This window comes from Pan troglodytes, chromosome 7 (genome assembly GCF_028858775.2).
Source record: "Pan troglodytes isolate AG18354 chromosome 7, NHGRI_mPanTro3-v2.0_pri, whole genome shotgun sequence".
In the NCBI taxonomy this organism is placed as follows: Eukaryota; Metazoa; Chordata; class Mammalia; order Primates; family Hominidae; genus Pan; species Pan troglodytes.
Window position 1 is genome coordinate 155,408,516 of NC_072405.2, and position 282,874 is coordinate 155,691,389.

Below are 282,874 nucleotides of genomic sequence, written 5' to 3' on the forward strand. Positions count from 1 at the left end.
TTTATCCAGAAATGTATTAAGTACCAAAGATTTAATATCTCATGAATACAGAAAGTATGAGAAAACCTTTGCACAGAGCTCACATCTAATTCAGCATCAAAAAATTCAGTGGAAAGAAGTCATAAGTATGTAATTACTGTGGAAGAGCTTTCCATTCAAAATCACACCTTATTCAGTATCAGATAATTCACAGTAGAGAAAAGGCCCATGAATGCAATCAATGTGGAAAAGCCTTCAATTGGAGCTCAGCACTTGCTGAAAATCAGATAATTAACACTGGAGTGAAATCTAATGGATGTAATGAATGTGGGAAAACTTTCATCCAGAGTTTAATTCTTATTCTGTCAGAGTTCATGCTGAGAGAAACCATATGAATGTAAATGAATGTGGAAGAGCCTTTAGTTACAGGTCACACCTTATTTCACATCATAGGATCCACACAGGAAATAAGCCATATGAATGCAAGGAATTTGGCAAAAATTCCCATCCAAATTTGTACCTTATTTGGAGTGCAATGAATGTGGGAAGGTGTTTGGTCAGAATCCAACCCTTGTTATACATCAGCAGATTCACATTGGAATGAAATCTGATAACTACAGTAAATGTAGGAAAGTTTTTTTGTAGATTCATAGCCCCTGCAGAACCTAAGGCAGTTCCAGGTAAAGAGAAACCCTATGGGTACAGTGAATATGGGAAGACCATACAGAATTCATACCACTTTCTGGATCAAAAAGAATCAAAGAAGAGACAAAGCCTATGAATCTCATGCATGTGCAAAAACCTTATATTATGTGTCAAAACTTATTAAGTATCAGGGTATGTAGTCTTTAATAGATTAGAGCCTGTTCAGTAGCAGAAAATCCACTCTATCGATAAACTTTATGAACATAAATACTGTGACAAAGTCTTTAGGCTAATTTTAAGTTTAAAAAATCAGGCTTTATCATAGAAAAAAATGAGAAAAAAATAAAAGTAAAATGTGATCCAAACTTGTAATTATGTTAATGGAGACACAGTATATATAAACATATTTAGATATATGTTTTCTTTCTTTTTCTTTTTTTTTTTTTTGAGACTAGGTCTTTCTCTGTCACCCAGGCTGGAGGGTGGTCGTAGAATCTTGGCTCACTGCAACATCCGCCCCTGCACCATCCCCCTTCCCACCGCTGCCCAAAGCAATCCTCCTGCCTCAGCCTCCCAAGTAGCTGGGACCACAACCGGCTAATTTTTTAAATTTTTTGTAGAGACCATGTTGCCCAGGCTGGTCTCAAACTCCTGGGCTCAGGCAATCTGCCTGCCTTGGCCTCTCAAAGTGCTGGGATTACATGCAGAGCCACTGTGCCCAGCCTGGATATCTGTTTTCTTAAACTGTGTCCTTCAAGGTCAGGGTACTTCTCTTGTTCTTTCACTGTACCCATCCCATTGCCTTATTGATTCAGCCCCTTAATAAATATTTTGGTGTGATTTGCTAACTATGGAAAAATCTTTTCTGAAGACTCATGTTTCCTGCCACAAGAGGAACCATAGAAAATATAGCACTGGAAAGGCAACAGTTCAAATCCAAGGTTATTCATGATTACATCAACCTACAATTACTGTGCAGCTCCTATGTGCCTGGTAGTGTGCCTGACAATGGCAAATCAGAGATGCAGAAACACTTGGCCTCTTTTCCTCATATCTCTCAGTCTAGTTGGGATACAAAGGTATGTAGAGACAGATAACCACATCAGTACAGTAATAGAGGTAAGAATACAGGGTTGAGTGGGGTCCCAGAGGTGGGAGAGGTCTACAGAGATGGCTCATTTTCAAAATTCTGAGAGACAATAACTGTTAACCTCAAATTGTGTTTCTATCCAAACTAACTTCCAGGAATTAGAATAAAAATAGGCATTTTCAGGTGAGCAAAACCCAAAACACCATAACAGATTTCATTAAAGGAGCTTTAAAAGGATGTACATTTAAAGAAATGATATCAGAACTGAGATATAAATAATGATGCCAGGCATGGGAGGCTGAGGTGGGAAGATTGCTTGAGCCCAGGAGTTCAAGACCAGCCTGGGCATTCTGGTGAGACCCCATTTCTACAAAAAATTACAAAATTAGCCGGTATGATAGTGCATGCCTGTGGTCCCAGCTACTTGGGAGGCTGAGGCAGGAGGGAGGATCAGTTGAGCCCAGGACAACCTAGGTGACAGAGTGAGACATGGACTCTAAGAAAAACAAAAGTTGTATATTTGAAAACACTGACTGTAAATAGAATTAAGTCTAATATGGCGGATTTAAAAACAAAGAAATGAAGTCAAGACAAAAATAGCATATGAGTCAGGAAGGTAATGGATAAAATCAGAGCATTGAAAGTGAGGCAGGATAGGTAGTCAAGGAAGTAACCATGTCCTCGGGATGCAGCAACTGTTGTGACCATGCAATCAGCACAATAAGCCTCTGCCTTCACATTGTGGTTAAGCTCTTTCAAGCAAAACTATCTTCAATGGGGAATTTCCCCTGCAAAGAGCATGTACATTTTGATTTTACCTGTCCTCAGACTGACCTTTCGCTCATTATAATAGTAAAAAACAGAGCCCTGGTTGGAGGTTTAAGATGCTAATAAGACATGTGACATGTACGAACAATCATATGCAAGCATGTAGAACAAGCATTGTATGACAACAAGCATTGTATGAACAAGCATGTAAGAACATACAGCTACCGCACATGTGCACTCAGACGACCATCCAGAACATGCTCACTAGTAGCACCTCTTCCCAATTCCTTATGAATAATCATGTAAGACCCCCATAAAGGGAGTCTCCCTCATGCGTCTTTGCTGCCCCAACCTTATGAGCAGCTGGCCCTGAATCCTCTCTCTCTCTCTCAGGGTGTACTGTCTATTGTGCACTTAACTTTCCAAATATTCTTTCTCCTTTGTAATAAATTACTGTATGCCGCATCTCCTTTACTGCGTGTCCCGTTTAAATTCTGCGTTTTTTTTTTTTTTTTTAGATGGAGTCTCGCTCTGTCACCCAGGCTGGAGTGCAGGGGTGCGATCTTGGCTCACTGCAAGCTCCACCTCCCGGGTTCATGCCATTCTCCTGCCTCAGCCTCCCGAGTAGCTGGGACTACAAGTGCCCGCCACTATGCCCGGCTAATTTTTTGGTATTTTTTAGTAGAGACGGGGTTTCACTATGTTAGCCAGGATGGTCTCAAACTCCTGACCTCGTGATCCGCCCGCATCGGCCTCCCAAAGTGTTGGGATTACAGGCGTGAGCCACCGCGCCCGGCCAATCCGCCGGATTTTGGGAGTAATCTATCACACTGCAGTAAATAACTATCAGTGATGACCAAACTTTAACCCTTCGAGACCTTGCAGACCAGGCAGCTAACACTTCCCAACCGACCGTCTCAGGAAACACCGCTTTCCACTCCTGTGTCCCCGAAAGGAATCATCAGACATCTCGGACTCTTACCTTCTCAAGCAACACAACCCACCGCCCGTTGCCCTCCTGAAGCCTTACTCAGCCTCACCTCAACCCCTGCGCAATTCCTCTCGGTTGTCATGCCTCCATCGGCGGGGGTCGAGTGTTGTGTGTGACCCCAGGTCTCTAGCAAGGTATAGTGGGAGGGAAGCATCCAGGGGAAGAGAGGTGGTGGGATGGGGCTCTCCCTCTCCCCCATACCGCCACCCTCCCTCACGTCCATATCCTGTCCAAGGCTCTTCCCGCGTCTGCTTCTGAAACCCCTCCACGTCCCTCCACCCCATGTGCCCCACTCGTTACACAAGAGCAGAGAGATCTGCAGAACATACGTCTACGATTATGCCACTCTTCAGATTTACATCTTGCAGCGACTTCCCACTGCGTTAGAACGGAAGTAAGCCCATGATGGGGGCCTTCCCAACTCTCAGACCTCACCCGAGCCTCCACGTCCCGAGACGCCGGCCTCTCAAACGACCGCGCCCTGACCCTCGCTCTTCCCCATTTCTCAGGGGTCTTTGCCGACCACCCTCTTGCGCCATAGCTGCTCATGTGCTGTTTACTTGCTTTTCCCTCCCCACCAAAAGGTGAGCCTTGAGAAGACACACCCTTGTGGAGAGCTTTGAACTTTTATCCGGAAAGGTGCCGGGCACGTAGTCAGTGCCCGCGATCACTCGCTCACAAGGGTTCTTCCGAGACCCCTCTTCAGCCTCTTCCCCGAACCCCCAGGCCTCGCCCCAGCCCCATCTCAGCTTCCTCCCAGGCCCGTCCCAGCTTCGCCTCGCCCCAGCTTCATCCCACCCCAGCCGCGCCCCGCCCCGCCCCGCCCGCGCCCCGCCCCGCCCCGCCCCGCGCCCCGCCCCGCGCCCCGCCCCGCCCCGCCCCGCGCCCCGCCCCGCCCCGCGCCCCGCCCCGCCCCGCGCCCCGCCCCGCCCCGCGCCCCGCCGTCGTTCCGTCCGCGCCCTCGCCCCGCCCGCGTCCCGCGGAACCTAGAGTCGCAGGCGCGTTCTTGAAGGACGGAATTCGGCGTCGGACTCTGCGCCCCGCATAGTTCCGGTGGCGACTGCGGCGCATGGCGGTGAGCGGTGTGGAGAAGACGCGCGGGTGGCTGGGCCTTGCATTGTTGGCGGCTCTCGGTGACCCTCGTGCTACCCCCCTTTCTCCAGGCCCCGGGACATCTTGCTGGGGAGGCAGCGGCGGCCCCAGGCCCGGGTACTCCCTGCGCGTCCCGCAGACCCCGGCTTCCCGGCCCAGTTTCCAGCGTCCGGAATCCTTCCACTGTCTGTCTCTGCCCAGGGCAACCTACGTGCAGTAACGCTGACTCCAGAGCGCACCCGTTAGGCGATGAAGGCGGCACAGCGTCGAAAAAACAAAAGAATAAGAAGAAAACCCGGAACAGGCCCTCTGTGGCAAATGGAGGCGAGAAGGCCTCAGAGAAACTCGCCCCAGAAGAAGTTCCCCTAAGCGCTGAGGCCCAGGCAAGGGCGGGCTTCAGTCGGGAAGGGTGGAATCCACGGGCACGTGTGATCTGGGGTCCGCGGAGTTAAGGCGGGGAGGGGGATGGGATGGGGCCGGCGGCTATGGTTTTCCAGTGCCCTCTCACAGCCACTTCCCCAAATCCATCACAGGCACAACAGTTGGCCCAGGAATTGGCTTGGTGTGTGGAGCAACTGGAGCTGGGCCTCAAGAGGCAGAAACCCACCCCGAAACAGAGTAAGGGACCCTTCTATAGAGCTGGGGGATGTGAACAGTGGCACTGCCTGGCCTGCAGGTGCTGGCAGAGTATGGAGTTGTTGCCTTTGCGGCGGGGTGGTAGGAGGTAAGTAATAGAGGTGTTCACTAGTCCTTTATTTTTATTCGCAGAAGAGCAGGCTATTGGAGCAATCCGAACCCTGCGCAGCAAAAGAACGCCCCTGCCCCGGAAGAGGCAGCTGATGCACTCTTTGTTTGGAGACTACAGGGCTCAGATGGAAGCCGAACGGCTTGAGGCCCTGCGGGCTGTCAGAGCTGGTGAGGAGCTAGCCACTGGTTGATTCAGGAAGGCCTAACTTAAGGAGGAAGTGTCTAGGGGGTGAAAGGAAGAAGGCCCAGAGCAATAAGCCTGGTGGGGGAAGGAGATGGGCTCAGGGAAGCCTGAGGGAGCAGGGAAACAGCGTGGACCTTTCTTTCCTCTTCCTAGGACTGAACCTGGGAAGCAGCGGGGAGGTCCTGGGAGGAGTGGGAAAGAGCATGGTCCTATGTTGGTCCTGCTCCTGGGTTGGGGAAAGCTGCCTCATGTCTTTGTGTCTTGGCTTTCTCTACTAGCAATGAAGCCATATCCCATAACAGTTTGAGTGCAATTCCTGGGGCCAGATCAGCTAGGTTCAAATCCTGGATCTACCACATAGTAGTACTAACACCCTTTGCAAACTACTGAACCTCTCTAAGTGGGGGATGATAGTAATATCAGCCTTACAAATTTGAGGAATTAATCAGTTAATTTATGCAAAGTGGTTAGAATTGTATGGGCAAACATAACTGTACAGGTAATGTTAGCTGTTATTATTCAGTTCTGACATACGCTGCTTCTCTCCCCCTGACAGCTGCTTATTCAGCCCAGGTGCAACCTGTAGATGGAGCCACCAGAAAGAAGAGCCAAAGGGTCTGCAGGCCTCGCCCTATATGGAGAGCCAAAGCCACTCTGGACATGCCTGATGAAGAGTTTAGGTTCAATTTCTTTTAGCGTCTCCCCCAACCTGAAACAATCCCCCTCCCTTGGGGTGGTGTAGCGGTTTGTTTTGAGTGCAGAGCATTTCCAGGACTTCTGTTGTCAGAGAACCCTGGAGTTGGTCTGTCCCTGGCTGGTCCAAGGATTTGTAGCTGTTGTGAAGGTGTGAGACCATCAGATAGGCAAAAGACCCCGTTCGTTTTCTGATGAAATGTTCTCTCTTTCAGAAGAGAGAGAGAGGTGCATTTAGAAAATATGCAATAAATTGAAGTGAGTGTTCAAAGTATTGTAGAAGGAATATTGTACTCAGTCTTTAGGATTAGATTAAGTGGCTGTTGGTAACAAAGATTAGTGGAGAAGCTGTATAATCGTACACTGGTTTTCACTTTTGAAAGGAATCCCTGTCAAATGGTTTAGTGCTTAATGCTGTTATGTCACATTGCCCTAATCTCTATTTTTGATAAAATTGGATAAGGAGTGAAAGAGTATGCTGACCACCTATGTTAGAGGAAGTACAGAAGATGCAGGGGTGTGGTATCCCTGGGTCCAGTCCCTCACCTGGTACCTTTGTGCATGTTGCCTTCATTCCTGAGCAGGTATCAGCCTCAGGGAACCAGCATGGCACCTACCAGGCCAGGCTCTGTTCTTAGGAGCAAGGAGCTTCTTGCGCTAACAGTTCTGGCCTGAGACCTGGATTGAGCCTTGGCAGACTTCTTGTCTAAATGTTGGCCATTCAGTCTCAGGCCCTCTGTTCCATGGAATTGGGAATCCCCAGGTGACCTAATCCTCATTGGTGGCTTGATGTTTGCTGGTGTCTTCCAAACTCAGTTCCCAGACTAGATTGATACCTGGAGCCCAGCTGCCTGCTCAGCATTTCCACTTGGGTGCTTCATAGGCATTTCAAACCTGATGTGTTTAAAACACTTGATTAGGCTCCGGTTTCCCTTTGGCTTCTGCTTTTCAGTGAATGGCATGACTGCCTATGTGGGTGGCAAGCCACCCAGGTGCCGAGGAAAGAGACTGAGGGCACGAGCTATTCCAGTATAATGAAATATATAAAATAAGAAGAGTTATACTAGATCTAGATCATAGACATGATTATATGTGAGTATCATTAATCATTAGTTTATAGCAATTACTCTTTATTCCAATATTATAATAATCCTCACTTTACAATCATAACCTAGGAAAAACCAGGCCATACAGAGATAGGAGCTGAGGGGACATAGTGAGAAGTGGCCAGAAGACAAGAGTGTGAGTCTTCTCTTATGCCCGGACAGGGCCACCAGAGGGCTTCTTGGTCTAGCGGTAACACCAGTGTCTGGGAAGACGCCTGTTGCAAAGTGGACCATGGTCTAGCAGTAGCATCAGTGTCAAGGAAAAACACCAGCTACTTAGCAGACTGGGAAAAGGAGCCTCCCTTTCCCCGGGGGAGTTTAGAGAAGACTACTCCTCCACCTCTTGTGGAGGGCCTGACATGAGTCAGGCCCGCCGGCAGTTATCCGGAGGCCTGTCTCCCTGTGATGCTGTGCTTCAGTGGTCACGCTCCTAGTCCGCTTTCATGTTCCATCCTGTATACCTGGCTCTGCCTTTTAGATAGCAGGAGCAAATTAGTGAAAGTACTAAAAGTCTGATATGCAGAAATAATGGCATAAGCTGTCTCTCTCTCTCCTCTCTCTCTCTGCCTCTGCTGCCAGGCAGGGAAGGGCCCCCTGTCCAGTGGACACATGACCCATGTGACCTTACCTATTATTGGAGATGGTTCACATTCCTTACCCTGCCCCTTTGTCTTATATCCAATAAATATCAGTGCAGCCTGGCATTTGGGGCCACTACTGGTCTCTGCGTCTTGGTGGTAGTGGTCCCCCAGGCCCAGGTGTCTTTTCTTTTATCTCTTTGTCTTGTGTCTTTATTTCTACAATCTCTCATCTCTGCACATGGGGAGAAAACCCACTGACCCTGTGGGGCTGGACCCTACATCTGGCGCTCTGATGTGGGGCTCTCCCTCGCTGTGTGAGGTTTCACCCTGAGTGCGGGATTCAGCGGAGGATTTTGATAAGCGATTCCTGAGGATTGCTGTTAGTAAGCTTGGTGGTAAGCGTGAGCACTCAGAGTATTCTGGGGACACCATGGTACAAGCCAGTACTAAGTACTCGGCTTATTTAAATTGTATAAAAACTCTTCTTAAAGGAGGGGTTTAAGTTTCTACTGAAAAGTTAATTGAACTATTTGTGGTTGTAAATCTTCTTTGCCCTTGGTTTCCGACTGAGGGAACTTTAGAACTTAAAGATTGGGATGAGATCGGCCAACAATTCAAAATTGCTCATAAAGGGGGACATTTTATTCCACCCACCATTTGGCCAATCTGGGCTTCGGTTCGCTCTGTCCTAGACTCCTTACAGACTCAGGAGGACAGCATGGAGACTGATCCCTCTTTCCTCTCCCTGAGGAGGGCGAGGAATTTCTCACTTCTCTTTCCACTGAGGATACTGCACAAATTGAGACCATAATTTCACAGGCGGAATTCCACTCTGACATGCCTGTGCCGCCACCACGTATGCAAGAGGCTACCGCACCCCCGTTGTCGCTTTATGATGATCTTTTAACTGACCCGAATGAACTTATTTCCCCCAACCAGCAAAACTCAGCTGAAACATACCAACAACCATTGTGGCCGCACCCCCCTGCTTCTCCTCACCCTGTCAACGCTGCCACCCTGCAGACAGAGAATGAGATCAGGCAGCCTGAAAACGAGGCTATAAATTGTTTCCATGCAGCCCGGTACAGAGGCTCTGATACCTGAACAGCCCAGAGAGGAGGCTTTCAATTCTCAGCCTGGTAATGAGGCCCGCAACGATATCTCTCCACAGCCTGGTTTTCTCATGCCTGGTCCTTTCCACCCTAATCAGACTCCGGTAGAATCACAGGCTCCCTTGAGGCCTGGTTCCTTTACTCCTAATCGACTCGCTTAGAGTCATAGGCTCCCTTGAGGCCTGGTTCCTTTCCTCCTACTCAGACTCGGTTAGAGTCACAGGCTCCCTTGAGGCCTGGTTCCTTTCCTCCTAATCAGACTCGGCTAGAGTCACAGGCTCCCTGAAATCCAGGTTCTTTTCCTCCTGCTCAGACTCGGCAAGAGTCACAGGCTGCCTTGAAGCCTCGTTCCTTTCCTCCTAATCAGACTCGGCTAGAATCACAGGCTCCCTTGAAGCGAGGTTCTTTTCCTCCTAATCAGATGTGGGTAGAGTCACAGGCTCTCTTGAGGCCTGGTTCCTTTCCCCCTACTCAGACTCAGTTAGAGTCACAGGCTCCCTTGAGGCCTGGTTCCTTTCCTCCTAATCAGACCCGGTTAGAGTCACAGGCTCCCTTGATGCCTCGTTCGTTTCCTCCTAGTCAGAGTCGGCTAGAGTCACAGGCTGCCTTGAAGCCTGGTTGCTTTCCTCCTAATCAGACACGGTTAGAGTCACAGGGTCCCTTGAGGCCTGGTGCCTTTCCTACTACTCAGACTCAGCTAGAGTCACAGGCTCCCTTGAGGCCTGGTTCCTTTACTCCTAATCGACTCGCTTAGAGTCATAGGCTCCCTTGAGGCCTGGTTCCTTTCCTCCTACTCAGACTCGGTTAGAGTCACAGGCTCCCTGAAATCCAGGTTCTTTTCCTCCTGCTCAGACTCGGCAAGAGTCACAGGCTGCCTTGAAGCCTCGTTCCTTTCCTCCTAATCAGACTCAGTTAGAGTAACAGGCTCTCTTGAGGCCTGGGTCCTTTCCTCCTAATCAGACTTGGCTAGAGTCAGAGGCTCCCTTGAAGCCAGGTTCTTTTCCTCCTAATCAGAGTCAGCTAGAGTCACAGGCTACCTTGAAGCCTGGTTGCTTTCCTCCTAATCAGACTCAGTTCGAGTCACAGGGTCCCTTGAGGCCTGGTGCCTTTCCTACTACTCAGACTCAGAGTCACATGCTCCCTTGAGGCCTGGTTCCTTTCTTCATAATCAGACTCGGGTAGAGTCATAGGCTCTCTTGAGACCTGGTTCCTTTCCTCCTAATGAGACTCTGTTAGAGTCACAGGCTCCCTTGAGGCACTGTTCCTTTCCTACTACTCAGACTCAGTTAGATTCACAGGCCCCCTTGAGTCCTGGTTCCTTTCCTCCTAATCAGTCTCGGTTAGAGTCACAGGCTCCCTTGAGACCTGGTTCCTTTCCTACTACTCAGTCTCGGGTAGCGTCACAGGCTTCCTTGAGGCCTGGCTCCTTTCCTTCTACTCAGACTCGTCTAGAGTCACAGGCTCCCTTGAAGCCAGTTTCTTTTCCTCCTAATCAGACTTGGCTAGACTCACAGGCTACCTTGAAGCCTGGTCGCTTTCCTCCTAATCAGACTCGGTTAGAGTCACAGGCTCCCTTGAGTCCTGGTTCCTTTCCTCCTAATCAGTCTCGGTCATCCTCAATTGCTGTCTCTCCAGCACTGCATACTTTTTTTTTCTTTTTTTTTTTTTGAGGAGCTTTACTCTTCTTGCCCAGGCTGGAGTGTAATGTCGTAATCTTGGCTCACTGCAACCTCTGCCTCCTGGGATCAAGTGATTCTCCTGCCTCAGCCTCCCGAGTAGCTGGGATTACAGGTGTGCACCACAATGCCCGGCTAATTTTGTATTTTTAGTAGAGATGGGGTTTCTCCATGTTGGTCAGGCTGGTCTTGAACTCCTGGCCTCAGGTTATCCACCCACTCTGGCCTCCCAAAGTGCTGGGATTACTTATATACTTTTAATACTTCAACTGGCATATCAGATCTGTCTTCAAAATAAATCTCAAGTATTTCACATTTTCTTTATCCTCACTGCTGCTCATTCTACTTAATGACTGTTCTTACCCTGCCTACTGTGTTAGCCAGACTGCCCCTTCATGTATGTTGGATCACTGTCTTCTGATTCAGTGACTTCACTGTACCTAGGATATGATATGAAGGCTGATGTACAAGGCCCTGCCTAGGCCTGCACATGTTTATGCTCCTGACGGCCTCTCTGATGTTGTCTCCCTCTGCTCCTGGGGTAACTGGACTTAATTCAAGGTCTTCAACCTTGCTCTTCCTTTTGCCTGGATTATTCTTCCTCCAGATCTTAGCATAACTGGCTTCCAGGAAAGTAAACATCAGCTTTGTGTGAGAAAGCTCTGCCCTATCATTCATCAGGCCGAGGTAACAGATTTAGGAAACAGATTTCCTGCATGGTCACTGCAGATTTAAAGTGTCATAATGACCCCATTGAGTGTCTGTTTTCCCACTGAGAATCCTTGTTTATTAAAATCATGGACAGCCACTTTGCTGTTAGAAATCATCAGAAGGAAGGAAATGTCTGATCTCAAAAAGATTCCTTGATTTACAACCCAGATGCAGAGCTTCAAGTAAGGGGTTTTGGAACTCTGCATCTCAAGGAAACAGAAGCCTGGTTCACTTCACAGTTCAGACCAGGTCTTTCCCCCACTACCCAGCCCTATCTTGTTATGTGCCCATGAAAACACTGTTGCATTTACATTTCACCTAAACACGCTTTTACTAAATCTTCTAATACTCCTGTCTCTTGTGAGATGCCTCATGGGTCTGATGTTCGGTCTTCCATATTAGAATGAGCCGATAAATTAACTGTCCACTAGGAACTTGGGATGATTGGACTAGGACTGTCCTTATCTTTTGGATCTTATCACCTTGCTGCCCCTCCGGCATCCCCCATTGGTGGTTGGCTCTTTGCTCCTCAAATCTTTTTCTATGAGTTTGGAGTGCTTGAGTAAAGGAGATGCTAGGGCAGATCTTCCCCTTTTTCCTTTGCTAGGGTATCCATGGTTCTTCCTCCAGGGGTTCCCTATTGGGCCCTGTTAAAACCACCCATTCTTGGTCTGTCCAGCCTAAGTGTCCCAGTTTGACTTGAGGATCAGGTTGGGGTTGGGTTAGGGTGAGGGTGATGGAGAGGATTAGAGAGTGATGGCGGGTTTAGGGTGAGTCTTAGGGGATAGAGTAAGGGTTAGAGGGTGAAGGTGAGGTTTTAGAGTGAGAGGATTGGGTTAGAGTTAGTTTTGGGTCAGTGATGTGGTTAGTGTTAGAGATTAGGTGTTAGGGATGATGGTCTAAGGGTTAGAAATTAGGTGAAGTTAGGGTTTGGGGTCATAGATTCAGATTCGGCTTGCAGAGCTGTTTGTCACTAACATCATTGTTTGCCTTCTGCTATAATCCCTCCATCACCTCTAATTTCAAACCCTTCCTTAACCTGGCAGAACTCAACTAAGGGCTTCTCTGTACTTAGCATGGTTATCATCAGGTTCCATTTCCCTTGGAAGCTTGTTCATACTTACCAATATTATTTTGTAATGTGTGCAGAGATATCTGGCTCTCTAAAATGTTATTTAAATCCTATGACCTCAAGTTAACAAGTGGATTTTTGGCAACCTTAGATTTTCTTCTTTAAGCATTCTTAGAGCAGAGCTGCTTCCTCACAGAGGATTTTAAAGTATTCTTCTTGGTTGCTTTACAAGATAATTTTGCAGCTTGCATATTTTTCTTCAACATCTTAAAAGGTTTCATCTACTTTTAGGCAGGGCACCATGGCTCACACCTGTAATCCCAGCACTTTGGGAGGCCTAGGCAGGTAGATCACTTCCAGAAGTTCGAGACCAGCCTGGCCAACATGGTGAAACGCCGTCTCTACTAAAAATACGATATTTAGCCAGGCGTAGTGGCGCACGCCTGTAATCCCAGCTACTCGGGAGGCTGAGGCAGGAGAATGGCTTGAACCCGGTAGGCAGAGGTTGCAGTGAGCTGAGATCACGCCATTGCACTGCAGCCTGGGTGACAAGAGTGAAACTCCGTCTCAAAAAAGAAAAGAAAAGAAAAAAGTTTCATTTACTTTCTTCATTACGTTTGATAAATTTACCAACTCTAGGTCCATCTGTTTTTCATGGGTTTGGCATCACTTACTGTCACCCTGTAGTAGGACGAGTCGCAGACAAAACTCGTCAGACACCGGATTAAAGAAGGAAGAGGGTTTTTATTCAGCCAGGAGCATCAGCAGACTCATGTCTTAAGAGCCGAGCTCCCCAAAAAAGAAATTCCTAGCCCTTTTAAGGGTTTACAACTCTAAGGGGTCCACGTGAAAGGGTCATAATAGATCAAGTAAGCGTGAGGAACGTGACTGGGGGCTACATACATCAGCTAACAGAACAAAAAGTTTTACAGTGCTTTCTCATACAATGTCTGGAATTTACAGATAACACCGGTAGTTTTGGTCAGGGGTTAACATTATTATTATTTTAACCACCATGGCCAGGTGGTGGCGCCAAGGTCGTCTAGCTATTTATCTTCTGTGTCTTTCCAACTTTTTGCTTTCTCCCTTTTCTCCTGCCTTATAAACTAGGGAAAAGGGGAGATTGGGGAGAAGCTGGGAAGGACAACAGGAGAAGTGGTGGTCTCATTCTGTATTTCCCCCCTTTGAGAATTTTCACTTCTTAGTGGGAGTTCTCACTCTCATCTTCACTTTCTGAGTCTCTTTGTGAGATAGAGCGATAGTGATTTATATAATACACATGTGCTGAAGTTTTTTGATGAACCAAAGTAGCATCCAAACTTTTTATCATTTGAAAAAGCAAGAGTAATACATAGGGGAGCAGTAAGCAAGTTCCTATTACTAGCAATACACCTACAATGAGGGTTTTAAATCCTCCTATAGCTGGAAACCATTTTCCAAATAAAGACTCAGGATCAAACTCGTGCCAAACCTGTACAGGCACATCTGCCAACTTTGTCATGTCCCTGACTATGTTTTCAACCACCTGTCCTTGATCATCTATTTGTAGGCAGCAATTGGTTAAGTTAAATTTTCTACAAACTCCTCCTTCAGCTGCCAGCAAGTAGTCCAAGGCCAGTCTATTCTGATAGATAACATTTCTCATTTGGGTTTCCTGCCAAGCTAAAACAATCAAAGCTCTGCCAGTTTAATTAGTAATTATTTCTAAGACGGCCTGCAACTATATGATACGATTGAGCATGTAGATGGGGGTTCAGTATCCCTATGAGCCATCTTGTGCCCGTGTGGCAGGCCCATAATACTGTATGATCCTTTCAGGGGGCCACTCATTATCTTTCCTATAACTATGCCTCTCTTTTCTCAGGAGGCATAGACAGGGAAACTTAGGAGCTCACCCGTTTTTATGGGGACAGCTTAATAGTGCCAGTAACACAACTGCCTGCCCACTTATTAGGTAACTGAATGTAGGCTCTGTGCCCACATTTCCAGTATAGGCCAGCGGGAGCTGCCCAGTCCTGATGAGATTCTGGATGAGCCCAGGCAGTTTTTAATTTAGAAAATTTACTAAATGGGTTCTTTTCAGTGTGGTTTAGGCCCCACCAAGTAATTGTCTTTGTTGTGCTGTTGTACAACTTCTGTCCTATACAATTAAGCTTTCCTACAGGGATGATAAAGTCTTTCCCTTCTCTAGCTATACAGTATTGTCCAATAACTGAGGTTTTTAGGACCCAGAAGTTGCTAACTTGGGCCTTCTGAACTGGAATTATATTAGGAGCTGGATCAGTAGGCACCAACTCTCAGGCTTCCCAAGGCCATCGGTCTCCGATAGTGGTTCCCCCGCATACATAAGATGTAACATTAAGTGAATGAGCTACGTTTCCTGCTAATTGGAGAAACAAATTTTTTTTCTTTTTGGAAGTTCTGGTGCTGGCAGATTCAGCTCCTCATAAAAGGTTTGAAACACTGGTTTGGGAGAGCGCTTGTGGACTTCCCCTCTAACTAAAATGGCAACTTGGGGGTTTAACCCTGTCCCATCGATCCCCAGGGTTACACGTTCTCCCTTTTTCCAAGGAGGAGCTAGGGGATTGGTAATTATTAGTTCTAGTGGGTTACAGTGACTGGCAGCACAGGAGGGGTTGGCTTCCCCCTTCTGAAGATGAACAGGGTCCTTTTTGTTCTTTTTCCAAGTAGCCCAAATAACACATGGCCAAAAGTCACAATTTTCACAAACCCCTGACTCATGACAAACATATTTATTTTCTACTCTGTAGCTCCTTTCCCAGTTAAGAGAACCACATCCTGTTCCTAGCTTGTTACTATTAATGGCTGCACAAGCATCAAATCTTAAAGTTATTTGTTTGGGGATTCCTTTTTCTACTGTTCTAGTTATTATTTTACTTGTGTCACCTAGGAAAAGGCCAGTTCTTAATCTTATTTCAAAAACTGTGGTTGCAGGGGGCTCAGATGGGTTATAACACACATCGGGTTGGTCATTTCCTGGGCTACATACCTTGTAGTGAGTGGCATTATACAAACAAGTTTCTTTTAATGTTCCCATACATTCATAATAACTATAGAACAGAAAGTTTGTTTTAATTTGCTGTCCTACCTCGGTGACCTGATGAATACTCTGGGAACAGTCCCCAGTTTGAGTAAGGTCAATTGAAGCCCTTACTGTGTAAGTCCAAAATTTAAGAAAAATGAATCCCACGATGAGCTTCCTCATGCTTCAGCTGTGGGTGGACCAGTCAGCTTCCGGGTGTGACTGGAGCAGGGCTTGTCGTCTTCTTCAGGGTCACTCTGCAATGATTGTCTGGGCTTGGTCTTGCCTCCCAGGTTTCAGACGGTTTCATGGTGTTCTCTTTGAGCCGGGATTATAGTTGACATTTCATTATAATATATTAGCTGTTCTAGACTTTATGCATTTATGTGAAGTTTTCTTTGTTGTACTTTAAGTTCTGGGATACATGGGCAGAGCATGCAGGTTTGTTACATAGGTATACACGTGCCATGGTGGTTTGCTGCACCCATCAACCCGTCATCTACATTAGGTATTTCTCCTAATGCTATTCCTCCCCCAGCCTCCCACCCCCCGACAGGCCCCAGTGTGTGATGTTCCCCTCCCTGTGTCCATGTGTTCTCATTGCTCAACTCCCACTTATGAGTGAGAACATGCAGTGTTTGGTTTTCTTTTCTTCTTTTTCTTTCTTTTTTTTTTTTTGAGACAAAATTTCACTCTTGTTGCCCAGTTTGGAGTGCAACGGCATGATCTTGGGTTACCGCAACCTCTGCCTCCCGGGTTCAAGCGACTCTCCTGCCTCAGCCTCCCAAGTAGCTAGGATTACAGGCATGTGCCAACATGCCTGGCTAATTGTGTGTATTTTTAGTAAAGACGGGGTTTCTCCATGTTGGTCAGGCTGGTCTCAAACTCCCCACCTCAGGTGATCTGCCCACCTCGGCCTCCCAAAGTTCTGAGACTACAGGTGTGAGCCACTGCTCCTGGCCTGGTTTTCTTTTCTTGCATTAGTTTGCTGAGAATGATGGTTTCCAGCTTCATCCATGTCCCTGGAAAGGACATAAATGTGTGGTATTCCATGGTGTATATGTGCCACATTTTCTTTATCCAGTTAATCATTGATGGGAATTTGGGTTGGTTCCAAGTCTTTGCTATTGTGAACAGTGCTGAAATAAACATACAGTGCATGTGTCTTTATAGTATAATAATTTATAATGCTTTGGGTATATACCCCATAATGGGATTGCTGAACCTTGAGGAATTGTCACACTGTCTTCCATAATGACTGAACTAATTTACACTCCTACCAACAGTGTAAAAGCATTCCTATTTCTCCACAGCCTCATCAGTATCTGTTGTTTCCTGACTTTTTAATAATGGCCATTCTAACTGGTGTGAGATGGTATCTCATTGTGGTTTTGATTTGCATTTATCTAATGACCAGTGATGATGAGCTTTTTTTCATATGTTTTTTGGCCACATAAATGTCTTCTTTTGAGAAGTGTCTGTTCTTTTCCTTTGCCCACTTTTTGATGGGGTTGTTGTTTTTTTTTGTTTTTTTTTTTGTTTTTTTTTGAGACGGAGTCTCGCTCTGTCGCCCAGGCTGGAGTGCAGTGGCGTGATTTCGGCTCACTGCAAGCTCCGCCTCCCGGGTTCACGCCATTCTCCTGCCTCAGCCTCCCGAGTAGCTGGGACTACAGGCACCCGCTACCACGCCCGGCTAATTTTTTGTATTTTTAGTAGAGACGGGGTTTCACCGTGTTAGCCAGGATGGTCTCGATCTCCTGACCTCGTGATCCGCCCGCCTCAGCCTCCCAAAGTGCTGGGATTACAGGCGTGAGCCACCGCGCCCGGCCTTGATGGGGTTGTTTTTTTCTTGTAAATTTGTTTAAGTTCTTTGTAGATTCTGGATATTAGCCCTTTGTCAGACAGATTGCAAAAATTTTCTCCCAGTCTGTAGGTTGTCTGTTCACTCTGATGAGTTTATTTTGCTGTCCAGAAGCTCTTTAGTTTAATTAGATCCCATTTGTCAATTTTGGCTTTTGTTCCCATTGCTTTTGGTGTTTTAGTCATAAAGTCTTTGCCATGCCTATGTCCTGAATGGTATTGCCAAGGTTTTCTTCCAGGGTTTTTATGGTTTTAGGTCTTATGTTTAAGTCTTTATTCCATCTTGAGTTTTTTTGTATAAGGAGTAAGGAAGATGTCCAGTTTCAGTTTTCTGCATATGGCTAGCCAGTTTTCCCAACATGATTTATTAAATAAGGAATCCTTTCCCCATTGCTTGTGTTTGTCAGGTTTGTCAAAGATCAGATGGTTGTATGTGTATGGTCTTATTTCAGAGTTCTCTATTCTGTTTCATTGGTCTATGTATCTGTTTTTGTACCAGTACCATGCTGTTTTGGTTACTGTAGCCTTATAGTATAGTTCGAAGTTGGGTAGTGTGATGCCTCCAGCTTTGTTCTTTTTGCTTAGAATTGTCTTGGCTATTTGGGCTCTTTTTTGGTTCGTGAGAATTGTAAAATAGTTTCTTCTAATTCTGTGAAGAATGTCATTGGTAGTTTAATGGGAATAGCATTGAATTCTTTTATAAATTACTTTGGGCACTATGGCCATTTTCATGAATTAATTCTTCTGTATCCATGAGCATGGAATGCTTCTCCATTTGTTTGTGTCCTATCTGATTTCTCTGGGCAGTGGTTTCTAGTCCTCCTTGAAGAGGTTCTTCACTTCGCTTGTTAGCTGTATTCCTATGTATTTTATTCTCTTTGTAGTAATTGTGAATGAAGTTCATTCATGATTTGGCTCTCTACTTGCCTGTTGTTGGTGTATAGGAATACTAGCGATTTTTGCACATTGATTTTGTATCCTGAGATTCTGTTGACGTGGTTCATCAGCTTAAGAAGCTTTTGGGCTGAGATGATGGGGTTTTCTAGATACAGGATCATGTCATCTGCAAACAACCATAATTTGACTTCCTCTCTTCCTATTTAAATACCTTTATTTCTTTCTCCTGCCTGATTGCCCTGGCCAGAAATTCCAGTACTATGTTGAATAGGAGTGGTGAGAGAGGCCATCCTTGTCTTGTGCCAGTTCTCAAGGGGAATGCTTCCAGGTTTTGCTCATTCAGTATGATATTGGCTGTGGGTTTGTCATATATGGCTTTTATTATTTTGAGGTGTGATCCTTCAATAGCTAGTTTATTGAGAGTTTTTGACATGAAGGGATGTTGAATTTTATTGAAGGCCTTTTCTGCATCTGTTGAGATAATCGTGTTGCTTTTGTGTTTAATTCTGTTTATGTGAGGAATTACATGTATAGATTTGCCTGTGTTGAACCAACCTTGTATCCCAGGGATGAAGCCATCTTGATCGTGGTGGGTCAAGGTACCCTTATCAGTCTTAGGTTCAGTCTTTTTACATAATCCCATATTTCTTGAAGGTTTTATTCATTCTTTTTTGGTCTTTTTTCTCTATTCTTCTCTGTTCTTTTTTCTCTATTCTTCTCTTCCTGTCTTAGACAGATGGTTTTGAAGCTCTGAGATTCTTTCCTCCACTTGGCCTATTCTGCTAGTGATACTTGTGGTTGCATTGTGAAGTTCTCGTGTTGTGTTTCTCACCTCCATCAGGTCAGTTATGTTCCTCTCTAAACTGAATATTCTGGTTATCACCTTCTGTAATTTCTTTTATGATTTTTAGCTTCCTTGCATTAAGTTAGAATGTGCTCCTTTAGCTCAGTGTGGTTTGTTATTACCCACCTCCTAAAGCCTACTTTTGTCAATTCAGCCATCTCAGCCTGGGGTCAGTTCTGTGCCATTGCTGGGGAGGTGTTGTCATTTAGAGGAGAAGAGGCATTCTGCCTTTTCGAGTTTTCAGCGTTTTTGTGTTATGTTTTCTCATCTTTGTGGGCTTATCTACCTTTGATTTTTGACATTGCTGACCTTTGAATGGGGTTTTTATGGGGTCTTTTTTGTTGATGTTGTTGCTTTCTGTTTGTTTTTAACAGTCAGACCACTCTTCCCTAGGTCTGCTGTGGTTTTCTGGGGGTCCACTCTGGACACTGGTAACCTCAGTCTCTCCTGCACCTGGAGGTATCACCAGTGAAGGCTGCGAAACAGCAAAAATCTGTCTGGCTAGTCAGTCCCAATGCAAGAACCTGGATACCTCAACTGAAGGTGCAGAATTCACTCGCAGTTTTCACTGCTCTCCGTGAGAGCCGCAGGCCACAGCTGCTTCTAATAGGCAAGCTTGGCCCCATCTAAAGTATGATTTCTTAATACATGAGATGTTTTAAATACGTAACAATATTTATCACAAATAATATTTTGTCTCAATGAGATATAAAAATTGCTAATAAATCAATTCTTTTTTGGTTACCACAAAGCTATCTGGAAATGTAACATCTGCCATTTAGAAAATTTTTGTAGAGTTAATAGAACTTTACCTGAAGGGAGGCTGGCAATATGCATCATGATTTCAAATATTGTATTAATTGTTTTGTAATTTTGTGTTTTTTAAAACTAAACTTATTAAATTGGTTGTATGTTACTTTAGGTAGCACTATTTGGTGATGAGAGAATAATAATTTGCAAAATATAAGAGTTCCTTATTATAAAAATGTCCTCTGTTTTATATTACTACCACTTCCTCTGAAAGTTTAAAATTGTAATTTTGTAATTAAAATATATATTCACAAATGTGACTTGTCAATGTGAATATTTATAATTTTAGGGTTTTTTTTTTTTGCATTTGGTAGGGACAGGGTTTTCTGGTATCTATTCTTCTTCAAAATAAAAGGTAGAGAGAATGGAATCAGGAAAGGTTAAAACACAAAGGAACACAATGATGATGATAGAGATTATTCATTTGCGGCTGGCCAGGGCCTAAAAATATCAAGAAGAAACATGATCAATAGAAAACCTGCATGTCCTTGAACATTATAGAATTTTTAATTTCTCTTAAAATTATTCATGATAAAAATCTCTGTACTTTGCACATTTAAGAGAGATAAAATCAGAGGGCAGGGGCCTCCCTGATCCTGATAAGAGCGCCCAAAGCACAAAGGATGTGTCTTTATCTCCTCCCAACTCCACGGCGGAAACAGTTGCTCTGGTTATCTTATTGCAGTGATGCACAGAGACATGATGGTCAAAGAGCTTGCACACTTTAAAAAAGAAATGTTGGCTGGGCATGGTGGCTCACATCTGTTATCCCAGCACTTTGGGAGGCCGAGCCGGTGGATCACGAGGTCGGGAGTTTAAGACCAGCCTAGTCAAAATGGTGAAACCCCGTCTCTACTAAAAATATAAAAATTAGCCAGGCACGGTGGCAGGAACCTGTAATCCCAGTTACTCGGGAGGCTGAGGCAGAGGAATCACTTGAACCAGGGTGGTGGAGGTTGCAGTGAGCCGAGATCTAGCCACTGCATTCCAGCCTGGGCGACAGAGTGAGACTGTCTCAAAAAAAAAAAAAGTTATATTATGTTGAGATTAAAAAAATAAATGACATGATTTGTCTACAGATCTTTATTACTCTACCTCATTTACATTAAATTTATGAACAACTTAATAACACACAGGGCTTTTATTATTATTATTGTGATAATTTCTTTGTCAACATCATTTTTACCATATTGTATAAACAGCATTGTAAGACCTGTGACTGGTCATTGACAATATATACAATATGTGTATATTTGTACACAGGATCTAGCTCTGTCATTCTTGCTGGAGTGCAGTGGCACAATCACAGATCACTCCAGATTCAAACACCTAAGGTCAAGCCAGTCTCCCACCTCATCCTCCCTAGTGGCTGGGACTACAGGCATATGCTGCCACAGTCGGCTGGTTTAAAAAGAAATTGTAGAGACAGGGTCTTGCTATGTTGCCCAGGCTAGTCTTGAGCTCCTGGCCTCAAGTGATCCTCCAACATTGGCCTCCCAAAGTGCTGGGATTACAGGTTTGAGCCACCATGCCCTGCCTGCTCATATATTCTTCAATAATGAGATAAGAAAAACCTATCACCAGGCAGGATTTTTAGAGGTTTCCAAAACTGGAACATATGATTTGTGATCAAGCCCTTCCACTGTTTTCTGTCTTTTATCTCTGCAATAACAGTTCTGCTACTGTTTTCCTCAACCAGCTAAGAATTAAACGTCTCGAGATCATAAATGTCTATGTTTGTAAACATCGTGATTCTGCCTGTACCCTGCATTAAGTTAAATTGTCAGAGAAATTGAGATGTATTTTAGTTATTTGGTTATTATCTTATAATTATTCTTTTGGCATTTCTGCATTTCACAAGGTTCTTTTCATGGAAATATCTAGTTAGAAAGAATAATACTTTTCTAAAATTGTGAGCTCAGTTTCTCAGGTTGCCAACTATTGCCACTGCACTAACCAACCTTCCTTCATCTGTCACATGAAACTCTCATAATCACTTTATGTTGTTGATAACCAGTCACAGGTCTTACAGTGCCGTTTATAGAATATGATCAAAGTAGTGTTGACTAAGAAATTATCAATATAATAATAAAACAGCCCAGTATTTTATTATATAAGTTGTATATATATTTAATTTAAGCCAGAGTACAAAGATCTGTAGACAAATCGTGCCATTTAAAAAAAATCTCAACAAATTTGACATTATTATGAAGATGAAGAAACAGATTTATCAAGCTCTCTTTTCTTTAAATTATTTTTTTATTATACTCTTTTATTATATTATTTATGCTCTTTTATTATACTCACGTCCTCAGGTGCAGGTGCCGGGCCCTTCTCCAACAGTGATCTCCGGCTCCCTCCCCGCTCAGGGGCCACTCTGCTCTGATACGGGCTCTGATGCCGGCCTGCAGCTCCCCTGCTCTTGGTTTCTGCCTGGTGTCACCTTCTTCCACGACACCCAGTCCCAGGATGACTGACGCCCAGGGAGATCTGTCGCCTCTCTGCAGAGACCACGTGTGTTCACCCTCGGCAGCAACACGCTGCTCCTTCCTCAAGGCGTCCTGAGGCATTGTGCATTTTCACCGTTTCTGGGATGTAAAGAAGGAGGAATATTTGTCAGATAGAGAGAATACCGGTTCAGATGGTTGGTGGCTCAGATAGAGGTGGGGTTTGTTCCAGCCAGCAGCCCGTCCTGAGAACCAGGCTGGAAGAAACACCCTTCCCTGTGGCACCACAACACCTACACCGAGGTGTCTATGCTGCCTGGAAAGCACAGCGGGTCTCCCCAGTGCTGGGGTCATCCGGAGAGCCAAGCACCTTCCAGGGGGGCCTTGAAGTGGGGGCGCCGGCCCCCCAGGGTGCCCAGGCCAGACCGCCTCCTCTCAGGTGGTTCAGCAAGAGCTTCCTTCTGCCTCAGATCCTTCCAGGGTGTGGACTTTCTTTTCCTATGATTCTTTTCTGACTTCACCTTACGTTACTCCTCTCCATACCTAGACGGTAAGCCCGGTGAGGGCAGGGACCCAGCCTCCCTCATTTGCAAAGCAACCACAGTCCCTGCCTTTGAGCTGGGCTGTGGGTGCCAAGCTGGAGAGCATTTCGCCCTCTCCCACTGCTGCTGAACAGAAACCACAAATTTAGTGGTTTAAAATAGCACAGATTTCTTCTCTTGTAGAGCTGGAGGTCAGAAGTCCGAAATGAGTTTCACTGAGCCAAAGCCAGGGAGTCAGCGGGGCTGGTCCCTCTGGAGGCTGCAGAACACCTGCTCTGCACCTCCTCCGACCTCTGCAGCTACTCGGCACCCAGGACAGCTGTGCGGCCTCTGCTGTGTCTGAGCTGCTGTTGTTCCATGGCCCTCTCTGTGAGCTTGCTGCCTCCCTCTCATAAGTCATCTGGATGACCCAGAACAACCTCCCAATCTCTAGACACTTATCCTGACTCCATCCATAGAGCGCCTGCTGCATGTAAGGTAACGTGCACACGGGTTTGTGGGATTAGGATGTGCACACCTTTGGGGGCCTGATGTAGCTGACCATGCCCACATCTGGTGGGAACCCACCTTCAGGGTTTCTTCTCCTTGGACACAGGCTACAGCCCAAGCCAAATGTCCCAGAGCCTGGAGCAGGGCCCCCCTCCCCCACTTTCCCCAAAGAGGCTGGCGTGGGAACAAAGCCCCTGTGTGGTCAGGAGCTGGGAGGGCAAGACGACAGGACAACAGGACAAGAGGACAACAGAACAACAGGGCAACAGGGCTACAGCCATCCCAGCTGGAGAAGATTCTCAGGGCTGAGGTGGAGGAGGTCGGGCCTCAGCCGGGCTCAGAGTGGACCTGCTGGCCCTCCTGTCACAGGAGGGAGGGGCGGTGGGACGGGAAGAGAGGGCCTTGAGATCAAGCCGTGCCCTGCTGAAGCCTGGCAGAGGGGCTGTGCCTCTGGGCAGCTGGTGTGAGCTGTCGTCTCGTGCAGCTGGTCTAGGATGGGGCAGAGGCTCTGCCTTGACCTCTCCCACCCCTGGTGCCGCCTCTGGGCAGCTGGTGTGAGCTGTCGTCTCGTGCAGCTGGTCTAGGATGGGGCAGAGGCTCTGCCTTGACCTCTCCCACCCCTGGTGCCGTTTGCCCCTCCACTCCAGGTGAGCACAGCTGGAGCAGCAGCTACCTCGAGGACTGGTGGCCTTTGAGGTTTTCCCGATGGACTTTTCAGGCTTCTACCAGCAGGGCCCCATGACTGCACTGCCTCCTGGGAGCTGCTACTGGGAGAGGCAGCGGTACAATCCCCCCTGCCTAGAGTCGACAAGGGGCTTCCCCCACTGAGCTGAGACAAGGCCTTCTGTCTGCATCATGAAGCTGCGATCGCAGCTTCCTACAGCTATGAAACTCCCAGCTCAACCCACCCAGACTCAGTTCTGTTCCCTGAGACCTTCGGTCACAATGGCACACCTCGCCTGGGGTGGAACCTCCTGCTGTTTACAGCGATGAGCCCAGGGTGAGCAGAGACAAAGCACCAAGACACGCTCGTCAGAGAAGGGCTGGGCAGGACAGACACAGGCGGACAGGGTGGCCAGAGAGGCTGTGAGAAACGGGCAAAACAGAGGGGGTGCATTTATCATCCCTTCCTCAGCACCTGACGCCAGGCAGGCCCTGTGCCTCCCCAGTCCAACTCTTCCAGGCATGGCAGATGCTTGATAATTCCTGCGACTGACCCAAAGGCTTCACAGGTCAGATTCCAGCCAGGCCGAGCCTGTGAAAAGACTTTCTTCAGAAAGTCCAGACCATGGTGATCATGGCCATTACGGCTGGAAATGTTGGAAGACCTGCAGGGCACTGGGCTTGTACCTTGGCCTCTTGGACATGCCCCCACCTCCCTCGTCTCTCCCCAGGGAGAGTCAGTGATGGTTCACCTGGTGCCAGGCTGTTCCCCATCCAGCAGGAGCCATTAGGGAGGAGCAGGTGGGCTGGGCCCCACAGACTGAGAGAGTCAGGTCCCCAGCCCTGGAGAAGGGCATTTTAATGAGTGTATTTGGCCAATGGCCAGTCACTGAGGCTGTGGTCCTCCCCTGTCTCCGAGAAGCCCCAACATGGAAGGCTCAGGATAGAATATCCCCACGACCCTGCTCACCACCCTTCCCATGAGGCTCTGTCATGGGAGGCTGGATGCAGTGTGTCTTTAAAATGGTCTGCGCATCTCAGTCTCAAACTTTGGAAAGGGTTAACATAGCATTCCATGACCAGGATGCTGGGACTTTGAAGTTTCCCCTGCTAAACAGGACAGAGTCTCAAAAGAGCTCTTCCTCAAGCTGATTTAACCAGTCATTGGGTGGCACAGGCCATCAGCACTGAAGGCCGGCAGCAGAGAGTTATTTGCTTCCAATATTCAATGCAGTAGAGGTGTTGGGTAAATACTCCCATTCCCAAATGGAGAAGTTGGGCAAAAGAAAGGGGCAACAGGCCTCAGGCAAATCTGAAACCCAGTAAGGCATACATTAAACCTTCAAGCTCCAAAATAATTCTTGATTTCATGTCCTGCATCCAGGGCACACTTGTGCAAGGGGTGGGTTCCCAAGACCTTATGCAGCTCTGCCTCTGTGGCTTTGCAGTGTACAGTCACCATGGCTGCTGTCTTGGGTCAGAGTTGAGTGCCTGTGGTATTTCTAGGCTCAGGATGAAAGCTTCCCATGGCTCTACCATTCAGGGATCTCGAGGTGGCGGCCCCATTCCCACAGCTCGAGTAGGCAGTGCCCCAGTGGGGACTCTGTGTGGAGGCTTCAATCCCACATTTCCTATTGGCACTGCCCTGGTGGACTTTTGGTTTCTTTCTGATTCAGTCTTGGAAGGTTGTGTGTTTCCAGGAATTTATCCATTTTCTCTAGGTTTTCTAGTTTATGCACACAAAGATATTCATAGCAGTCTCTGAGGATCTTTTTTTATGTCGGTGGTATCCTTTGCAATGTCTCATTTGTCATTTTTGATTGTGCTTATTTGAATCTTCTTTTTTTCTTGCATAAGCTAACTAGCAATCTATCATTTTTATGTGTCCTTGCAAAGAACCAACTTTTTAATTTTGCTGATTCCTTGGATGGTTTTTTTGGTCCCGATTTCATTAACTTATTCTCTAACCTTTGTTATTTCCTTCTACTAGCTTTGAGTTTGGTTTGTTCTTTTCTAGTGTGTTTGTCTATTTTAGCTTGTTAATTTGAGATCTTTCTTTCTTTTTATGTAGGCATTTAGTGTTATAAACTCTCCTTTTAACATTGTTTTTTCTGTATCCCAGACGTTTTGGTATGTTATGTTTCTATTTTCATTTGTTTCAGGAATTTCTTTAAATTTCTGCCTTAATTCTGTTATTTACACAAAAGTCATTCACGAGCAGATTGTTTAGTTTCCATGTTCCTCTGTGGTTCTGAGAGTTCTCGATATTGACTTCTAATTTTATTCCACAGTGGTCTGAGAATATACTTAATATAGTTGCGATTTTTAAAAATTTATTGAGGCTTATTTTATGACTGAGCATGTGGTCAATTTTAGAGAATGTTCCATGTGCAAATGAGAAAAATGTACATTCTATGGTTTCTGGGTGGAGTATTCTGTAGATATCTATTAGGTCTGTTTGGTCAAGAGCCCAATTTGAGTCCACAGTTTCAATGTTAGTTTTCTGCCTAATAATCTGCCTAACTAATAATCTGCTTACTGCTGTCGGTGGGGTGTTGAAGTTCTCCACAATTATTGTACAGCTGTGTATCTCTTTTCTTAGGTCTAGTAATATTTATTCTAAAAATCTGGGTGCTCCAATGTTGGCTGCATATATATTTAAGACAGTTAAGTCTTCTTGTTGAATTGAACACTTTATATAATGCCCTTCTTTGTATTTTTTTTACTGTTGTTGGTTTAATGTCTGTTTTATCTGATACAAGAATAGCAATACCTCTCCTTTTTTGTTTTTCATTTATGTGATGAATCTTTTTCCATCCATTTACTTTGAGCCTGTTGGGATCATTACACATGAGATGGGTCTCTCAAAGGCAGCAGAAGTGTCTTGTTTTTTTATCCAGTTTGCCACTCTGTGTCTTTTAAGTGGAGCATTTCAGCCATTTACATTCAAGCTTAATATTGATGTGTTAGGTTTTCTTCCTTTTATAGCATTAGCTAGTTATCTTGTAGTCTCAATTGTTTAATTGCTTTATAGGTTCTGTACATTTTGTATTCATGTATGCTTTTATCATAGCAAGTATCATTCTTTTATTTTCACGAGTCAAACTCCTTTAAACATTTATTTTAGAGTCAGTCTGGAGGTAATGACTTCCCTTAGCATTTTCTTATCTGGAAATACCTTATTTTCCTTTCTTTATGAAGCTCAGTCTGGCAGGTTATGAAATTCTTGCATGGCTGGGCGCAGTGGCTCACACCTGTAATCCTAGCACTTTGGGAGGCCGAGGCAGGCAGATCACCTGAGGTCAGGAGTTCAAGACCAGCCTGGCCAACATGAAGAAACTCCATCTCTATTAAAAATACCAAAATTTGCCAGGTGTGGTGGCGGGCACCTGTAATCCCAGCTACTGGGGAGGCTGAGGCAGGAGAATTGCTTGAACCCAGGAAGCAGAGGTTGCAGTGAGCTGAGATCACACCACGGCACTCCAGCCTGGGTGGCAAAGTGAGACTCTGTCTCCAAAAAAAAAGAAATTATTGGATGGCATTTTTTTTTTCTTTGAGAAGGCTAACGCTAGGCCCCAATCTTTTCTAGGTTGCAGGGTTTCTGCTGCTAAGTCTGTTGTTAATCTAATTTACTTTATAGGTAATTTGGCCCTTTGTTTGAGCTGCCTTTAATATATTTTCTTTTGCATTGACCACGGCTATTCTAATGACTGTGGATGTCTTAGGAATGGGCATCTTGTTTACTATCCCACAGGTGTTCTCTGAATTTCTTATATCTGAATGTCAACCTTTCTAGCAAGACTAGAGAACTTTTCCTAAATTATTCCCTTAAATATACTTTCTTAGTTGGTTACTTTTTATTCTTCTGTTGTAGGAATGCCAATAAGTTATAAGTTTGGTCACTTTACATAATCCCATATTTCTTAAGGGCTTTGTTTTTCAGTTCTTTTTTCTTTTATTTTTGTCTGACTGGGTTACTTTGAAAGACCAGTTTCAAAGTCTAAAATTATTTCTTCTGCTTGGTCTAGTTTATTGTTAAAGAGTCCAACTGTGTTTTGAAATTCCATTAGTGAATGTTTTAATTCCAGAAGCTCTATTTGTTTTTTTCTTAATCCAGCTATTTATTTTTCCATATTTCAAATTGTACTTAATGATTGTTTTGCACATAAAATTAATGTATACAAGATTAATGCTTTAAAGGAACTAAGCACCCACCAGACTCAAGAAAAAATGATGTCCTATGATACATCTGAAAAAAATTTAATCTTTCTATTAATTACAGTTATGCAAATTAAGATAATATGTATTTTTGTCTAGCAAAATAAAATATAAGTATCAGTTTTGGTGAAGCGAAAGCATAGTGGACATTAATTTGCCGATTGGTGCTGCAAGTATAAATTGATTCAACATTTTGCAGGGACGTTAGTCAATATGTGTGAAAATTATACACTAATATCTCTTTACACAGTAATTAAAGTGCTAGGACTTTTTGAAAAGAAAACATGTCTCAATGTGCCCATATTTGTTTCTGTGAAAATGTTTACAAAAAATGTTGTTCATTGAAAGCAATAAAATATTTAATAATAGAGTAGGCCTGTAAATCATGGAACTTATTCAACAGGGGATGCCTGAAGAGGGTCTAAAAATAATCTATATGTTTAAATAAATAAATTAAAAGAAATTTATTTTAAAATCCTACATTTAATTATATTAAAAATTATCAATTTAGGTGATAGGATTATTGGTAAATTTTAATTTTTTAGCATTTTTGTTCCTTTATGTGCCAATTTTTCTATTACTGTCTTTTACTCCTTTTGTAGATAAAATATACTGTTTTAACATAAAATAAATGTCATTCATAATTTCTTATACAGTAAGAACATGTTTTGGGGGGTGTTTTGGGGGGAGAGGGGAAGGATAGCATTAGGAGATATACCTAATGCTAAATGATGAGTTAATGGGTGCAGCACACCAGCATGGCACATGTATACATATGTAACTAACCGGCACATTGTGCACATGTACCCTAAAACTTAAAGTATAATAATAATAAAAAATAAATTAATTAATTAAAAAAAAAAAAGAACATGTTTTTGAGACAGGTTCTTGCTCTGTCACCCAGGCTGGAGTGCAATCATAGCTCACTGCAGCCTCAACCTCCCAGGCTCAAGCTATCCTCCCACCTCAACCTCCCAAGTGTCTGGGACCATGGCTGTGCACCACCATACCTGGCTAACTTTTAAAGAAAGATTATTGTAGAGCCAGTGTCTCACTGTGTTGCCCAGGCCGGTCTCGAACTCCTGGTTCAAACAGTCCTCCTCCCTCAGCCTCCCCAAAGTGTTGGGATTACAGGCGTAAGCCAATGCACACAGCCAGAGCTTTTTTAAAAAAAAGTATGCAATATATTTGGTCTTTAAAAAATGTTTTTGTTTGAAGAGCAAAGTACTCATGCAGGAAAATAATCCAATTTATGCTGCGGTTTAATTTAAAATGAAATCACTTGGCATTATTAAAAAATAAAATTTTGCCCAGGCGCAGTGGCTTACTCCTGTAATCCCAGCATTTTGGGAGGCCAAGGCAGGTGGATCACCTGAGGTCAGGAGTTTGCGACCAGTCTAACATGATGAAACCCCGTCTCTACTAAATACAAAAAAAAAAAAAGCCGGGTGTGGTGGCCCATGCCTGTAATCCGAGCTACTCGGGAGGCTGAGACAGGAGAATCACTTGTACCTGGGAGGCAGAGGTTGCAGTGAGCCGAGATCGCGCCATTGCACTCCAGCCTGGGCAACAAGAGTGAAACTCTGTTTAAAAAAAAATTAAAATTAAAATAAAATTTCAAGTGTCCATTTGTTACCAAGAAAATAATTTTTAAAAACATTATTCTAATGCAATCTACAATTGTGTAGAATCATGATAGAATATACCACAGCATCCTGCTGAGTTTTATTTGCTATTAAGATTAAGTGGGGCCGCACGGCCAGACAGGCCCTGCTCCTGAGGCCGGGCGGGCTGCGCGCCTGCGATCCTGCGCCTGTGGTCCCGGGGCAGCCCGGACCAGCGCAGGAGAACCCGCGAGCCCAGCGGCGCCTGCCCCGGGCTGCAGCCCCACCTGCCGGCGCGCCGCCTGGGAGCGGCTTCTGGGAGCCGGGCGGCCCCCGCGGTGCAGGCGCGCTGCTAATGGCCTTGCGAGGCTCACTGGGTCTGAGAGGTCGGAGGCTGCGAGTATCGCTGCTGAAGGCTGTGGTGGACCCGGCTGGATCGCGGATTCTGGGCTAGATCGCAGATTTGGGATCGCGGGTTGGGGTTTGGATCGGGGATTTGGGGCAGGGTGGGGGGCCGTGAAAAGGTGCCGTCATCTTACAGGGAGTTGCCCCGGCTGAGGAGCCGGTGGTTGGGTGTCTGAGAAGATTACAGGCGCCCGCCACCACGCCCGGCTAATTTTTGTACTTTTAGTAGAGACGGGGTTTCACCGTGTTGGCCAGGCTGGTCTCAAACTCCTGACCTCCTGATCCGCCCGCCTTGGCCTCCCAAAGTGCTGGGATTACAGGCATGAGCCACCGCACCGGCCTTATCACTACTATTATGGGTTTTTTGGTTTTTTTGTTGTTGTTTTTTGTTTTTTTGTTTTTGAGACGGAGTCTCGCTCTGTCGCTCAGGCTGGAGTGCAGTGGCGCGATCTCAGCTCACTGCAAGCTCCGCCTCCCGGGTTCACGCCATTCTCCTGCCTCAGCCTCCCGAGTAGCTGCGACTACAGGCGCCCGCCACCATGCCCGGCTAATTTTTTGTATTTTTAGTAGAGACGGGGTTTCACCGTGTTAGCCAGGATGGTCTGGATCTCCTGACCTCGTGATCCGCCCGCCTCGGCCTCCCAGAGTGCTGGGGTTACAGGCGTGAGCCACCGCGCCCGGCAAACTCTACTATTCTTTATTGGGTGTAACCCAGGAGGTCAACAAATTATTTTTCTTTTCTTTTTTGTTTTTTTTTTTTTTTGTTTTTTTTTTTTGAGATGGAGGCTCACTCTTGCCCCGCCTCTGCACTCCAGCCTGGGTGACAAGAGTGAGAAATTTGTTATAAACATTGTTCTGTTGCAGGCTTGGGGACCCTTTGGAGACAATGAAACTATCACCTCATGTTCTTCTCCAGTTTCAGGGCATAGATTCTCTGGAACCACTGAAAAGTGACTTCCTGGTTGTGGAACTTAAATACTGACTTAACCGTAACTAAATGGTTACTTACAGAAACGGAGCTGTCCCTCGGTGACTCCTGCCTTAGGTGCCTTTCTCATTTACCAGGACAGGTTATTTGTCGCATCCTTCTGGTCCATCACAGTCTCAACTTGTCCTGTTTTCTCAGAAAACGTATTTTTTTCCTTCTTCTTCTTCCATAACAAACCTTATCTCTCACCCACCCCACCCTCAGTTTGCACTCACTAGCCCCCTGCTGTTCACCCTCAGGTCTCAGGATGACATGCATATTTCAGGAAGCAGTCTACAACTTGATGTTCATGTTCAAGACAGTGGACTCAACTTGGAGCACCATAGCATATATTTCACACAAGTGGAACACCTAGATTTTAAAAACTCTGATCAATTCCATCATCTCATCCTCGGGCACGCTGGCAGGCAGGCAGCAGCGGGGCCCTCAGATGACAGAGACCTCTCACAGTCTCAGGAAACATGACTTTATGGTGCTCCGACAGAAACTCATGCATTGATATCTAAGTAAACTTCAATGTCCCCAGCGTTTCTCAAAGGTAAATGCTCCTTTGTGGATGAATCTGTGATGGACAAAACTGCATCATCTAGAAGATGGGGCAACACAGACATTTAAACAAACTGTCACCTTTAAAGAGGAATCATCCTGAATGCAAGACAATGATGGCAGAGGGGAGGACTGAGGGCACCTGTAAGTCCTCCAGAGTGTGGATCCCTGCTCTTCCTGCTCTTGCTTGGAGATCGCTTCTAAGAACTGGTGGAGGGTTTTGGTTCTCAACTTCTTTTGTTTGTTTGTTTGAGACAGAGTCTCGCTCTCTTGCCCAGGCTGGAGTGCAGTGGCGCGATCTCGGCTCACTGCAAGCTCTGCCTCCCAGGTTCACGCCATTCTCCTGCCTCAGCCTCCTGAGTAGCTGGGACTACAGGCGCCGCCACCACGCCCGGCTAATTTTTGTATTTTCAGTAGAGACGGGGTTTCACCATGTTAGCCAGGATGGTCTCCATCTCCTGACCTCGTGATCCACCCACCTCGGCTTCCCAAAGTGCTGGGATTACAGGCGTGAGCCACCGCGCCTGGCCTTGGTTGTCAACTTCTACATCAACTCTTGCTGTGAATTCCTCTGCTGAGTGTAGAATCTCTAAAGAAAAAAAAGTTTATTTTTTTAGTTCAGAGAACAGAAAGTTATTAATTATAAATGGCATCAGCAGTCCAACACAATGCCCTTAGGGGCAACAAAAAAATTGAGGCAAAAAGGTTTTTTAAAGAATTTAAAAAGGGGACTAGAAATGAGTAGAGGAGCAGAAAAAGCAAGAGCACATCCAACTGGTAAATGAGATAAGATCAATTTAGAGAAAATATCCCAAAATGTCTTCAGTGGTACTTGCTGGGGTCATGTACATTTACGTAGGTTTGACCCAAAACAGCAGGCTATCTGCCTCACTGTCAAAACAACACACTTGAGAAATTAGTCAAAGCGTTCACATTTACTGACAGAGGAAATAAGTCTCAAATTTGTAGTTTATTTGTCTATAGAGTAAAGCAATTCCTGCAAAATGTTAAACATAATACCTGAAGAGCCAATGCTTCTTTGCGCTCTGGAAAAGAACTGAAATTATCAGAAATTCTGGACTTTATGAGATAAAAATAAGAAATTAATGTAGGTTAGTCTTAAGATTAAAATTTGAAAGAAAAGCAGTTTGGAAAAACTTACCTTTTTTTTTTCTTTTTTTGATGGAAAGCCCATCCTCTCCTACCTGTCCCTCATAACTGGCAGGTGTCACCTGGTTGGCCGCAGAAGGGCCTGCCAGCCGAGGGACCACATCAGTGTAAGAAGCAGCTTCCACAGGAGCTCAGCCAGGATCCTTGGAAAACGTCGGACCTTGCCAGGCCATGGTGCTCTGTTCAGAAAGAGAAGATGCAGTTTCAGTAAAACAAAGAGTGTAATGTGAAATTTGTTAACAAAAATTATTGGCCAGGCGTGGTGGCTCACGCCTGTAATCCCACCGCTGGGAGGCCGAGGCGGGCGGATCACAAGATCAGGAGATCGAGACCATCCTGGCTAACACGGTGAAACCCCGTCTCTACTAAAAATACAAAAAATTAGCCAGGCCTGCTGGCACGCACCTGTAGTCTCAGCTACTTGGGAGGCTGAGGCAGGAGAATCGCTTGAACCTGGGAGGTGGCGGCTGCAGTGAGCTGAGATCGTGCCACTGCACTACAGCCTGGGCGACTGAGCAAGACTCTGTATCCAAAAAAACACACAAAAAAGTAACAGTAATGATAAAGACATCTGAGCAGCAAACATACATAGTTATACATTACAAAACAATATTTTCAGTGTCATGTTTATATAATACTGCATTCTATGTTTCTGATCCAACACGGGAGCCTGCTGAGGCCTGGGGCATTTAACAATTGCTAAATATGTAAAGGCTTTAGGTAGTATGTTAATTTGTACTCACAAGCTGGCCTCCAGCAGGACTTCCTACCCCACAGACATAGCTCTGCACCCTTTCTGACCTGGAGATTGGGTGCTCCTGAAGGCCTGGAGAGAACAAGGCCCAGAGCACCAACTGGCCATCAAGTGGACGGGTTGTTGTTGGAGGTGTTGCTAAATGCCCACTCATCAGTCAAGCTTGCTGGGATAAAGCTGTGGGTACATCACACTGAATCAAGGCCGCACCACTGGAGGCTCCCTTCTGTCTCAGAAGCCAGAAAAACAGTGGGTTTGCAAGCCCGTGGAAGATCTAAAGTCTTTTTTAGTTTGGTTGGTTGTTTTGTTTTTGCAAAAAAGGTAAGTAAATTAAAAATGTACACCATTATTTGTCCTGTTTGTCTTTTGGGGACCCTTGCTTGCTTGACAAGGTAACTCCTTTTTTTTTATTCTTTTTTTTTTTTTTTTGAGACGGAGTTTCACCATCTCGGCTCACGGCAACCTCTGCCTCCCGAGTTCAAGCGATTCTCCTGCCTCAGCCTCCCCAGTAGCTGGGATTACAGGCATGTGCCACCATGCCTAGCTAATTTTGTATTTTTAGTAGGATGGGGTTTTCTCCATGTTGGTCAGGCTGGTCTAGAACTCCCAACCTCAGGTGATCTGTCCGCCTTGGCTTCCCAAAGTGTTGGGATTACAGTTGTGAGCCACCGCTCCTGGCCAAGATAACTCTAGCAAGGATTTCCCAATGTAGTGCTCCTTCTGCTAACTTATCCCACTGCTGGATTTGTCACCCTGGACCTCATATAGTGCATGATCACTCTGACACTGTAGTTGCTACTTATACAAGCCTGCCCCTTACACATAGATCCCCAAAAGCCTCGTTCTCAAATCACCTATATAGTTTGTTTGATAACCTCATGCTCAAGGGACTCATGGCTCTTTATTACTCAGTCCCTCATTAGACACCATGTGCAAGCAAGTCATAAAGGTCCACAGGCTTTTACAAGTACCTTCTACTGGCCGAATAGCCTCCCTAAGTTCACCACCTATTGCAAGACCTCAAGCGTGATGGCTTTTTCAGAACCACCGTCTTTCTTTAGATTATCTCTTTAATAAATGCTTCAACTCCTTGTTAAAGGGCACAATAGTATGTCAGCAAAGACATCTCCTTTCCTTAAGGTTGAGAAAGAGGAACAACCTGCCAGCGCAGAGGAAGAGGATCAACTCCCTCACAAGGATCCCTGGTTCAAAAATCTAACTTCTATCTTGCCTAAAATTGCCACTGCAAACCATTAGGAGCAGGCACTGTCCTGGAGATACATATATGTGTGTGTGTGTATACATATATAATATATATGTGTGTATATATGTATGTGTATATATACGGGCAAAAAACATATATTTTTGTTTGTGGGAATAATGAAAAACCCCGGGCTGGTGATTGTTTAAAAGCTTGGACAGCGGGAGGATGTTTGTTAGGATTCCCCCTTTTATGACCTCATTTTCTCCCTTTGGCTGAGAAATTAACAGATACGGGCCTTAAAAAGAGAAGCCTGCCATACATTTTAACATGCATGTGTTAAAAATAGATTTTGTTTGTGTGAAAAATGAACACCAATAAAACTGATAGTTGTCTTCTGATGATAAAGGTAGTATGTATTCCTGAAAATTTAGAATAAAATGTATATATCATAGGAGAATTCTACCACCCATATAAAACCTTTGTTAACTTTTTGAGGTACTTCTAGTCGTTAAAAAAAACATGTTTGTGTACAGACTTTTTTAGTTACAGCCCTACTTTATAAATTTTGTCATTAAACTTTTTGAAATATTTCATTTGTATTTAAATATATTATAATTGAAGTAACAATTCTGTGGTTAAACATTTAAGCATTTTTGTACTTTGTTTATATTGTAAAGAACTTCACACTGAACAACCTTGAAATAATTCCCGGATCACATTTTTAATTTTCATAAGATGGATTCATGGCCGGGCGCGGTGGCTCACGTCTGTAATCCCAGCACTTTGGGAGGCCGAGGCGGGTGGATCACAAGGTCAGGAGATCGAGACCATCCTGGCTAACACAGTGAAACCCCGTCTCTACTAAAAATACAAACAAATTAGCCGGGTGCCTGTAGTCCCAGCTACTCAGGAGGCTGAGGCAGAAGAATGGCGTGAACCTGGGAGGCAGAGCTTGCAGTGAGCCGAGATCGCGCCACTGCACTCCAGCCTGGATGACAGTGCGAGACTCCATCTCAAAAAAAAAAAAAAAAGATGGATTCATACATGTTAGCACTGAGTCATTTTTATGGATTGTAGTTGGCACCTGGCTTTTCAGAAGGGAGTTCTTATTTGTGCGCCTGTGGGTTAGTCCATCTCAGTACTTCTGTCTGCATTCAGTGCTATCTATAAAGACTTTTTTTTTTTTTGCCACTTTGAAAAGTGGTTTCTTCTTAACGTTTGTAACGAGCATGTCTTCCATTGCTTGTAAGTGAACATATTTATTGAAGGTATATTGGATGTGGCATTTCTTTGGTGAATTGCTTGTGTCCTTTGCCTATTTTTCGATTGACTTTTGGAAGAAAACCGGGCTGTTGTCTTGGAAAATGTCCCTCATTCTGGGTCATTGTTTCCTGGAAGTGTCATTTAACATGTTCTTGCTCTGTTTCCCCAGATTCCTACAAACTGCACATTAGGATGGAGAGCTTGATTAGATTCAGGCTAAACATTTTTGGCAGGTGTGCATGTGTGTGTTTCTAGGAGTTTGCTTAGAGGTAGCCTTAGATAACATTTTCAGCTGCTTCTATGACCATTGGTTGAGGCTTTCTGTGGTACTGGTTGTGGTATTGTGCTTGTTTTCTTTTTGTTTTTGTTTTTGTTTGAGACGGGGTCTCACTCCGTCACCCAGGCTGGAGTGCAGCGGCGTGATCTCGCCTCACTGAAACCTCTGCCTCCCGGGTTCAAAGGATTCTCCTGCCTCAGACTCCTGAGTAGCTGGGATTACAGGCGCCTGCCACCGCGCCCCGCTAATTTTTTTGTATTTTTAGTAGAGACAGGGTTTCACCATCTTGGACAGGCTGGTCTTGAACTCCTGACCTCGTGATCCACCCACCTCAGCCTCCCAAAGTGCTGGAATGACAGGCGGGAGCCACTGCGCCCGGCCCGGAAGTTATAAATCTTGCAGTCCTCAGTTATGTGACTCTGGAGCAGTCGGTAACTTAGAGAAAATCTGCTAAGCGACAGCAATCAGTGCTTAATTATTCCTATTCTTCAGCAAAGTCCAAGCCCCTGCCATAATACTAACCTTGTCATGTGAATGCAGCCCAAATCTCTGGATGGGGTGGAGGGGGTTCGTTTCCCTTGCCTCCAAGTTTAACTATAAACTAAATCCCTCTCATAGTTATTTTGACCTCTGTGCTAGAATAACCAAGAGAAAAATACCAAAACAGCCTATGAGGTTAGAAGCCAGGTGGGCCAGTCTGTGGGGAAAAGAAAGAGATCAGACTGTTACTGTGTCTATGTAGAAAGAAGTAGACATAAGAGACTCCATTTTGTTCTGTACTAAGAAAAATTCTTCTGCCTTGAGATGCTGTTAATCTGTAACCCTAGCCCCAACCCCGTGCTCTCTGAAACATGTGCTGTGTCCACTCAGGGTTAAATGGATTAAGGGCGGTGCAGGATGTGCTTTGTTAAACAGATGCTTGAAGGCAGCACGCTCCTTAAGAGTCATCACCACTCCCTAATCTCAAGTACCCAGGGACACAATACACTGCGGAAGGCCACAGGGACCTCTGCTGAGGAAAGCCAGATATTGTCCAAGGTTTCTCCCCATGTGATAGTCTGCAATATGGCCTCCTGGGAAGGGAAAGACCTGACTGTCCCCCAGCCCGACACCCGTAAAGGGTCTGTGTCGAGGACGATTAGTAAAAGAGGAAGGCATGCCTCTTGCAGTTGAGACAAGAGGAAGGCATCTGTCTCCTGCCCGTCCCTGGGCAATGGAATGTCTCGGTATAAAACCCGATTGTACGTTCCATCTACTGAGATAGGGAAAAACCGCCTTAGGGCCGGAGGTGGGACATGCGGGCAGCAATACTGCTCTTTAAGGCATTGAGATGTTTGTGTATATGAACATCAAAAGCACAGCACTTTTTTCTTTACCTTGTTTATGATGCAGAGACCTTTGTTCACATGTTTTCCTGCTGACCCTCTCCCCACTATTACCCTATTGTCCTGCCACATCCCCCTCTCTGAGAAACACCCAATAATGATCAATAAATACTGAGGGAACTCAGAGACTGGTGCTGGCGCAGGTCCTCCGTATGCTGAGCACCGGTTCCCTGGGCCCACTTTTCTTTCTCTACGCTTTGTTTCTGTGTGTTTCTTTTCTCAAGTCTCTCGTTCCACCCGACGAGAAACGCCCACAAGTGTGGAGGGACAGGCCACCCCTTCACCAGTCGTGGTAGGTTTCACTCATTGTTCATAATTTGGCAAAGGTGGTTTTGTTCTTTTGGGGGCTTATGTAATTCAGCTGGGCACTGTCTCGTAGATTCCAGAAGTCCCAGCTGGACACAGTGAATGTGACCAGTGGGTCTGCATCAGGACTGGTTGTAGGTTTGTGGCAGGTTTGACTATTACAGACTCTGGGAATATTGGTAGTTCTGTATCTGCTCTGCTCGAAATGTGATATCTCCACAGAAAGACACAAATCATACATTTGCAGCTGAAATGAATTTTCAAAGCGTACAGTCAGAACAGGAGATGGATGGAGCATCCCCAGAAATCCTGAGTCCACTGTACTCATTCTCCACCCCCACGTAACCACGGTCTTGCCTTCTCTGGCCCTGGAGTAGCTTTGTCTGTTGTGAGCATCAGAGAATGGAATCGTACAGTCTGATGCTCTTACGCCAGGCTTAATTCACTTAACGTCTATGAGATGCATCCATGACATAGCATGTAGTAAGTTCATTCTCACTTTGATGTAAATATTCCATCATGTAAATAGGCCAAATGTGCTTATGTGTTCTCTGGTTGATGGGAGGGCTGTTTCCAGTTTGGAACTATTAGGAACAGCACCTTGATCACCTGTATCCATCTTTTGGTGAACATAAGCATGCATTTCTTGCCTCTGGGCATAGGGTTTAGGGTGGAGTCACTGGGTCTGAGGCATATGTATGTTTTGTTTTCAGTATGTATTACTTATTATTGTTTAAACCTTGAAATTAAACTTTCTGGCACGTTGGTCATTTCACTTGGGCAGGCTGGACTGGCCCACACCGGGGAGGGGCCTACCATGAGATGGGGCTGAGAGCAGGGGGCTGTAACCTGGGCCTTGGGAGTCAACCCCAGCTCTCTCCTGACCTTCCCCCATCCTGGTCCCCCGTCTCCTGTCCTCGGGGAAGGTACCGATGCAGGGAACTCAGGAGTAGGGTGTTTTGATCTTCACTCTGATTAGGGGAAGAACTTGAGCTCAGTCTCCTTTTCCCACCACCTGCCTGGCCTGAAATTCCCACAAACCTAGGAGCCCTTTGAAGATGATGCATGCAGGGGCCCTCTCTCCTACTGCAGCCAGAGATTGGATGGACAGAGGGGCCAGGCCGCTCCACCTCGTGTCCTCTCCCTGGTGCATGGGCCGGGAAGAGTGAAGGGGCTGTGTGCTTAAGGCCTAGCGCTGCAGAGGCTCCGAGAAAACCAGCTCCAGCCCCTGCTCCTCTCAGCCTCATCTAATTTACGGCCAGGCAGGGCAGGGGTTCTGTCTCTCGGGGCCGAGACCCTGGGAGCCTGCAGGACCCTGCCCGCAATGCACTGCAGCTTACTCCCTCTAGCCCTCTTCCGTGTTTTCCCCGGCCAGGACGAACAGTGCCTTCCCCCGAGTTAGTCTCAGTGAGCTACTGCCAAGAGCAATTCAGTGCACGGCCACACTTCTCCCTAACCTAGAGCCCACTCCTCCTCTGCCAGCAGCATTGCCCTGGGCCTCCTCCCCATTATAGACTGTGGAGAGGAGGAGCCTAGAGAGCCCTAGCTGAGGCTGTCAAACCCTTGGCGTGGGCAGCTGGCAGGTTGACCCCTGACCCCGGCTTTTTGCCTTGAGGGGAGGCTGTGTGGTTCGTTCGCTGGTGTGACAGTGCAGGGCAAGGAGAAGGTGAGAAGACGCAGGGAGGCAGCGTGGGCCGCAGTCACACTTCTGCTGCACCCACATCTGTGAGCTTCTCCACAAAGAGGAGAAAGAAGACAAGGCCAGGGTTGGGTTGGGCCTTCCCCTTGGCTTTTTTTTTTTTTTTTTTTTTTTTTTTTGAGATGGAGTCTCTCTGTCGCCCAGGCTGGAGTGCAGTGGCGCCATCTCGGCTCGCTGCCAGCTCTACCTCCTGGGTTCATGCCATTCTCCTGCCTCAGCCTCCCAAGTAGCTGGGACTACAGGCGCCTGCCACCACACCCAGCTAATTTTTTGTATTTTTAGTAGAGACGGGGTTTCACCGTGTTAGCCAGGATGGTCTCAATCTCCTGACCTCGTGATCTGCCCGCCTCGGTCTCCTAAAGTGCTGGGATTACAGTCATAAGCCACTGTGCCTGGCCAGGATTTTTTTTTTTTTAAGATTGCATGTTGTTCTGTTGCCCAGGCCGAGGGCAGTGGCACGATCACTGCTTACTGCAGCCTTGACCTCCTGGGCTCAAATGATCCTCCCAATTCAGCCTCCCAAGTAGCTGGAACTACAGGCGCACACCATCACACGCAGGTAATTTTTAAATTTTTTAATTTATTTTTATTATTTTTGAGATGGAGTCTCCCTCTGTTGCCCAGGCTGGAGTGCAGCAGCATGATCTTGGCTCACTGCAACCTCCACCTCCTAGGTTCACGCAATTCTTCCTCAGCCTCGCAAGTAGCTGGGATTACAGGCACCTGCCGCCATGCCTGGCTAATTTTTGTATTTTTAGTAGTGACGGGGTTTCACCATGTTGGCCAGGCTGGTCTCGAACTCCTGACCTCAAGTGATCCACCCGCCTCAGCCTCCAAAATTGCTGGGATTACAGGCATGAGCCACCGCACCCAGCCAATTTTTTTTTTTTTGTAGAGATGGGGTCTTAACGACGTTGCCCAGGCTGGTCTCAAACACCTGGCTCAAACAATCCTCCCATCTTGGCCTCTTAAAGCACTGGGATTACAGGAGTGAGGCACCACACCTGGCCAAGAATTTCCTTAAAGACTATGAAGTGGTGAGCCTTTCATTTCATGTGGAAGGTTCTGGTGGCTGCAGGATGGCCTGAAATGAGAGAGCAAGTGATCCTTTAGAGAAATGGTTTCCTTTCATCCAGTCTGAAGCTGATGGGGGTGAAATCTGGAGTGGCAGAAGTAAGGCTGGAAAGGAGGAGCTGGATTGGAGGAGAAACATCAGCAGGACTTGGCTGAAATGTGTTGGGTTTGTTCATTCGTTTATTTACTCAGCAGATACACAGGGAGTGCTCGCTGTGTGCTTGGCACTGTGGTGAAGGAACTGAGTATGCAACAAAGAAGAGAACACATACAGCCCTTGCTCTGTGCCACTCACAGTTTGGCGCAGGTCCGGAGAGGAAGAGGAGGGCTCCAAGGTGTGCTCAAGGTTCCACTGGGACAGTGGTGTCCTCCCCAAACCAATGACCAATTAGTGAGGGGTGCAGTCACGCCCGTGGGCCTTCAACAGCATTTTACTGAAATAAAACAGAAAATATCAGAGTGCTTTGGATGTCATAAGGGAAAGAACACTGCAGAAATTTTCTTTCTGTTATATATGTGCAGGTCTGTATTGGATCAGTATGTGCAATGTACTTCTTATTGAAGGGCAGGTAAAGAAAGAAAAAAAACCTTGTATGGGGCTGAGCGTAGTGGCTCACATCTGTAATTCCCGCACTTTGTAAGGCTGAGGCAGGACTGCTTAAACCAGGAGTTCAAGACTAGCCTGGGCAACATAGCGGGACCTCATCTCTACAAAAAAATAAAATAAAAATTAGCCAGATGTGGTAATGCACACCTGTAGTCCCAGCTACTTGGGAGGCTGAGGCAGGATGATCACTTGAGCCCAGGGGTCAAGGGTGCAATGAGCCATGATCATACCACTGCATTTGGCCTGGGCAACAGAGCAAGACCCTCTCTCAAAAAAAAAAAAAAATCTAAAAGAGAATGGGTAAATCAGGCGTGGTGGTGCATGCCTGTAGTCCCAGCTACTCCACAGGCTGAGGCGGGAGGATCACTTGAGTCCAGGAGTTTGAGGTGGTAGGGTGCAATAATCGTGACTATAAATAGCCACGGCACTTTAGCCTGGGCAACATGACGAAACCCTGTCTCTATAAAAAAAATAAAGAAATTAGCCTGGAGTGGTGGTGCATGCCTGTGTTCCCAGCTATTCCAGAAGCTGAAGTGGGAGGATTGCTTGAGCCCAGGAGGTGGAGATTGCTGTGGGCCCAGATCGTGCCACTGCAGGGGGCTACAGGAGTCTAAAAGGGAAGGGACACAATTTCCCCAAATCTCCAATGTTGAGGAGTTCTGCCTACACTCCTTGCCCCAGGATGCCCCCAGCACCAAGGCCAAGAGGGTGTCTTGGCCCTCAGCACTGGGGTGGAACATCTGTACACAGAACCAGGCCACAGGAGAAGGCATACACAGAGCCCATGAGCACCAGCCCCTCTGAGCTGCGTCCAGCCCCCATCTCCATCCTCTGTTCTCTGGGACTACAAATCCAGGCCTGACCTGGTTCTATCCCTACCTGCAGAGACAGAAGACAGAAGGAGACAACCCCTGAGAAGCCTTTCCCCAGGGCCTGATTCCCCCTCGCACTGTAAGATCTCTCAGCCCGCACTTTGGGAGGCCGAGGTGGGCGGATCACGAGGTCAGGAAATCGAGACCATCCTGGCTAACAGGGTGAAACCCCGTTTCTACTAAAAATACAAAAAAAAAAAAAAAAAAAAAAAATTAGCCGGGCGTGGTGGTAGGCGCCTGTAGTTTCAGTTACTTGGGAGGCTGAGGCAGGCGAATGGCGTGAACCTGGGAGGCGGAGCTTGCAGTGAGCCGAGATCGCGCCACTGCACTGCATCCTGGGCAACAGCCAGACTCCATCTCAAAAAAAAAAAACAAAAAAAAAACAAAAAACCTCTCAGCCCTGGATCAGGTCCCCTCTCCAGGAAAGGTGACAGCGTGGGGTCTAAATGACACTGCCCTAGGGCCCCGCTGCGGTGGAAAACAGACCCAGACAGCGCCCCCAGCCCTCCCTCCCCAGGGAGGAATGAAGGGCGTAACAGACAGCGGGGGACACCGGGACAGGAAGGAGGGGCCAGCCGCTCTCAAACTAAGTCTAAACCACGGCGGTGAGGAAGTGTGGTCCCAAATCCAGCCCCCTCACGGCCGAGCTCACAGAGCTCAGGGCTGGAACTCGGAACCCCTGGCCCGACGCAGGCGGCAGCACCGAAGGGAACTTGAGCCCCGGCCCCCTCAGGGGACCCACGGCCGGGGCGCAGCTTTGCTGGCAGACGCCGCAATACTGCGCAGCCGCGGCCCCGCAAGCAGAAACAGGGCTGGGTCTGAGGCCTGCGTGGAGCTGGGGCCCGACGGCTCCCGGAAGGCAGCGGGGGGCACTGGGCGCCCCGGATCCGAGCCTCCCGGGCGGCAGGCCCTCCCAGCTGTGCGGCGCCCGGATCCCCACCAAGGCACCCCAAGCGCGGACGGCGGGACGGGCGACAGCACCAGGGTGGTGTCCCAGGCTTCCCCACCGCCGCGGACCCACTCGGCCCCGGCCCGGGCGGGGCTTCCGGAGAGATTTATCCCCCTTCCCTCTAACCTTCCTGGGGCTCCGGCTCAGGCTGGACAACGGCTCGGAGACCCAGTCCCCCTCGAGTGTTGACCCCCCTCATCCAGAACCAGCCAACCCACCAAACCACCTCTCCGAAGCCGGGCCTCTTCCCAGCGTCCGCCGCTGACCTGATCAGAGCCGCTCTGCCGGCCTGAGGGAGCTGAGAAGGGGCTTGGGAATGGGGTCTTGAGGAGGGGCTGGCCGGAATGTGCAGCACTAGCCCAGCTGGAGCGGGCGGCGCGGGCCCGCCTGTCCCCCAGCCCACCCAACTCCCGACCCGCGCGGCCCCCGGCACACCATAGAGACGTGGTCCTCCGCCGGCCTAGAGCGTCTCTCCAGAGCGTGTGCGTGTGCGAGACGTCATTTTGCGTCGCCTCGGGCAGGGTAGCCAGCGGCTGCATCTGAGGCGGACGCCGCAGTGTAGGGCACACCCTGAGGGTAGCGAGAGACGTGACAGGACCGAGCAGCTGGGGGCTGCAGCCTGCTGTGTCCCCACCGATCCCAGAGAGAGGCTGTGAGTCTGGATCTGGGCGTTCGCACCCTGAGAGAGGGGGTCAAAGCTCCCCTGCGGCCCCGAGGAAGAAGAGCAAGGTTGAGGACCGCCTCGGGTCACCAGAGTAGTTTGGAGGCAGGCCTGCAGGCGCGTCCCCGCTCCTCAGCTCCAAGCTGACGTATCTACACCTGCCGGCGGGCATTAAGATGGCTGGTTATGCCACTACTCCCAGCCCCATGCAGACCCTTCAGGAGGAAGCGGTGTGTGCCATCTGCTTGGATTACTTCAAGGACCCCGTGTCCATCAGCTGCGGGCACAACTTCTGCCGAGGGTGTGTGACCCAGCTGTGGGGTAAGGAGGACGAGGAGGAAGATGAATGGGAGGAGGAGGAGGACGAGGAGGCGGTGGGGGCCGTGGATGGATGGGACGGCTCCATTCGAGAGGTGTCGTATCGGGGGAATGCTGACGAAGAGTTGTTCCAAGACCAAGATGACGATGAACTCTGGCTCGGTGACAGTGGTAGAACTAATTGGGACAACGTAGACTATATGTGGGACGAGGAGGAAGAAGAAGAGGAAGATCAGGACTGTTACCTAGGAGGCTTGAGACCTGACCTGAGGATTGATGTCTACCGAGAAGAAGAAGAAACACTGGAAGCATACGATGAGGACGAAGATGAAGAGCTGTATCCTGACATCCACCCGCCTCCTTCCTTGCCCCTTCCAGGGCAGTTCACCTGCCCCCAGTGCCGAAAGAGCTTTACACGTCGCAGCTTTCGTCCCAACTTGCAGCTGGCCAACATGGTCCAGATAATTCGCCAGATGTGCCCCACTCCTTATCGGGGAAACCGGAGTAATGATCAGGGCATGTGCTTTAAACACCAGGAAGCCCTGAAACTCTTCTGTGAGGTGGACAAAGAGGCCATCTGTGTGGTGTGCCGAGAATCCAGGAGCCACAAACAGCACAGCGTGCTGCCTTTGGAGGAGGTGGTTCAGGAGTACCAGGTGAGAGAAATGAGGGAATGTGGGGGGATGAAGGGAGTGGAAAGGTAACTAGGAGAGCTGAGGAATGAGTAGCATTCCTTTCCCACCTCCTCAGGTGCTTAGTTGCTAAACTTCTCTTTCTTTGATGAGGGAGACACGGTGGAGAGAGATGGTCATGTGGGTAAAAAAGGAGACACAAAACCATGAAGATTGGGGCAGATTGGCTTCCCCAGAGGAAGCTGAACAGATAATATGACGGTCACTGGAAGCGGACCACTACTGCTAATACTGGCAGTCTACCTAAGTGTAAGGAACATGAGTAACAGATACCCAGTACTTCATTTCTCTCTAATGTGAGTCCTTGACCAATTCCCTGGGACAGGTGCAGATAGGAATAGAAAGCCACAGTACTTGGAGATAATAGACATTTGGGACCTCAGCACAAGCAGTGTCAAAATAGATGTATTGGTAGACAGAAATGCCAGATGTGAGTCCTAAACTACTGGTAGCAATTGGCCACACCCCCCTCTCAAAGTCTGGGATTGCATCTCTACCTTCAGTGGGGTCCGTTTTCCTTCTAGAGAAAGGCAAAGCATTTAAGCATCTTTGATGGATCAGAATGTGCCTCATATCCTGATCACTTTTCTTTCCTGGTATTTTATCATAGTGGAAGGAGTGCGGGATTTAGGATCAGATGACCTGGCTCTGCCACTTACTGTCTAGTCTTGGGCAGGTGTCAACCTCCTTGAGCTTCACTTTTTCCCTAGGATTGCAAGGATTAAAAGAGATCATATATGTTAACCATAAAGCACTAAACAAATGTTTGCTGTTTTATTTGGCTTTCTTGTAACTTGTCTTCCCTTGTTTGGGTGCTGATATGGTTAATGCCTTGCTTTCTAGTCTTGACTTCTAAGCATTAGATAATTGTCTCAATGACAATGAGCATGAGTACCATCTTCCTTACCAAAAGTCTAGGTAGATTTGACTCCTAGCAGTGCCCAAACGAAGGAGAGGTTGTCTTCAGGCCCAGAAAGGTTGACCTGGATATGCAGCAGCCGCTGCTCACGTCTTAGTAGTGCTTTACAGTTTATAAAATATATTTCCTCGTATTCTCCTATAGCAGTGGTTTTCAAATTGTTTTTTGACCAATTAGTGTGTCTTAAAATAAATGGGTCATGCCTAGCATTATCTCAAAATGAAGAAAGAGAAAATATTAGAACACATGGAACATAGGGTAAGTATTCCTTTATGAAACTTTTAAGTTATATATATATACATGTATATACTTCGTCTAAAAATATATTGCTTTCTTTGAGTTGCAGTCAAAACACAAACACAGAGCACTGTCCTACAGGCTTCATATATTAGATATTATTATCACCCCCCTGCCCCCATTTTATAGCAAATATTAGTAAGTGCACAGTTAAGGCACAAATCTAACCATAAGTCACTGCTACCTCTGTTACATTAACCTGACTTGAAGGACAAATCCTAGTACCATGTTTTCACCCAAGGTGATAACTAAAGTATCCCATGGAAAAAACTTATGTCCTATGCTTCTGGGTTTTAGTACACTGAAGCTGAGGAAAAGAGAGAACCTTCTATTTCTCTCCTAACTTTTTTTTTTGAGACGGTGTCTTGCTCTGTTGCCCAGGCAGAAGTGCAATGGCATGATCTCGGCTCACTGCAACCTCTGTTTCCCGGGTTCAAGTGATCCTCCTGTCTCAGCACCCCTAGTAGTTGCGATTACAGGCACATGCCACCATGCCCAGCTAATTTTGCATTTTTAGTAGAGATGGGGTTTCACCATGTTGGCCAGGCTGGTCTTGAACTCCTGACCTCAGGAGATCCACCACCTGGGCCTCCCAAAGTGCTGGGATTACAGGCATGAGCCATTGTGCGCAGCCTTCCTCAGCTAACTTTTATCATCATCCCCTTCCCCCATTTTATAGTAAATATTGGTAAGTGCACAGTTAAGACACAAATCTTTTTTCATTTTTATTTATTTATTTATTTATTTGAGCTGGAGTCTCGCTCTGTCATCAGGCTAGAGTGCAGTGGTGCGATCTCAGCTCACTGCAACCTATGCCTCCCGAGTTCAAGTGATTTTCCTGCCTCAGCCTCCCAAGTAGCTGGGAATACAGGTGCGCACCACCACGCCCAGCTAATTTTTGCATTTTTAGTGTAGACGGGGTTTCACCATGTTGGCCAGGATGGTCTCAGTCTCTTGACCTCCTGATCCCCCCCGCCTCGGCCTCCCAAAGTGCCGGGATTACAGATGTGAGCCACCATGCCTGGCTGTCTCTTTCATTCTTTAGGCAGTTCATTGTCACTTCCTTCCATTGGTAAACATGTAAATTATAGTCGCATGATTTAGAATTTTACTGACCAAAGTCATAATAATAGTTAACAGTACAAGGAACTATTTTTGTATAATGGTTTATTTAATACAGTATACATTATCTTTCATATACTTTGTTACAATGTTAAAAAAAACTTCATTTTTCATAACACAGGAAATAAAGTTGGAAACAACTCTGGTGGGAATACTTCAGATAGAGCAAGAAAGCATTCACAGCAAGGCCTATAATCAGTAAGATGTGTGAAAAGTTGGGTAGCCATAGGAGGTGTTCATTAAGGATATGATTCCATTTATATAGCTATTTCTATTGCATAACCAGGACAGTTTTATTGTTTTGAGGTCAATGTTCTTTTAAAATTTGATTTTCTGTAAGAAGAGGCTTTTTGGCCCAGAAAGCCTTACTTATTTTACATCTTCCAGTTTGTCCATCCCATGAGTTAGAGTTCGTCTTGACTCTGCAAGCTAGAATCAAAGAATTATGAAAGTAAGATCATTTAGATTTGACCAAGGGCACCATTAAATGGTGTCAGGTTTTAGGAAGCAGACGGGTGTATAAAAAGAAAATGAACAAAGATTTCACTTATTGGGGATCAGGCATAACTGGATGCCTGGATTGTCCTGCCACCCAGCTGCCACCAATAAAATCATTAATCACTCTGCAAGAGGGACCAGATGCTTCCATCATCAGTACTCCTTGTTTTTCTGTTATCTCCTTTGAGGTAGCTAAAAATGGCAGCCAAAAAAAAAATGTTGAGGCTTTTCTCAAGTATATACTCATGTTATTTTGCAGAAGATAGGGTCAACTTCTTCAGTTGAGTTATCTGAAAGTGTTGGGCAGTGACACCATGCCAAACACTGTTAAATTCATGCCATTAAAAACAGTGGAGTGTTCTGCAAAGCCCGATTCTCTGCAGCTTTAAGACTGGACAGTATTGAAATATTCACAGGAATCTTCCAAGCCATGAAAGCTTAATATTAGACAGCCCTTTTAATTGCAAAGGAGAAAAAAATGGAGACACTTGTGAAACCTTGCATTCTGAGTGCTGCCACAAATAAATTAAGGAATTCCAGAATTTCTTCATCTACTTCTGCAGTCTTAACTCTGAATTAATGACTGAATATATCAAACTTCAGATCTTAAAAAACATCAGCTCGCAAGAGGCTGAGGCAGGAGAATGACATGAACCTGGGAGGCGGAGCTTGCAGTAAGCCGAGACTGAGCCACTGCACTCCAGCCTGGGCAATAGAGCAAGACTCCATCTCAAAAAAAAAAAAAAAAAAAAAAAATCGGCTCATCTTTTATTGCTGTTGGTTGAGATGAATCTACTGATGAAGAAAACTGTACTTTGCTTACATTCAGAATAAGGCTTTCAAAACTGTGGATGTGCTGTTTTCGTGAGCCTTCTACTTGACCACCAAAGAGTATTTTTGCAGCTGTATCAAATGAACCGAGTTGGAGGAAATTGTATAGGAATATATCTTAATGGCACTACAGCAAACTGTGTTAAATTTGGGTTTTTGGCAAAGATTGAAGAGAACTGGTATTCAAGATGTACTGCAGCTGTCACCACCAAGCATGAACTTTCACTGATTACCCATAACCTACTGGAAATCTTCAGCCTTGCTGTCAGCATAGACCACTGTGAGAAACAGTACATTCCATTCCAGTCTGCCCTGCTTTTTGAAGATCTAAATGCCATTCCATGTTTTCTGTTACATATTGAAGTTTCTTGGTTGTCAAAGAAAAACGGATTCTGCTGAACTTGTGGACAGAACAACCCCAAGGTTGGAAGAACAATGAAAAATAATCTATACTTGAACATTTCAAAAGTTAAAATTTTCAACAGAGTTTTAACACACTGAAGCTTAAAATACATTGACACTGAAATGTCAAGGGGCAAACACCAATTTCGCCGTTCATTATGAAATACATCAAACAAAACTTGCCAAAAATACAACCATAAAAATACAGCAAATGTATGTATGAGCAAACTAATGCTAAAAATGTCTAATTTTCTTGGCTAGTCTTTCAAGGACCAGATTCATGAATGTCATTTGAAGGGAAAAAGTGAAATACTTGGAATTATTTTGAGTGATGTGCTCCTGAGCTTGTTCTTAAAATCTACTAGTGGTAGCTTTTGGAAAGAATGTGTTTCATACCAATGTGCAGGCCTCACCGGAAGAGCTTCAAGAGGAGTTTGTGAAACTCAAGGTCTAATGGTTTTGACTAGAAACTTCCAGGCAAATACTCTAGAGAAACTTGGGTGTAAAATGACTAAACAGATGAAAAGGCTTTATCCACTATTCCATTTGCTCCTTACACCTTAAAAAGCTTTTTTATTTTTTAATGTTTTGATATATCTAGCTTTGGGGAGAAAGCAGTGCAAGAGTGTTATTAAAAGCAGCTTGTGTTTTCTTGCACCTTTACACCACCCAGGAAAGAAAAGTTCAGGCTTAACAGTGACATGGCTATCACATCATCTGAATAAATTTTTTCCTTCTAAAATTACTGCTTTCATTAATTTTAATCATGATACTTAATTTTGAAATTGTAAATGGAGGGGCAAATGTGAGATTTTCAGGTATATGAAAAGTAGAAGTGTGGGTTACAAAAACATTGAGGAAAAACATACAGCTCACCTGTTTATTGAATGTCTTCCCTATTAGGTTCAGCTGTTCACTGCTGTATCACAAGTCAGACTGTTTAAACTTGTTCGTCTACTTCTGTGGCTGTACCCTGGATCTCATCTTCAGATTGGCTACACATCTGAAATCAACTCCCATTGCACTATGACCTTAGCTCTTAGCCTTCCAATACACTTAAGCACACTCCAATTACACCTGCCCTTCAGCTTTAGGGAGCCCACTGTTTCACTGACTCCATATTTTTTCCTTCCCAATTTATCAGACATTTAACAGCCTTAGTATCCTACTGAGCCTAGACTGCATGATTCATTTTGGCATAAAGACCTGATACAGGCTGGGCGCGGTGGCTCACGCCTGTAATCCCAGCACTTTGGGAGGCCAAGGCGGGTGGATCACGAGGTCAGGAGATCGAGACCATCCTGGCTAACACAGTGAAACCCCATCTCTACTAAAAACACAAAAAATTAGCCAGGCATGGTGACGTGCACCTGTAGTCCCAGCTATTCAGGAGGCCTAGGCAGGAGAATCACTTGAACCCGGGAGGCGGAGGTTGCAGTGAGCCGAAATCACGTCACTGCACTCCAGCCTGGGCGACAGAGCGAGACTCTGTCTGCAGGGGAAAAAACAACAACAACAACAACAAACCTGATTCATGTTGTCATCTAAACCGGATTGATTGATTGATTTCTTTTTCTTTCTCTCTCTCTCTCTCTCTGTTTGACAGAGTCTCGCTCTGTTGCCCAGGCTGGAGTGTGGTGGCATGATCTCGGCTCACTGCCAGCTCCGCCTCCTGGATTCACGCCATTCTCCTGCCTCAGCCTCCCGAGTAGCTGGGACTACAGGCGCCCGCCACCACGCCTGGCTAATTTTTTGTATTTTTAGTAGAGACGGGGTTTCAACGTGTTAGTCAGGATGGTCTCGATCTCCTGACCCTGTGATCTGCCCGCCTCGGCCTCCCAAAGTGCTGGGATTACAGGCCTGAGCCACCGCGCCCGGCCTCTTTCTTTCTTTCAATGCTTTTGTTTTTGTTTTGTTTGAGCCAGGGTCTCACTCTGTTGCCCAGACTGGAGTGCAGTAGTGCGATCACAGCTCACTCACTTCCTAGGTTCAAGTGATGCTCCCACGTCAGCCTTCTGTGTAACAAGGACTATAGTGCAGCTAATTTATTTTTATTTTTTGTGGAGCTCTCCCTACATTGCCCAGGCTGGTCTTGAACGCCTGGTGGGCTCAAGTGATCCTCCTGCCTTGGCCTCCTAAAATGCTGGGATTACAGTCATGAGCCACCACACCCAGCCTAGACCAGGATTTCTCAACCTCGACCCTATTGACATTTTGAGTGAGATAATTCTTTGTTGTGGGCAGCTGTCCTATGCATTGTAGGATACTTAGTAGCATCTCTGGACTCTACCCACTACATGCAGGTAGTACCCCTCCACTAGTGGTGACAACCGCAAATGTCTCTAGACATTACCAAATGTCCCATAAGCGGACATTGCAAAATCATCCCCAGTTGAGAACCACTGATGTAGAGTCAGGGAAAGTGGTCATGTCCACATATCATCCTCTTGTAGGCACTATAGCCGGTGCCTGGCATAGGTGTTCAAAAGTGGAACACCTACTCTTGAGAGGAAGAATAGGCTTGCCTAGCTAGCACTTTATTAAAAGTACCCTGAGGGCCAGGCATGGTGGCTCACACCTGTAATCCCAGCACTTTGGGAGGCCGAGGTAGGCAGATCACCTGAGGTTGGGAGTTCCAGACCAGCCTGACCAACATGGAGAAACCCTGTCTCTGCTAAAAATACAAAATTAGCCAGGCATGGTGGCGCATACCTGTCATCCCAGCTACTCAGGAGGCTGAGGCAGGAGAATCACTTGAACCTGGGAGGAGGAGGTTGCAGTGAGCCGAGATCGCACCATTGCACTCCAGCCTGGGCAACAAGAATGAAACTCCGTCTCAAAAAAAAAAAAAAAAAAAAAAAAGTACCCTGAGTATCAGTGGATTAATGGATATGACACCCACTACTCCCTGCTCTTGGAGTGGGGTAGCAAAGTCAACAAACCTTTTCTAAACATTACCGCTGCTTATGTCACTTGGATTTGGGAGAACAAGAACCGTGACAGATGAAACAGTTTACAAAATCAAGCTCTGGAGATTTTGAGTAATAACAATCACTTCAGCTACTCCTCAGTTCCAGCAGAGCAGTAGGGATGTCATTTTTTGTTTTCAGGTATTATGCAGAACCACTGAGTCCACAGTGGAGGTGGCCCTGGTAATATAACATCAGTCCCTAAAGTACTTTCTTAAAACCTAAGGCTCCTGCCATTGACCATCAACCCCTGGCCTCTATGCCATGCCTCCTGAAACTCCTATAAGACTTGTAGATTCTATGCTGCTTCCTACCCCCAATTCCTAACTCCTCTGAAAATTATCCTGTAACAGTGAAGTTATTGCAAATATTTGCTGGCTGGTAAAATGTGGTTATAAGAAAGGAAGCTAAAGACGCTAGTCCTCCACATTCAAGCTAATAGAACTTCATGTAACAATGGAAGTATTCTGTATCTGCTGTCTAATACAGTAGATACTACTAGCTACATATGACTTGAGCTCTTGAAATGTGGCTAGTGCACCTCATGAACTCAATTTTTAAGATAGTATTTAATTTTAATTAGCCACATGTAGCTAGTGGCTATCAAATCCTATTTAACAGCACAGTTCTGTACAACCAAAGTCTAGTTCTTCCTGGGGCCCTTGGGAGTAGCAAGTCCAAGGGGGAGGATAAAAACAGAAATGGAACAATTTTCTTTTTCCAGCTGGGAGTGGTAGGCTGTAAGGTAATATTTTTAGACATAAAAGGAGAAAATATTTTATTTTTAAAATCTGACCAAAATGATCTTGAGCCACCTATCACTTCTGATACACATGGATCACACGGGTGACGAGACAGGAGAAAACTAGGGGAAACAAGTTAGAAAATAAACTGTATTACCTTCTCCTATCAAAAAAGGTCTGGGGCTAGAGCTGGAGCCTCAAAACAGAAGGGATAATAAATATAGGGTTTTACTTTGTGCCTGACTTTTTGAAAATGGGACGGGGGGCAAAACCTAGTATTGAAGCAGGTAAGTGGGTTCTTTCCGTGTTACAGCAGATGAGGGTGATGAGGAGCTCCTGGAGTCCTGGAAGAGAGAGCAGCCTGTGCTGACAGAGTTAATGAGAGGACAGATCTAGGAGTAACAGGGTCTGAGGAGAGGAGATGGCCTCCCAGACCATGAGAACTAAAGGTTGTGATCAATTTCATCGTAGTCTGTCCAAACCAGAGAGTCCTCAAGTGTGGTATGAGAATCCTGGGTGTGGGGCAGTGAGCTCATTTCTGCTCTTGAGAAGTGTAGGAGATGCAGCGAGGTTCCTGCTCTCAGGAGACCTGCACAGATGGAAGGAAACGTTCCCCTAAGTTATTACTTGTCTCACCTCCTCCCTCCCCCAAAGGAAGGGGAAAGATAGACACCTCAGGGGTTTGAATTAAAATAGCCCTTTGGAGGGTTTTTTGTTTGTTTGTTGTTGTTATTGTTGTTTTCCATTATTTTTACACAGCTCCAAACAGCCAACTGAAATAAAAATAGCCTTTAAGAACAAGGAGGCTTATCCTCTATAGCGATTCCCCCTGCTGAGGTTTGTGCTTAGGCCTTCCTAGCTTTCTCGTCTCATCTTTTTTCTTTTTTTTTTGAGTTTTGCCCTTGTCGCCCAGGCTCTGGAGTGCAGTGACACGACCTCGGCTCACTGCAACCTCCACCTCCCAGGTTCAAGCAGTTCTCCTGCCTCAGCCTCCAGGGTAGCTGGCATTACAAGCATGTGCTACCACGCCCAGCTAATTTTTTATATTTTAAAAAAATTAAAATGTAATTTTAATTGTTGGCCAGGCTGGTCTCGAACTCCTGACCTCAGGTGATCTGTCCACCTCGGCCTCCCAAAGTGCTGGGATTATAGGCAGGAGCCACCACGCCCAGCCATCTCCCCTCATCTTAAGGGACTGAGATCCCAACTTAGAGCCCTTTGGTTGACAATTCCAGCTGGCAGTAAGCAGAGTCCTACAAAGATAAGGAGGGATCCAGGTGGCCTGGAGAGGATCCATGGAGCTCACATCCCCTTTTTCTCTGACATTTCTTAGGCACATGGAATCCCTTCTACTCCTACAGCAAAGGATGTGATTTCTCAGCAGGCCCTGGCCATTTCGCCTTAGTGTGAGCAGAGAGGACTGCCCTTCATCCCTCATACAAATTTGAGCTAGCCAGCCCCAGGGTTCCATTCTGACCTTTTTCGCACTCTGGTTCATATGAAGTCCTCTCTCCAGTAGAAAGCTGAGAAAATGAAACTTGGGTCATCTTTTGTTTCTCTCTACCATCTAATGCTACTTTAAATCCTTTGACAAGGAGGCTAGAAGCTTGACTTCTCCCTGCATTTCTTTTTTTTTTTCTTTTTTTGAGATGCAGTCTCCCTCTGTTGCCCAGGCTGGAGTGCGGTGACGCAATCTCGGCTCACTGCAACCTCTGCCTCCTGGGTTCAAGTGATTGTCCTGCCTCAGCCTTCCAAGTAGCTGGGATTACAAGCATGCACCACCACGCCCAGCTAATTTTTGTATTTTTAGGAGAGACAGGGTTTTGCCATGCTGGTCAGGCTGGTCTTGAACTCCTGACCTCAAGTGACCCACCTGCCTTGGCCTCCCAAAGTGCTGGAATTACAGGCATGAACCACCGCGCCCAGCCATCCCTGCATTTATTATAGTCCTGTCTGGACCATCCCCTTTCCACAGCCTCTGACTCTGTATCTGCCAAAGCACCCAGGCCTAGCCCACAGTCCATCTCCCAAGGAAGCCCCAACAGACAACAGAATGCTTTCTGGGGGACTGCTAGACGTCAGACTTCTGCCTAAAATTTATGCTGAATCTTTATCAGGAAAATACACATTTTTTAAAAAAGTTAATGACCAGGCTGGCCAACATGGTGAAACCCTGTCTCTACCAAAAAAGACAAAAATTAGCCAGGCATGTAGTCCCAGCTACTCGGGAGACTGAGGTGGGAGAATTGTCTGAACCCAGGAGGCGAAGGGTGCTGTGAGCCAAGATGGCACCACTGCACTCCAGCCTGGGTGACAGAGTGAGACGCTGTCTCAAAAAAAAAAAAAAAAACAAAAACAAAAAACCGCAAGTGATCTCTGATCTCTTTGTAAGATTTGTTCCAGGAACTGATTTAATTTCACAGCCGACCTCACTAAGAGTGGGACAGCACCTATACTTGTACTCCTGTTTCCTGGTCTCCAAACTTTTTGTGCTTAATTTTTTTTTTTTCTTTTTGAGACAGGATCTTACCCTGTCACCCAGGCTGGAGTGTAGTGATGTGATCATAGCTCACTGTGGCCTCTAACTTCTGGGCTCAAGCGATCCTCCTGCATCAGCCTCCTAAGTAGCTGGGACTACAAGCGTGCACCACCATGCCTGGCTAAAATTTTTAAAAATTTTATAGCGATGGGGTCTCACTGTGTTGGTCTTGAACACCTGAGTTCAAGTGATCCTCCCACCTCAGCCTCCCAAACTGCTGGGATTACAGGTGTGAGCCATGCTCAACCAAAGAGCTCCTATATACAGAGGCCAATTCTAGACACTGGAGTGAAGGAAGTAGTGTAGGGATGAGAGAGACCTCTTAGTCATAAGGTCTTTAGTAAGTACTCAGTCCCTCCTTTAGTGCCACTTCGTAGGAATCTTGCACCACCCCCCCCAGCTAAATTTGGGGTCCCCCTAGAGACCTTCCTGTACAGCATCTCAGCCTTTGGCTTGACTCATTTGTCTTGATTACTGCAGTGGCTTCTTAACTCTTCTTGTCTCTAGTTTTACTCCTCCAACCTAGCCTGCACCGTGACAATAAATGCGTTTTTAGCAGGTAGCAATAAAAACTTGTCCTAAAAAAAGAAGCAGTCTAGGCAGGACAGTGCTGAGATCAGACTTTTTTTGTTGTTGTTGTTGTTGAGATGGAGTCTCACTCTTATCACCCAGGCTGCAGTGCAGTGGCATGATCTCTGCTCACTACAACCTCCACCTCCCCGGTTCAAGCAATTCTCCTGCCTCAGCCTCCCGAGTAGCTGGGACTACAGGCACGTGCCAACAGGCCCAGCTAATTTTTTGTATTTTTAGTAGAGACAGGTTTCACCGTGTTAGCCAGGATGGTCTGGAACTCCTGACCTCGTGATCCGCCTGCCTTGGCCTTCCGAAGTACTGGGATTACAGGCGTGAGCCACTGCGCCCGGCCGAGATCAGACTCTTAAAGAAACTACTCTAGGCTTCAGGACAAAATCCAGATCCCTTAGCAGCAAGGCCTTCCAAACTAGGGCTCCTTGACCCTCAGGGGTTTCACTCCCTCCTAAGGAGCCCTCAAAGCTATCCCTACCTTACCTCTGCACCTTACCTATCCCTTACCTACCTTACCTATCCCTCTGCCTGGAACGCCCTTCCTTTAACTACTTGACCTTTACTTTTCAACCCATGAGGCTGGCCACCAAAATCAGAATCTTCCACAGGCCAAACCCTCCACTGGGTGGTGAGAATGCAACACTTAGCAGAAACAGAGCAGTCCTTGTGAGGAGACACCTGAGGGATAAGAAGAACCAGTATACACTACACACCGCTGTGAAAGCATGAAACAAATGTGACCTAGACCTGAGGGTCCCAGAGGCTTCCCTGAACAGGCAACCTAAGCTGAGACCCCAAGAAAGCTTAGATTGAACCGAGAGGGTTGGGGAGGGATGTGATGGGCCTTCCAGGCAGAACAATGTGTGTTCTGTGTGGGAGAGAACTAATGAGTTTGGAGGAAGAGGGGAGGCCCAGTCTGGCCACAAACACAAGAGTATGGGACACGCCAGAGGAAGCCACACGGATTTTGCAGGGAGACAGTAAGGATTTTGGTCATCATCTTAAAGTACGTGGGAAAGCCTCCTGCCCAGAGTTTTAGCTGGCAGTCAGCAGGCCCTCTGGTCCTGGCCACGCACCTTTCCCTCAGCCTCACCTCAGCATTCAAGGGAAAACCTGCCACCGCGCAAGCCCTCCAGGGTCTGGAATGCTGGCAGGAGGGGATGGATGCCTCTGCTCCTGGAGAAAAGGGCTCTGGCAGGGAAGCCTGAGGGGCTGGTTCCAACTGTACAGGTCCTGTGGACTCCTCAGAAAAGGAATGGCGAGATGGATTTTCATAGGAGAGCCTCTCCAATTTCTCCTTGGGACTTTTTTTTTTTTTTTTTTTTTTTTTTTGAGACGGAGTCTCTCTCTGTCGCCCAGGCTGGAGTGCAGCGGCGCGATCTCGGCTCACTGCAAGCTCCACCTCCCGGGTTCACGCCATTCTCCTGCCTCAGCCTCCCGAGTAGCTGGGACTACAGGCGCCTGCCACCACGCCCTAATTTTTTGTATTTTTAGTAGAGACGGGGTTTCACCGTGTTAGCCAGGATGGTCTCGATCTCCTGACCTCGTGATCCGCCCGCCTCGGCCTCCCAAAGTGTTGGGATTACAGGCGTGAGCCACCGTGCCCGGCCTCTCCTTGGGACTCTTACCTTGTATGGAATGGAAGTGGTGCCTCTGGGGTCCCAGACACGGGAGAGGGGAAGCAGCCCAGGGGCTGGGAGAAGTGGTGAGACCCAGAAGAACGGTGGACCCAGTCAGGAAGGGTCCTGCCAGCAGGGCGTGGGCCAGCCTCGGGGTCTTCCCCAAAAGGCAGGTAGGGGCCTCCAGCAAGCTTCCCACCTCCGTGAGGCTGGAGAAGAGGCCCCCTGGATGAGAAGGAAGAGGCCGGCAGGCCCGGCGGGTGCAGGCACAGGTAGACTTCTGGTGGGGAAAGCGTGACTCAGCCTCCTCCAGCGGCTGCAGGACGTCCCCCCGCTAGAAAGGGGGGACCCAGAGGGGGACCCCTTTGCTGACCCAGAGTCAACCCAGCGATTCCTCCCGGGGAGGCGGGGGGCCCCGGCCCCGGCCCAGAGCGCATGCCTATGCCGGGAGCTGGGCGAGGACGGGGCACAGCCACAGCTGGGTGCCCAACGGGAAAGGCGGCCGTTCCCCCTCAAGCTGCACCTGAAGGGGTCCCCAGGGTCGAGGCCACTTCTCCTTCGGCTCAGGGTTGACCTTCAGTGACCACTGTGGCCTGCGGGCATCCCCTGGGAGGGACGGAGGGGGATGGAGGAAAACTCCAAAGGGAAAAGCCGAATCCTGCAGGGTCTGGTCGTCGGAAAGCCAACCATACAGTCAGCCCTCCCTCTCCTCGGGCTGCCATCGCCATCCGGGTCCACACGGGCTCTAAGACGTGATACACTGGCCCTCCCTTTGCCTTTCTCTGTGATTGGATGCTTTCTGAGGTCTCACCCAAACCTGAGCAGGTGCTAGTCCCATGCTTCTACTGCCTGCACAACTATAAACCAAATAAATATTTTTTCTCTATAAATTTAAAAAAATCTGAACAGACCAGTAGTTAATTATGAAATTGAATTTGTAATAAAAATATTTATCAAGCAGAAGAAGCCCAGGACTAGATGAATTCACAGCTGAATTTTACCAAACATACAAAAAAAAAAGATGGTATCAATGTTACTGCAACCATTCTAAAACATTGAGGAGAAGGAATTCCTCTCTAACTCATTCTACAAAACCAGTATCATCCTGACACTAAAATCTAGCAAGAAAACAACAACAACAAACTACAGGCCAATATCTGATGAACATAGATGCAAATATCCTCAACAAAATGCTAGTAAACCAAATCCATCAGCATATCAAAAATGTAGTTCATCGTGATTACATAGGTTTTATTCCTGGGATCCAAGGACTATTTAATATATGCAAATCAATAAATGTGATTTACCACATAAACAGAATTTAAAACAAAAATCATATGATTATCTCAATAAATGTAGAAAAAACATTCAATAAAATTCAACATCCTTGCCAGGTGCGGTGGCTCACACCTGTAATCTCAGCACTTTGGAAGGCAGAGGTGGGCCAATCAACAGAGTTCAGGACCAGCCTGACCAACATAGAGAAACCCCATTTAGAACTAAAAACGCAAAATTAGCTGGGCGTCGTGGCGCATGCCTGTAATCCCAGCTACTCAGGAGGCTGAGGCAAAAGAATGGCTTGAACCCGGGAGGTGGAGTTTGCAGTGAGCCGAGATCACACCACTGCACTCCAGCCTGGGCAACAGAGCGAGACTCCATCTCAAAAAACCAAACCAAACCAAAATAAAACAAAAAAACCTGAAATCATATCAATTATTTTTTCTGACCAGAGGGGAAGAGTATCAAAAAATCAGTAACAGGAGGAATTTTTTTCCTGACCGTCTTTGGCTCCCTCTCTCGCCACCCTTTTTCTTCCTCCATCTACCCCAAAACTTTTTCCCCACCATTTTTTCCCCACTATCTTTTTGCAAAGCCTTCTATACTCTCCCGCTCACTACCGTTTCCCCACCCATCTACCCCAAAACTTTTCCCCACCGTCTTTTCTCCCTCTCCCTGGCCACCCTTTTTTCTACCTCCCACTCATCACCCTCTTTTGCTCCTCCATCTCCCCAAAAACATTTCCCCCAACTTTTCCCAAAGCCTTCTCCCCACTCGTGCTGCTCGCCACCCTCTTTCCCCTTTCATCTACCCAAAAACTGTTTCCCTATCATCTTTTTCTCCCTTCCTCCTTGCCACCCTTTCCCTTCTCCATCTACCCAAAAACATTTCCCCGCCGTCTTTTTGCAAAGCCTCTACTCCTGCTCACCACGCTCTTTTACCCATCTACCTCCCCAATTTTTCCCTGCCATCTTTTCACAAAGCCTTCCCCGCTTCCCGCTTGCCCTCTTCTTTCCTCTATCCTGCTTGCCACCCTGTTTTTGCCCTCCATCTACCCCAAACTATTTTCCCCATAGCCTTTTTCCCATTCCTCTTTCCCCACTCCCTCTGGCCACCCTCTCTATTCTCCTCCCACTTGCCACCCTCTTTTCCCCCTCCATCTACCTAAAAGCTTCTCTCCTCACTGTCTTTTTGCAAAACCTTCTCTCCCTCTTGCTCACCACACTCTCTTCCCCCTCCCTCTTCTGCACGCTCTTTTCTCCTCCCACTTGTCACCCTTTTCCCCCCTCCATCTACTCAAAATCTTTTTACCCACAGTCTTCTTTCCCTTTCTTTTCTCCCCACCGTATTTTTGCAAACCTTCTCTCCTTCCTGCTCATCCCCGTTCCCCCCTCACGACCCTCTCTTTCCCCCTTCCATCTACCCAAAAACTTTTTCCCCACCGTCTTTCCATGAAACCTTCTCTCCCTCCTGTTCACCACCCTGTTTTCCCCCTCCATCTACCCCCCAATTTTTTTTCCCCAACATCTTTTTCTCACCGTCTTTATGCAATGTCTTCTCCGGCTCGCCATCCTTTTTTCCTTTTGGCACTAACCACCCTCTTTACCCCTCCATCTATCCCCAAACTATTTTCCCCTTCCTACCACTCCAGCCACACTAGTTTCTGTCGCCACCAACTGCAGGGAGGCCAGCCGCGGTGCCGCAAACTACAGCCTCCAGTCTGTCCTGGTCCTCTAAGCCGGGCTCGGAGCAGCACCGGGAGCAGACACAGAAAAACCTGGAAGAGCCTCTCTTCTTCAGCACCAATTATATACTGAGGTTTTTCATATGCGGTTCCTGGACTACACGTTCCAGGACTGGACAACCAATCAGAGTATGAAAATAAAGTCCAATCAGAGAAGGCCTAGAGGTTTTCTCTCACCCAATCAGAACATGTAGTCCAGAAACCATGCGCATAACCGAATGTGCAGGCTGAGGGGGCCTCACGCCAGTTTAGGCTCTCCAGTATCTCCCACTGAGCTACTCTGTCCCCGACTTAGAGGACCAGGAGAAGGGGGAGCTGGAGGCTGCAGCCTGCAACACCGTGGCTCGTCTCACTCTGGATGGTGGTGGCAACAGAGATGGCAGTGTGGCTGGAGTTTTAGGACGGCGGCCTGAGCGGTAGGAGGGGGCTGGAGCAGTAACATGGCGGCCTGAGCGGTAGGCGGGGGCTGGAGCAGTAAGAGGGCGGCCGGGGCGGTAGGCGGGGGCTGGAGCAGTAACATGGCGGCCTGAGCGGTAGGAGGGGGCTGGAGCAGTAACATGGCGGCCTGAGCGGTAGGTGGGGGCTGGAGCAGTAAGAGGGCGGCCGGGGCGGTAGGCGGGGGCTGGAGCAGTAAGAGGGCGGCCGGGGCGGTAGGCGGGGGCTGGAGCAGTAACATGGCGGCCTGAGCGGTAGGAGGGGGGCTGGAGCAGTAACATGGCGGCCTGAGCGGTAGGAGGGGGGCTGGAGCAGTAACATGGCGGCCTGAGCAGTAGGAGGGGGCTGGAGCAGTAACATGGCGGCCTGAGCAGTAGGAGGGGGCTGGAGCAGTAACATGGCGGCCTGAGCGGTAGGCGGGGGCTGGAGCAGTAAGAGGGCGGCCGGGGCGGTAGGCGGGGGCTGGAGCAGTAACATGGCGGCCTGAGCGGTAGGAGGGGGGCTGGAGCAGTAACATGGCGGCCTGAGCAGTAGGAGGGGGCTGGAGCAGTAACATGGCGGCCTGAGCAGTAGGAGGGGGCTGGAGCAGTAACATGGCGGCCTGAGCGGTAGGCGGGGGCTGGAGCAGTAAGAGGGCGGCCGGGGCGGTAGGCGGGGGCTGGAGCAGTAACATGGCGGCCTGAGCGGTAGGAGGGGGGCTGGAGCAGTAACATGGCGGCCTGAGCGGTAGGAGGGGGCTGGAGCAGTAAGAGGGCGGCCAGGGCGGTAGGCGGGGGCTGGAGCAGTAACATGGAGGCCTGAGTGGTAGGCGGGGGCTGGAGCAGTAACATGGAGGCCTGAGTGGTAGGCGGGGGCTGGAGCAGTAACATGGAGGCCTGAGCGGTAGGAGGGTGGGTGACAGCTGGAGATGCTCTTGACCGGCTGGAGGTCTAGGAGAAGGTGGGGACCGTGTCCAACACTGGTGGCTGGAGCCTTGGCCACTGCGGTTCTCCTGGCTGTGGTTGGTGGTGGCGACGGAGACTGCATCTCTGTTAGACTGGTAGAAAGGTGGCAGGGTAGGTGCGCTCTCTGCGGCTGCACTGCCCGCTTGCGGGGTGGTAGGGGAGCGGGTGTGGTGTGCTTTTGGGGCTGCACTGCCTGCCGCGGGGGGCTGGTGGGTGGCGCTATCAGGCGTTGAATTGCTGGCAGTGGGGCAGGTTCGCTGCACTATCAGGGTCTACACTGCCTAAGGGGGCGGGGGGTTGGAGGCAGGTTGTGGGTTGTGTGCACTGTCGTGCACTGCCAGTGGTGGGTGGCAGGGGGTTAGGGGCATTATTAGCTGCTGCACTGGCTGATGCAGGGGGCGGGTTGGGTGAGCTATCGTGGGCTACAATGTCAGCAACAATGCCAACTGGCAGGCAGTCGGGGGTGCTTTAGGGGAGCTGTCAAATGCTGCATTGTCCGTGGGGGAAAGGGGAAGGTGGGGTGGGGGGGGGGGTTGGTTGGGTGCACTACCCTGGGCGTTCACTGCCCGAGACGGGAGCAGATTGGGGCGCTATCTGGGGCTGTGCTGCTTGTGGTTCAGGCAGGGGGCGGGTTTGGTGGGGCGTTATTTGGTGCTGCAACACCCGTGGCGGAGATGGGTTGTGGACACTATCGAGTGTTACACTGCCAGGAGCAGAGGGGTGGTTTGGGGGCGCTATCAGGGTTACACTGCCTGCAGCAGTCTCTGGGTGTGTTGTGGGCACAATCCGGGGGCTACGCTTGTCGGTGGGGGGGCAGGTTGGGGCGCTATGGGGGGAGGCTGCACTGCTGCTGCCAGCGGCAGGTTGTGGAGGTGGCCACGACAGTGGTGGCCTCTGAGGAAGGGGCCCTTCTCCTCTTCCCGGACTCAAGGCTCTAGAGGGTGAACAACTTCTGCTCGTGTTGGAGCGCGGAGGGTGTACAGAGTTTTCGCGGCAATCCTCTGACCACCCCAGGGCCCTCACACCCACCATGGTTCCCCGGTCCTTGCCCTCTTGCTGCGTGGTGTGGAGACCATCTGGGGGCCCCAGGCGTGGAGTAGTGGGCACCACGGGGGCTCAGGGTCCTGTGGGTGGAGGAGTGAGGAATGGGAACTGGTACTTGGGTGGAGAGGACTGGCTGGGTCTGAGTTTCTGCTATTCTTGCTCCCCAGTGAGCCCTGGGCACTGTGGTGTCTCCAGTCCCCACCCCAGGTCAGGAGGCCAGCTTGGTCTAGGAGGAGAGGCTGGACTTTGGAGGGTAGGTGTAAGTGCCTTCGCTGAAACTGGTCCCTGCCACCCAGTGGCCAGCAAGACAAGGTGAGGCTCCAACACTGCCACTTTCTGCATCCTGTTGTAGGTTTTTCTGGCATTGTCTGCCCAGCTGCTCCAAGCCAGGCTGATGAAGGAGGAGTCCCCTGTGGTGAGCTGGAGGTTGTAGCCTGAAGATGGCACAGCTCTGTGATTCATCTCCTGCGGTTGTGGCGGCCACGGTGATGGAGACTGCAGCTCAACAGGAGTGGTAGGAGGGTACCCGTGGAGGCCAAGTAGTAGGAGCCTTGGAGGGTGAGTAGATGCATGGAGGGTGACAGCAGCGCTGGTTCCGTTGGCGTCGGCGCTAATGGTGGCGGCAGCAGCAAGTCTAGGGGCCAGGAAGGGGGAGTAGGAGAGCTCTGGGGCCCGGCCCGGCCTGGGGTGGGTAAGAAGCTGCCGGTTCTGTACCGCAGGCCTCAGTGACAGTGGTGGACCAGGGCAAGGAGGAGTCCTCCCCCTTCTCCTACGGTCTCTGGAGGGTGCCCTCCTTCTGCTGGCGTCTGAGCCAGGTGTGAGTGGCAGCATTGTTTCATTCTTAACAGAATTTAGGGGCTTACTATTTGTGTATCTTTTTGTTTTTGGTTGTGGTAACCCTTAAGGGACAAAAGGCTTCTTTGGCTGGGTTTTGGTGTGGTGGGATCCCTCCATGTAAGACAAAAGGTGCTTCCCTGGCAAGCTGTGTGTTAGAGGGAGTTCACCAAGGGGAAGAAAGGGAACCTCCCAGGAGGGTGGCTGCTGTGGCAGGTCCCCTGCCTCTGGGCACCCTTTGGGCCACCTAGTTTCCCCTGCGGAAGAGGGGAGGCTTAGACCGGTATCACTTGTATCATCAAAGAGGCATCCTGGCTGGGCCAGTCGATTTGACCTTCCCACTTCTTCAGCCCACCTGCCCGTGGTGTCACCTGGGGAAAGTGGAACCTCAGGCCACAGGGGCAGAGGCTTCTCTGGCAGGCTGATTGCTGTAGTGGATTCTGTTCTGCCTGCTGCTCAGGAGGGTTTCTGTGGCCAGGAACTGATGCTGGGACTCTCCTGTTGGTGTTTTGCTGCCTCTGTGTTGTCTCCGGCTTCTCAGGGACTCTCAGATGTGTGAAGGCAAAAAGGTTTCTTGGCTAGTTTGCGTGGTGTGGTTGGGATCACTTTTGCTACATGCCCCTCAGGCACCCTAGTGGGGGAAAAGGGAATTTTAGATTTAATGGAGAATGTGTCTATGTTGGCTGCTTATTGTTAGCAAACTTCTGAACAATTCTATTCTAAATGGTCGCCTCTTGTTGAGTAGACTCCAGCTCCATTGGAGAAGAGATGATCTTACCTGGGCTGTGTTTTCTTGCTAGCTTGAGGGTTGAAAACACTAGGTTTTTGTCTCCTTTTCCAGTTGAGTTAGGGAAGTGACATGCATTGCCACAAAACAGTTCCTTCAGTTCTGGAGTCCTTAGACGGACTGTCATCTTACTAGCACCTTCCAGCATTCTCCTTTCAGTGAGATGAGGGAAGGTTCCTAATGTAAAAGGAAACATGGAATGGTGTTCTTATATTGTATGACAAGAAATATGAAATATTTCTGAAAAATTTAGTCATTCTTCTTTTAAATTTAGAAACCTGTTTTTTATATTTATAATATTTCAAGCCATTAAAAATTAAGATGTCATAATTGAAATAATCTTTTAACATTTTACATTAATTAGCATTTAGCAGGTGACCATAACAAATTATTTTTAATTATGTTACATTAATTGCCAATACAGATTTCTTTCTGGTTATTACAAATCTGTTTGCAAAATTTTATTTTGTCATTTATTAAATTTTTGTATAATTAGTTGCTACATTGCAGGTATAGGAACTTCCAATATTAAGCATGATTACAAATACCTCAGTTTTCGTGTCTTTTTATTAATAGTCTAAAACTTATAAAATGCTTTGTGCATTAGTATTGGTAACATTCTTTAGTATGAATTATCATTTGAAAAATGTTAAGAACATAGCTTTCCCATCTTATTTATTTTCTTGAGGTGGAGTCTCACTCTGTCGCCCAGGCTGGAGTGTAGTGGCGCGACCTTGGCTCACTGCAACCTCTGCCTCCTGGGTTCAAACGATTTCTCCTGCCTCAGCCTCCTGAGTAGCTGGGATTACAGGCACGGTCCACCACGACCGGCTAACTTTTGTGTTTTTAGTAGAGATGAGGTTTCACCATATTGGTCATGCCGGTCTCGAACTCCTTACCTCAGGTGATCCACCTGCCTCGGCCTCCCAAAGTGTTGGGGTTACAGGTGTGAGCCACCATGCCAAGCCTATTTATTTTAGATACAGTGTCTTCCTCTGTTGACCAGGTTGAAGTGCAGGAGTGTAGTCATAGCTCACTGCAGGCTCAGACAGTCCTTCTGCCATGGCTTTCCAAAGTGCTGGGATTACAGGCATAGGCCACTGCACCTGGCCTAAATTGTGATAATTTTACAGTTTGCCTCAAACCAGGGCTGACGTCTGGGCAAGGTCTGCTGGGGGCCTCCCATATGCAGGCAGTCTCTCTGCTGTGCCCTCCACCAGCACTGAGGGTCACCTGCCCACAGGCACCCCTCTCCTTTCCCCTCTGGGGAAGGCCAGAAGTGACTCTTGAGGTTACCTGAGGGTCTTTGTCTGGAAAAGGGTGTGAAGCTGAAGCCGATGGCCTCAGTGTCCAAAGGGGAACACTTCCCACAGGCGTTTGGAAGCCACAGGCCTGACAGTGGGGTCCTGGTCTTGGCGGTCTCAGTCACCTGGCCACCCATTCCTTCCTCACTTAGGCATCCACCTGGCGGGCTGCCCACACCCTCTTCTGTCTGTGCTCAGCCAATCAGGCAAGCCAGGGTTACAGCCCTCCCTGTCCTGGGCCCTGGCTCCATGAAGCACCATGTGCCTTGGAAGACCTCCCCGATTGATCCTGTCTCCCCAGTATCTTCTGCTAAGGCAGAGGTTTCCCTGGGCCCCTGCTCTGGTCCGCTTCCTTGGCACAGTTTGTAGCTGTGCCTGACACAGCCCACCTGCCTGGCTTCTGTCTCAAACCCACAGCCAGGCCACGTGACAGCTGCCGCCTGTGCCCAAACATTCATCCAGCCCCACCCAGGAGAGCCAGACAGGCACTCATACCCTCACCCACAAACCCCCACCCACACACCCCCACCCGCACACCCTCACCTGCACACCGTCACCCACACACCCTAACCCGCCTGGCCCTGCTGCGCCCCCACCCCAGTCTCCCTCTAAACCTACTGGGGGAGCAGCTTCCCCTATATTTGCTTGCTCCACCTCCTCCTAGAGCTGGGTCACATACCAATTCCCACACTCTTGGCAGGTTGGTCATGGCCCTGGCAGGTCTGAGGACAGGATGGACACAGGACTGTGTGCAGCATAGAAAGGTCAGGGAGTGCAGCCTCCTACTCTGTGCCAGCTGCCAGCCCCGGAGCTTACTAGGCTGATGGGGACAAAGAATGCACCAGAGGGGACAGTGACCATTGTCCCTGGGTTAGTCCACCACAGGACTGATGGGAAGTTCATGGATGTACTGATTGCCCTGTTGCATTTGTCCTCAGGGGCAGATGCTGAGATGGAGTTAGGAGAGCAGAGGGGAGGAAGGGAGCTGGGCATGGTGGCTCATGCCTGTAAATCCTAGCACTTGGGGAGGCCCAGGTGGGAGGATTTCTTGAGGCCAGGAGTTTGAGACCAGCCTGGGCAACATAGCAAGACCCTGTCTCTACAAAAAAAAAAATTAAAAATTAGCCAGGTGTGGTGGCTGTATTCCCAGCTACTCGGGAGGCTGAGGTGGGAAGAACAGTTGAGCCTAGGAGTTGTCAATACAAATCAAGTGTTGGGATATTGAGAATAGCATCATAATGAGGGTCCAGAGTATGTTATTAATACTAATGGTATAATTTCGAGCTTCTGATATATACACAAACATGTATAGCTACACCAGGGATTGTGCTCAAGATTTGACTTACATTAGCTTGTTTAAGCCTCTTCCACACACTATTTGAGGCAGGTACTGTTGTTATCATTTTATGGATGACAAAACTGAGAAGCAGGGCATTTAGGAAACTTGCCCAAGATCACACAGCCACGAAGCAGACACCAGAACCAGAGCCCTAGGCTCGCAAACTTCACTGCCTTCACTCCTGGGCTCTATGTTATTCTGACCATCTCTCAGCCAGGAAGTCACTCCCTTATGCAAATGACATTGTCTGTGCTGATGGTTAAATATTTCTATTCTCACAACATGTGAAAGAGAGAGCCTGATTTGTTAGCTAAGCCCCAAGGGTTTCTCCTACCGTTTCAGAGAGATAGAAACTTTTCTTTGCCCCTAAACTGTGGCAAAGAAAACAGAGAGGAGGAAACAGCCATCAGAAGACTAAAAATCTCTCATCTTTGCAAATAGGAATTCACTCTAACTGAGCTTTTCTGCATGCAGCACTGGGAAGAGACCTTGTTTTTTATTCTATCAACTTACCCATTTAACAATTTATTGAGAACCTGTTGTGTACCTGATGCACTGCTGGCATTGGGTATGTAAAAATCAATGCAGCATGGTCCTTTCCCCAAGCAACTCAGTTTCCTGCTTGGTTCTCTTTTCTGGATCATTTTAATTATGGTTCTCTTTTTAAGTAAAGGACAAACAGAGAAGTAGCACTGAGTCAGATTTTTGCCACTAGTCTTATACAGGTGACATATTTTTCTTAATGCTCCCCACACATGGGATCTGAGCCAGCTGAGCCCTGAAACCTCCCAGGCTGAGAACGTAGTGTGGCACTTCACATGAGACTGCGCAGAAGTCGATACAACTGGCATGTTAGCCACAGGAACTCTGCCAAGCGTTCGGGAATAGAAGGGGTGGACAGGACCCCACCTGCTTTTCCTAATCTCATGGGTATCAGGCACCAGGCAGCCTTGCCCCTGGAATGGAGACATCTCAGGTAGGGGTTGTCACTGTTCCAAGCTTCCTTTGATGCCGTTTTGATCCTGGATGTAGAGTTGCCACGTGGAGAGCGAAACCACCAGAATATATAATTGAGAAAGGAATGGAAAGATGGACAGATACCTAAATAGATACATAAATACTTTGCAGAAGTCTGGGACAGTGGAACGTGGGAAGAGAGCCTCAGATAGAGAGAGAACAGTAGGTTGATTGTGGTAAAGGGAAGGCTTCACTTTGTTATTCAATATAGTTATTTATTGACTTGTTTAAACAATATGTATGTCTTTATAATTAAAAGATAATTTGGGGCCGGGCATGGTGGCTCACACCTGTAATCCCAGCACTTAGGGAGGCCGAGGTGGGGTGGATCACGAGGTCAGAAGTTTGAGACCAGCCTGGCCAGCGTGGTGAAACCGCATCTCTACTAAAAATACAAAAAGTTAGCTGGGCCTGGTGGCAGGCACCTGTAATCCCAGCTACTCAGGAGGCTGAGGCAGGAGAATCACTTGAACCTGGGAGGCGCAGGTTGTAGTGTGGTGAGGTCACTGCACTCCAGCCTGGGCGACAGGAGCGAAACTCTGTCTCAAAAAACAAAAGAAAACAAAACCTTGCATCCTTTCAGGGGGCTCACACCTCCCTAAGGGCCCAGTGATTAAACCCTTTGGGCCTGAGGGTGAGAAACTTTGTCTCAGTTCTTCCCCGAGTGATCAGCCCAGGGGTAAGGAAGGAGAAGCCAGAAAGCAGGACCCATGAGAAGGGCCCCCTCCTGGAGTTTGAGGCCCACTCCCTCCTGCCCCTGCCTCTCCTCTGTCCAGGACTCCTCCCTGCTCTGCCCCACTCCTGGGGCCATAACCATGGGGAGCTGTGGTTTTCTACAGGCCCCTGGGCACAAAGTGGGCAGGCTCACCTGGAGGCGATCAGAGTAACATGGCAGGAAGTGAGGGGGAAAGCCGCCCTGGAACTGCGCCTCTCTGCCCCCTGACGTCACTGGCGTGCACTCCTCCCTCCCCTCACTCAGGCAGTGGCATGAGTTCCATGTGAGCGCTGTCCTGCTCCCTCTGCTGCCTCTTTTTTTTCTTGGGGCTGCCATAACACTTTCCCTTCCCCAGCCCTGCCAACCTGGTGGGACATTGGGCTTCCCTCTCACAGGGTCCTGGGGACAGGCCCATCCTTTATCATACCCACAGAGAGACCGTTTTTTTTCTTCAGGACCTGGGGAGCAGCCAGGTTCCATGAGTTAAATGCAGATCTGAACCAAGCTGGGATTGGGGTACACACTCTCCTCTACTGAAAAGTAGCTAGGGATTCCAACTAGGTGAGGAGGAGAGTGGGGCAGAGCCAGACCAGACAAGGACTGATCACCTGGAAAAAGCCTGCCATCAAAGGTCTTGGCAAATGCTGGGTGCAGTGGCTCACTCCTGTAATCCCAGCACTTTGCGGGGCTGAGACAGGTGGACTACTTGAGGCAAGGAGTTCGAGTCCAGCCTGGGCAACATGGCAAAACCCCATCACTACTAGAAATACAAAAATTAGCTAGGCATGCTACACTCCTGTAATCCCAGCTACTCAGGAGACTGAAGCAGGAGAATCACTTGAACTGGGGAGGCAGAGGTCGAAGTGAGCCGAGATTGTGCCCCTGCACTCCAGTCTGGGAGACAGAGTGAAACTGGCCTCAAACAAAAAAGAATATGGCCTTGGCAGAGAGGGGCCAGCCCAGCAGTGCCTTCCCTTGGGTTTCTCCTGGGTAGGCCTCTGCCATGAGAAGGTGCTTTCTTCTGCCCGTCCATGGCCCACAGCAATGGAATGTCTGATTCTGGGGGTTGGGTGGGAGACTGCTGGCAGAACTGGAAACCTTCAGGTGGGGTTTTTTTGTTTTGTTTTGTTTTTGAGATGGAGTGTCGCTCTGTCACCCAGGCTGGAGTGTAGTGGTGGAATCTCAGTTCACTGCAACCTCCGCCCCCCTGGGTTCAAACAATTCTCCTGTCTCAGCCTCCTGAGTAGCTGAAATTACAGGCATGTACCACCATGCCCGGCTAGTTTTTGTATTTTTTGTATAGATGGCATTTCACCATGTTGGCTGGGCTGGTCTCGAACTCCTGACCTCAAGTGATCCACCCACCTCGGCCTCCCAAAGTGCTGGGATTACAGGCATGAGCCACTGAGCCCAGCCCCTTCAGGGGGGTTTTGAGGCTTCACTACAATACTAGTTTCCTGTGGCTGCTGCAACAAATTACCACACACTTAGTGACTTAAAACAACCAAAATGTATTCCCTTACAGGTCTGAAGGCCAGAATTCTACAGTAAGTCCTACTGAGTCAAGGTGGGAGCAGGGTCGGTGGCCTCCGAAGCTCTGAGGGAGAATCCGTTTCCTGGCCGTAGAGGTGGCCTGCACTCCTCAGCTTGTGCTGCCCGTCTCGAATGACTGGAGTTTCCTGCTTCTGTCACTACACCTCCCACCCTCTCCATCACCTGCTCTGCTCTTACAAGGATCCGAGTGAGTACATCAACCCCAAAAGCCAAAGACCCTTAACTTCATTATATCTGCAAAGCCCCTTTTGCCATATAAGGTCATGTTCACCAGTTCCCGGGATTAGGATATGGGCATCTTGGGGGCATCAGCCTGCTACAGCTAGGCTGCAAAACTGTTACACCCTCCTGGTGTTTCAATGATTGGGAGAAAAAGGGTTGGCATTTTTTGCTTAGGGGTCCCTCTTAAACTTGTATCTGTAAGGTCGGGGGTCCCTCTTGTGTTTTTGTTTTTGTTTTTTTGAGGTGGAGTCTTGCTCTGTCATCCAGGCTAGCAGTGGCGTGATCTTGGCTCACTGCAATGTCTGCCTCCTGGGTTCAGGTGATTCTCCTGCCTCAGCCTCCTGAGTAGCTGGGACTACAGGCGCCCGCCACCATGCCCTGCTGTTTTGTATTTTTGGTAGGGACGGGGTGGGGGTGGGGCTAGGGAGGGGGGTTTTGGCTATGTTGCCCTGAGCTCAAAGCGATCCACCTGCCTCTGCTGCCAAAGTGCTGGGATTACAGGCCTGCACCACTGCACCCGGCTGCTGTAAAGTCTTATTTCACACAGCTGAGACATGTTTTAGGAAGTTTGCTAAAAGACCCCTGGAGACCGCCTCATTGTGACCTCCCTGTTATTGTGTTTAATTTGATTGAACTTTTCTGCCCTCCTGCTTTTCAGCTTCTCTAATAGTCTCCCATTAAACCAATTCTAAGAACCACCAAAAAGGGGAAATTTTTTCTTGAAAGCAATAAAATGATATGGACTGTTAGAATGTAAAATATATGAAATCAGTCATTATACGTTAGTGCTGCTCTGACATAGGGACGTATTATTGAGAAGCAACTTTTGCTTGATTTTCAGAGAAATGGAATCATATCGCTGATCTACGTAAACAAATTGAAGAATTGTCTGAAAGAAAATATGGTATGTCTAAACTGGAAAAGTCCTGTAATCTTATGTTCATGGGCGTTTACACAATGGAGTTACTGTTCATCATGGGGGTACCGTGGACAAGCCCAGGGCTGCCAGCGAGTCATGCCATCCTTACACGTTTCTCCTTGTAAGGTGCTTTGTAGTGTCTACACACTGTGTGCACAAAGTTTTTGGTAAATTAAGAATATTATTTCAAATAAATTAATTTCATCCCCATAGGAGCCAGTTTATCAGATAATTCATTTCTCATTTCTGCAAATCAATACACAATGAGCTCATATTCAGATAAATATAATAGTTTTTCTTTATTTCATCATTGTTCATTGATTGCAACCCATTTCTAAAACAAATTATTTAATATAACCAAACTCCTTTAACTTCTCAACTTTTCCCACTAAAACTGTGAAACATTATATAAAATCTTTAATCAATAGGATATGACACATATTTCATCATTTTGTTTCAGGTTTTGGTTGTGATAAATAACACTGAAAAACCATCCTAATATATGTATTAACTTTATCATTAGAAAAGGGGATTGTTCAAAAAAAAAAATCAATACACAGAAACCTTTTTTGAAAATGAAAAACATTAAGAAACTTCTTGTAATTCACAAATAATTGGAATTAAGTAATTTTCTCAGCTTAAGAGTTTGTATTTTTTAAGTGAATATCAGTAATTAATCCATTAACATTGATGCTCTATTTCTGCTTTTAAGTTTGAACTGAGGCTGATTAATGTTCAGTCAATTCTCCTTTGAGCAGGGATTGGTGTCAATCAAAGACAAATCACAACAAGTGATTGTCCAGGGTGTCCATGAGCTCTATGATCTGGAGGAGACTCCAGTGAGCTGGAAGGATGACACTGAGAGAACAAATCGATTGGTCCTCCTTGGTGAGTCTCAAAGGATTCACAGTTTTAAAACAAAGTGAAAAATATATTTGAAAGGGATATCATGTACCACTTAAACAGATTAACCATTCAGGTCCTCTTTTAAAAATAAGCTTGTGGTCAGTGTTTCATCTTTATCATGTTACAACGTTCGTAAAAGCTTGTTAGGACTTTTGTTCTTCTTCAGTTTTAGAAAAGTGGTTAATCCAAGGACCAATGTGACTTTGATGTACTGACCTGGAAAGTTAAAGATGGAATCACTCAATTACTATTCTTTTTGTAAATTTCTAAACACCGTAAAGCATTTAATGAACTGGAATTGATAGGTGAACTGTGTCATTTTAATAAGCACAATGTAATCACGTCATATTTTGTTTTGTTTGCAGGCAGAAATTTAGATAAGGATATCCTTAAACAGCTGTTTATAGCTACTGTGACAGAAACAGAAAAGCAGTGGACAACACATTTCAAAGAAGATCAAGTTTGTACGTAACACTAGAGGCATTTCTTATCAAAAGGATTGGATAATAAAAATAAGTTTCTACTGGGTATATTTCAAGCATTTATTTATTACTTTAGTTACGAATTCCAATATACTTTAAAATGGTATTTGTTTTACAGCATACATAAAATGTAGCAAATCAGTACTGTAAAACATTTAGCATTCATACAATTATATATAATATCCTTTTTTTTAAAGAATGGTATTTCACAAAAATATCTTTTGAAATTGGCTTTGGAGTTTACATATACTGAACATGAAAGTTTATAATAATGATGATACAACTTTCAACATTGTCATTTTTTCTTAGAACTTCAGCTGATTGCAGAGATATAATGATTACATTGCTATTAAATTTTTCTAACACAAGTAAGTGTCACCATTTTATGGCATGAAATAAAAGGTTATGACTGTTATTGATGTTGATGTTGACGACCTGATCACCTGGCTGAAGGAGTGTTTGTCAGGTTTCTCCATTGTAAAGTTACTCTTTTCCCCCATTTCATACTGTGCTCTTTGGAAGGAAATCACTATGCACGGCCCACACTAAAGGAATGGGGAGTTGTAGTGTACTTTCTTGGGAGTGGTCTACATAATTAATTGAAATTCTTCTGCAAGGGACACTTGTCCCTATCGCTTTATTAGTTCGATCATTTATGTTTATCAGTGTGGACACATGAATATTTTATACTTTGGGTTACAATTTAATACTGCTTTATTTTGTTGCTCAAATTATCCCAGCTTTGACCATTGGGAACTCTTTCAGTTATCTCCTGTTCCCCCCTTTGACATACCCCCATCGATGTGGGTTTTGTGTTTTGTTTTTGAGCGCCTCCTTATTTTTCTCCTGTATTTTTAAATAACCCCAATCCCTATTGAAGCTGGCGCTAGGAAAACTAACAATACTCCCTTTCCCAGGTCATCCGATTCCTATGCTGATGGAGGAAATGTGCCTCCATCAGCATACTTAACAGTAACATGTTACTTAACCATGGATCTGGTAAAGATTATGTGAAATTTTCCTAAATGCAAATACAATCTAAAATTGTAATGTCTTACAATTAAAAAATAGATTATTTTCCATATATTTATAGAAATATAAATGATCAATCAACTATTTCATTGACAATTTTAAATCTAGTTTTATCTTGAGGAGAATAAAGTTTTTTATATCTTTAGTATTTTAGTTGAAGATCCAAAGACATTTTATGTTAAAACTTTAGGTTTTATATTGTTTTGTGTTTTAAAACATAAAATCTAAAATCTGGTAATATCCATGAGGTGCAGATAGAGTAATAGCACAAATTCTGTGTTCATGAAAATTCATTTTAGGATAACTTAATTAAAAGGACTCAGGATTTGAATGAGATTAGACAGAAAAAAGTTCACTTGAGTGTAAGACGTAAGTAATAAAAACCAAAGGTAGCTAACTTTTTTAGGCTTCTTCTTTCTTTAACGAGTATGCATATGAAATAAAATTTCCATGTCCATGTCCATTTTTCCATGGTACATAGGGCTTCTATAATTTTGTCTATTTCATCCTGCAGTTATTTTCACGGGTTTCTGTGTCCACCACTATCTGGAATCTCTGAGATGGTGAAAACGAAATCTTATTCTTCTTTATATTTCAAACAATTCCTAGCACATTATCAAAAATACCTGATAAAATTTATTGTGTCTGTAATACTGGTAAGCATGTAAAAGGGTGGTAAATATGTAGGCTTTAAGTTTAGATAGATCTAAATATTATTAAAATTACCAAATTATTGTTTTTAAAAAGTATTGGTTTCCTAGGACAAATAGAGATTTTTAGATAAGGCTGGATTTGTAATACTTTAAGCAACAGGTCACAGTGCTTAAGTATTTAATACCGATTTGGCAAGCAGCTGATGTTTTACATAATGCTGTCGGGTATTTTATATTTGCGTGTATTTTCTGATGCACTGGATCCAGCACTTCATGTCACGTCATATATCTGTTTATAATATATACAAATGTATTTTCATATATATTTGATGTTTGATGGCTTTGAAACTTTAATCTTGAAATACATTTTAAATTTTTATTAAAACTATTTAAATAATTACTGTAAGGAAAGAGCTCTTATTAGTTGAAAGAAAATGTAGATTCATGTTTCCTTGGAGACTAGTCTAGTTTCCAAGGATAGACGGCAGTGGGGAGTTGGGTATCTAGATGGAATTTCTGTTGGTTTGGATTCCAGCTCTGCTGCTTACCAGCTTTGTGACCTCAGGCAAACAACTTAACCTCTCCAAGCCTCAATTTCCCCATCTATCTAATGGTGATATTTATAAGTTTTGCCTTATAGGGCCATGGTGGGGATTCCATGAAATAGTGAATGTGAAGTGCTTAGCACAGTGCCTGGCACATACTCAATGCTCTATGCATGTCAGCTAGTACTTAATGATGCTAATAAACATGTTATGTCCCTAAGCACGGGCGGGATCTTGCCTGACGTCCTTCTCTCTGCATCCTGGTCAGTCTTCACATGGTGGGCATCCTTTATTTCCGGTCACACACGGGTGGTACACAGAGCATGCTGTTTCTTTCCTGCCAGAAGGTTCCTGCTGCAGCTCTCCTGCTAGTTTAGCTTAGCCTTCTGGTTTGAGGGCTGAGTCCCATGTACCATCACTTCCCAGGACCAACAGGACCTTTGAGGAAAGCTATCCCTGCTTACACAGAGAATTGCCCTTGCCTAACACTGAAGCCTGGCAGAGTAACATGAAGTAACCACAGCAATTCTAAAATTAGAATTAGCATGCCTAGAATAACAGGTATAAGCTTCTCTTGTACTTTATCACTTGCTTCATTTCTGCTCCGCCTAATTTTCACTTGATGTGTAGATTTATTTTTTGTTCACCCATCCAGAAAATGTTGACTGAGGAATTACTCTGTGTTAGGTGCTGTTGTAGGAGCAAGGGATACAATGATGATCAAGGCAGATGCAGCCCTTACCTTCAGGTCGTGGAGTCCGGATACAGACTGGAGGCAGGCAGCTGTAAGATGTGTGACAAATGCTGCGCTGGATCAGCCCATGGTATTAGGAGAGCAGGTAAGGAAGGGTGGGGACGGGAGCGGACAACCTGGAGGAAGAGGCACCTAAGCAGAGTCCGGAAGGCTGAGGAGGAGTCAGCAAGTAAAAGAGAGGGGAATCATGACATGCCATCTCAACTGTAGGGCACGGCTAGCTGGCTGACTTAGCTGCTGTAACACCGGATTTTTGCAAGACTCCCTGAGTATTTCTCGTGGACTTGCGAACAAATCTGAGCAAGAAAACCACGTAATTTCTTTTATGCCCTGCCCAAGAAAGCCACCTGGAGGGGCAAGGGGACCTTAGCAGAAAGAAGCTGGAGGTGGGGGGAGAACAGGGTGATATTACTCTCCATATGGTGGGGGGTGGACACCTCCCTGTCATATGTCTCGTAATATCCAGCGGGGGAGAGGGGGTTGACTTTCCCCTACGTTATTGGTAATATCACCCCCCTCTCTCCCGCTAAATATTAAGTACAATATCACAGGTGGGGTGTACACCCCTGGCGATGTGTGAAGTAATATCAACTTCTCCCCCTCTGGATGTTAGAAACAGTATCATGGGGGTGTACACCCCCCTGCGATCCTGGGAGTAACATCATCCTCTTTCCCCCGGATATTAGGAACAATATCACGGGGAGGGGGGTGCACACCCCCCTGTGATCCTGGGAGTAACATCATCCTCTTTCCCCTGGATATTAGGAACAATATCACGGGGAGGGGGGTGTACACCCCCCTGCGATCCTGGGAGTAACATCATCCTCTTTCCCCCGGATATTAGGAACAATATCACGGGGAGGGGTGTACACCCCCCTGCGATCCTGGGAGTAACATCATCCTCTTTCCCCTGGATATTAGGAACAATATCACGGGGAGGGGGGTGTACACCCCCCTGCGATCCTGGGAGTAACATCATCCTCTTTCCCCCGGATATTAGGAACAATATCACAGAAGGTGTTTACAACTTTTGCAATGTTGGGAGTAATATCATCCTCTCACCCTAGATATTCAGAACAACATGACATGGGAATTGTACCCTTCTGTTTATTGAGAGTAATATCATCCTCTCCCTTTCTGTATATTAGAAACAATATCACAGAGGGCTGTGTACACCCCCAGGAATGTTTTGAGTAATATTATCCTCTCTCTGCCTGGATATTTGGAACAATATGACAGGAGTTGTGTACACCCACTGTGATATTCGGTTTAATATCAACTTCTATACCCTGGATATTGGGAGTAATATCTATCTTTAGCCCCTGGATACTAGGGACAATATCACAGGAGGGCTGTATACACACGGCGCTATTGGGAGTAATATCATTTTCTCCACCCCTTGATATTAGGTACAATATAACAGTGGGGACGTGTACCCCCTGGGATATTGGGAGTAATATTAATCTCTTCCCCTGTGGATGTTAGGAACAATATCACAGAAGGGGTGTATACCCCCAGCGATATGGGGAGTGAGATCATCCTCTCCCAACTTGGATATTAGGAACAATATCACAGGGCAAGTGTATAACCCCTGCGATATTGTGAGTAATATCATCCTCTCCCAAAATGGAGATTAGGAACAATATCACAGGAAAGGTGTACGTCTCTTCTGATATTTGTGGTAATATCATCTCCTCCCCTCACTGATATTAGGAACGATATCACAAGGTGTGTACAGCCCCTGCGATATTGGGAGTAATATTATTCTCTCTTCCCCTGGATATTAGAAATAATATCACAGGCGGAGTGTACAGCCAACCCCCTGCGATATTGGGGGTAATATCATCCTCTTTTAACCTGGATATTAGGAACAATATCACAGGGGGCTTGGACACTTCTTTCGATACTGGGAGTAATATCATCCTCTCCACAAGTAAATAGTAGGAAAAATATCAAAGAAGGTGTGTACACCGCTTGTGATATTGGGAGTAATATCATCCTACCTCACCTGGATATTAGAAAAAATATAGGGGGGCGTTTACACCACCTGCGATATTGGGAGTAATTTTCTACCCCAGTGGATATTTAGAACAATATCACAGGGGCAGTGTACACCCTCTGAGATATTGCGAGTAATATCGTTCTCACCCCGCTGCCCCCACCCCAGATAGTAGGAACAATATAACAGGCAGATGATACATGTGCCGCAACATTGAAAGTAATATCATCCTTTTCCCCCTGGATATTAGGAACAGTATCTTATGGGGGGTTTACAGCCCATTCCATTTTGGGAGTAATATCAACTTCTTCATTGCTGGAAATAAGAAACAATATAGCAGTTCTGGTGTACACACCCTGTGATATGGGCAGTAATATCATAGACTCTCCCCCGGCATATTAGGAACAATATCAAAAAGGGGTGTATACCCACAGCGATTTTGGGATTAATATCATACTCTCCCCCCTGGATATTAGGAACCATATCAAAGAAGGAGTGTCTACCCCTTGCGATAGTGACAGTAATATCATCCTCTCCCTCCCTGGATATTAAGAACAATAAAACAGAATTGGTGTACACCCACTACGATCATGGGAGTAACGTCATCCTCTAACCCCTGGATATGAAAAACAATATCACAGAGGAGGTGTACACCCCTCGCGATATGGCCAGTAATATCATCGTCTCCTCCACTGCGTATTAGGAACAATATCAAAGGGGTGTGTACACCTCCTGCGCTATTGGGAGTAATGTCATTCTCTTTTCCCCTGAATATGAGGAATAATATCACTGATGGGGTGTACAACTCCTACGATATAGGCAGTAATATCATCCTCTCCCAACCTGGATATTAGGAACAAAATAACAGGACATGCACACCCCCTGCGATACTGGGAATAATATCATCCTCTCTCCCACTTAATATTAGAAACCATATCCCAGGAAGAGTGTAAAACCTCTGAGATATTGAGAGTAATATCATCCACTCCCTACCTAAATATTAAAAACAATGTCACGGGAGGGGTGTAACACCCCTACAATATTGGGAGTAATATCATCTTCTCCCTCCCTAGATATTAGAAACAATATAAAAGGGGTCGCATACACCCCCTGTGATATTGGGAGTAATATCATTCTAATCCCCCCTGGATATTAGGAAGAATATTATACAGGGGATGTACACCCCTTGACATATTGTGAGTCATATCATTTCTCTTCCCTTGGACATTAGGGACAACATCACGGGGGGGTGTCCCCTGTTATATTGAAATTATTATCATCCTCTCCCAAACTGAATATTAAAAACAACGTCACGGGGGTGTTGTGACCCCAGCAATATGGACAGTACTATCATTGTCTCCCTCCCTAAATATTAAGAACAGTATCACAAGAGGGGTGTACACCCCCTGCGATATAGCCAGTAATATCATCGTCTCTACCTTTGGATACTAGGAACAAAATCACAGAGGGTGTGTACACCCCCTGCGATATTGGGCGTGATGTTAGCCTCTCTTACCCTGGATATAAGGAACAATATCCCTGGTCGGGGGAGGTGGAGTACATTAAGAACAATATCTGAAGGAGGTGGGTGTACACCCCCTGAGATATTGGGTGTAGTATCATCCTCTCTTTCCTAGGATATTAAGAACAATATCACAGGAGGGGTGTACAGCCCCTGCGATATTGGGAGTAATATCATCCCCTCCCCCTCTCTATATAAGGAACAATATCCCGGGGTGGGTGTACATCCCCTGCGATATTGGGCGTAATGTCATCATCTCCCAACGTGGATATTGGGAATAATGTCCCAGGGGGGTGTACACCTTCTTCAATACTGGGAGTAGTATCGTCCTCTCCCCTCGGGATTGTAGGCAAAATATGGAAGGGGTTTTACAACTCATGTGATATGGGCAGTAATATCATCCTCTCCACCTAGATATTAGGAACTATATCACAGGCGGCTGTACACTTGTTACGATATTGGGAGTAATATCATCCTCTCCCATCATGGATATTAAGAACAATATTCCAAAGGAGGTGTACACCCCCTGCGATACTGACAGTAATATTTGGCTCTCCCCTTCGGGATATTAGGAACAATATCGCAGGAGGTGTGTACAACCCCTGTGATATTGGGAGTCATATCGTCTTCTCCCCCTGAATATAAGGAACAATGTCACAGGAGGATGTACACCCCCTGGGATATTAGGAGTAATATCATTTTCTCCCCCTCGAGATATTCGGAACAATATCACAGTGGGTGTGTACAGCCGCTGCGACATTGCCACTAGTATCATCCTCTCCCTCCCAGGATATAAGGAACAATGTCACAAGGGGTGTACACCCCCTGCGATATTGGGGGTAATATCTTCCCCTCCCCCGCTGGCTATTAGGAACAGTGTCACAGAAGGGGTGTCCACTCCCTGCTATATTGGGAGTGAGATCTTCCTCTCTGTCCCTGGATATTAGGAACAATATCCCTAGGGAGTGTACACCTCCTGCAATATTGAGACTAACATCATCCTCTCGCCCCCTGGATATTAGGATCAATATCACAGGGGTGGTGTACATCCCCTGCGAAACTGGAAGAAATATCATCCTCTCCACCTTTGGATGATAGGGACAATATCACGGGGGAAGTCTACGCCCCCTGCGATATTGGGAGTCATATCATCCTCTCCCACCCAGGATATTAGGAAAAAAGATGACCGAAGGGATGTATACCCACTGCGATATTTTTCATAATGTCATCCTCTACTCCCTGGCAATTAGGAATAACATCATAGAGGGGTGTACACGTTCTGTGATATTGGGAGTAACATCCTCTACCCCTCGGATATCGGGAACAATTATATTAAGTATTAATATTCATAAATATAATAACAATAGAAATCATCGATATAAATTACTATAAAGATAGTAAAAGTTAATATGGATTAAAAATATTAATGGTTATTAATAATTAATAGCAACCTCACTATTAATAACATAATGATATCGGTAATTAATGTTAATTAAATCAATACGTGATGTTGGTAATAAAACAATATTAAGATTAATAACTAATTGAAAAATGACAATACTAATTAATTTTAATCATGCATAAACATTTAAAATAATCATTAATGATTAATAACGTTATACTATTAATATTACCATTGATAATTATTAAGACTGATGTTTAACAGTTAATATTATTAAGATTGATGCTTAATAATTAATCGTATTATTTCTCCTAATACCGCAGGGGGTGTACACCTACCCGAGATATTGTTCCTAATGTCCAGGGATGGAGAGCATGATACTAGTTTTAATATCTCAGTAGGTGTACACTCACCCTGTGACACTGATCCTAATATCCAGGGGATAGAGTATGACATGACTCCCAACATAGCAATGAATGTACAGCCACCCGGTGATATTGCTTCTAATATTGACGGAAGAAGAGTATGATATTACTCCCAATATCGCAGGGAGTGTACACCTCTTCTGTGACATTGTTCCTGGTATCCCGCGGGGGAGAGGATGATGATAATTAAAGTATCGCAGGCTGTGATCACCCACCCTGTGATATTGTTATTAACATCCTGAAAGGGAGAGGATGATATTACTCCCCGTAATAGATAGATATTACTCCCCATAACAGAGCAGGAGGTGTACACCCACCCTGTGATATTGTTCCTAATATTCAGAGGCCGAGAGGTCGATATTACTCCCAATATGGCAGGAAGTGTACACCCCCGTGTCAGATGGTCCTTAATAGTATTCCAAGGCGGAGGGGGAGATATTACTCCCAATATCGCAGAAAGTGTACCCCCCAAGGATATTGTTCTCATGATCCTGGAGGGAAGAGGATGATGTCACTTTAAATATCACAGAAGGTGTGCACGCCCCCACTGATATCGGTTCTAATTTCCACGTGGGAGAGGAGGATGTGACGCCCAATCACACCTGCAGTAGAAACACAGCTATGATACTGTTCTTAATATTCAGGGAGGAGGACGATGATATTACTCCCAAAACAGACGGCTGTACACCCTCTGCACACCGAGGGTGTACCCCCATCTGTGAAATAGTTTATAATTTCCAGAGGGGGAGATGATAACACTCCGAATACCGTAAACAGGCTGTGAGTCCACCGCGGATCCTAAAAACCAGGGAGGGAAGAGGGGCTGGCACTTACTCCCCGCATCGCGTGGGGTGTCTCACCCCCTTGCGATGGGGGTCTTAAGAGCCAGTGGGGGATGAGGGGCTGGCTCTCAGTCACTGCCTCGCGGGTGGTCCTTCCCCCTGCTGCGATGGGGGTCCTAAGGGCCAGTGGGGGAAGAGGGGCTGGCTCTGAGAACCCGCCTCACGGGGGGTGCCTCCCCCCACCCTGCGATGGGGGTCCTAAGGGCCAGTGGGGGAAGAGGGGCTGGCTCTCTGTCCCCGCCTCGCCGGAGGTACCTCGCACCCTTGCGATGGGGGTCCTAAGAGCCAGGGGGGAAGAGGGGCTGCCTCTCAGTCCCCGCCTCGCGGGGGGTGCCTCCTCCCCCTGCGATGGGGGTCCTAAGAGCCAGGGGGTGAAAGGAGCTGGCTGTCAGTCCCTGTCTCGTGGGGGTGCCTGCCCCCTCCGGGATGGGGGTCCTAAGAGCCAGTGGGGGATGAGGGCCTGGCTCTCAATACCAGCCTCGCGGGGGTGCCTCACCCCCAGGCGATGGGGATCCTAAGAGCCAGGTGGGTAAGAGGGGCAGGCTCTCATTCCCCGCCTTGCGGGGGGTGGCTACCTCCCCTGCGATGGGGGTCCTTAGAGCCAGGAGGGGAAGAGGGGCTGGTTCTCAGTCCCCGCCTCACGGGGGATGCCTCCCCGTGCTGCAATGGTGGTGCTAATAGCCAGGGGGGGAAGAGGGGCTGGCTCTCAGTCCCTGCCTCGCGGGTGGTCCTTCCCCCCGCTGCGATGGGGGTCCTAAGAGCAAGGGGGGGAAGTGGGGCTGGCTCTCTGTCCCCGCCTCGCCGGGGGGTGCCTTGCACCCTTGCGGTGGGGGTCCTAAGAGCCAGGGGGGGAAGCGGGGCTGGCTCTCAGTCACCACAGCATGAGGGGCCTTTCTGTTCTGGTTTTGCCCAAGAGTAAGCTTATTTGAATCTGGTTCTAGCAGGGCAGTTGCTGCGAAGGCCCTCAAACAGGGGGGCCATCCTTTAGAAACCCTGTCTAGCTGTTTAGAGAGGTAGGCCACCGGCCTCAGCCAGGGCCCCACAGTTTGGGTTAAAAGTCCAGCTGCCATCTTTTCTCTGACGCATACAATGGAAAAGGCTTTGTGAGATCGGGTAGCCCGTCGGCTGGGGCTTTCAGAAGTTTTTCCTTTAGTCATGAAAGACTTGCTGTTGTTGGAATCCCCATTCCAAATGTTCCCGGTCCCCGCCCCCTTTGTGACGTCATACAAAGGCGTGGCTAATACTGCAAAGTTTGGGCTCCGCAGTCTACAAAACCCCACAGCTCCTAGGAATTCTCTCACCAGCCTTCTGCCCTTAGGCTCCGGTAGACTGCAAATGACCTGCTTTCTTTCCGCTCCCGGGTTGCTTTCGGACACCTGTCGAATAGGAAATCCCAAGTAAGCTACCTGCGGTCGTCGGCAGATCTGAGTTTTCTTCTTGGACACCTAATACCCACAGCCCTCCAGGTCGGTCCTAAGGATCTTAGAATCCTCGATGGGGGTCATAAGCCAGGGGGGGAAGAGGGACTGGCTCTCAGTCCCCGCCTCGTGGGGTGTGTCTCCCCCGTGTGATGGGGATCCTCAGAGGTGGGTGGGGAAGAAGGGCTGGCTCTCAGTCACCGCCTCGCGGGGGGTGCCTCCCCTCCCTGCGATGGGGGTCCTAAGAGCCAGGGAGGGAAGAGGGGCTGGCTCTCAGTCTCCGCCTCGCGGGGGTGCCTCCTCCCCCTGCGGCGGGGGTCCTAAAGGCCAGTGGGGGAAGAGGGGGTGGCTCTGAGACCCCGCCTCGCCGGGGTTGCATCCCCTTCCTGCGATGGGGGTCCTAAGAGCCAGGAGCGGAAGAGGGGCTGGCTCTCAGTCCCCGCCTCACGGGGGGTGCCTCCCCCCCTTTCGATGGGGGTCCTAAGAGCCAGGGGGGGAAGAAGGGCTGGCTCTGAGAACCCGTCCCGCGGGGGGTGCCTCCCCACCCTGCGATGGGGTTCCCAAGAGCCAGGGGGGGAAGAGGGGTTGGCTCTCAGTCCTCGCCTCGCCGGGGGTGCCTCCTCCCCCTGCGATGGGGGTCCTAAGGGCCAGTGGGGGAAGAGGGGCTGGCTCTGAGAACCCGCCTCGCGGGGGTGCCTCCCCCGTATGCGATGGGGGTCCTAAGGGCCAGTGGGGGAAGAGGGGCTGGCTCTGAGACCCTGCCTCGCGGGGGGTGCCTCCCCCCCCTGCGATGGGGGTCCTAAGAGCCAGTGGGGGAAGAGGGGCTGGCTCTGAGACCCCGCCTCACGGGGGGTGCCTCCCCCCCCTGCGATGGGGGTCCTAAGGGCCAGTGGGGGAAGAGGGGTTGGCTCTCAGTCCCCCCTCGCGGGGCTCCCCTTCCTGCAATGGGGGTCATAAGACCCAGGGGGGGAAGAGGGGCTGTCTCTCAGTCACGCGTGGGGGGTGCCTCCTTCCCCTGCGATGGGGGTCCTAAGAGCCAGGCAGGGAACAGGGGTTGGCTCCCAGTCCCCGCCACGCCGGGGGTGCCTCCCCCCCACTGCGATGGTGGTCCTAAGGGCCAGTGGGGGAAGAGGGGCTGGCTCTGAGACCCCGCCTCGCGGTGGGTGCCTCCCCCCCATGCGATGGGGTTCCTAAGGGCCAGTGGGGGAAGAGGGGCTGGCTCTGAGACCCCGCCTCGCTGGGGGTGCCTCCTCCCACTGCGATGGGGGTCCTAAGAGCCAGGGGGGGAAGAGGGGCTGGCTTTCAGTCACCACAGCTTGGGGGGCCTTTATGTTCTGGTTTTACCCAAGAGTCAGCTGATTTGCTTCTTGTACTAGCAGGGCAGTTGCTGCCAAGGCCCTCAAACAGGGGGGCCATCCTTTAGAAACCCTGTCTAGCTGTTTAGAGAGGTAGGCCACCGGCCTCAGCCAGGGCCCCACAGTTTGGGTTAAAAGTCCAGCTGCCATCTTTTCTCTGACGCATACAATGGAAAAGGCTTTGTGAGATCCAGTAGCCCGTCGGCTGGGGCTTTCAGAAGTTTTTCCTTTAAGTCATGAAAGACTTGCTGTTGTTGGAATCCCCATTCCAAATGTTCCCGGTCCCCGCCCCCTTTGTGACATCATACAAAGGCGTGGCTAATACTGCAAAGTTTGGGCTCCGCAGTCTACAAGACCCCACAGCTCCTAGGAATTCTCTCACCAGCCTTCTGCCCTTAGGCTCCGGTAGATTGCAAATGACCTGCTTTCTTTGGGATCCCGGGTTGCTTTCGGACACCTGTCGAATAGGAAATCCCAAGTAAGCTACCTGCGGTCGTCAGCAGATCTGAGTTTTCTTCCTGGACACCTAATACCCACAGCCCTCCAGGTCGGTCCTAAGGATCTTAGAATCCTCGATGGGGGTCATAAGCCAGGAGGGGAAGAGGGACTGGCTCTCAGTCCCCGCCTCGTGGGGTGTGCCTCCCCCGTGTGATGGGGATCCTCAGAGGTGGGCGGGGAAGAAGGGCTGGCTCTCAGTCACCGCCTTGCAGGGGGTGCCTCCCCACCCTGCGATGGGGGTCCTAAGAGCCAGGGGGGGAAGAGGGGCTGGCTCTCAGTCTCCGCCTCGCGGGGGTGCCTCCTCCCCCTGCGACGGGGGTCCTAAAGGCCAGTGGGGGAAGAGGGGGTGGCTCTGAGACCCCGCCTCGCCGGGGTTGCATCCCCTTCCTGCGATGGGGGTCCTAAGAGCCAGGAGCGGAAGAGGGGCTGGTTCTCAGTCCCCGCCTCACGGGGGGTGCCTCCCCCCCTTTCGATGGGGGTCCTAAGAGCCAGGGGGGGAAGAGGGGCTGGCTCTGAGAACTCGTCCCGCGGGGGGTGCCTCCCCACCCTGCGATGGGGTTCCCAAGAGCCAGGGGGGGAAGAGGGGTTGGCTCTCAGTCCTCGCCTCGCCGGGGGTGCCTCCTCCCCCTGCGATGGGGGTCCTAAGGGCCAGTGGGGGAAGAGGGGCTGGCTCTGAGACCCCGCCTCGCGGGGGTGCCTCCCCCCTATGGGATGGGGGACCTAAGGGCCAGTGGGGGAAGAGGGGCTGGCTCTGAGACCCCGCCTCGCTGGGGGTGCCTCCCCCCACTGCGATGGGGGTCCTAAGGGCCAGTGGGGGAAGAGGGGCTGGCTCTGAGACCCCGCCTCGCGGGGGTTGCCTCCCCCCCTGCGATGGGGGTCCTAAGGGCCAGTGGGGGAAGAGGGGCTGGCTCTGAGAACCCGCCTCACGGGGGGTGCCTCCCCACCCTGCGATGGGGGTCCTAAGGGCCAGTGGGGGAAGAGGGGCTGGCTCTGAGTACCCGCCTCACGGGGGGTGCCTCCCCCCCCTGCGACGGGGGTCCTAAGGGCCAGTGGGGGAAGAGGGGCTGGCTCAGAGACACCGCCTCGCGAGGGGTGCCTCCCCCCCCTGCGATGGGGGTCCTAAGGGCCAGTGGGGGAAGAGGGGCTGGCTCAGACCCCGACTCACGGGGGGTGCCTCCCCCCCTGTGATGGGGGTCCTAAGAGCCAGGAGCAGAAGAGGGGCTGGCTGTCTGTACCCGCCTCGTGGGGGGTGCCTCCTCCCCCTGCGATGGGGGTCCTAAATGCCAGTGGGGAAAGAGGGGCTCGCTCTGAGACCCCGCCTCGCTGGGGGTGCCTCCCCCCACTGCGATGGGGGTCCTAAGGGCCAGTGGGGAAAGAGGGGCTGGCTGTCAGTCCCCGCCTCGTGGGGGGTGCCTCCTCCTCCTGCGACGGGGGTCCTAAATGCCAGTGGGGAAAGAGGGGCTCGCTCTGAGACCCCGCCTCGCTGGGGATGCCTCCTCCCCCTGCGATGGGGTTCATAAGAGCCGGGGGGGGAAGAGGGGCTGGCTCTCAGTCCCCGCCGCGCGGGGGGTGCCTCCCCCCCTCGTGATACGGATCCTAAGAGCCAGGGGGGGAACAGGGGGAGAGGATGATAATTTCAGCATCGCAGGCTGTGTTCACCCAGCCTGTTAAATTGTTATTAGTATCCTGAAAGGGAGAGGATGATATTACTCCCCATAACAGACAGATATGACTCCCCATCGTAGAGCACGAGGTGTACACCCGCCCTGTGATTTTCTTCCTCATATTCAGAGACCGAGAGGTTGATGTCACTCCCAATATCGGAGGAAGTATACACCCCCGTGTGAGATGTTCCTTAATGATATTCCACGGCGGAGGGGTTGATATGACTACATACATGGCAGAAAGTGGAAACCCCCCAGGGATATTATTCCCACGATCCTGGAGGGAAGAAGATGATGTTACTTTCAATATGACAGAAGGTGGATGAAGTGGTGGACTGCCCCTCCACACCTGTGAGTATTTCTAGTTGGGTGGGACGAGAGACTGAGAAAAGAAATAAGACACAGAGAGAAAGTGTAAAGATACAACAGTGGGTCCAGGGGACCGGCGCTCAGCACACCAAGGACCTGCACCGGCACCAGCCTCTGAGTTCCCTCAGTTTTTATTGATTATGATTTTCATTATTTTAGCAGAAAGGAATGTAGTAGGAGAGCAGGGTGATGATAAGGAGAGAGTCAGCAGAAGACATGTGAGCAAAAGAATCCATGTCATAATTAGGTTCAAGGGAAGGTACTGTGACTGGACGTGCACATAAGCCAGATTTGTTTCTCTCCACCCAAACATCTCAGTGGAGTAAAGAAGAACAAGGCAGTGTTACTGCAAACATGTCTCGCCTCCCGCCACGGGGCAGCTTTTCTCCTATCTCAGAGTTGAACGAATGTACAATCGGGTTTTACACCGAGACATTCAGTTCCCAGGGGCAAGCAGGAGCTAGTGGCCTTCCTCCATCTCAGCTGCAAGAGGCTTTCCTCTTTTACTAATCCACCTCAGCACAGACCCATTACGGGTGTCGGGCTGGGGGACAGTCAGGTCTTTCTCATCCCATGAGGCTATATTTCAGACTATCACATGGGGAGAAAGCTTGGACAATACCCTGCTTTCAAGGGCAGAGGTCCCTGCGGCTTTCCACAGTGCATTGTGTCCCCGGTTTCTTGAGACTAGAGAATGGCGATGACTTTTACCAAGTATACTGCTGGTAAACATTTTGTTAACAAGGCACGTCCTGCACAGCCCTACATCCCTTAAACTTTGATTTTATACAACACATGTTTTGGTGAGCTCCAGGTTGGGTCAAAGTGGCTGGGGCCAAGTGGCTAGGGCAAAGCTACAAATTAACAACATCTCAGCAAAGCAATTGTTTAAAGGACAGGTCTTTTTGAAAATGGAGTCTCTTATGTCTTTCCTTTCTACATGGACACAGTGACAGTCTGATCTCTCTTACTTTTCCCTACAGGTGGACACGCCCCCACTGATATTCCCTGTAATTGCAGCGTGGGAGAGGAGGATATGACACGCCATATCGCAGGGAGCAGAAACACCCCTGTGTTACTGTTCTTCATATTCAGGGAGGAAGAGGATGATATTACTCCCAATACAGACGGGTGTACACCCTCTGTACACCGAGGGTGTACACCCGTCTGTGAAAGAGTTCGTAATCTCCAGAGGGGGAGATGATATTACTCACAATATGGTAAAGAGGCTGTGAGTCCTCGGAGGATCCTCAGAGCCAGCGGGGGAAGAGGGGCTGGCTCTGAGACCCCGCCTCGCTGGGGGTGCCTCCCCCCACTGCGATGGGGGTCCTAAGAGACAGTGGGGGAAGAGGGGCTGGCTCTGAGACCCCGCCTCGCGGGGGTTGCCTCCCCCCCTGCGATGGGGGTCCTAAGGGCCAGTGGGGGAAGAGGGGCTGGGTCTGAGACCCCGCCTCACGGGGGGTGCCTCCCCACCCTGCGATGGGGGTCCTAAGGGCCAGTGGGGGAAGAGGGGCTGGCTCTGAGTACCCGCCTCACGGGGGGTGCCTCACCCCCCTGCGACGGGGGTCCTAAGGGCCAGTGGGGGAAGAGGGGCTGGCTCAGAGACACCGCCTCGCGAGGGGTGCCTCCCCCCCCGCGATGGGGTTCCAAAGGGCCAGTGGGGGAAGAGGGGCTGGCTCTGAGACCGCGCCTCACGGGGGGTGCCTCCCCCCCTGTGATGGGGGTCCTAAGAGCCAGGAGCAGAAGAGGGGATGGCTCTCTGTACCCGCCTCGCGGGGGGTGCCTCACCCCCCCCGTGATGGGGGTCCTAAGAGCCAGAAGGCTTAGAGGGGCTGGCTCTCAGTCCCCGCCTCGTGGGGGGTGCCTCCTCCCCCTGCGATGGGGGTCCTAAATGCCAGTGGGGAAAGAGGGGCTCGCTCTGAGACCCCGCCTCGCTGTGGGTGCCTCCCCCCACTGCGATGGGGGTCCTAAGGGCCAGTGGGGAAAGAGGGGCTGGCTCTCAGTCCCCGCCTCGTGGGGGGTGCCTCCTCCTCCTGCGACGGGGGTCCTAAATGCCAGTGGGGAAAGAGGGGCTCGCTCTGAGACCCCGCCTCGCTGGGGATGCCTCCTCCCCCTGCGATGGGGTTCCTAAGAGCCAGGGGGGGAAGAGGGGCTGGCTCTCAGTCCCCGCCGCGCGGTGGGGTGCCTCCCCCCCTCGTGATACGGATCCTAAGAGCCAGGGGGGGAACAGGGGGAGAGGATGATAATTTCAGCATCGCAGGCTGTGTTCACCCAGCCTGTTAAATTGTTATTAGTATCCTGAAAGGGAGAGGATGATATTACTCCCCATAACAGACAGATATGACTCCCCATCGTAGAGCACGAGGTGTACACCCGCCCTGTGATTTTCTTCCTCATATTCAGAGACCGAGAGGTTGATGTCACTCCCAATATCGGAGGAAGTATACACCCCCGTGTGAGATGTTCCTTAATGATATTCCACGGCGGAGGGGGTGATATGACTACATACATGGCAGAAAGTGGAAACCCCCCAGGGATATTATTCCCACGATCCTGGAGGGAAGAAGATGATGTTACTTTCAATATGACAGAAGGTGGATGAAGTGGTGGACTGCCCCTCCACACCTGTGAGTATTTCTAGTTGGGTGGGACGAGAGACTGAGAAAAGAAATAAGACACAGAGAGAAAGTGTAAAGATACAACAGTGGGTCCAGGGGACCGGCGCTCAGCACACCAAGGACCTGCACCGGCACCAGCCTCTGAGTTCCCTCAGTTTCTATTGATTATGATTTTCATTATTTTAGCAGAAAGGAATGTAGTAGGAGAGCAGGGTGATGATAAGGAGAGAGTCAGCAGAAGACATGTGAGCAAAAGAATCCATGTCATAATTAGGTTCAAGGGAAGGTACTGTGACTGGACGTGCACATAAGCCGGATTTGTTTCTCTCCACCCAAACATCTCAGTGGAGTAAAGAAGAACAAGGCAGTGTTACTGCAAACATGTCTCGCCTCCCGCCACGGGGCAGCTTTTCTCCTATCTCAGAGTTGAACGAATGTACAATCGGGTTTTACACCGAGACATTCAGTTCCCAGGGGCAAGCAGGAGCTAGTGGCCTTCCTCCATCTCAGCTGCAAGAGGCTTTCCTCTTTTACTAATCCACCTCAGCACAGACCCATTACGGGTGTCGGGCTGGGGGACAGTCAGGTCTTTCTCATCCCATGAGGCTATATTTCAGACTGTCACATGGGGAGAAAGCTTGGACAATACCCTGCTTTCAAGGGCAGAGGTCCCTGCGGCTTTCCACAGTGCATTGTGTCCCCGGTTTCTTGAGACTAGAGAATGGCGATGACTTTTACCAAGTATACTGCTGGTAAACATTTTGTTAACAAGGCACGTCCTGCACAGCCCTACATCCCTTAAACTTTGATTTTATACAACACATGTTTTGGTGAGCTCCAGGTTGGGTCAAAGTGGCTGGGGCCAAGTGGCTAGGGCAAAGCTACAAATTAACAACATCTCAGCAAAGCAATTGTTTAAAGGACAGGTCTTTTTGAAAATGGAGTCTCTTATGTCTTTCCTTTCTACATGGACACAGTGACAGTCTGATCTCTCTTACTTTTCCCTACAGGTGGACACGCCCCCACTGATATTCCCTGTAATTGCAGCGTGGGAGACGAGGATATGACACGCCATATCGCAGGGAGCAGAAACACCCCTGTGTTACTGTTCTTCATATTCAGGGAGGAAGAGGATGATATTACTCCCAATACAGACGGGTGTACACCCTCTGTACACCGAGGGTGTACACCCGTCTGTGAAAGAGTTCGTAATCTCCAGAGGGGGAGATGATATTACTCACAATATGGTAAAGAGGCTGTGAGTCCACGGAGGATCCTCAGAGCCAGCGGGGGAAGAGAGGCTGGCTCTGAGACCCCGCCTCGCTGTAGGTGCCTCCCCCCACTGCGATGGGGGTCCTAAGGGCCAGTGGGGGAAGAGGGGCTGGGTCTGAGACCCCGCCTCACGGGGGGTGCCTCCCCACCCTGCGATGGGGGTCCTAAGGGCCAGTGGGGGAAGAGGGGCTGGCTCTGAGTACCCGCCTCACGGGGGGTGCCTCCCCACCCTGCGACGGGGGTCCTAAGGGCCAGTGGGGGAAGAGGGGCTGGCTCAGAGACACCGCCTCGCGAGGGGTGCCTCCCCCCCCGCGATGGGGTTCCAAAGGGCCAGTGGGGGAAGAGGGGCTGGCTCTGAGACCGCGCCTCACGGGGGGTGCCTCCCCCCCTGTGATGGGGGTCCTAAGAGCCAGGAGCAGAAGAGGGGATGGCTCTCTGTACCCGCCTCGCGGGGGGTGCCTCACCCCCCCCGTGATGGGGGTCCTAAGAGCCAGAAGGCTTAGAGGGGCTGGCTCTCAGTCCCCGCCTCGTGGGGGGTGCCTCCTCCCCCTGCGATGGGGGTCCTAAATGCCAGTGGGGAAAGAGGGGCTCGCTCTGAGACCCCGCCTCGCTGTGGGTGCCTCCCCCCACTGCGATGGGGGTCCTAAGGGCCAGTGGGGAAAGAGGGGCTGGCTCTCAGTCCCCGCCTCGTGGGGGGTGCCTCCTCCTCCTGCGACGGGGGTCCTAAATGCCAGTGGGGAAAGAGGGGCTCGCTCTGAGACCCCGCCTCGCTGGGGATGCCTCCTCCCCCTGCGATGGGGTTCCTAAGAGCCAGGGGGGGAAGAGGGGCTGGCTCTCAGTCCCCGCCGCGCGGTGGGGTGCCTCCCCCCCTCGTGATACGGATCCTAAGAGCCAGGGGGGGAACAGGGGGAGAGGATGATAATTTCAGCATCGCAGGCTGTGTTCACCCAGCCTGTTAAATTGTTATTAGTATCCTGAAAGGGAGAGGATGATATTACTCCCCATAACAGACAGATATGACTCCCCATCGTAGAGCACGAGGTGTACACCCGCCCTGTGATTTTCTTCCTCATATTCAGAGACCGAGAGGTTGATGTCACTCCCAATATCGGAGGAAGTATACACCCCCGTGTGAGATGTTCCTTAATGATATTCCACGGCGGAGGGGGTGATATGACTACATACATGGCAGAAAGTGGAAACCCCCCAGGGATATTATTCCCACGATCCTGGAGGGAAGAAGATGATGTTACTTTCAATATGACAGAAGGTGGATGAAGTGGTGGACTGCCCCTCCACACCTGTGAGTATTTCTAGTTGGGTGGGACGAGAGACTGAGAAAAGAAATAAGACACAGAGAGAAAGTGTAAAGATACAACAGTGGGTCCAGGGGACCGGCGCTCAGCACACCAAGGACCTGCACCGGCACCAGCCTCTGAGTTCCCTCAGTTTCTATTGATTATGATTTTCATTATTTTAGCAGAAAGGAATGTAGTAGGAGAGCAGGGTGATGATAAGGAGAGAGTCAGCAGAAGACATGTGAGCAAAAGAATCCATGTCATAATTAGGTTCAAGGGAAGGTACTGTGACTGGACGTGCACATAAGCCAGATTTGTTTCTCTCCACCCAAACATCTCAGTGGAGTAAAGAAGAACAAGGCAGTGTTACTGCAAACATGTCTCGCCTCCCGCCACGGGGCAGCTTTTCTCCTATCTCAGAGTTGAACGAATGTACAATCGGGTTTTACACCGAGACATTCAGTTCCCAGGGGCAAGCAGGAGCTAGTGGCCTTCCTCCATCTCAGCTGCAAGAGGCTTTCCTCTTTTACTAATCCACCTCAGCACAGACCCATTACGGGTGTCGGGCTGGGGGACAGTCAGGTCTTTCTCATCCCATGAGGCTATATTTCAGACTGTCACATGGGGAGAAAGCTTGGACAATACCCTGCTTTCAAGGGCAGAGGTCCCTGCGGCTTTCCACAGTGCATTGTGTCCCCGGTTTCTTGAGACTAGAGAATGGCGATGACTTTTACCAAGTATACTGCTGGTAAACATTTTGTTAACAAGGCACGTCCTGCACAGCCCTACATCCCTTAAACTTTGATTTTATACAACACATGTTTTGGTGAGCTCCAGGTTGGGTCAAAGTGGCTGGGGCCAAGTGGCTAGGGCAAAGCTACAAATTAACAACATCTCAGCAAAGCAATTGTTTAAAGGACAGGTCTTTTTGAAAATGGAGTCTCTTATGTCTTTCCTTTCTACATGGACACAGTGACAGTCTGATCTCTCTTACTTTTCCCTACAGGTGGACACGCCCCCACTGATATTCCCTCTAATTGCAGCGTGGGAGACGAGGATATGACACGCCATATCGCAGGGAGCAGAAACACCCCTGTGTTACTGTTCTTCATATTCAGGGAGGAAGAGGATGATATTACTCCCAATACAGACGGGTGTACACCCTCTGTACACCGAGGGTGTACACCCGTCTGTGAAAGAGTTCGTAATCTCCAGAGGGGGAGATGATATTACTCACAATATGGTAAAGAGGCTGTGAGTCCACGGAGGATCCTCAGAGCCAGCGGGGGAAGAGAGGCTGGCTCTGAGACCCCGCCTCGCTGTAGGTGCCTCCCCCCACTGCGATGGGGGTCCTAAGAGACAGTGGGGGAAGAGGGGCTGGCTCTGAGACCCCGCCTCGCGGGGGTTGCCTCCCCCCCTGCGATGGGGGTCCTAAGGGCCAGTGGGGGAAGAGGGGCTGGCTCTGAGAACCCGCCTCACGGGGGGTGCCTCCCCACCCTGCGATGGGGGTCCTAAGGGCCAGTGGGGGAAGAGGGGCTGGCTCAGAGACACCGCCTCGCGAGGAGTGCCTCCCTCCCCTGCGATGGGGTTCCTAAGGGCCAGTGGGGGAAGAGGGGCTGGCTCTGAGACCCCGCCTCGCGGGGGGTGCCTCCCCCCCTGTGATGGGGGTCCTAAGAGCCAGGAGCAGAAGAGGGGCTGGCTCTCTGTACCCGCCTCGCGGGGGGTGCCTCCCCCCCCCCGTGATGGGGGTCCTAAGAGCCAGAAGGCTTAGAGGGGCTGGCTCTCAGTCCCCGCCTCGTGGGGGGTGCCTCCTCCCCCTGCGTTGGGGGTCCTAAATGCCAGTGGGGAAAGAGGGGCTCGCTCTGAGACCCCGCCTCGCTGGGGGTGCCTCCCCCCACTGCGATGGGGGTCCTAAGGGCCAGTGGGGAAAGAGGGGCTGGCTCTCAGTCCCCGCCTCGTGGGGGGTGCCTCCTCCTGCGACGGGGGTCCTAAATGCCAGTGGGGAAAGAGGGGCTCACTCTGAGACCCCGCCTCGCTGGGGATGCCTCCTCCCCCTGCGATGGGGTTCCTAAGAGCCAGGGGGGGAAGTGGGGCTGGCTCTCAGTCCCCGCCGCGCGGGGGGTGCCTCCCCCCTCGTGATACGGATCCTAAGAGCCAGGGGGGGAACAGGGGGAGAGGATGATAATTTCAGCATCGCAGGCTGTGTTCACCCAGCCTGTTAAATTGTTATTAGTATCCTGAAAGGGAGAGGATGATATTACTCCCCATAACAGACAGATATGACTCCCCATCGTAGAGCACGAGGTGTACACCCGCCCTGTGATTTTCTTCCTCATATTCAGAGACCGAGAGGTTGTTGTCACTCCCAATATCAGAGGAAGTATACACCCCCGTGTGAGATGTTCCTTAATGATATTCCACGGCGGATGGGGTGATATGACTACATACATGGCAGAAAGTGGAAACCCCCCAGGGATATTATTCCCACGATCCTGGAGGGAAGAAGATGATGTTACTTTCAATATGACAGAAGGTGGATGAAGTGGTGGACTGCCCCTCCACACCTGTGAGTATTTCTAGTTGGGTGGGACGAGAGACTGAGGAAAGAAATAAGACACAGAGAGAAAGTGTAAAGATACAACAGTGGGTCCAGGGGACCGGCGCTCAGCACACCAAGGACCTGCACCGGCACCAGCCTCTGAGTTCCCTCAGTTTTTATTGATTATGATTTTCATTATTTTAGCAGAAAGGAATGTAGTAGGAGAGCAGGGTGATGATAAGGAGAGAGTCAGCAGAAGACATGTGAGCAAAAGAATCCATGTCATAATTAGGTTCAAGGGAAGGTACTGTGACTGGACGTGCACATAAGCCGGATTTGTTTCTCTCCACCCAAACATCTCAGTGGAGTAAAGAAGAACAAGGCAGTGTTACTGCAAACATGTCTCGCCTCCCGCCACGGGGCAGCTTTTCTCCTATCTCAGAGTTGAACGAATGTACAATCGGGTTTTACACCGAGACATTCAGTTCCCAGGGGCAAGCAGGAGCTAGTGGCCTTCCTCCATCTCAGCTGCAAGAGGCTTTCCTCTTTTACTAATCCACCTCAGCACGGACCCATTACGGGTGTCTGGCTGGGGGACAGTCAGGTCTTTCTCATCCCATGAGGCTATATTTCAGACTGTCACATGGGGAGAAAGCTTGGACCATACCCTGCTTTCAAGGGCAGAGGTCCCTGCGGCTTTCCACAGTGCATTGTGTCCCCGGTTTCTTGAGACTAGAGAATGGCGATGACTTTTACCAAGTATACTGCTGGTAAACATTTTGTTAACAAGGCACGTCCTGCACAGCCCTACATCCCTTAAACTTTGATTTTATACAACACATGTTTTGGTGAGCTCCAGGTTGGGTCAAAGTGGCTGGGGCCAAGTGGCTAGGGCAAAGCTACAAATTAACAACATCTCAGCAAAGCAATTGTTTAAAGGACAGGTCTTTTTGAAAATGGAGTCTCTTATGTCTTTCCTTTCTACATGGACACAGTGACAGTCTGATCTCTCTTACTTTTCCCTACAGGTGGACACGCCCCCACTGATATTCCCTGTAATTGCAGCGTGGGAGAGGAGGATATGACACGCCATATCGCAGGGAGCAGAAACACCCCTGTGTTACTGTTCTTCATATTCAGGGAGGAAGAGGATGATATTACTCCCAATACAGACGGGTGTACACCCTCTGTACACCGAGGGTGTACACCCATGTGTGAAAGAGTTCGTAATCTCCAGAGGGGGAGATGATATTACTCACAATATGGTAAAGAGGCTGTGAGTCCACGGAGGATCCTCAGAGCCAGCGGGGGAAGAGGGGCTGGCTCTGAGACCCCGCCTCGCTGTAGGTGCCTCCCCCCACTGCGATGGGGGTCCTAAGAGACAGTGGGGGAAGAGGGGCTGGCTCTGAGACCCCGCGTCACGGGGGTTGCCTCCCCCCCTGCGATGGGGGTCCTAAGGGCCAGTGGGGGAAGAGGGGCTGGGTCTGAGACCCCGCCTCACGGGGGGTGCCTCCCCCCCTGCGACGGGGGTCCTAAGGGCCAGTGGGGGAAGAGGGGCTGGCTCAGAGACACCGCCTCGCGAGGTGTGCCTCCCCCCCCTGCGATGGGGTTCCTAAGGGCCAGTGGGGGAAGAGGGGCTGGCTCTGAGACCCCGCCTCACGGGGGGTGCCTCCCCCCCTGTGATGGGGGTCCTAAGAGCCAGGAGCAGAAGAGGGGCTGGCTCTCTGTACCCGCCTCGCGGGGGGTGCCTCCCCCCCCCCCGTGATGGGGGTCCTAAGAGCCAGAAGGCTTAGAGGGGCTGGCTCTCAGTCCCCGCCTCGTGGGGGGTGCCTCCTCCTGCGACGGGGGTCCTAAATGCCAGTGGGGAAAGAGGGGCTCGCTCTGAGACCCCGCCTCGCTGGGGATGCCTCCTCCCCCTGCGATGGGGTTCCTAAGAGCCAGGGGGGGAAGTGGGGCTGGCTCTCAGTCCCCGCCGCGCGGGGGGTGCCTCCCCCCTCGTGATACGGATCCTAAGAGCCAGGGGGGGAACAGGGGGAGAGGATGATAATTTCAGCATCGCAGGCTGTGTTCACCCAGCCTGTTAAATTGTTATTAGTATCCTGAAAGGGAGAGGATGATATTACTCCCCATAACAGACAGATAGGACTCCCCATCGTAGAGCACGAGGTGTACACCCGCCCTGTGATTTTCTTCCTCATATTCAGAGACCGAGAGGTTGTTGTCACTCCCAATATCAGAGGAAGTATACACCCCCGTGTGAGATGTTCCTTAATGATATTCCACGGCGGAGGGGGTGATATGACTACATACATGGCAGAAAGTGGAAACCCCCCAGGGATATTATTCCCACGATCCTGGAGGGAAGAAGATGATGTTACTTTCAATATGACAGAAGGTGGATGAAGTGGTGGACTGCCCCTCCACACCTGTGAGTATTTCTAGTTGGGTGGGACGAGAGACTGAGAAAAGAAATAAGACACAGAGAGAAAGTGTAAAGATACAACAGTGGGTCCAGGGGACCGGCGCTCAGCACACCAAGGACCTGCACCGGCACCAGCCCCTGAGTTCCCTCAGTTTTTATTGATTATGATTTTCATTATTTTAGCAGAAAGGAATGTAGTAGGAGAGCAGGGTGATGATAAGGAGAGAGTCAGCAGAAGACATGTGAGCAAAAGAATCCATGTCATAATTAGGTTCAAGGGAAGGTACTGTGACTGGACGTGCACATAAGCCGGATTTGTTTCTCTCCACCCAAACATCTCAGTGGAGTAAAGAAGAACAAGGCAGTGTTACTGCAAACATGTCTCGCCTCCCGCCACGGGGCAGCTTTTCTCCTATCTCAGAGTTGAACGAATGTACTATCGGGTTTTACACCGAGACATTCAGTTCCCAGGGGCAAGCAGGAGCTAGTGGCCTTCCTCCAACTCAGCTGCAAGAGGCTTTCCTCTTTTACTAATCCACCTCAGCACAGACCCATTACGGGTGTCGGGCTGGGGGACAGTCAGGTCTTTCTCATCCCATGAGGCTATATTTCAGACTATCACATGGGGAGAAAGCTTGGACCATACCCTGCTTTCAAGGGCAGAGGTCCCTGCGGCTTTCCACAGTGCATTGTGTCCCCGGTTTCTTGAGACTAGAGAATGGCGATGACTTTTACCAAGTATACTGCTGGTAAACATTTTGTTAACAAGGCACGTCCTGCACAGCCCTACATCCCTTAAACTTTGATTTTATACAACACATGTTTTGGTGAGCTCCAGGTTGGGTCAAAGTGGCTGGGGCCAAGTGGCTAGGGCAAAGCTACAAATTAACAACATCTCAGCAAAGCAATTGTTTAAAGGACAGGTCTTTTTGAAAATGGAGTCTCTTATGTCTTTCCTTTCTACATGGACACAGTGACAGTCTGATCTCTCTTACTTTTCCCTACAGGTGGACACGCCCCCACTGATATTCCCTGTAATTGCAGCGTGGGAGAGGAGGATATGACACGCCATATCGCAGGGAGCAGAAACACCCCTGTGTTACTGTTCTTCATATTCAGGGAGGAAGAGGATGATATTACTCCCAATACAGACGGGTGTACACCCTCTGTACACCGAGGGTGTACACCCGTGTGTGAAAGAGTTCGTAATCTCCAGAGGGGGAGATGATATTACTCACAATATGGTAAAGAGGCTGTGAGTCCACGGAGGATCCTCAGAGCCAGCGGGGGAAGAGGGGCTGGCTCTGAGACCCCGCCTCGCTGTAGGTGCCTCCCCCCACTGCGATGGGGGTCCTAAGAGACAGTGGGGGAAGAGGGGCTGGCTCTGAGACCCCGCGTCACGGGGGTTGCCTCCCCCCCTGCGATGGGGGTCCTAAGGGCCAGTGGGGGAAGAGGGGCTGACTCTGAGAACCCGCCTCACGGGGGGTGCCTCCCCACCCTGCGATGGGGGTCCTAAGGGCCAGTGGGGGAAGAGGGGCTGGCTCTGAGTACCCGCCTCACGGGGGGTGCCTCCCCCCCCTGCGACGGGGGTCCTAAGGGCCAGTGGGGGAAGAGGGGCTGGCTCAGAGACACCGCCTCGCGAGGGGTGCCTCCCCCCCCTGCGATGGGGTTCCTAAGGGCCAGTGGGGGAAGAGGGGCTGGCTCTGAGACCCCGCCTCACGGGGGGTGCCTCCCCCCCTGTGATGGGGGTCCTAAGAGCCAGGAGCAGAAGAGGGGCTGGCTGTCTGTACCCGCCTCGCGGGGGGTGCCTCCCCCACCCCGTGATGGGGGTCCTAAGAGCCAGAAGGCTTAGAGGGGCTGGCTCTCAGTCCCCGCCTCGTGGGGGGTGCCTCCTCCCCCTGCGATGGGGGTCCTAAATGCCAGTGGGGAAAGAGGGGCTCGCTCTGAGACCCGCCTCGCTCGGGATGCCTCCTCCCCCTGCGATGGGGTTCCTAAGAGCCAGGGGGGGAAGAGGGGCTGGCTCTCAGTCCCCGCCGTGCGGGGGGTGCTTCCCCCCTCGTGATACGGATCCTAAGAGCCAGGGGGGGAACATGGGGAGAGGATGATAATTTCAGCATCGCAGGCTGTGTTCACCCAGCCTGTTAAATTGTTATTAGTATCCTGAAAGGGAGAGGATGATATTACTCCCCATAACAGACAGATATGACTCCCCATCGTAGAGCACGAGGTGTACACCCGCCCTGTGATTTTCTTCCTCATATTCAGAGACCGAGAGGTTGATGTCACTCCCAATATCGGAAGAAGTATACACCCCCGTGTGAGATGTTCCTTAATGATATTCCACGGCGGAGGGGGTGATATGACTACATACATGGCAGAAAGTGGAAACCCCCCAGGGATATTATTCCCACGATCCTGGAGGGAAGAAGATGATGTTACTTTCAATATGACAGAAGGTGGATGAAGTGGTGGACTGCCCCTCCACACCTGTGAGTATTTCTAGTTGGGTGGGACGAGAGACTGAGAAAAGAAATAAGACACAGAGAGAAAGTGTAAAGATACAACAGTGGGTCCAGGGGACCGGCGCTCAGCACACCAAGGACCTGCACCGGCACCAGCCTCTGAGTTCCCTCAGTTTCTATTGATTATGATTTTCATTATTTTAGCAGAAAGGAATGTAGTAGGAGAGCAGGGTGATGATAAGGAGAGAGTTAGCAGAAGACATGTGAGCAAAAGAATCCATGTCATAATTAGGTTCAAGGGAAGGTACTGTGACTGGAAGTGCACATAAGCCAGATTTGTTTCTCTCCACCCAAACATCTCAGTGGAGTAAAGAAGAACAAGGCAGTGTTACTGCAAACATGTCTCGCCTCCCGCCACGGGGCAGCTTTTCTCCTATCTCAGAGTTGAACGAATGTACAATCGGGTTTTACACCGAGACATTCAGTTCCCAGGGGCAAGCAGGAGCTAGTGGCCTTCCTCCATCTCAGCTGCAAGAGGCTTTCCTCTTTTACTAATCCACCTCAGCACAGACCCATTACGGGTGTCGGGCTGGGGGACAGTCAGGTCTTTCTCATCCCATGAGGCTATATTTCAGACTATCACATGGGGAGAAAGCTTGGACAATACCCTGCTTTCAAGGGCAGAGGTCCCTGCGGCTTTCCACAGTGCATTGTGTCCCCGGTTTCTTGAGACTAGAGAATGGCGATGACTTTTACCAAGTATACTGCTGGTAAACATTTTGTTAACAAGGCACGTCCTGCACAGCCCTACATCCCTTAAACTTTGATTTTATACAACACATGTTTTGGTGAGCTCCAGGTTGGGTCAAAGTGGCTGGGGCCAAGTGGCTAGGGCAAAGCTACAAATTAACAACATCTCAGCAAAGCAATTGTTTAAAGGACAGGTCTTTTTGAAAATGGAGTCTCTTATGTCTTTCCTTTCTACATGGACACAGTGACAGTCTGATCTCTCTTACTTTTCCCTACAGGTGGACACGCCCCCACTGATATTCCCTGTAATTGCAGCGTGGGAGAGGAGGATATGACACGCCATATCGCAGGGAGCAGAAACACCCCTGTGTTACTGTTCTTCATATTCAGGGAGGAAGAGGATGATATTACTCCCAATACAGACGGGTGTACACCCTCTGTACACCGAGGGTGTACACCCGTGTGTGAAAGAGTTCGTAATCTCCAGAGGGGGAGATGATATTACTCACAATATGGTAAAGAGGCTGTGAGTCCTCGGAGGATCCTCAGAGCCAGCGGGGGAAGAGGGGCTGGCTCTGAGACCCCGCCTCGCTGGGGGTGCCTCCCCCCACTGCGATGGGGGTCCTAAGAGACAGTGGGGGAAGAGGGGCTGGCTCTGAGACCCCGCCTCGCGGGGGTTGCCTCCCCCCCTGCGATGGGGGTCCTAAGGGCCAGTGGGGGAAGAGGGGCTGGGTCTGAGACCCCGCCTCACGGGGGGTGCCTCCCCACCCTGCGATGGGGGTCCTAAGGGCCAGTGGGGGAAGAGGGGCTGGCTCTGAGTACCCGCCTCACGGGGGGTGCCTCACCCCCCTGCGACGGGGGTCCTAAGGGCCAGTGGGGGAAGAGGGGCTGGCTCAGAGACACCGCCTCGCGAGGGGTGCCTCCCCCCCCGCGATGGGGTTCCAAAGGGCCAGTGGGGGAAGAGGGGCTGGCTCTGAGACCGCGCCTCACGGGGGGTGCCTCCCCCCCTGTGATGGGGGTCCTAAGAGCCAGGAGCAGAAGAGGGGATGGCTCTCTGTACCCGCCTCGCGGGGGGTGCCTCACCCCCCCCGTGATGGGGGTCCTAAGAGCCAGAAGGCTTAGAGGGGCTGGCTCTCAGTCCCCGCCTCGTGGGGGGTGCCTCCTCCCCCTGCGATGGGGGTCCTAAATGCCAGTGGGGAAAGAGGGGCTCGCTCTGAGACCCCGCCTCGCTGTGGGTGCCTCCCCCCACTGCGATGGGGGTCCTAAGGGCCAGTGGGGAAAGAGGGGCTGGCTCTCAGTCCCCGCCTCGTGGGGGGTGCCTCCTCCTCCTGCGACGGGGGTCCTAAATGCCAGTGGGGAAAGAGGGGCTCGCTCTGAGACCCCGCCTCGCTGGGGATGCCTCCTCCCCCTGCGATGGGGTTCCTAAGAGCCAGGGGGGGAAGAGGGGCTGGCTCTCAGTCCCCGCCGCGCGGTGGGGTGCCTCCCCCCCTCGTGATACGGATCCTAAGAGCCAGGGGGGGAACAGGGGGAGAGGATGATAATTTCAGCATCGCAGGCTGTGTTCACCCAGCCTGTTAAATTGTTATTAGTATCCTGAAAGGGAGAGGATGATATTACTCCCCATAACAGACAGATATGACTCCCCATCGTAGAGCACGAGGTGTACACCCGCCCTGTGATTTTCTTCCTCATATTCAGAGACCGAGAGGTTGATGTCACTCCCAATATCGGAGGAAGTATACACCCCCGTGTGAGATGTTCCTTAATGATATTCCACGGCGGAGGGGGTGATATGACTACATACATGGCAGAAAGTGGAAACCCCCCAGGGATATTATTCCCACGATCCTGGAGGGAAGAAGATGATGTTACTTTCAATATGACAGAAGGTGGATGAAGTGGTGGACTGCCCCTCCACACCTGTGAGTATTTCTAGTTGGGTGGGACGAGAGACTGAGAAAAGAAATAAGACACAGAGAGAAAGTGTAAAGATACAACAGTGGGTCCAGGGGACCGGCGCTCAGCACACCAAGGACCTGCACCGGCACCAGCCTCTGAGTTCCCTCAGTTTCTATTGATTATGATTTTCATTATTTTAGCAGAAAGGAATGTAGTAGGAGAGCAGGGTGATGATAAGGAGAGAGTCAGCAGAAGACATGTGAGCAAAAGAATCCATGTCATAATTAGGTTCAAGGGAAGGTACTGTGACTGGACGTGCACATAAGCCAGATTTGTTTCTCTCCACCCAAACATCTCAGTGGAGTAAAGAAGAACAAGGCAGTGTTACTGCAAACATGTCTCGCCTCCCGCCACGGGGCAGCTTTTCTCCTATCTCAGAGTTGAACGAATGTACAATCGGGTTTTACACCGAGACATTCAGTTCCCAGGGGCAAGCAGGAGCTAGTGGCCTTCCTCCATCTCAGCTGCAAGAGGCTTTCCTCTTTTACTAATCCACCTCAGCACAGACCCATTACGGGTGTCGGGCTGGGGGACAGTCAGGTCTTTCTCATCCCATGAGGCTATATTTCAGACTGTCACATGGGGAGAAAGCTTGGACAATACCCTGCTTTCAAGGGCAGAGGTCCCTGCGGCTTTCCACAGTGCATTGTGTCCCCGGTTTCTTGAGACTAGAGAATGGCGATGACTTTTACCAAGTATACTGCTGGTAAACATTTTGTTAACAAGGCACGTCCTGCACAGCCCTACATCCCTTAAACTTTGATTTTATACAACACATGTTTTGGTGAGCTCCAGGTTGGGTCAAAGTGGCTGGGGCCAAGTGGCTAGGGCAAAGCTACAAATTAACAACATCTCAGCAAAGCAATTGTTTAAAGGACAGGTCTTTTTGAAAATGGAGTCTCTTATGTCTTTCCTTTCTACATGGACACAGTGACAGTCTGATCTCTCTTACTTTTCCCTACAGGTGGACACGCCCCCACTGATATTCCCTCTAATTGCAGCGTGGGAGACGAGGATATGACACGCCATATCGCAGGGAGCAGAAACACCCCTGTGTTACTGTTCTTCATATTCAGGGAGGAAGAGGATGATATTACTCCCAATACAGACGGGTGTACACCCTCTGTACACCGAGGGTGTACACCCGTCTGTGAAAGAGTTCGTAATCTCCAGAGGGGGAGATGATATTACTCACAATATGGTAAAGAGGCTGTGAGTCCACGGAGGATCCTCAGAGCCAGCGGGGGAAGAGAGGCTGGCTCTGAGACCCCGCCTCGCTGTAGGTGCCTCCCCCCACTGCGATGGGGGTCCTAAGAGACAGTGGGGGAAGAGGGGCTGGCTCTGAGACCCCGCCTCGCGGGGGTTGCCTCCCCCCCTGCGATGGGGGTCCTAAGGGCCAGTGGGGGAAGAGGGGCTGGCTCTGAGAACCCGCCTCACGGGGGGTGCCTCCCCACCCTGCGATGGGGGTCCTAAGGGCCAGTGGGGGAAGAGGGGCTGGCTCAGAGACACCGCCTCGCGAGGAGTGCCTCCCTCCCCTGCGATGGGGTTCCTAAGGGCCAGTGGGGGAAGAGGGGCTGGCTCTGAGACCCCGCCTCGCGGGGGGTGCCTCCCCCCCTGTGATGGGGGTCCTAAGAGCCAGGAGCAGAAGAGGGGCTGGCTCTCTGTACCCGCCTCGCGGGGGGTGCCTCCCCCCCCCCGTGATGGGGGTCCTAAGAGCCAGAAGGCTTAGAGGGGCTGGCTCTCAGTCCCCGCCTCGTGGGGGGTGCCTCCTCCCCCTGCGTTGGGGGTCCTAAATGCCAGTGGGGAAAGAGGGGCTCGCTCTGAGACCCCGCCTCGCTGGGGGTGCCTCCCCCCACTGCGATGGGGGTCCTAAGGGCCAGTGGGGAAAGAGGGGCTGGCTCTCAGTCCCCGCCTCGTGGGGGGTGCCTCCTCCTGCGACGGGGGTCCTAAATGCCAGTGGGGAAAGAGGGGCTCACTCTGAGACCCCGCCTCGCTGGGGATGCCTCCTCCCCCTGCGATGGGGTTCCTAAGAGCCAGGGGGGGAAGTGGGGCTGGCTCTCAGTCCCCGCCGCGCGGGGGGTGCCTCCCCCCTCGTGATACGGATCCTAAGAGCCAGGGGGGGAACAGGGGGAGAGGATGATAATTTCAGCATCGCAGGCTGTGTTCACCCAGCCTGTTAAATTGTTATTAGTATCCTGAAAGGGAGAGGATGATATTACTCCCCATAACAGACAGATATGACTCCCCATCGTAGAGCACGAGGTGTACACCCGCCCTGTGATTTTCTTCCTCATATTCAGAGACCGAGAGGTTGTTGTCACTCCCAATATCAGAGGAAGTATACACCCCCGTGTGAGATGTTCCTTAATGATATTCCACGGCGGATGGGGTGATATGACTACATACATGGCAGAAAGTGGAAACCCCCCAGGGATATTATTCCCACGATCCTGGAGGGAAGAAGATGATGTTACTTTCAATATGACAGAAGGTGGATGAAGTGGTGGACTGCCCCTCCACACCTGTGAGTATTTCTAGTTGGGTGGGACGAGAGACTGAGAAAAGAAATAAGACACAGAGAGAAAGTGTAAAGATACAACAGTGGGTCCAGGGGACCGGCGCTCAGCACACCAAGGACCTGCACCGGCACCAGCCTCTGAGTTCCCTCAGTTTTTATTGATTATGATTTTCATTATTTTAGCAGAAAGGAATGTAGTAGGAGAGCAGGGTGATGATAAGGAGAGAGTCAGCAGAAGACATGTGAGCAAAAGAATCCATGTCATAATTAGGTTCAAGGGAAGGTACTGTGACTGGACGTGCACATAAGCCGGATTTGTTTCTCTCCACCCAAACATCTCAGTGGAGTAAAGAAGAACAAGGCAGTGTTACTGCAAACATGTCTCGCCTCCCGCCACGGGGCAGCTTTTCTCCTATCTCAGAGTTGAACGAATGTACAATCGGGTTTTACACCGAGACATTCAGTTCCCAGGGGCAAGCAGGAGCTAGTGGCCTTCCTCCATCTCAGCTGCAAGAGGCTTTCCTCTTTTACTAATCCACCTCAGCACGGACCCATTACGGGTGTCTGGCTGGGGGACAGTCAGGTCTTTCTCATCCCATGAGGCTATATTTCAGACTATCACATGGGGAGAAAGCTTGGACCATACCCTGCTTTCAAGGGCAGAGGTCCCTGCGGCTTTCCACAGTGCATTGTGTCCCCGGTTTCTTGAGACTAGAGAATGGCGATGACTTTTACCAAGTATACTGCTGGTAAACATTTTGTTAACAAGGCACGTCCTGCACAGCCCTACATCCCTTAAACTTTGATTTTATACAACACATGTTTTGGTGAGCTCCAGGTTGGGTCAAAGTGGCTGGGGCCAAGTGGCTGGGGCAAAGCTACAAATTAACAACATCTCAGCAAAGCAATTGTTTAAAGGACAGGTCTTTTTGAAAATGGAGTCTCTTATGTCTTTCCTTTCTACATGGACACAGTGACAGTCTGATCTCTCTTACTTTTCCCTACAGGTGGACACGCCCCCACTGATATTCCCTGTAATTGCAGCGTGGGAGAGGAGGATATGACACGCCATATCGCAGGGAGCAGAAACACCCCTGTGTTACTGTTCTTCATATTCAGGGAGGAAGAGAATGATATTACTCCCAATACAGACAGGTGTACACCCTCTGTACACCGAGGGTGTACACCCGTGTGTGAAAGAGTTCGTAATCTCCAGAGGGGGAGATGATATTACTCACAATATGGTAAAGAGGCTGTGAGTCCACGGAGGATCCTCAGAGCCAGCGGGGGAAGAGGGGCTGGCTCTGAGACCCCGCCTCGCTGGGGGTGCCTCCCCCCACTGCGATGGGGGTCCTAAGAGACAGTGGGGGAAGAGGGGCTGGCTCTCAGACCCCGCCTCGCGGGGGGTGCCTCCCCACCCTGCGATGGGGGTCCTAAGGGCCAGTGGGGGAAGAAGGGCTGGCTCTGAGAACCCGCCTCACGGGGGTGCCTCCCCCCACTGCGATGGGGGTCCTAAGGGCTAGTGGGGGAAGAGGGGCTGGCTCAGAGACCCGGCCTCGCGGGGGATGCCTCCCCCCCTGCGATGGCGGTCCTAAGGGCCACTGGGGGAAGAGGGGCTGGCTCTGAGTACCCGCCTCACGGGGGGTGCCTCCCCCCCCTGCGACGGGGGTCCTAAGGGCCAGTGGGGGAAGAGGGGCTGGCTCAGAGACACCGCCTCGCGAGGGGTGCCTCCCCCCCCTGCGATGGGGTTCCTAAGGGCCAGTGGGGGAAGAGGGGCTGGCTCTGAGACCCCGCCTCGCGGGGGTTGCCTCCCCCCCTGTGATGGGGGTCCTAAGAGCCAGGAGCAGAAGAGGGGCTGGCTCTCTGTACCCGCCTCGCGGGGGGTGCCTTCCCCCCCCCGTGATGGGGGTCCTAAGAGCCAGAAGGCTTAGAGGGGCTGGCTCTCAGTCCCCGCCTCGTGGGGGGTGCCTCCTCCCCCTGCGATGGCGGTCCTAAATGCCAGTGGGGAAAGAGGGGCTCGCTCTGAGACCCCGCCTCGCTGGGGGTGCGTCCCCCCACTGCGATGGGGGTCCTAAGGGCCAGTGGGGAAAGAGGGGCTCGCTCTCAGTCCCCACCTCGTGGGGGGTGCCTCCTCCTCCTGCGACGGGGGTCCTAAATGCCAGTGGGGAAAGAGGGGCTCGCTCTGAGACCCCGCCTCGCTGGGGATGCCTCCTCCCCCTGCGATGGGGTTCCTAAGAGCCAGGGGGGGAAGAGGGGCTGGCTCTCAGTCCCCGCCTCGCGGGGGGTGCCTCCCCCCCTCTGATGGGGGTCCTAAGAGCCAGGAGCAGAAGAGGTGCTGACTCTCTGTACCCGCCTCGCGGGGGGTGCCTCCCCCCCCCGTGATGGGGGTCCTAAGAGCCAGAAGGCTTAGAGGGGCTGGCTCTCAGTCCCCGCCTCGTGGGGGCTGCCTCCTCCCCCTGCGACGGAGGTCCTAAATGCCAGTAGGGAAAGAGGGGCTCGCTCTGAGACCCCGCCTCGCTGGGGGTGCCTCCTCCCCCTGCGATGGGGGTCCTAAGAGCCAGTGGGGAAAGAGGGGCTGGCTCTCAGTCCCCGCCGCGCGGGGGGTGCCTCCCCCCCTCGTGATACGGATCCTAAGAGCCAGGGGGGAACAGGGGGAGAGGATGATAATTTCAGCATCGCAGGCTGTGTTCACCCAGCCTGTTAAATTGTTATTAGTATCCTGAAAGGGAGAGGATGATATTACTCCCCATAACAGACAGATATGACTCCCCATCGTAGAGCACGAGGTGTACACCCGCCCTGTGATTTTCTTCCTCATATTCAGAGACCGAGAGGTTGATGTCACTCCCAATATCGGAAGAAGTATACACCCCCGTGTGAGATGTTCCTTAATGATATTCCACGGCGGAGGGGGTGATATGACTACATACATGGCAGAAAGTGGAAACCCCTCAGGGATATTATTCCCAGGATCCTGGAGGGAAGAAGATGATGTTACTTTCAATATGACAGAAGGTGGATGAAGTGGTGGACTGCCCCTCCACACCTGTGAGTATTTCTAGTTGGGTGGGACGAGAGACTGAGAAAAGAAAGAAGACACAGAGAGAAAGTGTAAAGATACAACAGTGGGTCCAGGGGACCGGCGCTCAGCACACCAAGGACCTGCACCGGCACCAGCCTCTGAGTTCCCTCAGTTTTTATTGATTATGATTTTCATTATTTTAGCAGAAAGGAATGTAGTAGGAGAGCAGGGTGATGATAAGGAGAGAGTCAGCAGAAGACATGTGAGCAAAAGAATCCATGTCATAATTAGGTTCAAGGGAAGGTACTGTGACTGGACGTGCACATAAGCCAGATTTGTTTCTCTCCACCCAAACATCTCAGTGGAGTAAAGAAGAACAAGGCAGTGTTACTGCAAACATGTCTCGCCTCCCGCCACGGGGCAGCTTTTCTCCTATCTCAGAGTTGAACGAATGTACAATCGGGTTTTACACCGAGACATTCAGTTCCCAGGGGCAAGCAGGAGCTAGTGGCCTTCCTCCATCTCAGCTGCAAGAGGCTTTCCTCTTTTACTAATCCACCTCAGCACAGACCCATTACGGGTGTCGGGCTGGGGGACAGTCAGGTCTTTCTCATCCCATGAGGCTATATTTCAGACTGTCACATGGGGAGAAAGCTTGGACAATACCCTGCTTTCAAGGGCAGAGGTCCCTGCGGCTTTCCACAGTGCATTGTGTCCCCGGTTTCTTGAGACTAGAGAATGGCGATGACTTTTACCAAGTATACTGCTGGTAAACATTTTGTTAACAAGGCACGTCCTGCACAGCCCTACATCCCTTAAACTTTGATTTTATACAACACATGTTTTGGTGAGCTCCAGGTTGGGTCAAAGTGGCTGGGGCCAAGCGGCTGGGGCAAAGCTACAAATTAACAACATCTCAGCAGAGCAATTGTTTAAAGGACAGGTCTTTTTGAAAATGGAGTCTCTTATGTCTTTCCTTTCTACATGGACACAGTGACAGTCTGATCTCTCTTACTTTTCCCTACAGGTGGACACGCCCCCACTGATATTCCCTGTAATTGCAGCGTGGGAGAGGAGGATATGACACGCCATATCGCAGGGAGCAGAAACACCCCTGTGTTACTGTTCTTCATATTCAGGGAGGAAGAGAATGATATTACTCCCAATACAGACAGGTGTACACCCTCTGTACACCGAGGGTGTACACCCGTGTGTGAAAGAGTTCGTAATCTCCAGAGGGGGAGATGATATTACTCACAATATGGTAAAGAGGCTGTGAGTCCACGGAGGATCCTCAGAGCCAGCGGGGGAAGAGGGGCTGGCTCTGAGACCCCGCCTCGCTGGGGGTGCCTCCCCCCACTGCGATGGGGGTCCTAAGAGACAGTGGGGGAAGAGGGGCTGGCTCTCAGACCCCGCCTCGCGGGGGGTGCCTCCCCACCCTGCGATGGGGGTCCTAAGGGCCAGTGGGGGAAGAAGGGCTGGCTCTGAGAACCCGCCTCACGGGGGTGCCTCCCCCCACTGCGATGGGGGTCCTAAGGGCTAGTGGGGGAAGAGGGGCTGGCTCAGAGACCCGGCCTCGCGGGGGATGCCTCCCCCCCTGCGATGGCGGTCCTAAGGGCCACTGGGGGAAGAGGGGTGGCTCTGAGACCCCGCCTCGCGGGGAGTGCCTCCCCCCTGCGATGGGGGTCCTAAGAGCCAGTGGGGGAAGAGGGGCTGGCTCTCAGACCCCGCCTCGCGGGAGGTGCCTCCCCCCCCGCGATGGGGGTCCTAAGAGCCAGTTGAGGAAGAGGGGCTGGCTCTCTGTACCCGTCTCCCGGGGGGTGCCTCCCCCCCCGTGATGGGGGTCCTAAGAGCCAGAAGGCTTAGATGTGCTGGCTCTCAGTCCCCGCCTCGTGGGGGGTGCCTCTTTCTCCTGCGATGGGGTTCCTAAGAGCCAGTGGTGTAAGAGGGGCTGGCTCTGAGACCACGCCTCGCGATGTGCCTCCCCACCTTGCGATCGGGATCCCAAGAGCCAGGGGGGAAGAGTGGCTGGCTCTCTCTGTGGATGATTCTTTTTCCATTCTCAGTCAGTTTTCTTTTTTCTTTCTTTTTTTTTTGAGACTGAGTCTTTCTCTGTTGCCCATGCCTTGCTGGATCTCGGGTGACTGCAACCACTGCCTCCCGCGTTCGAGAGATTCTCCTGCCTCAGCCTCCTGAGTAGCTGGGACTAGAGGTGTGTGTCACCGCACCCAGCTAATTTTTGTATTTTTAGTAGAGATGGGGTTTCACCATGTTTGCCAGGATGGTCTCTATCTCCTGACCTTGTGATCCACCCACCTCAGCCTCCCAAAGTGCTGGGATTGCAGGTGCGAGCCACCGGATCCAGCCTCTCAGGCGATTTTCATACTTGCATACTCTGATCACTACTCTGTTAAACAGTCAAGGAGGGTAAGTATTATCTTCAGACTTCCAGAGCTCTGTCTCTGTACAGCCCTCTCCTCCTCAATATTCTGCCCTATGAATTCTAGCCACATTGGCCTTCCCAGACTCACAGTTCTGTCCTCTCAACTCAGGAAGATCTCTGAGCTCCATCTGCATTCTTTCTTCCTGTGCTGTGGCCTGGAAAGTTTTCTGAGGTGTTCGGGAGGTCAATTGTGGGGCTAGCCTCATTTGTTTCTCGTTTCTTGAGGATCACTGTCTTTTGATGCTTGATTCCAGTGATTGATTCCCTTTGTTGCTTCAGGGCCATAGTTTCATATATTTTGTCCAGTATTTTTTGTTGTTTTAGGTCAGAAAGTAATTTTGGTCTCTGTTACTCCATCTTGGCCAGAAGTGTAAGACCTAAGCATTTACACATCAAAATAGTGCACACATAATTTTAGTTTAAGCTACTTTTTAAAAAATCTCCTTCATTTTCCATTTAGCATTCTATTTAGGGTATTACATTGGTTTTTTTGAAATTCTGTTATTGACAGTTTCTATTGCCTATCAATCCCATTTAAAGATAGTGCATAGGGTATTCTAAAATAGCTGTTAAGCAAAGAGAAAATTGGGCCTGATAGGGTGAGAATCACAGCTCTAATACCTAGAGTGACCTTATAATATATTGTACAAAGGAGATATTTTTGACAGTGAATGAGAGTGTTGTTAGTAATTATATCAGGACCATGGCCTAAACCAGGACTATCCCAGGCAGCCTGGGACATATTTGTACCCCATCTCTATTTAATGCCTTTATACAATTCTTTACTTAATTCTACCAGCCTTTATTGAGCCTGCTTTCTTTGTCTAGCTGAGTGCCACTTGCTGACATCACTAAGATCAATACAGCAAACTCTGAAAGATGGATAGAGAGACAGGAGATGGTCCTTTATAATGCAGTGTGATCTGTGCTGCAATAGAGGTGAGCACAAGGGCCTTACGAAGGCTCAATGAAGAGCATGCTTGACTGCAGGGGAGGGTACTTAGGTTAGAAAAGATGAGTCGAAGTATGTTCATAGGGAGCATGGGAGGAGAGGTGGTGGGAAAGGTGTTCCAGACAGTGTGTGTCAAGGCCAAGAGCCAGGGGAACACAGGTGGGGCTTCTTTTTTTTCTTCTGAGATGGAAGAGTGTTCTGATCGGCTGGAAAACAATGCACATGGGAAGCTGTACAGAAATGAGTGGGGAAAGGTAATACTTAACAGCAATAGCAGTTAATATTTAGAGCCCACTTACGACATGCTGGGCACAGTTCCGGGTACTCTGAACATATTCACTCATTTAATCTTTACAACAACCCTATGAGGTAGGTACTATTGTTATCCCCATTTTCAGGTGAGGAATCTGAGGCACAGAGAGAGTAAGTATGTTGCCCAGGGCCACACACCAAGTATGTGGTAGGTCCTGGAGTTGAATGCAGAGCCCCTCCACTCTAAACTCCCGAAAGCCGGATGCTACAAGGCGTTGTTATTCCAAGTGGAGGAATGCTAAGGACAGCATCCTGCAGGTGACCAGGAAACCCTGAAGCATTCAAAGCAGGGGAATGGCTTAAAACAAGGTGGTATAAGAAAGTGCTCTCAGAGCAGCATGAAAGTCTGGTGTAGTGGAGGTCTCCGCTAGCCACAGGAGGTGGTAAGAGGCTGAGCTGAAGCAGCTGCAGCAGGGATGCAGAGGATACATTCCCCAAACCCTTATGGGCAGAGTCCTTTGGCTTCAGTGACCACGGCCAAGGGTGCAGAGGAGAAGCCCAAGAAGATGCCAGGTGTCTGGCTTATGCCCCTAGGTGAACGTGAAGCCTCTCATTGACATGCAGGTTACAGGAGGAAAAGCAGGTTTATTTGGGAAGGAGGCTTCTAGACCATGACTTCCATTTTAGCCATGTAGTTTTTGAAGTGCTTGTACAAGTTCTAGGAGGAAATGTCCAGGAGGCAGTGGGGAACTCAAAGTAGATCTCAGGAGAGAGGCTTAGGCCAGAGGGCTTGGGGAATCATCAGCATGGGGGTGGGAGGAGAGCTGGTATTTGGATGAGATTGCAGTGGAGCATGAACAGAGTGGGAAAAGGTGGTGATGAACCCAGGGACTCCAGTATGCGGTAGCTGGCTGTGAGATTAGGAAGCAATGAAGGAGGCCGAGAAGGATGTGGGGGAGAAGCATCAATAAGGAATAAATGAGTTGCACGTGCTCCAGAGAGGCCAAATAAAGACTGGATTTGGCTCTCGCAGGTCATACACGAAAGAATCTTGGAACCAAAAGGAAAACGGTGGTGGTTTAAAGGGTATATTCAGTTTCTAGGTCTGCTGTCACAAAATACCAGAAACTGGGTGTCTTGTTAAAACAGAAATTTTTTCTCTCACAGTTTTGGAAGCTAGAAGTTCAAAACGAGGTGTTGGCAGCACCATGCTCTCTCTGAAGATGCTAGGAAGAATCTGCTCCATGCCTTTCCATTCGCTTCTGGGGTTTCCTGCAAGCCCTGACATTCCTTGGCTTGTAGATGCATCACCCCAGTTTCCGCCCCCATCATCACATGGCCTCCTCTCTGTTTGTGCCTCTGCGTTCCCTCTATTCTTCTTCTAAGGACACCGACACCAGTCATAGTGGATTAAGGGTCCACTCCTAACTAATCACATCTGCAACAACCCTATTTCCAAATAAAGTCACATTCTAAGATTCCTAGGGAGAACATGAATTTTTGGGTGTGTGTGGATACTGTTCAACCTGGGACATGGAGTAAATAAATGGCAAGGAAGATTACAGATGACTTTAAGCTAAAGAGGGAGATAGGGTTAAATGTAGGACTTTTTTTTTTTTCCAGGACGGGAGAGGTTTAAACATGTTACTACATTGAATAAATGAAATAACCATGAACATGGAGTGGCTAAAGATTCTGAACTAAGTGCAAGTATTGATAGCGCAAGCTCCCAAGGGGCTGGGGCCTGGAGCGCAGATGGATGGATCCACTGTGGGCAGAACTGGGGCGTGGGAGGGGTGTGCCGATGCAGATGTGTTTGAGTGTGGGGGGCCAGAAGCTGATTGGGATGAAGCGTGACAGTGCAGCTCCAAGCCCGCTGGAGGTGTTCACCAAGCAACTCAAGAGCAGATGGCAGAACGAGCAGCTGAAATAACAGCTTGTGAAATCAACCCTACTTTGTGGGGAGAGGATTGGTTAAGGATTCTAGCCATGAGAACCAAGAAGAGGAGGATAATCTGTTCATGCCTATTATGGGGCTTTGGGGGAGCAGTTTCAGCCTCGACCTGGAGAATGTTTTAGAAGGCCAGAGAAAGGAACCCTGCAAATCATGTGAGCTGGCCCCTCACTTTGAGATGAAGTGTCCATACAGCAGTAACGCCACCCTCTGTAGTGGTTCTAGAGTGTGGCAATCTGGAGGGGTCATTATGGAAAAGGGCTGAAGCATAAGAATGTAGGCCCAATACTGAGATAGAAAGAGGATTCTCTGAGATGACTTAGGCAGGGTGATGGTGGTGGAGGTGGGTGTAAGAAGCCCTCTGCTGCCTCAGTCCGAGCATGGAATTCAATTGGTCAAGAGCAGAGCCAATCACCATTTAGGCCCCCTTGTTAGCCTCAATTTATTCCTCAGGTATGGAGAATACTCCTCAAGATGCATTCAGAGTGTAAGCTACCTCTTCCTCAGCAGAGGACTGCCCTGCAGGTTTGCAGTTCTGTCATTTGGAAACTCCCTGATGTGTCCCTTGGCTCTTCCCATTCTTTTGCTTCAACACATTTCAAGACCAGGCACCTTAACTGCAGAAACAGCATGAAAAACAAGTAGGTTTCAGGAAAAATTATCCCAAGTGGAGTCTCTACTGTGCTCTGTTTATCAGATGTAAAGCTTAAAACAGTGTAAGAGTTTTTACAGAGTTTATTCATATCACACCGGTTTTGGGTCCATAGACAGGGGCTTTTTCTAGATCAAACCGTTCAATTGTCCTGTTGATCCTGGCCTAAAATCTGAGTGGATAAAAAATATTTTAGGAGAGATGAGATTCTAACCCTCAATGGCAAAAAGCAAGGCTGAGCCCTAAGCCCACGTTTTTACACATATTTTACAATTGAATGTGTTGCACTACCGCTAGAACACTAGTTCTCAACCAGGGGCGATTTTGCTTTCCAGGGGACATTGGCAATGTCTGGAGACATTTTTTTTTCCATTTTCAAAAATTGTGGCAAAGCACATAACATAAAATTAGCCATTTGAACCATTTTCATGTGTATGGTTCAGTGGCACTAAGCACCTTCACACTGATGTGCAACCATCACCACCATCCATCCATAGAACTCTTTTCATTTTGCAAAACTGTAACTCTGTACCCATTAAACACTAACTCGCCATTTCCCTCTTCTCCCAGCCCCTGACAACCATCATTTGACTTTCTGTCTCCATGATTTTGACTACTCTAGGTACCTCAAATAAGTGGAATCATACTGTTGAGGGATTTTTGATGGTCACAACTTGGGATGGGGTGCTGCTGGTGTCTAGTGGGTAAAGGCTAGGGATGCCACTTAACATCCTGCAATGCACAGGATGGTCCCCACAAGAAAGCAATAACTAACCCTAAACGTCAATCCTACCAAAACTGAGAAACTCTGAGCTAGAAAAATCCCATGAGTAATCTTACACCATGGAGTATCAGTCAATAGAGACTAGTTATGTTGCAGTAAGAAACCATCTCCAAATTTCTGTGGTTTAAAACAACTTATATTTTTGCTCTAACATGGAGCATCCTTAATCAGCAATCCAGGCTGGTGGGAGTTCCATCCTGACCTGGGCTTCTACGATGACTGAAGCAGAACAAGGATCAGTGATAAATTGTGCACTGGCTTTTAAAGCTCCCATTGGAAGTGTCCAGGTCATTTTCGGTCACACTTTCTTGGCCAGATCAAATCACAGGTCCATATCTCACTTCAAAGGGAGGAAGGAAGTGCATTTTTACTCTGAGGAAATACAACCACCACACCTAGCAATTAAAAATAAACCTCATAGTGTTATCACCTGCTTGAAGTGCTGATATCAGAGCAAGCCTACCAGTAGGAGTGGTGCAGGCTGCAGGTTTTTGGTTTTGTCTTGTTTTGTTTTGTTTTCGGAGACTGCACTCCAGCCTTAGTCTGTCATGCAGGCTGGAGTACAGTGGTGTCATCACAGCTTATTGCAGCCTTGACCTCCCCACACAAGCGATCCTCCCACTTCAGCCTCCTGAATAGTTGAGACTACAGGCCCGTGCCACCACGCCTGGTTAATTTTTTGTATTTTTTTGTAGAGATGGGGTTTCACTATGTTGCCTAGACTGGTCTTGAACTCCTGGATGCAAGTGATCCACTTGCCTCGGCCTCCCAAAGTGCTGGGATTACAGGCGTGAGCCGCCATGCCTGGCCTAGAAGCTCATTCTTATTGGCCAGAAGCTAGAGAGTGATCTAAAGGCTCCAAGCCAGGCCAGACTGGTTTCAAGCCTTAGGGCTAGTGTATTAATGAATGAGGTTCGAGCTTCTATGGCATGGGAACTGAGGGGCACCACAACACTCAGCTTACTCAAGGGACCAATTCTAGCAGCCTTCAAAGGAGTCTGAAAAAGGTAGCCTTGAATTAGTTTCCGGGTGAAAAATATTTGTCCCAATTGAAGCAAGTACTACTAGTGACTGCCTCTGCTATGGAAGCAGGGGTTACCTGCTTACCTGTGAGCAATAGGATTTCTTGGGGTTGATTTTGCAGGAACATGTACCTCCATGTGGCCAAACAAGCAGGCTTGCTTAGATTTGCACCACAGGATATTAAAGTGGAAAGGAATCTTAAACATCTAATTGAGGGATGGCAAATTGGGTTCATTGTAAGGGTCACCTCTGACCCTTTGGTTGTGGCTGCTAGGAGCACTGGGTGGGAAGAATTCTGTAGTTTTTTCCAGAGAGAGACCGCCACGCTTCATTAGAGAGTCTAGTGGGCATGGAAGGGAGGGGGTGAGTTGTGCCTGTAACAGGATTTTGCCATCCCTAGTTCTAATCTAACACTTTGAGAGCTGAGGCTCAGCTCCACGAGTGATTTATAGAGGTCCTTCCTTTATTGCTTTTATGTCACCACATCTAGAATTAGGTCTTCTGCTTCCAAGAAAGTCAGCTGCCTCATTACCATGTAGCATAGTTAGATTCCCTATTTCACCTAGAAAATAAATATTTATTGAGGGCTGGCCAAGTGCGGTGGCTCATGCCTGTAATCCCCGCATTTTGGGAGGCCAAGGTGGATGGATCATTTGAGGTCAGGAGTTCGAGACCAGCCTGGCCAACATGGTGAAACCCTGTTTCTACTAAAAATACAAAAATTAGCCAGAAATCCCTTGAACCCAGGAGACGGAGGTTGCAGCGAGCCAAGATCACACCACTGCACTCCAGCCTGGGCGGAAGAAAGAGATTCCGTCTCAAAAAATAAAATAAATAAATAAATAAATTCACAAAAATATTTATTGAGGGCCCACTTGGTTTTTAGCACTGAAATAGGAGCCGAACATAGAGCAGTGAATGAATAGGCCAAGTCCCTGCTCTTCTTGGCCTTACATTTTGGGGGAGGAGACAGATTAGTAATTATTAGGAGAATTATTAGTAATTATTAGGAGAAAGCAGGAAATTTCTGCTTTCATGGGTGGGATACCAGAAGGTAAATCATTATGCAAGGATATTTTGGGACAAGTTTCTATAGCATAGATGTATTTTAGGATGATTGGGGCTGTGTGTTGTGAGCACGGGATCTCTGAGGCAGTCAAAGGGCACCAGGAACCTCATCTCTTAAGACGTGCATGCACCGTAGGCTGCCGTTTGTGTCCCTCACTCTGGCCAAGCTCCCTTCTTCATCATGGCCTTTGCACTTGCTGTTCTCTGTCTGGGGAAGAATGCTCTTTCCCTAGAGATCCAAATGGCTCACTCCTTCAGTGTCTTCAAATCTCTGTCAAATATCACCTAAACAGAGAGGCTTTCCCTGGCCTCTAGAGGACAAAGTAGCACATTTTCTCATCCACTTACCCTGCTCATCCTTCTTTATAGCACCCCTCACCACCTGCTGTATTATTTGTTTATCGTTCAGCTTTCTCTCTAAAATGGAAGATCTATGAGAACAAGAACCTGTCTGCTCATTGAGGTGTTACTCTAGAAAAATGTCTGGCCCATAGCAGGTGCTTAATCAACAATTTTTGAAGGAAAAGTGGAGGAAAAAAGGAGAAAGCAAACTCATGAAGAAGAGTGCTTGGGTGGGGTGGGAGGAGAAGAGGGCAATGGATCCAGGCCCTACAGGGATTCACTGTTCAAGCAGAAAGTCCAGGGAAAGCCACATGGCCTCCTTCAATCGGATGAGCTGGAGCTGCTGACATCCCCTGCAACCTGGGAGCCAGTGCATGCAATGCTCCAGCTGGGTCTAAGGACTGAAGGAGGCTAATGAACAGCCACCTTCGGAGCAACAGGGTCACTTCAGTCCTCCCTGTTTACTTCCAAGCTGCTGGGAGTCTTATGCACATTTCCTTTTCTCACTTGCCTCTTCACATCCCTAGCTGCCGCAGGAATGTATGGCTTAATTAAAGTGGGAAGCAGGGTTTATACATGTTTATATAAAGTTATATTTTCCTCCACCTCTTTGTTGGAAGAAAACTCAAATGTTAAAATTCTTAGGAGCCCAGGAGTTCGAGACTAGCCTGGGAAACATTGCAACCCCATCTCTACAAAGAATAAAAAAATTAGCTGGGAGTGGTGGTCCCAGCTACTTGGGAGGCTGAGGCAGGAGAATCATTTGAGCCCAGGAGGTTGAGGCTGCAGTGAGCCATGTTAGTGCCATTGCACTCCAGCCTGGGTGACAGAGTGAGATCTTGTTTAAAAATAAATAAAGAAAGAAACACCTAGAAAGGACACTAGAGATAAATCTAGTTCATGCTCCTTGTTTTCTATGGGAGGACACTGAGGTCCAGGGTCACACAACTCACAAATGGCCAGCCTACGGAAACCCTGTAAGAGGCAGAGTGTGAGGAAAAGGCAGGCACTTGTGATAACCCCACTGGTGGGCAGGAGCTAAGCCTCCATAGGTGGGGAAGGGAATTAACCCCAGGACACAGGCTCCAGTCTGGGGGCTTGAGATGCTCAGGGGACACCAGTTAGAACTAAGGCAGGAGGCAAAGGCAGAAGCTGTGCTCCTCTGCCTGGATGTATGAGGGCAGCAGAGGAAGAAGGGTTGGCAAAGCAGCCCAGAAACACATGAAGAGGAGGAGTGAATGTAAGTAGAGCATGCCAGAGATGGCAGATCAAGGCAGGGAGTTAAATTGAAGGAGGAGGCGGCCGCGGCCAAGGGTGCACAGTGATTCAAAGTTACAGTTGGTTATGGGCTGAGGAAACAGCTTCCTGTTTCACTGCTGTGAGAGGCAACCAGGTTGCAAGGAAAGGAGGGGAAGAGGGAGGCGTTAACATGGAGGAGTGAATGTAGACAGAACCTTCCAGATGTTGGCTGAAGATAGAAAGGAGAGGGAGGGGGGGTTCTGGAGGGAGAAAGAAGTTAAAGAGTATTTTTTTATATGGGGAGATATGGGAGTTTTGGGTTTTATTTTTGGCTTGTGAGAATGAGCTAATCTTGTATAAAGGGATTAAAGATTTTTTAAAAAATTTATCTCTGAGCCTTAGGTCTTTCAACTTTAAAACGAAGATAAAAAATCTATGTCTTTGGCTTATGAGGATTAAAATGTGAAAACACATTACTCAAGTGCCTGGCACATTATAAACACATAATACATGGTAGCTATTTTAAATATTTTATTATAAACTTATGTAGTACTCATCTGGAGGCCTAGGAAAGTGTTATTGAAAGTATTTTAAATCTTAGTATCTTATATTTATCATTTATAGGGTATAGTAGATTAAGAAATACTTCACGTATTTTGAAAGATTGGGCTGGAAACATACCCGAAGAAGCATTCTTTTTAACTCTCATGTACATGTGGACATTATACATTTTAATTCAGTGTTATTATATGAGCCAAATTCCCTCCTCATCGGTGTTAGTAGGAGTTGACCTCGAAGGAGGGAGGATTTGGTTGTGGATTTATGACTCACATCTGCGAAAGGAGTAAGGGCGAATAAGAACAGGAAACTCTCTGATAAGCAATTTTACTATGTTTTCATTTTTATCTGAAACTCTGTAATCCAAGACTGGGGTAACTTTTCATATTTTTTAAAAATACTTTTTTATAGGCTGGAGTGATCTTGTGTAAGCAAGGATAAATCATAGACGTTAGAGAGACGTTTGTCTCTGTGCTGTTTGGTGCAAATTCCATGAAAAAGAGCCAAGGCAGGGGGTGGGGGTGGTTGTCAGGAAACCAAGGGATGAGATGTTTTTCTTTTTCAAAGATGACACCTCTGATGCCAACTAGTGAGCATGGGCGAACAGAGCGGAAAGGAATTCGTTACAGTCCTAAAGAGGGATAAATGCATCTGGTGTCAGATTAACTCCAGCCAACAGCCTCACTCAGTCCTAAATACTGACTCAAAAGCATGTTGATTTCAGTGTGAGAAACAGATGTGTAAAGGTGACTTCTCATGAGGTAAAATATAAAGCAACATGCCTAGGTCTTAAAATCATGATGTTGAGTGCAACTATAAGAAAAAAATGGGCTTACTGATATAATGTTATTATGTAATTTAAAGCCACATTTGCATATCAAACAACCTTGCCTATTTCTACAGAGATAGTTGTTTTTTCTTTTTTTTTTTTTCTTGTGACAGGGTCTCACTCTGTTGCCCAGCCTGGAGTGCAGTGGCGCCATCTCAGCTTACTGCAGTCTTGACCTCCCAGGCCCAAGTGATCCTCCCGCCTCAGCCTCCCGAGTAGCTAGGATTACAGGCACAGGCCACCATACCTGGCTAAAGTTTTTTGTTTTTTATTTTTAGTAAAGATGAAATCTTACTATGTTGCCCAGGCTGATCTCAAACTCCTGGGCTCAAGTGATAGACCCACCTCCATCTCCCAAAGTGCTGAGATGACAGCCACCGCGCCCCCGGCCAAGATAGAAAGTTTAAGGGCACATATCAAACATACTAGAGAGGTTGCTGATGGGATAGGGAGGATGAGTGTGAGCATCACAGACGAGGGAAAAAGCAAAATGAGACAGCGGCTTTGCCCAGATGGACAATGAAAATGTGCTATGAGTTAAAGAGCATGATTTTTAAAAGGAGAGAAATCTTTTAGTCATTGGTCTTCTCTTTGTTCTGGCTTAATGAATCTGCTGTAAAGGCAAATAGCTTTCAGGCACACTTGCTGTCCTAGTGGTAACATTGGCTTCAAGGACTCCTCGAGCGGTTTGGGATGGCTTCCTGAGGGTGACAAAGAGGAGCTGTGTTTTCAGCCAAATATCAGAACCAGGGCCACTGCCTGCCGCCAAACCCCAGCGGGCACCCCTACTTTGTGTTTATCTGTGGTGGCTACGCTTGCCCACCTGGGTGGGAACCCCGAGAATGACTCCAGACTTTTCCAGGGACTGCATGCCAGGGTATTTTTACAATTTATGTGTAGACTTTGTTCGGGTGGAAAAGTTATTTTATGAAGACGAAACAAGCAATTGGGGTACCTACCTTATGGCATTTTTTACATTGAGAGTGTTAAAAATACCCCCCCCCCCAAACCAAAACCCTGACAAATAGAGCCAGGGAAGGCCATGCAAAAAAGGATTCTTGGGCTTGTATGCCTGATAACAAAAACTTATCACAGAAGACTGCAAAAAACACAATCTTGCACAAAGCCCATTGAAACTTTGCACACAACAATGCTTCTGAAGGATATTTGCCCAACAACTGCCTGTCCAACCTGGGCCTGGCATCACCTTTGTTATTGATCTTTGTAGCCAAGGATAATCATTTCCAAATGATCATATAATCTTCCTCATTTTTTTTTGTCTTCCTTTACCTCCGTGAATATGCATATAGTTTACTCTGGCTTGCCTATTTCTATTGCAAGGCTCTGTTTCCAAACGAATATCTTTTCCTTGTGGAGAGCCTCTCTCTGTTTGTTATTTAGGTTGATAAGAGAAATGTGAACATTTGAGAGCTCAGGTAAAAGGCCTTAGTCTATAGTAAAACTTTTTTGCACCCTTAGATGCTTACTTCCACTACAACTTGCAGGTGGGCCTTGAAAAGTTCTTGGAATAAGTTTGAGCTTTGATCTTGTCCAGTTCATTTAGCATAGATTCTCAAAATGTGGTCCCTGGACCCACAGCATCTGCATCGCCTGGAGATTGTTAGAAATGCAAATCATTGGGCCTCATTCCAGACCCTCAGCTGGAAACTCTAGGGGCATGGCCAGACCCTCTGTAGCTGAACAAGCCATCCAGGTGGTTTTGATGCAGCTAAAGTTCTGGAACAACTAATGTAGCCCCATTTGGAAAACTTGGCTGTACAGGCCTCCCTAGCTGGTAAGCTGCTAGCATTTTTTGTTTGTTTGTTTGTTTGTTTTGATACAGGGTCTTGTTCTGTTGACCAGACTGTGACCTCCTGGGTTCAAGCGAGGACTCAGCCTCCTGAGTAGCCGGGACTACAGGTATGTGCCACCACCATGCCCAACTACTTTTTGTATTATTTTTTTTGTAGGGACGGGGTTTTAGCCCAGGCTAGTCTCAAACTCCTGGACTCAAGCAATCTGCCCACTTTGGCCCACGAAGTGCTGGGATTATAGGCATGAGCCACTGTGCCCGGCCCTGCCAGCTTTGTATAAGCTGAGGAGTTTTTAAAAATACCTAGACTCAGGGCAAACCCCAGACACTTAAATCAGATTCTCTGGGAGGTGAAGCCCAGGCACTGGTATTTTTAAAGTCTCTACAGATGGTTCTAATGTGCTGCTAAGTTAGAGAACTGCTGATCTAGACCAGGCCTTTTCAAACTTAATGTGCACGTGAATTGCCTGGACCTTGTTAAAATGCAGATTCAGTCTGCATAGGCCTGGGGTGGAGCCTGAGCTTCTGCATTTTCAACAAGTCTCTAGAGGATGCTGCTGCATCTGGGCTGCTAACTACACTTGGAGATAGGAGGTTCTGGAGAGCAGAGGAAAGAGCATGAACCATAACCTAGGGGCTGGTAGTCCTGACTTCTGAGCCAAGGTTTGCCTTTATGTGGCTGGCAACTTGCTTGGACTCCTACCTCAATTCTTTGGGCCCAAGGTTTGTCCTGCCTCAGAAGGATGTCAAGAAAATTGAGTGAGTAATGCAGAATTGTTTCTTAAAGTGTGTGCAGATGCTCCATGAATTTAGAGAGTATGTGGATGCACATTACTAAATTTTAATAGTTGTGAACATGTTGTTATGAGTACTTAGAACAAGTAATAATGGCTTTTGATGTATAGTAGTAAGAAAGCTTCCTTTTAAAAGGCATGTATTTAAGTTTCAAAAGTGGGGCTATTTAAAAATATATGAAATAAATAATAGTAGAGGTAATTGACAGAGCAAAATTATGAAGGCAGGATGAGAATGACTCAAGTTTGGGAAATGCTGAGAAAGCAGATGCCCAAGGGCTATGAAAACTTAAAAAAATAGGTAGCACTTGATTTTGATTGGCTGAATGAGATGATGTGTTTGATCATTTATGGGGTTGGCATTTGGCAACATGCACTGGGTGGCTGGGATCACTGTTTATTAAAAAATATTTGAGTCTCTACTTTGCACTAGATACTCTTTTAGTCTCTTGGAAAAGGGATTGGGGGGGCAGGCAGGATAAAAACAAATCATTTATGCCCACAAGAAAATTGCAGGAAGATAAAAGTCATGAAATAAACTCTGTGCTTCTAATTTAATATTTTTTTATAGATTATGAGGAAAAAGTTTTGCTCACTATCAGCTAGGAAAGCTGTCTTAGCACAACCATTCATTCTTGCACAAATCAAAATCAAGATGAGCCAGATTTAATTTAATATTTTTTTACAGATTATGAGAAAAAAGTTCTAATTTAATTTTTTTATAGATTATGAGAAAAAAGTTTTGCTCACTATCAGCTAGGAAAGCTGTCTTAGCACAACCATTCATTCTTGCACAAATCAAAATCAAGATGAGCCAGAAGGCTCCATTCTGACAGCTTCTAATGGAGAAGCTACATTTACTGGACATGGGGAAAGTTGCTGGGCTCTAAGGACTGTGCTCACTTCTTGAACTAGATAAATGGTCTTGGTGTAGCATAATACCAAAACTTCTTGTCGCAGCCCGTAAGGACAGAACTCAATCAGCCTGAAAAGGAAGTCAGTGACTCCGACTCAACACAGGAATGTTCTGTGATTCCTAAAGAAGGATGTAGGAGTGTGGCACAATTCAACCACAGTCTGTGGCCCTGTGCCTCTGCCTTGACATGAGTGGGATTTCCCAGCTGGTCATTTTCTTCTTATCTAAGACATTGGGAACAAATTACTTGACCTCCTCTGGGCTTCAGTACTCCCACTCATCAAATTAGAGGACTGGGCAGTCGCTAGACTCTCTTTAGGCATCATATTTTAGTTTCTGTGATTTTAAATTTGAGAAGGGGTGTCTAAGGGAGAATACATAGGGGAGGGGGAAAGGCTTATTAAAAGTGTAGTTAGACACTGAATTTTTAAGAATTGCCTTTTGTAATAATACCTTTACCTAATCAGGACTGACAATCTTACCTGATGACAGCACCTGGAGGAATGGCTGCATTCAAAAATAAAAATGAAATAAAACAAGACCTTATTTGAACTTAGCAATAATGCTGATTCCTCTTTTTGATTTGAGGAGGTTATAGCTGTTGTAAATGCTTGAATTGGGTCTGCCCAGGCAAAACGGAGTCAAGAGTCCATGTCTGATGAATTTTAACAATGTAGACAATAAAAAGGGTTGCTTAAACTGCCCCTCTTTTACCAAAACACATTTACAAATGAAAGAACAACACTTCCATTTTTTAAAAACATTTTTTGAGATGAAGTCTTGCTTTGTCACCCAGAGTGGAGTGCAGTGGTGCGATCTTAGCTCACTGCAAACTTTGCCTCCTGGGTTCAAGTGATTCTCCTGCCTCATCCTCCCGAGTAGCTGGGACTACAGGCGCCCACCACCATTCCTAGCTAATTTTTGTATTTTTAGTAGAGACAGGGTTTCACCATGTTGGCCAGGCTGGTCTCGAACTCCTGACCCCAGGTGATCCGCCGACCTCGGCCTCCGAAAGTGCTGGGATTACAGGCGTGAGCCAACACGCGTGGCCAAAAAATTTCCATTTTTAATTGCAGGGTCTGGGGAATTAAAATGCATCCATAATTTCTTGCATCTCTCCGCTCGGGCTTGCATGAATGCTGAGGGATGGGGAGGACTTCTTGAGGCAAGCATCCCCGTCTTGTCGCCTGCCATCTGGAGAGAGAGGGCTGTGATTTATCTCACTTTAATCAGGAAGGACCCGATGGGTGGATGGAGAGGTCTGATGGCTTTGTTGCTCCATGTGGGAAAGAAACGGACAGAGTGAATTTGTGTATGATCCCTAAGGAGAAAGCGTCTTTGTGCTCTATTTCTTTTTGACCTGGAGCCCCTGAAAGCAAGCTAGTTACAAGTTGAAATAGGCCGTTTCTAAAGTGTGATTTTGTTAGTGTATGAGCCTTGATTACAACGGGGAAAAAAACCCGCTTAATTTACATACAGCAGATGTAGTGCAGGATCCCCTGGGCTGTCTTTTCAGGTATCAGGAAACTTTGATGAAAGTCGCTTGTCTCATCTAGGAGTCATTTCATATTGTTTAGCAGAGCCTGGTATTAACATTTCCTTCCAACTGTTTACTGGAATCTGTGTGTTCCCTTCAAGTGATGCATACTAGGTGCACAGGCTTCCTGCCACTGTCATCCTAATCTTTCCGTGCAGACAGGAGCAGAGGGGAGAGCGCTGAGCCAGGACCCAGCTTGCTTTTCTTTCCTGACTCAGCCCGGCTCTGCTGCACTTCTGAGCTCTTGCTGTAGGTGGTGCTGTTTGACCATTTTCTTCATGTGACCCTCCACTCGGTAATATAAATTCATTCGGAGGATGACTTGATATCAAAAAAAAAATTCCTTTTGATTAGTAGAATCAACTTGTTTCTTCACACGATACTCTTCCCACTGAGACACATGGAGACAATTCTGACTCCAGGTTTGCAACCTTGAGATTTCTCTCAGATGCAATAAAAAAAACAAAAAAGCATTTTGAGTGGCACAGTGATGCCTAGTGCATGATCATGTTTGTCTGCTCAAACATTAAAGGGAAACTGGTGGGTTTGAGGATGCCCAGCAGCACGACAGCTGCCAATGTAAATGAGCCGTATAGAGAGAGAGGGGGCGGGAGGGGACTACAAACTTCAGAATATGAGCTGATCATTTATAAGTTAAAAAAAAAAAAAAAAAAACAAGTCAAAAGGGAGCCCAGGATGGTGCAGGAAAAAGGAGAAAGGAAGATTTTCCTTGCAGCTAATCAGGAGAGTTCATAAGGGCTGATTACATGAGTGGAAGCCTTAAGTTCTTTTTTTTAAAAAATGTGAAAGTTTGCATGTATGTATGTATGTATGTATGTATGTATGTATAGCTTCGTGTATTACCATTATTATTGCAATCAGCAAATGGATTTACTGCCTTTATCTCATGGGCTCCTTCCCACTCACTTCTGGCAGCACATTTTCCTTTCTCCTTCATCCCAGAACACCAAAGAACAGATGCGCTTCCTAACCCTGGCTCCAGGGGACTTTATACAATGTAAACAGTGCACCTCTAACGTGGTTCACCGCTTAGAGAACGTGTGTCCCATTTTAAAACTGTGACTCCTGTATATTTTGCAGTGCTTATTTTAATAAGAGGCATTGGACTTGTGACTTATTTTTCATGGAGGAGTGAGCTTAATGGTTGAAAGTAATCGATAAACTTGTTTTTCCTCTGATGCCATCAGCCAAGATCCTATGGCAATAGTAAGAGGATGACACTGGGCTGGCACCCCCTCCATAACATATTTGGACCATTTTTTCCCCCCAGAATGCACATGCAATAGCTTTGGTTTGGTAAGAGAGAGATGGTGTACTTGGTTTCCTTCTGTCACAATTTTGGTGAAATGAATTAGACTTTTAAATCAGGAAATTCAGCGAGATGAGTTAGATTTTTACACAAGAGCAGTGGAGGACTTCCAGCTGGTTGGGGGAATGATACGGAAATATCTTGCTAAATCAGGGTCTGGTGGAATGCTGCTCCCCTGGCAGGCTCCTCTTCACAGGGAGCAATCTGTGGGTTGCTTATAGAACAGAGCGAGCAGGAGGCATAGCATGGTCTTGCTCGTGGGAAGACCCGGTGTTCAGATGTTTGTCATTAGGAACTGGGTGTGGGCTTTTTCAAGCTAAACTGAAGCAGCAGTTCTATTAGGAAGAGCCTCCCAGATCAGCATCTTCTGTTTCTGGATACTCTCCCTTTGAAAATCCAGATTTCAGCAAAAAGCTTTGCTAATGGTGAAATTGCACAACTGAAACCCTATGGGAACAATGGGAAAGATGGAGAAAGAAGTGGTTATATCATGTACTTCAACAGTTTATTTAGAGGCTGTTGACGTTAGAATAACAAGCCAAGACAAACAAAAATACTCATTTTGGATGAAAATATTGTCTTTTCATGTTATTATAGATAGCTGAGTCCTAAGACTTATACAGAAACACATTTTCCTAATGAGTGGCTGATTTTTCTGGTTGTGCAAGTAATATCCAAATTATTGTACAAATTTTTGGCTCAGGAGCAAACATTGTATTGCATAGTGAGCGAATCACTTGCCCTTTCTAAGGTAAGCCCTTACCTCTGCTTTCCCTTCATCTTGTCATTTCTGTTTGTTGGGTACAGGTTTCCTGTTGGTTCTTTCTGTTGGCTCTGATGTAACATGAATGCAGTTCTTAACATCCTTTCAGACATAAACACAAGTTAGCTCATTGTTTCTGAGTTCCTATAGAGGTTTTCTTGCCCCTGAGACTTTCGTCTCAGCTGGATGTTGCTGTGTTCAAGGCTCTATATGTTGATTTTGTATCCTACAACTTTACTGATTTCACCTATCAGTTCAGTTCTAACAGTTTTCAAATTTTATTTATTTGTTTTTGTTTTTTAAATATTGTATGTTTCATTTTAGAGTCAGGAGGGTAGATGTACAGGTTTCTTACACAGGTATATTGCATGGTGCTGAGGTTTGGGCTTCTAATGATCCCACCACCCAAGCAGTGAGCATAGTAATCGATAGGTAGTTTTTCAACCCTTGCTCCCACCATCCTTCCCTCCCACCTTTGGAGTCCCCCAGTGTCTATTGTTACCTTCTTTGTGTTGAGTTCTAACCTTTTTTTAGTGAAGTTTGTAGGGTTTTCTATATATAACAAGATCATGCTGTCAGTAGAGACAATTTCACTTCTTCCTTTCCTATTAGGATGCCTTTTATTTCTTTCTATTGCCTAATTACCCTGAGAAGTGGTGTCTGTGGGCATCCTTGTCTTGTTCCTGATGGTAGAGGAAAAGTTTCAACTTTTCACCATTGATTATGGTGTTAGCTATGGGTTTGTCATATATGGCCTTTATTTTGTTGGGATACAGTCCCTCAATACGTGATCTGTTGGGTGTTTTTTTTTCACCATGAAAGGGTTTTGAATTTTGTCAAAAGCTTTTTCTATATCTATTGAGATGGCCATATAGTTTCTATCCTTTATTTTTCTAATATGGTATATTATATGTATTGATTTGCTTATGTTGAACCATGACATGATCATGGTGAATGATTCTTTCAATTTGCTATTGAATTTGGTTTGCTAGGATTTTGTTGAGGATTTTTGCATCTATGTAGATCAAGGATATTGGCCTGTCATTTTCCTTTCTTGTAGTGTTCTTGTCTGGCTTTGGAATCAGGGTAATGCTGGCCCTGTAAGATGAGTTTGGAAGTATTCCCTCCACTTCAGCTTTTTGGAAGAGTTTGAGAAGGACTGGTATTAGTTCTTCTTAAAATATTTGGTAGAATTAATCTGGGAAGCCATCTGGTTTTGGGTTTTTCATTGATAGGAGACATTTTCTTACTGATTCAACCTCCTTGCTTGCTATTAGTCTGTTCAGATTTTTTAATTTCTTCATGAGTCAATCTTGGTAGGTTTTATGTGTCTGGGAATTTATCCATTTCTTCTAGATGATCCAATTAGTTAGTGTGTAATTATACCTAGCAGTTTCTTAGGATCCTTTGTATTTCTGTGATATTGGCTATGATGTTTCATCTTTCATTTCTGATTTTATGCTATATTGAAAACATGAGGCATAGCAGGTAGGGGGCACTGGTCAGGACTTGGGGTATTAACTGGCAGATGTTAAGGTGGGTGATTCTGGTTAACTCAGAAACTCCAAAGTCCCGTGTGGAAGAATTAACTGCCTGTACTCACCTAGTAATGTATATCCTTGGTCAAAAAAAGATCCAGCTGAGAATGTTGGATGAAGGGACCAAATCAATATTCATCATTATATTGAAAACAAGTCAGATTGGCTGTGGTCTTTTGACAGTAGGTCAGTGGCTAAGTCTATTTGAACAAAGTTAGGGCAGGTTCAAGGGAGAATCCTGAGATCGGTATTCTTTGTTCCATACAACCTTGCCTTTCAGTTTCTTCTCCCCATGCCTCCAGGATGTCCCTGCACAGCCCGTAGGGCCCCCTCCTTCAGTACCTTGCCTTACGAAGGGGAGAAAATGAGTTTTCCAATGTTAGCATATATTTAGCCTTCCAAAATTTTCTATTTCTATTTTAGGGGAGCTCTAGGAAAACAGCAGATTACTCTAAATCCCCAGGTAAAAATCTGAAATGGTGGAATTTCATATGACCAGGAGACATATTTTGGGGCAAGTGGGCTTTTCACAATCACTTGGACATGAAGGCATCTGCTTCTTCTATGCCTAAAATATTCCTTCAATTTAGTAGTTTAATTCCTCTTCCTCTTTTTCAAATTTCAAGACAATACATGTAGTGACTGAACAATTTGGATCCAAGTTTCACTATTTAACTGCCAGTGTGAGCTTGGGCGAGTCACTTAATCTTTTCAAGGCTCAATTTCATCATGTAAAGTAGAAGTACAAACAATCCCTGACTTACAATATTTTGACTTATGATTTTTCAACTTTAAGATAGTTTGAAAGCAATACACATTCAGCAGAAGCTGTACTTTGAGTACCCATACAACCATTCTGTTTTCCACTTTCAGTACAGTATTCATTATATTACATGAGATATTCAAAGCCCACTTTATTATAAAATGGGCTTTCTGTTAGATGATTTTGCCTAACTGTAGGTTAATGTGAGTGTTTAAGGTAGGCCGAGCTAAGCTATGATGTTTAGTAGGTTAAGTGTATTAAATGCATTTTCAGCTTACAATATTTTCATAAGTTTATTGGAATATAACCCCATTGTAAATTGAGGGGTATTTGTAATAATGATATCTCTTCAAGGAGACTTTGTGAGCCTCTCATAGGAAAATGCATACACAGATGCATATAAATATATAATCTTTCTTTTCCATACATATGATATTCTTTAAGGATATTCAAAAATCTGGAAACAGTTGCCTCCAGGGAGATAAATGGTAGTGGGTTGGGAAACTTTTAACTGTATATGCTTTTGTACCTTTTGCATTTTGAATCAGATGAATGTATAATCTACATAAAATATTAAGATTAAAACATCACCGAATAACTTATCAGGAGTTTGGTGAACATGAGGGAAGGCCACCTATGGTGGCTGTATTTTATTCAGTGTTGGTCACTGTTGGGCACTTCATAAAGCTTATTTCATTTCATCCTCACAAGCACCGTAGGAGGAAGGGGCCCCAGAGGGATTCATGGTTAGAATAGCAGAGTAGGAGCATTTGGCAGCTATATTCTGTGTAGGTGATAACTTTAAAGATATTTTTGTTATAAAATGTTTCAAACATACAAAAAATATAGATAAGCAGTTTTCTATAGTTATTAAATATTCTTAATGGGTAGTCACAGAAATTATCATCCAAAGTGGGATATTCTTGAGAGAAAAAGGAGGTTCTATTTATAATTATGGTGGGATAACAAACTTAAGATGAACAGCTCTAGACAAACTGGGTTGTATGGTCCCTGGAAAACAAGGATTACTGTAAATGTGAGTCCCGCCTTGTGCTTCTCTCTGTCCCACCAAGAAAATATGATCTTGATACAGATGTTCATTGTGTCAAGGCAACCATGGCAACCATGATCTAGATACACTGTTTAAGTTTTATGCTGATCCTACCTATATATGTCTCAGGAACTTTCCAGAGTTTCCTTTGAGTGCTTCTAAATTTTGCATAAATGGTATGTTGTCCCTTGTCTCTTTTTAAAACCAGTAAGCCATTTTCCCTTATTTTCCTGGAAAATTAAAGGAACAAAGACCAGGAAATAACAATGTATTAGCTAAGGTTCTGTTGATTGAAAGCAACAGAACCTAATTCTGCCTAGCTTAAACCATGCTAGGATTTAATGAAGAATACTGCAGAATCTTAGATATCTTATGACTGGGAAAGAGGAGGTTCAGGCAGTTCCTGGGATGTCAGCAACAGGTAGCTGTCAATTAACTGCCCCCACACCACCCACTGCCGTCATCAATATAGCACACCACAATGGCTCCCAGCCTCTGTACGTCTGGGTTCCGGTGTTCAAATTCTAGAGACAGCAAGAGAAATCCCATTGAGTCAGGGATCCTTCCCTGGGTCACACTCCCTGCATATGGTCAGAAACGCAGGATTATGTACTAAAGACACAGCTAAAGAGGACCCACTTCACTGTTTTGGGACCATTTGCAGGGGAGGCAAAATTGTGAGCTACGCACTTAAAGAGGTGATAACCATAAGTTTGCAGGAAAAAAAATTGGAGAAGAGAAGGATAACACTATGCTACAGTTTCTTCTGAAAATGGACGAAGGGAACAGCATTTCCATTTGGAAATTCTCTCCTGGCATTTCAATATTTATGGATTCTGAATTCTGAGAAAAATCAGTTGAGAAATTAGGAAAATGGGAAGGAACATTCTAATTTTCCTGTGAAAATTACAGCTTAATAGTCAGTATAGAGAACTTACTGGCTTGAAGAAATGCACTGACTTCAAGTCAAGCAAGATGAGGAAGCACTGACATGTGGAGATGAAAGTTAAGGTGAACAGGACAGGAGCAGTAAAGGAGCCTCAGTCAGACTTTCTTGTATCTGTTGCTGTGTTACAAGTGTGTGTTCATGGCCTTGTCCACTGCTAACAATGAACCATTTCTGCAAATAAATATTAATGTGTTCATAGGCATAGTATATGTTTTACAAATCCTATGAGAGGTTTTCTAAGAAATGCCAAGTTTTAGAAACAAAATATGCCCTTAAATCGGCAATTTTGACAGTTGCTTCTTTCTAGTGCTGTTCATCTTGCCAGGAGATCAGAATGTTACGTTATTTAAATGGTATTGGAGGGGATGATTGATGCCTTGTTGAACAATGTCATGTAAACAATGATTAAAGCATTAAGTATTTGTGGTGTTACCTTTCAATCTTTAAAGGACTTTTCTTTAGCATTTATTTTGTGATAATATTCATTTCTTTTTAATGTTTTCTCTATTAATGCTATTGGATTTTATAATCTTGTTACAATATGTTGGCTCATAATAATAATAAATCATCATTTGTTATCATATCTTTTTAAAACAGAAGACTACTAAAACTTTTCATGTAATCCTGTTACAGAAAAAAACGACTATTTGCTTGTTATTATAGTCACTTATTATTTTTCAAAAACTTGTAAGTGAAGTGTTATGAAAATCATATGAATTTGGGAATTCCCAAGCATTCTCAGAAATTCTATTTCCTTGTTCCCAAATCCCAATGATTAATATCTGCCAGGAGTCGGAAAACAGTGAAAGGAAGTAACATCCTATGTTGGATACCTGGTAGGGTTAGTGAAGAAATGTTATTGCTGAGCTCTGTGTTACGCTCACGAATGATGCCATTGAGGAAGTCACACTTGTTGAAAGGAACTCAGATACACAAAGAGTTTTGCTGCTGTCTGTTGGATAAGAACCCCCTGGTCGATTTCAGCTCCTACTGCAAGTTACAAAAATCAATCCAATGATAAACGAAAAGCGACCAATGTGCTGGGAAATAACTTATTTTTTGGCTTCAGAGGAAATTTTAGAAACAGTGCCAAGTGAAAAGTAAAAACAAACTACGAAGACGTTCATGAATTTCCCCTGAAGCTGACAGCCGTATTTTAGCAGATGGAACTCCTACTATTAGCCCAACTCTTGGGTTGAAACAGTGTGTCCAGGAAACCCTATGTTAAAATGCAATGTGTTGGGGATATTGTTCCTCTATTTGCTTGAGTTAATTTTCAAATTAGTGTACTCTTGCTTAGCTGTGCTCTGAGGGAATGAACAAAAGATTGGTAAACTCTGATGGAGAACACTGGTCAGGCAGGGCACATAGAATCTCTGGGGATGGTGGTTCCTGACAAATGGGGGAGGAGGACCTGAGCCAGGCTTGGGCTGGGCTGGAGGAACATGAAGATGGGATCTACTCACAACCCCCAAAACTGAGGGGTCCTGATAACACATTATTTCACCCTCAGCCATGCAAATTCATTATTTTTATGGATAAAATAGCTTTAAAAAACTAATTTACATTGAAATGTTAAAATATTTATATAGAGATTAGAAATATTTATATAGAGATTATTGGGAATCCCCTCCTAAAGCCCAAACATAAAAACTACCAAAAAAAAAAAATTCCGTGTAGGCTAAGATTGCAAATGACTGATGGAATGTAATTTAAATTAAACATGGAAAATATATTTCCTCTTTAATAAAGATCTAAATTCTATTCTTTTTAGGAGCCTTCAGAAATGAAATTCAACTATTAAAAAAAGTATAGAGAAGCCTTTAGAAAAGAAACTTTTCTTTTGCTGTATTATATAATAAAGAACTTTGATGAGAATAGTTCTAAAGTGTTTAATAATCGATTACACTGATGTTTCTAGGTATTGTGGGGAACACCTAGAAATTAAATCTTCATCTTTGGCAGATCAGAGGCCTATTATTTTTAGGTAAAACAATTAAAATCTGCTTTTAATAAATCACAAATTTTGCAAGTTAGCCATTAATATTAAGTGCTTTTCAAAGTTGGGCCCAATACATGAAAAAGCCAGAAAAACATACCTGCATTAGTTTTGCCCATCACCTTCTTATGCTGGCCTCAGGAGATTTATTAACAGCATTCAATATTTTAGGTAGGCTGGATGTGGTGGCTCATGCATGTAATCCCAGCACCTTGGGAGGCTGAGGTGGGAGGATGGCTTGAGGCCAGGAGTTCAAGACCAGCCTGGTCAACCTAGTGAGCCCCTTGGTCTCTCTGAAAAGAAAAAAAAATTTAGGTATCCTGTGGCTACCTCCAAAAACAAACTCCAGAGGAACTGAATTTTTTTTTTATTTCATGTGTTGGGATAATGGCTTCTTTTGCAGTTACTTACGAAGAATTTAAGGGTCAGTAAAAATATTTTTTCATCCTTAATAACATGAATTCTCTAATTTGTATGTGATATAATGCTAGATATTGTGCCAAAACGGTTACATAGACATAATCCATGCCCATTTTCAAAGATAATACTAATATAGAGAATAAGAATCATTATTATTGTAGTAATTATTATTTTAGTAATAGTAGTAATAATCAAAACAATTACATCAAACACTTATTAACCCCTTATTATGTGACAGGTACTGTGTAAGCAATCTCCACATATTAGCTCCTTAAATGTGATCACTAACCCCATGAGGTAGGTAGCATTATGTCCATTTTATAGATGCAGAAACTGAGCTTTGAAGAGGGAAAGCAACTTGCCCAAGGCCATGCAGGCAGTCATTGATAAGGGTGGGAAGCGAGAAGTTGAAGTCTGAGATGTAAGTTCACAGACACGAGTACGCAAACATGTACAAGATACTCGTATGACATGTGGGGTTGCTTGAAATATGTAATTGACTTTCCCCAGCACAAGAAAGTGTTTGGACAGATTTCAAAGGGATCTAACACTTCCTTAGAGGACTGCCCTATGACATTTTTCCGTGTGCTTTTCTGCCTCTTGTCCTATACTTTTGGCATTTCTTCTGCTCTTAGAGGCAATGAGTCAACAGCATATTTTTAGCACCTCCTGTGTGCATAGAAGTGGCCCCTGACTCAATGGGAGTGTATAACTACCATGGGCCAAATCAGTGTGCTTTCCTGTCAGCCAGGGGATTATAGAAGAACACGCTCCCCTGATTCCAACAGAACTTGCTGCCACTCTGATGTCTTCATTGTAAGGCCTCTAAATGAATGTTCAAGAAATTCATGTTAAAGGCACGTGTCATATGTGTAACTTGTAAACATTTGTGTACCTGTCTCTGTGTCCTTACACCTCAGGCTTCAACTCTTGTTTTTACCTTTATCAATGACTACCTGTGTGCTGTGTGGCTTTGGACCAATTGCTCACCCCCTCTAAAGCTCAGTTTCTGCATCTGTAAAACGGATATAATGCCATATATACATAGATATAGATATACATACACAAATATATATACACACATATATGTGTGTATATACATATATATATAATATACAAACTGAAATATATAGTTATATAAATATTTCAGATTAAGTTTCAAAAATTACTGGAGGGTATTTTTATAATACCCTTCAGCAATTTTACCTGCTGCCTTTGCACATTCTGGTGAATTTCTAAATGGAAGTCTGATAGAGATTAATCTTTTAATGCATCATAAATAAAAAAGAAAATCACAGAATGATGTAGCTGGCGAGGACCCTGGGGATCTAAAGTGTTTCATGAAAGATTAATGTCCTTGATCTGTTTGTAAGTGTTTTGGAAAAATCTTCCATGGTCAAATAAAACTTGGCAATGTTGGATTAAAGTTAAATAGGTTTTTTTTCCTGCGGAACTTCATAGTCTTTAATATGCTCATGTGTTTTGTGAATCTACAAGGAATGAAGTGTTTCAATACTTATTTTACCCAGATTCTCATTTTGGGACAGGCTGGTCAAGCTGAGTCAGCTAGTATATTCTCTAGATGGAGATGATGGCTGATGCCTTTTTGAGAGCAAGAGAGTCCCCAGGGGAAGCAAGGGTATATCAGTTGCTGCTATTTCATGCCAAGGATCCTCAGTCTTTAGAGGCTCAGAGAAGGTTGAAAGGCTACTCTAGGCTATCAGGGCTACCATTCATTGTGACCCATGCTACAGAGAAGCTTTGAGCTCAGTGCAAAGGAATGACCAGCCCTTGAGAATCAGGAAAATTTATTTATTCCTGACCTAGTCCACTGAGGACATACAAGGAATGGGGCAGGGGAGTGTCACCAGCTATGGTTACAAGCTAGTCTGATTCTCTTTCATTAAGAAAACTGGTCACTGTGAGTTTAGATTGGGAAGCACCAGGTTAAAAAACTTTTAGGCCAGGAGTGGTGGCCACTGTACTCCAGCCTGGGTGGCAGAGTGAGAATCTGTCTTAAAAAAAAAAAAAAAGTTAAGTGATGTCTTCTGTTGAGGACCTCTCAGAACTTTTAATATGAAAGTGTGCATTGTGAAGAATGGGAGTAGAGTGTACAGGAGTTTTAAAAGCTACTTGGTCATGAAACTCTTGCTTTGTGCAGGATTCGAGGGGCACTAACATTCTGAGGAAAATATTTTGGGAAACATTGATCTAATCCAAACTTCTCATTTTACCAGCAAACAACTGTGGGGCCCTCTAAGTTTCCTTTCTCCATCATTGTGACAAATTCATTGGAATTAATTCAATTAAACCTGGGGTCAGCTTTGAAGAGATTTATTTAGCAGGTAAATCTGTTTTGTACATTTTGAGGGAGTTCTGAGTTTCCATAGTCAAAAACCACAGATCAATTTAACCAACCTTTATGGAATATCACCTATGGCCCAAAGACCCTTTAGCTACAGTGATGGTCTACAAAAATATAAACTGTAATTCTTGCAATACAGGAGATTAGTAATAATGGTAAATATAATGATGATGACACCATGAATAGCTAACATTTATTGAATGCCTTTCTATTAGTCAGGCACTTTACTAAGTATTTTAATCCTCCCAACAATTTATGAGGTAGGGATTATAATAATTCCCATCTTATAGTGAGGACACTGAGGTTAGGAAATTATCCTAGCCTAAATGTTAAGTATAAGCATGAATAGAAAGGTGTTATCAGCCTATAAGACATTCCTTTATGAGTGATACAAAGTCCTATATAAATTCAGAGAAAAGAAAAGTGGTTTTAGAAATCCTTGATCAGTGAGTGTGAAGCACGTGGTGGCCCGGTTACTGTTTGGTTGCCCATCTGTCCTCCCTCTGGGGATCAGCACCCCCTTACTTTGGAAGAATTGTTTTCCTTTTCACTGTAAGGTTCTTTCTGGCTATGTGGTAGGGCACATTGCCTCAAACTAGCCCTGTTCCAGTCTTTGAGAACCTTGAAATGGGAACCAAGGGAAGAGGATTGCCTCTTGAATGGTAATTCTCTAAAATCTAGTCTGAGGTGCTGGTGCCTAATCCCTGGGTCTGTGGAAGGAGCTGGGCTGTGAGAGGGGAGAATGATGTTGATGTCAAGAGAGAGGCAGGTGCTAGGAGCAGAGAGATGGAGGCCTGGAGGGTTTCTGGGCTTCTCTGAGGCTTAGGGTTTGGATCATTGTCTTCGTTACTGGAACAAAGGATTTACCATACCTGCTCTTCTGGGAATGAAACTGTCCTGCTTTGCAAAATGAAGTGTCATTAGAAAGAGATCTTAAAAACCCCACACCATAGACAGGTGCACAGATCCGTAGAAGTGTTAAAGTTCTGTCTGTTGGATGCTAAGCCAAGACTCTTAAGTATGTTCTAAAGAGAAACTGGTGTGTGTAGGCTGTGCACTCCCAGGGAGATAAAAAGTTAGGAACTTTATGGGTTGGGCTTGGTGGCTCCCACCTGTAATCCCAGCACTGTGGGAGGCTAAAGTGGGCAGATTGATGGAGCTGAGGAGTTTGAGACCAGCCTAGGCAACATGGTGAAACCCCATGTCTACAAAAACTACAAAAATCAGCTGGGCGTGGTGGCATGTACCTGTAGGCGGGAGGATCGCTTGAGCCCAAGAGGGAGAGGGTGCAGTGAGCCATGATTGTGCCACTGCACTCCACCTGGGTGACAGGAACTTTATGGGGAATGGGATCTTGGAGACTGAGTAGAGACTAGAGGAAAAAAAAAAAAAAACCTACCTCTCCGACTGGCCACACTATTCTTTTAAAAAAATGTTAATTGACAAATTAAAATTCTAGGTATTTACGGAGGTATAATGTGATGTTATGATATATGTGTACATTGTGGAATAATTAAATCCAGAGAATTAATAGATTCATCACCTCAAAACCTATCTTTTTTGTAGTAAGAACATTTGAAATTTATTGTCTTAGCAATTTTGAAATACACAATACTTCATTGTTAACTACAGTCACCATGCTGTGCTGTAGATCTCAACAAAATGTATTCTTCCTGTCTCAACTAAAACATTGTACTCTTTGACAACATTTCCCCATTCCTCTCACCCCCTCCAAAAACACCCATTCTTTATGTTGAAGAGAATGGCTAAAAAGTCCCAGCAGGTTTCAACTGACGGCTTCAGTGGTTGTCCCATCACACTTCAATGTTATTAATAGAAAGGGGAGGGGCAATACATAATTCGGACAGGCGGAAAGTACCATTGTAACCACTTTCTTGACTTCACAGAAAAAGTCCTCTTGTTTTCATCTGTAAAATGGGAACTGCATGGATACCATTCTTCTTTTCTTCAGCCTCCAAAGAAAAAACAGATGCAAAGCCTTTTATCAATTGCAAAACACTATACAATGTGTGTTATTACTCACAGTTGTCTTACTGTGACCAAACACTTTATAAGCCTGCGGCAAGTCAGCCTTACTCTCAGGAAGTGGACAATATTTGGGGAAGGAGAAGCAGCAGGATATTTCAGGACAATAGCCTTGGTGGGTCCAAAAATTCCTTGAGAGAAATGGGAGACAGAACTTTCTTCCTGCTTTGGGTTTTATCCTGTTAGTCTTTTCTCTCTTCACTCCTATTTTCTATGGAGAATTTCCTGGTTTTGGAGTTTGGGTGCGTTTTATGGAGAGGAGGCAGAACATCTTTAGCTCCAGCAGAATGAAAGGATACATGCAAAGGAAACTAGCACAGTATGTGGTACCCAGTTCTCCTTTAACTTGGCTTTATTAATTCACTCCTGGTAGGGCATTAATAAGGGATTTAGCCCCCTCCTATTGAAAACGATTAATTCAGGGAAGAGTTCAGACAGTGTGGACAGATACAGTGTAGGAAAGCCTGTTTCTAAGGCAGGAGCTGGGTAGGGAGGGTGAGAAGGGCGAGAAGAATAGGGAAATATGTGTCGTCTGTGTTGCTGCTGTTGCAACCACCACAACAAACAAACAAGTGAAAAAAAAAAAAAAAGAATTGTCCATACCGGAAAGTGTGCTGTTTTGGAGGAGGCTGGGGCAAGTGTGGATGGCTCGAGTGGGTCCTGTTGGATTGAAGTCTGACAGTGGTGATTCCCTTCAACAAATGGTCGGGGTGGGAGGGTACACACACACACACACACACACACACACACACACACACACCCCACACGCAGCGCCCAGCCTCCGATTTCAGCGCTGGCAGGAGATAACCATTCTTAGCTCGCCTTTCCAGGGTTATTTTTGGCTGAGGCTGTTCGCTGATGGCAAAAGGTTTCAGCCCCCTCCCAAATCCCTCCCCGTCCTTGTTCTAAAGAGAAACAGGTGCGTGTAGGCTGCGCACTCCCAGGGAGACGGGGACGGGCCTGGCGCCGGAGAGGAACCCGGACTCTGCCCAAAGTCTCGCCGCCCGCCGGCTGTTTTCTGGCGGAGGGTGTGCCCCGGAGGGCGGCGATCGCGGGTGAAGGCTGGGGCCAGGCGCGGGTGCAGGCGTCACCGGGGTCGGGCTAGCAGGCCCTGGAATCAGGCTTTTGGGACACCCCGAAAGTGAGTCCAACTTGGGGAGAAACAGGGCACCTCGGGCGGTCTGGCAGCGGAGAAGGTGGGCGGGAGAAAACTTTACAGGAAGGCAGAAGCAATCTCCGCCGAGGGAGTCAGCGAGCGGCCGCGCGGAGAGGAGGGGCGGGCGGTCCCCAGGCGGGCGGTCCCCAGGCGGGCGGGTGCGGGGCGCAGGGCGCCGACCTGCCGGAGAGGAGGCCCGGGCGCGAGGTGGAGTCCCGGCGCGCGGCCAGGCTGGTGGAGGCCCCCGGCAGGCTGCAGATTCCCTCCGGCCCCGGGAGCCGCAGCAGGACCGGCCAGGAGGCGCCACGGAGGGGAGCCCCATCCCGGTGCTGACAGTGCCCACCGCGCCCTACGAGGACCAGCGGCCGGCTGGCGGCGGGGGTCTGCGGCGACCTACCGGCCTCTTCGAGGGCCAGCGCAACTACCTGCCCGACTTTATCCAGAGCGTGCTGTCGTCCACCGACCTGCGCGACGGTCAGGGCTGCACCATGGTGGTGGGCAGCGACGGCAGGTACTTTAGCAGGACGGCCATCGAGATCGTGGTGCAGATGGCCGCGGCCAACGGGGTGAGTGTCCGGATGCCCCTCGCTTCCCGCCGCGCCGCCGCCACGCCCTCTCCTAGCCCTTGTCCCCCTGCTGCCTCCGGGCCCAGCTGGGAGGCCCCTGCCCGGCCCCGGCTTTGCTTCCTCAGTCCCGCGTCCTCACCCTCCAGCGCCCCACTCCCGCCGCGCTCGCAGCCTCCCCGGCGCACCCCGGACACTGGGTTCTATTAGTACCCACCGCCCCCAAAAGCCTTGAGGGGTGTCCGTCGTTCCTGGAGCCACTCCGGGCGCCCTGGACTCTTCTCCGACTCTGCGCACATCCCGCACCTGCTCATTTTTCTTTCGGACATTCTCTTACCCGGCCCTGTAGATTCCAAGGCAGCTCCCAGTTTTCCATACTGTTCCCAACGCGTTCACTGCCCACAGTCACCACAGAAACTTCTTTCGCAGGCTCACAACATAGTCCCTCTGCCCCGTGCCCTTTTTGCAATAATCTGCCAGTCCCCTAAGTCTTAGCTCTGCCTATTTAACAGTAGTGGTGTCTCAGAACACACACACACACACACACACACACACACACACGATCCCTGACATATTTGGCAAGAGTAGGCCCTGAAGGTTTTTAATATTTTGGTTCTTTGACCCAGTGGAATTACTGAATGTTTTATTTAGTTAGGGTAGGGATGGAGTGGATCCATTTGTTTGATGCTAAACAGCCTGAGCTCGCAGTTCCCAGGGGGCATATCTCTAAATGGTCTGAAATGAGATTTGCAGTGGTTTTCTTAATGCAATTCCCAACTTCTCTCCAAATGCCTTTTGACATTTGACAACATTTCATGCCTCTTCCCCTTTCGCTTTTCATCCTTGTTTTCTCTCCCTTCTCCCACGACCTCGGTAGTCTTCTGCAATCCAGATTCTCAGACTTCGGGTTTTTCTCCCTCTGCCCCTTTCCTCTCTGTCCTATAACTAGAAGCACCTTTTGGCATAGACCCGTATCCCAGTTTCCTCTTTCCCAAGTCCAGCAGCATCTCAAGGACATCTACAAGAAGGATACCTAATTTCAGAGGTCTCTGAATGATATGTGGGAAACATCGTCTAAAAAAGTAATTTTATCCTTATTCATGCAACCAGACCCACACTCATAGAACTCATAGAACTTTTCTTCTGCAAGGGGAGTGTCTTGCAGATGTATAAATGAGTGTTAACATCTTTAAAAGCGAAACTGAACAATTCCCTGGCATTTGAATTCCCTCCTTCCTTCCCAACCCTCTCCTTTTCATTTTCTCATTTATTATTAAAAACATTTTAAAAGGATCTCCATGCTTCATATTTATCTACTATAATTCCTCCTTCTCGGTGTTGCAGGGATGGGGAAAGAGGATTTTTTAAAAAACACAATAAAAAGCAATTGGGAGAAACAGGGCCAGTGGTGTTGGGGTGGGTAGTGGAATTGTGATTTTTGACTCCAGTAGACAATGGTGCTGGATATATGGGGTTTGATTTCTCTCTGGCTCCTCACTTGGGATTGATGAAGTTTGGCTAGAATCAGGGAGTTGAAGAGAGGTTGACAAATGGACTTTCACTCTTCTCTGACAGGCTGTTCCTGTGGAGTGATGGAGAATAATGAGCCTTGGGAGAGCTATGGGAGCTCTCATACTCCTTCCCGAGCCAATTTTTTAGGGAGTGAGAGAAACATGGCCTGTCCAATACTTGTTGTGGGTCAGGATATTTTTGAAGCTATGGTTGTTGATTTGCATGGGAAAATTATTATGTCTTATTATTTCTTGTCCCACTTTACCATAAGGGCTCCTCAGCTTCTTACTTCAATGGGTCTTCCATGACAAACACACTTTATTAACTCTAAGAGTGGAATTTATTTTAACAGATAATTAGCATAGGTCAATATATGCTTAAAATAGAGTCAAATTAAATCTACTAGCTGTTATAAAGGACAGATGACAAAATCCACATAGAAGCATCGACTCTTAAATAATCTGAAAGGACTACTTCTAAGAGGGGCGGGCATGGGTGAAGGGAATGGTGGACATGTTTCAGAATTTCAAACAGCCAACTTTAACCAATCTTTTCCTCATTTTGTTCACCTTCTTGGGGGCTTATGCTAAAGTGAAGTGAATAGCCATAAGGCTGGCTTCAGGAGAAAGGTGGTCTAAAAGAACTGGATAATTATAAGCAAAATTGGTCTTGAATGATTGAAAATTGATGAGAATGTGCTTGTCTCCTGATTTGGCATCCTGAGTTAGACTCAGGAATACTGAACTTGGATCCCAAAGGCTTTGGTCTTTTTTGATATCCTATTGGATAATCATAAGCAGGCTAGAAAAATAGGAAACTAGAATTTATTCTCTTTGAACTGACAAATCTGACCAGTGGGCTGCATTCTCTATATCTGAAAAATCTTGGTTTTGATTGAAAAAGTTAATTTTACAAAGCAATTTTCTTTTTTTAAATTAAATTTCATTTTTTTTTTTTGAGACAGGGTCTCACTTTGTTGCCCAGGCTGGAGTGCAATGGCACAGTCTTGGCTTACTGTAGCCTTGACCTCCCCAGATTCAGGTGATCTTCCCACCTCAGCCTCCTGAGTAGCTGGGGCTATAGGTGCATGCCACTACGCACAGCTGATTTTTGTGTTTTTACTACTCATAGGGTTTCTCTGTGTTGCCCAGTCTAGTCTCAAACTCCTGATCTCAAGAGATCTGCCTGCCTTGGCCTCCTAAAATGTCATAAACCACCATGCCCAGCCTACAAAGCAATGTTCTAGGAAAAACTACAGTTACTCTTTGATTATGTAATTGCTGGAGAAGAAAAGCATGGCATTTCTAAAATGATGAACTATATTACTTATATTTTAATATCTCATAAAGTTTGAAATAGACATTTCAAACATAAACATGTATAAAAATTTTTATAAATTAAAAATATAAAATCAAAAACATTATAAAAATTTTTTATTATAAAATTATTATAGAATCAAAAACATTATAAATTTAAACAACTTTTTTAAAAATTTATTTTGGGATTTCCCATGGAGTGATGGAGAATAATGAGCCTTGGGAGAGCTATGGCAGCTCTCAAACTCCTTCCTGGGCCAACTTTTTTAGGAAATGGGAGAAATATACCCTGTTCAATGTTTATTGTGGGTCAGGATATTTTTGAAGCTATAGTTGTTGATTTGCTTCAAACTTTAAAAAATGTATTATAAAATTATGGGATGTAAAAAAATTTATTATAAAACTTTGAAAATTTCAAACTTTCAGAAAAGCAGAGAGATGAGATTAATGGCACTCATAGGCAAACATAGAACATAGATTGTAAACATTTTGCTATATTTGTGTCATGATTATTTTTTGCTTGTGTTTGAAAGTATATTAAAGAAAATGATATTTTACCCCTAAATTCTTTAGTGCAGATTTCTAAAAAATAAGAACATTTTCCTGTATACTTACAAAATCATCTTTTCAAACAAAATAAAAAATAGTTTTTTTATATCATTTATTACCCAGTCCACATTCAGATTTCCTCAATTATTATGAAATGTCCTTTTATTTTTTGAGACAAAGTCTTGCTCTTTCACACAGCCTGAAGTGCAGTGAAACAATCATAGCTCATTGCAGCCTCAAACTCCTGGGCTCAAGTGATCTTCCTGCCTCAGCTTCCTGAGTAGCTAGGACTATAGGTGCACACCACCATGCCCAGCTAATTTATTGTTTTTGTAGAGATGGAGGTCTTACTACGTTGCCCAGGCTGGTCTCAAACTCCTGGCCTCAAGTGATCCTTCCAGCTTGGTCTCCCTGAAATATCTTTTGTGGCTGGTTTGTTCAAATTAGTTTCTTCTAATCAAGGGACACACATTGCATTTGATTATTTAGCTCAAGACTTTTTTAACCTGGAAAATACCCATACTCTTTGTTTATGTATTTATTTAATGAAATTGACTTGTTGAAAAACTAGTCAGTGGTCCTGTAGAATATTTCCCCTTCTGGAATTTTCTGGTTGCTTTTTATGGTGTCATTTAACTTTTCACTCTGTTTTTTCCTGGTTAACTGGAAGTTAGTTCTAAAGGCTTTTAGGCCTGCTATAACAAAATACCAAAAACTGGATGACTTATAAAGAACAGAAATTTATTTCTCACAGTTCTAGAGACTAGCAAGTTTAAGATCAAGGAGCATGCGGTTTTGATATCTGGTTAGGACCAACTTTCTGGTTCATAGATTGGCCTTCTTGCTGGGCCCTCACATAGTGGGAGAGACTAGCTAGCTCTCTGGGGCCTCTTTTATAAGGGCACTAATTCCAATCATGAGGGCTCTGTCCTTATGATCTAATGACCCCCTAAAGGCCCCACCTTGTAAAACCAGCACCTTTGGGGTTAGGATGTCAACATATTAATCTTGGGAAGACATACACGTTCAGCCCATTGCAAGGTTTAGTTAGATTCAGGTTCAACTTCTTTTTTTAAAGACTATTTCATAGGCAATAATGTGTATTCACATCCCATCATTAGTGATGGTGAGATGATCGCAAGGTTAGGGCGATCACTGCCTATCTCCTCTGCTATATTCCCCCTTGGGTCAAGCCAGTAGTCTGTGACGTGAACTTTGTACCATGTGTATATTCAGTTATATTCTGTATCAATAGTTACTTGATTGTTTTAGCATTTATTAATGATCCTTGCTTGAGTTGATTATTTCATTAGGGGTTTCAAAATGGTGAATTTCTAATTCTCTAATTCTATCTACATGTTTTAGCTGGCATTTTTCTATAAGCAGACCATTTTCTTCACAACTGGGTTATTTGGCTACCCTGAAACATAGTTCCTTCTGGGAAGGCAGAACATATGTTTATTTCTGTCTTTTAAAAATTACTGGTGTTTGGAGTGAAGATTAGGTGAGGTAACTACCTCCACAGGTGACAAATGAATTTTGTTTTGTCTCACTTTTGCTTTTTTGAATATCACTGTGGCTGCTTGGATTTTTATATTTAATTTGAATGGATTAGGGAATAAATGAGAAGATAGGTTTTATCTGTTTCTGTAGTTTTTATGTGGCTATGTGAACTTACATTTAAAAATTCCCAGAAATATTTTAATTCCCCTTTAAAGATATAAACTATGTCATACTATAAAGCAAAAGAAAAACCAATCATGTGAAGAGTAAATAGTATCGTTTAAACGAATTGTGGTTAAGCTTAGTTTGTAACTAGTTTTTTATTTTCTTTCTACTTTTATCTGCTTCAGAGCCTCTTCAGTGGTTTAGATCTTCTATGTGTCAAATTATTCTAATCTCTTAAAAAGTTTAAGAGCTAAAATACAACACAATGACTACAAGAATGCCTTTGTCCTTTTCTGGGTGGGTACACCTAAGGCAACTTCCTTTTCTCTTCTTTGTTCTCTTCTTCTTTCTTATTCTTAAATCATCTTCAATATTGGACAGATGACAGCACTGTGCCTGCCTCAAGATGTTTCTGTCTTTTTCTTTTTCTTTTTTTTTTCTTTTTTTTGAGATGGAGTCTTGCTCTGTCACCCAGGCTAGAGTGCAGTGGCACAATCTTGGCTCACTACAACTTCTGCCTCCTGGGTTCCAGTGATTCTCCCAACTCAGCCTCCTGAGTAGCTGGGGTTACAGGCATGCACCACCATGCCTAGCTAATTTTTTGTATTTTTACTAGAGACGGGGTTTCACCATGTCGGCCAGACTGGTCTTGAACTCCTGACCTCAAGGGATCTGCCTGCCTTGGCCTCCCAAAGTGCTGGGATTACACGTGTGAGCCACTGCGCCCGGCCGTTTCTGACTTTTTCTAAAGTCTTCTTTCTCTGGAGATGACATTATATAATAGCACTGTTCAATAGAAGTTTCTTTGATGATGGAACTGTTCTATAATCTGCATTGTCCCAGCCACTAGCCATATGTGACTACTGTAACACTTGAAATGTGGCTAGAGCAACTGAAGAACTGAATTTTGCATTTTACTTAATTTTAATTAATTAAAATAGAAATGCAAATAACCATAAGTGGTTAGTAGCTACTATACTGGACAGCAAAGATCTATAATTCAGCATTTAAAATCGATTTTGTTTTGTTTTCAGAAAGGGAGTCAGACTGTTACAACCCAAAAGAACTGTAGGTTAAATTAAGGTAAATCACCAAATACTACATACACATTTGGGAAATCCAAACCAGATTTTTTCATGTGATAACTACACCCTCTTTTGACTTTAGCCTTGGAGGTAATGGAGTATGGCAGAAAAAACCCTGTATCAGCAGCTGGAAGACTCACCTTCTTTTCCTAGCTCTGGCATATATTGACCAAAAGAGTCAAAGTTCTTTCAGATGGTTGAGGGGCCTTGGAATTTTGTTTTTGGTTTTCACATACAAGTTGGAGGGCAGATGCGTTAGCCTCTTGAAATACCCAGAAACCACTTGTTTCCTCATCTAAAAATCAGGTATGACAGGATCATTTAATTATCCTGGAAATCAGATGAAGCACTGCATATGAAAGCACTTTGTAACGTTGATAGCACTGGGAAATGTAAAGACCTTTTACTGAAATATAAAGGTGTATGGTCAACTGAATATATCTCAGATGATTATGATTTGACTGTATATATTGAATATAACCTGTAGTGGGCCCCTTGGTAAACAGCTTACAGTTTTGTTGCAAGTTTCAGCCAAGAGAAAATTTATTTGTTGACTAGTCATGCCCTTTATTGGCCACATGATGAGCAGCAATGATATTAACACACAGTGCACCTTGCAGAATTCAAGAATGTCTCAGTGTCTTGTGAACTAGGAAGCTGAAATGCAGTGGTATGCAGAAGGCTGGCTCAGTAGGAGCCTTGGGAGTGTCCTCCAGATAGATGTTTGTGCAGGTTGTATTTGATTCCAGTTGGCCATGAAAAGCTGGTTGCTCTAAAGAATGAGAATATACTTGGTTTTGCATTTACTAGAACTATCTGGGGAACAAATCTTGGGGTGGAAGAAAGAAGGGAGGGAGGGAAAGCTGTGCTTCAATACCTAGGGCTTCTTTCCTGGAATGGATCTGAGAATCTGGGATTGGGTGGCTAATATCTCATCTCTAGAAGGGAGAAAGAACTGGGTGGTGATGGCTTTGTATTTTCTATTGGAGTTCACTACAGAATAGGTGAATGGAATGGGCTGCTATGATCCAGACATTAGGGAGGACAGGTTTGTGATACATTAGAAAACTTGAATGAGCCCTTCTATGATTCTCTCTTCCCTCTTTCTGCTTCCCTTTCTGAATCACCATCCGCAGGTTGTGGAATTAGCAAATCTATTATGTGAGCAATAGCAAACTTACAGGAGCCCTTGGCTCCATCTATCTCCCTGTTTGTGTCAGTTCATTCTGGATGCTTTTAGTCTGTGGTCTTCATTCACTCTTTTTATGGGGAAGTAAAAGGAGTGGGACAGATTATGAGAACAGCTGGGTCCTCCCAGTTGCTGGGGTGGTTATTTTAAGCTTTGTTTAATGTGTCCAGAGACCCAGATGGCATTTTTAACTAAGCTGCTTTATTAAATCTTGTGATAAAGCATAGTGATGTTTATTGAAAAGGCAGACACACATCAGCAACATTATGCGTGAAACTTGCTCTAAGAATTTTCTATAAAACATCTGTTCTCTTTGAGCCTTTTGTGAACTCTGGAAGTTTGCTAGTTTCTATACAGACTTGAGGACAAGAAGTTGGAACCCACTTTTGGAGATGTCCAAGCATAGGTATTGGAATCATTAATCCTAACCCTCTCAGTTTTAAGGCCCCAGATACCCTTCTGTTAGACAACAGTAACATGAGCAAGCACTGTAATAACATTTAAACAAGATTATTTGGAAATAATGGACAAGAAAAATTAGTATAAATTGTTTGGGGATTTTAAAATTGAAGATAAAAAGCTAGGGCTTCAATGACCTGTGCCAGCCTATAGCCTTAAGAGTCCATTTGCAAACACTCAAGATTTGGCCAATATGCCTCTACTACTTCTACTTAACACAGTCAAAGGGAAATTTTTAGATTCTTTCATCTGATTTGACTCTCTTAGTTACGAATAAGAGGATATATAGAATATATATGTGACTTGTTAAAATGAAAATCCACCTTCTCTGAGTCTTCAAATATCTTTCATATCTTACATTTTTAGTAACATCAACTTTTGAAGTCATGTCCGTAGTTGTATGAAAAGAAAAATTTCAGGAACATTCAACCTCAAAAGTTCTTTTTCTTAGTCTGAAGTCATAGAAGCATTTGACTTTTACTTTCTCTTTTTAAGTTTGTACTAGTAGGTATTTTGTATAAATATAATATTTAATTATTGCCTTTGTATTCTTTTTCTCTAGTAAACATCCTGGTTTTTAGCTATCAATATGTAGTTTTACATTTAGGGATTTCTAATGGAAAGAGAAAGGAATCTGAAATCAGAGGACGAGAGTTTATTCTACTTGACCAAACACATACACAATACTGGAAGGAGAGTTTTACAACAAATATTTAATATCTATGACATGTAAAAAGTTTTTTGAAATCAAGAAAATTCAAACAATTCAATACAAATATCATCAATAATAACACATGAACAGTTGGCCAACCTTATTAATAACCAGAGAAATATAAATTAAAACAATCCATCAACTTGTAAAAAAGATGAAATTACCCAGAGTTGGTGTAGGTGATGGAAAATTGTCATGTTTGTATACTGTTCATAGAAGTTAAATTGACATAACTTTTTGGTCAGGCAATTTGGAAATATATATCTAAATTAATAGAGTAGTTTTCTAATAACCTCGGAATCTCTTAATCTAAGAATCTTTACTGTAGATTTTTCTAGAACAAATATACAAACATTTGTGTACAAGGGTACTCACTGCAGCATTTTGCTAAGGAAAAACTCAGAAAAAAATCTATATGTTCAACAGAGAACAGGTACATAATTTATGACACAACTGCACAATATACACCACTAAAATAAAGGATATAAATTTATATATAGTATGAAAAAGATGTGAATGATAGCTTGTTGGTGAAAAACAGCAATGACTGGAATATTGTGTGTAACGTAATCCTGCTTTTCTGTATATAATGTAGGCATAGAAAATAGGATTGAAAGGACATACTCTAGTCAACAGTGTATATAGCTTGGGTGGAGGGGCTGTATAATGGGGAAGGAGAGTCCCTTTTCCTATCTATTCCATATACATCTCTGGATTTAAAAGATCATACATGCATATGCATTACCTTCAAAATTAAAATGATAAAGACAAAAGGAGAAGCTTTGGATTTGAATCATGATACTACTGTTTGCAACTTCTATGACCGTGGGGAAGTTGCCTAGCCTCCTGGGGTTTATTTCCTCATTTATAAAAATAGGGAAAGTAATAATACTTGTCTACATATCTTCTAGGGTTGTTGGGAGGATTGAATGTGATAATGGGTTACAGCATTATGAATTATTTATTCATACAACACAATTATTATAAAAATATTTTGCTCTGATTAAAATAAAAGAAGGACAAGACCGTGTGTGTTTTTCAGTCCCAGTAGCTTTACTAACCAGAAAGCGCCTGCTGATGTGGTGATCACAGTTGCTTTGGTGCAGCTTCCTCTTGACTTTTGGCATTTCTCCATGCTGCTAGCTAAGGCTGAGGTGGCGACTGTTGAAGGTGTGAGCTCCTCTCCCTCCCAGCACACATTTGTGTGCGTACTCACACTCATGCACAAACACACACATGCACACTCTATCACAGTACATGAGGTGGCAGCAGCTGCTCCGGCATAGACTTTCACACAACATAAAGGGCTTTTTTGGTGTGGTCTGTGCATTATTTCCTGTTAAGCATGAGCTGAGTCAGTGCCATGCTTTTCCATCTGAAATCTTTCTGAGGCTCAGGCTGTGTTAAGAGCAAACCCTCTCCCCTCCATGCCCACCCCATGGCCCTCTACTGAAGCCAGATCTTAATCTGCTCATTTCATGAGGATTTTCAAACCGAATGGACTGGGCCATGTGAGAGATTACTGAAAGGAACAGACCAAGCAGAGGCTAAGAGACTCCACGCTAATCTGCTGAGTCGTCTGAAAATGCACAGCTGTGGGAGCTCACGGTGCTTTAAAGTACTTTGGCAGGATGTTTGTTCAGGGGGCCTGTTCCTGCAGCCCTGCTGAATGTTTGGTTAGGAGGCATAATCTTTTTTTGGACAGGATCTCCCAAATGTAAAGTGATAGATGCTAATGTGGAATATAATACAGAAGATCCAGCTTGGATGTCATAAATAACAATAAATTGTTTAATCTTGCTGAGCTGTAAATCTATGATTGCCAGAGGTCTTTAGTTCACTGGAACATAGTATGGGGGCAGGGGCACTTAGCAAATAGGCAGTTATTATTTTCCAACCAGACAGAAACTGGTCTGATGGAATTTATCTAAAAAGGCATACACAGGTATTTTAATTAATTGTGACAATTACTCAGAGAAAACACATGGCCCTAAAGAGGCTGAGGGTTTTTTTTTGTTCTACCTATAAATGTATATGTATATTCACCTATATTCTACCTATGTATAAGTAAGAGAATGAGTTTTTGTTTTGGGGATATATATTTATACGTATCTATACAGATAGATATACACATACTTAATTTCTGTCTACCTATTAAGGTGCAGTGCCAGATGGAAAGTATTTTAAAGCATTTAGATAGTTTATTCTATAGCATATGTGTGCATATAGCCCCCCCATAAAGCTTTGTCTCTTTTCTGGATATATTTAACAAGAGGCTAGAACAGAGTCCAAAATGTCAGAAATGTTTGAACATTCCATAGAAATGAAGGAGGTGTTTCCAAATGACCTATGTTTCTATGGCAATAAATAGAACTTGTGCTGCGTTGGATGGGTCAGGAGTAAGGAATATAAACAGTGTAAGTATGACTATTCCAGGCAGAAATCTACCTTGTAAGAACAGCTTTGTGCAGTGAGCTCAACAACATTGATCAGTTAGCAGTCCGGTTCAGTACAACATTGATCAGGTAGCAAGCAGGTTCGGCAGTGCCAGTCAGAGACACAGATGGGGACAATCAAAGAAGATGCAGGTCAGGACAAGGATGCAGACATGTACCTGTCACTACCATGGACTTCAGCAGCTTCTTAGTGAGCAGGTTTATGATTAAAGAAGAAAGACATCGTTGATATGTAAGCATGTTACAATTAATTTGCTGTTTAGTTATTAGCAAACTACATCCAGTTTTTAGTTGTTAGGTTTTTTTTTTCTTTTTTCTTTTTTGAAACAGGTTCTTGTTCTGTCATCCAGGCTGGAGTGCAGTCATTATCCAAGCTCACTGCAGCCTTAAACTCCTGGGCTCAGTGGATCCTCCCACCTCAGCCTCCCAAGAAGCTGGGACTACAGGTGCACGCCACCATGGCCAGCTAATTTTTCTTATTTTTTTGTAGAGATGAGGTCTTGCTGTATTGCCCAGGCTGCTTTTGAGCTCTTGGCTTCAAGCCATCCTCCTGTCTTGGTTTCCCAAAGTGCTGGGACTATAGGTGTGACTCACCATGCCTGGCCTACATCCAGTTTAATTTATACTACAGTGTGGGTTTAGTCCTCAAACATGTTTTTGTTTTACATATAAAAATTTGAGGTAAAAGAACATTTTTACATTGGTCAATAATGGTACATTTAAACAATGGACGACTATATCCATTAAAATCGTGTTGTGGAAGAATATTCAGTGACATGGAAAGATTGACTCAAGGGCAAGTGAAACGTGTCAAGAGTCTGTTAGGTACTAGACACTGTAAACTGGGTCTTGGCTGTGTTACTTGCTTACATCCTCCATCATGTGATCTTTTAGATAACAAAATCGAGATACATAGGGATAATGGGTGGGCCGATTGAAGAACAGAACTTGGGCCACACTTCTAGATGCCTGGGACTTTTCTGCACTTATTCAGATATTAGGAATTGATTATGAAATCCATGGTGGTTTGACGCTAATGAACTCTCATCTATCTCTCCAGCATGTGTGTAAAGACTTCCAGAGGTACAGGAAGTTGAGGATGAGCTCTCTTACTTCCATCTGGTCTCCATGTAACAAATCATATAACTGCACAATTATCCAAATGCAAATGAAGGAGTCCCTTGATGTTTGGATAACCACATTCATGCCTCGAGTTTGTTATTTCTTGAAATTGCCCTTATCCGTCTCCTGTTTACCCATGGACAACACTACTTAAGGGCTGGCACTCTGCAACCCATGGCAGCTTGGCTTTGGGGTTCCTTCCAGTGTTTTGTTCTTGTTTTTAACCGAGAAGACAGGAAACAGGCATCTTTTGTGTATATGGCTTGCCACAGCCCTTCGTAGATGGACATGGTGGAGGCTGTGTGGTCCCAGAGAACACTTCCTCTGTGAAGCATCAGGGAAGTTTCTGTTCATTGTGTCTTCACTCTCTCCAATTCACTTGGGGAGTGATAGGGATTATAACACAGTGAGCAGAGGATATTGGGGAATGTCATGCTTAATTTTCTCTTCTTTTTTTTCTTAAATGACATTTAAAGCTAAAAGAGAATCACAAAGGGTAAGTCTGATTTAAGACATTTCACACATGAAAGAAATCCTGCTTTCATGCGTGTTATGTCACAGGAAAATCTCATTTAGAGTCAACATTCTGCACCTACTCCGAAATTTTAGCCTGAGGGTTTAAATATTACCTCGCTGCTCTCTAGGACGAGCTAATTAGAAATGGAACTCATACTAAAACCAATTTAGGAAAGAAGCTGTTGATGTTCTGAAGAAAAACAGCTGTCAGAAATAAGATCATTAAAAAACCATAGTTGTATATGGCACAAAATGTAAAGAAATAGAAATGCTGGGAGAAAGCTTTTATAGAATAACATTTTATCTTTCTTTGGACACTGGTCTAAGGCATGTGAAAGGGCATATTGATTCCCTTGGCACCTGGTATGCTCATTTATGGATGAAAAAGCCCAATGACATAATTTAGGTGAGGTTTAAGGCTTGATGGGAGGCATTGGTGCCATTAGAAGGACGGACACAAAGAGTTCTTAAGTAACGGCATCATGGGAAATGATAATTGCACACTCCTTTCTACTATGTCTTGGTTTCCCCAAGCATTTAGAAGTCATGGCTGGGTAGGAACAAATTTATCATGAGTCTGTCTGTGTGTTTGGGAATGCATATGCCTCACAGATGTGTCTGCAGGGGTCTGTGTGATAATGTTCATATATGTGATAGATGTGGACCCTGGGATCTGTATCTGTGTGGACCCTGGGATCTGTACATGTGTGTGAGTGATAGTGGACTAGGGTCCACTTTGCCCCCTTTTCTGCGTGGGAGTTGAAGGAAATGCCCCTTAATGGCAGTAGCATCCACTTGGGTGTGTGCACCTTCTGGAGGACTGGGTGAGGTTGCCCTTCTTCCAGCCAAAGCCAGACCCTATGGTGTGGGACGTTCAGTGGGGAGCAACAGAATGCCTTGGCTTGGTCCTCCCTGGGCTGTGGTCTGGATTTCACTCAGGAATGAAAGTCAGATATTGCCTGCTTCAATGCTGTAAACATAACTAAGGATAATTATGTAAGTAGACCATCTTTTCTTTGCAAGGTAGCGGTCTGCTGCATTGACAGAGGGTAGTATTTCTAGGACTTTTTCAGAGAGTAAAATGGTACTTTAAGGGATAATCTGCTATCTAAAGATGAATTTTAAATGTTGGAGGGGGTTGTGGGATTTGGGGAAGACAATAGAATAATTTGTGTCATGGTTAATTTAACAAAGAGTTTTTGTTTATAGAATCTGATCTTCGGTGGATTTTAACAACCCTCTTCTTTCTTGGCTTTTCAGATAAAGATGCAGAGCCTCAGAGAAGTTAAATGATTGATCCTATGTCAGGGGATAGAGTCAAGACTCATACCTATGCCTTTTAACTTCAAGTTGAGTGCTTTTTCTTTATACAAAAGGGCTTCCAAAAGTTATATTTCTTTTTATCAATGACTAGATCTTGAAAGCCATACCTTTTCTGATGGCATTTATCCTGAGCTAATTGGTAGAGAGAGGGTGAACAGAAGAGAAGACATAGACACGCAGAGAAGAAGACGTGAAAACAGAGGCAGAGACTGGAATGATGTGAACACAAGCTCGGAAATATGTGGAGGCAACAGAAACTGGAAGAGGCAAGGGAGGATCCTCCCCTAGAGCCTTTCGATGAGGCAGACCCCCACTGACACCTTGATTTTGAACTTCTGGCCTCCAGAACTATAAGGGAATAAATTTTAATTGCTTTTAGCCACCAAGTTTATGGCAATTTGTTATAGCAGCCTTGTGAAGCTAATACAAACTTTGTATTCATTTCCTAGGACTCCCATAACAAATTACCACATATTTGGTGGTTTAAAATCACAGAAATTTATTCTCTCACAGTTCTGGAGGCCAGAAGTCAAAATCAAGGTATTGGCATGGCCACACTCGCAGATGCTCTAGGGAGAATCTGTTCCCTGCTTCTTCCAGCTTCTGGCAGCAGAATACATTCCTTGGCTTCCTGGGTGTGGCTGCATCACTCCAATCTTTGCATCTGTCTTCATATCTCCTCTTCTTTGTGTCTATTCTAGTAAGTACAAAGTGCTGCATCTTCCGTGATGGAAGTGGCCCAAATTAACCAATCTACCACCAGGTAGCTGGCTGATCATTTGGGGAATGGTACCATAAGGAGACTCAGTGTTGGTCCCTGCTGCTGGTAGAGTAGGCACTCTGCAGTGGCCATAGCCAGGTCAGCCTTGGTGAGTGAATGTCCATGTTGTTGAGCCCATGCATAGCCTTCATCCCTGCCATCACGGCCATGGTATTACAGCATTCTTGCATTGCTATAAAGAAATACCTGAGGCTGGGTAATTTACAAAGAAAAGAAGTTTCCTTAGCTCATGGTTCTGAAGGCTGTACAAGCCTGGTGCCGGCATCTCCTTGGCTTCTGGTGAGGCCTCAGGAGCTTTTACACATGGCGGATGACAAAGTGGGAGCAGGCATATCACACAGCAAGAGTGGGAGCAAGAGAAAAGAGAAGGTGCCACATACTTTTAAACAAGCAGATCTCATGTAAACTCAGAGCGAGAACACATTTATCATCAAGGGCATGGTGCTAAACCATTCATGAGGGACTCGCCCCCATGATCCAAACACCTCTCACTGGGCCCCACCGCTAACACTGAGGATTACATTTCAATATGAGGTTTGGAGGAGACAAATATCTAAACCATAACAGCCACTTGGCTCATGAGCCCATTGGACAATGACAGGAATGGCTGGGGGAAAGCCACTCATTGACATCCACAGAACTGGTCATCCTGTTATTAAAATCCTCCTCTGCCTAGGTCACCATTTGGTGAGTGTCCGTAAGGGACACAAATATCTTCACGATTTTCCATGTCTTACCTCAGAAGCCCCATCACCCTCTCTTTCCCATCTCCTCCAGTACTTATCCCCCAGATGATAGGACCATGTCCAGCAATACCTCTTCTCTCTGGTATTGATGGGTTAATGAGCAGATCTCACATAGGTAAAATTTCCAGATATCTAGAATTTAATCTTCGGTTAATTCTCCAATTATAACTAAAGTATTTCAGGTTGAAACTTTATTCAAGTGTAATTACTCACTTTAACCTTCTTAAACAGAATGTATATTACCTTTTCAAAAATAACTGAAATTTAATAAGATAAAAATGTATCTATAATCATTCCTACTTAATAACTTTACATGTTTATTTCTGCATTTTTCTAAGTCCTTGCCCCAAAGTGGACATAATTTTATACTGTAATAGCATAAAATAATTTTGCATTTGACATTTTTGATTTGGCATTAAACTATTGTTTATGTTTCTTTCGCTACTGCTTAAGAAAATGTGGGTGGTTGTAATAAATAAACCTGAAATGTAGGCAATTTTTATTGCCTTAAAAACAATAGAATGTTATTTCTCACTCACACAATAGTCCAATGAGGATGTCCCTGGTGGGCAAAGACTCTTGTCTACCAAATGGGATGGGGACTCAGTTTCCTTCCCTCTTGTGACTCTGGCATTGCCTAGAGCCACATGATTACCTGTACTGAATCTGTAGAAAGAGAAATAAGCAGTGTAGAGATGATATGTCTGTTTTCTGATATCCTCAGCCTAGAAGAAACACACATTACTTCTGTTCTTATTCTCATACTAGTTTATCACCCATTGTCCAAATGCACCATGTGGCCACACCTAGATGCAAGGGTGGGTTGGAAAATGTAGCCCCTGGCTGGGCAGCTGTTCCTCAGCATTGACTCTGTGCTATGGAAGGGCTTCCTAAGTTTTTGTGGACTGCTATCCCAGTCTCTCACCACTATACAATCTTCATAATTTTCCCTTTAAATGGCTGAGAGAAAATTTTGAACAAAAGCTACAATCATTTTTCAGATTCTTGATTCTCCAGACTTATTACTTGAGGGCAGTGACTAAATTATATTCAGTTCTATATCAGAAGGTTCTTCCATATTGCCGGTTTCATGGTAGATACTCAATAAAATGAGTTGAATGACTACATAAATTTTAGCAAGAGCATATGGAAAATAATTTATCATGACTTTGGGTAATACTATAGGTGTAATTATTGTCCTTTCTCTTTCCTGACTTGATTAATAGCACCACTATCCATTAAGTTATTAAAGGTAGAAAGCTGAGATTATTCTTGACTCCTTTTCTCACTGGTCCAGTATTAGTTATTTATTGCAGTGTAAGAAATTACCATGAAACTTAGTGGCTTAGTTGGGGCTTGATGGGGGCTGGAGGATCCACTGCAAGATGGCTCAGTCACTTGGCTGGCAAGGTGGTGCTGGCTGTTAGCCTCCCATCTGATCCTCCTCTTTCCGCTCCTGCCACTTTTCAAGGTATTTTTTCCAGAGCAGCCATTCATCATTCATTTATTTTTTCCCATTAATTAATTCAACAGATATTTATCGTATACTTACCATATGCCAGATTTGTTCTAGGTTCTTGGAATATAGCAGTGAAAAAAAAAACAGTCCTTGGATCTTATATACAGTGGGGAAATAAACATATAATGTAGAAAATTAGATGGTAATATGTGTGAGCACATATATTTATTATTTCTCATCATTTCTGAGACAAGAGATGGGTATTCTGGCTTGGGGACTCACATGAGGTCACAGTTACATGTTGGTATTGGTTTGGTCATATGAAGGCTTGGTGGGGGCTGGAGGATCCACTGTGAGATGGCTCAATCCCTTGGCTGGAAAGTTGGTGCTGGCTGTTGTTGGCAGGACTTGCTTCCTCTTCACAGGGCTTCTTGAGTGTCTTCATGACATGGCGGCTGGCCTCTCCCAAAATAAGCTGTCCAAGAGAGCAGGGCAGAAGTGTCCATGCCATTTATGGCCTCACCATGGAAGTCACACACAATCACTTCTGCAATATATACTGATTACCCAGATCTGCATCGTTCAGTGTGGGAGGGGACCACAAAAAGGCACAAATGCCAAAAGGCAAGGACCATTGGGGCCATCTTGGAGGCTATTTACCACAGCCCCTCTCTTCCATATTCCAGTCCACCTGCATATTCTGTTCATCCTCCTTCCAAAAATGTATCTCAAACCAAATGACTAATTTTCATTTCTGTTGGCTCTAGCCTAGTCCAAGACTCTATCAACACTCAACTTGAAGAGTCTCCCGTCTGATATTCCTCTTTCTGCTCTTGCCCCCCTTCAAGGTATTTCTCCCAGAGAAGCCATTCATCATGCATTCATTATTCTCCATTCATTAATTCAACAAATATTTATTGTACGCTTACCACATGCCAGATTTATTTTAGGTTCTTGGGATATAGCAGTGAAAAAAAGTCCTTGGGCTTTACATACAGTGGGAAAATAAATAATATGGAAAATGTTAAAGGCAACATATGTGATCCAGAAAATTATAGCAGGGTGAAGGAAATAGGAAACAATAGAAAAGTTAGGGACTTCTGGCTATAGTATTATATAGGGCTGTCAAGGGTGCTATCTCTGATTAGCTTACATTGAAACAGAAACCCAAAAGACAGTAGAGGGCAGGTATGTTAATATCTGGGCAAGTATTCTAAGCAGAGGAAAAAGAAAATGCAAGGGCCCTGAGGCAGGATCATGTTTGGTATGTTTGAGGAATAGCTGTTCTGTTCCGTTGTGGCTGGAACAGAAGAAGGAGGGCGGGAGGGCGATGGAGAATGGTACATGATGGAGGTCAGATTATGTAGGGCCTTGTAGACTACAATGAAGACTTTGGCTTTGTTTTGGGTTGGTGGGGGACAAGGAAAGCTATTGGAATGTTTTAGTGACTTGATGTGACTTACTTTTTAATAGGACCATTTGGGCTGCTCAGCCCATGATGTTTAAAAACGCAATCAGGTCACTTCCACTGTTTAAAACCTTTCAATAGATTCTGGTTGTACTTAGAATAAAATCTAAGCTCCCTTAGCTATTATTATTATATTATTATTAAAATTGACATCCTTAATTCTCTATTACAGCAGTCTAATTCCTTCCTAATATGTACCTCACTAGTAACTATTATTATTATTGCTTTTTTGTTTATAATCTGTCTCCTCTACTTGAAAATATGTAGCCTGGGGATCTTGTGGATTTCCATACTAAATCATCCCAAGGCCACTTTGCTTTTGAGCTCTGTGTGTGTGTGTGTGTGTGTGTGTTTTGATCTCTTCTGTAATTTTTTTCCCCCTGATCTCACTGATTGTTATATTTGGTCAGTGACTGACCTCTAGCAATGATGGTGCCAGGGCAACTTTGTTGTTGAACTGTATGTTAAGGTTTGTTTTGGCTTGTCGGTTATATCAGTACTTATCAAATGAATTATCTGGGAAGAGAGGAGAGGATCTTATTAAAATACAGGTTCTTATTCGGTAGGCCTTGGGTGGGCCTTGAGGTTCTGCATTTCTTCCTTTCTCTTTCTTTCTTTTTCTTTTTTCTTTCTCTTTCTTTCTTTTTTTCTTTTTCTCTTTCTTTCTTTCTCTCTCTTTCTTTCTTTCCCTTTCTTTCTTTCTTTTTCTTTCTTTCCTTCCTTCCTTCCTTCCTTCCTTCCTTCCTTCCTTCCTTTCTTTCTTTCTTTCCTTCCTTCCTTCCTTCCTTCCTCCCTCCCTCCCTCCCTTTCCTTCCTTCCTTCGGACAGAGTCTCACTCTGTAGCCCAGGCTGGAGTGCCGTGGTGCCATCTTAGCTCACTGCAACCTCTGCCTCCCAGGTTCAAGCAATTCTCCCACCTCAGCCTCCGGAGTAGCTGGGACTACAGGCGTGCACCACCATGCTCAGCTAATTTTTGTATTTTTGGTAGAAATAGGGTTTCACCACGTTGGCCAGGCTGGTCTCGAACTCTGGAGCTCAAGTGATCTCCCCACCTCAGCCTCCCAAAGTGCTGGGATTTCAGGTGGAGCCACCATGCCCAGCTGAGGTTCTGCATTTCTATCAAGCCTGCAGGTGATGCCCATGCTGCCAGCCCTTTGAGTAACAAGGGGGCTTTATTACCGAGCTTGGCTGAACATTGGAATCATCTGTGGAGCTTTAAAACTACTAATGCTGGGCTCTCAACCCCAGAGATTGCAATATCATCAGTCTAGAATACAGTTTGAGTACTAGGGTTTTAAAAAGCTTCGTAAGTGATTCTATTTTGTAGAAATATTGAGAACTACTAGATTGGATGATATTGAATCCAATTTTAAAACAAGGTGTAGCAATAAATGTTCTTCAGCGCTGTGATGCTGACTTTTTAGAAAGTCAGTTTTGTAGCTCTAGAAAGAATCTGGCTGCATCCATGGATGACCTCCAGATCTCCGCTTAGCATGACTGGGTAATTTCTCCAATGTCTCCAGCACATGCTGTCACTTAACAGCAGAAAGAGAATTCCTACTTTCAGGAGAAAAGTCATTCCTGAAGATTACAGTTAAAATATGCCTACAGATGATGAGGTTGTAGTAAATCAGTCCCCTTGCTCTCTGAGCTTGTTCTAAGTTACAGGAAGCAGAAGAAGCAGAGAAGCACTCCATTTCTTTTTTCTTGTAATCTCTAGCATGTTCACATGCATAGTTTCTGAGTCAGTAGCAAACTAAGAACTTCTTGTGTGATTCAAGCTAACCCCTCGATTATCAGAAGCAGATGTTTCAAACGACTGAAGATCAATGAGGCATATCCTATTTACAGGTTAATAATTGGCTACTAGATGCAGGTGCACCAAATGGTCTTAGAGACATTAGATAGGAGAGACAATGTCAGTGCTCCCCCTACCCTGCCTCCCCTAATCTAAAGCCTACTCTGTTTCTTTTATCAAGTGATTGGCTGTATGTTAACAGAGCCTGGGGCACTTTCCTGTTGAAATGCCTTTAATCCCAAGCAACTGGATTGATTTTTTTTTTTTTGGATGGTTTAGATTGGACGACTGATTATTGGACAGAATGGCATGTTGTCAACACCTGCGGTCTCCTGCATTATCAGGAAGATCAAGGCAGCTGGTGGAATCATTCTAACAGCCAGCCACTGCCCTGGAGGACCAGGGGGAGAGTTTGGAGTGAAGTTTAATGTTGCCAATGGAGGTATGTGGTTCAGTATATGCCTTAATAATCACGATTTCTTTCCTCTTATATTATTATAGTCTCACAGTGACCCTTTGATGATAGACAAGCAAGGTGCAGAGGACCTAGCTCAGAAAAATTTAGTGAGGTGCCCAAAGTGATCCAACAAAGAAGTGGCATGATGGGCTCATGAACCCATTTGGGTGGTCTCTTGGTCCCCTGTACTCTTCAGCATAAACTATTGAATAGTTGATGCTTATCTGATATGGAAGGACTCTGAATTTTAACATTAAAACATACCCTGAAGGTCGTTGTCTAAATGAAAATGACCCTCATTTTACACATGAACAAATCAAAGGCCTGAGAGGCTGAGTTACTGCTGAAGGCCACAGGGTTGATCAGGGTCAGATTAATGATTTTTAGCCCAAATCCTGGGCTCTCTTTTTCCTACAGTGTTGACTTTCTCTCAAAATCATAGAATTCTTTCACTTTTTCTTATATTCACAGCACTTTATAGTTTGGGGGTCCTTAGTGGAGGGGGTGGGATATATGTATGGAGTAAATTTCTTTTAAAAATTGAACACACAAAAAAATAGGGAGAATAAGAAATAGATAACATGTACCCATTATCTTGTTTTTCTATTTTGCTTATCTTTTTTTTTCTGAAGAATTTTAAAGCAAATTATCGCACAAGAACATTTCACACCCAAATATTTTTGTATGCATCTCTTAAAAAGAAAGACTCATTGCTGCATGACTGTGCTAACATACCTAACAATAATAACATTAATTCTCCAATATCACCTGAAAACTAATCTATAGTCAAATTTTTCAATAATCCCCAAAATATTATTATTTATAGCTGTTTTATTCAAATCAGGATACATCTAAGGATGCCATGCATTTGCTTGGCAAGTCTCTTAAATCTCTTTTAATCTAGAATGCTGAGTTTGCATGAATGTGGGTAGGAGCCAAATTTTAACCAGCAACAGTTACCATTATAAATTATTCCTCATCCCAGGCAAAGCAGTGCATTCTGAAGGGAAAACTTATTATCTATCCCTCCTTGTAGACGTTTTACACGTTATCCAAACAAGAAAGTGTATTCATGTTGAATATTTAAAAAACAATATTGTAACCACAAAGCAGAAAACTAAACCACCAAACCACAAAGGTAGACAACAATAGAGGAAGAAGAGAACAAATTATCTACAAAGTAACCAGAAAACAATTAGCAAAATGGCAGGAGTAAGTCTTTTACTATCAATAATAACCTTGCTGGTACATGGGTTCAACTGTCCAATCAAAAGATATAGAATGGCTGAGTGGATCAACAACAAGATCCAACTAGATGCTGCCTACAAGAGACCCATTTTTAAACTTTAAGAATAGGCATATACTGAAAGTAAAGGGATAGAAGGAGATATTCCATGAAAACAGACAGTTACCAAAAGAGAGCAGGGATGCCTATACTTATATCAGATAAAACAGACTTCCAGTAAAAAGCTGTTCCAAGAGACAAAGAAGGTCATGATTTAATGATAAAGAGGTCATCTTATCAAGAGGACATAACAATTGTAAACATATATGCATCCAAAATTGAAGCACTTAAATATGTAAAGCAAATATTAGTGGACATGAAGGAAGAAATATACAGCAATATAACACTAATAGGGGACTTCAGTACTCCACTTGCAACAATGGAGAGATCAACCAGACAAAAAATTAACAAGACAACACTAAATTTGAACTATACTTCAGACCAAATGGACCTACCAGACCTACATTCATCCAACAACAGCAGAATATACATTCTTCTCTAGCATACATAGAACATTCTCCAGGATAGACCATATGTTAGGCCACAAAATAAACCTTAACAAATTCAAAAAGATTGAAATCATGTCCAGTATTGTTTCCAACCACAATGGTGTGAAGCTAAAAATCAATAACAGGAGGAATCTTGGAAAATTTACAAATATGTGGAAATTAAACAACATGCTTATGATGAACTAATGGGTCAAAGAAGAAATCAAGAGGGAAATTAAAAAATATTTTGAGATTAATGACAATGGAAACACAATGTACCAAAACCTACAGTATGCAGCAAAGTCAGTTCTAAGAGAGAAGTTTATAGCAATAAATGCCTAGATTAAAAAAGGAAAAAGATCTAAATAAGTAGACTAACACTATGCCCCAAGGAGCTAAAGAAAGAACAAACTAAACCCAAAGTGAGCAAAAGGAAGGAAATAATGAAGATCAGAACAGAAGCAAATAAAATGTAGTATAGTAAAACTATAGAAAATATAAATAAAATCAAAAGTTGGTTCTTTGAAAAAATAAAATCTACAAACTCCTAGCTAGATTCACTAAAAAAAGCAGACTCAAATAAATAAAATCAGAAATGAAAGTGGAGACATTGCAATAGATACCTCAGAAATAAAAATGGTCATAAGGGATTATTATGAACAATTTTATGCCAACAAATTGGAGGACCTATAAGAAATGGATAACGTTGCTGCTACTCAGATACATTTTATTTCAAAAACATACACTAAGGTGTTGCTGTTGGATCTTTCCAAAAACATATTCACGCAGAACTTTCAATCACACTGAGCCATATTTGAACAATCTTTCAAGGTCAGCTCTGGCATAAGCTAACATTATACCATTTAACTCAGAAATTTCTTTAGTATTTGATTAATGGGTTTATGTTTGATATGTAATGTAATTTTCTAGTGCTAAATCAAGTGGTAATTTTGTTAGTCAAGTTGATTTAGTGGCTTGGGAAGAAAGCTTTTAATGTTCCCCTAATTTTTCTTACCTTTGACATGATCCTTCACATGTCTTATTTTGCTTAGTGATTTTTCTTTTTCTTTTTTTTTTTTGAGACAGGGTCTTACTCTACCACCCAGGCTTGAGTGCAGTGGTGCGATCACAGCTCATTGCAGCCTTGACCTCCCAGACTCAAGCTATTCTTCCACCTCAGCCTCCCAAGTAGCTGGTACTACAGGCACATGCCACCAAACTTGGCTAATTTTTGTATTTTTTGTAGAGACAGAGTTTTGCCAAATTCTCAGGCTGGTCTGGAATTTCTGGGCTCAAGTAATCCTGCCTTGGCCTCCCAACATGCTGATATTACAGACATAAGCCACAGTACCTGGCCAGTTTTCTTTTTTAAAAAATCTATTGGTTATTAATTTGAAGCTTTCCTTTTCATAGCTGTGCTCCTTAATTGGGAGCAAACATGAATGGACCACAACTTAGCCAATTTTCTATATACGATCTTTGCCATCCTAATTTAAAGGAATATTAATTCTTTCTTTTCCTCTTTCATTCCACAAACCTGTATTGACTACATCTAAGTTCTAAATGGTGCACTGGATGTTGAAAAAGTTGATGATGAGCAAGAACAAAATTCCTCCTTTCAGGAGACTTACAGTTCAATATGGGAAATATAATTTGTTAAAATATAAAAGTGCAATTGTGTTACATGCTGTACGAAGTACATGTTGACATGTGAGTATATAATAAATGGGCTGGAGGCCAGAGGATTGCCAAAGAGAATGGGCCTCCTGCTGAGATGAAAAGTTGAGCAGGGATTAGTTGACAAAAGTGGAGGGACGATCCTTTCTAGGCAGGAGGAAGAACATGTACAGAATCTCTGAGGTGTGATGCAACAAAGTCTATATAAAAAACTGAAGAAAGGTCTAATGTGGCTTAAATACAGAAGCTAGTAGGAGAGGAGTTGAAAAGAGGCTGGAGAAGTAGAAAGTGTCTGCATTCTGCAGGAACTTATATTGTATAAAAAGAATTTCTCTTTATTCTAAGTGCAATGTGAGTCATAGAACCCCACCCCTGAGGACTTTTGCAGTTTAAATAGCAATCTTGAGTAGTTTTCAAGTTTTTATTTTTTATAATTCTTCAGAATTCCTTTATTAAATAAACTCTTACATGAAACTCGAGATGGATGCATAGGTGGGTGGGCAGATGGATGGATGTATGGGTGGATGTTTGGATGAATGGGTGGGTGAATGGATGGGTTGGTGGGAGGGAGGGAGGTAAAACAATGGGAATAGTGTAGTTAAGCAGACACACCCTAGAGCCAGACTACAAAGGCTCGAATCCTTGCCTTGTCATTTACTAGCTGTGTGACCTTGAGTAGTCACTTAGACATTCAGAACTTCAGTTTCTCATCTGATGATGGGCATAGAAGTTGAAACCCATGTCATAGGAATATCGTGACTACTGCATGAGTGAATGTATGTGAAGCATTTATGATGGCACCTGGGGCAGTGGGTACTCTGTAAATGTTTCCTATTATTATTATTATTATTTGAGACAGAGCCTCACTCTGTTGCCAGGCTGGAGTGCAGTGGTGCGATCTTGGCTCATGCAACCTCCACCTCCCAGGTTCAGGTGATTCTCCTGCCTCAGCCTCCCAAGTAGCTGGGAGTACAGGCACACACCACCATGCCCAGCTAATTTTTGTATTTTTAGTAGAGACAGGGTTTCACCATGTTGGCCAGGATTGTCTCGATCTCCTGACCTTGTGATCCACCCCCCTTGGCTTCCCAAATTGCTGGGATTACAGGCGTGAGCCACCGCACCCAGCCTCCTGTTATTATTATTACTGCTGACTGAAGCTGGGGAGAATCTCCCCTGTCCCGACCAGTGCAATTCCTGAGACATCAGAGCTCCTGGGAAACATTGCTTTTAGGCCACTTAACTAGTTCCTTTTCTTATTTAATGGAGCAGATAATGAGGCCCAGAGAGAAGATATCACTTGCCCAGGCTCACACACAGGCAGATTTTGAACCCAGGTCTCCTGGCTCTTGGGCTTTGTGATTCTCAGAGATCTTTCTGCATGTGATGAAAATCAAGGCAGTACATGAGGAATTTGAGAAGGTCCAGCAACCCGTGGCTCTGACCTTGACTGAGCTGCTCTGTCTGCTTCCGGACCCCTCCAGGATGGGTCCAGAGGCCTTCTGCTAATGAAGTAGCAACTTGAACTCTCTTCTGGAGTGGCGATGGAGGTGGATGAAGGCAGTGAGCTATGAGCTTAGTTCACACTTGGACCATGTCTTAAGAGCATAGGATACAAGGTGTGACCTGCAGTACATGCAAAGTGCGGTGATTAATTCACAGATAAGCCTTGTCAGCTTCCCCTCATACCCTCCCTCTCACTCTTGCTCTGACATATTAGAGCAACTGTCTCTCTCCTCTCCAGAAAGATAGGCAATCACAGGCAGTGGTGCCCCTCTGATATTTATGTGGGATCTCCAAGGTGATGGAGGAGAGAGGCCTTTAGTTTGTATCAAAACCAGAAGAACTGTTTATCTTCTATCAGGTGACAACCCTTCATTCCTTTACTTAACACATTGATTAGCATCTGCTATGTGGCCATGTGCTAGGCTGGGCCACTTTCTGAGTCCTGCGAAGTCAGTTGCATAGTGTCCTGCACTTGAAAGTGCCCCGCATTCGGTTTAACACTCTGCTGTCACATTAATAACGATATCTTTACACTTCTGTTTTGTCAGCGAAGTCCTGTAGGACAAGGGGACATGCACAGGAGCAGAGGAGCCACATGTGATGTGTGTGGCTGCCGTTCCCTGCCGCCCCATTCACATAATCTTCTCCATGCCCCTGGAGAGCCATGCTGTGGGATGTGCAGGAAACTCAGCATGCTGTGAGTAGAGGCAGGAATGTTAGTCAGTGACTGAGTGAGCGGGGCACTAACCATCTGGAGAGGTCTCACTTTCCACTGAAACCAGAATGCGCTTGTACACAGAAAGAAGGCAATGACATTTGAAGAGACACAAATGACTGAGGAGCCCTGTTGTATCCTCTCTTATTGGAGTTACTTCCCTGTGCTAACCGACCCCTGTGTTGAGATGACATGAAAGGAAATGTCAGGACACTATGGCCACAGTGCCTGAGGGTGCCCAATCTCGTCTCAGAAGCTAAGCAGGGCCTGGCCTCATTAGTACTTGTATGGAACAAGGAAAGGGGAAGAGAGAGCAGCCTATAGCTCCTGTCCTTTCAGTCCTTCCTTAGTGTCCATGATCCCAAGGTAGAGAGTGTTGCTGGAGTGTGTGGGTGTCAGGAAGTGAGATAGAAAGAGCTGAGCTAGTTTTGTGCAGCTTATCTACTGGTTTAGCAAGAATGAAATACATACACATGAATGAGCTATGGAATGTGAATTGTGTAATTGTGTTGATTCTACATATGAGGTCAATGCTAATATTTTCATTTATACCTTGCATCCTACAATATAAAAACAAATGGTAAAAAGTCACGATAATTTAAATTTATTTTTTATTTTATTTTATCTTATTTTTTTTAGATGGAATCTCGCTCTGTCACCCAGGCTGGAGTGCAATGGCATAATCTTGTCTCACTGCAACCTCTGCCGCCCATGTTCAAGCCATTCTCCTGCCTCAGTCTCCCGAGTAGCTGGGATTACAGGCACCCGCCACCACACCCAGCTAATTTTTTGTATTTTTAGTAGAGATGGGGTTTCACTATGTTGTCCAGGCTGGTCTCGAACTCCTGACCTCATGATCCGCCCACCTCAGCCTCTCAAAGTGCTGGGATTACATGCGTGAGCCATCGCACCCAGCCTTAAATTTGTTTTTTAACTTAGCATGACATTAAATAGCAAATAAAAATACCATGACAAGTCAAGTGAGAGAGAACACAGAAGAAAGGAAAACACCGTATATTTGAGCACCTTCAATGACACTTTTTCCTGCTCTTTGAACAGAAGCACTGCATTTTCATTTTGCCCTGGGCCTCATATGTTACGTAGCTGCTCCTGGTGTTAGGTACCCAGACGCACCACAAACGAAACAGATTCGTTCCCCACAGAGCTTATTAGTCTAGTGAGAGAAACATACTTTGAATAGTCCCAGAAATACATCATTATAAGATAAGTCTATGAAAGAAGTGTAGAGCATTCCTAATCTTGTCTCTGAACAGGGCAGACTTCTTGGAGGAAGTGAAATTTGAACTGCGATGTGAAGAATGAGCAGGAGTTAGTGAGGTGAAGAAGAGAGAAGGAGTGTTGCAAACACAGGTCAGTCTGTGCAAAGGCCCTGAGACACAAGGAGCCTAGAACCACGGCTCGAAGACAACCGTCTGGCTGGGGCATGGCTCGTCTTACAGATCACATTAAGGAACAAATAATTATGTTAAGAGTTATGGGCTGCCATTAAGGATTTGGATAAGAGAGTCTTACAATCACATCTGTGTTTTCTAAAGGCCTGACACTGATTGGTACATGGAGTACAGCCTGAAGGGAACAAGACTTGTTAGAAAGGAAGCTATTGACTGGGTGTGGTGGCTCGTGCCTATAATCCCAGCACTTTGGGAGGCTGAGGTGGGCAGATTACTTGAGGCCAGGAGTTCGAGATCAGCCTGGCCAACATGGTGAAACCCTGTCTCTACTAAAAATACAAAAATTAGCGGGTTGTGGTGGTGAGCACCCATAATCCCAGCTGCTTGGGAGGCTGAGGCAGGAGAATTGCTTGAATCTGGGAGGCGGAGGTTGCAGTGAGCCCAGGTTGCGCCACTGCACTCCAGCCTGGGTGACAGAGACTTCCTTTCCAAAATAAAAAAAGGAAAGAAAGAAAGAAGAAAGAAAGAAAGGAGGCTATTGCAGTAATGCAAGTGAGAGACCATGGTGGCTTAGGCAATGGTGGAGATGGAGGAATTTGGGGGAGTTGATTGGGTTCAAGAAATAGGCAGGAGGAAACACGATGGATTGGGTGGGAGTAGGGAAACAGATGAGAAGAGGTATCAGGAATGCTGCCTAGGTTTCTGGTCTGTGCCACTGTGTGGATGATGAGAGAATGTGTCAGTGGTGGAGGCCAAGGTCTGAAAGTGGAGGGGGGAAGAGTGAGAGAGAAAATTGTAAGTTTACCTTTATGTTCAGCTGAGGTCCTTTCGAAACATACAAGCAGCAGTATGAAGAATTCCATTGATATATTTGTCTGGGGCCCAGAGTGAGGTTTCAATAAGAAGAAATAAACTTGCTAGTAAAAATTGCAGACACAAAAAGGCTTGAACAGGCACTTCACAAAATAGATTATCCAAATGACCAATAAACACATAAGTACTCAACATCATTAGCCATTAGAAAAATGCAAGTTAAAACCACAATGAGATACCATTTCACACTAGAATGACTAAAATTTTAAAAGACTGACAATGCTAAATGTTCCCAGGATGCAGAACAACCAAAACCCTCATATATTATGGGGGACATGGAAAATTGTACAACTCCTTTGGAAAACAGGTAGTTTCTACAGAATTTCAATATATACATACGATACAACTCAGCCATTGCATTCCTATTTACCCAACAGAAATAAAATCATTTGTCTACTGAAAAATTTGCAAAATAATGTTCATTGCGGCTGTAGCCATTATAACCCTCAAACGGAAACAACCCAATGTGCATGGATTGTGAATAGATGACAAATGGTGGTCCATCTATACAATGGAATATTGCTCTTCAACAGAAACAAACTACAGGTCCATGTAACAACATGATGAGTGAAAGAAGTCAGATGCAAAAAAGTACATATGTATGATGCAATTTATATGACACTCTAGGCAAAACTAATCCTTAGTGATGAAATCAGATCTGAGGTTGCCTGGGGCAGAGATGGGGGTAGCTGACTGCAAGGAGGTGTGGGGAGGGTTGTGAATTTTGGGGAGTGATGGAGCTGCTCTGTATCTCAATTGTGATGTGGTTACACAACTGCATGCATTTGTCAAAACTCACAGAACTACACTCTAAAACGTATACATTTTTCTGCATGTAAATCTTACCTTAATTAAAAATTAAAAAAATTGAAGATGTGGATTTAGGTAAGATTCACTAAGTGATAAAGATAGAGTTGAGTTACAAGAGAATTGCTATCTCCATCTTGCATGGGAGAAAAATGAAGCTCAGAGAAGTGAAGTGGCTTCCCAAGATCACACAGCTACTAAGTAGCACAGCTGGGGCTCAAAACCAGAGCCATGTGATCAGATGGCCCATATTCTTTTTGTTCCTTCCCATCAACAAAGACCAGGCCCATGGCTGAGCATGATGGCCAAGCAGGGAGGAGGGCCAGCTCCTCTTCAAGGAAGAAAACAGCGTGCTGTTCTTTATATATGTAAATGATGTTCTGTTCCTCACCCATCATCAATCACACAGGTACTTAGGTTGCAAGGTGTGGGGACTGCCATGGTGATGATGGCTCTCCCCACCAGTCCTCAATGGGAATACCAGCAAGACGCCAGGCCACAGTAAGGGATTCTGTCTGGGCCCTCCAGACACCCAGAGGGCCACGATGAGATCTACTCCAGAGGAGTAATTGTACCCTGCCCCAAACTACCAGGGATCTTGACACTGACATAGCTCTTTATACTTTCCAACTCCAGAAGTATTAACTGGGAACAACTACATTTTCCAGCCCTGAGCTTGTGGACCAGCTCCAGATCTTGTGATCTGGTCTCTCCCTATGACTGTTACAACTGCCTCAAGATGGCTTACTCTGCCTCCCGTCCCATCCCACTCCTAATCGCTCCCCACACTACTACAAGAGGGACTTCCTTATACCTTATACAAAAGTTAACTCAGATAGATCAAATACTTAAATGTAAAACCCCAAACTATAAAAATCCTAGAAGAAAATCTAGGCAATACCATTCAGAACATAGGCATGGGCAAAGATTTTATGATGAAATTGCCAAAAGCAATTTCAACAAAAGCTAAAATTGACAAATGGGACATGATTACACTAAAGAGCTTCTGCACAGTGAAAGAAACTATCTTCAGAGTGCACAGGTAACCTACAGAATGGGAGAAAATTTTTGCAATCTATTCATCTGACAAAGGTCTAATATCCAGAATTTACAAGGAACTTAAATAAATTTACAAGAAAAAAACCCATCCCCATCAAAAAGTGGGCAAAGACATGAACAGACACTTCTCAAAAGAAGACATTTATGCGGCCAACAAACATGTGAGAAAAAGCTCAACATCACTGATCATTAGAGACATGCAAATCAAAACCTCAGTGAGATACCATTTATGCCAGTCAGAATGGCGATTATTAAAAAGTCAAGAAACGCAGATGTTGGGGAGGCTGTGGAGAAACAGGAATGTTTTTACACTGTTGGTGGGAATGTAAATTAGTTCAACCATGGTGGAAGACAGCGTGACAATTCCTCAAGGGTCCAGAACTAGAAATACCATTTGACCCAGGAATCCCATTACTGGGTATATATCCAAAGGAATAGAAATCATTCTTTTATAAAGACACATACACACGTATGTTTATTGCAGCACTATTCACAATAGCAAAGACATGGAACCAATCCAAATGACCATGAGTGATAGACTGGATAAAGAAAATGTGGTACATATACAGCATGGAATACTATGCAACCGTAAAAAGGAATGAGATCATGTCCTTTGCAGAGACATGGATAGAACTGGAAACCATCGTCCTCAGCAAAATAACACAGGAACAGAAAACCAAACACTGCATGTTCTCACTCATAAGTGGGAGCTAAACAATGAAAGCACATGGATACAGGGAGGGGAACAACACACACCAGGGCCTGTTGTGGGGGTGAGGGGAGGGAGAGCATCAGGACAAATAGCTAATGCATGTGGGGCTTAATACCTAGGTGACGGGTTGATAGGTGCAGCAAACCACCTTGGCACACATTTACCTATGTAACAAGCCTGCACATTCTGCACATGTATCCTAGAGCTTAAAATAAAATAAAATAAACCCAAGGAGGTAAAGACAAGAGGGAGAGAGGGGAAACAGAAACAAGGAAGGACAGTGCCAGAAGAGGAAGTCAGGCAGAAGAGGGAAGGAAGGGAGAGGAGGAGTGCACAGGAGAGCTGGACAGAGGAAGGCCTGGCGGGGCCACTCTGGTTCTCCGGCTCTTCTTTGCCTGGCCAACACCCAGAGAACCCTGCTCCCCTGGGAGCCGGGACCACATCTGCCCTTCTGTGTGTCAGCCAGGGGCATCTGGCGTCCGGCAAGTGGCAGCTCCCTCATCATCCTGTCTGATCCAAATTCAACCCACATTCAGCCAGGTGACCATGGTGGCTTCTCCCCAGGGTGGAGGTCTGTCCTGAGGCTGTCTGCACTTCCCAATGGAGCTGGCTTTGAACCCACTGCTCTTGCCTCTCTTTCCATTCCCTAGAAGGCTGGCTGCCCCTGGGGATGTTTTTGCACCAAGCCACTTTCTCCAGCTGGGGACTAGCATCAGGAGAACTCCTTTCTGTCTCCTAGGTCTGGAATGAAATGACGAGAGTGACCTTGGTCAAGTTTGACTGCTCTGTATCCAGCCATCCTCATGTATAAAGAGGAGGAAAGGAGAGGCACTTCTGTTACTACCGACCAGTTACTAGGTGTGACATTGTGCAGGTCACTGCACACACTTAAAGCAACCAGATGTATATCCATAGTCATCGGTGTTTTATAGAACATAGGAATAGACTCACAGTCCATTCCCCTCCTGCAGGACTACATATTCTATCGTAAAGGACGTGTCAAGGAAGAGCGTGTTAAAGTTCTGACTCTGGAGGTCCGCCAGCCAGAAAATGGCCTCCAGCCTCCCAGTCTCTTCCTGCTCGTCAGCATAACCATCCTCCATCCATGAATCCCCACGGCTCACTCATTTTCTCTGCCGGTACTTAGTGAGCACCTCCTATGACCTGGGGATACAGCAGTAAATAAAACAGGCAAACACATTGGAGAGAAAGAAAGCCTGGGAGGCTGAGGTAGGTGGATCATTTGAGTCCAGGAGTTCAAGACCAGTCTGGGTAACCTGGTGAAAGCCCGTATCTACAAAAAAAAAAAAAAAAAAAAAAAGACAATGTGGTGTGTGCCTGTAGTCCCAGCTACCTCGGAGGCTGAGACAGAAGAACCTCTTGATCTGGGGAGGCAGAGGTTGCAGTGAGCCGAGATCATGTCACTGCACTCCAGGCTGGGTGACAGAGAGAGAACCTGTGTCAAAAAAAAAAAAAAAAAAAAAAAAATAGGAAGAAGGAAGAAGAAGAAAGGAAATATGGCATGTTGGGGATGGGGATGGAAGTGGGTTGCAATTTTTAAAAGGGTAGCCAGGGAAATGCTTACTGAGATTTTTAAGTACAAGTCTGAAGGAGGCAAGGGAGTGAGTCAAACATATACATGCAGGAAGGGCTCTCTAGGAGGAGAAAGCAGTGAGAGCAAAGGCTGGGAGCCGATGCAGGCCTGGTGGCTTTGAAGAACAGCAGAGGGCCAGCGTGGCTACAGCAGAGGGAGTCAGGGCAGTGTGCTAGGAAGTGAAGGCAGGGAGATGCAAGAGGTGTGGATTGTTGGGGCATCACAGGCTGTGTGACTCCCAATTGCTGTGTGACAAATTCCCACAAATCCAGCAGCTGCAAATACGACCCAATGTTCCCCAGCTTCTGCAGGTCAGGAGTTGGCACAGCCTAACTGGTTCTCTGTAAGGTGCCATCAGGGTGTCAGCCAGCACTGGGTTCTCATCTGGGGCTCAGCTGTGTGGATGGCTCTGCTTCCAAGCTCACATGGCAGCATTCAGTTCCATGCAGGGTGCTGGACACAAGACCTCAGCTTCCTGGTGAGCATTGACTGGAGGGGGCTCTTAGCTCCTCGCAGCTGATCCCCTCCACGAGGCAGCTTGCAACATGGCAGCCTGCTTCTTCAAAGGCGTCGAGAGAGTCCCCAGAAAGACAGGTTATGATCTTAACATTTTATTTATTTATTTTTTGAGACAGAGTCTCACTCTGTCACTGAGGCTGGAGTGCAGTGGCACGATCTTGGCTCACTGCCACCTCCACCTCCTGAGTTCAAGCAATTCTCCTGCTTCAGCCTCTTGAGTAGCTGTGATTACAGGTGTGTACCACTATGCCTGGCTAATTTTTGTATTTTTAGTAGAGGCAGGGTTTTGCCATGTTGGCCAGCCTGGTCTCAAACTCCTGACCTCAGGTGATCCACCCGCCTCAGCCTCCCAGAGTGTTGGGATTACAGGCACGAGCCACTGCGTCCAGCCAGTGATCTTATACAATATGGTCAGTACATGAATCACATATATACCGCCTCCTTCATAAGCAAGCCACAGGTTCTGCTTACAACCAGAGAAGGGGATTATTCAAGGGTGTGAATGGCAGAGGTGGGGGTTGTGGGGGTCACCTTAGTATCTGCCACCACAGCCTGTCCTCTGTCCCCAAGACTCATGTCCCTTGTGCATGCAAAACACATTCACCCCTCTTGAGATCCCTTCATGCTCACAGTCCCGAATCTCATCTAAATCGGGTTTAGGTGTAGAACAGATTTCTTTGAATGTTCCTCTGATCTGGAAAACTAAAGATACAAGCTATCTGCCCCCTACATATGCAACACACAATGGTGGGTAAAGCTTGAGACATTGCTGTTCAGAAAGAGGTAGCAGGGGAGGGATGAAGGAATGGTGATTCTGAAATCCAGCTGGACAAATGCTGGTGTTCCCTAAATAGGTTTTAAGATGTGGGAATATTCCATGTCTCTTGGCTCTGCCTTCTGGGCTTCTGCCTCTGGGTCATCCTTCTTTTCTCATGAAAGATCCACGTGTTTGCAGCCAAGTAGTTTTATCAGCCTTCTTCTTGACAGTAGAGTTTGGGGGCTCTGACAGTCTTCTTTCAGTTTGCACTCTGTCCCCTACAGACCAATCGGCCAGCACTGTGGGTGAAACAGCTTTCCCAAACCCTTTGCCTGTCCTCTGTGGGTTTCAGTGGGGCTTATAGTCGATTTGTCAAGAGCCATACCCATGAATCTTTTAGAGATAAACTCTACCTTTCTACCTTCAGCTCCTGCCAAGATGGCCCCCAGGGTAACTCACTGAAGCTTCCCAGGGGCCCTAAGGTTTGGTGGAGAGGTTCTGCATGGTACACCCTTATAATCTCTTGCAACAGACCTCTGTGTGACTCATTGCTACTCCCATCCTTTGATCTTTATGCATAATCACAAAAGACTGTACAGTTACACCCTATGCCACATGCTCAGAAGCCATTTGTTAATTTCAGCATCTTTTTCCATGTGGGGAGACTGACAATTTTCAAAATCATCAAGTCCTGATTCAATTTTAACAGTTTAAAAACCAGTCTCTTTCTCAATTTATCTCTCTTCTCTCACACTGTATTATAAGCAGTAAGAAGAAACCAGGCAGCATCCTCAACATTTTACTTGGAAATCTCCTCAACTGCATACCCAATTTATCACTTACATGATGTGTTTTCCACATAACTGCAGGAGACCACTTTTCTAAGCTTTCTGCTCCTACCTAATAAGGATCCCTCTCCTCCAGCTTCTAGTGCGAAAATCCTCACTGCCTTTGAGCAGTGGCGAGTCCTCCGAGCCCAGATATCTAGCAACAGTCTGCTCACCATAGAGTCTGTCTGTCACCACCTGGGCCATTTTTAAGGGACCAGAGCTTTCCTCTGAGATGAGGCTTTGAGCTGAGGAGCCACATGATCTGACATGGTTAAGGATGCCTCTGGCTTCCCTGTTGAGAATAGACTGAAGGGGCAAAAATGGAAGCAGAAGAGCAGTTAGGAGGCTCCTGTCAAACCCACGTGGAAGGCAGGGTCTGGGCTGTGTTACTGGACTAACACTAACACTGTTCCCTTGCACTTCTGAGGGGTCCCTGGAACTCCCCCAGGGGATGAGACTGCTTGCTAGCAGGCCTCAGCCCCTCCCCTTCAACTTTACTCAGGACCTGGTCTCCCCTCCTTAAGGTCTCTGGAGCCCAACTTCAGCCCACTCTCACAGGCATTCTCTCTGTCCACAAAATATCACCGAAGAGTCTTCTGTGAGTGCAGCATGGTGTGAACACTGGGAGTACAAGGAGAAATAAGACACAGTTGCTGTGCTGGAGAAGCTTGTGCCCAGTGGTGGTGATACTGCTGGAGGTGAGACCACTATGCCAGCACAGGAACAAAGATGGCAGGGGCACAGGGCAATTCAGGGGTGCAGATCTGGGGGCATCCAAGAGGCTCCTAAGCCTCAGTATACAAACTGACAGGTCACAGCCTTCTCTAGGAAACACCTTCTTAAGGGTTGGAGTTATTTCTGTGCATCCCATCCCCACCCCACCAAGCCACCCTTGGCCCTGCCCTCAGGAGCCTCTGCTTGGCCTTGCTAATTCCTCTCTTCTCCCTGAAGCTAGAGTGAGGTCCCTCTTGGCAGCCTTTGTGTCTAGAGAGAGCTGTCCAATAGAAACATAAGGTGAGCAACATGCTTAATTTTAAAATTTCTAGTAGCTACATTAAACATTTTTAAGTGAAATTAACTTTAATAATACATTTACTTAACCCAATATATCCAAAAGATTATCATTTCAACATGCAATCCTATTTTAAAAATAACTAGTGAGGTACCTGACCAAAAAAAAATCCCTTTTCATACTAAGTCCAGAAGATCTTTGTGTATTTTATACTCATAGGACATCTGAGTTTGGATGTTACCTTTTTATTGGAAATATGGGATCTGTACTTAGGTTTCACTGAATTTACATTGAAAAGGTAGGTTCACATACCCAAGTTGTCTCACACATACCTAAATGTTTTCTGGTAACTGGATGGAGTATCAGTTTTTATATTTATCTTTGCATTAGCTAAAAAACAAATTAACAGTTCAGGTCCTCAGCCGCACGCAGGCAGTTTTCTCCACGGTCCAAATGGTTGCCCGAATTCACCCAGACCCCGCTGTCCTCCGCTTTTTCATGCACACATTCAAACCACTGCCTCCCTTCCTCCTGGCACCCCCACCCCATCGCCAGCAGCCTCCGAACCAGTTTCCCTCCTGTCCTCATCTCAGCCACCCATGACTCACACACACATCTGGCTCCCCTGGCCCACTTTTCACCTGGTCCTCATAATCTATGCATAAACATTAACATACCACAGAGTCAATCTGCATACTGATTACTTCTGCTCTGGTCAAATTCTTGCTTTCAGGATCAGGAGGCTTTCTCCCCACACCAAACTGGGCCTGAGGAAATCGTGTCTTGTCTTCCTGTCACCCCTCCCATAGTTGCATGTCTAATGAGACAAGGGGTGTCTCAGGTGAAGCAGGACAGGGAGGATGCCAGCACTTGGGTGGTAGAGGTGTGAGGAGTGCCTGTTGGGGGATGTGTCGGGGGAGGAGGACTTTTCACATATGGCTCGTTGTGTCGGGATGATTTCGTTGTTAAATAAGCACCTGCGGGATGATTTCACATTTCATACTTCTAAGTTTTTATAATTTAAATTCTTTCCACCAGCCTGGGTTTTTTTTTTTTTTCTCCAAGCTTTAAATCTGTGGCTAGAATTGGTTTGATTTACATAATCCTGCCCCTGAGATTTAGCCCCACCCTTGAGAGCCCCCTCAGAGCCACCCACAGCCAGGACACCTCTGCTGGCCTCCCCTTCCCCAGCCTCTTCCAACTTGTGGCAGGCCCCTGGCTCTGGCCTCCCCTATCTGGGAATGAGCCGGCTGCACCGCTGCTGACAGTGGCTGGATAATCCTCCCCGAGCTGTTCCAGGGATTAGTCCTGCTGCCCTGTGCCCAGCTCCCACACAGCAGGGTTTCGGGGCTGTGGACCCTGTGCCAGGAAAGGAAGGGCGCAGCTCCTGCAATGCAGAGCGGCCAGGGCAGTGGGCACCAGGCTTTAGCCTCCCTTTCTCACCCTACAGAGGGCAGGCCCTTCAGCTCCATTCTCCTCCAAGGCTGCAGACGGGGCAGGAACTGGGGGTGACAGGAGAGCTGTAAGGTCTCCAGTGGGTCATTCTGGGCCCAGAGATGGGTGCTGAAGCTCCCACACCTGCCTGTGAAAATGGAGTCCTCTCTCACCTGGGAGAGCCAGGTGCTGCCCCGAGAAGGAAGCATTTATGGCTTCATGAAGTCTTTCCTGACCCCCGATGCTGCTGACTATAGGTAAGTCTGAGCAAATCTGGGGGAGCCTCATCTTGGCATGAGAAAGAGATGGCTTCTTCTAAGCCCACTGGCCGTGATCCCAGGATTATAACACATTCTGGCTCAAGTCCAGACTATTTGTAGAACACAGGAGATCCTCCACGAGAGGTAGTATAATATAGAGGATATGTGCGCTTATTAAGAGGCTGCCTGTCTGACCTTGGACAAGTTCTTTTTATTTATTTGTTTATTTTTTATAGAGACAAAGTCTCACTATGTTGCTCAGGCTGGTCTTGAACTCCTGGCCTCAAGCGATCCTCCCACCTTAGCCTCCCAAAGTGTTGGGATTATAGACATGAGCCACTGCACCTGGCCGACCTTGGGCAAGTTCTTAAACCCTTCAAAGCCTCATTTTTCTCCAATCATAAAAGGGAAAGATGGTAATATTTTCCCTGCCAAATTCTTGTAAGTCTTAAACATTGTATATGTATTTTGAACACGATTAAGCTCTAAACACTTGTTAGGAAGCAGGAGTAGCATTTGAAACAAACAGCTCTTTTCCCACAGGTCGGATGCCCTCACAGAATTGAGATTATGTACATAAAACACCAGGTGCCTAACCCGGCACAGAGCAGGAGGGCTAAGCATGACATCCAGCACGTGGTCAGTGGAATCCAGTATTCCTACCCACCTCTCTAGTCTCCCCTCCACCCCTCTCCCTTTCAGAGGCACCAAGCTGCTTGTGGTCTTGTCTATTCCCACTCCCTGCCTGACTGAACATTTTCTCCACCCCCTGATCATCAGCAGCAGAAACTGGCTGCTCTTCCTCCTGGGTAGACAGCCAGACTGTATTTCCCAGCTGCCCCTGCAGTGAGATGTGGCCATCGGAGCCAGCATTGGCCAATGGACTCTGCATGGGAGTGACGCATGCTGCCTCCAGGCTTCTCCCTAAAACCTCCCACGTGTCCTCCGCCTGCTCTTCCCACTTCCAAGGAGCACGGCAATTGTGGAAGACCCAGATTAGTGATGGCAGAACCATAGATGGGAGGAACCTGGGTCCCTGACTTAAAATATCATGGATTTGGATGTTCCCTTAGTGAGAAATAAACTTCCATTGTGTTTAAGCCTTTATTTGTTTACAGTTGGTTACAGCTACTGCCTTCTTTTAATTAAAACACTCCTGCTGCTTCATGTTGTTGGAATGCTTGTAACCCTGCTCTGCTTCACCAGGGTAACTCCTACTTGGCCTTTAAGTTTATCTCTGCTGTCACACCGTCCAGAAAGCCTTCTCCCAGCACCACAACCCCTCCACCAAGGGTTAGGTGTCTCCAGCAGATGCTGCACAGCCGGCTGCACTTTGCCCACCCTCCCCTTCTTTCTCATAGAATCCTAGGACTCCTGTGCATCTAGAAGGAGTCGTGTGGTCCAGTGCTGGCCAAGAAGATGTGAGAGCAAGTCGCTGGGTGGAGATTCTTAGGAAAACTTCTTAGAAAGAACGAGACTGGGCTCCTTTCTGCCTTTTACCATTTTTGTGTATGCTTGCCTTCTTCCCACCTGGGACTCTGATGCAGCACCTGTGAATGGGCACACATATTACAACTCTTAGGCTGAAACCCACGTTTTCAGGCAGAGGTCTCTTGTGGGCATTTAGTGCTATAAATTTCTCTTTACACACTGCTTTAAATGTGTCCCAGGTCGGCCAGGTGCAGTGGCTCATGCCTATAATCCCAACACTTTGGGAGGCTAAGGTGGGAGGATCGCTTGAGGCCAGGAGTTCAAGACCAGCCTGAGCAACATAGTGAGACTTTGAGGAGCTCATCCAGTTAAGATTACTTCCAGCTGTGGCCAAGAGAAACCCGACCGCGAGCTCAAGCACCAGGGTTCGTATTCTCCACACAACAGGAGAAAGGAGGTCGGCAGCACAGGGCTGACGTGGTGGCTCCATGATGCCTTCAGGAACCCAGGACTTCCTTCTACTCTGCCACAAGAGAAAGCAGGAAAGATCTAAAATTGACACCTTAACATCACAATTAAAAGAACTAGAGAAGCAAGAGCAGACAAATTCAAAGGTTAACAGAAGGCAAGAAATAACTAAGATCAGAGCAGAACTGAAAGAGATGGAGACATGAAAAACCCTTCAAAAAATCAATGAATCCAGGAGCTGGTTTTTTGAAAAGACCAACAAAATGGATAGACTGCTAGCAAGACTAATAAAGAAGAAAAGAGAGAAGAATCAAATAGACACAATAGAAAATGATACAGGGGATATCACCATGGATCCCATAGAAATACAAACTACCATCAGAGAATACTATAAACACCTCTACGCAAATAAACTAGAAAATCTAGAAGAAATGGATAAATTCCTGGACACATACACCTTCCCAAGACTAAACCAGGGAGAAGTTGAATCTCTGTATAGACCAATAACAGGCTCTGAAATTGAGGCAATAATTAATAGCCTACCAACCAAAAAAAGTACAGGACCAGATGGATTCACAGCCGAATTCCACCAGAGGTACAAAGAGGAGCTGGTACCATTCCTTCTGAAACTATTCCAATCAATAGAAAAAGAAGGAATCCTCCCTAACTCATTTTATGAGGCCAGCATCATCCTGATACCAAAGCCTGGCAGAGACACAACAAAAAAAGAAAATTTTAGATGAATATCCCTGATGAACATTGATGCGAAAATCCTCAATAAAATATTGGCAAACTGAATCCAGCAGCACATCAAAAAGCTTATCCACCATGATCAAGTCAGCTTCTTCCCTAGGATGCAAAGCTGGTTCAACATATGCAAATCAATAAACGTAATCCATCACATAAACAGAACCAATGACAAAAACCACATGATTATCTCAATAGATGCAGAAAAGGCCTTCTACAAAATTCAACAGCCCTTCATGCTAAAAACTCTCAATAAACTAGGTATTGATGGAATGTATCTCAAAATAATAAGAGCTATTTATGACAAACCCACAGCCAATGTCATACTGAATGGGCAAAAACTGGAAGCATTCTCTTGGAAAACCAGCACAGGACAAGGATGCCCTCTCTCACCACTCCTATTCAATATAGTGTTGGAAGTTCTGGCCAGAGCAATCAGGCAAGAGAAAGAAATAAAGGGTATTCAATTAGGAAAAGAGGAAGTCAAATTGTTCCTGTTTGCAGATGACATGACTGTATATTTAGAAAACCCCATTGTCTCAGCCCAAAATCTCCTTAAGCTGATAAGCAACTTCAGCAAACAGTCAGGATACAAAATCAATGTGCAAAAACACAAGCATTCCTATACACCAATAACAGACAAACAGAGAGCCAAATCATGAGTGAACTCCCATTCACAATTGCTACAAAGAGAATAAAATATCTAGGAATCCAACTTACAAGGGATGTGAAGGACCTCTTCAAGGAGAACGACAAACCACTGCTCATCGAAATAAAAGAGGACACAAACAAATGGAAGAACATTCCATGCTCACGGATAGGAAGAATCAATATCATGAAAAGGTAATTTATAGATTCAATGTCATCCCCATCAAACTACCAATGACTTTCTTCACAGAATTGGAAAAAACTACTTTAAAGTTCACATGGAACCAAAAAAGAGCCCGCATTGCCAAGACAATCCTAAGCCAAAAGAACAAAGCTGGAGGCATAATGCTACCTTACTTCAAACTATACTACAAGGCTACAGTAACCAAAACAGCATGGTAGTGGTACCAAAACAGAGATATAGACCAACAGAACAGAACAGAGACCTCAGAAATAACACCACACATCTACAACCATTGGATCCTTGACAAACCTGACAAAAACAAGAAATAGGGAAAGGATTCCCTATTTAATAAATGGTGCTGGGAAAACTGGCTAGCCATATGTAGGAAGCTGAAATTGGATCCCTTCCTTTCACCTCATACAAAAATTAATTCAAGATGGATTAAAGACTTAAATGTTAGACCTAAGACCATAAAAACCCTAGAAGAAAACCTAGGCAGTACAATTCAGGACATAGGCATGGGCAAGGACTTCATGACTAAAACACCAAAAGCAATGGCAACAAAAGCCAAAACAGACAAATGCGATCTAATTCAGCTAAAGAGCTTCTGCACAGCAAAAGAAACTATCAGCAGAGTCAATAGGCAACCTACAGAATGGGAGAAAATTTTTGCAATCTACTCATCTGACAAAGGGCTAATAATCAGAATCTACAAAAAACTCAAACAAATTTACAAGAAAAAACCAAACAACCCCATCAAAAAGTGGGCAAAGGATACGAACAGACACTTCTCAAAAGAAGACATTTATGCAGCCAACAGACACATGAAAAAATGCTCATCATCACTCGTCCATCAGAGAAATGTAAATCAAAACCACAATGAAATACCACCTCACGCCAATTAGAATGGCAATCATTAAAGTCAGGAAACAAAATTAGCCAGGCTTGGTGGTGGGTGCCTGTAGTCCCAGCTACTCCGGAGGCTGAGGCAGGAGAATGGCGTGAACCCGGGAGGCGGAGCTTGCAGTGAGCCGAGATCACGCCACTGCACTCCAGCCTGGGCGACAGAGCAAGACTCTGTCTCAAAAGAAAAAAAAAAAGTCAGGAAACAACAGATGCTGGAGAGGATGTGGAGAAATAGGAACGCTTTTACACTGTTGGTGGGACTGTAAACTAGTTCAACCATTGTGGAAGACAGTGTGGTGATTCCTCAAGGATCTAGAACTAGAAATACCATTTGACCCAGCAATCCCATTACTGGGTATATACCCAAAGGATTATAAATCGTGCTACTATAAAGACACATGCACATGTATGTTTATTGTGGCACTATTCACAATAGCAAAGACTTTGAACCAACCCAAATGTCCATCAATGACAGACTGGATTAAGAAAATGTGGCACATATACACCATGGGATACTATGCAGCCATTAAAAAGGATGAGTTCATGTCCTTTGCAGGGACATGGATGAAGCTGGAAACCATCATTCTGAGCAAACTATCACAAAGACAGAAAACCAAACACTGCATGTTCTTACTCACAGGTGGGAACTGAACAATGAGAACGCTCGGACATGGGGCAGAGAACATCACACACTGGGGCCTGTCAGTGGGTGGGGGGCTGGGGGAGGGATAGCATTAGGAGAAATACCTAATGTAAATGACAAGTTGATGGGTGCAGCAAACCAACATGGCACACGCATATCTATGTATCCAACCTGCACATTATGCACATGTACCCTAGAACTTAAGTATATAAAAAAAAAAAAGAAAAAAAGAAAAAAAATCCTTCACCTTTTTCCAAAGTGTTGGGATTATGGGTGTGAGCAACCACATCTGGTCCTTTTTTTTTTTAATTGAGGTGAAATTCACATAAGTTTGACCATTTTAAAGTGAACAATCAGTGGCATTCAGTACATTCACCATGTTGTGCCAACACTATCTCTGTGTAGTTCCAAAACATTTTCATCACCTCAAAATGAAACCTTGTACCCATGAAGCAGCCACTTCCCATTCTCCCCTCCCCTTAGCCCCTGGAAATCGGCTTTCTTTCTCCACGGATTTACATATTCTGTATATTTCCTATAAATGGAATTACACAATAGGTGACCTGTGTCTGGCTTCTTCCACTTAACCTAATGCTTTTGAGGTTCAGTCACATGGTGCCATGGATCAGCTCTGCCTTCCTTTTTATGACTAATTCTCCACTGTATGTCCATATCACCATGTGTGTATTTACTCATTAATCTATGGACACAAGCCTCGTTTTTAAGCACTTCAAATATGTTAACTCACTGAATCCTCACCACAAAGACAGATTCAGTTATTACATATTGATAGAGTGAAAACTGAGGCACAGGTAACATGCCTAGGATCACGTGGCTATGAAGCAGAAAGAGGACTCCAGCCGAGGCAGTCTAGTCCCAAAGTCCTTCCCTTCCTAGTAACCACTATGCTCTCTTGCCTCTCAGAGAACAACCCACATGGCACAACACGAGGGCTAAGCTGTCTGGTCTGACTGGTGAAGCTTCAAATGCTGTTCATTTCAGATAAGGGGAGGTTCCTGGGCTGCAGAGGCTTCCTAGAGGAGGAAGACCATGTAAGGTCTAACTCAGAGCAGGTCAGGATGGTGTGAACTCACTCTGAACACAGTCACCGGTGGGTGTTTATGAAAACTGGCTCCGGAACTCCCACAGGGAAGGTTCTTATCTTTGCCTGCACAACGCAGAGCCCTCTGGGTAGACTTCTAGACCCAGGCCTCTTTCAAATACATTAGAAACCTCAGCAAGATAAAATATTTTCTGTCTGGCTGCATCCGTCTATCTGTTTAGAGAGCGGGACATTTCCATCCTCCTCTCTCCAGGCATCCTTGGAAGTCTTTCCCACAAGCAAGACATCTTGGTGAAATTTAATGCTGCAGAGGGAAGTGGTTTTCAGGAGAGAGGAGTCTGTTCCCGGAACTGTAGCACGAAAGCTAGAGGCTGAGTAGGAACATCTTAAACTAAGTCCTCAGTCTTATTTCCAGTTTTCTTCCTGTAGATCGGGGCTTAGGATACCCTGTCGCATTTTGTTCACTCCTCCACCAGGAATTCCTAAAGTCCATGCTCTTGGATCCTGGCAAATCCAGGAGGCTGGGGGATGTGGCAAGCTTCAGCAAGACTGCCTGGGACCAACCCTGCAGCCTTAATTTCCCAGGCGCACTCAGCCCAGCTGGCCAGCAAAGGCAGGCAGGGCTTCCGTGTCCACACATGAGAATGAACTGCAGCTGTTCTTTGTCCAGGCTGAGGTCCAGGATTCCCATGGCAGCTCCTAGGAAATCTTTAAAATTAGGTCGCGGATGAGCCTGTCAGTAGATTAGGTAAAGAACTTTTAGGAAGTTGAGGGTGAAATATCTGGAGGGTGAACTGGCTGGTGTGATTCTAGAACTGGGGGTGGTGCCTAGCAGCGCATTTGTGAGAAGACACAGCCAGGCTTGGTGTATGATGTGGTGTGTGTGTATATTCACAGGTTCTAGAACTGGGGGTGGTGCCTGGCAGCGCATTTGTGAGAAGACACAGCCAGGCTTGGTATATGATGTGGTGTGTGTGTATATTCACAGGTTCTAGAACTGGGGGTGGCGCCTAGGAGCGCATTTGTGAGAAGACACAGCCAGGCTTGGTGTATGATGTGGTGTGTGTGTATATTCACAGGTTCTAGAACTGGGGGTGGTGCCTAGCAGTGCGTTTGTGAGAAGACACAGCCAGGCTTGGTGTATGATGTGGTGTGGGTGTATATTCACAGGTTCTAGAACTGGGGGTGGTGCCTAGCAGCGCATTTGTGAGAAGACACAGCCAGGCTTGGTGTATGATGTGGTGTGTGTGTATATTCACAGCTTCTAGAACTGGGGGTGATGCCTAGCAGCGCATTTGTGAGAAGACACAGCCAGGCTTGGTGTATGATGTGGTGTGTGTGTATATTCACAGGTTCTAGAACTGGGGGTGGTGCCCAGCAGCGCATTTGTGAGAAGACACAGCCAGGCTTGGTATATGATGTGGTGTGTGTGTATATTCACAGGTTGTAGAACTGGGGGAGGTGCCCAGCAGCGCATTTGTGAGAAGACACAGCCAGGCTTGGTATATGATGTGGTGTGTGTGTATATTCACAGGTTCTAGAACTGGGGGTGGTGCCCAGCAGCGCATTTGTGAGAAGACACAGCCAGGCTTGGTATATGATGTGGTGTGTGTGTATATTCACAGGTTCTAGAACTGGGGGTGGTGCCTAGCAGCGCATTTGTGAGAAGACACAGCCAGGCTTGGTATATGATGGGGTGTGTGTGTATATTCACAGGTTCTAGAACTGGGGGTGGTGCCTAGCAGCGCATTTGTGAGAAGACACAGCGAGGCTTGGTATATGATGTGGTGTGTGTGTATATTCACAGGTTCTAGAACTGGGGGTGGTGCCTAGCAGCGTGTTTGTGAGAAGACACAGCCAGGCTTGGTATATGATGTGTTGCGTTTGTATATTCACAGGTTCTAGAACTGTGGGTGGTGCCTAGCAGCGTGTTTGTGAGAAGACACAGCCAGGCTTGGTGTATGATGTGGTGTGTGTGTATATTCACAGGTTCTAGAACTGGGGGTGGTGCCTAGCAGCGCGTTTGTGCGAAGACACCGCCAGGCTTGGTGTATGATGTGGTGTGTGTGTATATTCACAGGTTCTAGAACTGGGGGTGGTGCCTAGCAGCGCATTTGTGAGAAGACACAGCCAGGCTTGGTATATGATGTGGTGTGTGTGTATATTCACAGGTTCTAGAACTGGGGGTATTGCCTAGCGCGCATTTGTGAGAAGACACAGCCAGGCTTGGTATATGACGTGGTGTGTGTGTATATTCACAGGTTCTAGAACTGGGGGTGGTGCCTAGCAGCGCGTTTGTGAGAAGACACAGCCAGGCTTGGTATATGATGTGGTGTGTGTGTATATTCACAGGTTCTAGAACTGGGGGTGGTGCCTAGCAGCGCATTTGTGAGAAGACACAGCCAGGCTTGGTATATGATGTGGTGTGTGTGTATATTCACAGGTTCTAGAACTGGGGGTGGCGCCTAGGAGCGCATTTGTGAGAAGACACAGCCAGGCTTGGTGTATGATGTGGTGTGTGTGTATATTCACAGGTTCTAGAACTGGGGGTGGCACCTAGCAGCGCGTTTGTGAGAAGACACAGCCAGGCTTGGTATATGATGTGGTGTGTGTGTATATTCACAGGTTCTAGAACTGGGGGTGGTGCCTAGCAGCGCATTTGTAAGAAGACACAGCCAGGCTTGGTGTATGATGTGGTGTGTGTGTATATTCACAGGTTCTAGAACTGGGGGTGGTGCCTAGCAGCACATTTGTGAGAAGACACAGCCAGGCTTGGTGTATGATGTGGTGTGTGTGTATATTCACAGGTTCTAGAACTGGGGGTGGTGCCTAGCAGCACAATTGTTGGAAGACACAGCCAGGCTTGGTGTATGATGTGGTGTGTGTGTATATTCACAGGTTCTAGAACTGGGGGTGGTGCCTAGCAGCGCATTTGTGAGAAGACACAGCCAGGCTTGGTGTATGATGTGGTGTGTGTGTATATTCACAGGTTCTAGAACTTGGGGTGGTGCCCAGCAGCGCATTTGTGAGAAGACACAGCCAGGCTTGGTGTATGATGTGGTGTGTGTGTATATTCACAGGTTCTAGAACTTGGGGTGGTGCCCAGCAGCGCATTTGTGAGAAGACACAGCCAGGCTTGGTGTGTGATGTGGTGTGTGTGTATATTCACAGGTTCTAGAACTGGGGGTGGTGCCTAGCAGCGCATTTGTGAGAAGACACAGCCAGGCTTGGTGTATGATGTGGTGTGTGTGTATATTCACAGGTTCTAGAACTGGGGGTGGTGCCTAGCAGCGCATTTGTGAGAAGACACAGCCAGGCTTGGTGTATGATGTGGTGTGTGTGTATATTCACAGGTTCTAGAACTGGGGGTGGTGCCTAGGCGCGCATTTGTGAGAAGACACAGCCAGGCTTGGTGTATGATGTTGTGTGTGTGTATATTCACAGGTTCTAGAACTGGGGGTGGTGCCTGGCAGCGCATTTGTGAGAAGACACAGCCAGGCTTGGTGTATGATGTGGTGTGTGTGTATATTCACAGGTTCTAGAACTGGGGGTGGTGCCTAGCAGCGCATTTGTGAGAAGACACAGCCAGGCTTGGTGTATGATGTGGTGTGTGTGTATATTCACAGGTTCTAGAACTGGGGGTGGTGCCTAGGCGCGCATTTGTGAGAAGACACAGCCAGGCTTGGTGTATGATGTTGTGTGTGTGTATATTCACAGGTTCTAGAACTGGGGGTGGTGCCTGGCAGCGCATTTGTGAGAAGACACAGCCAGGCTTGGTGTATGATGTGGTGTGTGTGTATATTCACAGGTTCTAGAACTGGGGGTGGTGCCTAGCAGCGCATTTGTGAGAAGACACAGCCAGGCTTGGTGTATGATGTGGTGTGTGTGTATATTCACAGGTTCTAGAACTGGGGGTGGTGCCTAGGCGCGCATTTGTGAGAAGACACAGCCAGGCTTGGTGTATGATGTTGTGTGTGTGTATATTCACAGGTTCTAGAACTGGGGGTGGTGCCTGGCAGCGCATTTGTGAGAAGACACAGCCAGGCTTGGTGTATGATGTGGTGTGTGTGTATATTCACAGGTTCTAGAACTGGGGGTGGTGCCTAGCAGCGCGTTTGTGAGAAGACACAGCCAGGCTTGGTATATGATGTGGTGTGTGTGTATATTCACAGGTTCTAGAACTGGGGGTGGTGCCTAGCAGCGCATTTGTGAGAAGACACAGCCAGGCTTGGTATATGATGTGGTGTGTGTGTATATTCACAGGTTCTAGAACTGGGGGTGGTGCCTAGGAGCGCATTTGTGAGAAGACACAGCCAGGCTTGGTGTATGATGTGGTGTGTGTGTATATTCACAGGTTCTAGAACTGGGGGTGGTGCCCAGCAGCGCATTTGTGAGAAGACACAGCCAGGCTTGGTGTATGATGTGGTGTGTGTGTATATTCACAGGTTCTAGAACTGGGGGTGGCACCTAGCAGCGCGTTTGTGAGAAGACACAGCCAGGCTTGGTGTATGATGTGGTGTGTGTGTATATTCACAGGTTCTAGAACTGGGGGTGGTGCCTAGCAGCACATTTGTGAGAAGACACAGCCAGGCTTGGTGTATGATGTGGTGTGTGTGTATATTCACAGGTTCTAGAACTGGGGGTGGTGCCTAGCAGCACATTTGTGAGAAGACACAGCCAGGCTTGGTGTATGATGTGGTGTGTGTGTATATTCACAGGTTCTAGAACTGGGGGTGGTGCCTAGCAGCACAATTGTTGGAAGACACAGCCAGGCTTGGTGTATGATGTGGTGTGTGTGTATATTCACAGGTTCTAGAACTGGGGGTGGTGCCCAGCAGCGCATTTGTGAGAAGACACAGCCAGGCTTGGTGTATGATGTGGTGTGTGTGTATATTCACAGGTTCTAGAACTTGGGGTGGTGCCCAGCAGCGCATTTGTGAGAAGACACAGCCAGGCTTGGTGTATGATGTGGTGTGTGTGTATATTCACAGGTTGTAGAACTTGGGGTGGTGCCCAGCAGCGCATTTGTGAGAAGACACAGCCAGGCTTGGTGTATGATGTGGTGTGTGTGTATATTCACAGGTTCTAGAACTGGGGGTGGTGCCTAGCAGCGCATTTGTGAGAAGACACAGCCAGGCTTGGTGTATGATGTGGTGTGTGTATATTAACAGGTTCTAGAACTGGGGGTGGTGCCTAGCAGCGCATTTGTGAGAAGACACAGCCAGGCTTGGTGTATGATTTGGTGTGTGTGTATATTCACAGGTTCTAGAACTGGGGGTGGTGCCTAGCAGCGCATTTGTGAGAAGACACAGCCAGGCTTGGTGTATGATGTGGTGTGTGTGTATATTCACAGGTTCTAGAACTGGGGGTGGTGCCTAGCAGCGCATTTGTGAGAAGACACAGCCAGGCTTGGTGTATGATGTGGTGTGTGTGTATATTCAGAGGTTCTAGAACTGGGGGTGGTGCCTAGCAGCGCATTTGTGAGAAGACACAGCCAGGCTTGGTGTATGATGTGGTGTGTGTGTATATTCACAGGTTCTAGAAGTAGGGGTGGTGCCTAGCAGCGGATTTGTGAGAAGACATAGCCAGGCTTGGTATATGATGTGGTGTGTGTGTATATTCACAGGTTCTAGAACTGGGGGTGGTGCCTAGCAGCGCATTTGTGAGAAGACACAGCCAGGCTTGGTATATGATGTGGTGTGTGTGTATATTCACAGGTTCTAGAACTGGGGGTGGTGCCTAGCAGCGCGTTTGTGAGAAGACACAGCCCGGCTTGGTGTATGATGTGGTGTGTGTGCATATTCACAGGTTCTAGAACTGGGGGTGGTGCCTAGCAGCGCATTTGTGAGAAGACACAGCCAGGCTAGGTATATGATGGGGTGTGTGTGTATATTCACACGTTCTAGAACTGGGGGTGGTGCCTAGCAGCGCATTTGTGAGAAGACACAGCCAGGCTTGGTATATGATGTGGTGTTTGTGTATATTCACAGGCATCGTGGAGCATATACACTTTTTTTGTGTGTGTTGAAATAAACCTTACAGATTACAAAGTACTTTTTTTTTTTTTCTGAGACAGGGTCTCTCTCTGTCACCCAGCCTGGAGTGCAGTGGTACAATCATAGCTCACTGCAGCCTCGATCTCCCAAGCTCAAGTGATCCTCCCGCCTCAGCCTCCCATGTAGCTGGGACTACAGGTGTGTGACACCATGACTGGCTATTTTATTTTATTTTTGTAGAGATGGAATCTCACAATATTGCCCAGGCTGATCTCAAACTCTTGGGCTCAAGCAGTCCTCTCGAGTCAGCCTACCAAAATGCTGGGATTACAGGCATGAGCCACCACGCCCAGCCAGATTACAAAATACTTTGACATCTTTTCTCTACAGCCCTCAAAAAGAGGCAGGGCAAGCACAATTAAATCCCATTACAAATGGGGTGACTGTAGCTCCATTCATGGCTTGCCCAGAGTCACACAAAGAATGAATAGCAGAGCCCTGAGCCTGTGTGCTTCCCTCTGTGCCAGGCTGCTTTACCCAGGCATGGGTGCACCTTGTGCATGGGACATTTCTCCTTTGTTGTGTCCTGAGTACCTGAAGTCACTCAGATATTGCTCAGGTGGAGTGAGGGGGACCACCCTCTGATGTGGCCTGCAGCCTATGAAGAGTGAGGTTTGGGGGCCCAGAGTGTGAGTCACCAGCGGTAAATGCAAACCATATGTGATGCATTTTCTCTGCTGCAGAAAGGGTTTCTGGTGACTCGCTCAGGCCAGGGCTCTGGAAACAGCATTGCTTATTTCACATAAAAATCCTAAGAATGTGCGTGAACCTGTCTGAGATCTGCGTAATAAAACACTTAGTTGAAGTCACCGGGTTAGTTCCAGGCCCACTCGGTTATGACGTGGCTGTTAGCCACGAGCTGGCATTTACGTTAAAGTGTTGAGAAGGAGAAGCGTGAGGGTTTTGATGTTTCAGTTTCTTGAAAATATAACTGTTTCTACTCAGGACCTGCCTCTCCAAGAGTGTAGCACACTTCATTTTTTTCTGTTTAGCATGTATGAGAGTGAACTTAGCTTGCTACTCACACACTACTCACCCTGTGGAGGAAGTTCGCCTCGCTTTTGTGGTGAGTCTTGCTGTAATGATAGCTTATATTTACAAATACCGTCGGCAGTGCAGGGTCTTCAGGCTTGCAGAAAACGGTCAAGTCATTACTTTGAGAAATGTACAAACATCTATGCTTAATGAGGTGCTAAAAGACAAAACTCATCTACAACCTCCTTCCCCCCAAACTGCCAACACTTCTGATTAATTTAAAATCTGCTCTAAACGACAAAACTCATCTACAACCTCCTTCCCCCCAAACTGCCAACACTTCTGATTAATTTAAAATCTGCTTCAAAAGACAAAACTCATCTACAACCTCCTTCCCCCCAAACTGCCAACACTCTGGATTAATTTAAAAGCTGCTCTCTGGGCAGCTTGCATCCAAGGGCTCCTCCTTCACACGTGGTGGGGCCCCACCTTCGCTTTACCTCTAGCGTCCCAGCCCTCGTGGTCATCTGGAACCAGGGTTGGTACACAGGGCCTGCTGGCATTCCTATGATACTCCGTGATATTCTGGAGGAATCCATCCCTTCCTTGGGGCTCCATCCCACTGCCCCAGCACCTCCAGCCACCCTGATTCAGGGACATCGCAGAGATTGGTGTTTGACGCTACGGCAGCAGAGGCGCAGACTCTTGAGTGTCGGAGGGCGTCTGGAGGGCCTGGGGGCCAGCACCACCTGCACTCCCGGGAGCTCGGCCCCGCCCCACCATGGCTCTTGGTGCAGGTGCACTGGAAGGAACTGGGTGGGGCCCCTGTGCCGAAGGGCGGAGATGGCGCCGGCCTGCCTCACGGGCAGGGGTCCGTGTGGCACCTGTGGCCGGCAGCGGGTGGGTCCAGGAGCCGCCATCATTTGGAGCGCGTATCGTCCTTACTGACTCTCTGTGGGTGCGGGCGGGGTGTGTGACGGGAGCTCCGGGCCTGGCTGACAGTGTCTCTCCTCTGCAGCGGGCTGACGCACGAGGCACACAGGAAGGAGGTGGAGCAGGTGTATCTGCGCTGTGCGGCGGGTGCCGTGGAGTGGATGTACCCAACAGGTGCTCTCATCGTTAACCTGCGGCCCAACACCTTCTCGCCTGCCCGGCAGCTGACCGTGTGCATCAGGCCCTTCACGGACTCCTCGGGGGCCAATATTTATTTGGAAAAAACTGGAGAACTGAGACTGCTGGTACCGGACGGGGACGGCAGGCCCGGCCGGGTGCAGTGTTTTGGCCTGGAGCAGGGCGGCCTGTTCGTGGAGGCCACGCCGCAGCAGGATATCAGCCGGAGGACCACAGGCTTCCAGTACGAGCTGATTAGGAGGCCCAGGGCGTCGGACCTGCACGAGCTGTCTGGTGAGTGTCCTGCCTGGGGCGGGGGCGGCGGGCCTCGTCATCACGGGGCTGGTGATCTGGCAGGTGTCTCTGATTTCTTCCTGCCCCCTCGTCTGCTCAGCCTTGGTGAAAACCCTTCTGTGTCTGTGCTTCGGACATGACGGTTTTGCCTGAAGAGCCCCACAGGTGGCTGGGGTTGGGGGACACTGGCGCCCGCAGAGGGGCCCTCCTAGGGGGTGTGACATGGTGTAGGGGGGTGTGGGATGTCCAAACTAAACCATCTTGGAAATGCAGCCTTTCCAACTAAAACCACCTTTGAAAAGACTGGCCCATCTGGGTTAGTGTTTCGGGTGGCATGGCCTTGGCCAAGCGGGGCCTCTCTCCCTGGAGGTGTGTCTGGGGAGCATGGTGAGCATCCCCCTGTGGCAGCCGGGCCAGTGCTGGGTCGGACGCGCCCCCGTGCTTGTGGATCGTGTAGCGCCTTTGAAACGGGTGCTTTTGCCATTCAAACTGCCCTGGGAATTGGCTGGGTGTCTGTGGTGTTGGCTAAAGACCCTGAAACGTCCATTTTTGGGTGGGAGCTGAGGCTGACTCAGCCTGGAGCGGTGCTGAGCTGTGATGCCCAGAACATGGGACCACCCCTGTCCCAGAGGGGTCTTGTGGGTACAAGAAACAGCTTCCCTGTGTGGCCGGCAGGGAGTGGAGGTGTCACATGGCGTCTCTGGACGCCTGTGCTTGGGGGAGAGGTCCTTCGTGGAGGGCTGTGTTGGTCTCTAGAAAATTCTGTGGGTAGACACCAGGAGGCATGAGGTCCTGGGAGGCACCTGTGGGCCGGTGTGACCTCCATGGTCTATGTGGCCTCGGCCTCGGGTGTACAGACTTCTATCCTGAATGGGAGTCCACATTTTTGTGTTCTATGTTCTTGGCCTAGATTACTTTTCATCTCTCTCTGAAATCTCTCCCAGGTAGACTGGTCATTTACAGAGTGAGTGTAGGACCGTCTGCCTGGAGTCCTGACTGCCCCGAGTCCCAGCTGGCCCATGAGCTCAGACTGCCCCTGGGCCTCAGCACCCGCAGGGCTGGACGCTGATGTAAACTCAGCTGTGCTGTGGTTGGTTGCACGCTGGATAAAACTTTAACCACGGCGGCCTTTATCTCGGTCACCAACAGTTATGGTGGGTGGGAGACCTGGGGGAGGGGGTACCAGCCTTGCTCTGGGGGCCCTGGAGAAAAACTCACAATGAGGCGAAACCTGGAGAAATCCAAGCTCCAAGTTCAGTCTTTCTAACCGGAGGTAGAAGGTGCCAGGCCAGATGTTAGGAACTTGCAAACATTCTTTCTGCTGATTTAAGTGGTGATTGGTCTTGAAGACGTTGGGCTGCGGGTCACATGCTCTGTGGCCTGAGCTTTGTTCTGCTTCTGGGTGAGATTCTTAGAGAGGCTGTGGTGTAGTCCGTCCCTGCCACGCACACCTGGACGTCCACACTGGCACAGGCCCGATTTCTACATTTCCAGGGGAAATTCAATGGTTCTGGTTGTCAGCTGGGGCGACCCTTACGGAGCCTGTGCCCTCCCCTTTGGGAACAGAGACTTTGTCTCTCCTGCCTCTGGGGGTGGGGTCCGAGGCCTACAGGCCCTGTGTAGGCTGGGGTGGTGGGTGGGTTTGGGAGAGGCATGGGAGGGTAGGGGCTGAGCTGCCTTGGGGTCCTGTGGGGTTGCAGGGAGGCAGCGGCCTCTTGTGAGGAGTGACTTGAGCCCCAAGGGACCAGAGCAGGCATTCGGCGGTGGGTCCTCGCTCACCCTCCGTGTGCCTCCTGGGCCTGTGGCCCAGTCACCTGCGCAGGACTGTGGCCCCAGTACACGTCAGGCTGGCTTGGGGTCCCAGAACTTTGCTGTGTCCTGTGAGGCTGGTGCTTGGGTTTCCTTGTTTACACTTGGTGACCCTGTGGCATCTGCTTAAACGGAGCCTGAGGTGATTTCCAGTGCCCTGTGGGTGGTGGGTTGCTTATCCGAGGAAGCAGACATGCAGGGATCCTCGGAACTGACAGGGGCCCAGACTCTGAGGTTCACCGGGGGCCCCCGGAGCTGGGACCCACGCCTGGCATCTCACGGGAACGGGCACAGGTGCAGGCCCCTCCCTGGGCTGAGCACCTCCAGGGCCCTCACGAGAGGCCTCTCCTATCCTGATGGGGTGGAGGGGCAGGAGGGATCCGAGGAGGCTGATGCCTCTCCTCTCCCCAGGGTATTCGCCTTTCATCAGGGGACGGGGGCCCCTAAGCCTTTAATGCTGCAGGAATGGGTACATAATGTGAAATGTTGGTGCCGGCCATCTGGCAGCAGTGATGCCGTCCCCTGGGCCAGGCCGGCTCCCCAGCACTCCCCGGCCAGCCCCGCGGTTTCCCTTGCCTCCCGTTCCTGCACTTGCTGTAGCTGCGAGAGCCGATGGAGGCTGAGCCGGGCAGCGCCAGCCCCGCCGAGCCTGAGGTGAGCCTGAGCCTTTGGCCTGGCAGCGCGACCCATGGGAGGTGGACGAGCTCGTCTGTGCGTCAGAAGTTCCAGTTTGTGCTGACTCAGGAGGACAGAGGCTCCGTGGGCTGGAACCCCGGACAGGAGAGGGTGTGTGAGCCCCGTCCCCTGCCCAGCCAGGAGGAAATCCCCCGCTCCGGTGGGTCTCGTCGGTGTGATTGTGGTGCGTTCATGCCGCAAAATCGGCTTCCTTGAGTAAACTGAGACACACCGATGACCAAGAGTTGGCTGGAACACGGGGGCAGGCTGCTCCTCCAGGGGTACACACTGGGGGCCAGGCGGGAGGGGACCCGGCCCCAGGACCTTGGGATTTGGCTGACTACGGGCAGGACCTCTCAGCCCTGCACCAGCCGCCTCCGCAGGCGACACGGACGCCTTCCTTGGATGCTGAGGAAACCCCGCAGGATGGGGGTGGCAGAGAGTGGTCAGGTGCAGCTTCCGGCCGTGCCCAGACCTGTGCCCAGCAGACCTGGCTGAGGCTGTGTGGGGCTGCCGTTTGCAGGCCAGGGAATCCGGGAAACGGGCACCGTTCAGTGGCTTGGGGAATGTGGGTGGGGGCTGTCTGGTTCTGGGGTACACAGACCCGAGACAGTCCAGGCAGGTCCCAGGATTCCAGTCTGTTCTTCAGCTTCTCCCAGGGCTGTGTGTCAGGTGCTCCTGGCTTGGCCACATCTGTGCTTGGGGTTTGGGGTGCAGGCTCTGTGTAAGGCCCCCCAGTGCAGGCCCCAGTGAGCAGGTGCCCAGGGCCGGGCAGCAGCATCGTGGACACAGGCAGTGGGAGGGGAGGGGATGCTGCCTTGATGCTGATCATGAGCACGTGGTGCCGTCCCTGGCTCTCCAGGACGCCAGAGTCCTGCAGCGTCTCAGGGGCCTCAACGCCTCCCCCCTTTAAAATCCTGCCCCTGGCTGAGCCCGTAGGTGAATGACCAGCTCGGCGGGCGCAGAGCCCATGCCGATGAGCCCCCTCCAGGAGCCTCAGAGTTTGGAGAAGTCCTTGATGGGTGGGAGGGATGGGTGGAAAAGTGTAGAAGATAATTCTCATTATTTCCTGGAAGTAGAGGAGAGGGGCTGATTTTTCCAAGGCGTCCCATCTCTCATCCATCTTTGGCTTCCTGCTTGGTGCCTTCTCTCCAGCCACTGTAATTTTCATTTTAACCATCTCTGGGCTTGTGGAGAGGAAGGGTGTGGCCCCCGCCAGCTTCCTCACCAGGAAGAGGGAGGGAGAAAGAGAGGGAGGCAGGGGGAAGGGCAGGGGCTGTGGGGCCAACACCCCCGGGGCACCCCAGCAACGGACTGCAGCCTAGAGTGCGGCCGCAGCGCAACAGTGATGATGGTGGCCTTGTGGGGAGCCTTGGGAGCTCAGCCTTGGGTCCTCGAGCCCACTGGAGCCCACCCTCCACCCCTACCAACTGCTCCCTGTTCTTGGCTCCTCTGAAAGCACCTTGTCCCCATCACTGGCTCCTCTAAAAGCAGCGTGTCCCCCCGCTCCCCCGTCACCACCTGTGTGGGAGACCCAGTAATCGTGGCCACAGAGGTTTCCTGTCGGAACTGTGTGAGTCCCTCTGGCTGTCCTTACCTGGGCAGTCCTGCCGGACCGGTCGGTGTCTGTCATTCTCAGCCTCTCCTTGGAACCAGCCGGTCCTGCCTCTCTACTTAACACCTGCCGTGCAATCTAAGTCCCCGCAGCAGCTTCCCCAACCCCACCCTGCGGGTCCCTCCCACCCTGTTCATGCTAGCTCCTGAGTGACCTGCCTGAGATGTCCACACCCCAGCCCTCCCCCTCCGAGGAGGATGGACCAGGATTCCAACCCTTTGCCGACCCTCCCCACCGCCCTGGAGACGAGGTGCAATGTGTCCATGAGCAGCGCGTTCCGCAGCCTTTATGAACCTGGCTCCTGTTAATAATTGTCTCCACATTGTCTCCCGGCGTCCACCCTGCATTCTCCGTGAAGGTGACTTCTGCTTTGTAAAGCTCAGAATCAGAACAGGGAGGTCTCCAGGGTGCTCCTTACGAGCTCAGCTGTCGATGGGTCGTCTCCAGAGGCTTCTAGCAGGCGAGGCTGCAGGCACTGACTGTCCCCGGCCCCACGCCCCTGTCGTCAGCCGGGTGAGCCAGGGCGGGGTACCCAGGGCACGTGAGGGCAGCATCTCCATCCTCCCCCTCGGCCGTCCGCTGAGGTCGTGGGGCCGTGACTCACAGAGGGCGATGTGCTAGGGCTTGGATACGCTCACACGCCCAGGCCCCGGGGTGGGACGCATGTGGCTGGGCCTGTGGGCTCCCCTGCCCCAGGGTGAGAGCCACACACCCACCCCACCCCCCGCCCCAGGGTGGGAATCACACACACCCCCCACCCCCCGCCCCAGGGTGACAGCCACACACACACCCCACCCCCCGCCCCAGGGTGGGAACCACACACACCCCCCACCCCCTGCCCCAGGGTGACAGCCACACACACACCCCACCCCCTGCCCCAGGGTGGGAACCACACACACACCCCACCCCCTGCCCCAGGGTGACAGCCACACACACCCCCCACCCCCCGCCCCAGGGTGGGAGCCACACACACCCCCCACCCCCAGCCCCAGGGTGGGAGCTACACACACCCCCCACCCCCCGCCCCAGGGTGGGAGCCACACACCCCCCCCACCCCCCGCCCCAGGGTGGGAGCCACACACACCCCCCACCCCCTGCCCCAGGGTGGGAGCCACACACACCCCCCCCCGCCCCAGGGTGGGAGCCACACACACACCCCACCCCCCGCCCCAGGGTGGGAGCTACACACCCCCCCACCCCCCCAGGGTAGGAGCCGCACACACCCCCCCGTCCCAGGGTGGGAACCATACACACACACCCCCCCACACACACCCCCTGCCCCACAACACACCCCCCGCCCCACACACACACTCCCCGCCCCACACACACACCCCCCGCCCCACACACACCCCCGACTGTGCTGCTGACTGTGAGGATGGACTTCCGGCACCTCCTGCCTCCTGCCTTTGCAGGACCGCCTGGCCCAGCCCCAGCTGCCATGGCTGCCCAGCCGGAGGGTGCTGCTCAGTGAGGGGACCCTCGGGTGGACTGGGGTCACCATGCTTCTGTCGTTGACCAGCTCTCTCTCAGCCGAGGCCACCTCCACTCACATGAGGTGCCCTGGGCTGGGACCTCTAGCCCTGTGGTACTGGGCAGGTGCTGGCCGGCGTGCAGTCTCACCTGTGGAGGATAAAAGTGCTGCCTGAAATTTGAGATCCCCCAGTGCTCCCTCCTTGTTGCTTCCAGACGTGAGTGGTGGTCTGTGCTGCTGGCCTCTGTCCAGCACGTGCCTGCATCAGGCCCAGCATGGTCTGCAGACCCCCAGCCGGCGAGTGGGATGGGGGTCCACATAGGTGAACTAAGTGTCAAGGGTGGGCCACACCCCGGGGCCCCCATAGGAGAGCGCACCGGGCAGCTTCCAGCTTGGGGGTCAGGAGGCCCCCGTGGTGGGGGCTGCAGTGTGAGTCTGTACAAATCAGCAGGAAGGGGATTTGGCCAGAAGCTCCCATTCTGGAGGGTTGCTGGGATGGCAGAGGTGCCCCCCCAGTGCCAGGCTGGACCGGCCTCAAGGTGCTCAGCAGTGCCAGGCTGGACCGGCCTCGAGGCGCCCCCAGTGCCAGGCTGGACCGGCCTCGAGGCGCCCCCAGTGTCAGGCTGGACCGGGCCTCGAGGCGCCCCCAGTGCCAGGCTGGACCAGGCCTCGAGGCGCTCAGCAGGCTGTGCAGTTTCTTTTTCCTGATACCTTAATGGAAGCAAATGCAGGAGGAGGTGGGTGGGCCGGTGAGTCAGGCACTGAGCCCGGCTGGGAGGTGCCCTCACCCCTGCCTGGCGGAAAGTGCTGGCCTTGTCTCTGGGTCCCTCCTACCTCCACCCTGCGGGGTCCACAGAGACCTGCGCTTGCCCAGTGCACCGTAGACTCCAGGGTCTCCGTTGACCACATGTGCAGGCCCTGAGGGTCCATGTAGGTTCCTGACCCCAGAAGGCCTCTGAGCAGCTGTCCCCGCCTTGGCCAAGGTGCCAGATATGTGTGCTGCCCTGTCCCCCGGGGCCCCCAGTCACCAGCAGCTGGCTCGGGCCTGCACTCATCAGGCAGGCGACAGCTCAGCTCACTTCAGCCCAGCAAGGGCAGCCGGCCAGGGGTGCAGACGGCGTTAGCTTCTTCCAGGGCCAGCGAACCCCAAGTCAAGGTCGTCCCAGCTCTTGACCAGGGACGTTTCAGAGCCTTCAGAACGTGAAATGGCACCGGCGAAACTAGTGCCATTGAGATTTCACGTCTCAAAGTTTCTATTGCGTTAGGAGACTTGGGGCCAAAACCTAGAGGCTCAGAACAGGTGAGGCGAGGCCTTGAAACCTGCAATAAGAGCAAATAATAAAACCATGTTTCCCAAGTCCGTCCCGAGTGTAGGAACGCGGGGCGTGCAGAGGTTTCTGTTTCACAGTGGCCCACCCGTCTAAGAAACTGGGGCGAAGGGCAGGGCGAGGGCTGGGCCGCGGGGAGAAGGTTGTTGGGAAAGCCTGGTTTGGCCGGTACGGGAGCTCATTCTGAGAAGCCTCCGTGCTTTCTGCATTCTCTGGGGGAGGCCAGGCCCCACAGGGTTTAGGGGCTTCAGAGGGGGTTCTGTGAGCAGGGCTTGGCTTGAAAGCCATTTGGGGCATGCACCTCATCCCGCGGCCAGGTGGCGTCCGGGGAAGGTGCCGGGCCGATGGCCCTGACTGGAACTCACTGCCCTGCTGGGTGAGGCCCCACGCCGGTGGCAGGTGGACGTGTCGCTGCCTGCTTAGGGATCCCCTTCCTGGAATCTTGGCCTCGCTGGCCCTTCCAGCCACATGGGGGGTCCCGCGGGATGGGATCCTCCTTTTGGGTGCCGCTGCCGTCGCGACCCAGGGAAGTGGGCAGCAGAGCTGTGGGGAGTGTCTGCCCTTTGAGGAAGCTGGGAAATGAGGGTGGTCCCAGCGCCATGGGCCGTGGAGGTGGGTTGGGGGTGACTCTGGGAGGTGGGGGTGCTCCCGGCGCCGTGGGCTGTGGAGGTGGGTTGGGGGTGACTCTTGTCTGGTGGGTTCGGTTCAGCCCCAGTGGGCTTTGCATTTGCAACAGACACGTGAGCGATTTCTCAGTGAGTCCGGCTCAGCCGCACTGAGGAGATAAGTGGGGAAAGAGCACAAAGACCCCTCCCCACGAAGGCCCTGGGACATGGCCGGACTGAGGGTCTTGCTCTCGGACATGTGCCCATCATGGCCGAGGTGCAGGCGCCTTTGGTCCAGGTGGGGCCGAGGGGTCCCCTGGGTGAGACCCCGGCGTGGTCGAGGTTGTGTTTTCTGTCTCCCGTGCTGCCGGCCCCTCCAGCACGTGCCGCCAACTCACATTTGAAGTGGCGTTGGTCACAAAGGTGCCTTGACGTGGACACCCTCCCTGACTTGGCTTTGCTGAGTGTGAGGATCCTTTGACGGTGGTGGGCGGCGTTCCAGAGCCTGTCCCGTCCAGGCTGCTTCCTGACTCTGCCTTTCTTCTCCAGCGCCGTGCCGTCCCTGCAGTGACACCGAGGTGCTCCTAGCCGTCTGCACCAGCGACTTTGGTGAGTGTCTGCTCGGCAGCTTCTACCTCCTGGTTTCTGCCACATGGAGCTGTTTGGGCCCAGGAGTCCCTCTTCAGGGCCCAGGACAGCCTTCCGGTGCTGCGTGGACCCTCCTGGAGGGGCACACGCTGTGGAAGCCCTGGGCTCGGCCCTCCACCAGCCCTGGGGATGGGGACGCCACCGCCCACACTTGGAGGGAGCTGGGGGTTGTTTTAGTGACTGTCAAACATTTTCCCATTTTGTAAATGAGATCACTGCTCTTCGAGGGGACTCTTGAAGTCCACTGTTTCCCAGCAGCTCTTCTTGCTGAAGTGCTTTGTAAACAGCATTTTATCAGCAGCCCAGAGCATCCTTGGCGTTGGACACTCCCTGCCCCCCCCCAGAGTTCACGCTGTTCCAGGCCTGAGGCCCCCGGCGGCTCTGCGGCTCTGCAGGAGGAGCTTTGGGGTCCCAGGGCTCCAGCCCCTTTGCTTGTGGCGTTTGCACAGACGCCCTGTGGGAAAGGTTTGGCCTCCCGTCGTGTGGTGCCGTGGAAGCCATGTCCTGCAGGCCCTGGCTCTGCACCCCACCTCCAAGCTCAAGGACAGGCCCCTTCTCACTGCTTTCCCGGCCCCTGGCATGGAGTCGGGGCTGGGCAGGGGTCTCCAAGTGTGTCGCGAAGGCTGTCCCCATGCCCACCCTCTCCTGTGAGCCACACTGGGTCTGTCTGATCAGGACACAGAACTGCAGGGGCACCCTGTGTATCAGCTGGACTTGTTTGTTCTGTTTTCCCATTTAACAGGTCTGGCCCTTGGTAGAAAGGGCACCTGTTCTCTGACGACGTCTAAGTATCTGGGACACCCCTTGGCAGCTTCCTGCTGTTACATTGTACTTTTCTCTGGGAATTTCCACGCTAGATGGCAGAGTCTGGGGTCAGCTGCCCGTTCCAGTGCCCATCGATGCGGGGGCAGGGGGAGGTGCGGCGGTCTTGCCGTGTGCTTGCCTTTGCTCACTCCCTGTCTCCATCTCCTTCCCCGCACAGCCGATCGAGGCTCCATCCAGCAAGTTACCCACGAGCCTGAGCGGCAGGAGTCGGCCATCCACCTGCGCGTGAGCAGACTCTATCGGCAGAAAAGCAGGGTCTTTGAGCCGGTGCCCGAGGGTGACGGCCACTGGCAGGGGCGCGTCAGGACGCTGCTGGAGTGTGGCGTGCGGCCGGGGCATGGCGACTTCCTCTTCACTGGCCACATGCACTTCGGGGAGGCGCGGCTCGGCTGTGCCCCACGCTTCAAGGACTTCCAGAGGATGTACAGGGACGCCCAGGAGAGGGGGCTGAACCCTTGTGAGGTTGGCACGGACTGACCCCGGGGGTCCTTGGGCCGCTGCCCTTCCTCTCCTGATGAGTCACAGGCTGCGGTGGGCGCTGCGGTCCTGGTGGGGCCGTGCGGTGAGGGCCGCGCGCTGGGAGCCGCATGCCCTGGGCCCAGGCCTGACCCTGGTACCGAAGCTGTGGACGTTCTCGCCACACTCAACCCCATGAGCTTCCAGCCAAGGATGCCCTGGCCGATTGGAAATGCTGTAAAATGCAAACTAAGTTATTATATTTTTTTTTGGTAAAAAAGAAATGTCCATAGGAAACAAATTCCTGTGTCTTAAAACGCCTTGGTGTGCCGTCTGATACTGTTCTCTAAAGACGTTAGGAGTCACGGCATCTGGCCTGCGGTTGGGTGAAGCACTGGCCGTTGGGCACAGTGGATGTGTGAAAAGGTGCCATTCAGAGTTGTTATTCTCATGACGGAAGTTTTGGAGCCAAATAATACGTTTTTTATTTTCATTTTATTTTTAAAGAATGAGCTTTGGTCCTTTTCGGGCCGCTGGTTGTTTCCGTTCCCGAGAATAAAGACCAGGATCCGACCAGCCAGAAGCCAGAGTCTGTCTTTCGCCAGGTCCGGTGCCCACGGCCCGTGTTCAGGGCCTCGCTGGACGTACCCCAGGGCGCCACCCTGCCTCGGCAGACACGCTTGCTCCTCCCGGCAACTGTCCCTCAGCGCCTGCTGCTGCATTTCCATTAATGCAGGTCCTGCCCTGTGGCCCCAGCCTGCCCACAGTGCAGGGGCCCACAGCTAGTCTCTAGACGCCCAGGAGCTGGTCTGAACCCAGGTTGGTGACCCCATGTCCCCAAAGGATGCGGCTGCCAGAACAAATCACCACCAACTGCAGGGCTGAAACAACCTCGTTCTCTGAGTTCCTGAGGCCACAATCCAAAGTCACGGTGTGGGCAGAGCCTCTCCCTCCAGGGCTCCAGGGGAGAGCGCTTCATCTTCTCCTCAGCCTCCAGGGGTTCCAGGGAGGACCCTTCATCTTCTCCTCAGCCGGGGGCAACCCTTCGTCTTCTCCTCAGCTTGGGGGGACCCTTCATCTTCTCCTCAGCCGGGGGCGACCCTTCGTCTTCTCCTCAGCCGGGGGCGACCCTTCGTCTTCTCCTCAGCCAGGGGAGGACCCTTCATCTTCTCCTCAGCCAGGGGAGGACCTTCATCTTCTCCTCCACCAGGGGAGGACCTTCATCTTCTCCTCCACCAGGGGAGGACTCTTCATCTTCTCCTCAGCCTCCGGGGGTTCCAGGGAGGACCCTTCATCTTCTCCTCAGCCGGGGGCAACCCTTCGTCTTCTCCTCAGCTGGGGGGGACCCTTCGTCTTCTCCTCAGCTGGGGGGTACCCTTCATCTTCTCCTCAGCCGGGGGCGACCCTTCATCTTCTCCTCAGCCGGGGGTGACCCTTCGTCTTCTCCTCAGCCGGGGGAAAATGCTTCGTCTTCTCCTTAGCTGGGGGGGACCCTTCGTCTTCTCCTCAGCCAGGGGGTGACCCTTCATCTTCTCCTCAGCTGGGGGGGACCCTTTGTCTTCTCCTCAGCCAGGGGGGGACCCTTCGTCTTCTCCTCAGCCAGGGGAAAACGCTTCGTCTTCTCCTCAGCCTCCGGGGGTTCCAGGGAGGACCCTTTGTCTTCTCCTCAGCCTCTGGGGGTTCCTGGGAGGACCTTCATCTTCTCCTCAGCCAGGGGAAGACTCCTCGTCTTCTCAGTCAGGGGAGGACCTTCATCTTCTCCTCAGCCAGGGGAGGACCCTTCGTCTTCTCCTCAGCCAGGGGAGGACCTTCATCTTCTCAGCCAGGGGAGGACCCTTCTTCTCCTCAGCCGGCGGGGGGGACCCTTCGTTTTCTCCTCAGCCGGGGGAAAACGCGTTGTCTTCTCCTCAGCCTCCGGGGGTTCCAGGGAGGACCCTTTGTCTTCTCCTCAGCCTCTGGGGGTTCCAGGGAGGACCCTTTGTCTTCTCCTCAGCCTCTGGGGGTTCCAGGGAGGACCCTTTGTCTTCTCCTCAGCCTCTGGGGGTTCCTGGGAGGATTTTCATCTTCTCCTCAGCCAGGGGAGGAACCTTCATCTTCTCAGCCAGGGGAGGACCCTTCATCTTCTCCTCAGCCGGGAGGGGGGTCCCTTCATCTTCTCCTCAGCCGGCGGGGGACCCTTTGTCTTCTCCTCAGCCAGGGGAGGACCCTTCATCTTCTCCTCAGCCAGGGGAGGACCCTTCATCTTCTCCTCAGCCAGGGGAGGACCTTCATCTTCTCCTCCGCCAGGGGAGGACTCTTCATCTTCTCCTCAGCCTCCGGGGGTTCCAGGGAGGACCCTTTGTCTTCTCCTAAGCCTCCAGGGGTTCCTGGGAGGATCTTCATCTTCTCCTCAGCCAGGGGAGGAACCTTCATCTTCTCAGCCAGGGGGAGGACCCTTCATCTTCTCCTCAGCCAGGGGAGGACTCTTCATCTTCTCCTCTGCCAGGGGAGGACTCTTCATCTTCTCCTTGGCCTCTGGGGGCTCCAGGTGCTCCTTGATGGTGGCTGCATCACTCCAGTCTCTGCCTCCATGGCCACAGGGCTTCTCCCTGTGTCTGTGTCCAGATCTTTCTCTAACTAGGACATTGGTCACTGGATTGGGGCCCACACCAGTGACCTCGTCTTAAACCGATTACATCCGCAAAGACCCCATTTCCAAATAAGGTCACACTCAGCGGTTCCTGGTGGACATGAAATTTGGGGTACACCATGCCCCGGCACAGGGGGTCCCTGGGAGTGTCAGTTAACCAGACCCCAGCCTGCATCCCCATTGATGAATCAGGCAGTTCCTCCCGTGCAGCCACTAAGAGCAAAGGGGACCTGGGAGAGGGTGGTGTGGTCAGTGGGCACCATGCCGGCCTTGCCAAATGCTCAGGCACTCCGGGTAAGCACTGTGTACCAGCTCAGATGTTCACTGGCTCAGGTGTGCACCGGCTCAGGTGTGTACCGGCTCAGGTGTGCACTGGCTTAGGTGTGTACCGTGCACTGGCTCAGGTGTTCACTGGCTCAGGTGTGTACCGGCTCAGGTGTGCACTGGCTCAGGTGTGTACTGTGCACTGGCTCAGGTGTGCACCGGCTCAGATGTTCACTGGCTCAGGTGTGCGCCGGCTCAGGTGTGTACCGGCTCAGGTGTGCACCAGCTCAGGTGTGCACTGGCTCAGGTGTGTACCGTGCACTGGCTCAGGTGTGCACCGGCTCAGGTGTGTACCGTGCACTGGCTCAGGTGTGCACCAGCTCAGGTGTTCACTGGCTCAGGTGTGCACCAGCTCAGGTGTGCACCGGCTCAGGTGTGTACCGGCTCAGGTGTGTACTGGCTCAGGTGTGTACTGGCTCAGATCTGAGCCAGCACAGGTCTGCAGGCTCCCACAGGTCACAACAAGAAGCAGGTGTTTCTGGGCGAGGACCTGAAGCAGCAGGCTGGGGCTGGGCCAGGTCCCACTGTGGCTGGTGGTCAGCACACCTTTGCCAGCAGGCGCCACAGCACAGGTGCCCAGCCCACAGTGGGGCAGCAGGGAATCTGCTCCTGGAACCTGGGTTTTCTGGGCGGGCTCCCGGGGGTGTTGACTGACGGGAGAAGGCTGCAGAACAAGAAGGTCGGGTTTCAGGCTGGCAGCCTCTCCTCAATTACAGGGATGCTGGGGTAGGCCAGAACCCGGTGTCAGGTGGAGTAGAAGTCACGCTTCACGGGAGGCTTCTGTTTTTTAAGAAGTGCCTGTGGGCTGGGGGGTTTTTGGTCCAGAGTCTAGGGGAAGGCAAAGCTTACCAAACAGAAAGTGTCCACTCTGGGGTGGGGGACTGGGGCCTCATCTCTTCGCTAGGCCAGGACAGGGCTGTGAGGTCCGGCTGCCTGCTCAGCTCTGGAACCTGCCCTCCTGCAGGAGCCCATGGCCGTGAACATGCACACGGGCAGATCCACATGTCCCCCGAGGAAAAAGAGAGGGTCAAGGTTGAGTGTGTGGGTGCTAGGGGGTGCAGAACTCACTTCTAACTATGAGGGTTGAGGCGGGCTTCACAGGGGAGGTGGGTTTTGAGCCAGGCCTGCAGCCCGGCATCTGGAAGTGGCTTCCAGGCTCTCCCTGAGCTCTCTCCTGCAGGACACCCCTGCCTGCAGATCTGCACCCCCAGCTCCTTCCTGGGGACTTGATATCATGACCCTGCCTGGCACCCCAGGGGTGAATGCTGCACCCAGCCCTGAGGGTTTCCATCTGCTGGGGGCATCTGACCTGGGCAGGCCAGGGTGGGTGGGAGGGAGTCCAGCGGGGGCAGGTGCAGGGTGGCCAGGGGGAGACACTGCCCTGGCTGGGACCTGGATTCACTAGATCATCACCAATGCAGGGGGTCCTGGCTCACTGGACTTTGCTACTAGAGAAGGTTGGGGAGCTCCACATGAAGGCAAGAAGGCTGGGGCTCAGGGTGTAACTCATCCCCGGAGAGCAACCAGAAAGGCCGTCGGATTGCAACGCGGCCTGCATTGTCCTCGCTGAACGCCTGGTCCTGTCCCACCTGCACCGGACAGCAACTGCTTCCCCTCCAGGGCGGCCCCCATCGTCCCCCAGGTGCTGTAAGAGCAGTGAGACTTTCCTAAGACAAGTCAGAGGCTTTGGAGCTCTCGGGGGCGGTGGCTTCTCCCAGGAGCCCCGTATCTGTCAGTCCCCCCATAAGGGGAGGGGAGTTGGCAAGGCTCCTCCTTGCTCCCAGCGTGAGGATTGCCCCTACTTTTCCGGCCCCCACTTGCCCCCTCCACCTGCCCTTTTCCCTCCGGGAAGCCCTGGAGGTTTTCCAAGAACTCTGCGGGTCGAGGGGGCAGCCTATGTGGGGTGGCGGGGGGCCTCCTGCTTGTTGGATGCCCAGACGCCTACACCTTTCACCCTGGGGTCCAGTCGGCTGATGGCCATGAGAGAGAAGCTGAGAGCAACCAGAGCCCACAGCTCCACACTGGTCCCCCATCTGCAAACGCTGGGCCCCATGGGAGCTGTGACTCGGTTTCCAGCTCGTCACAGGGCTGGCCGAGGCCCCGGCATGTCAAGCCATCTCAGGTTGGGCAGGAATGTGGTCCGTGTTCACATGTGTCTCTGTGTGTGTGAGAGAGAGGAGTCAGCTGGGACGCTGGGGTGGCAGGGACAGTCCCGGCTCACCCCTCATCTTCCCTCGACCTCGACTCCCTCCACATGAGGAGCCCCCCCTTCCTGGCTATCCCGTGAGTTGAGCTTCCTCTGCTGGGAGGGCTTTGTCAGAGGTTCCCTGCGGTTCCAGAAGGAAAGTTGGCTGCAGGGAGGGCCGGGCACTGGACACCATGTGGCTGAGCCTGTGGCGGGGGCTGCACAGCTGGGTTCCCAGCCCCCCTCCTTGTCCCCACCCCACTGCACTGGGAGGCCCTGCTGAGGGGCCAGAGTCCAGCTGCAGGTCCCACGGGTGGGGGTGGGGCCCCTCATTAGCACTGCAGCTGACACTGAGGGCTTCCACCTCGCTAATTGATTAAACTGTTTAGAAACCAGGCCGGCGTGGTGGGAATTGGCCCCGGCCGGGCTGTCCACTCCCCTTCTGTGCAGGCAGCGGCCCCCGGAGTTCATCGGTCAGGCCGGTTGGTGGGGTCCCGGCCCTGGCTGCCCTCGGGAACCCTTCTTTGCTCCTTTGTGCAGCCAAAATGGTGAGGGTCCTGAGAGGAGCTGGTGAGACCCCGGGGTCCTCTCCTCCCTGACCACTCACTGGGCGAGCATGGAGGGAGGCCTACTGTGCACGGGCATGTTCCTGGGAACCTGCCTGCTGGGATTAAACCCGCCCTTGTGAAGGACGGCAGGTGGGTCACTCAATACCAGGAGGGGCACGGGGCTGTGAGCAGAGGCCCGACCCGAGAGCCTTCTGAGGCGGCACTGGGTGCTCCTGGGCCCTGCTCTCCTGGGATTTGTTGTGCCTGTGACCTCAGCCTCTTTCTTCCTCTCCCGTGGGATTCCCCCAACACCCCCTCCCCTCCTGCCATTCCTTCCCCCACCAGGCCCCATGCCTCCCCTCCCCAGTGCCCCCTACCCCCAGGTCTTCCCTCTAGGACATCAGCCTGGGCTGTGGGTCTTGGTCTCCCACAGAGACTGAGTCCTGGGAGAAGGGCAGAGCCTTGGTTCCCAGTGCAGCCCCTGTGCCAGCCTGCAGTGGGCGCTGGTTCAGCCGGTGCACACTGGGTCCTGCCCCCACCTGAGGAGCGGCCTGGGGCCTGGTCAGCCCTGCTGGTGTCTGGCCTGCAGCCAGCACCGGCTCTGCTATTCACACTTGGTTACAGGTGGGTGCCCATCCGAGCAGCCTCGGAGCAGAGTGGGTCGGGCTCCGGAGGTGGGGGCGGCCACTAACAGCAGGAGGTCGTGGCAGTGCCGCTATGGCAGGGGTTCTGAGGGGCGGAAGCCAGGGGCGGGACGTGGGGACGCAGACCTGCAGGGAGGACGCCGGCTCACCCAGCAGGGAGGGGATGGCCGCCCAGGGACCCCCAGCCTGCCCGCTCTGCTTCCCCGACCGCCCGCCGGTGCAGGGGCCCCACGGGGGACGCCAGGGAACGTGAGGAATCCGGAGTCAACACTGGGCCACTGTGTGCTGCCAGCCGGGCGGGCCGTGATTTATAAAAACAGCGGAGGCTTGGCTGGTATCGGGGCGGTGAGGTCACGGCGGCCGGGGGCTCTGGAATTTCTTCAGAAGAATTTTGCTTACCAAGCCACATACTTTCCTAGCCATCAGTTTGATCAGGGGCAAGATGAAAAATATGCTAAAAAACAAAGAAACAAAAATACACCCGGGGGGCTCCGGTGAGGGGGAGGGGCGCTGTGGGAGGGGCGGAGGGCCCAGGGAAGGGTGAGGGGCCGGGAGCCACTCTGCCCGGCACTCTCCGCCCAGAAACAGCCCAACGCCCCTTTCTTTCCCCTTTTAGCACTGCTGAGCTGGACTAAAATGCCCAACAAGGAACTTTACTAAAAACTGAGGCAAGAAAGAAAACACACATGACATAAAAATAGTCAAGGGCACATTCTTGATGGTAGATAACTGGTCTCTGGCCGCAGCGGCTGCCAGGTTGGGTGTCGGCCAGCGGGTCAGCCAGTCCCACCCACAGGCACTGCACTTCCCTGGGCCTGATGGGGGGTGTGGCGGGTCTGTGGGAGGGGGGACAAGGGTGGCAGGACCGTGAGGGGGGTGGCGGGTCTGTGGGAGGGGGGACAAGGGTGGCAGGACCGTGAGGGGGGTGGCCGGTCTGTGGGAGGGGGGACAAGGGTGGCAGGACCGTGAGGGGGGTGGCGGGTCTGTGGGAAGGGGGACAAGGGTGGCAGGACCGTGAGGGGGGTGGCGGGTCTGTGGGAGGGAGGACAAGGGTGGCAGGACCGTGAGGGGGGTGGAGGGTCTGTGGGAGGGAGGACAAGGGTGGTAGGACCCGTGAGGGGGGTGGCCGGTCTGTGGGAGGGAGGACAAGGGTGGCAGGACCCGTGAGGGGGGTGGCGGGTCTGTGGGAGGGGGGACAAGGGTGGCAGGACCGTGAGGGGGGTGGCGGGTCTGTGGGAGGGGGGACAAGGGTGGCAGGACCCGTGAGGGGGGTGGCGGGTCTGTGGGAGGGGGGACAAGGGTGGCAGGACCGTGAGGGGGGTGGCGGGTCTGTGGGAGGGGGGACAAGGGTGGCAGGACCGTGAGGGGGGTGGCGGGTCTGTGGGAGGGGGGACAAGGGTGGCAGGACCCGTGAGGGGGGTGGCGGGTCTGTGGGAGGGGGGACAAGGGTGGCAGGACCGTGAGGGGGGTGGCGGGTCTGTGGGAGGGGGGACAAGGGTGGCAGGACCGTGAGGGCGGTGGCGGGTCTGTGGGAGGGTGGACAAGGGTGGCAGGACCGTGAGGGGGGTGGCCGGTCTGTGGGAGGGGGGACAAGGGTGGCAGGACCGTGAGGGGGGTGGCGGGTCTGTGGGAGGGGGGACAAGGGTGGCAGGACCGTGAGGGGGGTGGCCGGTCTGTGGGAGGGGGGACAAGGGTGGCAGGACCGTGAGGGGGGTGGCGGGTCTGTGGGAAGGGGGACAAGGGTGGCAGGACCGTGAGGGGGGTGGCGGGTCTGTGGGAGGGAGGACAAGGGTGGCAGGACCGTGAGGGGGGTGGAGGGTCTGTGGGAGGGAGGACAAGGGTGGTAGGACCCGTGAGGGGGGTGGCCGGTCTGTGGGAGGGAGGACAAGGGTGGCAGGACCCGTGAGGGGGGTGGCGGGTCTGTAGGAGGGGGGACAAGGGTGGCAGGACCGTGAGGGGGGTGGCGGGTCTGTGGGAGGGGGGACAAGGGTGGCAGGACCCGTGAGGGGGGTGGCGGGTCTGTGGGAGGGGGGACAAGGGTGGCAGGACCGTGAGGGGGGTGGCGGGTCTGTGGGAGGGGGGACAAGGGTGGCAGGACCCGTGAGGGGGGTGGCGGGCCTGTGGGAGGGTGGACAAGGGTGGCAGGACCGTGAGGGGGGTGGAGGGTCTGTGGGAGGGAGGACAAGGGTGGCAGGACCCGTGAGGGGGGTGGCCGGTCTGTGAGAGGGAGGACAAGGGTGGCAGGACCCGTGAGGGGGGTGGCGGGTCTGTGGGAGGGGGGACAAGGGTGGCAGGACCGTGAGGGGGGTGGCGGGTCTGTGGGAGGGGGGACAAGGGTGGCAGGACCGTGAGGGGGGTGGCGGGTCTGTGGGAGGGGGGACAAGGGTGGCAGGACCCGTGAGGGGGGTGGCGGGTCTGTGGGAGGGGGGACAAGGGTGGCAGGACCGTGAGGGGGGTGGCGGGTCTGTGGGAGGGGGGACAAGGGTGGCAGGACCCGTGAGGGGGGTGGCGGGTCTGTGGGAGGGGGGACAAGGGTGGCAGGACCGTGAGGGGGGTGGCGGGTCTGTGGGAGGGGGGACAAGGGTGGCAGGACCGTGAGGGGGGTGGCGGGTCTGTGGGAGGGGGGACAAGGGTGGCAGGACCGTGAGACGCTGTGAGTGCAGCACAGTGGGGCTCTGTAAGAAGCGACCCGGGCAGCTTGGGCAGGGGCAGGCTGGGCGGTGCCTACGGGTCTCTGTCCACCGGAGCCTCTGTTCAGCCCACCTCAGTGTCGCTCCGGATGTGGATAGAAGGAGACACTGTCTGGGCCACAGACCAGGTGCTTCCTTCGTCCTGACCACACCTGCTTCTGCCCAGGAGACGCTGCAGGGGCTGTGCTCCCCGCCCGGCTACTCTTGAGTGGTCCCCAGGCTCCTCCTCCTCCCGGTTCCACCTGGAGCCGTGGGGCTGTGCCGGGGACGCCTCGCTGCAGCTGCAGCTCAGGGAGAACTCACTGCTGGAGCTTCTGCCTCTCCCGTGCCGTGGGGCCGAGCCGAGCTCCACCAGGGTCTGGACTTCTGCACGGGCAGCTGTGCTTCCCAGGGTCGTGGAGAGGGGTCCTTGGTCCCAGCCACTGTGTGAACTCAACCAGGACACTTGACTTTCCGGGACATTGGTCCAAACACTGAGGCAATAGAGATCCTGAAACAGGAGTAAGTGACTCACACAAAACGGCTAGAATCCAGGTTTCCAAGCATGGTCGGTTCAGTGCTCTTTGATTCTACCAGCTTGCCTCATTTACGTATGTGTAAATATGTGTATTCATGGACATATATTTATTTATTACATGAATGTGTTATATATGTATATATGTGAATATATGTTTATGTGATTGGATATTTATATGCATGAATATGTTAACATATATGCATGATATCTGTATTTATATATATATATGTATTTCATTCTGTATATTCTATCAAGTATCTACTGACAGCTCTGTTGCATGATTTGTGTCATGAATAATTGACAATATCCATACAGGGAGTTTAGGTTAATTTACATCAAAATGTTTTTTGAACACATTTAGAAATTTTTCACAGCTACACATACAGCTGCATGGTTATAGATTCGGTTTTCGTGTTCGTGGACTTTGTTTTGCTGATGCAGTGCTGAACGGCAGAGGCATTTTCAAAAAAGCGCATCTCAAAGGACAAGATCAAATGACATTGTAACTGAAGTCTGCATTTTTGGTAAGACTTTCCCTCTGCTTCTTTGTCACCATGCATGAGACAAGCTGTGCTGTGCTGTTTCAGACAAAGGGGCTTGCAAGAGACAGGCATTAAGACTTTGCTTTATTTCTTATGTATTTGTTTATTCACAGTGTGCAAAACCATGTCCTGCCTGTTTACTCTTGTAATAGAAGGAAATTGTAATTCATTTCCTTAATGAAAAATATGCTATGGTTTACCTCACATGTAGGAAAGAGCCATTATTACTACCACAGCTATTGTTTTCCATTAATAAAATTCATTCATTTCATCTAAATCAGAATAACATTTCTTTTTCTCTTAACTCTTACTTTTCTTTTAGATAATAATCAAAGTTCAGTGGTAACAAAAGTTATAAGTGCCCCTTGGTCAAATGCCATAATCTCCTAAACCTTCTCTCATATGGAGATCAGAACTGCAATTCAGGCACATTGATTGGTTTGATTTCTTTGCATTGAAATAGTCTGCTTTTCCCCATCACACTAAGATGTAGAAAAGTGAGGAATAGTTGCTATGTTCTCTCATTTTGATCTTTATTAGAATTTGATGTTGGGAATCTGCTTATTGGCATATTCAGCCTTGTTACCAAGATGTGTGCTGTTGAGGCCATAAAATAGAGAGCTCAACTTGAAGATTAAGGCAATTGCATGCCATTATGTTCAATGCTAGTTTGCAGTTTGGGGGTAGTAAGTATGTCTGCCAGGCAGGCAAGTTCTGTTACATGGCACTGGTCCAGTGCCTAGCACTTAGCGGACTAGGTGAATGAATGAATAAGCACGTGCATTTTGCCATTCCCCCATACCACTGGTATCATTGTTTTGTCTATTTTTTGCCCCAATTATCAATTTTAATTTATAAATATTGTATAAAAGAAAGTTGTATAAAGCAAGTATCTTCTGCTGGTTATTATTAATAAAATACATATGTAAGTATAGCACCGTTTATTTAAATTCATTGTTGTATTCCTTCCACACAAATGTAGGACATAGAACACACCTTGGGAAACCCTGAAGTTGGAAAGTTCTCAAGTAATAATAATAGTGATAATAAAGAATAGTTATACCAAGCAACTATCACTTAAGTACCCAGTATCTACAGAGTTAGCTCATTCAATTTAATTGTCATACCTAAGAGGAAATCATTATTTTTCCCACTTTACAGGCAAGAAAACTGATATTCAACAAATTTAAGAATTTGTATGATAAAACTTATAACAATCGTAAAACAGTTATTGATAAAAACTGATTTTATGCTGAGATTTATCAACAATATAGTATTTGATTTTCACAATGACCCTCTGCGGTGAGAATTGTTATATTCATTAACAGATGAGGAAACTTTAAATAGCCCAGTCACTTAACTACTAAGTGGAATAGTCAGTATTTGAGCCCACCTGTCTCTATGACCTAATCCTGCAACACATGCCTTAATCTAGGAGAACTTGCAAATTCCACCATAGTAGCCAAGAGCATACAGTAGTCCCCCCTTATCCAGAGGTGATATGTTCCAAGACCCCCAGTGGATGCCTTAAATCTCCAGTAGTAGAGAACCCTATGTATACTTGCTGAATTTTTTTTCCTTCTTCACAATTTCACAGGTAGAAGATTCATTCTTACCATAGATTTTAGCAACTTCAGCATACCATTTTTTCTCACCTTATTAAATGTAGAACTTTCACTTTTTCACTGAAAGGAAGCATTTTACAGCTTCTCTTTGGTATATCCAAATTGTCAGCATCACTACTCTCGTGCTTTGAGGCCATGATGAAGTAAAAGAAGGGTTACTTGAACATAAGCACCGCAATACCACAGCAGTCCATCTGGTAATTGAGCCGGCTATGAAGTTACTAACAGATGGGTGGGTAGAAAGTGTGGATATGCTGGACAAAAGAAGGATTTGTATCCAAGGCGAGGTGGAGCAGGAGCGCAGGAGATTTCCCCAGGCCACTCAGAACGGTACATGACTAAAAATTTATGAATTGTTTATTTCTAGAATTTTCCATTTAATTTTTTTGGATGGTGGGTAAGCCAAACTGCAGATAAGGTGAAACTATTGTACTTTATAGAATGGAGCAGTAGGAATACTTTTGAGATATTCTAGTTCCACTGTGTCACAGGAAACAATTCTAGAACTGTAAGTTACCAAACTCATCAGTTACTATGATTTCAAATGAATACAAGAACTAAGCTTGCTTTTTTTTTTTTTTAACTGTTCATTGGTGAAGGTGGCAGGGAATCATTCAGCATCAGTGAAATAACCAAGTATTTTTGGACTGTTAACCAAGTCATTTAGAGCTGTGCGTATATACCTTGTTTGTATAAATTGAGAAGAAAGTCACCCAGCTCTAAGAGCAGTGAAAGGTTACCAGTTGACCTTTTGTCTTCTTTCGGGAAGCACAGAGGAGCAAGGAACAATCCAAGTTTCGAGGGGAGAGGATCCACAAAGTGTTATTTGTTTTCTTCCATTTGATTTCTATATTCAGCTGAGCACTTCCTTGAAACTGATGCCCAGAGCTGTCATTTATCCACTTTTCCATGATCACATCTGAATCCCACAGGCCCACTTCAAATGTGGAGAGATACACCTGCAGTTTCTGAATGGATTTCTTCAACAATGCCGCCCAATTGACTCACATTAAAAATACTTTGATCGACCCATCTCTTTGTCACATGAAGCTGGAAACACTAACAGAGGCTGTTGGAAAGAAAGGTCTGGTTCCGTGGCCAAATACCTTGACTTTTCCAAAAACAGACTTTTTCTGTCTCTTCAGAAGAATTACATGCAATGGGAAGATTGATGTTCCTCTGTCAGAAAGTTACCTTGGAACAGGTGTTCCCAATTAATTTCCATGAGCCACATTTATCCTGTGGTCAGATAATTAAAAAAAAATAACCTGGATAAACCTTCTTTTGCCAGTCTAATAACCACATTTGATGTAATAAAACAGCAATCACTTAGGAATATTTCAATAAAAAAGATTTATTTTTATTCTTTCTAGTATATATCATAATGAATAATATTATTGATATTATAGAATTTAAAATTACATTAAATGAGAGCTATTTATGTTTATTATGCAAAATGTACACAATATAGAAAAATATAAAGAAAAATTTCAATACACAGAAGTATGGATATGCTTTATTTTCACTCCATTTTCACATATATATTGACATAGATGTAGTCAAACATTATTTAGAGTTTTATGAATTAATAACACAGTCATTAAAAAGTAATTAACCAAGTAATATTCATAGTCATTGCAAACTAATTGGAAAACATAAATAAATAAAATGTAAGCATCACTTTCTTTTTAGTAGCACAATACTTTTTCTGATACATGTTATTTCTATTTGTTTGCTTTAAAATTCAAAAGATTATATTTATGCAGTAATGGATTTTTGTGGTTGTTATAGAGCCCATGTGCCCTGGGGAAGGATTTTAAATATCATGAAACTGAGTTCTTTCCAGTTTTCTTTCTCATTAAAGGGGCTGAAGAGATCAGCCCCTTAGCAAAGATTTGACTGAGATATAAAAGAGACAATTATGTACTCTATTACCAATTCGGATGGACTTTATGGTATTTAAATGAACAAAGCTCTCTTTGTCATTTCATTAACATGATTCCTTTTCAGAGAATGAGCAGTTCTCATCTACTTCCTCCATTGTGGGAAAACAGCCCCATTTTTCTCAAGCTCATTTGAAAGGCAAAATGGTTGTTGATCTCTCCATAATCGATTGAGGGTGTGTCTGGCCGCTGAGGGTACCTGAATCCATGGCTTATATCAGACCACATTAGAGTGAGAAGTGCCATGTTCTATTTGGGTGGAATAGTTAGAGGTTCAAAAACCGCAGAACATAACAACCATTATTAATTTATAATTCCGTGGCATTTGTTAGCTTGTTTTTCTCATTTTTTCTTTTTCCCTCTTAAAAAATGAAATGTGTAACGTCTGAGACCAGAACATATTGTTCTAAAAGGGTTCAAATTTAAAATGCTGAATTTCTTCATTTGAACTTTACCCAATTATGAGAATTTTAATACTTGCAAATTATTTTTTATTGTTTTATTTTACTTTTAAAAGTAATTTTATACATTAGCTAGTCTTACTAATTAAAATGCATACATCCAAAATTGCCCATATTTAAGAAGCATGTCAAAAATAAATAAAAATAATGGATCCAGATGAACAATGAGCTTTTATTTTACTTTGGCATATTTTAAGAACTATAAGCTCAGAAGTATGTATGCATATTATTTTATATATTGTACATTATTATATGTACATTATCATATACATGTAAGCATATTCATGTATTACCTATCATAGACGTTTGAAATGCTTGTTTCTCGGTGCCGTAAAGAATAGCACTTGAACATAAATTTAATTTACTCAGCAAGGCCGTTTTTATGCTTTCTGCAGAAAGGGTATACTCGCCAGCAGTTTTGCCCGGAGAGTACACCAAGCAAAGGAGACAGGGTCATTTCCAACCTGCAGTGCCCACCATACTGCTGTGTCCAGTTTCCGTTGGCTGGAACGGGGCCTCACATTTGGTTTTGTCTCGATTGACGAGCGACTTAGAACTTTTTAAAGAGGCAAAGGTAGAAGAGAACAAAGGAGAGAGGAAGTAACTTGTGGAATGCTGAGAAAGGTAAAAACACCTTTAAATAAGGAAAAGGAACAGGCTATGACCTAATGCTTGCTTCAACCAGTATAAGCCTGCCAGGGCAAATATTCAGGCCAAATTGTGGGCGCTAAGAACATAAAGTACGTTGATTTCTTTACCACAGCTAGCAGATATTTAAGAATGTTAGCACAGGTCTTTGAATAAATTTTGCTTCTAAGAGAAGTTACTATTTATTCCTAATTAAATGGGGAGGAAAATCTTTGAAGAGGAACCTTTATTTTTTACAATAGAGTTCAATATAAAAGCTGGGGAGGGGCCGGGCGCGGTGGCTCACGCCTGCAATCCCAGCACTTTGGGAGGCCGAGGCGGGCGGATCACGAGGTCAGGAGATCGAGACCATCCTGGCTAACACGGTGAAACCCCGTCTCTACTAAAAACACAAAAAATTAGCCGGGCGCGGTGGCGGCGCCTGTAGTCCCAGCTACTCGGGAGGCTGAGGCAGGAGAATGGCGGGAACCCGGGAGGCGGAGCTTGCAGTGAGCCGAGATCGCGCCACCGCACTCCAGCCTGGGCGACAGGGCGAGACTCCGTCTCAAAAACAAAAAAAAAACAAAAAACCTGGGGAGGATTTTCCGCCTTATAGATACTAAGAAGAGACCTCCATATTGTCTTTTTGGGTCTTGGTAATGCTTATATAAGCTACCACCTTGTATAAGACATCGAACCACATACCTTGAGCCTGCTCTCTCAGTATTACTCTTCTAAGAGTGAAAAGAAGTAGTCCAGTATTGAACATTAGTTAAAATAAGGACCCAAATGTCTGTGTAATTAAGTTCTTAAACAACAGAGTAGAAATGGAAACAAACTTTAAATACCCTACTTAAGATGGATCTGTAAAATTCTTTGGAACTACCCAAGTTTCTGTGCTACTTCATGGATCTTTTGCCTACGATGAGACCTCTTCCTCGAGTGCTCTTTTATCCATTTCAACTCGTCCCTGAGACCCGTAATTTAGCTAAATCCCATTCATTGTTTGAGTAAAGTGAGTACAGATTTTGGGGACCTAAAGCATACGTAGGTTTGAGGGACTTACTTTAAGAAAAAGAATATAAAGTTACAAATAGAAAGGGTATGTTGGAAATGAATGTTGATTATGAATAAGAAAATAAATCACAACAAATAACTGCACACTTAAGATTCAGCCCACTTTCTTCCAAGATCTCTTTAGGTAATTTAATGAAAATACTTAAGAAGAAATGATACCTGTTTGCATCCTGGATTTTCCTCCCCAAATTTAACACCCGTTCCTCTCAGGGACCTGCCCAAGGGAGAAACCAAAAAACTGAAGTTTCTTTAAAAATTTTGTTTTAATTGACACATCGTACATATGGGGTACAATGAAATCTTATCCCCTGTGACAACGTGAATAAACTCGGATCACATCATGTTAAGTAAAATAAGCCAGACACAGGACAAATAATAATCGCACTCATGTGAAATCTAAAAAAAAAAAAAAAAGTTGGTGTCATAGAAGCAGAGTGGAACAGTGCGTAACTAGAGACTGTCGGGGCAGAATGAAGAGAGGTTGGTCAAGCGCTTCTTGAGCATTATGGCGAGTCTCAGGCTGTCCCTTCTTGTAAGAAATCTTCTCTGTTTGCTTTCAGTATTCCTCCCCTGAGCTGCTGTGGCATGTTATATCCTCCTCTATCTTAGCATTTACCACCTTGTATTTTAAGTGCCCTAATTAGAATAGGAGTCTTTAGGACAGGAAATTTGAATCCCTCCCCATTTTATCCCCAATTTTCAGCACAGTTCTTATCATATAATATGCACCAAATAAATATTTTCCAATAATAGCAAATAATTGCATAGTGCTTAGCATATACCGGGCTCTCTTCTAAGTATTTTACATCTCTTCACTAGAACAAAGCTAACTTTATTATCAATATTATACAGATGAGGAAACTAAGAAGTAGAGAGCTTAAATAACTTGCCTAAGTCCAGAGAGTTAGTTCACACTGGAGCTGAAATTCAAACCCAGGCGGTGTGCTAATACAGTTCATGCTCTTGACCCCATGCAATACTACCTCTCAAAAGGAATGCTTTTCTTCACTCTTGCTTTAAGTGGCATTTCAACTCTATGCCTCAAGGCATGGTTTGCTACAATGGCCGACTCCTTAAGAATTGATAATCCAATTTGTGAATTTTTGAAGACTTGCAGCCTCTTCACCCCCCCCTACAGCTTCTTGCCTGTAGGAAACACATGCTTGTTAGTACCTCCCCAGAGATGTTGTCAGGAGAGGAGACTATATTACTTCCATTGTCCTCTACAACCCCCAGTTATTCTTAATCCTACTGGGGTCTCTAGAAGCTAATCTTGCAGTAGCTTATCTGTATGTGTGGATTCCAAATAGGAAGTAACCCTTTATTATCTATACTTACCCTTTTCACCCCTTAAGGGTTTATCATCCGAACCAATCCTCTCCTTGGAAAGATATGTTAAGTACACAAATGGAAGCTCAAAATATGTCCTTTCAGCAGTTGAAAGATTTTTAGTGGGAGAGTGACAGAATAAAAACTATATTTAAAGAGGATTAGGAGATGCATTGAAGAAGAGGAAGAGATGGGAGATGAGGAGATGAGTGAAGAGCAAATTGGTTTCGTGCTGCAACAGCTTCCAATGTGGACACTGACCCTGCAAACGTGACAACCATTTCTAACACTTTACTTTAAAATAATTATTTCCTGAAACTGATTTTGGTATAATTTCCCAAGTCTAGTGATTCTCATAACAGTTTACTTTGAGAACCTTGTGTATCAGTCCATTCTCACACTACTATAAAGAACTGCCCAAGACTGGGTAATTTATAAAGGAAAGAGGTTTAACTGACTCACAGTTCCGCAGGGCTGGGGAAGCCTCAGGAAACTTACAGTCATAGTAGAAGGGGAAACAAATGCATCCTTCTTCAAATGGCATCAGGAAGGAGAAGTAGTGCTGAGCAAAGGGGGAAAAGCCCCTTATAAAAACAATCAAATTTGTGAGAACTCACTCACCATCATGAGAAAAGCAGCATGGGGGTAACTGTCCTCATGATTCAGTTACCTCCGACCAGCTCCCTCCCATGACACATGCGGATTATGGGAACTACAATTCAAGATGAGATTTGGGTGAGGACACAGCCAAACCATATCACTTTGTGAGGAGAATATTTAGTTTTGAAGGTAAAGTTGGCATAGGCAAAAGGTTAATTAAAGTAATAATTTATACTTATATTTCGTAGCCAGCAAGCAAAGCTGACTAAAATTTCCTTATATCAAGGTTTATTTCTATTATGTAGAATTTTCTGTTTGTAAGAGGAAGAAATATTAAGCTCTGGGGAAATTTATCTTGAAATTACAGGCATCTAAAGAGGAAAGGCTTCTCTAGCCAAGAGATAGCTTTTGCGATTTTGTAATCCAGACTGTGTATGTCTTATGCAACATTAATCTGCCTCATTTTGCTCAGATGAGAGGTTTTATATGTCATTCCCAGGAAAAAAATTGGTGACCATAACTGCATAATGAAGTTGACTTCCTAGTAGCTTATCAGGACTGGGTTCCTGAAATTTTTCAAACCATTCATGAAGCCTGGCAGAAATGAGCAGAATTATTTCACAGTAAAGTTTCATTCATTTGGAAGGCACTCATTTGAAGTTTATGATGATGGGGAATGGCTGGAGTGACCTTTAACAAGCACTACCCACTCAACAGAGTTTTATAAAAACTATTGAGGAAAGCAAACTCTTTTCAAGCATTTGTTATCACTTTAGAGGCACCATTTCAAAAGCTGATGAATTAATTAAAATAATTTTTACCTCCTTATTTAAGAAAGTCTCCTAGAATTTCTATCTTATTAATGCTACTAGCTTAGTTTGAGTTCATTTACATCTTAAAATACTACTTTTAAAATTTTGATCTAATTCTTGTCATTCCAGTCACTATCACTTCTTTGTTTGATGCTATTTATTTTGTATTGACTTAATAGAATAGATATTTTTGTCCATCTAAAAATGTTATTTGGCAAATATTCAATGAAATTATTATGCATTGGATACTTTTCTAACAATGTGGCCGTTTTGGAGACTTTAGGGATGGGTTTTCGTGCAATATAGTTTTTTAGTGCTCAAGTCAGGCTGTCTTTTGATAATTACCAGTTTTCTTGTCCTTGTGTCCATTTTCATTGTAGGAACTGCTTTTTGTTGAGTGTGGGTTCCCTTTTTGCAGCATGGCCCAGCATTTGGTAGAAGCTAATTTTTCTTAAAAAACAAATTAATGAGTGATTCAACAAATGAGTGACTCAGGCTTTTATTTGTTGTGCACTAAATCTGAAGTCAATAATTTTAGAGACCACAGAATTATTTGGCAAAGAAGATCCTGGCATGGTATTCCATCTACATGGAAAGGAGCTACAAGGATCCAAGAGAGCAGGGAAGTGGAAGATTGCAAGAAGACAACAGACAGGCACCAAAGTGCTACATAGGCACAGAGGGTCCAGAGAGTCAGCAAGAATGACCCCTCAGTGAAAGTCCAACTATGGGGCCAGAAATGTTAGCTCTATCCCCAAATCAGTGAGAGGCAAATAGGGGAATATCTCCATGTTTGAAAAACTATATATTTGTTTATTCACTTTTCACACAGTTGTTAATCTCAACTATTTATAGTGTACTACTACTATTTACCAGATAGTATATTAGCTGCTGTCTAGAACATATGGTTATGTCTGGCATCTGATGGTTGCTCAATATCTGTTTATTAAACGGAATTGGCTGAAGAGAAGTGACATAAAGTGAGTAAGGCTGAAGTAAATCTGGAACAAAGGGAAGAAAAGCTTAGGCAAGTTGCCCATGAAGTCATGAAGCAGCCATGAGTCTCTCCACAACTTTCTCTGCACCTTATCAGCGACACTGAACCTCACTCAGAATGTTTTGCAATCAACATGCTATCCAAATTTATTGTTATATCTTCTTATATAATTTATCATTGGCCTTTCTGTTCTTAAAGTAGAAGAGTGAATTTGAGTTAGAGAAAATTTCCTGGCTCTTGAAGAACTGCAGTCAATGTGTCAGAAGCCCACAGTCCCATGTGGACTCAGTAATACCTACAGTAGAAGTAGCTATGACTGAATAAACACAAAATCATATATTCACTAGTTGGTCATCACTCCTGTTTTGATCAGCTAATCTGTGTAAACATGGAGATGAAACATTAAGAGTAGGCAATCCAAAGAGCAGTGAAAGAAACAGGTACTTTTTTTGTATTAAAAATGTTTTTATTTTCTCATTGAGTACTACACTGAGCTGCTGAGTCTTATGGTGAAATTATTTGAAGCCTAAAGATCTTCTTCCAGTTTTTCTGTATACAACCAAAGGCTTATGACCATATTAAGTATGGGGAAGAGAATTGTCCTTGTGTATCTACAGTTCCTAAGACTATTTTGCATACAATAAACTGATCAAAATCAGCTAATTGAACTGAGTTTGGAAAATGCATGTGAATTCAGTTGGCAGACAGAAATCACGCTGTCAGATCAGCTATAGCATATAAGAGGGGAATGAGAAGACAATGAAATCAAGGATGGATTAATCTCAAAAGGGAGAGAATATGCACTAACAAATCCTGAAGTGGAATTGGAAGAACAGAGATAATAGCCATGGATCAAGAAGAACAAAACAAGCTGATAATTGAGGAGTCCTGTTGATCGATTCACATTTTAGACCCTAATTTTGACACTGTCAACTGATAAACATAGTCTTCCAGCATTTCTTTCAGAGGAATAGCTCATATGTCTATTAAATATGACTTAAAAATGACCTGAATGTCTATGCTTCTTTGTAGTAATAATAATAATTTGAAAATCTTGGCATTTCTAGAAACTTCTGTAGGTTGAGTCATATCTCATCCCCCAAAATCTTGTCTTTCATGATGCCAACAAATACTTGACATTATGTAGGTAAGTCAAATGTTGCAAGAAATGTTTATGTAGTCTCTATACATTTAAAGCCAACAGCTTTACTCCCTTTCTTTTGAAGCATAAACTTTACATTTTGGATGATGTGGTGGTGAGGTGTTCTGGTTCTTATGCAGCAAATCGACGACATTAACATGTTTCAACTATACATTATCTGAGAAACTATCAGCTTTTAAAATTTTTTATTCATAAAATATCAAGGACTAACAATAGAAATTTATGGCAAGCCTACTATATAACAGTAAGAAGGAATACATTAAAAAAGAAACCAAAGCCACTCCTGTTAAAAAAATAGATTAAAAAAGCAGTATATAATTTGTTTCCTAATTGTACAGGGTGGACTAAAATTTTGTAGATGTCCAGAAGACATCATGAGTAAATATTAATAGTTGTAAAGGCCAGGAGATTAAACTTGACATGTGGTTGGCTCCGGATGTGACCTTGGGACTCCCTGGCTAGAAAGTCACTGCTTTTTTCCAAATACTCCAAAACTAGAAAAAGCTAGCTTGGAAAATTTGCTGAGCCAGGAAAAAAAAGAAGAAAAACTGATGATGCACTAAACTCTAAGAAGATCAGAGAGCACATTCTCAAGACAAACCTCAAAGGTGAGCAATCGTCTGTTTCCAAGAAAACAGGACTTGCAAAGTATACTCCGGCATTTTTGCCAAAGAATATCGAGTTTAAATAAAGGCAGGCATAAAATGAGCTTTAAAAGATTCACTGAAAATATATTCTTAAAAAAAAATCTGCCGTGGCTAATGAAATGGTCACATTAATAAAAAGATCATTTCAAAGTCTATTTTACACTTTTCTTCTCCAAAGAAACTCAAAGTCATTTATGATATTACCCGAGAGCCCAAACTGTCAAATACTAGAGAAAGTAAAGGTATGAAGTGATGAAAATAAATACCTGAATCATAGTTCTCACACCCTGACGAATCACCTATGCTCTTCAAGTGCTCTTAATCTTGACTAAGCTTTTATGCAGAGTAAGTGAAAAGTAAGGGGAGGTTGGTGTGTTTAAAATGGGTTCTTACACAATACACAAACAGACATGTTATGGGGGAAGAGGGAAAGGCAAAAGGAGCAGCAGCCCCGGCACTAGAGTTGAAAGTTCAAAGCTTTCCCTTGTTAAACTCAGAGAGGGTACAAGGAGCACACTGCCTTCTCCTGGCTCAGAGAAAGGCGCTCAACTGTGAATACGGTTGTAAAGACAATGTATCTAGCTCTTTATCTTTATGCACACACACACACACATATACAAACAGGCACATGTATACACATATGCACCTACACACACACAATTTGCAATCTCCCTACTTGCCTACCAAAATCTCGAATACACATGCAGACACACACACATGCACATTAGGGACACACACATGCATGCACACACACCAGCACACTCTTGCACATGCCTGTGCACACACATCACACATGAACACACCACAGTGTATATCTCACACCCACACACAAACGTGTATGTACACAAGTGCACATCACACAATGTATTTCAATGCGTGTGCCATACTTGTATATGTACTTCCTGCAGACACACATGCACAGACTCTCATACACCCAACCCTCACACACTTATGTAGTGCACATAGGAAAACACACAACAAAACACAGAGATGCACACACATTGGGTAAGTATTCACTCACATATCACAAGGCAGACATGCAGACACTCATATACAGCCATGCACACATGCACACAGGCACACATACAGATACACTTGCAGACACAGGTGCACATATAATAATCAAAGACTACAGATTAAATACGTCTCTACTAAAATGTTGGGAATTTTAAGTTATAAAGAAGGGAAATGAAAAAAGAAATCAGAAATCGATACCCGTGTTATTGGATAGAGTAAACATATCTTCAAGTCCCTGAGACCTTCCGTTGCAGAATGGAGATTGCCATTTTAATTAATTCAAGAGAAGCCCAGCGTTAATGCCAAAGCAAGTTATAGTAGGTGTGTCTAACTCTAAAATGTCGGGCAGCACTGCTTAATCCTCTAAATACACAATTCAGTTCCCAGCTGAGTTGAGCAATTTAATCAAGGTCACTGAGAACGGTAAACAGCCGGAGCTTGACTAACATTTGAACATGAACCACAGGACCACTCCCCTAACTTCATTTCAATATTTCATTTCATAAACAAGATAGGGAAATGAATTTAAAATATAGATTTCTCCATTTAAAATTCTATTTAATTCATCATCATAGATTAGAAGTTTGACAGTGACGAGGTGCTTATAATTTATGTATGAATCTGTTGCATTTTAAGCGCATTCATACACATATGGAAGATGGAGATATGTGCATGTAATTGGTGTTCTCTGCATTGAAGACGTCCAGCTAGCAGCCAATATACTTTGCGGATGCCAAATCATGCTATTTTAAATATGATTAACAACAACAAATTAGAAAGAAAAACATCTCCAAAGCTGCATCTTACATACATTTAAATAATTATTTTTGTGTGTGGAAAGACCAATATTCTGCAGGTGTGCAGATATAAAGCATAATTCTTTACCACCCTCTTGTGGTGATTTTAAAGAACAACTTTCTGATCATTGAATCTCCACATTTCTAGAGTAATATTGAGCCTCTACACTTCTTTTAAGGTGAATCATAAGAAATTACAGATATTTGACAATTTTTGACCTACAGAATGGTGATTTCATATGATATTGCTGCAATTAATCATTGTCCATGTGCTCCGAAGCCAAGGAGAATTCATGTACCGTTTACTTGGATTTTTAAAAAGTATCCTTTCATAAGAATTCCCTGTCTAGCTTTAAGAGTAAACAGAATTTCATCTTACCCTTCTTATCCACAGTTTTCTTGCTAGTTATCAACATGACCTAACTCGTTAGAGTTGGTTCCATCCCTATGCTGTACACATGATGCCTTCTTTCCTAACTCTGCTCCTCACTTCACTGGGGTCCCTTCCTGCCTCATCCAATAGCTATGCAGTCTTTATTACCCAGATAGATGTAACTTTCTTGGATATATCCAGTGCACTTAGATCTGTGCCTTCTCTCTATTCCAATGGCTATAACCTGAATCTAATCAATTAATTGTCCTATACTGTCTTATTTACCAGCAGTCTTGTTTTTATCTCCTCACTTACATATTAATATATCAACTTCCCAACCATATGCTGTGAGAGGAATTTCTCTCTCTGTCTCTCTCTCTCTTTCTCTCTGTCTCTAGTGCAGGCAGAATAATGGTCTCCCAAAGATGTCCATAGCTAATCCCCAGAAACAGTGAATATGTTAGGTTGTATAGCAAAGGACAGTTAAATGTGCTACCCAGCTGACATTAAAATAGGAAGATTATCCTGGACTTTCAAGGTGGACCTAATGTCATCTCCTCAAAAGTGCAGGAGGAGACAGAAGCAAGAGAATTGGAAAGACGGCAGCCTCAAAAGTATTCAGCCAAACCTTGTTGGTTTTGATGATGGAGGAAGGGAGCCATGAGCCAAGGAATGTGGATGACCTCTAAAAGCTAGAAAAAGCCACAGAATGGTTTCTTCCTTACAGCTTCCAGAAGGACTGCAGCCCTACGGATACTTTCTTTTTAGCCTAGTGATCTGTTTTGGACTCTGACCTCCAGAACTATAACATAAAATATGTATTACTTGACACTAAATTTGTGGTAATTTGTTGCAGCAGCAATAGAAAAAGCTCCATCTATTCATGGCTTTAGACAGGCTTTGGTAGGAGAGGTCTTGAAGTAGAGGGAAGAAGCATAGAGAGGAGACAACACAAAACCTAAGAGTCTCTGTCTTACACAGGCTGCCATTATCTTTAGAGTTAGAAAGACATGGCTTCTACTGACCCCACTACTCATTAAACTCTTGAACATGTGGCTCAGCCTCTCTAAGACTCAGCTCCTTCCCTCACAATGAAAGAAAGGAGGATTTATAAGGTATCATCCAACATAGGCTTATTAGGATTTTAGATATATAAACTTCTAACTGCTAAGCTTTACAGGCATCATTTAGCAAAATTTCTCTTTCTCTATCTAAACATATCCATTTTGTAGGAAATTCTCAAGCCTCAGAATAGATTACAAATGGAGTATGTAAGGGAGGAAAAATCTTTTCCCTTTACCCATCTGCAATGGAGTGAATGTTTGTGTTCCCCAAAAATTCCTGTTGAAACTCAAATCCCAATGTAATGGTGTTTAGAAGTGTCACCTTTGGGAAGTAATTAGGTCATGAGAGTAGAACTGTCATAAATGGGACTAGTGCCCTTAGAAGAGGAGGCTGGAGAGCTAGCTTGCCCTTTTTACATTATGTGAGGATACAAGGAGATGTCAACTGTGCAAACTGGAAGAGGACTCTTACCAGATCCTAACTATGCTGGCACTCTGATCTAAGACTTTCAGCCTCCAGAATTGCGAGAAATAAATATTGGGTCTATGGTAATTTGTTATAAAAGCCCGAATAGAATAAGACACTATCTTATGTTCATTGTAAACTAAACTCACAAAAGATAGATTAATATGAGAAAAACAAAGAGTTTATTAATGTATGCAGTGCACATCACTTGGGAGAAACCTCAGTGACAAGTGACTCAAAGGGGTGATTAAACTTGAGCATACCAGACTGGGCAGCATAGCAAGACCACATCTCTACAAAAAGTAGAAAATTAGCTAGGTGTGGTGGAGTGCACCTGTAGTCCTAGCTACTTGGGAGGCTAAGGCTAGAGGATCCCTTGGGCCAGGAGTTGGAGGCTGCAGTAAACTATGATCACATCACTGCATTGCAGCCTGGGTGACAGAGCAAGATCTTATCTCAGGAAAAATAAAAAATAAAAAAAAAGAAAAAGAACTTGTGCATATATAATACCTTAGCAAATAATAATAAATTTGTAGAAAAGTGGCAAGACATAAGACAAAAAACTGTTAGCCTTCCAAGGGCTATAACTTGTGGTGGGCTATATATAGGGGCTGAAAGTAATAGAAGATAAAATTTCTTTTAGTAAAGTTATGTAGGTTCCTCTGGTGCCATCTCTGGGCTGATAAGAGTCTAGCATTGTCTCAGGTGATTAAGAATTGTTCTAGTCTTCTGGTAGAGAAAGGAAGGACAGAGAGTGTGTCCTGTGTCTGTTTTTCCCTCAATTGCCTTTAGCTCAAAACAATTCTTATGCCGGAGTAGTATATTTCAGGGTGGTATACTCTGAACCCCTCAAGTACCTCAACCTAGATTATTAGCTCAGAGAAGATATCACAGTTATGCAAAAGCCCACTGATGTTGGGAACATGTAAACTTTGCATGTATTAACAGGAGCAGCAGTGTACCTTTAGTTCATTAATCAACTCTGTCCCTGTTAGCTTCAACTAGCATTTTTGCTCGAGGAGCACAGATTTTCTGCAAGGCTGTGATTGCCGGAAGAAGTCATTTCATTCTTCGAAGAACTTGGTGGAATTGAAAAGACTAGAGACTGGCTTTAGGGCTTGCCATCCTCCCATCCAGGATACTCTTAACACATACTGGAATACTGCCATATCTTCTAAACATCAAAAAAGAAAAGAAAAAAGTTAAAAAAAAAAAAAGCCTTAGGAGTCTCGTTCAGCTCTGACACGTAAAGAACTCAGATGTCATACTTGGCCTATGACAAGAAACAGTTGAACCAACTGAAAATCAACAACTTTTCTTGGACTCATCGGGTGCATCCAGAGAGACAAACCTGAGATCTACTTACCTGGCAGAGAACAAGCTGGTGCCATACACTGATAGGAACATTCATTTGGTAATTGTAATGAATTGCTGTGGGCTGTGCATGAATTACTGTGAGAGTGAGAAACTATTAGGAGCTGGATATTTAGGGGTAGGGGTCTCCCACACTTTAAAGGGCTTTATATTTAGGAACCCCACCAGGGTCTCACAGTAAACATCTGAACAGATGTTTCTTCATGGCTCTGGCAGGTGGAAGGGAAGAGTAATCATTGTGAAATAGCTCAGTCTTCTCCTTAACAAAGGCTGACTCCGAAAGAAAGACTCTGCTAAGAGTTTATCACAGTAGAGGCATTCCTCCCACGGAAGCTGCCTTTAGCCTCCTGGTCTCACCTAAGAAGGGAAAACAAATCAACAGCAATCAAGGTTTCAAGGAAATACACTGAGGATGCTGCAGCCAGGGAAGGGAACAGGGAGAGATGGGGGATAAAAGCTAGATCATGAAGGTCATAGCCCCAGGATGTAGACACTGAGATGTAAGTGGGGCATGGTGGTGGAAGTGCCTGTAACCCTAGCCTCCTGGGAGACCCAGAAGTTCTATCACATCACTGCACTCCAGCCTGGGTGACAGAGCAAGACCCTATCTCTGACACAGGAGCTAAAAAGAAATTATTTAGGCAGATAGTGAAGGTAACAGAGTCCTCGGCAAGGTTTTCCTTTTAATAAAAAGCAGCCCCCAAGTAACTTCTTTTTTAAGAAAAAGCAGCCGGCAAAATCAAGCTGCAAGCATAGATAAGCAAGTGGAAGCTTGCACAGATGAATGCCAGCAGCTGTGCCAATAGAAAAAGGACACCTGGAAATCAGCTACGTTCAACATAGGGGTCCCTTTTCTTTGTCACCACATGTGCAGTAAAGAAATGGGCAGCCAGGCACAGGCCAGGTAGAAAACTTCATTTACATAATAAAAGATCAGGGTGGGATGACCAGCCTCTTTGCATGCTATGTAAATGACACATCTGGTCCAACCAATCCTCTGTGCCCTATGTAAATCAGACAGTGCCTCCTCAAGCTCATCTGTAAAAGCAGCTGCATCTTGTTGCAAGGCTAGAAACCCATTCCAGTCCCCTTCCTCTGCACGAGGAAGCTTTCTTCTTTCTTTTGTCTATTAAACTTCCGTTCTTTTTTTTGTTTTTTTTGACGGAGTGTTGCTGAGTACAAACAGGGTTTCACTATCTTGGCCAGGCTGGTCTTGAACTCCTGACCTCGTTATCCAACCGCCTCAGCTTCCCAAAGTGCTGGGATTACAGGCGTGAGCCACAGCATCCAGCTTAAACTTCCGTTCTTAGGCGCACTCTTTATGTTTCTGCACCCTCAATTTCCTTGGCATGAGACAGTGAACCTCCAGTATTTCCCCAGACAACAACACAGCTTCATCTCAAACAAACAAACAAACAAACAAAAAAACACACACTAAGATGTAATTGGAGGATTTTAATCATGCAATATCTCTCCTACATCTTAACACCATACCATCAGGCTTCAACACAATGGCAGTGGATTACAACTGAAAAAGCTCTCTATTTGAAAAGAAGTACATACTTAGGGAAGCATAAAGTCAAGAGGGGAGACCAAAGGAAAAAATAAGATCATCAGCTGAATTTGAAGCCTCTGGCACCTACAGCTATAGCAAATATTAAACACAATCCTACCCCTAGAGAGATTAAAATAAATGTTCACAATGAAGACTTATTTATCTCAGTTCCTGTTACCTGATGCATGTGTAGATTTCTATAAAGTATTACAAGGCATGATAAAGGACGAGGAGAAACACAATCTGAAGAGACAAAGCTGCCATCAAAACAACACTTAGATATGATTCAGATGTTGGAATTATCTTTTTAAAATAAGTATGATTAACATTTTAAGGTCCCTAATGGAAATAGTAATGGGTAATGTCAGCAGAGAGATAGAAACTCTAAGAAACAAAAGAAAATGCTGGAAATAAAAAATCCTATATATGGATATGAAAAATGCCTTTGATGGGCTTATGGGTAGATTTGACACAGCCAAGGAAAGTTCAATAGAAACTTCCCAAAGAGAAATATTGAAATACAAAGGAAAAATAGGTGCCTTTGTGCAGTGCAGTGGCTGACACCTGTAATCCCAACACTTTGGAAGGCCGAGGTGGGCAGATCACTTGAGATCAGGAGTTCAAGACCAGCCTGGCCAACATGGTGAAACTCTGTTCCTACTAAAAATACAAACATTGGCCAGGCGCAGTGGCTCACGCCTGTAATCTCAACACTTTGGGAGGCTGAGGCAGGCAGATCACCTGAGGTCAGGAGTTTGAGACCAGCCCGGCCAACATGGTGAAACCCTGTCTCTACTAAAAATACAAAACTTAGCCAGGCGTGGTGGTGGGCACCTGTAATCCCAGCTACTTGGGAAGCTGAGGCAGGGAGAATCACTTCAACCCCGGGGGTTTCAGTGAACTGAGATCACACCATTGGACTCCAGCCTGGGTGACAGAGAGCAACTCTGTCCCAGAAAAAAAAAAAAAAAATTAGACGGGTGCGGTGGCATTCACCTGTAATCCCAGGTACTTGGGAGGCTGAGGCAGCAGAATGGCTTGCACCCATGAGGCGAAGGTTGCAGTGAGTCGAGATGCATCACTGCACTCCAGCCTGGGCAAGAGAATGAGACTCTGTCTCAAAAAATATATGTAAAGTAAAAATAAATAAATAAACCAAGAACATCTAAAATTATGGAGCAATTTCAATGTATAACATATGCAGAAATACTTAGAAGGGAGAACAGAACAGTAGAAATATTTTAAGCAAGAAACAAAAAGCCATAAAGTTTAGAATTCTGCATATATCACCAAGTAAAGCATTTACCAAGTTATTTCCCAAATTAACAGGTGACAGCATGGGCACCTGTATTGGTGTAGAAAAGCCTGTATTTCTGTGACTGATGAGTTCATTGTAGCAGAAGGTAAAAGAAAAGGAGGCTAGTAAGAGAATGGTAAGCAGATGTGATTGTGAAGGCTCATTAATACCACTATATCAATCCAAAATCTGTGATATAACTTTGCCTTAGAAAGACATAGTAATAATGGGTTTTAGAGTCAGATGAGATTGGAAAGCTATAGTCCATTAGTCCTTACTACAAAATTCTAGGAAAGGGATAGTGAGAACCATGGCTGGGCAAAAGCTAAAGACTATTACCAGAGGTAGCATATGAAGTAAACCCTGTAACCAAGTAAAAAAAAAGTAGTTAAAAAAACAGATTAATAAAAAGTAATCAAGTAAGAGATTCAAGTTGGGAAATCCCACTGACCAGCACCAATATGAAACTATTGTCCAACAAAGGAGTTGACATTTCTAATTTAGAGTTTTCAGAATTGCAAGCAGCAATAAGTAAGTCATAAAGAACTTTCTCTGGAAAGCCCCTATAATTTATAAATGCATAAGGAAGTGAATACTTAACCACTTATATGACCTTGAAAATCATGGGGAAGGCTGTCCATGTAGATAGCAGTGGATAATGCCGATAAGGCTGTTTTTAAAATTTCTGAGAGACCGCCATTAAAGCTTCATATCCTACAAATGCAGATGCTATGGGCATCTGATTTTGGCCTCACTGACTTCAACACTCTATCAGTTTTCTTTATGGATGAATTAGTTGAATAGCTGTGTGATTTATCCTGATTGATCGTCATCATGGCACATTTGCAGAGGGAATAGTCAATGAAATGCATTTTTAGCAATAGCTATTCTGGCTTCCGTCAATACACATGTGGTGTCAAGCCTTGACAGTTATATCTTGCATATTTTAAGGCACCATTTCTCTTAAGTGTAGTATCTAAGAGTTTACTTGAGCAAAAATTGTAATACTTGCATCACATGGATGATGTGATATGAAAGCAAGATGATTACATGGCTAAATGGCCTTTCACTGCTTCTGCTATAATGAATTGTCAACAGCACTGGCAAAGAGTTTACAAATTGATGACCACATAGGGGTAGATCCAACTCCCAGATGTGTTTGCTTAGATCATTCAATAGTTTATGACTTTTAAAATAAACCAACAAAATATTATTTTGGAAAAAAAAAGATTTCACATGAACTACCCCCCACCTCCATGTACGCACGCACACACACACACACACACATACACATACACACACTTTATTTTCTTTAAAGATTAGAGAGCTTGACAATACTGTTCCTGCAATTCTGTGTCAACAATGGCCTAACTGCAGTCTCCGTTACTTCTCAAATGCATGCATTTACATTTAACCTCATGGTTTCCTTTATTTAGATTACTTGCTTAGCCCATTATTATTAGTTAACCAAGGCTGCCATAACAAAATGCCACAGACTGGTATTCTCTCATAGTCCTGGAGGCTGGAAGTCCAAGGTCTAGGTGTCAGCAGGCTGGTTTCTCCTGAGGCCTCTTCTTGGTTTGCTGCCTTCAAGCTGTGCCCTTGTATGGTCTTTTCTCTGTGCATGTGCCTTCCTGGTGTCTCTTCTTCTTATAAGGACGCCAGTCCTATTGGATTAGGGTCCCACTCTTAAGACCTCATTTAATCTTAATTACCTCTTTAATGGTCCTATCTCCAAATACAGTCATATTGGGGTTAAACTTTCAACATAATAAACATTTGTGGGTCACAATTCAGTCCATTCCATCCCTGTAAACATTTAGGTTTATGAATGCTTACATCAATTTGTAATTTTTTATGTTGGGAGGAGCCATCGAGCAGGACTCAACATAGGAGAGGCAGAAGGGGACTTGGATGTCATTAGCTTGTCTTCCTAACTGAAATAGCTCCTACATCATTGCTGCTGTCCAATCAACTTTTGCTTCAGCCTTTCTGAGATAGCTAAATGGTCTGGCTAATCACTGCCAACCAAGTCATTTTCCATCAAATCACATTGTTTTGATTGATCAGCTAGCATTTTTGGAAAGATTTTGCTTGACTTATCATTCATTGCATCATGTAAAGTCTTGCTTATATAAATCCCTGGGAAGAGTTCCTTCCTGATAATGTTGATGGTAGTTGCCCTGCTGTTCTTTTGAGCAACTGGTCTCTTAAAAAAAAAATCATTGGGACAATGTGTTTTGCATAAAAGCCCATATTTCCTATTTGGCTGGTCACCGTAAAGCAGAGATGTCTACTCTTTTGGCTTCCCTGGGCCACACTGGATAGAGAATTGTCTTGGGCCACACATAAAATACACTAACACTAGTGATAGCTGATGAGCTTTAAAAAAATCACCTAAAAATCTCATAATGTTTTAGGAATGTTTACAAATTTATGTTGGGCCACATTCAAAGCCGTGGGCTACAGGTTGGGCAAGCTTGCCGTAAAGCTTACAAACATAGGGGGAGGCTATGCCACTTAGAAACCGAGAAGGGCCTGCAGGCTGGCATAATGCCTCACAATTGTAATCCCAGCACTTTGGGAGGCTGAAGCGGAAGGATCGCTGGAGCCCAGCAGTTTGAGACTAGCCTGGGCAATATGGTGAAATCTCCTCTTTACAAAAAATAAACAAGATTAGCAGCGTGTGGTGGCACGTGCCTGTGGTTCCAGCTACTTCGGATGCTGAGGTGGGAGGATCACGTAAGTCCAAGAGGTTGAGGCTGCAGTTAGCCGGGATCATGCCACTGCACTCTAGCATCGACAACAGGATGAGACTCTGCCCCACCGTCCCCACTCCTGAAAAAAAAGTGCCTGGAGTCAGAAAGTGTAAACTCAAAATCTTTCCCTGCACTCACTAAGTGTTTAGTTTTGGGCAAGTTACTTATTCTCTTAGAACCCTGGTTTCCTCACCCGTAAATTGAAAAACACATTAATGGTAAATGTTCTTTGTCCAGTTCTTGGCAAAGTTTTATGTGTTCAGGAATCACCCGGGGCCTTGTTAAAATGTAGATGAATCAACAGATTTGGGATGAGGCCAGAGTCTCTGCATTTCTCACAAATCCCAGGTGACGCTGATGCTGTTGTTCTGTGGACTGCACTTTGAGTGGCAGGGTCTTTGAGGATTAAATGAGATACAGGTGGAAAGCTGCTAGAACCCTGCCTCTCACATTGTAAGAATCCAACATACCTTTCCTCCAAGGGTTAGTGTTATTCAGATGAAGCTTGTAGGTCAGTATAATCTGCCTTGTAGGAGGATTCATTGTAATATGATTGTGGTAGTCCTTTGTGCATATCCTTGCACCCCCTTGAATTCATGCAGTTGCATCATACTTTATGTATTTTAGAAACCACCTGAAATCCTTTTTCATAAAAGAAGATTATATAAATTAAATACATTGATAGACAATGAGAATGCACTTTTAAAAATGAATTTAAAATAATGTGATTCCAAAAAACTAAATCAGAGTACCCATTGTAATCACCACCACTCCCTAATCAGTAAGACACTTCCACAGACTGCACCCTGGTGCACCTTATCATGCCTACTTTTCCATGACCCCCGAACTTGCACACCATAATCCAGTTTTTCCTAACTTCTTTCAGGTGTTTCAAAAGTATTATATATGCGAGTGTCCTGGTCTTTGTTTTTGCTATTTTGTCTGATATTCTTTATCCTTCCCTCTGCTTCAGATCTCAGCTTAGATGCCACTTCCTTCAGGAAGTTGCCTGATCACCCTCTTAGATCTGAGTTTCCTGCCCCTTCAGGGGCTCTCATAGGACCTTTGTGTACTCTTATCTCTCTGCATTTCAAAATGTATCATAGCTGCTTATTTACTAATTGGTCCCTGTCACCTCCCATCCCCCCAATCTTTAAACTTCAGGAAGTCAAGAGCACTATGCTTATGTCCTGTTATATTCTTAATACTTAGAGCAGTGCCTAATTGTTATTACAGTAAGCACCATAATGAAGAATCAAAAAATATATGCTCCATTAATGATGAATGGATGAGTGGATAGATGGACAGATGAATAGATATAAAAGCAGATATCTCCATTGTTTGAGGATTTCATACAACATTTATTAGCAACAACTTGAATTAATTTTATTCAGCCTGAAATCCCTGAACATAACAATCATCTCAAAATCCATACACTTACTGGCAGTACCAGTCAACTTATCTTCTTTGCCCAGCTGTAAAGTTGTTTAGGAATAATGGAATTCCTTTCTGGATTTTAGCATGTGGCAAACATCTCTCCCTGAGACCTGCTATGAAGGGGTTTCAGGCTGAATTTTATTTAACTTTCTCTGTGTCTAAGATAGTGTCTTCATCAGAGCTAGCAATCTAACACATGTAACAACTGTGCACAGAAAGAAACAGGCAAATACTGAGGAGTAGATTTTCATGAACTCACCATCCCTATAAGAAAAAAAAACCTTCAAATTGTATTCGGGATTGATCATACCTCAATCTCATCATTTTCCTCATTCAAAAGAGAGATAGCTCATGATCATGAGTAAGATAAAAATAATGAAATTGTTTTCAGCTTCTATAACACGATTGTATAATTCTCTGCTCAATTTAAAAAAATTCTTCCATTTTGGATCGGACAAACTGAGTGGTTATCAGAAATGATGTTATATTTTCAGAGAAGAATGATAGCCCCGAGCTTAATCAACCGTCTGAAAACATAATGTACATTCACAGAAATATTTTAAATATATATCCTGAGGTTTTTATCTTGATTGGAAATATAGCATACTCGATTATATAGGACAGAAACCGTTCAGCATGTGTCTTGAGGGCCATTAAGTTCCCCAGGACTTGAGATAATGAAGATAAACAATTTAACCTTTGCTAGACTTGGGACCCTGGTTACCACAATGTCTCATTAGGAAGAGGCACACCAGGAAAAGCACAGAAAAATGCATTACCAAGCACCATGCCTCTAAGTGGTGCCCCAGATCCACTACTTTTACACTCTAATTTTGTTTTCTCATCTCATTCTAGCTATTTTCTATGCCCAGACCACAGTTCTTTTGTGAAAGATTTTTGTCATTAAATTCTCAAGCTTACGTTTTGAGAGTTAAAAATCACCTACATGTTGACCCAATAGCTTGCAATGTATTTTATAAATTGAAATCCTTTAGGGACAAACTTTGGGATGCTCCCTAGCATTTAGAAAAGTTTCTGACATTTGATTTCCAATTATTGAGAACTCAATTTGCAATTATTGAGGAATGGACATGGGGGTAAGGAAAAATGTGTTAGACTATTTGTGATTAACAAAATCTATGACAAAGAAAAGTAGCAATCTTATCTTGGTTATTAGAACCTGATAAGAATATCTTAGTTTCTTATGTAATAATATAAGGTAGTGGAATTAATAATGACTTATCCTGCTTCTCTTGAATGGATCTCAGGAGGAAATAAGCCAATGGCAATCTTGCTTCTGATCCCCACCATTGAGGAGATAGATGGTCCATTGAGGAGCAGACTTGTTTCTCATGATAGGAGTAAGAGGAACACTATAAGGCACAGCTATAGATGGAGGAAAACATGCATGCTATTTGGAAAAGTCACTTTGGCTCTTGAGAGCTTGTGAAGACTCAAACAAAGTGAAGTCACAGTGTTATGTGTTTCAAGATGGACTTGACCTTTCACCCTTCCCAAGAGAGAAAGATTGTCTGGCCTAGGAATACAAGTGGATAACAACTTCACAGAGGTGAATCATTATGTCACTTCCTTATTTCCCAATGGATGTAGTAAATAAGGCACCTTTTTAAAATAAAAGACCTAGGGTTGAGTTTCTTATTCGATCAAGTCACATGAGGAGACATGTGAAGATTGGAATAAGTTACATTTTTGTGATTCTAAATCCATTGGTTCAATCGTGGAACTTGAAGAATCTTTTACTGTGTTATCAAGATAGCTCAAGAAGTTGAGCTTGTGAGGACCAAACAATAACAGGTACAATATAATCTGGATATATTTAAAATCTCCAACAGATATTTCCTAAGAAGGCTGAAAAGTAAGGAGTACCATCAAGGCAATAATAAAATGAGGTTGTTGGGTTGTTTTTAACATATTAAAATAAAACAGAATTCCCTCTTTCCCTTTTATAGAGAGCCAAGTTATGACTTTGATGGGCACAGGTACTTTCATCCTCCTGGTCCCCTTCCTCCAAAAAAGATTTAAAGTTATATTTTATGAATACATTGTCTTAAAGGTGAATATATTAATATTATGTATTATTTTCTTTGACCTAAAAGTTCATTTATTTTCTCTGATTAAAAATAAAACACTTTTTTAGGCCCTTAACAGTACCATGGGCCTTAAGTACTGTGCCTCGTGTATGTGCTAGAAAAGTCAGCCTGCTATTATCTAGTTGTATTCAGAAACTGTGCATCTTCTTTCAATTCAAAATACAGATTCTCATGCCTAGGAGTCACATCTTAGGGAACTAACACACTAGAAACTGAGATATACCCAGCAAAACATTAAATATAACTTCAAATGCTTTTTTACCCTCAAATACATTATATCAAGTTTATTTGATTAGCAAATATGTCTGCTACTCAAAGTAGATTCGTTGGTTCCCTTTGAACAATGCTAGCTTTCATCAAGTGTCCTGTGAAGGAAGCTCCAACTCTTGAAGATCCAGATCTTCCACATTCTTACTACCTACTGTGTGCCCATGATTCATCTCTGCACCACAGCCCTCCTTCATGAAATCAGTGGGTTAGATAAACACAACCACAAGAACATAAGCTCCAAAAGGCAGATTTTTTTTCTTTTTTGGTTTGTTTTGTTCATTTTTTTCACTGATGAATCTCAAATACCCAGAACTTTGCCTGACACATAGTGAATGCTCAATATGTACTGAGTGAACAAAGTTCAGTTGATTTTACTTCATTTAAATCTCTTTCTACAGCCCATTTTCCATCTCTACTAGTTTTTGTCACCATTGTCTCTTTCCTTCATTGATCCATCTGCCTCTTCTCTGCTCTTGCTAGTATTTCTCCTATGTGCTTTTCTGAGTCTTATTCATAATGTTCAGTTTTGATGATGTAGTCATCGCCATCTTATTTTAAAGTCTTTTGATGGTTCCTCATCTTCCTTAGAAGCAAACAAACAAAATCCAAACTATTTAAGTATACGATATTAAAATCTCTTCAGGTACCAACACCAGACTATATCTTCTCTTGTCCCAAGTAGGCTACTGAATTCTTTGATAGAATTGAGAATCTGCTCATCTCTTTAGCCTCCAGTTCTCTGCACATGTCATTCTTCTGCATGGATAATCCTTTCTCAAACCTTTCATAAATTCACTTCCCTTGACCCCACACCTAACCTGACTAATTCCTACCTTCTCTTCCCTTTAGGAATCCTAGGCATTCTCCCCTGTTCTCGTATATCACCTGCAACTTCCTTTTATGATAGCACTTATTTGATTTTATTGTGACTAGGTGTTTAGGTATCTGTTTCTCCCACTACATTGTAAGTTTCTCCAGGGAACAGTCCCACTGTGCAATATTTTATCCCCAGAACCTGGCACAGTATCTAGAGCTTGTAAGAAATGTAATAAACAAGAATGGAGGACTGAATTAATTAATTAGGCTTTGTTACATTTAAAGCAAAATTGATGTATTTCAGGATTTAACAGATTAAAGTTATGTGTACCACTTCATGTATTTGTTTATTTACAGTACTTTCAAAGTAATTGGAAATACTTCTATTCTTTATTTTTTATTTATGCATTTATTTTTGGGGAACAGAGTCTCACTCTGTCACCCAGGCTGGAGTGCAGTGGTGCGACCTTGGCTCACTGCAACTTTGTCTCCTGGGTTCGAGCACTTCTCCTGCCTCAGCCTCCCAAGTAGCTGGGACTACAGGCACGTGCCACCATGCCCAGCTAATTTATGTATTTTTAGTAGACATGAGGTTTCACCATGTCATCCAGGCTGGTCCCTAACTCCTGACCTCAGGTGATCCACCTGTCTTGTCCTCCCAAAGTGCTGGGATTACAGGCATCAGCCACCATGCCTGGCCTCTCTATTCTTAATAGGAAATAATAAGGATGATTCAAGTTAAGATTGTTGAATTCAGATATTATTTTTAGAAGTCTATGTACATTCAATATTGGGGGCATTTTGGAAAATAAATATTTCTATATACTACTCATAAAAATTAAGGTTGATAAGTCCTGTTTGGGAAGATATTTGGCATATCTTGTAAAACTAGAATTCACAGATCCTGTAACCCATTAATCTTACTTTTAGGTGTATACTCTAGTAAAACACAAGTTCACAAGGAGACACATGTAAGTGTGCTCATTTGGGTAACAGTAGAAATTAGAAATGGCATGAATGAACACCAATAGGGAAATGACTAAACAAAATTAGGTATAATCACACAATGGAATGATTCATAAAACAATGAACATTTGTAAGCAGATAGATCTTAAAAACGTAATGATAACTGCAAAATAGCAAATTGCAAGATGATAAATACCCTATGCAATCATTTCTGTAAATAGAAACCTCACCAATAAAAACAATATGTATTGTTTATACAAATGCATGTATGTTTGAAAAACATGAAAATTTGGATGAAATTATATTAAATTAGCCCTTGACAGACATTGCCTCTGGGCAGGAGTGTAAGTGATGAGACTTAGGGAGTAGTCAAAGAGATCTTAATTTTATTTACAGCATTTTCATTTCTTCATTTTTATAAATGCTAGTGATGAAATGTGGGCATTAGTTGTACATATTATACACTTATCTATGTATTTTATAGTTCCTGCAAAAAGAGAAGGTGATGGACACCCAACCATGCTGTAAGTTTTGGAGTTGAAGCCAGCAGTGGGGTGCGGGGGGTGGGAGGGTGGTGTTGAGGAAAGAGATATGCCACAAAGTAGTGCAAAGGTACAGCATCAAACCCTACCTGTAGTGAAAGATGTCAAGGCAGAGAGATTTGCATGCCCCACAAGTTACCTTTAGAGGATGCCATGACACTCTCAAGGGAGTTGAGAGAGGCTCATGAGTACTGCAAAACTAATGGTCTAGGACAAAGAAAGAAAATGATTGTTGTGAAAAGAAAGGAACAAAACTGGCCAAATGATGTTTGCTGTTGCTGAAGCTAGAGAGTGAAAGGCAAACAAGCTGCATCCTAGGTCTGCTTCCTACAGATAAGATTTCTCTGAATGTAAGAGTCAGTGCTCTGAATATTCAAACATCAGTCATTAGTCTTAAACTATAAAACAAAAAGCATCCATAAACACATGACCCACAGGATGGCTTTGTGCCATCATTACTGACAGGTTTCTTAAAAGGAGATTAAAAGACACTGTACTCAGTTTTCCTATAGACAAATGAAAGTGACAAGGATGAGAAACATGCAGTGTGTAGTGTAGATAAAGGAAAAGAAGATTTTCCAACAAATACATATTCTGCTGACAGAATGAAAAAGAAGCAAAAGAGAAAGAAGTACGGTTGTGAATGTTGAGGATCATAGTAATTAAAATGGACTTTGGGAATGAGTGTTGTGCTTTTATCAAAGAGAGTATAGTTTTAAAGAGAAAGGCCAATGATCCAGAGTGCTGAATGGCTGGGTGATTTTTAAACTGGAGCCTTCTAAGTCTGCTAATTTATTTACTGGCTATGATAAAATCCAGAAAAGTATCAATCGCTATAGCATTCAGTTGTATTTATACAGAAGGTCAAATATTACAAGCCTGCTGTTCAAGAAAATAAACATGTGGATAAGCAGAAGGCATAATTATTAAAAGCAACGAAGCTAGGTTTAATTCTAGCACTGCCTCTGGTTGGCCGTTTCAGTTTGGGTAAGCTGCCCAGTGAATCTGTTTCTCAGTCTCCTGTCCTGGAAATAAGAAAATCAAAACAAATGCACCATTAAATCCCTTTCTGTCTAATATTTTGGACATTTATTCAATCTTTCTGATATGCTGTGGAAATAAGAAGAAAAAGGTGTTTTGTGGAAGAAAATACATTATTTTAGTGAATGATAGCAGATACATGTTATTGTATTTTACTTTTTTTGTGTTTTGAAAGAAAGTCTTGGTCTGTCATCCAGACTGGAGTGCAGTGGCACAATCATAGCTCACTGCAGCCTCAAACTCCAGGGCTCAAGGGACCCTGCTGCCTCAATCTCCCAAATAGCTGGAACTACAGACACCTGCCACCATACATGGCTAATTATTATTATTAATAATTATTATTTTGTAGAGGTGGAGTTTGTTGCCCAAGCTGGTCTCAAACTCCTACCCTCAAACAATCTTCCCACCTCAGCTTCCCAAAGTGGTTACTGCACTTTATAAATTTCTTAAGTAATATATGCTTTCTAAATCATGTATGCAGGACTCATAGGTATTAGAAAATTACTGGATTGCAAAATTGAATATGGAAACCTACTGTCTGGCATTTTAGTTTCCTTTCTTTGATATGCTAGAAGAATAGCTACAAATATTTCCTTTTAATTTCTAACATGATTTGAAGATTGGGCTATCCTTTCCCGCAAATAAATAAAAATTAATTTTGGAATTACTGATGATTTTGGTGTGCCATTTAGAGAGGTATCAAGGTTTATTTTGAAATAACAAAAGAAGGAAAGAGCTTGAATTGTACACCTATCTCCTATGCACATTCCATTGGCCCAAATTTGGTCACATGGACACATCTAACTGTAAGGGAGGCTGGAAAATGTAGTCTTCAGTGGCAGCAATGTACCCAAGTAAAACTGGAAGTATTTTCTTACTAAAAGAAAAAAAAAGTGGATACTGCTTGGTAAGGCAGTTCCTAAAGAAGGGAGTAAGTCTAGCACCCTGAAAGAGCTGAGTAGGAAATCTGACAGAGCGAAAAAAGGAAACGTTTTAAGTGTGCAACTGTCATGGGAGTGCTGAGCCATACTGAAGAACACCCACTTTTCACTGCACAAGCACCTCCTGTCCCTTGTTTCCAAGGTATGGGTTGTTAAAAGAAAAACTGTAGCCAAATTAAATTTAAAAGAGTTTAATTGAGCAAAGAGTGAATCAGGCAGTCTCCCTGAGCCACAATGGGCTCAGAGACTCCAGTGCAGCCACCTGGTAGAAGAAGATTTACGGACAGGTAAAAAAAGAAAGTGACATACAGAAAATGGAAGTGAGGTACAGAAGCAGCCGGACTGGTGACGCTCAGTGTTTGCCTTATTTGAACATGGTTTGAATAGTTTGCCACCTTTGATTGGCCAATCAAAGTTTTCTCAGGGATTGGCACAAGAGTAGACTATAGTCTGTTTACAACTCCATTTAGGTTATCGTACATGATGTATGGAAAAACCTTTAGGATGAACTTAAAATATGTAAGGAGGCAGCTTTTGGCTATACTTGATTTAACACTATCAATTTTACTCAAAGGGTCTGGTGAAAATTTTGCTTCATCAGCATTCAGGAACCCTCTCACTGGCAACAGAAATGCCATTCTATACCACAAGTCTATTCTTAGGCTCTGATAAACTCTGTATGGCCGGACACTGGAAAACACAGGAGAATAGGTGTGGAGCTCTGGACAGCTAGGGTAGTGATCCACTTGAATAAGCCAAAGACTCCACCATAAATTGGAATAAAAATTAATAATATATTTGCTACTAATATTTGTATAGACATGTCTTAATATGAAAAAAGCAATGTACACATATAATTTAAATGTAATATAAAGACTATATAGGGCAGACCAAATATTATCATAAATAGAGCAGGACCATATTTTGAAACATCACCATTAAGTAGAAAATTTTGTTAGTAGGTGCCAAAGTGATAGATATTAATTACAGGTAAGAAAATTAATTTTCTTTTAAATGTTTTATGTGTTAATTACTTTCATAAAAATTGTACAATCCCAAGTGTAGATTTGCTCACTTTGGCATGAGAAGAAACTACTGTGGATGTGTGTTGAATGAGAAATGTGTTTCTTTAGCTCAAACGTTTTGTTCCATTTTTAGCAACAAGAAATAATTTCTCCTGACAGATTATACCTGAGATAAAATGGAATTGTTATGAGGAAAACTTTTCCATAGCTGTATATATACCTAAAACATATTTATCAGTGAAAAGGCTGCTTTAAAAATGTTATACACGGTATTTTCATTTTCATTAATTGCTTTAGTGTGGAAGTAATTCACTAGGAAGCATATGAGATGTTCTCTCTCCCAAGACTCTTTTAATTTTATGGAAAGCCACATACAATGTTTTACAAAAATTATATATTTTTAAATTTAGGAGAGAAAAAAAGGTTTTTTCATGTCTGTTTTACGACTTGACAGTATTTTGACTGCCTAGAAGCTTTGAGTATCCTGTGTATGTTGGCTAATTTTCCAGCTTATAAGTCTGATCCTTCCCAAGGTAGAAGCCAGAAATTAAGTTCTCAACCTCTCTTAGAGTTGGGATAGAGGCACGTGACTTACATGTTACCAATTAAGTATATACATGCCAGTTTTTGACTATAAAACTACAAATTGAAGAAACAGATATCATGCCTGCTCCACTTCTGTTCTGGTGGTTTCACATCTATCCAGTTTCTGAAGACCTCACCAGCAAAAATTTTAGTGTTATTAGCCAAAATCCAGTGTGTTGTCTGTTGCCAAGGGTTACTGAAGCAGTTATGAAGTGTGATTTTGATTTTCTTCTTTGATTCATAGCCTGGTTTTCTGTCTGATCTTCAAGATTGCTTGAGAGAGAAGAATGGGAATTTCATTGAGTATATAATTATTTATTGTATACATCTTACTTTTTTTTACTGTATTCAGAGTAAACATATTCCCATTCACTAAATCACTTGTGAATATATAATTTTAAATAACTGCACAGTATTTCCCATTTTACCTTTCAAATCTGTGTTTCATCTTTTTCACACTGCTTTCTTTCTGGAGCTAATCTGTGTATATGAAATAAAACAGCTCCTTAGATCTCTGGTTTCAGGTGGGTTTGGACAGTGGGGAACTAGGGTAAAATAGCAGAGAAAGGAGGAGGCCTGAAGTCAGGCATTTGTATTCACCTTGTTCCTTCTTACTGGATTAACTCTGATTGGCTGCTGCTCTCAAGGAGAGTCACTTTTCATCCAGATTTTGTTAATTACTCCTTATCCACTCCAGCCCGGACATTGCATTCCTTATGATTTCTTGTCACACACTTAGATCCTCTTCAAATAGCTTACATTTGTGACAATTATGTGTTTTCTTTAGGGTCTCTGACTGGAGCAATATTCCATTGTAGAAATATATCATAATGTATGTCACTATTTTCCTAGTGCTTTACATTTAGGATTCTCTTGATTATTTTAAATCTAAACATTGCTGTAATTAGATACTAATATATAATTCTGATGGTTGTCTCTACTTATTTCTTAATTATATTTTCTAATTGCTGCTACGCAGAGACTCTGACTTTTTTTTAAGTATGGATCTCTTACATTCACCTACATTGCTAAAATCTAATTAGCTGTAATAGTTTAGCTGTAGAATTTCCTGAATTTTTATGGAGACAATCCTATCAGCTGTAATTAAAATTTTGCATCTTTCTTTCTAATATATCTACTTTCCATTTATGTTTCATATCTTATTGCATTGTCTGGGAAATTTAGTAACATGTTGATTATACTGTTTTATTTTAAGTTAAATTGTACATCTTTATGGGGCACATGTGCTATTTTGATAAACATACAATGCATAATGATCAAATCAGGGTATTTAGGATATCTATAAGCTCAAACATTCACCATTTCTTTGTGTTGGGTACATTTCAAATCTTCTCTTCTAGCGATTTTGAAATATACAACATATTATTGTTAATTATAGCCACCTTGCTTATTCCTTAGATCTAACTGTATTTTGTATCAATTAACCAATCTCTCTATACCTCCCCTACTCCAAGCTGTTTTAATGGGCATATTTTCTTCCTGATTTCAAAGAGACTGCTTCTTAATTTTACCACTAAATATAAGCCATTGCTTTAGCATACATTTCTAGATGTTGAATTATTCAAACGGTATAAATATTTTAAAGCTTTTTGGAATATATTATGAAATTTCTCTCCAGAAAATTACAACATTTTATACCATCATCAGTAGTTCCTGACAGTGCCTTGACCCACATAACCTTGCCAGCATTAGCTGTGAATTAGATATATTTTGTTATTTGTAACTACATTACCTTTCTCTGCTTCACGGCCACACTTGAACCCTAATTTACCACAAGAAAAACAATAACAAAAAGTAGGAATAAGATTCTGCTGAGAATTGATCGAGACTATTGCCCTTGTCGTTAGCTGACAGCATATCCCATGTGCTTTATTTATTTATTTATTTATTTATTTATTTATTAATGTTTGAGACAGCGTCTCTCTCTGTTGCCCAGGCTGGAGTGCGGTGGTGCTGTCATAGCTCACTGCAGCCTCATCTCCCAGGCTTAGGCGATCCTCCTGCCTCAGCCTCCCAAAGTGCTGAGATTACAGGTGTAAGGGACTGCGCCTGGCCTCTATTTACTTTAAAATAAAGACAAATATTTTTATTTTCTAAATTTATGAAATCAGATTTTATACGTTAAAATATTTCTAAAGCATTTTAATCATTGGGAACATTTTTTTCTTTCACATAAAGGCCCTTAAAATTTAGAAACCACCCCTAAGCTTAGGGGTATTGTTTTTCTCTAACATAAACACTGGATACTTTAAGAAAATAAAATGAGAAAACCAATTTCACTCTACCTAATACACACAGTTTTCTAAAGTGAGATGTTTGTCCCCTAGCTGCATAAATGTAAGTCATAAAAAATATTAAATGTTGACAGTTTTACTCCACCTGAAATTTACATTAGGTAATCCCTGGGCTATAGAAGGTACAATGTCTATGACAGAGCTCATTAAAAACATAGATATAAAACATATACCTGCCTTTTGTCTCAGAAGGCTGCATGACTTTTATCTCATCCCATAAATAATGGAGGCATCAGCACATTTATCTGCACACAATAACAAATCCCATCCTCTTGGTAATTGTAAAAACACTGAAGCCTGTTATTGACCTTGTGCAAAATATAGTCGTGGGATAGAAAGACAAAGAAACTTTTTGTCTGTCTATATCCACGTCTAAAGCCCCATCACACACTTTGAAAACCATTAAACTAAAAGTCAATGATGTGAAAAGGAGGAGGAAAAATATATTATTGAATAAAGCAAAATAGACAAGTTAAATCAAAAGATGCATCCATCCATACCATGTCACTCAATGTCCCTATTTTCTTTGCTGAAGTTTCTGAGATATTTGCATTAAAAGAAGGCTGAAATCTTCAGATCTCAAAGCTCTGACTCATAGTGTTAGTTCTCAAATTTTTTTTAATTCTCACATTCTTCTACTGTGCTTACGTATTTTGTAAATGGATAGTCTGTGGATATGTTTTTAAGGTACCTTTCCTATATTGTTAGAGTACACATTTTCTCACGGAATTACAGTGAAAATGGTTAGCAGCTATTTACTGATCACCATTTGAAAATATTTATATCCACATCCTAATCTCTGCCAGTTTCCCTGGGCTGGGCTCAAGAACTACAATGCTCTGCATTGCCCTGTGCATTACAAATAGATGGCATGATAAATGATAAGTCATGAGTTCCTCCAATGAGCAACACACAGTAATTATCATAATAGTTCAGAGAAGGGAGAGACAAAGGCAGACAAAGGCAAGCCACAGCAGTGACAAGAAGTCCCTTAAGAAAGGTAGGTTTTAGTGGAATCTTCAAGGATGAGGTTGAATTGATGGAAAAGACAACAGAAATATTTCACAATGGCCAAGAAAGATATGCATTATTGTTTTAGTCCATTTTCACACTGCTATAAAGAAATACCCAAGACTGGGTAATTTACAAAGGAAAGAGGTTTAATTGACTCACAGTTCCACATGGCTGAGGAGACCTCAGGAAACATACAATCATGGTGGAATGCAAAGGGGTAAGCACGCACATTCTTCACAATGCAGCAGGAGATAGAGAAACGAAGGAGTAAGTTCCAAACACTTATAAAACCATCAGATCTCGTCAGAACTCACTCACTCTCATGAGAACAGCATGGGGGAAACTGACCCCATGATCCAATCATCTCCCTCCCTCAAGACATGGGGATTACAGGTCCCTCCCTCCCTTAAAATGTGGGAATTATAGTTTGAGATGAGATTGGTGTGGGAACACAGAGCCAAATCATATCATTCTTCCCCTGGCCCCTCCGAAATCTCCTGTTTTTTTCACATTTTAAAACCAACCATTCCTTCCCAACAGTCCCCAAAGTCTTAACTCATCCCAACATTAACTCAAAAGTCCAATTCCAAAGTCTCACCTGTGACAAGGCAAGTCCCTTTCACTTATGAGCCAGTAAAATAAAAAACAAGTTAGTTCCTCCCAAGATACAATGGGGGCACAGGCATTGGATAAATACACTCATCCAAATGGGAGAAACTGGGCAAAACAAAGGGGCTACAGGCCCCATGCAAGTCTGAAATCCCACAGGGCATTTCATTAAATCTTCAAGCTGCAAAATGAACTCCTTTGACTCCATGTCTCACATTTGGGGTATGCTGATGCAAGGGGTAGGCTCCCATGGCCTTGGGCAGCTCCTTCACAGGCTGCCATTGAGTGTCTGTGGATTTTCCACGTGCACAGTACAAGGTGTCAGTGGATCTACCATTCAGGGATCTGGAAGATGGTGGCCTGCTACCCACAGCTCCACTAGAACCCCAGTGAGGACTCTGTGTGGGGGCTCCAACTCCACATTTCCCTCCCATGCTGTCCTAGCAGAGGTTCTCCATGAGGGCTCTGCCTGTGTAGCAGACATCTACCTGTATGTCCAGGCATTTCCATACATCCTCTGAAATCTAGGCAGTGGTTCTGAAACCTCAATTCTTCCCTTCTGACATTAGTGGAAGCTGCCAAGGCTTCCATATGTTGGAAACAATGGCCTAAGCTGTATCTTGGACCATTTTAGCCACACCTGGATGCAGTGCACCAAGTCCCAAGACTGCACAAAGCAGCAAGGCCCTGGGCCAAGCCCATGAAACCATTTTTTCCTCCTAGGCCTCCAAGATCTCTAACATGCCTTGGAGATATTTTCCCCATTGTTTTGGTGAGTAATAATAGGCTTCTTATTACTTATGCAAATTTCCGCAGCTGGCTTGAATTTCTCCCCAGAAAATGGGGTTTTCTTTTCTATCACGTCATCAGGCTGCAAATTTTCCAAACTTTTATGCTCTGCTTCCCTTTTAAACATAAATTCCAATTTCAGATTATCTCTCTCAAGTTCAAAGTTCCAAAGATCTCTAAGGCAGGGGAAAAATGCTGTCAGTCTCTTTGCTAAAGTGTAGCAAGAGTAACCTCGGCTCCAGTTCCCAAGAAGCTCCTCATCTTCATCTGAGACTACCTCAGCCTGGACTTCATTTTCCACATCATTATCAGCATTTGAGTCAAAACCATTCAACAAGTCTCTAGGAAGTTCCAAACTTTCCTACATTGTCCTCTCTTCTTCTGGGCCCTCCAAATTTTTCCAACCTCTGCCTGTTACCCAGTTCCAAAATTGCTTCCACATTTTCAGGTTATCTTTGTATAAGTACCCAACTCCTTGTACCAATTTACTGTATTAGTCCATTCTCAAGCTGCTATAAAGAAATACCAGAGACTGGGTAATTTATAAAGCAAAACATTTTAATTGACTTGCAGTTCCACGTGGCTTGTTGGAGGGGCTCAGGAAACTTATAATCATGAGGCAAAGCCAAAGGGAAACAAACATTTTCTTCACAAGGCAGCAGGAGAGAGAGAAATGAAGGAGGAACTTCCAAACACTTATAAAACTATCAGATCTCATGAAAACTCACCATCACAAAACAGCATGAGGGAAAGTTCCTCCATGATCCAATTACCTCCCTCTTTTGACACATTTAGATTACAGATGCAATTTGAGATGAGATTTGGGTGGGGACACAGTGCCAAACCATATCAGGTACCATTAGGGAGATGTTTATGAATCTAATATATATTCAAAAGACAAGATAATGGATTTACTTGGAGGAAAAAGGGATGTGAGTTTGGATAGGGAGCATAGTAAACAATTATTAAAAGTCTTCAAATATAGGCTAAATAGTTTAAACTTGATTTGAGAGGTGAAGGTCACCAAATATTTGGAATAAGAGCCTCAACTTGCATTCCATAGCAGATACCACAATTTGATCAAAGCTCTTCATCTCCCTGAAGCCAGGTAGAACCTAAGACTACTTAATTGTTGATGTAAACTATCAAAATTGACTCATAATGTTAATCCCTTTTGCCATGCTGGATATAGGTAACCATTTTGAGCCATAAAGGAACAGAAGAACACAGTTTTAAAGAATGACCCAGGGTGAAGCCCAGTTAATTAAAATGTTTATGAAATAATCCAGACAATGGATCCTGAGAACATTTAAATTAAAAGGGCAGGATCTAATGGCAGACATGCTGAAAGATGAAGCAGAGACAGAGGATTCACTTATACCAGGCTAAAGAAAAATCCTTTCATTTAGCTAAAATAAATAATTCAGCTTCAAGCTATTCAATAAACATTTGTTAGCAATCTAATATATGATAGTATAGCGCTAAAGCATTTACAAACTTTATCTGAATTAATTCTTGTAAAATTAGTATTGATTTTCTGTTTCATTGAGATCATCATGTCTTTTGCGGAAACATGTGTGGAGCTGGAGGCTATTGTACTTAGCAAACGAACGCAGGAACAGAAAACCAAATACCACGTGTTCTCACTTAAAAGTGAGAGCTAAATGATGAGAATTTATGAACACAAAGAAGGAAATAACAGACACTGGTGTCTACTTGAGGCAAGAGGGTGTGAAGAGGAAGAGGAGCAAAAAAGATAACTATTGGGTACTGGGCTTAATACCTGGGTAATGAAATAATATGTACAACAAACCCCCGTGACACTTGTTTATCTATATAAAAAATCTTCACATGTACCCCCAACCTAAAATAAATTTTTAAAATCAGGAATGGCTCAGAGAAATTATGAAACTTGTTCAAGATCCCATATCCTTTCAGCTCTATCACACTTCTGAGACGAGATGAAACATGAAAAAAATTACAGCCTAGTTGAATTTACATTTAAAAATATTTACTAGAAATTATACCATAATTAGAAGCTAGCACTACAGCAAGTTTAGCATGAAATGAATATTTTATTACTTTTTATTTTGAGAGTTAAAATTGTTCTTAGACTCTAAATAGAAAAAAAACCTGTTAAACTTGATAGCAACAAACTTGCTGACATCAAACTTTATTTTTAAGACTAATACAGGATTGAAAAAAATACCAACTTTATTTAATACATAGGAGTGGGATATATCAAAGGGAATGATGCAAATTATTTGCAGAGTCCTTTTTAATTTCTATGGTGACACTTATTTGGATGATTCAGAAAAAAATTGAGAATTTTTAGTTGGGTATTTTTGTTATTGTTTTTGTTTTTGTTATTTTAAGTAATTGAGTTAATATTATATATTTTATCAAACAATTGTCAATTCTTCAATTCACAGTGCCTGAAAATGTGCTCAATAAATATTAACTGACAAGGCAAGACATTGGGACATAGATAGTATTCATTGTTCTAGCAAAGATAATTATCCAAGCAGCCAAGTGTCATTTCTTTTTTCAAAATTCTACCGTGTCTCATTATTTACTCAAAGTAATTGCCCAAATCCTTACTAGGAAGGAACTCCAAGGTCTGACTCCACGCCCACCCTCAACCTTTCCCTGACCTTATCTCCATCTTCTGTATCCCTCAGTCTCTTCAGTCCAGTCACAATGGCCTGCCTATTGTACTCAAAAGCCCACATCAGCTTGTTCTTTATGGTTTTCTTTTCCTATTATCTCTTCCTGAAAGTTCTTCCCACCTTATTTCCTCCTACAAGTCTTCACTCAAATCTCATCTTATCAACGAGTCCTATGAAAAGCACTCTATTTAATTTTCCAACCAGCTGCCACCTGACACTTCAATTCCTTTTCCCTTGTTTTCCTTCAATTTTTTCTGCAGCACTTACCACTTTTTAACATATGTTGTTTACTCAATAATTACATTTATTTGTTATTTTCTCATTATAATTACAAGTTCAATGAAAGCAGAAACCTTGTCATTCTTGATTGCTGCTATATCCCAAGCAGCTACAACAAGCTATATAGTCAATAGTGTCTGAAAGAATGAATGAATAAATAATAATGATAAATAACAATGGTTAATGCTATCTGAGAGCATTTATTTGCCAAGAACATTAAGTGTTAAACTACCTACTAGTATGATCACATTTTTTTCATTTAAGCCTCATAACAATTGTTTAAGGGGATAAAAATTTATAGTAAGTAATAGGCTACAGGTTTCCTAACCATAACTGGTCATCTAACCCAAGTCTCCAGACTCTTGCTTCATATTGCTATGGCTGAAACATAGAGAAAAACATGTTTACTCTGATTATAGTTAAGACATATCAGCATCCAACAATGAAGTCATAGCACATGGAATGTATTCACTGCAGAAGAAAAAATTCTTTTGTGAAGCATGTTGGAATTTGATCAAAAATCTAAATTTTGATTCAAGATTGAAATTAATATGCTACAGCAATACTTCTAAGAAAACAAAAAAAATCTTCCTAAATTATTTGTTGTTCTACTAGGGGCAAATTATGATTGGATTTATAAACTAAAAAATTTTTCAAAGACATATGTAACTAATTTATATGAACTCTTTTACACTCAAGTTGTACAATTATTTTTTGTAATACCTCTATTCTACTAAAGTAAATTACACTTTAATTCAAAAATATTTCAATGATTAAATATTTTGAAGTTTCATTTTGGATACCTATATAGCTTTTCTGTCATATTACTAATATAGTATAACCTTCTTTTTTCATTGCTGAAATCAGATGTCAGAGGTCACTTAAGAAGGCTTTAAACATGCCAACCACATGCATTAGATTCCAGTAAGCTTAGAATCCCTATACTTCTTCAACTGCCTAATTATAATCAAGTATTTTCAAATGCAATCTTATTTTGAACACACCTGAAGATGAAATTGTAGCAAATAAGAAAAATTCTCCAACTTATCAAAATCTCTACCTATAAAATTTTCTCTGTAAAAGCAAATGAAAACAACTAGGAAAATGTATATTTTAATTCAGCGCAACTGTAGCTGTGACAAAATGGAAAATGGCTCCCCTATGAAAGGCAATCTCTTTGTTAAAGTGCTGACACGCCAAAGATAAGTTACTTATTGTTCTTTTACATTAAAAAAATAATTATTTCAAGGAAATAAAAACAAGGTAAAGAGTTAGGCTGCATTACATAAAACCAATGAAGACAAAGATACTTTACAAAACCATGTGTGTTCTATGGTGTTCATTAAAGCAAAAGCACTAGGTTTCCTGTTTTGATAACTCAGGACATTTATTATTGCAGTTTGGAAGGCTACTCCTTTACTTACATAAGGAGGGTGTGCCATCATAAGAACACTTTGGGGAGACTGCTAACAGGACCACTTTTCTTCATGTATCTTTTTTCTCATTTTAAAACACTGTGGTAAAATATACATAGTATAAAAATTTTAATGGTACAATTCAGTTAAGTATATTCACATTGTTGTACAACCATCTTTTTTTTCCTTTACACCTACAAATAAAACATTATCATTCTGCCTGCTTTATCAAATCTTGTTCATCCAAGTCACACATTAAGGAACAGATTAGGGTTGGGAAGAAATTTCTTAGGAAGTTCCAGGACTTCTAATTTATGTTTCCCAAGTGAAGTGCATAATACAAGACCATTGAAGGGCCTGGGAATTCAGACCGCTTTGCCTGTTTCTAATAATAGCTGTCATTTTGTTTTGTTTTGTTTTGCCTTGTTTCTGTAAATTTGTGTCTACCTTATGACCATATCCCAAAGTACGTTCCTTGGAGCATCAGTTGTAGGGGTGTCCATAGGTGTTACCCAGAAAAGGAGTATATGATCAAACAAATTTAGACCCACTCGATTAAACGTGTGTCCTTTCTGCAGAGTTTCTTAGAACTTCTCATACACTGGTGGGCATTGTGGCTGTCTAAGTCAGACGGGTGGCCTGCAGGTTTCACAAAGATCTTGGACCACTGAATTCTGTTATTGCTTGAGAATATTTTAAAACTATTTTGCAAAGGAGTACACCTTGGAAAACATGAGATAACAGTTCTATACCTCTGTCATTTTCATTATTAAAGTATTTTTTGGCATGAAAAACTTCTTTTTAAAGAAAACATGTGGTTTGATGTTTCATCATCTTGGAACCTTCTGTCACTTTCCATATCCACCACCTTGTGCTAAACTGTCCACCTGTTCACCGCAAAACTCCTCACCTTTTTGCCATTTGTTCACTCTGCCCAGTATTTTTACTTTCAAAGTTTTACCTCCTTTCACAAGAGGTTATGCCAGGAAATATATAATCGAAGTGAGAAGGAGAAAGAAATTCATTACATAAGTCTTAAAGGAAAAAACAGAAAATCCAAAGCATACTGAAAGAAAGCCTTGCAAGAGAGGAGGCTCAAGAGCTTTATGTCATAGCAGGACACCAAGAAAGTTCTAAGAAGGCCATATCAGAATGCCCTCTGCCAACTTTCAACCCCAGGATTAACACTTCACATGCATTAGCAGAGAGAGATAAATCAATGCTTTTCATGTTTGGTGCTGTATCTGTTTTGTCCCCTACCCCAACCCCAATCCACCACTGCTTTGAAGAACAGGTTGACCTCTCCAGATTCTGGGAGGAGATCAGTGTATTCGGTCTGCTCTGACTGTGGATGAGGACAGGTCCCAGACTCCAGCCAGTGCCTACTAGTTAGAGCAGAGCACAGCAGCTACCCAGCATGGCCTACTTAAAATTGCTGGTCTCCGTATTAAATTTTGGTCTCCTGCGAAATCAATATTGAGGCACCAACATTTAATAAAAAGGTTCCGGGTATTTTTAGCAATATTTATTTACAGTTTGTGCTCTGATAGGCAATGAACCAACTCCATCAGCATTGGGAAGGCTTTCATTTTGTGAAAAGAAGTCAAAGGTATTTGTACATGGATACTAGGATCAACAATCTCTTTAGCCAGGACTTCCAAAACAAAGCCCCTGCAAGTGCCAATCTAAGCCCATGGGAGTGTTGGAAAATGGGGAAAATGCCTTCTTTAGATAATCGTGGTGGTGGTTGGTCAATATCTTAATTGTTGAGACCATTTGCCCTATGAAAGGCAGGAGGCTGGTAGTGGGAGTTTTCTGAGTTCATTTTTTTCCTCAGATCTTCTCATTTCCCTGAAAATTGCTAAAGTATGGTTTTTGGCTCCTGCAGGGTTCTCTCTCTCTCTCTGTCTCTTCCCCGCTGACTCCCTCCTTGCCTTAGTCCCTCTTTTCTGCTTAATAATCCCCCCTCATAGTTTCAACAAGAAGCACAGTTACCACACTAACTTCTGCAGGAATCCAGGAAAACAAGCTGTCTAAAGGCAACATCTGCCTCTGACCCTATAATATAGTCCTCACCACAGATACATGTTATGGGTTGAATTGTGTCCCTCAAAAAGATATGTTGAAGTCCTAACCTTTGGTGCCTGTAAAGAGGACCTTATTTGGAAATAAACTGTTTGCAGAAGTAATCCAGCTATAATGAGGTCATACTAGATTAGGGTGAGCCCTAAATCCAATAACTGGTGTCCTTATAAGGAGAGGGAGAGATTTAGAGGTACAGCTTAGACACAGAGGGGAAATGTTCATGTGAAAACAGGGAAAGAAATCAGAATGATGAAACTATAATCCAAGGAACATCAGAGCTTGGTGGCAATCTCTGGAAGCCATGAAGAGTCAGGGCAGATTCTTCCCTAGAGCCTTCAGGGGAAGCGTGGCTCTGCTAACACCTTAATTCCAAAGTTCCAGCCTCTGGAACTGTGAGAAAATAGAGTTGTGTTGTTTTTTGTTTTAAGCCATGTACTTTGTGGTAATTTGTTACAGTCGTCCTAGGGAACCACTGCAAGTGAGTACAAAGGTCTAGCTGTTTGCCTGGGAAAAGGAAGATACAATATGGGAAAAATAAAACTGAGATTAACATCCTAATAACTTACCTGGCACACAAGGAAGTCCAAGCAGGAGGAGAATAGCATTGAACAGGCTATTAGTAACTGTTGTTCATTCATTGTACAAATACATATTGAATGCTTCTCTGGGCCTGGAAGGTAAATAAGACAATGTCTTTACCCTGAAATGGGTCAAGTATAACGAATATTGAACAAACACAGGGCCACATGATTTCCATAAGTGCATAGGGGTGCCATAGAGATAGGGAAAAAGAGAACTTGATGAGAACGTGAAGGTCTGGAGAAGGCTTTTTATTTTTTTTTATTTTTTTGCAAGAAAATAAGACTTCAGATGGAGTTCTGCAGGATGAGCAGGCATTGTCCAGGGAATAACGGTGTACAGGACATCTGAGGCAGGGCACAGGATAAGCAATGTCAAAGGTGTAATACAGCACATTACGAGCCACTGTGTATTCTTGGGCAAGGGGACTAATGGAAAAGAAAGGCCTCTAGTGGCATTTAAGGACTAGGATAGGAAATGCATCTTGTGTCTTGCTAAGGGCCCAGAGCTGACCCTATAAAAGATGAGAGCTAATGATGACTTTTAAGCTAAGAGGTATTATGGTGACATTTTTATTTTGCACATGTCACTTTGGCATAGAAGATAAAGTAGATAAAAGCAAGGCTTCATGCATAAGAATTTTTCTTGGAGGCTGGGTGTGATGGCTCATGCCTGTAATCCCAGCACTTTGGAAGGCCGAGGCGGGCAGATCACCTGAGATCAGGAGTTTGAGACCAGCCTGGTCAACATGGAAAAACCCCGTCTCTACTAAAAATACAAAAATTAGCCAAGCATGGTGGCGGGCACCCATAATCCCAGCTACTTGAGAAGTTGAGACAGGAAAGTCGCTTGAACCCAGGAGGCAGAGGCTGCAGTAAGCCAAGATCTCGCCATTGCACTCCAGCCTGGGCAACAGAGCGAGACTCTGTCTCAAAAAAAAAAAAAAAGATAAAAAGAAAAAAAAAGATGGTTAAACACTTCATTTTCTTCTAACAGATTCATCCACGTGAGCTCTACTCATCATAATATGCTCAAAGAACAGACTGAAACTTCAGGAGATGGAATGCCAATTTTCTCAGTGCCAATTATTGATTCTAAGAGCTCCAACAGCACTTCTTGTGGCAGGGAGCCCTGGGTCACCAGAATGCCCAGGTGTCTTTGTACGTCAGGCTTTTGTGATTTGAGACTTGATGGTGGCTCTGCTCCACATCGATCACAAAGGCTTGTCCAGTGCTCTCAGCGTGTTCATCTATCCCTGTGCCTTCAGAGGAATGTCATCTATGACATTAATATTCACTTGCCTCCTAGCTAACATTCACGTGGAGTCATGATTTCTTTGCTTACTCCTAATTTTTCTGGACTTACAATGTCTTGAAAAGCCAGGTAAATGGCTCTCCCTGCTTTGTTCATTAGATACAGAGTGATGTTACTTTCACTAAATACAATTTTTCTGAGGCGATATTCTCATTAAGTCCCAATCTGCTCTTCTCACACAAAGGATACTCGATCAGGAGAAGCTGCATGCAGAGTAAAAGGGTAAATCAGTCATCATCTATATGATTTAAGCTACAATAACCTACATACAACCTCAAATTTAAGAAGAATATTTTGCCTTTTGTTAATACAATGCCTGGAATGCAGTGGTGTGATCTCAGCTCACAGCAACCTCTACCCCCGGGTCTCAAGTGATCCTCCCACCTCAACCTCCAACGTAGCTGGCATTACAGGTGGGCACCACCATACCCAGCTAATTTTTTTTTTAATTTTTTGTGGAGACAGAGTTTCACTATGTCACCTAGGCTAGTCTTGAATTCCTGGACTCAAGCGATCCTCCCACCTAGGCCTCCAAAAAATGCTGGGATTACAAGCATGAGCTACTGTGCCCAGCCTGTAAAAAATTTTTTTAAAAGTAATATTGATAAAAGAAATGTCCATTAGTGAGAACTCATGTATGTCAGTGTTAAAAATTCAAGTCAGACTTGCTTAAATGAAAGGAATACCTTACCTTACTTATAACTAAAAATTCAAGGGTTAGAAATAAAAAAAACTGAGTTTTTAAAGTTTTAATTATGTCTCTCTTTTCTTTTCAATTTCTTCATCTTTGCATGCACCTTCTTTATTTGTTCATTTGTTTTTAGAGACAAGGCCTCACTCTGTTGCCCAAACTGGAGTGCAGTGGCAAGATCACAGTTCACTGCAGCTTCAAACTCTTGGGCTCAAGCAATCCTCCTGTGTGAGCCTCCCAAGTAGCTGGGACTACAGATGTGAGCCACCAAATCCAACTCACTTTTTTTGTTTGTTTGTTTGTTTTTTGTAGACACGAGGTTTTGCTATGTTTGCCAGGCTGGTCTCAATCAAACTCCTAGACTCAAGTGATCCTCCTCTCTTGGCCTTCCAAAGTTCTGAAATTACTGGTATGAGTCATCATGTCTGGCTTCACCTTCTATGTTATTCTTTTGCATTGTGAAACTGTTGAGCCATATAGGTGCAGTCATAGAAACTATTCTTCCCCAGTTGAAATTATCCCAGTTTAAAGGCTAGAAAGAAAGCATCTCTCCCCATGTAGCCATCTCTGAAGTCTCTGAAAAGCATTGTGATTGTCTATTTTGTTCTGCATCTGTTTCGGAGCCAATCACTATGGCTATATAAGGAAGAGAGAGTAATTAACTATCCTATCAAAGTATTTGGACTGAAAGTAGAGACATCCTAAAAGAAAGGGAATAATGTTACCAAGGAAGATATCAAGTGCTGAATTGAGAAAAAGAAAGGCAAAGAAAGGGTTTATTAGTGCTCTGAATTCCAACTAAAGGAAGGCAGAACTGAGAGAAAGTGGAAATTTCTCCTAGCACTGTAAACTCACAGGGAATACAGGCAAACAAACCAATGGGGCATTCTACAACAATATAGACTGTGTAGAATTCTTACTTCCAATCAGAAGTTTCTAATAAAGAAATTAACCTTGCTGCTTTTCATCCAAACTAAAATGTGTGTGTGCAGACATTCCCCCAACACAAATCATATTTAATATATGGAATAAAATCTCCAGGGATAAATGGTTTCTCTAGTTTTGTGGGTAAATAATTCTTTATCCTAATAGATAAAGAATTTTGTTTTATCCATTAGGGATTGCTGTTACTCTTTAACTCTTTTCTAAACTTAGCAAAAATATAAACAAACAAAAGCAGAAATGCACCAGTTTTTGCTTTCTTTGGGAGATCTTCTCACTTCCAGAAAAAGATATCTCTATCCTCCCAATCTCCATAATTCTTAGTTTGTACCATTCATAAGAGACTAAAATGGTTCTATTTTGAATTTGAGTTAATGATGACATTTTTACATATCCTGTTTGTAAATTTTTTGAGTAACATCTACCTAAAAGACAATAGCATAAATAGCTAATTTTGAGCAACTTCTGTGGTCAAGTTATATACTACTTATGTGAGTGTGTCTGGCTTGAAATACATCTATGAGATAGATTCATCTAATTTTAAGATGACAAAGCTGTGGATCACAAAAGTAGACTAACTTGTCCATGATCAACTGCTAATGAAAGACATATCCAAGATCCGAATCCCCAAAAGTGTTGCTCCAAAGCTCCTGAAATAGTCTGAAGGGGGTATGATAAGAGAGACACCAGTTCGATGTGTACGGCTGTCATTCAGGTGACAGAAGACAGTGGCTTAGACTGTGAGGATGGCAGAGAAATGGAGAAAATGAGATGGATTTAAGGATATTTTAGGATGGCATCAACAGATCTTCATGTGAAGGTTAAGCTCTGTTCCATCCACCAATGTTTCAGTCTTTTGGAAGTAGTTAGGAAACATGCTGTGGAGGAGAGGTGGAGAGTGGAAGAGGTAATAAGGCTGCTTAGAGTATTTACACCTCTTCCACCTCGGACTCTCTCCTGAAAGTCTCAGGTAGTCATTATGTTAAGAGCACACGGGAACTTATGAGAGAGGGAGCACTTGGATGTGCGACTCCTTCAGGGCTCAAAATGAGAGGCAGGGTATTGGAAAAGGAGACTTTGAGGATGAAGCAATTAGTCATGTTGAGATAAAGAACTCCAAAGACAGGAGAGAAGTTTCCCCATTAACTGTAATGCCAAGAAAACTGTGAGTCATTGGCCACTCCCTCCAATACTTGCCTGTCACATTCACATCGGTGTTGCCTATGAATATGTAGATACTCTCAGGAAATGTGTAACCCTTTGGAGAGTGAATGCAAATTTAAACTCATATTTTACTTGTTGGAAGGCATTCATCACCTTAAACTGTATTAATGAATACCTAATCAAGGTTGCAGAAATCTTGTTAAATTTTCAAAACCAAAATTAACTTTCATAGGATGATGATAACCCAGTCATCCATTAAAGTGGTCATAATTGTCTATCAGTCTAGTGTCACTTTAGTACCAGAGAAAGGCCTAAAGTTAAATGGTTTCTATTCTGGGGACCATTTTCAGATTTGAGTTGAGAAAATAATATAGAATAGAAGAATTTGAGGTCTGTGTGTACCAGACTAAATTAAGTATTTCCAGCAACAATGCGAATGTAATCTATTTCCTTCTGTATATATATTCTTCCCTCTCTAATTTTTTTCTTCCCTCCCTTCTTTTCTTCATTCTTTCCTTTTTTCCTCTTTTCTTTTTTTTTTTTTACTTTCCCTCTGTCTCTTTGTTACTCTATTCTTCCATTCTCCTTTAATAGTTAGAAAAAAGAAAATCTGTATTTTTCCCAAAATAATCCAGCAGAGGGCAAATGTTCTTTGCCTGAATTTTATAAACCTGAATGAGAGTGAATTCTGAAGCCCTGCCTTTCTCTTTCAACATGAGGCAAATACTAGATATGCACACTTACCTTGGTCCCTAAATGTTCTTTCTTCTCTCGCAGTTCTTTCTAGTTAACAAGACCATGGTGAACACACTAAGAGATAATGATCTCTCTTTTTTATATTAACCTGTTTGTTATTTCTAAATAAAAATGTGCTCTATTAGACATATTTTCAAAACCAGTTAAAAATGAAGTAATCTCCATGTCTAATTTTATGTCTCTATAAAACTCCTTTCCCTAAATGTGTAAGTAAGCATCAAATAGTAAAGTTATAAACCTCTTTGTCTTGTAAACAAGGAGACAAAAAGCAGCATTAAAAATGTAGTTGTATTAAAGCTCATAAAAGTTATGGCTCAATTTTAATTGGTGTAGTGTGGCCACTTTGTATTTATGTCTGTGAGCAGTAGTTTTACCCTATGCAGAAAATGTTTCTGGAAGATACACTGTGGACTTACTTGTGAGCTTCCTGTTGGCTTTGGATTAACAAACTTCTCTTCAATCTTTAAATGAGAGAAAATGTAGCATACATTTGTGTTACTCATTTTTAACAAAAAGAATAAAAAATTTAACCTATTTGGAGTAAAATCTTTTTTAAGATTCAATATTTAGTCTATTGATACCTTAGAAGGCTTGCTTCAATTCAAAGTGCTTGTTTCTAGAGCTTTGGTAGTACTGTTTTCTTAGTTATTTGTCATGTAGATTGATTGGTTGCTTGGTTGATTTTAATTTTATGAATAGCACACAAATGCAGTGTCTTCAATTTTTTTTTTTTTTGAGACGGAGTTTCGCTCTTGTTGCCCAGGCTGGAGTGCAATGGCGCAATCTCGGCTCACCATAACCTCCTCCTCCCGGGTTCAAGCGATTCTCCTGCCTCAGCCTCCCTAGTAGCTGGGATTACAGGCATGCACCACCATGCCCAGCTAATTTTGTATTTTTAGTAGAGATGGGGTTTCTCCATGTAGGTCAGGTTGGTCTCGAGTTCTCTACCTCAGGTGATCCACCCGCCTCGGCCTCCCAAGGTGCTGGGATTACAGGCTTAAGCCACTGTGCCTGGCCCAGAGTCTTCAATTTTTATTTTATTTTATTTATTAATTGATTGATTTTTGAGACAGAGTATCACTCTGCTGCCCAGGCTAGAGTGTAGTGGCACAGTTTCAGCTCACTGGAGCCGCCCACCTCCTGGGTTCCATCAATTCTCATGCCTCAGCCTTCTGAGTAGCTGGGATTACAGGTGGGTGCCACCATGTCTAGGTAATTTTTGTATTTTTAGTAGAGACAGGGTTTCACAATGTTGGCCAGGCTGGTCTTGAACTCCTGACCTCAAGTGATCTGCCAGCCTTAGCCTCCCAAAGTGCTGGTATTACAAGCATAAGCTACCATGCCCAGCCAGTGTCTTTAATTATTAACTTAAGAGAAATATACAGTGTAAAGCAGAAGTCATTCATTCATTCATTCATTCAACAATAACTGCTGAGCTCCTACATACCTACAAAGTACTGCCTCTGCAATGCTTATCCTGGTAAGGATGTGAAGATATGGTTCTTTTGCCCATGAAGCTTTTGGTGTGGAAGTTTCTCTTCACATTTTTTCCTCAATTATCAGTTTAGTGCAAATTATTTCACACCATTTGATATCCATTTTTATACATATATGCCTTTTAAACATGTGTGTGTTTTCACATAAGTGGAATTCAACTATTTATGTTGTATAATGGGATTTGGTCTTCCCTTGCCCCCAGGCAAAACCTTGGTTAACTTAGTTTACAATACTTATGGTCACTTTTAAATAATACGAATAGTATAGATTTAGAAAGTACAAATAGTGTACAAATAGTACAGAGTTGGAAAGTATACTTTTTCATTTGATTATCAAAATGGCAAAGTTGTTTTCGAGTACGGTAGAGGGAAGCCTTTAATGAAGAAAGGGGTGTGGTTGGCTTTTTCATGCTTTGTTCTACTCTTAGAAGTTTTGTTCCTTCCCCTGCTTTGCTGACATTAGTTCTGGTCCCGGATGATGTTGGGTGAATAGCGGAGAGAGAAGGATGACAGCTAAGGGGTGGTGAAGAAAGTTCTTAATTGATATGATTCAGGAGAGGGGCAGCGAAGTGCTGAGTAGAGAAGGGCAGGATCCCTGACAAGGGCTCCAACCTCGGGCCTGTGCCCATGGACCTAAATGAGGACAGGCATTTCTGTTTTTGCCGACCAAATGTTGCCTTTTGGCCCCCCATCCTGTGGCCATAAAAACCCGAGACTGTAGCGAGCAGACACACAAACAGCTGGACGTCGAGAAAGAGCACACGGACAGACACCAGCAGACACCAGCAGGCCATAGACAGACCGAAGAACAAAGGAGACGTCGTTCTCTGCGCCTGCGCCGGCGCTGCGGGCCTCTCTGCGCCTGCGCCGGCGCTGCGGGCCTCTCTGCGCCTGCGCCGGCGCTGCGGGCCTCTCTGCGCCTGCGCCGGCGCTGCGGGCCTCTCTGCGCCTGCGCCGGCGCTGCGGGCCTCTCTGCGCCTGCGCCGGCGCTGCGGGCCTCTCTGCGCCTGCGCCGGCGCTGCGGGCCTCTCTGCGCCTGCGCCGGCGCTGCGGGCCTCTCTGCGCCTGCGCCGGCGCTGCGGGCCTCTCTGCGCCTGCGCCGGCGCTGCGGGCCTCTCTGCGCCTGCGCCGGCGCTGCGGGCCTCTCTGCGCCTGCGCCGGCGCTGCGGGCCTCTCTGCACAGATTTCGGCAATACCACGAAGGCAGAGCAGCGTTTTCCGCAGCACAGGCCCGGGCGGGCGGGCAGGCCGGCGGCACCGCGAGGGCGGAGCTGCGTTCTGCTCAGCACAGACCCGGGGGAAACCGCGTAGGCAGACCAGTGTTCTCCTCAGCACAGACCTTGGGGGCACCGCCTCGCTTTGGGAAAACTCGGGACCGCAGCGACGGTGAATAAAATGCTTCCTGTTTGCAGCCCTGAATAATCAGGGTCAGAGTCCAGTTAGAAGGGTTCAGTGTGGAAAAAGAGAAACCAAAAGCCCCCATGAATCCTGCGCATGGAAGGTGAGGCGACCGCAGTGGGAGGTCTACATCGCAGCCTCAGAACACAAACGCAGCATTCCTAGTGCAGACATGACACCCAAAATATGACACCCCCATTGCGGATATGACGAGCACCTGTAATGATAATGCACTGCCTCAATACAAAAATATTAATATAAGATCGGCAATATAGTAATATATTAATATAAGGGTTAGGGTGAGGGGTGAGGGTCAGGGGTTAGGGTGAGGGTGAGAGGTGAGGGTTAGGGGTTGGGGTTAGGGTTGGGTTGGGGTTAGGGTAGGGTTGGGGTTGCGGTTGGGGTTGGGGTAGGGGTTGGGGTTGGGGTTAGGGTTGGGTTGGGGTTGAGTTTAGGGTTAAGGGTTAAAGGTTAGGGTTGGGTTAGGGTTAGGGTTAGGGGTTAGGGTTAGGTTGGGGTTGGCTTAGGGGTTAGGGTTTAGGGTTAGGGTTACGGTTATTGGTTAGGGTTAGGGTTACGAGTTAGGGTTAGTGTTTGTGTTCGGGTTGGGGTTGGCGTTGGGGTTTGGGGTTAGGGTTGGGGTGGGGGTTATGGTTAGGGGTTGGGGTTGGGGGTTGGGGTTAGGGTTAGCGTAGGTTTAGGGTAAGGGTAAGGGTTAGGATTAGGGGTTAGGGTTTGGGGTTAGGGTTAAGGGTTAGGGTTAGGGGTTAGGGTTTAGGGTTAGGGTTAGGGTTATTGGTTAGGGTTAGGGGTTAGGGTTTGGGTTCGTGTTAGGGTTCGGTTTAGGGTTTGGGGTTAGGGGTTAGTGGTTAGGGGTTAGGGTTAGGGTAGGGGTTAGGGGTTAGGGGTTAGGGTTGGGGTTAGGGTTAGGGTAGGGTTAGGGTTAAGGTGTTAGGGTTAGGGTTAGATTACAATTTCTAACCTGTTTTATTTTGTTTTTCTTCTGAGACAGGGTCTCCCTCTGTTGTCCAAGGCTGGAGTGTAGTAGTGCTATCGCAGCTGACTGCAGCCTCAACCTTCCAGGCTGAAGCGATCCTCCCACCTCAACCTCCCACGTGGCTGAGACTACACGTGGTTGCCACTATGCCCAACTACTATTTGGAATTTTCGTATACATGGATTCCAGAGGGGTGACAGCGAAACATGAGTAAGCATGGATTTTGGTATATGCAGAGATGGGAGGCTGGAACTAATTCTGCATGCTGAGGAACGACGACTGTATGTGTTTTTACAATTACGCTGTAGGATACGTACTGTTGCATAGCCTTGAAAATACAAATTTTTAATTGAGTGGAATAATAATAATATTGCTAAAAGTAGCAGCTGGCCAGGTGTGGTGGCTCACACTGGTAATTGCAACACTTTGGGAGGCTGAGGCAGGAGGATGGCTTGAGGCCAAGAGTTTGCGATAGGCCTTGGAAACAAAGGGAGTCACCATCCCTACAGAAAAATACATGAATTAGCCTAGTGTGGTGGCATGTTCCTGTAGTCCCAGCTACTTGGGAGGCTGAGGTGGGAGGATCACTTGAGCCCAGGGAGGCTGAGACTGCAGTGAGTCATGATCAGGCCTCTGCACTCCAGCCTGGGTGACAGAGTGAGACCCTGTCTCAAAACAACAAAAAAGTAGCCGCTAACATCAACTGAACTTTTATACCACGTGCCTATTGATACCATTGTTTAATTTCTTAGAACTGTTTCTTATTTCACTTACCAACTCTGTCTTCAGTTACTCCCAGATTTTTACTGTGTGTGTACAGATGACCGTTTGTTTAGATTGAATTGTCTCCCCAGAAGTAAGATTACTGTGAGTCATGGTGAATGGACATTCTCATTACCCTTGATGTAAGTTGACAGGGTTTTGAGTGCTTCCCAGCTATAATCTTAGCACTTTGGGAGGCTAAGAGAGGAGGATTGCTTGAGGCCAAGAGTTGGAGGAGGCAGTATGGCAGTATGGTGAGACCCTGTCTCCACTATTTTAAAAAATTGACAGGCTTTACCCTGGAAGGCTTATACACAATTTAAACACCCCTCATAGTATAAGAAAGTGCCCATTTCACTGCACCTTTGCCAGCACAGGGTATTATAATTTAGTAAGTCATTTTTTGTTTGATTATTTTAAATAGATAAAAGACCTCATGTTACTTTACTTGTCACATTTCAACATCTTTCCTTAGCTTATTAGCTGTATCTCTTTTCTGCCTGTAAGTGGTTGTTGTTGTTGTTTTGTTCTTTGAGACAGGGTCTTGCTCTGTCACCAGGCTGGACTGTAGCGGCATAATCATGCCTCGCTGCAGCCTTGACCTCCCAGGCTCAAACTTCAGCATTCCGAGTAGCTGGGACTACAAGTGTGCACCACCACTCCCAGCTAACTTTTTTCTTTTTTTTTGGATAGAGACAGGGTCTCACTGTGTTGTCCAGACCGGTCTCTAGCTCCTGGCCTTAAGCAATCCTCCTGCATTAGCTTCTCAAATTGCTGGAATTTCAGGCATGAGCCACCATGCCTGGCCTGGGCTAGTCCCATATTCTCTAGAGTTGTCTTTACTTTGTGCTAGCCAATCTCTCATTGTGCTGTTCACCTGTTATAATGAATAATTCTCTGTATTAAATTTTACCACTTTAAACTTTTGAGTGGTTTATGCTTCCTGATTGGACTCTGACTAATATGTTAGGAAGGGTCCCAGGAGGTAAACCCACACAGATGGGATTTGGGCATAGGTTTGGTTTCCCAGGGGGCAGTGCTGAGCTCTTTGCCAGTGGGAAATGGGATGCTGGTGACTTCCAGTAGGTGACCTCACAGTGACTCAAGCTACCACTTACTGTTGATTGTGACGAAATGCCAGCTGAGGCACATGCCTTAGGAGCTAAGTGGTTTCTGCCCTTGACCACTGTGAAGACTGTTTTGGGAAGGGTCGCTTTGGATGCATTGAGCAGGGGTCCCCAACCCCTGAGCCATGGAGCCGTAGGGAGCCACACAGCAGGAGGTGAGTGGTGTCGAGTGAGGGAGTGAGGGAAGCTTCGTCTGTATTTACAGCCACTCCCCTTTGCTCACATTCCCGCCTGAGCTCCACCTTCTCAGATGAGCAGCAGCATTAGATTCTCATAGGAGAACGCACCCTGTTGTGAACCGTGCATGTGAGGGATCTAGGTTGCGCTGTCCTTATGAGAATCTAATACCTATTGATCTGTCACTTTCTCCCATCACGCTCAGGTGGGACCATCCAGTTTCAGGAAAACAAGCTTAACACGCCCACTGATTCGACATTATGGTGAGTTCTATAATTATTGTATTATATATTACACTGTAATAATGGAAATAAAGTGCCTAATAAATGTAAATGTGCTTACATCTTTTGGCCCAGCTCCTACCTCCCGGCAGCCTCTCCAGGCCCAGAACTTTCTCCATAAGTTGAGGTAGCTGGGACTGTAGGTATACATGACGATACTTGGGTAATTTTTAAATTGTTTTGTAGACATGGGGTCTCACTTTGTTGGTCAGGCTGGTTTCAAACTAATGGCCTCAAGTGACCCTTCCACCCCTGCCTCCCATCCTCGAGGTATGTGCCACCACAAGGAGCACTTGTTCAATTTTGTAAAAAAAAAATTTCTAAAGTAAGGCTGTGGGATGATGGCAGGAAGATAAAAGAAAAGCAGAAGAATAAGTTAAAATGACTTATTCACACATATTCTTTTGACAGCAAGAAGAACTTTTAGTATATACATTCCTTACAAACAAACAAAAGGCAGATAAACAATGTTGTATAGGAACTTCAACACACACTGTACAGTATTCCCACTTTGCTGACATAAGTTATGGAAATTTCATAGTTTACTTGAGTGTCGCTACCAGTATTTTGCTTCTCTGATGATTTTTATCAACTTCCTCATCTGTTAACTTCTCTCCAAGGTATGTCATGTCACGACATACTGCCGCCGCACGAACATGGCCAGTGTCTTCCTATTCAACATGTAGAATGCTTTCCTAATTTCTCTTTTTACTCTCTGTCTTTGTGTTCTGAATTTTCCTTACTTTTATTGTCAGAAACTCCAGAAAGTCAATCATACTACTTTATCATGATTTGCTTTATTAATTTATACTTTGCTTATATGGAATTTTGCCCAACAGACCTCATTACAGTTTCTAACCTGTTGTATTTTGTTTTTTTTTCTGAGACAGGGTCTCCCTCTGTTGTCCAAGGCTGGAGTGTAGTAGTGCTATCGCAGCTGACTGCAGCCTCAACCTTCCAGGCTGAAGCGATCCTCCCACCTCAACCTCCCACGTGGCTGAGACTACAGGTGCTTGCCACTATGCCCAACTACTATTTGGAATTTTCGTATACATGGATTCCAGAGGGGTGACAGCGAAACATGAGTAAGCATGGATTTTGGTATATGCAGAGATGGGGGGCTGGAACTAATTCTGTATACTGAGAGACGACGACTGTGTATGTTTTTACAATTACGCTGTAGGATACATACTGTTGCATAGCCTTGAAAATACAAATTTTTAATTGAGTGGAATACTAATAATATTGCTAAAAGTAGCAGCTGGCCAGGTGTGGTGGCTCACACTGGTAATCGCAACACTTTGGGAGGCTGAGGCAGGAGGATGGCTTGAGGCCAAGAGTTTGCGATAGGCCTTGGAAACACAGGGGGAGTCACCATCCCTACAGAAAAATACATGAATTAGCCTAGTGTGGTGGCATGTTCCTGTAGTCCCAGCTACTTGGGAGGCTGAGGTGGGAGGATCACTTGAGCCCAGGGAGGCTGAGACTGCAGTGAGTCATGATCAGGCCTCTGCACTCCAGCCTGGGTGACAGAGTGAGACCCTGTCTCAAAACAACAAAAAAGTAGCAGCTAACATCAACTGACCTTTTACCAGGTGCCTATTGATACCATAGTTTAATTTCTTAAAACTGTTTCTTATTTCACTTACCAACTCTGTCTTCAGTTACTCCCAGATTTTTACTGTGTGTGTGCAGATGACCTTTTGTTTTCATTGAGTTGTCTCCCCAGAAGTAAGATTACTGTGAGACATGGTGAATGGACATTCTCATTACCCTTGATGTAAGTTGACAGGGTTTTGGGTGCCTCCCAGCTATAATCTTAGCACTTTGGGAGGCTAAGAGAGGAGGATTTCTTGAGGCCAAGAGTTGGAGGAGGCAGTATGGCAGTATGGTGAGACCCTGTCTCCATTATTTTAAAAAATTGACAGGCTTTACCCTGGAAGGCTTATACACAATTTAAACACCCCTCATAGTATAAGAAAGTGCCCATTTCACTGCACCTTTGCCAGCACAGGGTATTTTAATTTAGTGAGTCATTTTTTGTTTGATTATTTTAAATAGACAAAAGACCTCATATTACTTTACTTGTCACATTTCAACATCTTTCCTCAGCTTATTAGCTCTATTTCTTTTCTGTCTGTAAATGGTTCTTGTTGTTTTGTTCTTTGAGATAGGGTCTTGCTCTGTCACCAGGCTGGACGGTAGTGGCATAATCATGCCTCACTGCAGCCTTGACCTCCCAGGCTCAAACTTCAGCATTCCGAGTAGCTGGGACTACAAGTGTGCACCACCACTCCCAGCTAACTTTTTTCTTCTTTTGGATAGAGACAGGGTCTCACTGTGTTGTCCAGACCGGTCTCTAGCTCCTGTCCTCAAGCAATCCTCTTGCATTAGCTTCTCAAATTGCTGGAATTTCAGGCATGAGCCACCATGCCTGGCCTGGGCTAGTCGTGTATTCTCTAGAGTTCTCTTTACTTTGTGCTAGCCAATCTCTCATTATGCTGTTCACCTGTTATAATGAATAATTCTCCATATTAAATTTTACCACTTTAAACTTTTGAGTGGTTTATGCTTCCTGATTGGACTCTGACTAATATGTTAGGAAGGGTCCCAGGAGGTAAACCCACACAGATGGGATTTGGGCATAGGTTTGGTTTCCCAGGGGGCAGTGCTGAGCTCTTTGCCAGTGGGAAGTGGGATGCTGGTGATTTCCAGTAGATGACCTCACAGTGACTCAAGCTACCACTTACTGTTGATTGTGATGAAATGCCAGCTGAGGCACATGCCTTGGGGGCTAAGTGGTTGCTGCCCTTGACCACTGTGAAGACTGGTGTGGGAAGGGTTGCTTTGGATGCACTTGAGCAGGGGTCCCCAACCCCTGAGCCATGGAGCCGCAAGGAGCCACACAGCAGGAGGTGAGTGGTGTCGAGTGAGGGAAGCTTCGTCTGTACTTACAGCCACTCCCCTTTGCTCACATTCCCGCCTGAGCTCCACCTTCTCAGATGAGCAGCGGCATTAGATTCTCATAGGAGAACGCACCCTGTTGTGAACCGTGCATGTGAGGGATCTAGGTTGCGCTGTCCTTATGAGAATCTAATACCTATTGATCTGTCACTTTCTCCCATCACGCTCAGGTGGGACCATCCAGTTTCAGGAAAACAAGCTTAACACGCCCACTGATTCTACAATATGGTGAGTTCTATAATTATTTTATAATATATTACAGTGTAATAATGGAAATAAAGTGCCTAATAAATGTAAATGTGCTTACATCTTTTGGCCCAGCTCCTACCTCCCGGCAGCCTCTCCAGGCCCAGAACTTTCTCCAGTCAGCCTCTACAGACCAAGCTCATGACTCACAATGGCCTATTTAGGCCCATACCCTACGTCACTGCAGTCTCCGCAGATGAGGCTACTGCCTCACAACAGCCTCCACAGGCACAGCTCCATCGTTACAATGGCCTCTTTAGACCCAGCTCCTGCCTCCCAGCCTTCTCTCCAGGCCCTGAACTTTCTCCGTAAGTTCAGGTAGCTGGGATTGTAGGTATACATGACGATACTTGGCTAATTTTTAAGTTGTTTTGTAGACATGGGGTCTCACTTTGTTGGCCAGGCTGGTGTCAAACTAATGGCCTCAAGTGACCCTTCCACCCCTGCCTCCCATCCTCGAGGTATGTGCCACCACAAGGAGCATTTGTTCAATTTTCTAAAGAAAAAATTTCTAAAGTAAGGCTGTGAGATGATGGCAGGAAGATAAAAGAAAAACAGAAGAATAAGTTAAAATGACTTATTCACACATATTCTTTTGACAGCAAGAAGAACTTTTAGTATATACATTCCTTACAAACAAACAAAAGGCAGATAAACAATGTTGTATAGGAACTTCAACACACACTGTACAATATTCCCACTTTGCTGACATAAGTTATGGAAATTTCATGGTTTACTTGAGTGTCGCTACCAGTATTTTGCTTCTCTGATGATTTTTATCAACTTCCTCATCTGTTAACTTCTCTCCAAGGTATGTCACGTCACGACATACTGCCGCTGCACGAACATGGCCAGTGTCTTCCTGTTCAACATGTAGAATGCTTTCCTAATTTCTCTTTTTACTCTCTGTCTTTGTGTTCTGCATTTTCCTTACTTTTATTGTCAGAAACTCCAGAAAGTCAATCGTACTACTTTATCACGATTTGCTTTATTAATTTATACTTTGCTTATATGGAATTTTGCCCAGCAGACCTCATTACAGTTTCTAACCTGTTTTATTTATTTATTTTTTTTCTGAGACAGGGTCTCCCTCTGTTGTCCAATGCTGGAGTGTAGTAGCGCTATCGCAGCTGACTGCAGCCTCAACCTTCCAGGCTGAAGCGATCCTCCCACCTCAACCTCCCACGTGGCTGAGACTACAGGTGCTTGCCACTATGCCCAACTACTATTTGGAATTTTCGTATACGTGGATTCCAGAGGGGTGACAGCGAAACGTGAGTAAGCATGGATTTTGGTATATGCAGAGATGGGGGGCTGGAACTGATTCTGTATACTGAGGGACGACGACTGTATATGTTTTTACAATTACGCTGTAGGATACATACTGTTGCATAGCCTTGAAAATACAAATTTTTAATTGAGTGGAATAATAATAATATTGCTAAAAGTAGCAGCTGGCCAGGTGTGGTGGCTCACACTGGTAATCGCAACACTTTGGGAGGCTGAGGCAGGAGGATGCTTGAGGCCAAGAGTTTGCGATAGGCCTTGGAAACACAGGGGGAGTCACCATCCCTACAGAAACATACTTGAATTAGCCTAGTGTGGTGGCATGTTCCTGTAATCCCAGCTACTTGGGAGGCTGAGGTGGGAGGATCGCTTGAGCCCAGGGAGGCTGAGACTGCAGTGAGTCATGATCAGGCCTCTGCACTCCAGCCTGGGTGACAGAGTGAGACCCTGTCTCAAAACAACAAAAAAGTAGCAGCTAACATCAACTGACCTTTTATACCAGGTGCCTATTGATACCATAGTTTAATTTCTTAGAACTGTTTCTTATTTCACTTACCAACTCTGTCTTCAGTTACTCCCAGATTTTTACTGTGTGTGTACAGATGACCTTTTGTTTAGATTGAATTGTCTCCCCAGAAGTAAGATTACTGTGAGTCATGGTGAATGGACATTCTCATTACCCTTGATGTAAATTGACAGGGTTTTGGGTGCCTCCCAGCTATAATCTTAGCACTTTGGGAGGCTAAGAGAGGAGGATTTCTTGAGGCCAAGAGTTGGAGGAGGCAGTATGGCAGTATGGTGAGACCCTGTCTCCATTATTTTAAAAAATTGACAGGCTTTACCCTGGAAGGCTTATACACAATTTAAACACCCCTCATAGTATAAGAAAGTGCCCATTTCACTGCACCTTTGCCAGCACAGGGTATTATAATTTAGTAAGTCATTTTTTGTTTGATTATTTTAAATAGACAAAAGACCTCATGTTACTCTACTTGTCACATTTCAACATCTTTCCTCAGCTTATTGGCTCTATTTCTTTTCTGTCTGTAAATGGTTCTTGTTGTTTTGTTCTTTGAGATAGGGTCTTGCTCTGTCACCAGGCTGGACGGTAGTGGCATAATCATGCCTCACTGCAGCCTTGACCTCCCAGGCTCAAACTTCAGCATTCCGAGTAGCTGGGACTACAAGTGTGCACCACCACTCCCAGCTAACTTTTTTCTTCTTTTGGATAGAGACAGGGTCTCACTGTGTTGTCCAGACTGGTCTCTAGCTCCTGGCCTTAAGCAATCCTCCTGCATTAGCTTCTCAAATTGCTGGAATTTCAGGCATGAGCCACCATGCCTGGCCTGGGCTAGTCCCATATTCTCTAGAGTTCTCTTTACTTTGTGCTAGCCAATCTCTCATTATGCTGTTCACCTGTTATAATGAATAATTCTCCATATTAAATTTTACCACTTTAAACTTTTGAGTGTTTTATGCTTCCTGATTGGACTCTGACTAATATGTTAGGAAGGGTCCCAGGAGGTAAACCCACACAGATGGGATTTGGGCATAGGTTTGGTTTCCCAGGGGGCAGTGCTGAGCTCTTTGCCAGTGGGAAATGGGATGCTGGTGATTTCCAGTAGGTGACCTCACAGTGACTCAAGCTACCTCTTACTGTTGATTGTGATGAAATGCCAGCTGAGGCACATGCCTTGGGAGCTAAGTGGTTTCTGCCCTTGACCACTGTGAAGACTGTTTTGGGAAGGGTCGCTTTGGATGCACTTGAGCAGGGGTCCCCAACCCCTGAGCCATGGAGCCGTAGGGAGCCACACAGCAGGAGGTGAGTGGTGTCGAGTGAGGGAGTGAGGGAAGCTTCATCTGTATTTACAGCCACTCCCCTTTGCTCACATTCCCGCCTGAGCTCCGCCTTCTCAGATGAGCAGCAGCATTAGATTCTCATAGGAGAACGCACCCTGTTGTGAACTGGGCATGTGAGGGATCTAGGTTGCGCTGTCCTTATGAGAATCTAATACCTATTGATCTGTCACTTTCTCCCATCACGCTCAGGTGGGACCATCCAGTTTCAGGAAAACAAGCTTAACACGCCCACTGATTCGACATTATGGTGAGTTCTATAATTATTTTATTATATATTGGATATATAATAAATATATATATTTATTATATATGTTAATATGTTAAATATATTAATATATTACATATATTATTATATATTGTACTAATGGAAATAAAGTCCCTAATAAATGTAAATGTGTTTAAATCTTTTGGCCCAGCTCCTACCTCCCGGCAGCCTCTCCAGGCCCAGAACTTTCTCCAGTCAGCCTCTACAGACCAAGCTCATGACTCACAATGGCCTATTTAGGCCCATACCCTACGTCACGGCAGTCTCCGCAGATGAGGCTACTGCCTCACAACAGCCTCCACAGGCACAGCTCCATCCAATATCCAATATCCACAGCCCACAGCTTCCTCAAGCCAAGCTCCCCAGGCCCAGGTCAGGCCTCACGGTGGCCTCTCCAGGATGAGCTCCTGCCCTCCGATGGCACCTGCAGGCCCCAAATGGTCTCCGGTCGGTGGGCTCCTCCACGCCAAGCTTGGGCCTCCCGGCGACCTCTGCAGGCCCAAGTTGTCCTGAAGTTGGCATCTCCCGGCCGTGCCTCCCAGCAAGTAAGCAAGCTCTTTTGGCTCAACTCCTGCCCAGCTCCCAACCGCCTTTGTGGGCCCCGAACTTTCTCCAGCCAAGTTCTTCGGGCCTAATTCCTGCCGCCCGGTGGCCTGTACGGGCCCAGCAATGGTTGGAGAACAGCCTATGCAGGTCCCGCTCTTGCCTCCCAGGGGCCTCTCCAGGCCCAGCTCTTGACCCCACGGCAGCCTCTCAGGGCCAAGTCCCTGCCTGCCTCCCAGCAGCCCGCGTGTGGCCCAGCTCCTCCCTCACAGTGGCCTGTTGATGCCCATGCCTCTGGTACCCTGCCCAGAGGCATGAGCCCCTGCCTCACACCGGCCCCTCCCATGCTGAGAGAGGTCAGCGTGAGCCCTTGCCTCACACCGGCCCCTCCCATGCTGAGAGAGGTCAGAGTGAGCCCCATGCCTCACACCGGCCCCTCCCATGCTGAGAGAGGTCAGCGTGAGCCCTTGCCTCACACCGGCCCCTCCCACGCTGAGAGAGGTCAGTGTGAACCCCTTGCCTCACACCGGCCCTTCCCACGCTGAGAGAGGTCGTGAGCCCTTGCCTCACACCGGCCCCTCCCATGCTGAGAGAGGTCAGAGTGAGCCCCATGCCTCACACCGGCCCCTCCCATGCTGAGAGAGGTCAGCGTGAGCCCTTGCCTCACACCGGCCCCTCCCACGCTGAGAGAGGTCAGTGTGAACCCCTTGCCTCACACCGGCCCTTCCCACGCTGAGAGAGGTCGTGAGCCCTTGCCTCACACCGGCCCCTCCCATGCTGAGAGAGGTCAGAGTGAGCCCCATGCCTCACACCGGCCCCTCCCACGCTGAGAGACGTCAGCGTGAGCCCTTGCCTCATACCTGCCCCTCCCACGCTGAGAGAGGTCAGCGTGAGCCCTTGCCTCACACCGGCCCCTCCCACGCTGAGAGAAGTCAGAGTGAGCCCCATGCCTCACACCGGCCCCTCCCAGGCTGAGAGAGGTCAGCGTGAGCCCTTGCCTCACACCGGCCCCTCCCACGCTGAGAGAGGTCAGCGTGAGCCCCTTGCCTCACACCGGCCCCTCCCACGCTGAGAGAGGTCAGCGTGAGCCCTTGCCTCACACCGGACCCTCCCACGCTGAGAGAGGTCAGCGTGAGCCCTTGCCTCACACCGGCCCCTCCCACGCTGAGAGAGGTCAGAGTGAGCCCCATGCCTCACACCGGCCCCTCCCACGCTGAGAGAGGTCAGCGTGAGCCCTTGCCTCACACCGGCCCCTCCCACGCTGAGAGAGGTCAGAGTGAGCCCCATGCCTCACACCGGCCCCTCCCACGCTGAGAGAGGTCAGCGTGAGCCCTTGCCTCACACCGGCCCCTCCCACGCTGAGAGAGGTCACAGTGAGCCCCATGCCTCACACCGGCCCCTCCCACGCTGAGAGAGGTCAGAGTGAGCCCCATGCCTCACACCGGCCCCTCCCACGGTGAGAGAGGTCAGTGTGAGCCCTTGCCTCACACCGGCCCCTCTCACGCTGAGAGAGGTCAGAGTGAGCCCCATGCCTCACACCGGCCCCTCCCACGCTGAGAGAGGTCAGCGGGAGCCCTTGCCTCACACCGGCCCCTCCCACACTGAGAGAGGTCAGAGTGAGCCCCATGCCTCACACCGGCCCCTCCCACGCTGAGAGAGGTCAGCGTGAGCCCTTGCCTCACACCGGCCCCTCCCACGCTGAGAGAGGTCAGCGTGAGCCCTTGCCTCACACCGGCCCCTCCCACGCTGAGAGAGGTCAGCGTGAGCCCCTTGCCTCACACCGGCCCCTCCCACGCTGAGAGAGGTCAGCGTGAGCCCTTGCCTCACACCGGCCCCTCCCACGCTGAGAGAGGTCAGCGTGAGCCCTTGCCTCACACCGGCCCCTCCCTCGCTTACAGAGGTCAGCCTGAGCCCCTTGCCTCACACCGGCCCCTCCCTCGCTGACGGAGGTCAGCCTGAGCCCCTTGCCTCACACCGGCCCCTCCCACGCTGAGAGACGTCAGCGTGAGCCCTTGCCTCATACCTGCCCCTCCCACGCTGAGAGAGGTCAGCGTGAGCCCTTGCCTCACACCGGCCCCTCCCACGCTGAGAGAGGTCAGCGTGAGCCCCTTGCCTCACACCGGCCCCTCCCACGCTGAGAGAGGTCAGCGTGAGCCCTTGCCTCACACCGGCCCCTCCCACGCTGAGAGGTCAGCGTGAGCCCCTTGCCTCACACCGGCCCCTCCCACGCTGAGAGAGGTCAGCGTGAGCCCTTGCCTCACACCGGCCCCTCCCACACTGAGAGAGGTCAGCGTGAGCCCCTTGCCTCACACCGGCCCCTCCCACGCTGAGAGAGGTCAGCGTGAGCCCTTGCCTCACACCGGCCCCTCCCACGCTGAGAGAGGTCAGCGTGAGCCCCTTGCCTCCCACCGGCCCCTCCCACGCTGAGAGAGGTCAGTGTGAGCCCTTGCCTCACACCGGCCCCTCCCACGCTGAGAGAGGTCAGCGTGAGCCCCTTGCCTCACACCGGCCCCTCCCACGCTGAGAGAGGTCAGTGTGAGCCCTTGCCTCACACCGGCCCCTCCCATGCTGAGAGAGGTCAGCGTGAGCCCCTTGCCTCACACCGGCCCCTCCCATGCTGAGAGAGGTCAGTGTGAGCCCTTGCCTCACACCGGCCCCTCCCATGCTGAGAGAGGTCAGCGTGAGCCCCTGCCTCAACAGGCCACCGTGAGGGAGGAGCAGGGTCGCACGCGGGCTGCTGGGAGGCAGGCAGGGACTTGGGCCTGGGAGGTCGCGGTGGGGCGAGAGCTGGGCCTGGAGACACCCCTCTGAGGCAACAGCGGGGCCTACAGACTCTGTTCTCCAGCCGGAGCTGGGACTGTTCAGGTACTGGGAGGCGGGATGTGGGTCTGAAGAGCTTGGTTGCCGAAACTTCGGGGTCTACAAACGCAGGCGGGAGCTGAGCCAAAAAAGCTTGTTTCCTGGAAGGCGGGAGATGCAGCCAGGAGAAACAGCTGTGCCTGCAGAGGCCGCCATGTGGGAGGCGGAGGCCGGGCCTCCTCAAATCGGCCTCTCCAGACCCACTTGCAGCCTCCCGGCGTCCTCTCCGGGCCCAGCTCTTCCTCCCGGCTGTGTCTCCAGGCCTGACTCTGGCCTCCCAACACCGTCTTTGGACTCAGCTCCTGCCCAGCTCCCAGCGGCCCTGGTAGGCCCACCACTTCCCGAAGCCAAGCTCCCCAGGCCCAGCTCAGGCCTCACGGTGGCCTCTCCAGGCTCAGCTCCTGCCCTCCGATGGCAAGGTCGGTGGGCTCTTCTAGGCCCAGCTTGGGCCTCCCGGCGGCCTCTGCAGGCCCAAATCGTCCTGAAGTCGGCCTCTCCAGGCCCAGCTCCGGCCTCCCGGCGGCCTCTGCAGGCCCAAGTCGTCGTCAAGTCGGCCTGGAATTGGGCCTGGAAGAGCAGCAAGTCGGCCTTCCCGGGCCCAGCTCCGTCCTCTCGGCGGCCTCTCCAGGTGCAAAACTTCCTCGAGTCAGCCTCTCCAGGCCCAGCTCCTCCTGCCTCCCAGTGGCCTCTTTCAGCCCAGACCAGCTCATGGCTCTTGGCGGCCTTCCCAGGCCCCGCTTTTGACTTTTGGTGGCCTCTTCAGGCCCAGAACTTGACCTCCAGTGGGCCTTTGCAGGCCCGGCCTCCTGCCTCTCGAAGGCCTGCATGGGCCTGGACTCACAGCAGACTCACAGCGGACTCTCCATGCCCAGCTAGCTCTTGCCTCATTGCGGCCTCCCGAGTCCAAAGCTCCTGCCTCTCGGCCGCTTCGGCGGGCCCAGCTCCCGCCTGCCAGCGGCCTCTTTAGGCCCAGCTCATTCCTCACAACGGCCTTCCCAGGCCCCGTTTTTCCCTTCCGGCAGCCTCTTGGCCTCTAATTTGTTTATCTTTTGTGTATAAATCCCAAAATATTGAATTTTGGAATATTTCCACCATTATGTAAATATTCTGGTAGGTGATTTATTTGGGGTGAGTTTCTGCACCAAGCCCGAATTTTTTATTTTATTTTACTTATTATTTGGTGTTAAACAGGTTTAATGACGGTCACGGCAACTTTTTGGCACAATGAAAAATATCGCCCATGATCAACGTGTTCTGTTCTGGGGAAGGGGGCAAAGGCAGGGTGAATCACTTTCTTAAAAAGTATAGCTCAAGTTGGGAGTGCAGAGGGAATGGGGAGAAAACCCTCCCGCTGCCTGTGTCGAAGTGCAGGAGCCCCCACCCCCATACTCACCTGAGTCCAGCCCCCCTCTGCCCCCCGGGTGGCTCAGCCCAGCTCCTGCCTAGGAAAGCCTTAGTGTTGGGAGGGACCCTGATGACTGAGGAGCCTGGTAGCTCCAGGTCGCCCACACTTTCAGGTCTCTTGCCCCAGAAGGTGGCAGGATCCATTGGGAGGAAACAGGTCGCCTTGGAAGGCGTCCGTGGGTCCCCATCCCCAGGGGTAGGGGCCATAGGGGGCCCGCTCTGCTGCCTTGACCATACTCCTGGGCTTTGAAGGATCCTGGGCCCAGTAAGAAGGAGGTGGGTGCCAAGGTTGAGGAGGAAGCATCCGAGTATGTGTAGGGGGAGGACAGGGTGGGACCATAGACTTTGCCAAAAGCTGCAGGTGGATCGGGGGACCCTGGGGGCTCAGGATCCAGCAAGGGGCGGCAGGAGTAAAGGAGGAAGGAATGACAGGTGCAAGTACCTTCCCACCAAAGCCCTTGTTGCCCTCTGGCTCCTCCCCAGAGTTGTCCCCACTCTCAAGTCAGTCACCCACTCCTTGAACTTGAGATCAGTGTCAGTGGTGCTAAAGCCATCATCAGCAATGACATCATCACCCCCTCCTCCTCATGGATGACCGTGTGCTCCTCGTCACTCGCTATGTCCTCACTGGCCATGTGCTGGGAATGAGCATCTCAAGTGGGCAGCAGCAGGGCTGCCCACTGGTCACCTCCCTCACCAGGGGCTGCAAAGTGGCCTGGAGCTTCATACTGAGTAGAAGGCTTTGGGCCAGAGTATGATGCAGTGCCAGACACCACCACCTGTGTCAGTTCCTGTAGTGCCTGACGGTCTATTTCCCTGCCGTCCAGGCTGTGTACCCCCCTGTGGGAGAAGGCTTGGGCCAGGCTGAGCCAGGTTCCCTGACTGTGTGCAGCCGTTCTGCCCCACAGAAGCTGCTCCTTGGTATCCGAGCTCTGGAGTGTTTAGGCTGCAACTGACAGGAGTTCAGAGGACACCCCAGGGGCAGTGGCAGTGCCCATCTCTGATATGCTCCGCTCCCACGAGCCCTTGTTACACTCCTGCTAGCCCCTGGCTTGTGGGCTTGGCCTCTGAGCTGGACTTCTTTCGGTCCTTGTTGCAAGTGGGCCACCTTCACCTGGAAGGCCAGGTCGTGGTATTTCTGCGTCTCATTGGGCCCCAGGGTGTACCACCGCTCGCTCAGCATCTGGCTGACGGTCCGGATATCCTGGTTGGAGTGACCCTGGTGCGCCCTGCCAGGGCCTGGTGCCGCTTGCTGAAGATCATGACCGCCACTCATGGGCCACCGGATGTGGTCCTTGTCCCATTTGTTGGGGCTGCGTCCATCCTTCTCAGAAGATGAGTCCTGTTCCTTGCGCAGGGCACTGAGGGACTGGGCCTGACATCATCTGAGTGGTAGAGGCAACTGGGTGTCAGGAGACATGATGGAGAGGAAAGCATCATCATGGTCATTCTCTGTCTCACTGTCCAGCAGGGACTCCCCTGAGGGGCCCAGGGCTCCTCCTCCATGGTGGGAGGTGAGCTTTTACCAGGTTCCACCACCCCCAAAGTGTGTGGGGTTGCGGGCCCTGGGCTTTCAGGGCAGGTGGCTCCAGGGGGCCGCCCAGGGTCAACACTCCCTGTCCCACCTGGTGGATGCTCATGAGCAACAGCTGCCAACTTGGCAGGTTGTTTTCTCTGGTTGGAGGCCACTGAGTGACTGGCAGGTTGCTGGGCCTCGTGTGGCTGCAGGGAGGGGTGAGGAAGGGGATGGAGTACCAGGGGAACATGGCCACAGAGTGACCTTCCACATTCCTCCACACGAACATGCTGACGCCACGGGAGGCCTCACTGAACGCAGGCCTGGGGGCCGAGTACTTGGTCCGGGCGGGGGGTTCCTGGCAGGGGCTCACACCTCGCCCCCTCCTCAGCCAAGGTGGCTTGGGCCCAGAGAAGGGGGGGTTGGAGAGGAGCAGAAGGCCAGGCCTCAAGTTTTGTTTTTTTTGTTTGTTTTTTTGTTTTTGAAATGTAGTTTGACTCTTGTCACCCAGGCTGGAGTGCAGTGGCACGATCTCAGTGGCCTTCATACCTGGCTAATTTTTTGTATTTTTACTGGAGGTGGGGTTTTGCCATGTTGGCCAGGCTGGTCTTGACCTCCCGACCTCAGGTGATCCACCCACCTCAGCCTCCCAAAATGGGATTACAGGCATGAGCCACTGCTCCCAACTTCATTCATGTTTACTTGAAAAACTCCGTTAAGCATTTTTTTAAGGTAGACCTAGTGGTCCTGAATGCCCTCAGCTTTGTTTGTCGAGGAAGCACGTTATTTCTTTTTTCTTTCTGAAGGACAGCTTTGTCAGACATAGTATTAGTTGCTGGCAGTTTTTTTCTTTCAGCACTTTGAATGTATTACTCGAGTCTGTCCTGACCTGCAAAGTTTCTTTAACTTTTGACTATTTGATTATATTGTGACTTGGTGAGTATCTATTTGGTTTGAACCTCTTTAGGAATCTTTAAGCTTCATGGATTTAGATGTCTAAATCTTTCCCATGATTTAGGCAGTTTTCAGCCATTCTTTAAATAAGCTTTCTTCTCCTTTCTCTACTTTCCTTCCCAAACTCCCATAACCTGACAATGGTTTGCCTAATGGTGTCTTGTTGGCTTTCTTTTCTCTGTCTTTTTTTCTTTTTCTTTTTCTTTTTTTTTTTTTTTTTGAGACAGAGTCATGCTCTGTCACCCAGGCTGGAGTGCAATGTGTGGTCTCGGTTAGGGTTAGGGTTAGGGTTAGGGTTAGGGTTAGGGTTAGGGTTAGGGTTAGGGGTTAGGGGTTAGGGTTAGGGTTAGGGTTAGGGTTAGGGTTAGGGTTAGGGTAGGGTTAGGGTTAGGGTTAGGGTTAGGGTTGGGGTTGGGGTTGGGGTTGGGGTTGGGGTTGGGGTTGGGGTTGGGGTTGGGGTTGGGGTTGGGGTTGGGGTTGGGGTTAGGGTTGGGGTTGGGGTTAGGGTTGGGGTTGGGGTTGGGGTTGGGGTTAGGGTTAGGGTTAGGGTTAGGGTTAGGGTTAGGGTTAGGGTTAGGGTTAGGGTTAGGGTTAGGGTTAGGGTTAGGGTTAGGGTTAGGGTTAGGGTTAGGGTTAGGGTTAGGGTTAGGGTTAGGGTTAGGGTTAGGGTTAGGGTTAGGGTTAGGGTTAGGGTTAGGGTTAGGGTTAGGGTTAGGGTTAGGGTTAGGGTTAGGGTTAGGGTTAGGGTTAGGGTTAGGGTTAGGGTTAGGGTTAGGGTTAGGGTTAGGGTTAGGGTTAGGGTTAGGGTTAGGGTTAGGGTTAGGGTTAGGGTTAGGGTTAGGGTTAGGGTTAGGGTTAGGGTTAGGGTTAGGGTTAGGGTTAGGGTTAGGGTTAGGGTTAGGGTTAGGGTTAGGGTTAGGGTTAGGGTTAGGGTTAGGGTTAGGGTTAGGGTTAGGGTTAGGGTTAGGGTTAGGGTTAGGGTTAGGGTTAGGGTTAGGGTTAGGGTTAGGGTTAGGGTTAGGGTTAGGGTTAGGGTTAGGGTTAGGGTTAGGGTTAGGGTTAGGGTTAGGGTTAGGGTTAGGGTTAGGGTTAGGGTTAGGGTTAGGGTTAGGGTTAGGGTTAGGGTTAGGGTTAGGGTTAGGGTTAGGGTTAGGGTTAGGGTTAGGGTTAGGGTTAGGGTTAGGGTTAGGGTTAGGGTTAGGGTTAGGGTTAGGGTTAGGGTTAGGGTTAGGGTTAGGGTTAGGGTTAGGGTTAGGGTTAGGGTTAGGGTTAGGGTTAGGGTTAGGGTTAGGGTTAGGGTTAGGGTTAGGGTTAGGGTTAGGGTTAGGGTTAGGGTTAGGGTTAGGGTTAGGGTTAGGGTTAGGGTTAGGGTTAGGGTTAGGGTTAGGGTTAGGGTTAGGGTTAGGGTTAGGGTTAGGGTTAGGGTTAGGGTTAGGGTTAGGGTTAGGGTTAGGGTTAGGGTTAGGGTTAGGGTTAGGGTTAGGGTTAGGGTTAGGGTTAGGGTTAGGGTTAGGGTTAGGGTTAGGGTTAGGGTTAGGGTTAGGGTTAGGGTTAGGGTTAGGGTTAGGGTTAGGGTTAGGGTTAGGGTTAGGGTTAGGGTTAGGGTTAGGGTTAGGGTTAGGGTTAGGGTTAGGGTTAGGGTTAGGGTTAGGGTTAGGGTTAGGGTTAGGGTTAGGGTTAGGGTTAGGGTTAGGGTTAGGGTTAGGGTTAGGGTTAGGGTTAGGGTTAGGGTTAGGGTTAGGGTTAGGGTTAGGGTTAGGGTTAGGGTTAGGGTTAGGGTTAGGGTTAGGGTTAGGGTTAGGGTTAGGGTTAGGGTTAGGGTTAGGGTTAGGGTTAGGGTTAGGGTTAGGGTTAGGGTTAGGGTTAGGGTTAGGGTTAGGGTTAGGGTTAGGGTTAGGGTTAGGGTTAGGGTTAGGGTTAGGGTTAGGGTTAGGGTTAGGGTTAGGGTTAGGGTTAGGGTTAGGGTTAGGGTTAGGGTTAGGGTTAGGGTTAGGGTTAGGGTTAGGGTTAGGGTTAGGGTTAGGGTTAGGGTTAGGGTTAGGGTTAGGGTTAGGGTTAGGGTTAGGGTTAGGGTTAGGGTTAGGGTTAGGGTTAGGGTTAGGGTTAGGGTTAGGGTTAGGGTTAGGGTTAGGGTTAGGGTTAGGGTTAGGGTTAGGGTTAGGGTTAGGGTTAGGGTTAGGGTTAGGGTTAGGGTTAGGGGTTAGGGTTAGGGTTAGGGTTAGGGTTAGGGTTAGGGTTAGGGTTAGGGTTAGGGTTAGGGTTAGGGTTAGGGTTAGGGTTAGGGTTAGGG

General features: G+C 46.5%; 4 protein-coding genes, 4 long non-coding RNA genes and 2 pseudogenes across 27 annotated transcripts; 6 read left to right on the forward strand and 4 right to left on the reverse strand.

Annotated features, from left to right (window-relative positions):
• Positions 1-4,005: 4,005 nt before the first annotated feature.
• Positions 4,006-28,633, forward strand: C8H8orf33 (chromosome 8 C8orf33 homolog). Of its 8 annotated transcripts, XR_008536896.2 has the most exons (8): positions 4,425-4,548; positions 4,637-4,948; positions 5,099-5,183; positions 5,334-5,480; positions 6,053-6,176; positions 22,217-22,898; positions 23,074-23,367; positions 24,027-28,633. XR_008536896.2 is itself a non-coding variant. In XM_063816747.1 (6 exons), the coding sequence occupies exons 1-6, from the start codon at positions 4,021-4,023 to the stop codon at positions 19,561-19,563; spliced, it is 654 nt and encodes a 217-aa protein (XP_063672817.1). In that variant the 5' UTR covers positions 4,006-4,020; the 3' UTR covers positions 19,564-20,156. The 8 variants fall into 8 exon arrangements, 4 of the variants coding, with proteins under 4 accessions (XP_063672817.1, XP_001160856.1, XP_054513175.2 ...); XR_010159356.1 differs by having other exon boundaries at positions 22,217-23,840; positions 23,929-28,633; XR_008536895.2 differs by having other exon boundaries at positions 22,217-23,367.
• Positions 24,885-33,357, reverse strand: LOC134810701 (uncharacterized). The gene is made up of 2 exons (XR_010159357.1): positions 32,966-33,357; positions 24,885-32,392 (listed from the first exon to the last, which is right to left on the reverse strand). It is a non-coding gene; the product is annotated as an uncharacterized LOC134810701 (long non-coding RNA).
• A 7,066-nt stretch (positions 33,358-40,423) lies between these two features.
• LOC112204540 (uncharacterized) lies at positions 40,424-43,768 on the reverse strand. The gene is made up of 3 exons (XR_002938174.3): positions 43,630-43,768; positions 41,231-41,369; positions 40,424-40,945 (listed from the first exon to the last, which is right to left on the reverse strand). It is a non-coding gene; the product is annotated as an uncharacterized LOC112204540 (long non-coding RNA).
• A 62-nt stretch (positions 43,769-43,830) lies between these two features.
• Positions 43,831-113,545, forward strand: LOC129135354 (E3 ubiquitin-protein ligase TRIM52). Of its 11 annotated transcripts, XM_063816742.1 has the most exons (26): positions 43,873-44,998; positions 63,171-63,256; positions 63,356-63,561; positions 67,993-68,243; positions 70,525-70,740; positions 71,617-71,679; positions 72,453-72,582; positions 72,966-73,064; positions 76,000-76,151; positions 83,575-83,722; positions 85,429-85,576; positions 87,319-87,542; positions 88,544-90,187; positions 91,189-92,753; positions 93,755-94,069; positions 95,091-95,314; positions 96,316-96,630; positions 97,492-97,715; positions 98,717-100,198; positions 101,200-102,843; positions 103,845-104,159; positions 105,181-105,404; positions 106,406-108,446; positions 109,448-110,632; positions 111,692-111,802; positions 113,235-113,545. In XM_063816742.1, exons 1-2 carry the CDS (start codon positions 44,201-44,203, stop codon positions 63,171-63,173), a joined length of 801 nt encoding a protein of 266 aa, XP_063672812.1. In that variant the 5' UTR covers positions 43,873-44,200; the 3' UTR covers positions 63,174-63,256; positions 63,356-63,561; positions 67,993-68,243; positions 70,525-70,740; positions 71,617-71,679; positions 72,453-72,582; positions 72,966-73,064; positions 76,000-76,151; positions 83,575-83,722; positions 85,429-85,576; positions 87,319-87,542; positions 88,544-90,187; positions 91,189-92,753; positions 93,755-94,069; positions 95,091-95,314; positions 96,316-96,630; positions 97,492-97,715; positions 98,717-100,198; positions 101,200-102,843; positions 103,845-104,159; positions 105,181-105,404; positions 106,406-108,446; positions 109,448-110,632; positions 111,692-111,802; positions 113,235-113,545. The 11 variants fall into 11 exon arrangements, with proteins under 11 accessions (XP_054513169.2, XP_063672810.1, XP_054513172.2 ...); XM_063816734.1 differs by lacking the exons at positions 63,171-63,256; positions 67,993-68,243; XM_063816739.1 differs by lacking the exons at positions 63,171-63,256; positions 67,993-68,243; positions 72,453-72,582 and adding an exon at positions 73,392-73,450.
• LOC129135775 (uncharacterized) lies at positions 63,557-67,435 on the reverse strand. The gene is made up of 3 exons (XR_008536898.2): positions 64,616-67,435; positions 64,209-64,468; positions 63,557-63,637 (listed from the first exon to the last, which is right to left on the reverse strand). It is a non-coding gene; the product is annotated as an uncharacterized LOC129135775 (long non-coding RNA).
• An 8,822-nt stretch (positions 113,546-122,367) lies between the features above and the next one.
• LOC129135418 (meteorin-like protein) lies at positions 122,368-202,608 on the forward strand. 3 transcript variants are annotated; one of them, XM_063816749.1, is made up of 6 exons: positions 140,377-140,522; positions 160,958-161,120; positions 168,081-168,177; positions 192,215-192,600; positions 200,653-200,712; positions 201,734-202,608. In XM_063816749.1, exons 4-6 carry the CDS (start codon positions 192,291-192,293, stop codon positions 202,051-202,053), a joined length of 690 nt encoding a protein of 229 aa, XP_063672819.1. In that variant the 5' UTR covers positions 140,377-140,522; positions 160,958-161,120; positions 168,081-168,177; positions 192,215-192,290; the 3' UTR covers positions 202,054-202,608. The 3 variants fall into 3 exon arrangements, with proteins under 3 accessions (XP_054513176.1, XP_063672819.1, XP_054513178.1); XM_054657201.2 differs by lacking the exons at positions 140,377-140,522; positions 168,081-168,177 and adding an exon at positions 122,368-122,436; XM_054657203.2 differs by lacking the exon at positions 168,081-168,177.
• Positions 202,609-207,982: 5,374 nt separating this feature from the next.
• Positions 207,983-209,076, forward strand: LOC134810702 (uncharacterized). Its single transcript, XR_010159358.1, has 2 exons — positions 207,983-208,342; positions 208,979-209,076. It is a non-coding gene; the product is annotated as an uncharacterized LOC134810702 (long non-coding RNA).
• A 57,188-nt stretch (positions 209,077-266,264) lies between these two features.
• On the forward strand, positions 266,265-277,813 carry LOC129135776 (putative uncharacterized protein FLJ46235; annotated as a pseudogene).
• Positions 276,601-277,813, forward strand: LOC134810700 (putative uncharacterized protein FLJ44672). Its single transcript, XM_063816744.1, has one exon. The coding sequence runs from the start codon at positions 276,826-276,828 to the stop codon at positions 277,675-277,677; it is 852 nt and encodes a 283-aa protein (XP_063672814.1). The 5' UTR covers positions 276,601-276,825; the 3' UTR covers positions 277,678-277,813.
• Positions 277,814-277,857: 44 nt separating this feature from the next.
• On the reverse strand, positions 277,858-280,795 carry LOC134810699 (protein capicua homolog; annotated as a pseudogene).
• Between the last annotated feature and the right edge of the window lie 2,079 nt (positions 280,796-282,874).

Bases quoted from the DNA above. Each gene is read 5' to 3' on its own strand.
- C8H8orf33 (XM_054657200.2), top strand. The intron at 5,184-5,333 runs GTAAGGGACCCT...TTTTATTCGCAG, and splicing joins GAAACCCACCCCGAAACAGA to AAGAGCAGGCTATTGGAGCA. The intron at 6,177-19,484 runs GTTCAATTTCTT...ACTCTTCCCTAG, and splicing joins ATGCCTGATGAAGAGTTTAG to GTCTGCTGTGGTTTTCTGGG.
- LOC129135354 (XM_054657194.2), top strand. From the start codon at position 44,201: ATGGCTGGTTATGCCACTACTCCCAGCCCCATGCAGACCCTTCAGGAG. The intron at 44,999-47,493 runs GTGAGAGAAATG...TTCATAACACAG, and splicing joins AGGTGGTTCAGGAGTACCAG to GAAATAAAGTTGGAAACAAC.
- LOC129135418 (XM_054657201.2), top strand. From the start codon at position 192,291: ATGTACCCAACAGGTGCTCTCATCGTTAACCTGCGGCCCAACACCTTC. The intron at 192,601-200,652 runs GTGAGTGTCCTG...TTTCTTCTCCAG, and splicing joins GGACCTGCACGAGCTGTCTG to CGCCGTGCCGTCCCTGCAGT. The intron at 200,713-201,733 runs GTGAGTGTCTGC...TTCCCCGCACAG, and splicing joins CGTCTGCACCAGCGACTTTG to CCGATCGAGGCTCCATCCAG.
- LOC134810700 (XM_063816744.1), top strand. From the start codon at position 276,826: ATGCAGCCAGGAGAAACAGCTGTGCCTGCAGAGGCCGCCATGTGGGAG.